The sequence below is a fragment of the Symsagittifera roscoffensis genome, chromosome 8 (genome assembly GCF_963678635.1).
Source record: "Symsagittifera roscoffensis chromosome 8, txSymRosc1.1, whole genome shotgun sequence".
Lineage (NCBI taxonomy): Eukaryota > Metazoa > Xenacoelomorpha > Acoela > Convolutidae > Symsagittifera > Symsagittifera roscoffensis.
In genome coordinates this window covers 14,821,026-15,109,383 of record NC_087069.1, presented here as the reverse complement: position 1 = coordinate 15,109,383, position 288,358 = coordinate 14,821,026, and the positions used below count along the sequence as shown (strand labels likewise).

Below are 288,358 nucleotides of genomic sequence, written 5' to 3'. Positions count from 1 at the left end.
TATCACCGAACATGTGGAGCTCAATTTGATTAACAGGCTCTGTGAAGTAACAACGGGGAATAGTCAATTGCCCTAAGAGAGGGAGACCGGAGTGCCACTCGAGAAACTTATCTCTTATGTCTTCTGGCAATTCGTCGTCCCAACTTTGACCACTGATTTTCCAAATATCTTTCAGTAAAAGACGGGCCCTAACTGTGTATGGAGCTACTAACCCAACAGGGTCAAACACAGAAGAGACGAAACTCAAGACGGTTCGTTGAGTTATTGCTTTATCGAGAGGACGATCCACGCCTCTGCTAACAACCAATGTGTCTTTCACATGGTCCCACTTAAGACCTAAGACGTGTGATGATTGTTCGGCACCGTTACAAATTTCCTTGATGGGTGAAGATGAGGTTTCGGATTCCTCGGGGTTCATTGCTGAAGTGATTTCATCAGCATTACTTACAAATTTAGTCAAATTAAATCCTCCCAATTTTAGTAAGGAAACCAAATCGCGACTAGTTTTAATTGCTTGGGTAACGTTCTCGAATGAATCCAAGTAATCGTCCATGTAAAATTTTTCATTTACGACTGAGGCGGCCTCAGGGTATGTGGACATATTATCAGTTGCTGTTTTTCGCAACGCGAAATTGGCGCACGTAGGCGAATCCCGTGCGCCGAATATATGGCGAGTGTACTGATGAACTACCACATCGGAAGTGGTATCCTCCCGCCACAAAAAACGGAGCGAAACTTGATCGCGGGCAAGGACTCCTACCTGGAGGAACATACCCTCTATATCCGCGGAGACGGCGTACTTATGTTGACGGAATCGCAAAAGCACCAAAATTAAATTTTGGAGTAGGTCAGGACCCACCAATAAGGACTTATTTAAGGATGTGCCGTGAAACTTAGAAGCCCCATTAAGGACTCGGCGCACCTTACCCGGCTTATTCGGATTTACGACGGGATGGTGCGGAAGATACCACTCGCGATCGGAACGCTTACGTGGATCATGCGGTTCGACGGTAACGACATAGCCTTTCCTAATGTCCTCTCTAATTGTTTCTGCGTATCTTTCGCGCAGCTCAGGGTCTTTACTTAACCTTCTCTCCAATGATTTAAATTGGGCGAGTGACGAGTAATAATTGTTTGGTAGACTGACATTACTATCAATCCAAAGCATAGGCACAATGTATCTTTCGCCATTGTGAACGGTTTCAGAATTGAGGATGGATAAAGCATGTTTATCCGCGGCGGAACGGGCATCGACTTGTTTGAAAGCCCCATACGATTCCAACTCGTACCAGGATTTTATCTGGTCGGTCAGAGAAGAATCTTCAACAACACACTTGAAACACGAAGAAGTATAATTACCGGACGGCGGCAACGGACCACTTAAGACCCAACCTATCGGTAGGCGAACGGAACACGGTGAGTTTTTATCATCTCCCAAGATGAATTCAATGGGTCTAACGGCGTGGTAGTAGTCTTGTCCGATAATAACTTCAACGTCCTCATAAGTATATTGAATGGGCTTAATAGGTGCTAATTGTGGATATTTATTCTGCAAATCAGCAATGTTGATTAATTCAGAACCAATCCGAATACTGTCTTTAACATATGCACAGAGAGAAAATAAGAAATCACTATTATTCGGCTCGGAGGAAACTGTAAACTTGACCCTCTGAGTCTCAACAACGGTGGTCGAATTGAAACCACTAATTGACAAGTTAACGGGCTCCCCTACTAAGCCGAGACGGTTTACGAGTGACGAAGATACCCAGGAGTGAGTCGATGCACTATCACAAAGAACCAACGTCAGGAGACTGGTTACATCCGAGGATACACCAAGTGTTGCAATTGGCAACAACCCTCTAGAAGATTCAATGTCATGTACATCACTAACAGCGGCATGGGTGGAAGTGTTTGTATTCTCCTTGGATTTGTTTATTCCAGCCTTATTCGAGACCTTCGAATTTTCCTTCCGAGGAAATATTCTTTCGGCTCCATGGAGCAAGACATTATGTGTGCTATCACACTCTGGCTTCGGGCACTTTTTTGCTCTAGAACATTGCCGGAAACTATGATTGCCATTGAGGCAAGCGAAGCAAAGTTTCTGTTCAGCTACGTATTTTGCTCGCTGAGTAGCATTCTTTTCCTTAAAAACAGCACAATTCCACAATGCATGGCTACCCTTACACAAAACGCACGGCGGAAACTTAGACTTATCCTGAGACTTATCCTGAGCCTTACTAGTTACCTGGCTATTGGCTGCAAAAACTTTGGTTGTTTTTGGTTTAACCGGTTCTTCGTTTTTTGCCTTAGAGCTGAGTAAACGTAATCTTTCATGCCCCTCGGCCTTTTCTTTCAACCAGTTGTTAAAGTCTAAGAGTGTTGGTCGCTGCCAATTATGTCTAACAGTATGCATTGACCAAGCCTCCTTGAGGTTAGGCGGAAGTTTACTAACAGCTTGGTTTAACAGGTTAACACTCTTTAGATCATCGTTGAAAGACAATGATTTGAAAACTGCTACGAGGCCAGATATGGCAGAGGAGAAACTAATGACATTTTCCGAATTGTGCATCTTAAGTGGAGGAAAAGTATTCAGCTTATCAAGATGCGCACCAACAATGGCATGTGGTTGCCCAAACTTCCGTTGCAAGGTGGCCAGTGCATCCTTGTACATAACGCCACTATAACTAAACTCCGCAATTGCGGTTTTTGCTTTGCCTGTGACGAGCGTCTTTAAGTATGTCAATTTCGTATCATCGGTGAGAACAGCGGAATCAACGGTGGACTTAAACTGACCAAACCATTCGTGCCAGTTTAACGGGTTGCCGTCAAACTGGGCTAACTTCCATTCAGGAAGATGATCTTTGCGGCTATGCATCAATAATTCCGCCAATTCACGAGCGGAGAGAGGTCGATCCGATGAACAACCTTGGTTCGGATAAGCGGGAGACGGTGCGTAGTCTTCGTTGACTGGCTGATAACCAGTATTAGTATGATTGACGAAATGCGGAACATGTTGTGGATGAACTGGGGGAGTATTAAAATACACAGTCCCACCACTAGTATAAGGAGCGGCGGTGTTACACGATGGGACAACAGTTGTCACATTAGAAAAAATGTTTCCAGCATTACAACACTGAGCAGGCGTGACGATTGGAGTTGTAGCAGCCAATCGCCATAAGTTTGCATCACTTCTGTAGTAATCGTTGATACTAGGTGACACAGTATGCGGAACAAAGGGAAGATTATGTTGCGTCTGGACTGGCGCTGCATGGCAATTAGGTGCCGAAAAGAAAACCGGCGTTGGGTTTACCCCAGAAGATGAGAAGCCACCACCAGCAAATGCAGGCGACAAAGAAACAAAACCAGAACCGGGTTGGGCCGGTAACATTGGGACAGGTAATGATTCCGGTTGCGCGATGGCAAAAGTGCCATTAGTTATGCTTGAACTCATGGTCTGTAAAGGAACAGCAGACAGTGGTGGTAACACGTGTGCACTAGAATGCATATTGTTAACTGGGAATGGAACAGAGGCTGGGAATGAAACAGAAGCTTGCAATGGCAAACGGCTTGCACTGCCAAATTGAGGCATAGCCCGATGTCCATAACTATGGATTCCAGGGTCACTCAATGCTGTGTGCTCATGGTTATGACTATTACTTGTGTGAATTGCATGAGCAAGGAGGGCGGAAGTCGTCGGTCCTGACGAAATGGGTACATGAGTGAAGGCCTGCAAACCTGGCGCACTAGCAACGTCGGGAGGTGCTTGTGAACTAACAGAGTCTACCCAATCATTAGTTCGATCGGTTGCTACCTTTGAAATAGGTTGACTTACTCCTGTTAAGTTACTTTCCGCTACCTTCTCGCTAACCTCAGATGAACTGTCCTCAAGTTCAAACGCTTTCAATTCCATTTCAATTAGTTGCTTTTTATGATTTTCAGCCAATTGCTCTAGTTCCAGCTGACTTTGTTCGAACTTAAGACGGTTCTCTTGCTCTTTAAGTCTTAAAGACACTTGATACTGCCTTTCCAGCTCCTCATGGCGTCGTTTTACTAAAGCTAACTCATGCCGTTTCTCACTTGATGACATAGTGCGAACAGTCGACGTATGACGAGTGGAAGCAGATTTATCAGACTTATGTGAGTCAAGCTTTCTACTATCCTTAGACTTATTAGAGACCTTAGACCTGTTTTCAGATACTCGTGCTGCTGAATCACTTGTTTTGTGCGAGTGTGAGTATGTCTCAGACCTAACTTGTTGTAAAGATCCCTTGCTCCCTGTAATGCCGGCTGCTGGAAATGACGAAGGTTCAAGGCTCATCTTGTAACTCTGAGCTTCGTGCATTACTTTATCGTTCATTTCGGTTACTTTCTTAAGCCAAAGGTCTTGCTGAGCAATAATTTTTTCAGGATTTTCCGTTTTTCCCGCTAACCTAATTAATTGCTCATTGACGTCGACAGCTTTTTCCAACGCAATTTTACATTTGAAAACAGCATTATCAATTTTTGTAGTGCGACTATTATTCTCAATGTACTCAAGTAATAATGAGTGACCTTTAAGCAGCTCATTTTCTAGATTTAGACGGGTTTCGAATAACTTGCGTATCTTACTTTGGAATTTTTCGTCCATGTTTTTCACAAATTGACAATATTCTACGGATGCTCACTTATAGAAAACAATCAATAAAATGAGATACTGTTTTGGTACGTAATCAAATTTGCATTAGTAAATCAACATTAGCTTACAAGACGGGGGAACTTGACGTCTCAAAGCTTCTACCTGAAGCCTATTTCTTATAGCTTTCCGAGCTTTGAGGGGTAAGCGGTTTCGCTTCTTACGTGTCTTAAGGATGTTAAGATTAGCGCTATAACGCCTTAGAAGGAGGAGAGTCTTTAACTCAAGGGAAGGAGACTGGTGAAGCTCTTTGTACTTCTCAATTAGTACCTGGTCTTTAGCCTTACGCTTAGAGATAAAGTCTTTAACGACGTTGAGAACGAGAATACCTGTTGAACCTAAACTTTCCTCTATATCCTCGGTTCCGTTCCGTCTACAGTATACGATCGCACAAATGTTTGTCCTATACCTTAATAACAAATTGACAAGTTGCTCACTACTCAGCTTGCGGTTATTGTTGCTGCGGTGCCTACTTATCGAGTTATTAATGGCGTCGTGCCAAATTACAAGGTCATTACGGTGCGACAAGTAATGATGAAGGTAGTACTGTATTGTTTTCTGAGAGTCCCTAGCGTTAAAGTTCAAACTTAAACCTGGCTTCGTAAAGCAAGTATCTTTGACGCGCTTCTGGGACGGAGCGGGAAGTTTTCGGAGCGCGTGATCCAAAGAACTAGCTCCTAGAATGAATACCATACACTTAGGGGACCTATGCGACGGCTTCGTTACGCTTAAGTACCAATGGGGTTGGAAAATTAAGTAGGTCGGTTGAACTCCAACAACACACACGGAGTAAACCTGAGGATGAAAGAATTCAACTTAACTCACTTAATATCACCGTACCTGACCACTTAACTTTACTGTCACGCAACGAAGTCAATAATCTGACGGGCTGAAACGGCTTTGTTTTACTCGAAGCGAACTGGCTTTCAGTTTCACCAATGGTGGGTGGGGGATCAGGCAAATTGGTTAAGTTCCAACAACACACGCGGAAGAAACCTGAGGATGAAAAAACTCAACTTAATTTGCCTGATATTTCGCTACCAGACCACTTAACATAAGGTTGATGTCATCTTACAGCACAGTTTCGCAGAATTCTGGAGACGATTTGAGGATTTTTTGGCAATTTTCTTTTTTTTTTATTTTTTATACAAAATTTTTCAGAAAATTTTGGTCAGCAGGTTCGAGTCATAAACCAATCCAAAAAACTAGTCCAGTACCTCTTGTCTATGTTTCGATTTCACTGATTAATTTTCCGTTCACATATATCCAATAATTTTTGGTATCGAGAAAAAATGTCAAGTCAGTTTGTCTATGTACCGACTGTAAGATATTTCAGTTCAACGGAACTGTCCAAAAATTTTGGGTATTGAGAAAAATTACCGAGGGCTAGCTTGCGGGAAAATTTCTAGCATATATGACATTGTATATAAATTTAAAGCACTAATGGAGAGTTTTGAAAGTTTTGGAAACGTCTTACAGTTTTTAATTGGAGATTGGCGACACCGGGAAAAAATCCAAAAACTTCGGGTGTCGAGAAAACACAGCTCAAAAGTCCACAATCAGCAATCAGGACACCTGAACAGGCCTCTCTTCCACCAGTCTGCTCTCTCACCTGTCGGCCCTGTCGTCTGTCGGCTTACAGGCTCCTCGTCCAACTGCACACTTCCAATTTTGGGCAATTGTGTTAATTGCTCACTATGACGACTTTCGGCTATTGGGACACTCGACCAACTGGACACTCGGGACAATTGAAAACTCGGGGCCAACTGGACACTCGGCCAACTGGACACTCTTCGGCTAAACGCCCAATTTCGGCCAAACGCCCACTTTCGGCCGACTGGTCACTCTTCGGCCAAACGCCCACTTTCGGCCAACTGGTAAACACACTGGAGCTGGTGCACCAGATAACACAATGACACACTGATGTCCTTTGTGTCGCAATACTAAATTTGTGGGTGCTAGGGTACTATCGGGTCCCTTGTGCAAATTCAAGAATAATTGTGTCGACCCGACCGACTTCGTGAAAAATAGGTGTCCCTCGTTAATAGAACGTTCTGTCCCTTGTGTTGGATGGGACTGCAGAGGAGTTGGAGTAGTGGTCAATATAACAGGGGGCGGCGAGAGGGCTCTGCAACAACCAGCTTCTTATCTTCGTCTGTCTCAGAATAACGGTCCCTTGTGGGGCGCCAAAATATGCTCGCTAATCTCCAAAAAACTGTTCCAAATCCGTAAATTAGTAAGAGATATTTCTCGGCAAATAACTCGGTCAATAAAATAATTTCGGCATTTTTCTATTGATCAGAACATCATATAACATTTTTATCATCTGTCAGTTTTTGGTACAAATCGGCGCAAGCTAGCCACAAGAACCGGTCGGTAATGTCCTTGAGACAAATTGCTCTTTTTGGCGGTCAACCTTAATCAAGGCTGAACCGAATTAGAACCAAAAAACGGTTAAATGGGGCTATAGCCCCTCGGGTCTACATGTTTTAAGGTCTGCATATGGGGGGACTCGAACCCGGTTGACCGGCGTGAGAGACTTGTCTCTAGGCCGCTCGGCCAACTGTGCTTGTTTTATATGCATCTATACTTGTTTTATTCTATACTCTTGTTTTGCATTGCAACAGCATCGTTGATTTGATTTTTAAAAATCTAATGTCCCAAATCTCTATTTTTACTTCAGCTCAACTTTAAAAATAGCTCGTTTTGTCCCCAACTATCTACACAAAATGCTTTTCTAAAAAATCCTAATGGAGTTACTTAACAAAAAAAAAACATTTCTAAGACACCTTTTTCAATTTATCAGTTGAAGTAGTCGCTGATTTCGGTGCATTTCTCTAAAGGCAGAGAAATATACCAATGAAAATTGCGGCGTTTGCTGTTCCTTTTACCCTACATCGATTTTTGATCACCGCTGCGGCTTTTTATCATCATCCACTTTTAATCCGCAGTCGCCTTGATTCATTTTGTTAGTTGCTTGATTTCTAATGTTTTTTTTTTCGACATTCTCCGTTCATTGTTTGCTCTGTTTTTTTTTCCTCTTCTGCCTATTTTTGTTTTTAAAACTGGCATCTAAATTTTTTTCGAAAAATTCTAACTTAGTTCTCCAACCTTCATTGACGCAGTTTAATTTTTCTTGAAATAAAAAACGTTTTTAATGTCATAGTGTCATCATCTATCTAACAATCATTTTAATGTTCACTGTTAAACGCTTAGACACTTTCGATGTCAAACATGTTGATGACTAAAAGACGAAATTATAAAAAGTAGGCAATAAAAAGAATCGGCTGATTGGGAAAATTTGAAATTCTGAATTTCTTTACTTCTTTGAACTTGGTATTTCGAACTTTCTTCACTTTCTTCACTTTCTTCAATTTTGAATTTTAGGGATGCTTTCAGAAGTTCTGTGGATTATTATGCGAATAAAGTGTGTAACAACGAGCCTTACCCAGAACAATTCTTCTGCACTCAATGGAAACAAGACGTGATTAAGATATGCAGCCGTCAAATTTCATCGCAGGAAAATTGTGTCTATCGTCTCTCATTTCGTTATGCAAAATATTACAAGCTTGGTAAAAAATACTTCTGTGAAATTGTATTCTAGCGCAAAAATCAACGGAGTTAAATTTCATTAAAACATGCGTCGCAAAATTTTGATCTACTCAACAATATACGCAGTAGCGGATTTAGGGGGTGGCGCATTTTTTTTTCAGGGTTTCGACCTCCTGCCGACCCAAAAATTTCACCTTTGTACTATTTTAGATTTCCATTTTGGCTGATGGACCGTTAAAATTTTCTTAAGGCACTTTGGGTGCAAAGTCGACGAAGTTTTCAAGTAAAGAAAAGATAAATCTGAATTGTAACCGCTTGTTTGGACCACAATGAAAACGATACCATACCAGCTAATTCGCGGACTACTTTGACTATTAAAAATCAAAAGAGGAAAAATAACGTGAAACGTTTTTTGTCCTTTAAAGAGTATTGTTATCGAAAGCCAACGGTTATCTAGGAAGATCTTGCACGGTTCTTGTCAAGACTTGTTGTCATTTTGACATATTTGACTTGAGTGTATTTTGTCCAGTTCTATCAAGAAAGTTGCAAAGTCTTGCATAGCAAATATAATTGAAGATAACCATGAATTTACTGGTCTGTACAAAAAAAATTTTTTTGATTGAATGTAACAAAATAACGAGTTTTGTAGAGATTAGTGAATAGAGAACTCTTACAGTTCGCTTGCTGAGACAGCTTGTGTGATTTCTTTGTCTTTTTTAACGTTTTTTCAAATTTTTTGTGCAATCGACATCTAAAATCTCGTCAGCTTGTTGAAGTTTTTGTAGTATAAATATAAATTAATGCTAAGCAAAAGCACACAACACACAATTAAGATTTAAAATTTTCTGATATCTGCGAAAACTAAAATTAAAAACTTTTTAAGTGCAATACTTTCGGTAAAACCATAAGTTATACCATAGGTTTAGCAAAATGAGCCATGAAGACATTCATCTGGCAATACATGAAAAAAAATCATATCTACAACTTCAGTTTCTAATTTCAGTTTAAATACCATCATTTGATAATAAGTAACTTTTAGAGTTCTCATTCTTTTGAATAATCTTGATAAAAACAAGAAAAAGATATTTTTATGAAAGTTTAAGTTCATCAATTTTTCAAAGGCTTCTTTTATGATAAAGTTTGAATAGCATTTTTTGTTTGTACGTCCATCTGAGATTGGAGAAAACGGTTAATTAAATTTTCTGCGATATCTTTTGTAGTCGTTTTTAGATGAAATATTGGTTGTCGATTGGAAGCACACTCTCAGGTTTTATCTGGCTAAAGATAATCTCACTAAATTACCCAAATAACAAGCCACAGAACACCAAAACATCCATTAGCGAGTAATGCATACACGCAGCCCACCTGCTATGGCAGATCTAGCGTTTGCTGAAATTTTTGTTGTTCTGATCATTTCAAAAATGAGGAGAAATTTCGAATTTGGGTGTGTTTTAGTGTTTTTTGTTTTGTTTTCCATGCAAATTCAGGTACCGCAAATAGTCATCCGACTGCATTGAGAGATATCCGGGTTCAGCTTACATTGAAAAATAGCGATAAAAAAGTGAAAAAAAAAACAGCAATCGCCATCGATGAACTATCGATGTTCATTGCCACAATAGCAGATTTTATCGATAAATATTGCTAATTTGGCTTAATTTCAGCGATGAAACAGCGATAAAAAACCTATCAAAATGAGAAAAAATAGTGCACTAACAGTCGTTCGATCCCCTTACTTTGAGATTTATAGACCTGTATGCTACCTCTCCGCTATCAATCCTTAAAGAACCTGAAGCTAAAGAGCTTATCAGCTATAACTCTTATTTGAAAGCTACTAGAATGAGTTAAAATTTCTATGGAATTGTTACTGAAATAGCTCTGAGGTTTATCTATGCAACAAACTCTGAATTAAACTTGAATCAGCGCTGGAAAATAGAGATCACTGGGATACTACAGAAAAAGCGATAATTAACGGTAGAACTTCAACCCGGGTATGTCAAAGTGAGGTCCGTTTAGTCTTCATATTGATTGATTTTTAAGAAACTTTATATAATTTTCCCATATCCAAGAAAAATCGAATTGGAGTTTTCAATTTTTTGCTTAATTTCGACCGAATAAAGCTAACAAATAAGGTAATGATAACTTGTTAGATTCCAAAAAACTCAATTTTTCAAACGAAATTCAGTTTTCAACTTGACACTTGCTTGACAAACTGTTTTCAACAAAAATTTAAATGAATTCGATTCTTTTCTAATTTTTTTCTTTGTTATTTTTTTGGAAGAGAACTGTTGTCAATAATACCTATCTTGTTAGTTTTTTATGCGTGTGTATAGTTACTATATCACAACGCGTACAAAAAAGGATATGAATACTAATTTGAAGAACTTATTAATTTGAAGAACTTTCATATGCAGTTTTTATGAATATGGTTGCAATATTCTGTGCTACTTGCACAGCAACTGGTTATCATTGTTTGTTTTTGTATTTTAGTGCAAGCGGATTCTGAAATCTTGTCATCTAAACCACATTTTCAAAATAATTTCGAATTTTAACAAAAAGATACAGCGCATATGTTGACATCAACATTAATTTAAACAGCAAAATTTAAACAAATTTAAGTCATCAGGGCAATATTGTTGATAAGATCGAAGAATCTAAAAAGATATAACAGAACAGAATTTTAAAATCAACTAGTAACCAAGACATCTACTTTTCAAACTTTTTATACAAACGAAGCATCTTTCAGTAACTCCTGCACAGTCTCTAAGTTCAGTTTGGGTACCATCACTTGAAATTTAGGATCTCTTACAGTCCTCATATTTATTAACCTAACTTTATCAAAGCAGACTTTTGACTATGTTTTTGACCGTATTTTTTTCAGAAATTTCCACTCGTATATTTTAATTTTGCGACATTGTAATACTACCATTTATTTGATGAGATAATATTTTATGAGACTTCAGTCTCTGAAAAAGTTTTTTTTAACATTGACGAAAAACAACTTGCTCTTATCATTTTCAAAAATTTTAGTGTATTGCTACAAGCAATCACTATTAAACTCTGCGGTTCTTCTTGTTTTTCACAATTGTAATCATATTTTAGAGACACACAGAAACATTTGAAAACACATGTGTAAATTGCTTTTTGATTGCATTACTCGTCGTGTTTTTGTTTGATTAAAATAATGTCATAACTGTTCCAACCAGTGAAAGTGGGGAGACATTTTTTTGTGTGTTTTCACGCAAAACTAGGAACTACAGATAGTTATCATATTGTGTGATATAAGATATGAAAATGTTTTCAGTCGCTAACGAAAACCAGGTTAATAGCGTCCAAAATTTTTCTCTGCGTCTACAGAAACCAATTCAACAAAACTCAATATAAAAAACATTCTTCTTTTTGTTTTACCGTGGTCCGAACTTTCTGTGCTACTTGCAATTCAACCGGCTATTCTTGTTTTCATTTATTTTGAATTGAAATTCAATCAAGACTGCTCGTGTCAGAGTGAAGCCTTGACTTCTCCGACTGCTTTTGAAGGTTTATGGAGCAGTAATAACATTAAAAAGATAAATGTAATAAAACAAAATGAAAATTATTTTATTTTTTTCCTAAAATTTTCACACGCCATATAAAGTACAAAAGGATGGATTCCGCTCCTTGTAACAAATCATTTACGTCAAACAAGCTTCTTTCGACCAATTTGGAACTATTTCTAAGACGGGTTAACTCTCCGCTTACGCGTTAATAGCGCGAATTATATCGCGCGTAATTGTCCCAATTTAGCCAAAATTGCAATCTTTAGACCCCCATAACTGAACGAAATATGATCACAGGTAAAATACCTTTCCAAAATTGAGCTCAAGACAAAAATATTTTTTGAATGATATAAAGAAAAATTCCGTCAAAAATGGCTAGTTAAAAAGTCGAAATTTGCCTGTAGAAATAAAAACTCACCGAGCACAAATATTCCGTTGCTTTCGTATCGAAATTCGGAACAAAAAACACTCCAGCTTTTTTCATGTGGAAAATTTCGTGCTTCTAATTGTTTGCCATCATGGGGTCTACAAGCATGATGTTGAATCCTACCAAGGCCGTTAAGTTTTTCATCCATTTTGCTCTTAAAAACGAATCAACTTATTGACTGTCAATAACCATTTGCGATAACGATTGTTATTTTGCGAGAGTCTTGCAATTATTGTGCAAGATAAAATTAAGGTCATGTCTTTAAAGCGGCATTCTAAACGATTCCACATTTGAGCTGAGGTGAGTAATTTGCTCATAGTTATGCGATACATGCAGTAAACTATTACAATTGGCATCTTACATAGCCATGTGGGGGGATGACATTCAGAACTCGTTTTAAAAAATATCTGTGTTTTCAAATTTTTGCACATTCTTAGAATACTTTGACCAGAACGATCAATCTTGTTTTAATTGAAAACAAGTGCCATCCACGCCTTTTTTGATAAATTATATAGCCGGTTTCTCTGGAAGTTTTAAAAAATAGTCTTTAAAAAACTACAAGCAGAATTTGTTTCAATTTTAGTGTAGGTTTTTCTCAAAAGTTTTTTGCAGAAATTTTTGAGTTTATGAAACTTTTGATCATCTGAATGGCCTTAATTAAGCATAAATAAGCGTGTTCGCTGGTTTTACTCGCTCGAATTTAGACAAAAATCAAAAATTTTAAAGCGAGTTTTTTCTCGACACTGGAAAAATTGGTTCAAAATTTTAGAAAAAATATTTGGAATCTTAGTTGAAAGGGCTTCAAAATGATATATCATTTAACTATTTCCGATAATTTTTGTTGTGGTGATTTTGCGTGAAAACCAAAAAAAGAACAAGAGAAAAATTACCAAAGCACACCAAAATACAAAGTTCCTTCCCATTTTTCAAGTGGTCGGAACAACAACTTATAAACCAAATTTGTTTTGCGCTCTATTTTTGGCTATGTCTGTTTGCCTGTTGTTGTTTTTTTAAAAGTTATTTGCCTAGATCCAGAAAGCTACTCTTACGCAAACGCAGAGTGTTACGCAAACAGCGGCGATTTTTGGTCTAAAATGGTATGCTACCGAAAATCAAAGAAATACAAAGCTGACATCAACTTCATGACAACCACTATAGAATCAACAACTTCTACTCATTCATTACCTGAACATTTCACATCAAATACGACGTCGGCTACACCACCAGTTACTTCCATTGCGATACCAGAAACAACATCAGAGATTTCCCGTACGACATCAGCAGCTACAGCAACGAGTTCAGCAACGACAGCAGCACCGATATCAGAGCCTTCCAGCGCAACATCAGCAACCATTTCAATGAAGTTTTTAACGACAACAAAGACTTCCAGTATGACATCAGCACCGACATCGCAGTCTTCAAATGCGACATCAGCCACGACACCGGAGACTTCACATAAGACAACAGGTACGTCAATGGAGACTCCATACCCTGCATCATCAGAGACACCGGAAACTTCAAATATGACATCAGCAACAACACTGGCGATTTCAAAAACGACATCACCCATGACACCAGTGACTTCAATAACAACAACAGCTCAGACACCGGAGACTTCAAGTATGACTTATGCAACGACACCGGAGACATTAAATACTACATCAGCAGCGACACCGGAAACTTTAAATACGACATCAGCCACGGCACAGAAGACTTCAGAAACGAAATCAGCAACATCAGCGAGTACTTCAAATACGACAACAGCTACGTCATTGAAGCCTCTGACTTCCAAAACCACATCAGCAACCACTTCATTTAGATTTACAGCGACAAAAGAGACTTCCAGTATGACATCAGAAGTGGCATCGCAGTATTCAACTACGACATCAGCCACGACACCAGATACTTCGAAAACGACATCAGTAAAAACACTGGAGACTTCAAATAGGACATCAGCAACGCCACCGGAAACATCAAATTCGACATCAGCAACAACACTGGCTACTTCAAAAAGGCCATCAGCCGCGACACCGGAGACTTCAAAAACAACATCAGCCACGACACCAGAGATTTCAAAAACGACATCAGTAACAACACTGGAGACTTCAAATAGGACATCAGCCACGCCACCGGAAATATCAAATACGACATCAGTAACAACACTGGAGATTTTAAAAACGACATCAGCCACGACACCGGAGACTTCAAAAACGACATCAGCCACGGCATCGGAGACTTCAAAAAGGATATCAGCCACGACAGCGGAAACTTCAAATACGACATCAGCCTCGACAAAGAAGACCTCAGAAATGACATCAGCAACATCAGCGGGTACTTCAAATACGACAAAAGCTACGTCGTTGAAGATTCCAATATCTACATCAGCAACAACACTGGGTACTTTAAATACGACATTAAACACGATACCGGACACTTCAAATACGACAACTGCTACGTCGTTTGGGACTCCAAATACCACATCAGCAACGACACCAAAAACTTCAAAAACTACTTCAGCAGCGACACCGGAGACTTCAAATACGACAACAGCCATGACTCAGGAGACTTCAATCGTGACATCAACAACACTAACGAAGACTTCAAATACGACGTTAGAGACTCCAGATACAACTTTAGCAACAACAACAAAGCCTTCAATTACGCTATCAGCAACAACACTGGAGGCTTCAAATACGGCAACAGCTACGTCGTTGAACATTTCAATAATTTCATCAGCAATGACACCACAGACTTCAAAAATGACATCAGCAACATCACTGCAGACCTCAAATACGAAAACAGCTTCCTCGTTGGTGACTCCATTTACTGCTTCAGCCATGACACCGGAAACTTCAAGCACGACATCAACCACGACACCGGAGTCCTCATATACGACATCAGCAACATCAACTGAGACTTCGAATATGACGTCAGCAGCTTCATCGGTTAACATAAATAAAACATCAGCAGCCACATCACATAGTTCAAATGCGACATCAACTTGGACATCAGAAATATCGCGCAAAACGACAATCGGCTCAGATATTTCTAATATATCAAGTATGAAAACTAATAGCATCCTGATTAAAAGCGTATCAAGCACCACTTGGTCGATAAGTGAAGAAGTAGAAACATTAAATACATCGAATTCCCAGCTTTACACGATTCCGAACCTAGAGTTTCATACCTGGGTACCGAAAAATGCGGCTGCGCCATTTTTAATCAAGGGGTCGCTATGTATTTTTGTTCATGTCTTAGAAACAGTGTTGATTATGTAAGTTTTCAAACTGTAACCAAAGTTTTTTATTTGGAACTAAGACGAGTTTTACTAAAGGAATGAAGTAAAATTAACCTTTTCTGCCATTGCTCGTTTTTAAGTTAAGTTAAGACTATTTGAAAATGCTCGGCGTTTTTTGCGCATTGCTTTTTGAGAGTTCTCATGCAAAAAGTTAAGCATTTTTGATGAAGTTTGGCAGTTATTATTTACATTATTCCGTATCCGCTCCAAACTAAAAAGCCCAATTTTGGTCAATTTAAATTTTTTTAGCACTAGCAATTGTGTTCCTGTATAATATTCCATCGCAAACGATTCAAAATTAGCGACCAAAAATAGGCCAATGGGTTGATGGGTCAATTCAACAGTTGTGTCCAGAATATTAAAACCAACTTTTCAAGAATCTTTTGAATCTGGAATCGATTGCCTGTCCAAACAGAACGTCTTCTTCAATTACTTCCTTAAAACAATCGTAAATTTTGTTCTCTAAATTTTTATGGTTTGGAAGTAGTGCAATTTTGGCCTATTGCGGCACCTGAAGTCTCAGGATTCTAAAATGAACGGAAACTATCTGAGTGATTTAAAAAAATTTCGTCCTGCTGACATTTGCAGAACATCAATAATAAATTTTGTTGTTTCTTGGTATAAACCAGTTTACTCACGATTCTTATTCCAAATGAAAAACATCAATAATAAATTTCGTTGATTTCTTTTATAGCCTCGGCTCACTTAGGATTCTTATTTCGCATGAAAAAAATAAGGAATTTTTTTTTTTTTTTTCATATCAATCCGATTGATTACATTTCACTGCTATAAAAAAATCTCAAGCAATAAAAATCACTTTCGATTTGACTCATAAGCTGAGGATCAAAAAGACAGATCATTAGTAAAATGGTGTGTTTGATGAGTTTATACTTCGTTTGGATGAAGTTTTTATTTATACGAGCTAACATTGTTTACAGATTCGGCCTGTTCCAAAAGATTTTCAACATTATACCATCTTCTGATTACCTTTCCCAAGAAATAGGCGATACCTCGGAACTGAATTGTCTGAAAAGATGCATGTTCAATAAAAATTGTTTGAGTGCTGTACACGGAGCCCGTAAATGCTTATTGTACACAAGTGACCCAAGAATTGCGCCAAATGCAACCTTCCTAGTACACGAAACATCTACTGTTTTCACGCTTCTTCTGGTACGTAATGATTTAGGAGTGCCATGTTATGTCGGAAGTGTTCAAGCTTATTCAGAAGCACACTACGAGAAGTGCGGATTGGAGGGAAAAACAAAAGGTAATCATGACTATTTTTTTTATTTTGTAGTTTCGTGTAATAGTACCTTGAATTAATTAATGATAAAATGAATCATTTTGCCTCTGTCAACCAGTCATGAAAATTAAATTTAGTGTATACTATACACAAACTGTCAAAAATATTTTCTAAGAAAAAAACGGAAATACAACTAACCGCAAACAGTTTGAAGCATTAATAAACGATTATATTACAATTTTAGTAATTTTTTTAAGGTTGAGAAAAAAATCTTTGAAATCATTCAATAGTCAATGGTAATTTTTTCATAAAACAAATAATCAATAATAAAAAACTCCGATCTCATTTCGATTCTTATTTGAATTGACAATAATTGATAAATTATTCACCCATTTTCTTTTTTTTGTGATGAAAAATTGCCTATTCAATCTTATTTTTTCCAATTTCTATCTTTTTTTTTGCTCATTTGTTTTTCTAACTTGCATCCAAATTTCAAACTGTGCTTTTTTCAAAGAACTTGGCTTATGGGAATTTAGGCGAAACAACCTCAGCGTTTTTCAAACCATTTCGATTTTAAAACTTTTTCTTCGATCACGACGGACACTTTTTTAAAATATTATATAAGCATAATGCTTTTATTTGATGATAAATTTGGCTAAGATTTTATGAAAAATTCTTTCAAATTTTTGTTTAGTGGTAAGCCGTGTGTTCAGGTGAAACACTCTAAGAAAATTTTGCGGTTATCTTTTTTTTTGATTTGCTAGAATTCATGTAAAAACCTAATATTGGTAAAAACGATTAATTAAAATTGTCACAAATTGATCTTAATCAGCGGTCACAATCGGTTAGTTAAGCCTAAACTTGAATGAGGGCACGGATAATCTTTCAAACTACTTTTAACAATTTTTCAATATTTTTCTGGCTGTTTAAAACTCATGTCTAACATCTTTAATTTTTAAAAATCATGTGAAACTTGTTCTTATGTTTTCTCAATGTCCCTAAACTTTTTTTGCAAACACTGCTAAGATTTTTTCAAAATTTTGATTAATTTTTCATTGGCGAAAAATTTGACAAAAAAATTGTTGTGAAAATTGTTTTCGACTCTCAATGTTCGGATTGGTCGGATTGGAATTTTGTGTACGACTCACCTTGTGGAGTCCATGCACAATTTATCAAGAAGAGAAGTCACAGCAGGAATTGTACCCAGCCCACTTTCGGAGGTCGAAAATGCATCGGGCTCAAATTTGAAGAGCAGCTGAAGTATCCAAACATAGTGCCAAACTCAATCGTGGCATTGCAAGCAGCGACGATAAAATGCGGACAATTTAACCAAAAACTTTTCACGGGCCTCTTCTGGGTTTATGGAAACCTAACTGACTCGAGATGGGAACGTTTTCATTGGACTGAATTTACAAATCGGGTTCCTTCATTCGACTATTTCGACCAGGAAGGAAATCAATATATTCGCCAGAGTTGCAGGTATTCAGAAATACAGCATTTAAACGTTAAAAAACGAAATTGTACAAAAATGAATTAGTTAGCCAAAAGTAATTCAACTGCTGATAAGTGTTTATAGGATCGGACCTTCTGAATCACTAAAAAGATCGCAATGTTTAGGTTGTTTTAAACAGCTTAATGTTCTTTCAGGTCCTTGTGGTATGTTGCCGATCCGGAAAACCCACCTCGATCGAATGTGTTCGTGTCTGGGGCAGGTTATTACGATGGTACGCACGACGCTGATAGTACTTCGACCGCTACTGTAGTCTGTGATGAATGGAAGACATCAAAGATTTCTGCTTGTGGTATTTACATTTCTCTTTTTAGTTGTGTCTTATTTTTTATAAGTTTGTTTTTGATTCGGCTGAGTTAGCAAAAGCTAGCAAAAAAGTTATCGAGTTATGCAGATTTCTCTTGAAAAATTGCTGACAAAGTTTTTGAAAGTATCCTGGGGTCTTTGCGAGCGTTATGAAATAGAAAAAATGAACTAGAAAAAAAAACATTAAAATATTTATTTTTATCGTAGCAGCGAGCGATTTCAATTAAAAACTTTTTGATTTCTTTCCTTTTTGGATAAGTGTTTCTGAAAGTTGTCTCATTGTCACTTTACTACATACTTTTTGATAGATCCAGAAGAGCCTTTGAGTTGTCAAGATGGTGGCTTCGACCTCTGTCTCAATCTACTCATGAACTGCGAGGACACTCTTAACGATGGTTTCAAATGCAGCAGCTGTGTGAATGGCACAGAATTCTACGCACAGCGAGAGTTTGGCTGCAAAAACACAACTTTGTTTTTGTGACTTATTTGGTGTAACCAAAAGCGAGGTCACACGGCTTAAGAATAATTTTCCTTGAAACTTTCCAGAAAAAAAAATTGACTGCTTGTACTCTAACTTAACTATCACAGACACAAAAAACCAGAGTAGTATCTAAATATAACATAATTGCTCGTATACCAGCGAAGTCCTGAATGATCCCACTGCATTTTAATTTTTATGGAGTAATTTAAAATAAAATGATTGATGAAATTTTCACAAAAAAACTGCCACATTTAAAACAAAGTGATATATTTTGCATATAGCAAATCATTTAATAGACCACGCAGCATGCCTAATCCAATTCAGATCGAATTCTATTACGGAACAAACCTCTACTTACGCGCTAATTGCACAAAATGTATCGCGCGCTAATTGTCTCAAAATGGTCATATTGGCATGGAATATCTCTGAAAAAACATCACAGGTGAAAAAAGTTGAGCTCAGGACAACAATACCTTTTGAATGACACATGGCACAAAAAGTTGCCAAAAATTCTATTCAAAAAGTACGAAGCGGAAACAATAACTGCGAGGCGACAGTTATTCTTTACAAACTATTATTCGTATCAAAAGATTAATTGGGTAACACTATAAATGCCTTGCAAAGGTCAAGCACCTGAAAAAATTGCAAAAAAAGAGAATTTAGCGACTGTATCTAGACAACAAATGTCAGCTGCTTGCAAGATGAGGACTAAAGAATCAAAGGATTCAAGAAAACAGATCCAGTTTAGTACGCTGAAATTTTAAGTGCAGACATGTGGGAAAGTATCCCACGTGACATTCCTACAGTTCTAGTATCATCAGAAGGATTCGAGATCAACAATCAGCAACAGTTTTAAAAACATTTTGAACCGGAACCTGAAGACAAAAACTAACCAGGCAGTTTTCTAATGTTGATTAAATTCCGGCAGCCCAGTGCTGTTTGTAAGCAAAAACCGCAAAGAGAAAGATAGAAAACGAGATATTGCATTTTTTGTTTATAGAATCATTTTTGAAATTTTTTTTGGCTGCTATTCGAGGACCGCTGATAAAATTTGTTTCCTAATTTGAACTTTTTCTGGAAAATTTATACAAAATTCATGCAGTGTTTACAAGACACACGACCAGAACAATCTTTTTTGATTCCAAACGATATGTAGAAAATTTTTCATTATCCTGAGAGGTTTACTTTTCTCGTGTTTCGAGAAGTCAAAACTAATGCTAGTTAAACTGCTTTCTAGCTATTTTTTTCTAAAGCAAGAAAAGCAACTCATTGTTTTTTTCTGCAAATTTTGATCAAAACTTGGTCATGGATGTGGCAGCAGAACAGGGTACGAGTATGCTGTTGCTCGTCTAAGCTCGATTTTTGGCAAAACAAACATTATCAAAAGACCGTTTAGAACAGTTTTAACTCTTTTGTTTTCATTTGCATCCAAAAGTCCAGGACTGCCCATATAGCTTTTGGTTGAAGCTGAAGTAGGAAGAAGAACAAAAGTGTTTGACTTTTGGTTGAAGCTGAAGAAGGAAAGTGTTTGACTTACAGTCTGAAAGAAGAGCAGTTCCCAAATGTAACATTTGATTGGTGAATTGTTCTGTGGGTCAGATTTTAGCGTTTCGTTATGTGAATTTTCTTCTGTGAAACCCAACCAGGTCGAGGCGCTCACTTTATGTTTTGAATTTCAAATTGGAGCACTTTTCAGTGCTCTACCGAGAAAGAATAGCCGAGACAGGGCTTTGGATCGAGCACAGGTTCGAAAGATGCCTCGAGAACGATCGAGAATGTTTTTGTGGTCAAAACAATCGAAAAATATCTTGCTTGGGTCGATCATGGTCGAGCACATAATTTGTGTTTGAGACAGCATAAATTTATCTTGCTTTGGTCGAGCACGGCCGAGCACATTTTTCAAGTTGAGTACGGCTGAAAATATTTTTTGCTTGGGTTGAACAATTTTTTTTCGGACGAGCACGGTCGAAACAAATTTTGCTTAGAACGAGCACAGTCGAGCAATTTTTTTAAATTGAACACGGTCGAAACATATCTTGCTTGGGTCGAGCACGGTCGAGCACATTTGCAAAATGTACCGATAACGATAAACATATCGATTTTCGGTGGAGAATGTCGAAACATAAAGTGAGCACTTTGACCCGGGAAGGACCAAAAACTGTATTGAAACTAACTCGGTCAAAATCAAATCAAAGTTTGCTTAAAAAAATATCGCGTTCAGCAATCAGCAATATCGTACAAAAAAAATCATATAAGCAATTTAAGTTTTCGGCGAACTCGGGTTCAATCATAGAGGATTAAAATAATCTTGTAGCGTTTTTACATGATTTTTCTCATTTAACTTCATTTTTACTTCGATATTTTCGTCGAATGCCTGCACCATGTTTTCATCTTTGAGAATCGGATCGACATTTAAACTTCTCGAGCTCTTAAATTAAGTGTTAAAGGGTACAATCTCTCTGCGATAAATTGAAATGCTGAAAATTTGTTACATGGGTCATTTGTATCTTTCTAGATGTAATAGTGATAGGCAAACACAAAAACTGTCTCTAAAGTTGTATTTCCTTTTTGGGAAAAGATTTTTTCTCGAGCGATAATAAGAGGGATCGTACGATTTTGGAGCCGACTTCTTTTCTCACGCTCTGTTTTTTTTCTTGAAAAGCTGGTAAGAGGTTTCAGGAAAAAGAGTTCTCCAATGAAAACAACTTTGTTATAATCAGTTTTCCAGAATATGGCGAACTTTGTCATATGAGAATTGTCAAGAATGCAAATGTTCTTGACAAAATCTTCAGCCGTTTTTGCTTCTCTGATGAAACCGACGGTATCTTGGTTTCAGCGCGGTGTTTATGTCGATCATTGAGTTTTGAGAAAAAAACAGCGAACAAATAATGAAGCCATTTTTGTAAAAACCATCAGTTTACACTTTAGTAATACATTTTTTGGTAAAAAGTCACTATCTGAACATTTTTGAAGTACTGTCTCCATACAAAAATTCTACTTTCCTCTGATCGCATTTGAAAAAAAAATGTCAAACGTTATCAAACTGGTGGCCCAAAAAGTTAAAAATTTCGCATCAAGAACCTCCGCTAATTTATAAAAAGCGAGTTTTTGCTGACTCACTTTGATTGACTATAAGTCTAAAAGATAGTCGAAATCCCTTGAAGAAAGTTTCACATCAACACTGTACTATACCGTAGAGTATGTAGAGTATAGCGTTGGTGTGTATTTGTCTTTGCGTATCTAACAAAACATAATAGCAACTATCAATCAATAAAATGTCTATGGATTCTTTTTACTGCAGTGATGCTTGCTATGTATTCCAAACTATACGGTGAAAATTGTGGTTTTTTCATATGCTACTACAGAAAGTCTCTAAAATTAATTGTTAAAGAGAACGATCTCTCAGCGATAAATCTTTTTTTTTGGTCATAGCTTTGGGTACTCTAGAGCTGGGCTCCTCTGTTTTTGTCCTTTTCCTCTTCCATACTAATGTCACCTTGGAGAGCTCTATAGTTTATGCTTTGAATCGCATTATCTCGGAAATTCTCTTAGTTTTTGAAAGCTTAAGTTGCTTTGGTTAGATTGCGGTTGCTCGATGCTGCATTGTTTCTAGAACTCTTATCATTGAGAAAGGGCTTTAGATCGAGCGCAGGTTCGAAAAATGCCTCGAGCAAAGTCGAAGCATACCCTGAGCACGATCGAGAATGTTTTTGTGGTCGAAACAATCGAAAAATATCTTGCTTGGGTCGAGCATTGTCGAGCACATAATTTGTGGTTGAGACAGCATAAATTTATCTTGCTTTGGTCGAGCACGGCCGAGCACTTTTTTTAAGTTGAGTACGGTTGAAAATATTTTTTGCTTGGGTTGAACGATTTGTTTTTGGACGAGCACGGTCGAAACAAATTTTGCTTAGATCGAGCACAGTCGAGCAAAATTTTTTAATTGAACACGGTCGAAACATATCTTGCTTGGGTCGAGCACGGTCCAGCTCAATTTATTTTAGTAAAGCACCGTCAAAAAATATCCTGCTTGGGTCGAGCACGGTCGAACACATTTGCGAAATGTACCGATAACGATAAACATATCGATTTTCGGTGGAGATTGTCGAATTATAAAGTGAGCATTTCGACCCGGGAAGACCAAAAACTGTATTGAAACTAACTCGGATAAAATCGAATCAAAGTTTGCTAAAAAAAAATAGCGTTCAGCAATCAGCAATATCGTACAAAAAAATCATATAAGCAATTTAAGTTTTTGGCGAACTCGGGTTCAAGCATAGAGGATTAAAATTAATCTTGTAGCGTTTTTACATGATTTTTCTCATTTAACTTCATTTTTACTTCTATATTTTTGTCGAATGCCTGCACCATGTTTTCATCTTCAAGATTCGGATCGACGTTTAAACTTCTCGAGCTCTAAAATTAATTGTTAAAGGGTATGATCTTATTATACGATTGTTAAAGGGTACTACTTTATACCCAAGATTAGAACATAGCTTCGAAATATATAACGTATACTATTTATTAAATTTGTTTAAAAATTTTTTAACAGGTGTCCAGGCCTACTTTTGATTGATGTTTTATCTCATAGTTAATCAATCCGGCGCTTCAAACTTTCCTCTGATTCGCTCTTATAAATTTTATAGAGTTTTAAACCGTTTCTTCAAAGGTTTTCAAAAAAATATCTTGGAATTCGTGGTAAGTTTCCGGATGGCTCCTGTCAGGAACTCCAGTTTGCCCTGGACTCTTTACGTTTCTGGCTGGAAGTGTGGGGTATTTTCTGATAATTAAAATTGGGATAGTTGACTAAATTTTACAAACATTTTTATTTTACGGGCTTCTATATTTAGCTACCTCTCATCTTTTGCAAAAGGAGGAAGTTTGTTACTGAGTGTAAAAACTCACAGATGAGTAACCGTTAAAAAATTCTTTATACGAAGTATAATTCGTTACTAGCTAGCTTAGGAGAAGGATAGTTGAAGAGATATCTCTAGTGTTTAATCACCCAATGCACACATCTTCGACTTACGAACAAGAGGCTTAATTGATGAAGTATCAAATACAGTCTTTCATTGTCCCAAAACAGTGTATTTCATGTATTCATACTTGCACGTGTATTGATCACGAAACCAGATGGAGATTTCAGATTCCAAAACGACTTCAGCAGTTGTTTTTATCCAGGTTACCCTGATTTTTGCAGGCAAAAACAGCCCAAAAGAAAACATCTCCATATATCCTATGAATGTGTATACAATTCAATGGAATCTCCGTTCTCAAAAAATTTCAAACCATCTGTAAATTATTTCACCAAGAGACTCGCAGTTGTTTCGAGCGGCGGACAAAACATTTTGATTGCGAAACATCGTTTTAAATTGTTTTGCAATAACCTTTCCACCCTCGCTCGGAAAAGATCACTTAAAAGAAAAAGGATCAGATTTGGGGGTGTGATGTTGCTTTCGATCTAAGACTGACCACCATCCAGCCAATCAAAATTGAGTATTTTAAATGCAAAATTTCCAATCACAATTTCCATAACCCAACAAAAGCTTCTAATCTGGATTTATATAGATAACCTAACCTGATTTTCAGTTTTTTTTCTGTACAAAAAAAAACTATTTAAATCTCATCTAACATTAAAAGTGTAAAATTTCTAGCAAGAGTAATCTTGAACCAGTTCACAGCAAAACCGCAAAATCAAGCTCTGAGTATACAAAATAGCCGTAGCAACACACTGCAATTTAATACTTGTTATTGAGTTAGGACTGGAGTGTATAACTCATAGAGTAATTTCGGATAGGGTACACCGTCTGCTCGTCACGCTATCTTATTTTCGGCCGGATAGATTCGTGCAACTTCTTAGTCTAATACCGATCCTAATCTTACTCTTATACTATCTAGTCTCAGGTTGTTTAACTAGTCTCTGCTAGGCTCAATAGATCTAGGGTATACTGGTTTATTGCGGCTGCTGAAGTGCTCGGGAGAGTCCAACTATTTTCTAAGTTAAATTCAAATCTCTCTGGTGCTGAAATTACAAGTAACTTCAGCACTTACAAATAAGTGGGTTGTTAGTTAGATGGATCATGATTGGTTAATATTAAATACTTTACATTGGTAAAATATCTAATTTATCCAATCATAAAATGTAGTTTAGATCAGGTTCCACCCATCCGGGTTTTACAGAGTTTTTTAGAATAGTTCTTCTGCGATTCGAAGGATGGATGATGGACGTTGGTTTTTGGCGAACATTTTTTTTTCCGTTTCCTCTTTGTTAAAGAAGTTCCAGGAAGCTGGAGTTAGAGACATAAGACGTTGTGTCTTCTAGTGACAACGACTAAGTCTTTGCAACAAACTCAAATCTGATTTCAGAATGGTTGGCTATGTCAGGTTTTTCTGTTCTGCGTGGAGAACTTCTTTTGTGTCTGATCTAGTTTGGGAATGGCGTGGAGATTGTGCGTGGAGGGGATGCCTGGTTACTCGGATCTGTACGTATACTTGAACATCGAGGTGGTCATTGGTCTAGTTCAATGAAGTCCTTTTCTGCGAAGTCAAGTCGTACTCTAAATCCTTTGAGTTGTGATTGTGAGTGGCATATCGATTGTGGTTGGCCATTCTCTCCCGAGTGTAGTGGGGTTGTTTTGTCTTTAGATGTTCGTCCTTGGTGTTGTATTCTGATCTATGTATTGCATAATGTAATTTACATTTTATAAAACATTTATTAGTTTAATATTTTTTAATTATGATTTCAGTTAGTTGTTTTCACAAAAGCTTTTTGTTTTAGTTCGGTTATTTTGAAGAGTTACTCACCCTTGAGTAGCTCTTATTAAAAATAGAGGTGTGGTCACAAAGCGTGGATGTAGCGCGGTGGGTTAGGCCGGCTATAGAGCATGCTCAGGACGTCCTTCCTGGTGGGTTAGGCCAGGAGTGGGAGTATGATTTCATGCGGTTTTTATGAGGGGTCCTGTTATGTGACAACGTTTTATGTTGGGTTTGTTGTGGTTTTTCTTATGTCTTGTTGGTTATGTCCTTTTTCCAAAAAGCAAATTGTTCGTGGTATGGGTTTGTCTTTCGACTTTTTTGTGTTTTATTATTTCTTTCTTAGACTTTATAATAGTCTTCAAAAGAATAAATTATCCAGTTTTAAACTGGGTTAATTCGGTTTGGGTACCGTTGGTTTCCTTTTCTTAGTCATGCTGTTATTCTATGATTTGTGGTATTTAGTAAGCTGCGTTGGTTAGTTTTGTTTAGTATATGATTCCTTTCCAACCGGGTTAAAGGAAGGTTTGAAACATGTTATTATATGTTAGAGTTGTTGAGTGTGAAAACTTGAAACTGAAATTCATTATTTTAAACAATTCTTCGTGGGCGAGCTGTGCGAGTGTGGATAGAATTTCTGTGCGAATGAATGAGAATATCAAAAGGTTAGTACTGCATTTGCATTTTATTAATTTACTGCATAGAATTTGGAAATTTACTGCTAGTTATGGGGGAATTTTAAGTTACAAATTTTCATCATAATTAGATTTACTGCTTGTGGGGAAAATTTTAGAAATGAATTTACTGCATTGGTATTAAATTTATAAATTTATAAGTGTAAGAGATTAATAGAATTTTTGAAATTTGTTTGATGAAATTTGCGATTTTTATTTGTCTTTTGTGGTTTTTGTAGGTAATTGTCGGATGAAGGCTAAAAATCTAAAGAAAACATGGATAAAGTATGGTGAGTTTTTTTAATATTTTAATTAGTTAGTAATATTCATTTAATTCATACTTACCTGTTAGTCGTCGGGGAAAAAACCGTGGGGGAAGATGTCGTGGATGAGATCGGAATTTGTTAGTAGTTTAGCTAAGATGCGGATGATATTTTTAGTCTGAAGCAGTGGCCAAAGCAATTGAAGTGCCTTGATAGTGGTTATTTCTTCAGTGCCAACTGCAAACTCATAAGGTGTGTTTTGGATTAGATTATATAACTTGTGATTGAATTTAGTGTTGTGGATGAATTCTAAAATTGGGATTTCTATAGGTTGTACAAACTCGTGCGGGATAAGGAAGGGTCGGGATTCTTCGGCGTTGAAGGTCTTGGTGATGGGACAGAAGATGTACATTTGGGTTATGGGATCATAATTGCGAAGAATACCATGAAGGTTAGTATCTTTAATGCAATATGTGAAATTTAGGAAAAATGGTGAAGTGTATTTGGAATTAATGAATTGAAAACGATGGTGTGGTTGTCTAGAGGGTGTGTGTAGGTCAAAGTGATTTTGGATCAAACGATAATAACTATATGTGTGGGTTTGTTTAGTGCGCAACATAATATCGTGTGAGCAGTGTAAATCTCTTTCGTGTGGTGCAAGGAAATGAAAGGTTAGTGAAAATATTTGGAAGCGTTCTTTAAAACTTTCGTATGCTTGTGTGTCTGTTAGTGCTTCTGAAATAATGTGATCAAACTTTCGGTCGAAGATGTTTAGTGTAAATATATATGGTGTCTTGATGAAAAATTTCTCGGTAATTTGTGGATTAGCGAAGCGATCGTCGTCTAAGAATTGATCTTGGTTAGCTCTGATGATGTTGTGATCATAGTATTCGAGTGTATATTCGTTAGCTCTAGGTGCAGTGTGTGTTTTTAGTGATTTTTTATATCCAACGTAAGTAAATTGTCTAGCGGTTAGTGGTGTAGTGAGTCGATATAGCATGTCCGTATTTCGCTCTATATCGATGTGAGTGTTAGATAAAGGTAAGCAAAGAGGGTTAGTAAAATGATAATATGAGGTCCAAGAGAGAGTGGGCATTAAAACGTATTCATCTACAAAGTTGCGTGTTTCGTTAGTGTCGTGGGGGGTGTTTAAGGTGTATTGTGGGAATGAGGGTAAGGTGATGGCTAAAAATTCTTTTGTGTTAGTATGCTTGGGGTGGTTGATGTATTCACGGGCTGTTCCTGGTTTTGCTGGGAAAGGATGGTTGGGGAACTTTCTTTTAAAAGTGCGGTAAGCTCTATTAGTGTTGAGTGAAGATTCAGTTGATGTGGATGATGGTGCTAATGATTCAGTATAATTTGAAGAGGGTGTAGGGGTAGGGGGGTTGGATGAATTTATTGTGGAGGAGATTTGGTTTATTGTTGGGGTATGGAGGTGGTAGGGTTGTTGTTGAAGGGTAATAAAATTATCTAGCTCTGGGGAGATTCGGGGGGTGTCTGGAGAATGAGATGATTGGTCAGAATGAAGTGAGGAGTAGGTTGGGGTAACTTGGGAAGCATAAGAGGGTGTGGGAGTGATTGGGTCAGGGTTATTGGATAATATGGGTTGAAAAGGGGGTTGAGAAAAATTAGAAGAATTATGAAAATTATTGGATGGGGATGGTTCTGAGTCGGCAAATTCATCGGGGGTTTCAATATTCGGGTTATTGAGTTGTGAGATGGAATATAAAACTGAGATGTGTGAATTAGTGTCGGAATTCATGCCTGATGTTACATTACTAGATGGAAAATCAGGTGGCGGAAAAGCAAAAAGTGGTATTATTGGGATTGGAGAGGTAAGATTGGTTGGGTGGGAATTTGATCGGTGTAGTGATCCAAGTTGGCGGTTCATCGTGGGCTAAAAAAATGATTATTTTGAGACTGAAAAGCGGTGGTATGGGGTTGTTCAATAATTTGTTCATAAGTATTATCATCTTGTGACTGGTGTGTCATTATATGTTGGATGGGACTTTGTGATGTGGTGAGTCGAAAATTTGGATTATGTGTGATGGCTAAATTTCGAAAATTTCGTGGGACTAGGGATAGTGGATGGTTATTTGGTAGGGGTGGTAATTGTGGTGCCGTTGGCGTTATGTCTACATTGTTATGTTCTTCGTCGTATGTATTTTGTCGTGTTGCTATTTTTGTGTTATATTCTTTTATTTGTGCGTCTAAAAGAATTTTGTTTATAGATGTAGAAAAGATTCCAAAAAATCCTGCAAAGAGTATGCGTGCTACGCTTGCTTGTCTGTTTACTTGTGTGTATAGCACATGTGTTGTAGATTCCTTTTAAAAGTGAGAAAAGAAATCCAATAAAGTTAAACATTGCGTATAAAATAGTCAATTTTTCTAAGATGTAGTAGGGCCATCCTAGAAAATCGAGGATCTCATTTTTGAGTGTAACAAAGCTAAAAATGTTAATTGGTGATATATCTTGGGGACGGTATTTTTCACCGTTTAGATATATATAATCTTTAATGTCTTTAAAATATCCGCTATAGTCTTGCGTGTAGATATCGGCAAATCCTGCGGTTTCTGCAAGTTTGCGTAAATTTTGGTCTATTGATTGTCTTTGTATAGTGTCCATTTGTGTTAATAATTCTTGGAATTGTTGTGTTCTAATGTGATGTTGAATATCTGATTTTGAATAGATTCCTATTGATTGTAAGTCTATATTTGGGTTTCGAGCAATAGCGCGAATGCTTTCTGGTGAAAATTTTTTGAGTGATTGCATTAATGTGGGATATGGAGTGAGAAGATAATATTTATTTTCATCAGGGTTTAGTTGTACTACATTGTGGCTGTTTTCTGAACCACATGGGACTGCGGTATCCCAGAAATAGGTTCTTCGTGAAAGTGTATCCACGAAATGTACTTTATTCTTATAAAAGATAGGGATTCTTTTATAACATCGTTTATCTTCAAAAACGTATAGTGGTGATACTTTTTTAGTACAAGTATAAAACCATAAGATGTTTCCTTCATAGTCTAAAAAATTTGATCTATTTCCAGATAATAAGTATCCTGCATAGGGTATTTTTAATACTGCTAGTGCAAGTGATTGTAATATTTGTGTTCGTTCTAATTCGCATAGTTGGTGTAGTGTTTCTAATTCGGAGAGTGACATTTCTTGAAAAATTCGGCTAATTGTATAATCTAGTTTCATATCTAAATGAATATCATAGTGGATATTACCGAAATATGTAGTATTCATTAGTGATAATTCTTGTAAGCGTGTGCTTCTGGTGTCATGGGGTTTTAGATGTCCACCAGGTTGTCCGTTGCTTTTTTCAAAATTAACTGGTATATAGGATGTTCCTTCGTTTGGAGGATGACCTGTGGCATATGGGTCAATTTTTATTTTTCCAGTGGTCATGTCGAATCCTTTTTCGTATTCAACTAATATTTCAGAGTATTGTGTTTTATGGAGTGGATTTCTATATTTACATGCAAGTTCTGTTTCTTGATATATTTGAAAACGTGTCAATTTATTTTCTATATTGTGTATGTTTCTAAAATTAGTACTTAGTTTTCGTGATGGATGTACTTGTTCATATGGAATTGATTGTATAAAGTATTTTTCGTGAAATTTTATCATACGAGCGTGTATTCTTGCTACTTGAAATGTTGTACATGTATCTTCGGGGAACCAAACAATTGTTGCTTGTGTTCTCGTTGTAGGGTCGCAATAACCTTGATCATTTTTACAAGGTAATCGGATTCCTTGATAGATCATTGTATTATCTGATAAATCTCGTGTTAGTTGTATTTTTTCGAGTTGTATTTTCCAATCGAAAAACATTATTTCTTGGTATCCTTTATTTTTTGTGTCTGCTTTGCAGTTTGATGGGTTATTTATACCAATGTGTGGTATCCAATGTTTATCGTGTAGGTCATAGGTTAATCGTCCGTGTGCGCCGTTATATGGGTATTTTTCGTCTAGTTTTATATGTCCTTGGTGTCTTTCAAGTTGTGATTGATGTACAGAGTCTGAAAAAACTTGAAAGTTAACTAACTTTCTTTCGGAGTTTTTATTTTGTGTGATGTTTAGTCTAAGTAATTCATTTTTACAATCGTCGGGATTGAGATGTAAAAGACGTTCTATATTACTGTGATAGAATGATTCATGGTCAAGTCGGTTTTTGTTTCCGTTCGAGACTTGTGAACAATGTACTTTCTTTTCGGAAAATGTTGCTGTGAATTTATAACCTGTAACTGTTGTTGCTCGGGCTTTTGAATAGAGTGTTGCTATTACATTTGTGGTTTCTATAGCTTGTGGTTCTGTTTCACATTGTGATACTTGATTTATTGCATATTTATGTAGTGTTTTTTGTTCATTTTCTTCACAATCGTAATGTGTTACTAATAAATCTTGTGGTCCTGTACGAGGGGAAGGGTTTATGTTTTGATTTGAGATTACTAGAAAAGGAGTTGGAGAAAAATTAATAATTTTAGAATATACATGTGTATGATAATCCTGAGTATGGATTATAAAATGTAATGTAGCCAATTGTGTTTTTGGTATATCTGTCGTATTTGTATATTACTTCAGTAGTTATAAACGGTGGTGGTAGTGATTGAGCTGTTATGTTAGGTGGGTTTAATGGGTAGGGATGTTGGGTAATATTGTTTAACTTAACTGTGATTTCAAACTTTAATTGTAAACTGTTTTGTTGGAGTATTTGAATATTGTGATCACGGATATCGTTGTGAATATCTTGGCGATATTGTAATCTATTAAGTGCCCAGTTATGAAGGCGGTTACTTTCTTGATGTTGTCCAAATAATGGTGGAGGTGCTGTAAATGTATTCCAATCTAGTCTTAAAGGAATATTTATTGATGATTGTTCTCGATATCTGGCGTCGAGATTATTTGGAAAATTTAAGTTAAAAGGTGGTGGTGAAATCTGGCTTATTGATGGTGTTGATGGTAGTGATAATGTTTCTGGTAGTGATGAGGATGTTGTTGTATCCGTAGAAATATCTATTGGATTATTGACTAAATTTAATTCACCTTGTGTAAATGAATGTGTTGTCCAATATGGTAGTCGTGATGCCTGGTTTGGGGGGTTAAAGGGATTTTCACGTATTTGTTCAGATGTTGGTGTTGAACCTAAGTTATCTGATGGTAGGCTTGAGGTGCTACGTTGTGAAAGAAGCGTAGGGGTTTCTGGTAATATACCAATGGGGTTTTCTGGAGTGTTTTGTGATGGGGATTGAGGTATATCAAAATGAACTCGGGGAGTTTGAAAATTTCTGTTTCGTCGAGGATGTATAATTTGTCTATTTATTTCGACTGTATTTTGGTTTTGACTAGGATTTCTTATTCTACTTAGTTCTTGTGGTAGTGTTGGGTATAGGTTATATGTTGGTTCGCTTAGAGGTGCTTGTCGTTGAACTGGTTCTAGTGGTTCTGATAAACGAGCATGTCGTTCTTCAAAAGTGTATGGATTGTCTTGAAAAGAAATTCGTGTAGATGTTTGAGGATTTTGAGTAGTTGAAGGTGGTGTTGGGTTATATTGGGATGATGTCGGTGAAGACTGATTCTGTGACTGTTGGGTAGCAATTTTTGATGGATTTTTGAATTGTTACTTTAGTGGGAAGGTTTATGTTTATTATAATATTCTTCCAAAAAAATAATTAGAAAAATTGTTGCTAGGGCAAATGTGATGATTGCTTTCTTTATACATTTGCATATTGTCAAAATGAGGGATGATAAAAATGTTATGAAAATTACAAACAATAAAAAAATATCAGTTCTACTGAAAATTGTTCGTATCATTTAGACAAGTTGTATAAATTGTACCTGTGGATATAATCAAGGGTTTTGGAAAGTTGGAGGAATAGTTCGAGTATAGTGTAGAAAATTAAAAAAATATTACAAAAAATGATTAAGAGTATTAGAAAAGATTCAAGTATATCAAAAAGAAATATTATAAAGGTTTCAAGTATTGTAAAAAAATGTTTAAGATTTATGAGTATTTGAGTAACTGATTGAGAGAAGAGCATTTAAGAAATGATCTCTTGGTCGAATATTTTTTGCTGTTTGAGGCGATTTTCAAGTGTGGTCGGATTATTTATTAGTTTTTTGACAAGTGGGTTGAGTTTTGTAAAAAATTGTTGGGGGCAATTTTCATGGTGATCGGGAGGTCGTCTTTTTCTTTATTTTTGTTTGTCAAATGATCCGGGGTATGGTGAGATTTTTATACTTTAGGCTAATTAAAATGTTCATTTTGTTACTTTAGGCTAAGTTAACAAATTTGTTTTGGGGGTATTCGTGGTCTGAGTTGGGGAAATATTGTTGATCTTTGGGTTATTAGATAAGGGAGGGGTATGGTATTATGGTGATATTTATTTTAGTTGTCAAGTTGGAGTGGTTTGCTTATTTTTGACCTGGAGGTCGTAAAGTTATAGTTATAGATGTGCCTGGAGTTCTATATTATTCGTCTAATTGGTCTTAGTTTGAGTTAGAGAAAGTGACGGATTAAATGAATCCTATTGGTCTTTTTTGAACTAGAATTATTGCGTACTTGTCAGCATGTTATTTTGAAAAATGTAAATGAAAAATGTTTCGGAGGTTTCAAGATTGTGAAGTATAATGTTAAAATTACTTTTGAAATTCCACTTTCTTTAAAATTTTAGATTGGGGGATGAATATTTTATAGTTTTTACGTGGTTGATTTCGGAGTCTTGTTGTTTTTCGATTTTCTGATTTGTCGATCTGTTCTTGGGGTATTATTTGTTCGGTCATTTTTCTATTTTTTCTTTGTTTTGGGGATTCTTTATGGTTTTGTGTATTGTTTTTGGTGGCGGTTGGTTTTGTGTTTTGTTTTTCGGTGGGGTTATCATTTTGTTCTGTGTTTTTCAGATGTGGTTCATTTTGAATGATTTTTAATCCTGTGAAAGAATATAATTGAGTTAATTCGCGGAGTGCGTATTCTTTTGGGTAATAAGGTAATAGGTTGTTTCGATGTTGAACGATTTCTTTTTTGTTTGAGTCGGTAATTTTATATGTGACATCAGTGGGTTTTGCAATTATTTGGTATGGTCCTTTTCGAAGGGGTTGTAATTTTTTAGAAATTCCTTTTTGAGTATTAAAATTAGGTATCAAAAACAAATGTTCCAATTTTTAATTCGGAGGCTGGTGTAAAACGTGAATTGATTTGTTCATTAATGTTTTGTCTTTGTAATAACTTTTTTGTTATTTTTTGATAAATTTCATTGTGTTTTTTATCTCTATTTAGAATCCATTCGGTGTGTGTACCGGAGGCTAGTTTAAGAATTTGTGGGTGATGAAAATGATCTTCATCGTGTGTATGTAAAGGTAGGTTATAACAAATTGAATCTTTATTTGGTTGACAATAACCTTGTGCGTTTTTATGAGAATTTGCTGTAAACATTATTGGTTTGCGTGGCTTTTGGTTAAAAACCATTTCGTATGGTGACATTCCTAAAGTTGTCGTAATTTGTGAATTATATGCTAAGGGAAATAATTTTACATCTGCTGACCATTCGGTATATTTTGTATCATTTCCGTTGATGATACATCTAAGATATTCTTGTAATGAACGGTTCATACCTTCGACTAAGCCGTTTGTCCAAGGTGCATGAGATGTACGTGGTTTGTGTTTAATGTTATATAAATGACATAGTGTGATGATTTCATTATTTATGAATTCTGTACCGTTGTCTGTAACTAAAATTTCTGGTAGTCCGAATTTTGCTATCCAGTGTTCATAGAGTGTTGTGTAAGCGTAATAAGCGTTACAATGTGGTACTGGGTTAAGTGCTACATAATGTGTAAATGCGTCAACAATTACCATAATGTAGGAGTTTCCTTCGGATGAGGGTGAAATTGGTCCTTTAGTATCAAATGAGATACGATGGTTAAAGTACAAGCTTTGTCCTTTAAAATCTTGTTTTTGTGCTATTTGTTTTTGATTTGGGTAAGGTTTATTTAGTTGACATACTATACAATCATTGCATAGTACTTTTATCCAAATTGGTGCATTTGGGAAGTAAAAATTTTGTATAAAATTTGAATATGTTTTTTCTGATCCAGAGTGTCCTTTAATATTTTGTGTATGTGAAATATTAAAAGCTATAAGAATCATACTTAAAGGGAGACAGGGAACTGTAGATTCATTCAGGTTATACTCTAAAAGGTCTGTATTTTCGTTAATTGTTGTGTTTTTAAATTTACGAAAGTATCGGAGGAGTGTTTTGTTTCCTAGAATGGTTGAATCTGCCTTGACAGGTTTAGTTTTATATTTGTGCCATGATTTTAGTTGTCTAATTATCGGGTCAAGATTTTGATATTGTTTCAGTGTTGAAATTGTAATCGTTTCTGTTGGAGGGAGAAAAATGTTTTCAATTTCGAATTTAGATAAGGGTATTGTATCAAGTGGGTCGTGGAGGTCAAAAACTTGATTTATTGTGTATTTTGAATCATTTGTTTGTGGTCCTGATAAATTTATTTTATCAGTTAAATTTTCTTTTTCAATTAGTGGAAAATGGTCTTTCTTAGGTGGGTGTTGTTTTGTTCGTTTTTGTTGGGTGTTATTTTTTATCCATTGAGAATATGGGATTGGTTTGAAAGTTGATGTTCCAAGTAAATCAACTTCATAATGATTATTTTGACAATCTAAATAAAGTGGGAAATGTTGTAAACTATTTATTTGTGATTGTTCAATATCAGTTTTTACTGCATATTTGCATTCCAATCGGGGTGATGTTTCGTTTTCTGCAAGGTAGAATTTTATGTTTTTGGGTATTTCAACTGTTGTTTTTCGTGTAAGTAATTCAGGTGGTGTATTTCGACTTAAGGTGTCTGGTAATGCAAGATTTTTTCCTGCAGTCCAAACTATATGTAAGTTTGGAAATTTCATTAGAATTAGTTGAAATCTGTAAACTCGGTGGTTTGGGTTAGATTTTTGTGTAAAGAGAAAGATGATTGGTTTATGATCTGTGAATAGAACTGTGGGATGTTTTGATCCAAGTATCAGAAATTCATATTCTGTCAGTGTATATATTATGGCTGTACATTCTCTCATTAGAGTTGAGAGTCGTAGCTCTGCTTGAGTGAATAATCGAGAATTTGCTGATATGAGGTTCATTTTATTTGTACCATTATGTGATTGTAATAGTGCTGCACCGATGCCAAAGTTCGAAGCATCGCACATTGCATAAAATGGTTGATTTGAATCTGGAATTGTGTTTGAAATTTGTTCAGTTAAAAGTTTCTTTATTTCTTCAAATCGTGTTTGATGTTCTGTGTTCCATTCAAAATTATTTTGTTGTCTAAGGATGTTATAAAATGGTCGTAGATATAATTGCATTTTATAAACATATTTACTTAAAAAGTTTAACATTCCAAGAAATTCTTGGATTTTCTTTTTATTTGTTGGTGGTTGAAGTTTTTGAATAGCGTCAATGCGTGATTTCAATGGAGTGATTGTTTTTCTTTCTATATTATGTCCTAAGAATTTAACTCTTGTCAAAAAGAAGTGTGATTTATCGGGGGCGGCCTTCAGATTTTCGTTCTGAAGTATTTGGTGATATTTTTCTAAAACATTGAACATCTCGTCTTTTGTTTGTGATTGCATAAAAACATCGTCTAAATAGGTGATTGCGTTTTTCTTGAGTATTAGTGGTCTAAAAATTTTGCTCATAAAAGCTGAAAATGCTGCTGGTCCTATGGATATTCCATAGAATAAGCGGTTGAATTCATATTGTTGGTTTCCGATAACAAATTGTGTTAAACGTCGTGATTGTTCATCTAGTGGCATTTGATTGTATGCACTATTCATATCGGCGGTTGTAAAGTATTTGCCGTTTATTTTTGTTAAAATAACTTGTATTGGTTCAATGGGCCAATTACATTTTGATTCATCTATAAGTGAATTGAGGTATCTAGCATCGAGAACGATTTTTAATGATTCTCCTTTAGCTAGAATGATAACGGGGTTGATGAATGTGTTGCCTTTTGGTTGTTCTTCTTTGTTTACTGGTGATATAATGTTGTATTGTTCTAAAATGTCGAGTAATCTGTTCACTTTATCGTGTAAGTGAATTGGTACTTTACTTGCTCTTTGTTTTTTGAAAACTGCGTCTGGTTTTAATGGGAGATGTAGTGATGAACTGATTTTTCCAACATCGAATTTTGATGTTGCATAGACTGATGAATATTTAATTAGCTGTTTGGCTAACTTTTCGAATTCGTCTTGTGTTATTTGTGAATGTTGGAAATTAAACATTGTTAAAAATTTCTGTTGGTCCTCTGTGTAGTTACTTATGTTGAATGTAGGTTTGAAATATGGAGTTTTTGTGAAATAATCCGTATTTCTGTTTTCGTTACTTATTATATTATTTATAGATAATTCTTCATTAAGAATTGTAGATTGGCAAATATCTAGTAATTGGAGTATATTATTTACGCGATAGGCTTTTTCGTGTATTGGTGATATTGTAGCGTTGGTTTCACAATATCCTAAAAGTCCTAAAGGTAATGTTACTTGGTAAGGTGTGTTGTTATAGACATGTAAGGAAATGATATCTGAATTCGAATTTTTCAAATATTTTATGGATGAGATTGTGATTTTGAAAAATTTGTGAATAGGTTTGAATTCAAAATCTGACATATAAAATTTTTGTTTGTTTTGTTCTTTATCATATTGGTGAACTTGTTTGATTGAAAAATTATAGATGTTTCCTGATAGTGGTTTCAAGTGTTTTCTTTGTTGGTTAAATATCGGGTAGAATTTTGAAAAGAATGGTGGTTGTTTATTTAATCTTTGAAAAAATGTTAAGGATGTTTCTTTTGTTTTTGTATATTTATCTTTGATTAATATTTTACTATTTAGTATGTTAATTGTTGGTATATACTTCGAAATAAATGGTATTCCAATGATATTATATTTAATATCAGTGATATGGAATATTTGTTTAAATGGCTTATTTAAAATTTTGCTTTGCTCCATTGTTCTGGTGGGGAGGAGAAATAATTGGATTTTTCCGTAGTTTATCAATGTTGATCCTTGTGCTGTTGCTAACTTACTGGAGGTTTCAAGAGGTGTTAGCTTTGGGTGTAAAGTTTTTATTTCATTCCATGTGGGGATGTTTATTATGTTTGATTCTGCTCCTGAATCAATTAAAAAATCTATTTCAAGGTCTGGTGGTTGAAATTCTTTATTTCTTGGGCTTTCTAAGAGAAATGGTATTGTCCAAAAATTTCTGTTGATTCTCTGTGTAGTTACTTATGTTGAATGTAGGTTTGAAATATGGGGTTTTTGTGAAATAATCCGTATTTCTGTTTTCGTTACTTATTATATTATTTATAGATAATTCTTCATTAAGGATTGTGGATTGGTAAATATCTAGTAATTGGAGTATATTATTTACACGATATGCTTTTTCGTGTATTGGTGATATTGTAGCGTTGGTTTCGCAATAGCCTAAAAGTCCTAAAGGTAATGTTACTTGGTAAGGTGTATTGTTGTATACATGTAAGGAAATAATATCTGAATTCGAGTTTTTCAAATATTTTATTGATGAGATTGTGATTTTGAAAAATTTATGAATAGGTTTGAATTCAAAATCTGACATATAAAATTTTTGTTTGTTTTGTTTTTTATCATATTGGTGAACTTGCTGTATTGAAAAATTGTATATGTTTCCTGATAGTGGTTTCAAGTGTTTTCTTTGTTGGTTATATATTGGATAGAATTTTGAAAAGAATGGTGGTTGTTTATTTAATCTTTGAAAAAATGTTAGGGATGTGTCTTTTGTTTTTGTATATTTATCTTTGATTAATATTTTACTATTCAAGATGTTGATTGTTGGTATATATTTAGAGATAAATGGTATTCCAATGATATTGTGTTTAATATCAGTGATATGGAATATTTGTTTAAATGGTTTGGTTAAAATTTTGTTTTGCTCCATTGTTCTTGTGGGGAGAAGAAATAATTGAATTTTTCCGTAGTTTATTAATGTTGATCCTTGTGCTGTTGCTAGTTTGCTGGAGGTTTCAAGAGGTGTTAGCTTTGGGTGTAAGGTTTTTATTTCATTCCATGTTGGAATGTTTATTATATTTGATTCTGCTCCTGAATCAATTAAAAAATCAATTTCAAGATCTGGTGGTTGAAATTCTTTGCTTCTTGGACTTTCTAAAAGAAATGGTATTGTCCAAATTTTTTCTTTGGGTTGTTCTTTTTGTATGTTTTGATAGATGTGATTTGTATTCAAGCATTTTGTTTTTTCGTTCTCATTGGTTTGATTTGTAGTGTTAATTTCATTAGTTTTTTGTGTCGTCGGTGTGGAATGGACGGGTTCAATATAATAATTGTGAAGGAGTTCTGATTGATTCTCATATATGTGTGATGAAAAAGGTTCTTCATATATAACAGGTTCATAGTCATTTTCGACTTTTATCATGTTGATGGAGAGAGTGTTTTCTGCATCGCTTTCTGAATCTGATGATCCACAGTTTATTTGATTGAGTTGTAACGTATCAGTTACTGTGTCATCAATACCTGGAGGGTCTGATGTTGTTTCTGGATTAGATTGTACTTGATTAATATGTCTTTGATGTTTAGGTGTACTACTTCTGTGGCGATTATTAGAATTATTATAGTTATTATTATTCCGGTGTGGTGATTGGGAATAATTTCTATAACGATTATTATAACTTCAGTGTCGATTTTGTGAATTATTTCGCGATCTGTTTTGGTAATTATTGTTTGGTCTGTTATAGTTCGATCTATTATATGAGTTATTCCTTGATTGATTGTTCGGGTAATTCTGGTTTCGGTTGTTTGAATAACTTCTATTTCGATTATAGGAGTAGTTTCTATTCCTATTGTATGATGAATTTCGTGATTGGTTGTTTGGATAGTAGTTATTTCTTGATTGGGAATTAGATCTAGAAACAAATCGTTGTGTATTTGAATTTGATCTGGAGTAGTTATTTCGACTATTTGGTCTATTGTAGTGATTTTGTGATGAATTATGCGTGTTTCTTCGTTCTGGTGATCTTCCTCTATAACTTGAGTTATATGGTGATTGATTTCTTGTATAATTTGTATTGTTCGGGAGTGGTTTTCCTGAACTGTTGTTGCTGTAGACTGTTTTGTTCGGTAGGTTTTGATCTTTTTTCATGTATTGATGGAATGATTTATTTGGTTCTTTATATTTTTGAGGTTTATTTTGATTGTCTTGCTGTTTTTGTCTACATTCGGAAATACTATGTCCGTATCGTCGGCAATAATTACACCATTTTTTGAAAGATGGTTTGCCTTTAAAGTTTGGGTTCTTTTCGTAAATATTGAGTATTTCAGTGATTTTTTCAACGAGGTCTGTCTCTGATTCCTGTATATTATTAATATTAGTGGGAGTCGTTTCAATTCTGTTAACGTATTGTAATTTCAGATTTTCCGTTTCTTCTAGTTTCATCGTGATTTCTGCTTGTTCTAATTTGTCTACTAGTTTTCGAAAATCTAAATCGGGTTCTCGAATTGAAGAAGGATGGGATGCTCTCTTTTTTATTGCTATTTTCCTTAATTGTGGTGTTAAGGTCATCATTAAGATTTCTGTCATCTTTGTGTTTTTATAGTCATGTGTATTTAATGAATATGCTTTTCGAACTAGTGTTTCGATTCGTACTGCTATTTGCTTGATGGTTTCGTTTGGTAATCTGCGAATTTCATTACATAAAACTCTTTGTTGTTGTTTGTTTCTTTCGGAGTCAAACATTTTTGAAAATTCCTGTGTAAACCTTTTCCAGTTTGATTTTATTTCTAGAGGTAGTACTGAAAACCATTTTTGGGCTGCGCCATCTAAGGTTGTTTGTATTAACGCTGTGCGTCGATGTATCCAGTTTTGATGTAGTGGCGTATTAATTGGTTCAGGTCCAATATTTAAAATCAGGTTTGCTGTTACTGCATTTAAATAATCTTCTACAGAGTATTCAGGGTCTGTTCCTGTGAAAACCATTAAAGGTTTGTTTGATGTTATTGATGATCCACCCATAAGGTATGGATTCATTGTCATTTGTAATGATTCTGCTGCATTTGGCATTTGAGAAAAATTTGAAAGTTGGTTTCTTGTTATTTCATGTTGTTGGAGATAATATGGGAGTGGTATTTCATTTTGCATTTGTGATGGTTGATACGAGTGTGCAGTCATTGGATTTTGTTGTTGAATTGGTTGAAAAGATTGTGTATTAATTAGATTTCGTTGTTGAATTGGTTGTTGATGTTGTGCATCTATTGATTGTGGAGAAAAATTTCTATGATTTGTACGTGTTTTCTGTATTCCTTGTCTACGATATTCTTGAGTATTTGGTGCAAATATATCTGGTTGTAAGAAATCATCATCTGAGGATAAATAATCCATTTGATAAGATGTCTGTTTTTTATTTTTATTTTGTTGAAAAAATGGGTAATTTTCACTGTGATCCTGTGGAGGATTTGTTTGGAAATTTATTGAATTAGGTTGGGTCATTGGGTTATCCCAATTTCGAGATCTTGTATATTGGTTAAAATTTCTTTGTGGTTGATTATATGTTTTTGATGGATGTGTATAATTATAATTATGGTCTGTAAAGTTGTTTCTAGTGAATGTTTTGCGTGTTTTTGATGGTATTGTCATGGGTCTGTATGTTTGGTAATCTATATGTGAATATTTAGGGGCAACCGAAGGTTTAACGGTTGATTGTAAGGTTACCTGTGTTTGTGAAGGATTTGTATTTCTTGGTGTTGTTAAATTTGGGCGTATTGGTGAAATACTTTGTTGTGTAGTTGTTGTGTGTACAATTTCTTCATTTATGAAGTGTGATGGTGTCTGGATATCTTGTTGAGTAAGATTCCTAGTTCCATTGAGGTTTTCATTGTGTATGACTGTAGAGTTTAAACTATTATTTTGTGTATCGGGCAAAAATGTATTATAGTTTAATGGTGTTGCATCAATGGTGAATGGTATTACTCTTACATAATCTCTTATGTAAGATATCGTACTTATTGCTTGACTTGAGATTGATTGTGGGAAGCTTATAAATGCGGGATGAGACCATTCGGGGTCCCAAACATAATCTGATTGTTCTGTGATAGCGGTATCATCGTTCGAGTTTTGGGGTCTAAAATTTTTTCTTGCTTGTGCAATTAAATCAATATTGTGTGTGAAATAATCTATTATGAACCATGCCAAAATTTTTTGTAGATCGTGTTTTGTATGTTGTGAAACGTCGTCTTTCGTGAAATTTTCTTTAATGATGTTTAAATAACTAGAGAGTAGTGTGATTTCATGTCGTACTCTTAAATGTTTAGATGTTTCTGTCGGTGAGACATTTGTTATTGGGATTTCGTTTTCTAATATCGAAATATAACTATATATTATTGCGAAAACTTCATTGGTGAATATGGAGTTTGCTCTTTGTGAGTTATGATATTGGATGCTTTTTATATATTCTGAAAAAACTTTTGAAAATTCTAAATCAAGATCGTCTGTTTGGATTGTATATTTTCTATGATTATGGTTTGGTGAGGTGAATTCTATGGAGTAGATTCCATACTGTTGTGTTATGTTGCATATATCTTTTAAGTAGTGGTCTATGATTTGTCTTTTGATTTTTACATCTGGGAACTCTGTTTTACATGGACTGATTCCGGGTTCAAATAAATTTAATAGTAAATTTTTGCAAAATATATGCTGTCCTCTATCAGTGGTTGCATCTATTATAAAAGGAAAGATTTCATCATCATCTGGGGTTTCGTCACCTGGGGTGTGCGTTGAGCTCATTTTTTCGTTCGATGACTGTTAATATGTAATTATTAATGTGTCGAATTGGTTGATTCCAATTGTATAAATGTACTGGTTTGTGTTTATACTGCTTTTTTATTCTTCTTTTTCCTCTTTTTGATGAATTTGAAGTTGTTTCTGAGTCAGAAAAATAAAATTGATCGTGAAGTGGGCAATTTTTATCTATTGATTCTTTCAGTTTGTAAAGTTCGTCTAAACTGTTGGTTTCTGATTCTGAAAATGCGTTTCGATTTTTTGAAAATCTTTTTCGTGTTATTTGTCTTTGTTTCGTTATTATTTTTCTTTTTAGTGTTTGTCGTTTTGTTCGAATGTATCCAACTGTTTGTGTATGAGGTGTGATTACAAGGTCGTATTTGTTGTTATCTATTTCACAATTGTGTAAAACGATTGTTTGTTTATTTCCTAGGTTTTTAAATGACATAAGGTTTAGGATGACGGATGCAAAAGGTTGTTAAATGATTTCTATTTTCCTAAACTGTTAGTTCTTACGATTTTTTGGTTAGCTTAACCTGGGTCTATTTGTTCAGGGTTGGAGAGAAAAGTATATCGAATCCGAAGAATGATTTTTTACTTTCTCGTGGCTAGTATAAGTTAAGGTGTTAACTTACTTAATCTTACTTAGGGGTAGTGATTGTGTTCAAGGGTTGGAGAATAGTAAATCGATCCACAGGGTTCAGGTAAAATTAGAACGCGAGTAGTTCGTTAGATACTACTTTAAACTTACTAAGTCTAAGATTTATCCTGGGTCTGGTAAGAGGGGGGGTCAAGTGAAGGATGAATAACCGAAGTTCTTCACTGTTTATCCTAATTTGAATGATTAGTTTTGTTTAAAAATTTCTATTAGTCTTAGGTCTTTAGAAAGGGTTGGGTAGTGAATCGACGTTTGAGGTCGTTAGACACTAATTAAGTGGGTGGGGGAGAACAAAGTTGTTCTGTTTGATCCAAGGATAAGCCTTGATCATCAAATTTGAAATTTAATTAAGTAGAAAATGATTTAAGATCCAAGGATAAGCCTTGATGATCTGGTTTTAAAATTAAGTGAATTTAAGTTTTAATAAAATTTTAAATGTGTGTAAAGGAAAGATTTAGTGTTTTGATGATATTAGTGGGTTTATGATTGCTGTTATGTTTTAGGTGATGGAGCTGGAACAACAGGATGATTTATGATTACTAACCATTTATTGTCATGCTACTAATTTTTATTTTTTATTTTTCAATAAATATTTTTCAAACATGTTTTGTATATTACTGCAGAGTTTTAGGAAAACGATCTTAGATCTTTTTATCAATCGTTATTGTATATTAATAATTTTGTTTAGCGCCTGAAATGATTTTGAAGATTAACTTCAAGGTTTTATGTTTGCAAATGAAAATCTAAATTCATTGCCAGTAGTATTCTAAATATAAAAGTTTGTTCTGGTTTTTGCCTAACTATCATATAGCTATATGGCAAGTTTCTACTTTGTCGTATGTCGTCTCTGGTTCGAGGTCTTCTTCCAATTCCGGGTAGTTCTGTTATGGTTCGGAATATTGGCTCTGATCTATTGAGTCGTAGAGACATTTCGATTAAATTATTGTCGTATAACATTTTGTAAATGTTTTTGTCTAATTTCTAATCTATTTTGGTTAATTCTAAGCTATTAAGGTCTTGTTCGAGACTTATGGTCGCACCAGATGAGTTAGGACTGGAGTGTATAACTCATAGAGTAATTTCGGATAGGGTACACCGTCTGCTCGTCACGCTATCTTATTTTCGGCCGGATAGATTCGTGCAACTTCTTAGTCTAATACCGATCCTAATCTTACTCTTATACTATCTAGTCTCAGGTTGTTTAACTAGTCTCTGCTAGGCTCAATAGATCTAGGGTATACTGGTTTATTGCGGCTGCTGAAGTGCTCGGGAGAGTCCAACTATTTTCTAAGTTAAATTCAAATCTCTCTGGTGCTGAAATTACAAGTAACTTCAGCACTTACAAATAAGTGGGTTGTTAGTTAGATGGATCATGATTGGTTAATATTAAATACTTTACATTGGTAAAATATCTAATTTATCCAATCATAAAATGTAGTTTAGATCAGGTTCCATTATAATAAGCGTTATTTTGCAATAGATTGTTAAAATTATTTGTATAACTCAGGCTATGTGACCTAACGTTTAACAAATTCGTCTAGCACCCAATAGGAAATTTTCGAGTACACCTAGCTGGAGTTTTTTTATCAGCTGGAAGTAGCCAAGATTTCTGATCGGAAATAAGATAGGAAATAAAAAGTTTTAGAAAGTTCCTACTTTGCTTAAACATTTCAAAACAAAGATCTGGCCAGTTATCTAGATTAGAAGATAAGTTTTTCTCGTCTGAATAAAAGAAGATGTTTAGTAGGGGTCGGCTTTTCAAAATCTACGTACCGTAAACTTTTAAACTAACCCAAACATGAACTATTGAGAAAAATTCCAACCTGCTTGTTTAGGAATTCTGATGAGTCTAAAATGTTGTGATCTGATAACTCAGCAAAATCATCATTGTCGACATTCTTAGTCCGGTATAAAAAAGATGTAGAAGTGAAGTGATTTCTTGCTTTTCGCTTCTTCAACCTCCAACCGAAGCGTAGGCATTTCGTAATAGCCAAATATGTTGCTGAAATTTGAAGACTTTTTAAAAGTTTAGGTATATTGGGCCGACAATATTAAAACGGAAACATATAAGATCTCGATCAATTGTTTCGTTGAAGGGTCAAAAATTGTTGCAACTCTGATATTATAAGAGTGTCTACGATTGACAACTCAAAGAGATGATTATTGACTACATTCTTTATCTGGTAGAACTAAGACAGAGAAGTGTTTTTTAAATGATTTTCTTGGCTCCAAATTCGAAGCAAAGAGTAGACATTTCGTGATAGCCAAGAAAGTTGCTGAATTTGAGAAAGTTTGTAATTTTTGAGCATTTTGTACCGAGTAGAATAGAACAGAGATATACAAGATCTCGGTCAATTAGTTCGTATTATATTAGTTTCACCTCTGATAAAGTCATCAAAAAGTGGTACAATTTAGACCCGTAGCGCAACTTAAGAACAGCGCAATTGAACTTCTCAATAATTTGAATATTTTTGTCTCGGTGCATTACAGGGTACATAATCGTGTCTTACTTATGTCTCGGTGCCTTACATAATCGAGACCACGCCTGATCTGTGAAGATTAAACTTGGCCGAAGGCAGAACATTTCTCTGTACACTTTGGCGAAGGTAATTAAACCAATCTTCTACTTTTTTAGGCTAAGGTATTGCATGAAGTGTTTTTTACTACTAAGTTCAAGACTTAAATCAGCGCTGCGATAAATGAATGAGATTTCGTTCTTTATTATCCAGGAAAAGTGTAGCTTGAGGTTTCATGCTAATCGGTAACACACAAAGCTTCAACACAAAAAAAAATAGTTTATGACCAGCCCGTTTTAACTTAAAATATGAGTCCAACTTTTTTCATAAAATTTAACCAAGAATATGGGGGGGTCGCAGACGCTCCTCCCTCAGGGATTTGACCCTCTCACCAACCAAAGGGAACCCCTTTGGTATTGTTTTATGATATCCATTTTAGGCCGACCTACCCTGAAATTTTTCTAAAGGCACCTTTGGAACCAATATATACTATTTTTGAAGGGGAACGCGCGCCGAAAAAAGGCAATTTTTGGTCAAAAGTTTCCAAAAAGAGCCCAAAAACTGCTTTGTGACCAATTTTTTCTATTGTTTGCCTGCGGCCCAAAATAATTTCAACAAAACTTTGCCTCCCCCCCCCCCCAAAGCCTCCACCACTACAGGGTACATAATCGCCTTACCAAGGAGGCGATTATGTCCGGTATAAAAGTTTTGTATTCAAAATACTTGGATATATGTAATATTTTATAAGCCCCAATAACTTTTTTAAAAGTTTTTACGCAAAATTTCTAACTCCTAAGTTCTTTTTCGGTGCATGCGAGTAAACGCATGTGTGCTTTCTCACCAATGTCATATGTGGAGTTGTTCGGCATGCATTTATTTCTGCTCATGAAGGAGGTGGATCCTATAACAAATTGTATCCAAAATGAGTCAGTTTGGTAAAAAAAAACAATTTCTATATTTGTATTTTTACTTGAATTATGCTCCGATTTTACATTACAAAATCAATCCAAGTTGAATTGAGGCTAGCTATTTGGTCGTATTAACTCACATACGACTCAGTTTTTAACACTTACCATTTAAAACTATCAGTCTAAATTTAATAGTTTTCAATATTGTTTCGTTTGCCAAAAACTATTCCAGAGGACACAGGGTTTTGAACGATGTTCAAGCCGTCGTGTTTTCTTAATCCAGTAAAAATGTTCAAAATCATAGTCTCTGGTTTTCCTGTTTTTCCTTTAGGCTATTATTTTAAGCACATCAAGCAGTTATTTTTGATCTATAAGTCGCAATTTTGTGTCCTTTTTTCTTCCAGGGTATTCGTGAGTCATCTTGTCTGTCAAAATTTTATCGCCGTCTCTCAGTTTCTGTGCAAATTTGTTAACGGACTAATCGCCGTCGTTGAGATGCGTAGCCAATTTGCTTACCATTTTATCTCCTTCTTTGAGATGCTAAATGAACGCAGAAATGAACTGATTGCCGTCTTCTAGATGCTAAGTGAACGCATAATTCAACTGATCGCCGTCTTTGAGATGCTTGTAGCAAACGCATAAACCATCGCGGCCGTTTACAGGCACTTGAAATCCGCGAAGTTGCGGATACGAAGCGATATCGGGAAATAACTGTTATCAAAGTGTTGTTGATATGCTGCAAAGCTGCATCAAAAGCATAATAACTGAAAGAGTTGATACTGATAGGTCGCAAAATTGCTTCTGAGAAAGTTTCAAGAGAACGAATAAATCAGAGATAGAAACGTGTAAGTGGTTCATTTTTATCATACTTCTTCCAAATTTTAGATTTCTTTTTATAAAACTAGTACTAGTTCTTTGAAAACTAGTAGAAAACAGCAATGAAAAGAGGTTGTACATTGCGGGACTTTCAAAAAAAATTGCACCAAGTATAAAATACCCAGAAACTTTCATATTTAAAAAGTATTTTGCCTTCTCTTCTAACTTTAAATTCAGGCTAACCCGGGTTGCCCATCATAGAAGATAATGCGCAACCATACACATCCATGCATGATCTGTATGCAAAATGACTTGATAAAATGTTACTTTGTTGTAGCTAATTCTAAATTAAAACTATTAAAAAGAATAAGAAATAATATGAATTAGTCGGTAAGTTAAAACATTAAAACAATGAGAGATCATTCTCTCCGCCGGAGAGAATGGCTAGTGAAGGTCATAACTAAGTGACCGGTTAATTAAATAAGTATGTTTAGCAATAATTGCAAAACCTGATGTAAAATCACAACATTCCCCTAAGCAGGAAAAAATTTAAATTGTAATAAGTAATGCACAATAACTAACTATGACTGACTCCTTTCTCCCCCTTTAAGGACTAGGAAAGAAAATTAGAGCGCCTTGAGATGAGGTACTAGCACTAAGTAAGCTCCACTAGTGTTAAATGAAAGAACAAAGATTATCCAGATTCCGATGGATAAGGGTTATGTTAAGATGAGGTAAGGCATCACGTTATGGCATAACGCTGAAATTTAAAACCACGTTTTATGAGTGAGGTCATAGTTTATAATGCGTGAGTGAAGAGGATATGATTTAAAGAAATTATGGGATCAACAGATGATAATTTCTTTTGACGGGTGAAATTTATCCGAAGGATAAAGTTGTCAAATTTAGCAAACACTTTTTGGTAACTGGAAATTAGCACCGGCTTACAAGGTAAAAATACCTAGATAGCACAAAATTTTGATGGAGGAGGTCTTGGTTTGTAAAACACAAACTGGAGTGTATGCGAATTAAGGAAATTAGGAGGACACTTGAAAATGTCTTCTACATGAAAATTTATCCGCAGGATTAAGTTCTCAAGTTTAGTGAGCAGATGTTAATATCTGAATGTTAGCACCGGTTTACTCAGTAATGTGTGTTATTTGGTAAGCCGAAATATCAGATTAAAGTATATCTACGTGGTTATAAAGTTTTATAATCTTTTAAAAAGTTTTCAAGTTCGGTGTTGAAAAGTTCACTATCAAGATCAGAGTGTTCGCCGAAATTTGCTATTTCCATTCTCAGTGATTCGTCGGTTGATGAGTTTGACATTTGATCTGATGAAGATGATGAATCTGAATCTAGAACAATTAACTCCGCCGGATTCGTCCTGTTGATAGTCTCATGTGGTTCCTCAATCTCTAACACAATAGGCTCGGCCGCCGAACCAGAGGCTTCTTGGACACTCTCTACGGCATCAATGAAGTAACGTTTACCATAAAATTTTGGTGGGCCGACGTTTCTACTAGAGCGGCGAATAGTAGTAGGAATTTTACCGGGTATTATGGCAGGACTGTTGGATATAGCGCACTCATCCGTTGAGTCGCTTATCTCATACACCGGAAAGTTTATGTTTGAGTCGGTTTCCGTCAGATTATGCTCCACTTGTGGGTCGTTTTGTCCAATGGTGTCATTTTCCCCTCCCTGATTCACGGTTCTCTGATCCGTCGGGTTAGATGTTCGGCTGGCTGGCACTATACTTATTGGGCACTCGTATGATTGATCCATGGGTTGTTCACAGATTGGGAAACTGTCGTTTTCTAAAATCTCAGATTTTATTTCAGGATTGGTTATAGAAGAGTTAAAGTTATTTCCGAGTGATATGTGAGGTGTAAGTGAATCCGAAATAAAGCGCTCTGTGGCTACGTCTCTACAAGGAAAACCGCCCGCTATCCATTCCCATTCGCTAGTATCCGAAATATCCGAAGGAATTAGCATAGATTCATCCGAAGCAAGGTAACCTGGAGGAGTTGGTGGCTTCTTTGAGCGTCGTGTCTGTCTTCTTGTCGGGATGGATGATGGTCCAGAAATGCGTGTCCTAGTTAGGTTGTCCGATGATGTCTGGTCTAATTGTCTGTTCCTTCTTTTTGTTGGCTTCTTGGGTTTTGGTTTTCTTTTTGAGCATTCCGGTTTTTGACCTACTTCAACATTAGGGTTAGAAAAGTAAGGGAATGAAATGTTTCCTCTAAAAGGTCTGATTTTATTTGAGGTAGAGATAGGAATCGCAATGTCGGATTTTCGTATTATTTTTCCGTCGGATAACTTAACTGTCGAAGTCGAAGAATTTATAATTCTTTTGTTTAGTTCTTTGTAAAAACAGTCTCGGTTGATATTACCATTAGTTTTCCGAAGGATTTTACCTTTAAAAGGGCTTTCGATTGGTCTTCTGTTTTGAGTCGTTTTCGAGGATGAGGCATAATCTGTATCGTAGCCTTTTTCAGTCGGATTTTGGTTCTTCTTCGCAATCAGATCGTCCTTATATCCGTCCTCGATTCTATCATCCGCGTTCCAATCCTTAGCTCGATCCTTAGACAGTATTGATTTCCCTTTGTCTAAAATTCCAAAGGAAGGTTTACCCGAAGCTAATTGTTTCCAAATAGTATTTGGTTTTCTGTTATAGTGGATCTCGAAAGGTGAGCATTTAATTTTTGATTGGAAAGTAGAACGTAGGTTCCAAATGATTTTTGAAACGGCATTTTGTAGCGTGGTTTTATGATGTTCTTTGGAGATAGCCAGTAGTTTGACTTTTACAGTGTGTACGAGTTTTTCGACTAATCCATTGGATCGGTGATCGCCTACTGTACAAAAGATTATTTTGATGTTGTTAGAATCGCAGAATGATTTGAAGTCTTGACTTGTAAAGCAAGTAGCATGATCCACCCTTATAGAATAAGGTATACCGTGTAAGAATATGTAGTCTTGTAAAAATTCTATAACTGTTTTTGAAGAGGTGGATGATGTAATTTTTGCCGACGGGAATTTAGAAAATCTGTCGATACAAAGTAAAATGTATTTATTTGACCCCCAATAAGAATCCAAAGGACCCGCGAAGTCTAAATCAAGTTCTTCATTTGGTTCTGATAATGGAGGAAGTTCACTAATTTGTGATTTAGGGATAACAGATTTTATGTTCTTACCCGCCGATGTACACTCTGAGCAATTAATTCCATGAAAGTAGATTTGTCTATTAATGTGCGGCCACCAAATGTATTGGGCCAAATATTTCATTCCGAATTGACCTGGATGGGTTTCGTGGAGGGTCTTCATCATCGCGTTTCGTAGGGTAAATGGAATAACGAGTTTGCCGTCCATGTAAAGTAATCCATCGGATTCGTGAAGATCTCGGGTGAAATGTTTGAAGTAAGGAGAATCTGCATTAATCTTCTCCACCTTATTTTGAAGTGCTTTAACAATAGGGCTTAACATTGGATCGTCTTCTGTCAAGAGAGCCACTAACTTGGCGTTAAATAAAATATTTAAATCCAAGGGTCGATCCGGCAACTTCAAGTTTTCACGGTATTTTTTAACGAGATTGATATGATTTGGTAAAAGTTTGAATTCTAAATCTACGGAAATACCGGAAGTGGTGGGATTAATTACAATATTCTTATTATTCATATTAACAGTATCTACAATTTTTTTATCTACAGGTGAATTAATTAGGCTACAATTAAAAATTAAAAAATAAAGAAATGCGGAATTTGAAATGGAAATAATTAAAGTATTTGTGTTGGAATAATCCGTTGGAATACAATTTGATGTACAAAATTCTGTTCTTCTGTGATTGAATGAGCAAATTGGAAAAGACGAGTTAATAAGTTTTAGTACTGCTGCTATTAAGTAATTACGTAATAAGACGTAATCGGAATTTTCCAAATTGTGACCAATGGCTGAACAGGTATTTCTTAGTTTCTCCGACGGATTTAATGATTTATTAATCTTATTAATGTTTGCTATTACGAATTCTTCGTCGTAATGTGAAGTTGGAAGGGCTTTTCCGGATGGGATTCTAGAAATAAGGTCAGTGAAGCCCATGTCTTTTCCTGCGATATGTTTGATTGAGAAATTAAAAGGTAATAATCTGTCTACCCATCTTGTTAATCTACTGTGGTAGGTTTTATTTCCGTGGTTTGGTGAAAGAGCGGATAATAGGGCCTTGTGATCAGTAATTATTTCGAAATCAGAGCCGTAAAGGTAATTTTTATAATGCTCAACAGCCCAAACAACCCCTAAAAGTTCGAGTTCGTTAGTAGAGTATTTGGACTCGTGAGGATTTAAAAAACGTGACGCAAATGAGATTGTTTTCCAATCGTTCCCATGGAGTTGTTCCAGCGAGGCTCCAAGTCCATTGTGTGATGCGTCTGTTTTCACTCTAGTTTTTCGTTTTACATCGAAATGTGTATTCTCTGTTAAATTAACGATTTCCTCTTTTATTCTTTCAAACGCTTTTGTATGATCATCGTTCCATTGGAATATTGATTTCTTATTTAGGAGCGGTCGGAGTGGGCTTCCTAAGGATGCAAGGTTTGGGACAAATTTAATGTATTGGTTTATAGAACCAAAAAATGATCGTAATTCTTTCAGATTCTTCGGTATAGGTAGGTCTTTGATAGCTTTCGATTTGTCGAATAACGGGGTAATTCCTGATTTAGAGATTTTAAATCCCAACCATTCTATTTCTTTTTGAAAGAATTTACATTTTGACCATTTTACGGCAAAGTTGTATTCGTCGAGGGTCGATAGAATTTTTAATACAATATTCTTGTGGTCTAAGAATGTTCCTTTGGAAGAAATTAAAATGTCGTCCAAGTAACAATTTGTAAATGGGATTGAACCTAACGTAGAGTCCATTACTCTTTGAAATTCGTTGGGCATATCCCCTAAGCCGTAAAAACCAGTTAAAAATTGGTAAGTACCAGTAATGTCACCGCCCACAATACTGAAGTTACATTGGTTACTAGTAAATTTGTCTAATGCTAATTGACTGTATGCATTTTTTAAGTCTAGATTAGTAAACCACACTTCTCCAACGGAATCATTAGTAATTTGTGCCGCGACGTTGTCTACAAGTTCATGGATGTTTGGCATTTGATATTTGTTCTTGTAAATCTGTTTGTTTATGAACTTGGAATCTAATGCCAGTTTGATAGATTTGTCTTTTTTGCAAGTGATGACTATTGGGCTAATAAATCTGTCTTCGTCGCAATTTTCTAATTTTTTAATATGTCCCTCTGCTTTTAATCTATTGAGTTCTGTTTTTACCGCATCCAGTAAATGTAGGGGGACACGTCTTCCTTTTAGTTGGATTGGTTTTAATGGTTCGTGAAAATGGGTAATTTTCATTTGATTTTTAATTTTTCCAATCCGAAGGAATAAATTTTTAAATGACTTTGATATATTAAGGATTTCCCTATCTTGGTTTGTTTGGGAAATGGAATTTACTGACTTACACTGCTTGTTGGTCTGGAAGTGTGGAAAATGTTTCTGAGAGACCTCTATTCCCACTTTTGGAAGGTTGTCGTTTCCTAAGATGTTCCTTTCATGTCCCTCGGTTAAGAAGAATTGACAGTTGTTATCTGACCAACCATTTGAGAATATCGGAATCTTCACCTTTCCAGTGATGTTTATGGCATTATCCGTGAATCCACAGTAAAGGTCTCTGGTTGTCTTATCCACCGGATAAATTTTCAAGTATGGATCACGTAATTTCAATTCGTGAAGTACGTTTTTCTTAAGAAAGCTCACTGGGCTAGCTGAATCCACTTGAATGTTTAAAATTACTTGGTTTTCTTTTCCGAGTCCGATGTTTAATAATTTTTTCAGTTCCTTTCCGTCGTTATCAAAAATTGTAGTTATATTTAGTACAGAGTAATCGTCGTTTTCACTTTGTCCAGATTCCGACCATGCGTTTATGACACCGCAACATTCTCTATCCGTGTGGTCGGTATTTACATCCGGGAAATCCGACGGATTAAAATCTGTATTATCTACAATTTGGGTATTTACAATGTTTACATTTTTACGTCGAGATCTACAAAGTCTGGTGAAATGACCTTTGAATTTACAAGAAGTACAAGTTGTGTCCTTTGCTGGGCAAACTGCTAAGTGTCCTTTTGAGAATGAACCGCCACACTTCATACAGCTGTTACTTCTTTCGATGTTGAGAGTTGGTTCTCTTTTGACGTTAAAATGGTTGTTTGGTTTATGTACAGATGATCCGTTGGATTTAAAATTATTAGTTAACTTCAAGTGATTTAAAATTCCTTTTTCATCGATAAGTGCTACGTTTAGTGCTTCGCGTGGAGGGAGGGTTTCTGTTAATAATTTCCTTTGTATATCGTAGTTTTTCATATTATTTATGAAAATATCTCTTATCCACTCTTCTTCTCCTGCGGATATGTCGCACTTTTTAGCCATTTCAGCTAAGGCACCCCAAAATTGTTCGAGGGATTCTCTGTCGCGTTGTTTTCTATTTAACAGTTTATGTCGTTCGAATGTGACGTTTGATTTTCTTACGAAAGCAGACGCTAAAAGAAATTTGTAAGACTTTCACCTTGGTAAATTTCTGTCCGAAGATCCTTTTTCCTTCATTTCCCAATGCCAGATATAAGACTGATCGTAATTTCTTGTCTGCTTCTTCTATTCGCATTCCGTTAAATTTCTTAGTTTCGGTTTTTATCGAAGCTGTTTCTTCTTCGTCATATCTTCTTTGTTCTTGGATATTTCTCTCCAATCTCAAGCGTCTTTGGGCGTCTGTTTCACCGTCCGGTGGGTTTTCCAAATTTGGTGGTAATGGATGTTGTCTCTCCGACGGATTGAGTAGATTTTCTATATCTATGTTTTCTTTAGCTATAATTGCTAATTGAAACAGATCACTCCAATCTTCCCAAGGGATGGGTGGGTCTACCGTATGGTTTTGCCAAAAGGGAGGTATTCCTCTCACGTTAGATTCGTTAGATGACTGCGCCATGATAAAATGTTACTTTGTTGTAGCTAATTCTAAATTAAAACTATTAAAAAGAATAAGAAATAATATGAATTAGTCGGTAAGTTAAAACATTAAAACAATGAGAGATCATTCTCTCCGCCGGAGAGAATGGCTAGTGAAGGTCATAACTAAGTGACCGGTTAATTAAATAAGTATGTTTAGCAATAATTGCAAAACCTGATGTAAAATCACAACATGACTAATCATGGGTAGCACATACATTTGTTTCGAAAACCCTCAAAATAGTTTTTTGGCGGATTAAATTAGTAATCAAATGTGTTATTGTAACATAAAATTACCTCGGCAATTTTTCATGACTTCCTGATATCAATCTGGTTGAACAGTTCGATTAAAACGCACTTTTTGAAAAAAATTTTGGCGCGCTCCCCCTTTAAGATTAATATCAATTAGAGCCAAAAAGCGCCTTCAGAAATTCGTGTCTTCAAATAGTATCAAAAAAGGATCCCTTGCGTCAGTAAGGGTTAAAACCCCTGAGAGAAGGACGTCTGCCCCTCCCTAAATCCACCCCTGCTTAAGATGACAGATGAGATAAAAATTTAGTGAAACTTTATCAAAATTTTTCCGTTTAGATCGACGAAATGCTACTTTTTTGATCTAATCATTTTCAAAAACAAATTCTACGTGGGTGTCAAATTAAATTCAAATAATTTTTGTTTACGCAGATTTGGATCAAAACAAAAGACAGGAAATTTGACGCGTTTTGTACACATTGTTTCGGAGATATGAACTTTCTTCCAGTTTTCTTGCTACTAAGTGCGGATGCATTTCCAATTTGGGACGAGATTTCAACAGCTGTCAAAAGTACCGCAAAACTTGTCGGCGCTGGTATCGTAGCACCATTTGATCCGAAAAAAGCTGGCAAACTTGCCAGCGACGCCGGTACTGATTGGGTCAAATACTCAGAGCAGAGCATGATCGTTGGACCAATAAATGCGGGAATCCGGGCGGCGATCGGTGACGATAAAGGCGCAGCGAGGGTTATTCATGAGACAGAAGATGCCTTCATGGAAGAACCCAATGTGTTGGGATTGGGGCAGGTAAAAGGGATCGTCTATTTGGCAAAAGGCGAAAATGAAATGGCGCGCGAGACCATGCTTTCTGGTGCACGTAATACACTAATCCTTGGAGTGGGTGCGGCTACTGGGGGAGCTGGCGCGGGTGTTTTTGCGGCAGGAACCGCAGCAGCTGGCACAGGAGTGGCATTCGACGGAGCTCATTCCGCAATTGACTCAGCTGTTCAAGACGAGAGATCAACTCATGGTGTATGGGACATAGATCGCAAGGTTGATGAATCGGGAGCTATCGTGGCAGGGCTGGATGCGGCTGCAGCTGTTGCAGCTGATTTTGGGGTAGGGTCTTCGGGTCTGGCTCTGAAACAAGAGGGTGTTGTCGAGTCACTGAAGGAATTCGCGAAAGAAGAAGCTGGCGACCAACTGAAATGGTTCGCAGATGAATAAATGAAACATGCACAACTGAAGATGATTAAAATCTATCGATAAAATAAGAGTGATTAATTGTATGCTAAAATGAGCGTTTAGTACACGATACGCAACGCTACCTGATTGAAAGAAGCAGATAGAAAATTTCATTTGAAACTTTAATATTTTGATTTGAATTTAATTACCTGTTAATGATTTGCTGCCAATTTTTATTGAAAATAGATATCTGGATTTGAAGTTTTAAATGATTAATTTCTCAAATTTATAAATACATCTCATGAATTGCCTGATTTTTGTGAAATTGAATTGAAATTAAAGTAACCTGAGCAATTTTGTAATCCGGAACCATAAGTCGGAAAAATACAATCAGATCAAAAGTCAGACTAATTATTAGGCCATGGATTCAACAAATTAGGCTTTACATTAGAACTAGAAAATTTTGTAAACCATTGATGCACACAGAAAATTGAAGAACTAATGAACAGAAGCAGAACAAGACTGCTCGTATCCAGGACACAGCCCTGCACATTGCGACTGCACTCAAAAATTTAGGGAGTGAGTCAATTTTTGTTCCGTCTTTCGTAGCGAAAGTAACGGAATATTTGTGCTGGGGGTGGTTTTTTCTTCAGACAAAATTCGACTTTTTAACTAGCCATTTTGACGTAATTTTTTAAATCATTCAAAAAGTATTATTGTCCTGAGCTTAAATTTGGAAAGATATTTTGCCTGTGGCCATTTTTCGTAAAATTATGGGGGTATGAAAATTGCAAGCTTGGGGTATGAAAATTTGGGGTATGAAAATTGTCATTTTGGACAATTAACGCGCGATATATTTCGCGCTATTAACGCGTAAGCGGAGATTGAACCCGCCTTATAAATCGTTCCAAATTAGTTGCGGAAACTTATTTTCCCCAAATAAAATGTTACTAGGAGCAAAATCTATCACTTTGTTTTTTGTATGGCGTGTGAGGGGATAATTTTCACCAAAAATCTCACGTTTTCAAATTATATATTTTTTAATTTTTTTTCTATTTATTTTTTTCATGTTACTACTGCTTGATAGATCTTAAAAGGTAGTCGGAACATTCAAGGTTTTGCTCTGATACGAGCAGTCTTGTGTCATTTCACTATTTTGTTTGCATGTTCAAAATTCTTGAGTTGTAAGTTAACTTTCAACTAATCATAGAAATTTTTTTTTTTTCGGAAAAAAGAGTTCTTCAAAGTCTCTTTGCTTTTGCAGAACATCAACTTTTAAGAAATAGACGTCATTTTGTCTAAACCTCCTGGGAAGTTATGCTTTTCTTCAGTAACCACAAAAACCTTCTGATACCGCATGTTTAAGCATCGAAATTTTATCGCAGCAGGCTGATATATTTAAACTTCATGACCCGAGTTAAGCAAAAAAGCGAATCATACAATTTTGATATATGGAAAATGAGAATCATACACTTTTCATACAATTCCATAAGCGTAATGCGACAACTAATAAGAAGAGACAACTCGCAACAAAAGACAACTCGAATCAAAAGATATTTCGCAATATACTCAGCGCCGCAGTCGCGCCAACGTGTATGTATCTTGACACTAAAGAGTAGGTTTCAATACGAAATTTAGAGCCTGTTATTGAGGCGTAGCGCGCTCACCGGCGAATTTAAACCGAGAATTTAAAATTTCCAGTAAGCCTCAAAATTTGCGAGTTGTCGCTTTCCTTAAAATTTGCAAGTTGTTGCGACTTTTCTCTCTTGCGAGTTGTCGCGGTACCTTCCACAAATAAAAAGAATTGCATGAAAGGTCTATGATAAGTGATTTTTCGTATTTGAAAAAAGTGTTGCTAGCATCTTTCCATAAAACAAAATTTCGATTTATTAAATTTAAATTTCTCAAAATTTACTGGTTGTGTTCGTAACCGATTATAAGTTGCAAAAACCATGGATGCAGAGTAGCCGAAGGTTTGATGGTCTGGCATTAAAATAGATTGAAAACGGCCTGAAGTGTTTTACTTTTGTCTTACATAAATAAAATAGGGATAGTATCAAAATTTTTCAACGATGATTATTTTTAAAATTTGATTTTTGAAATTATCAGACATTAATCAAGGCAAACATAAATATGCAATACAACAAAAATAAAAGTTTTTCTTGTTTTTGGAAAAGATTTTAAGCGAAAAGGAAAAGTCCAATATTCGTGTATCCTGGAGTAAGTTATGCAGTAAGTAAGTCCGACTTCACTTCTCAAGAAACATACATCAAGTAAAAGAAATTAACATTGCTTCACCATGGTCTATATTCAACACAACGAAGACAATGCGAAGGTAAATACGGTTGACATGGTTCCTATGAGAGCTAGGAGTTTTCAAAAATTGATCAATAACCACTGAATTCAGCCTTAAAACAGCACCAGACAAGTCTTAACGGCTTCAACATAAGTTCTAAGGATCAACCAATTTCACCGAAGGCGATTTCAGTCGTTAACGTCTATCGCCGTGCTGATCAAAACACGAGCAACATAGCTTTTCTTTACGGTCTCAAAAGTTTCAAGCTTCCTGGTTTTAAGCTGCCAAAATTCCACTGTAATCCATTAGAACGTAATAGTTGGTTTGAGCTATTCAAGACTGCAAGAGGGCACCATCACAAATTAACTGCCAAATAAAAAATACTTAAAACTCTTGTGTTTCCAAAAAGCCAAAAACATTGTAGAGAGCTGTGTATAAAATCTTCATAGTATACTCAAGCCCTACACAAATTAATTCGTAGAGCTCGATGTTACAGCTTTTTCACAGCTGGAAAAATTGAACGACTGCACGTTTATGACCCTAAATCTTTCGCTAGACTTGCTGCAGTTCCGCGTGAGCTGGTTCACAGTTTTGAGCCAAACAACTACGCGTCAGACATGAACTCGAGCATTCTCAATTGGCCTGCTTGCTCCAAACTACCTCTAACAGATGTGTTCAAACTACCTTCCATTTTGAACAAATCTGCTGGAGATAGTTTAGAGCAAACAAGCCGATTGGGAATGCTCGAGTTCATATCTGTTGTACTTAATGATGTCATTTCTCACCTACGGATAGTATTAAGCAAGGTGTAATGTCAACAACTTGATATGCTGACACAAAAACAGCCTGAAATATTTTCAGAAAGACAGTGTTGTGCGGCAGTGGTTGCGAGAAGTCTTTCCTTTTGGACCAAAACATTCGGTACGTGACACGTTTGATCACCCTCATTTCCTTGCTGATATTGATAATTTTTGTCTGAGCTGAAGTTAAATAGAATACCCGGAGAAAAACTATGTGAGATTGAAGCAGCAGCAAAGTAATATGCTAATAATGTGAAATAGACACCCTCTGACAAATGAGTTGAAAAAGCCAGAAACAATTTGAAGGACAACGGTCCCTTCTTCACCTGGTAGCTCATATCACCATCTAAATCAATCTTTGGTGAGATACTATAACACAACTGAGTGGGAAAACATAGATACGAACTGTCCAAGGAGATCTTGGAGAAAACTCAATTGTACTCTGCTGAGAGTTTAATTTCTCTTCATTTATTGAGTTTGTACACTAATTTCCCGCTCAAGAAAGATCTTGAAATAGCCATGCGGAGATTGTTTGCCATGCAAACCAATCTTACAGAGCTTTCTATCAAAATTATGAAAAAGCAGCTAATTTTTGCTGTGAAAAAGGTACACTTTAAATTATTGGTTTGTGGTATGTACAGAAAGACGGTCTGCCCTGGATTTCAGAAAAGGTGACATATCGAACTCAAGGAGTAGAATGCGAAACCTACTTGAATTTTTTCCGCTTAGAAGGTGGTGGCATATTGGAATCCGAGTTCGCAAACAACGCTGAAACAGTGAGGACTCTCAAAAACAGCAGGGAAAAGATCGGAATGAAAATGGTAATAAAGTATTTCTAGGACATGTGGATGACAAAATAAGAAATGTGAGGGGGCGGTCCAGGGGTATTCCTCGAGGCTGCCACAAATTTGTATCCAAATTGCAGTTTACTAGAGAAGAAATTGATAGTAAAGGTAATTTGGCCTTTTTACACTTGATTTTAATTGAGGACGCACGAAAACAGGTCACATGTAGGTGGTTCTAAAACCCACAGATACCGGTAACGTTTTTAATTTTATAGGCTGCGCACCTTTGAAATACTGAAGAAACGTTCATCCGGTTTTAAGAAGTATTAAGAAGTATCCCAATATGGGTAAATTTTGACAGGGCATTGGAGAAAAATCGGAAGCAATGGATTGAAAATCAAAACCCAGAAAAATGGTTAGACAGGGTTTTGTTTGAAACTCTTAGAAGATTATTGAAGGAAAAAAACTAGAGAATATGACATCAAAACAGAGAAAGAAAGGATAAATGGTTGAAAGATTCATCCCCCGCTTTGACAATGAGATATCGAGGTAAACCATTCCAAGTTCAGCAGCGAAGGTGCGGCAAATATCCGAGGCACAACAAATTCTTACACTAAAAATGTTGAAAAGATGCTTGCCATCCCCCGAAACTTTCTTTGCACATGAACTCAGATCCAGTGTGGTGTATAAGCCTACATGCAGTGGATGTAACTCCAACTAAAACCGCCACGAGGATTGAATTACACCAGAAAGAGGACTCCCCAGAAGGACAGCATGTGCTAGAATGCAGTATGGAGGTAGGCGGTACTGCTGAGCTAAAGTCAGAGATCTAAGACCAACCAGGAAACACTCATAAGCTACTCACACTAGAGGCTTTGCATATTTGGAGCGAAAAGTTGAAAATGAGCAAGCGCGATGCAATTAAGAGCTGGGATCTAACGCTTAATATGTAGTCTTTGAATGAAATGGGTAAAATTCAAAAACTTGATGTGTCAGAAACGAACATAGTTCCAAACAAATTGTTATAACATTTAAAGAAAAAAACTTAAAAATCTCAAAAACTTACAGGAAATTGTGATTAATGATAAATTATTTAAATTTTTCAATTGTTTAAATTTGATTGGTCAGAAATTTTTAGAGCATTTTTGAGACATGTTTGTCACTTTTTCCATATCTTTGATCGTACTTAAAAATATAGTAAACGTTTTTATCCTGATGATGCACAAAATGTGCGAAAACGTTAAAATTAAGATTTCAAAATTCTTATTTGCTGTCTTTGAAAAACAAATGAAGCCACGTTTCAGTGAGGCACACAAACCTGGGCTTGTAATAAAGTTGTTAAATTGGTTTTTCAAAACACGCTGGGAAAACCAAAATAAACTTTTTTTTATACGAAATAACGACTTGGCAGATTAGTGACAAAAGCCCATTCCTCATTATTATAGAGTTGAAAATTCATAAATTTTGGCAAGATTTCGCAACCACCGTTTTAGTTATTTCACATCTTTTTTGATATAATTTTTATGTTTCGCAACGTTTTTAGGATAGGTAACTTTTTTGATTGAAGTGAATTGTAAAGTTTTTGATAAAAGGAACATTCCAAACGTTTACTTAACTATGTGCATCGTCAGGATGTTAACATTAAGCTAATCTAAATGACAAAAAACGTCAATTCACAAATGTTTTTTTTTCAATAATTCACATACATTTTGGTTCTTAACCATCTTGTTAAAGAGTTAGCCAATCACAGTTCACGTCTAAAATTACTATTTAGGTTAAAATACTTTTAACCTTTAAATTTAATTAAACAGTTTATAATTGACCTGTCTCGAAGTTTCAGAGTCATAATTTCGATCCAAACTAAATCAAAAAGTTCTTGGAACTGAATTTTTAGTGTTAACTCCCTGCTCCTAAACTCATCGCGCGTGTTCAAGCCCGGTTTCTCTTTCCTGATATGTATTGCCTCTAGTGTTAAAAGTTTGGTTTGGTTGTTTGACCTATCTATACTTTCCCAACTAAGATCTGCGCTATTTCTATCAAGACTGCATTGCTGAAGGTGGAGGCCTACCGGTGAGTCTCTTTTCTTATGTTCCTCAATTCTAGTGGTCAAAAATCTATCATTTTGTCCGTCATAGGTGAATGTGCATTCACTACATGACAATTTATAAACCACTCTTGACTTGAGGTCATTAGAAAATGCTGATTTCAGTGATGGTAAACCTGATTCTAGTTTTCTGGTGGTGATAACCACTTGAGCGTTAGTTAAATTTCGTAACCTGCTTGGATTTGTTTACCCCTCTATTGCACCAGCAGAATTGGGGGCTTCACATCTTTTGGTGATTGAGTTGACAAAGTCCTCTCGCTAGCCAGGGGCTTGCCCTTAACCTCGATGATTTTGCACAGGGCGTCTGTTGCCACCTTTGCGGACCAACTTTCAGGGTACTGATTTGTCAGCCATTTTGCCCTATTGGTTTCCATAGTCTTATCAAATTGCTGCCAGTTAGATGTACTCCTAAAAACTCTGTGTACAGTACCTTGGATAACATTACACTTATAATGAGTTGGGGCGCAGATTCTGTAGCTCAATATGTTCCCAGTATCTGTTGGTTTTGGATACCATCTGCAGGTTACATCCCTATCCTATCCTGGGATACATTCACGAAGGGCAATTTTTCCACTGAAATACTTTCCTCTTGAGTGAACTGTAGATTTGGATGAAGAGAATTGGCGGCACCGAGAACACAACTCGGCTCATCTCTTACTGTTCTAACAATGTCATCCACAAACCTGAGGAACAAATTTACTTGTGGAGTATCCTTCTCCTTGTTCTTAGCTCCGCAGCAGCTTTCACAGTACCAAAATGTCTCAGTTGTTGATGCGTACACATCATCGGATATTTTCCCGCATTTAAGATGATACCAGTTTCCCCAAATAAAATGTTACTAGGAGCAAAATCTATCACTTTGTTTTTTGTATGGCGTGTGAGGGGATAATTTTCACCAAAAATCTCACGTTTTCAAATTATATATTTTTTAATTTTTTTTCTATTTATTTTTTTCATGTTACTACTGCTTGATAGATCTTAAAAGGTAGTCGGAACATTCAAGGTTTTGCTCTGATACGAGCAGTCTTGTGTCATTTCACTATTTTGTTTGCATGTTCAAAATTCTTGAGTTGTAAGTTAACTTTCAACTAATCATAGAAATTTTTTTTTTTTCGGAAAAAAGAGTTCTTCAAAGTCTCTTTGCTTTTGCAGAACATCAACTTTTAAGAAATAGACGTCATTTTGTCTAAACCTCCTGGGAAGTTATGCTTTTCTTCAGTAACCACAAAAACCTTCTGATACCGCATGTTTAAGCATCGAAATTTTATCGCAGCAGGCTGATATATTTAAACTTCATGACCCGAGTTAAGCAAAAAAGCGAATCATACAATTTTGATATATGGAAAATGAGAATCATACACTTTTCATACAATTCCATAAGCGTAATGCGACAACTAATAAGAAGAGACAACTCGCAACAAAAGACAACTCGAATCAAAAGATATTTCGCAATATACTCAGCGCCGCAGTCGCGCCAACGTGTATGTATCTTGACACTAAAGAGTAGGTTTCAATACGAAATTTAGAGCCTGTTATTGAGGCGTAGCGCGCTCACCGGCGAATTTAAACCGAGAATTTAAAATTTCCAGTAAGCCTCAAAATTTGCGAGTTGTCGCTTTCCTTAAAATTTGCAAGTTGTTGCGACTTTTCTCTCTTGCGAGTTGTCGCGGTACCTTCCACAAATAAAAAGAATTGCATGAAAGGTCTATGATAAGTGATTTTTCGTATTTGAAAAAAGTGTTGCTAGCATCTTTCCATAAAACAAAATTTCGATTTATTAAATTTAAATTTCTCAAAATTTACTGGTTGTGTTCGTAACCGATTATAAGTTGCAAAAACCATGGATGCAGAGTAGCCGAAGGTTTGATGGTCTGGCATTAAAATAGATTGAAAACGGCCTGAAGTGTTTTACTTTTGTCTTACATAAATAAAATAGGGATAGTATCAAAATTTTTCAACGATGATTATTTTTAAAATTTGATTTTTGAAATTATCAGACATTAATCAAGGCAAACATAAATATGCAATACAACAAAAATAAAAGTTTTTCTTGTTTTTGGAAAAGATTTTAAGCGAAAAGGAAAAGTCCAATATTCGTGTATCCTGGAGTAAGTTATGCAGTAAGTAAGTCCGACTTCACTTCTCAAGAAACATACATCAAGTAAAAGAAATTAACATTGCTTCACCATGGTCTATATTCAACACAACGAAGACAATGCGAAGGTAAATACGGTTGACATGGTTCCTATGAGAGCTAGGAGTTTTCAAAAATTGATCAATAACCACTGAATTCAGCCTTAAAACAGCACCAGACAAGTCTTAACGGCTTCAACATAAGTTCTAAGGATCAACCAATTTCACCGAAGGCGATTTCAGTCGTTAACGTCTATCGCCGTGCTGATCAAAACACGAGCAACATAGCTTTTCTTTACGGTCTCAAAAGTTTCAAGCTTCCTGGTTTTAAGCTGCCAAAATTCCACTGTAATCCATTAGAACGTAATAGTTGGTTTGAGCTATTCAAGACTGCAAGAGGGCACCATCACAAATTAACTGCCAAATAAAAAATACTTAAAACTCTTGTGTTTCCAAAAAGCCAAAAACATTGTAGAGAGCTGTGTATAAAATCTTCATAGTATACTCAAGCCCTACACAAATTAATTCGTAGAGCTCGATGTTACAGCTTTTTCACAGCTGGAAAAATTGAACGACTGCACGTTTATGACCCTAAATCTTTCGCTAGACTTGCTGCAGTTCCGCGTGAGCTGGTTCACAGTTTTGAGCCAAACAACTACGCGTCAGACATGAACTCGAGCATTCTCAATTGGCCTGCTTGCTCCAAACTACCTCTAACAGATGTGTTCAAACTACCTTCCATTTTGAACAAATCTGCTGGAGATAGTTTAGAGCAAACAAGCCGATTGGGAATGCTCGAGTTCATATCTGTTGTACTTAATGATGTCATTTCTCACCTACGGATAGTATTAAGCAAGGTGTAATGTCAACAACTTGATATGCTGACACAAAAACAGCCTGAAATATTTTCAGAAAGACAGTGTTGTGCGGCAGTGGTTGCGAGAAGTCTTTCCTTTTGGACCAAAACATTCGGTACGTGACACGTTTGATCACCCTCATTTCCTTGCTGATATTGATAATTTTTGTCTGAGCTGAAGTTAAATAGAATACCCGGAGAAAAACTATGTGAGATTGAAGCAGCAGCAAAGTAATATGCTAATAATGTGAAATAGACACCCTCTGACAAATGAGTTGAAAAAGCCAGAAACAATTTGAAGGACAACGGTCCCTTCTTCACCTGGTAGCTCATATCACCATCTAAATCAATCTTTGGTGAGATACTATAACACAACTGAGTGGGAAAACATAGATACGAACTGTCCAAGGAGATCTTGGAGAAAACTCAATTGTACTCTGCTGAGAGTTTAATTTCTCTTCATTTATTGAGTTTGTACACTAATTTCCCGCTCAAGAAAGATCTTGAAATAGCCATGCGGAGATTGTTTGCCATGCAAACCAATCTTACAGAGCTTTCTATCAAAATTATGAAAAAGCAGCTAATTTTTGCTGTGAAAAAGGTACACTTTAAATTATTGGTTTGTGGTATGTACAGAAAGACGGTCTGCCCTGGATTTCAGAAAAGGTGACATATCGAACTCAAGGAGTAGAATGCGAAACCTATTGAATTTTTTCCGCTTAGAAGGTGGTGGCATATTGGAATCCGAGTTCGCAAACAACGCTGAAACAGTGAGGACTCTCAAAAACAGCAGGGAAAAGATCGGAATGAAAATGGTAATAAAGTATTTCTAGGACATGTGGATGACAAAATAAGAAATGTGAGGGGGCGGTCCAGGGGTATTCCTCGAGGCTGCCACAAATTTGTATCCAAATTGCAGTTTACTAGAGAAGAAATTGATAGTAAAGGTAATTTGGCCTTTTTACACTTGATTTTAATTGAGGACGCACGAAAACAGGTCACATGTAGGTGGTTCTAAAACCCACAGATACCGGTAACGTTTTTAATTTTATAGGCTGCGCACCTTTGAAATACTGAAGAAACGTTCATCCGGTTTTAAGAAGTATTAAGAAGTATCCCAATATGGGTAAATTTTGACAGGGCATTGGAGAAAAATCGGAAGCAATGGATTGAAAATCAAAACCCAGAAAAATGGTTAGACAGGGTTTTGTTTGAAACTCTTAGAAGATTATTGAAGGAAAAAAACTAGAGAATATGACATCAAAACAGAGAAAGAAAGGATAAATGGTTGAAAGATTCATCCCCCGCTTTGACAATGAGATATCGAGGTAAACCATTCCAAGTTCAGCAGCGAAGGTGCGGCAAATATCCGAGGCACAACAAATTCTTACACTAAAAATGTTGAAAAGATGCTTGCCATCCCCCGAAACTTTCTTTGCACATGAACTCAGATCCAGTGTGGTGTATAAGCCTACATGCAGTGGATGTAACTCCAACTAAAACCGCCACGAGGATTGAATTACACCAGAAAGAGGACTCCCCAGAAGGACAGCATGTGCTAGAATGCAGTATGGAGGTAGGCGGTACTGCTGAGCTAAAGTCAGAGATCTAAGACCAACCAGGAAACACTCATAAGCTACTCACACTAGAGGCTTTGCATATTTGGAGCGAAAAGTTGAAAATGAGCAAGCGCGATGCAATTAAGAGCTGGGATCTAACGCTTAATATGTAGTCTTTGAATGAAATGGGTAAAATTCAAAAACTTGATGTGTCAGAAACGAACATAGTTCCAAACAAATTGTTATAACATTTAAAGAAAAAAACTTAAAAATCTCAAAAACTTACAGGAAATTGTGATTAATGATAAATTATTTAAATTTTTCAATTGTTTAAATTTGATTGGTCAGAAATTTTTAGAGCATTTTTGATACATGTTTGTCACTTTTTCCATATCTTTGATCGTACTTAAAAATATAGTAAACGTTTTTATCCTGATGATGCACAAAATGTGCGAAAACGTTAAAATTAAGATTTCAAAATTCTTATTTGCTGTCTTTGAAAAACAAATGAAGCCACGTTTCAGTGAGGCACACAAACCTGGGCTTGTAATAAAGTTGTTAAATTGGTTTTTCAAAACACGCTGGGAAAACCAAAATAAACTTTTTTTTATACGAAATAACGACTTGGCAGATTAGTGACAAAAGCCCATTCCTCATTATTATAGAGTTGAAAATTCATAAATTTTGGCAAGATTTCGCAACCACCGTTTTAGTTATTTCACATCTTTTTTGATATAATTTTTATGTTTCGCAACGTTTTTAGGATAGGTAACTTTTTTGATTGAAGTGAATTGTAAAGTTTTTGATAAAAGGAACATTCCAAACGTTTACTTAACTATGTGCATCGTCAGGATGTTAACATTAAGCTAATCTAAATGACAAAAAACGTCAATTCACAAATGTTTTTTTTTCAATAATTCACATACATTTTGGTTCTTAACCATCTTGTTAAAGAGTTAGCCAATCACAGTTCACGTCTAAAATTACTATTTAGGTTAAAATACTTTTAACCTTTAAATTTAATTAAACAGTTTATAATTGACCTGTCTCGAAGTTTCAGAGTCATAATTTCGATCCAAACTAAATCAAAAAGTTCTTGGAACTGAATTTTTAGTGTTAACTCCCTGCTCCTAAACTCATCGCGCGTGTTCAAGCCCGGTTTCTCTTTCCTGATATGTATTGCCTCTAGTGTTAAAAGTTTGGTTTGGTTGTTTGACCTATCTATACTTTCCCAACTAAGATCTGCGCTATTTCTATCAAGACTGCATTGCTGAAGGTGGAGGCCTACCGGTGAGTCTCTTTTCTTATGTTCCTCAATTCTAGTGGTCAAAAATCTATCATTTTGTCCGTCATAGGTGAATGTGCATTCACTACATGACAATTTATAAACCACTCTTGACTTGAGGTCATTAGAAAATGCTGATTTCAGTGATGGTAAACCTGATTCTAGTTTTCTGGTGGTGATAACCACTTGAGCGTTAGTTAAATTTCGTAACCTGCTTGGATTTGTTTACCCCTCTATTGCACCAGCAGAATTGGGGGCTTCACATCTTTTGGTGATTGAGTTGACAAAGTCCTCTCGCTAGCCAGGGGCTTGCCCTTAACCTCGATGATTTTGCACAGGGCGTCTGTTGCCACCTTTGCGGACCAACTTTCAGGGTACTGATTTGTCAGCCATTTTGCCCTATTGGTTTCCATAGTCTTATCAAATTGCTGCCAGTTAGATGTACTCCCAAAAACTCTGTGTACAGTACCTTGGATAACATTACACTTATAATGAGTTGGGGCGCAGATTCTGTAGCTCAATATGTTCCCAGTATCTGTTGGTTTTGGATACCATCTGCAGGTTACATCCCTATCCTATCCTGGGATACATTCACGAAGGGCAATTTTTCCACTGAAATACTTTCCTCTTGAGTGAACTGTAGATTTGGATGAAGAGAATTGGCGGCACCGAGAACACAACTCGGCTCATCTCTTACTGTTCTAACAATGTCATCCACAAACCTGAGGAACAAATTTACTTGTGGAGTATCCTTCTCCTTGTTCTTAGCTCCGCAGCAGCTTTCACAGTACCAAAATGTCTCAGTTGTTGATGCGTACACATCATCGGATATTTTCCCGCATTTAAGATGATACCAGTTTCGGCAACACTTGCATTCAACGCCCTTTGATCTATATGTTACTTTCCTGCGGCAGCATGGCCACAAACCGTTTTTGTTCTAATGGCTTTATCTCGGTTCCCGAAGGTGTTTCTTGTATTAGAGCAAACTCGTACTTTTTCAGCCATAGGTTTGCCAGAATTACCGCGAGGGAAGCACCCATTGCTAGACCACCAAACTGCACATACCATAATCATTACATTTGAAATATACTTTGCTGACCGCCATATTCAAAAGTCTTTTCATGGTTGCTTTTTGAATTTCAGGAGGCGACTCCTGGATGTACAGCTTCTGTAGGGCAATTTCAATTGCTTCCCGCAGGGGAATATTAGTGTACAACCTTTTCACATCAAGAGAATTATGGTTTCATCCGGACCTAGAGACATTTTTTCTGTTGTTTCTCTGGCATCTTTAGTGTTGGTATCTATATTGGCTCCATCGATATTTGCAAGAGTTTTGTTAAGGTTCTCATACGAGCTGCCCGGAAGTGATATCACTCGTCGTAGGAGTGTCTCAGCCTTGTGTACTTTAGCTAAACCGTACAAACGGGCAGTTGTCCCCCTGTTGACCTCAACTTATAATATAACTGATCACTTATCTCGTCGTTTTTGTTCATGGCAAGTAATTCTTTGTTAAGCTCTTTCTCAATTTTCAGTATAACCTCATCAGTGATTTTTTTTTCAAAAACTCAGCAGACTGCAACAATGATTCATACGTTTCTTTCCTCATTATGCAAAAACCAACCCCCTTATCAAAGGCACAGCCAACAACTCATTATCTTTGAGATATTTCCTCGTTTTTTTCAACGGGTTTGTCTATTGAGGTTTGCCTTACGTTTTTTGCATATGCCTTTGTCGCGGCTTCTGTTTCACATAAAGACTCACCAGATGTTTTTTGATTTTTCAATTGTGAGAGGAAAATATCGATATCAGCCAAAAAGTGCGTTTCGTTAAATTTGTCTCTAATGGGAGGCTTCGGGCCATTAATAGCACTTCATGTACCCATCCAGGCCATTCAATATTATCAAGCACCTTAACTGATCGCTCATTTCTCCGCCAAGAGGTTTTTGTTTGGTCTCTCGGACAGTTTTTCTAATTTTTTTCTATGGTTTTCTGATGTTGTCTTTAAGCTTGCCTCAACTTGACGCCTCACGAAGCGGAAAATGGATGCCCACCACTGTTCGTCGATTTCTTTTTGCACCAGTGATCTTGCCTTCATTACCATCTCCTCGTACCTTTTCCTGTCCTCATTTGCCCTTGAAGTTTCAGTCCTTAGTAGTTTTATTTGAAAACTACGCACAGTTTGGTCCAAAAAAACGAGTTCTCGGGGACCCTAAACTTCAAAAAGTCCGGTATTAGATCATTTTTCAGACATTTTCTCAGAAACTTCAGTCTATGTACAGATTCTTGAACTTTTTTAAAGAATTTTTAATAGTTCAACCCAATTGTCCAAGTTAGTTTTCTTTTGAAAATTCGTCTGAGCCAACGGGCAAAAGTACTGTGGTCATTGTTTTGCAGGCCACGAGTAATTAATTTCACAAGGCACAAAAAACAAATCACACTCTCCTCACCCCTGTCTTCGAATCGCAGACATTTACTCTGATTTCAGCTTCTGCTCCCGTCTTGCTTTCGTCTTCCTCCTTGTCTGCGATGGTCTCTGTTGTTTGCCCCTGATATTGTCGATCAGTTCTGACAGTCTTTCTTTGTGTGCCACTACCAATCGCAGAGAGATCAGCTTTCTGGTGCAGCTTCGAATTTTCCTTGAGCTGCTCCAGATCAAGTTTATACTTCAACACAACCCTGCATTTCAATTGAAGTTCATAAGCAATAGTCTATCTGAGCCTGTGAACTTTCGTAACCGTTGACATTCTTTCATGCTCGTGTTGAGATTAGTTCCTGTCACGAGTTTCTCGACAGCAGTTTTTTCAATAGTTGCCTTTCCAGAGAATATTTGTCACTACGCTCGGGTAACCCTACAACTTTCACTATTCAAAAGAAGTGTCAGTACTTAGTCACTTCTTGTGACTCTTAGTCACTTCAGAACTGGGACTCAAATTAAGTCACAGTTCTGAAGTTTCCAAGCGGTAGCTTTGCGGGAGATAACGTCGTTACCTGCCAATTTTTTTGCAATCGTGAGGGTTTGGATCCTACTTTATCCGCTGAACGCTCTCTATCAAAAATCCTACTGTTTTATCATTACAACTTGCGATCAGGAATTTTTCTACCGTAGTTTTCTTGGACTGATGTTCGTCGTATTGCCATATCGTCTGGCTCATTCTAATTTTCCCCCTTAATAGGACCTTTTCAACGTTTTTCAGAAATAGAAGATTCCAATTGAAGTTTGAAAAACACCCTCCAAAACACTTTTTTTTTACTCCTAAGGCATATCGAATCACCTATCGAATTTCACAGTGCCGAAAAGCTACTTGCAGTTTCTCTTGGTGATTGATTTGACAAACACCTCTCACTATCCAGGGGCTTGCCCTTAACCTCGATGATTTTGCACCGGGCGTCTGAAGCCACCTTTGTGGACTAATTTTCAGGGTACTGATTTGTCAGCCATTTTGCCCTATTGGTTTCCATAGTCTTATCAAATTGCTGCCAGTTAGATGTACTCCTAAAAACCCTGTGTACAGTGCTTTGGATAACACTACGCTTATACTGAGTTGAGGCGCCGCTTCTATAGTTCAGTATAGTCACTTTATCTGTTGGTTTTTGATAACAACTGCAAGTTACACCCCTACCCTGCGATAAATTTATGTTCAAACCTAGGAGCGGCAAATTCCCCTCCGAGTTAATTCCCTCTAGAGTGAACTGCAGATTTGGAGGAAGAGAACTGGCGGCATCGAGAAGACAACTCGGCTCCCCTCTGACTGTCCTAACAATGTCATCCAGATACCTGAGGAACAATTCCATCTGCGGACTATCCTTCTCCTTGTTCTTAGCGCGGCAGCAGCTTTCACAGTACCAGATTATCTCGGTTATTGATGCGTATACGTCATCGGGTATTTTTCCGCATTTTAGATGATATCAGTTTCGGCAACTCTACTATTCAGCCCCCTTCGATCTATATGTGACTTTCCTGCTGTAACATGGGCACAAACCGTTCTTGTCATTAATTTGCTGTATTTCCGTTCCCATCAATATTTCGTGTCTTAGAGCAAAATCGTACTCTTTCAGCCATAAATTTGCCAGAATTACAGTCTTACAATTTTACTTATAACTTATTTCGTCTCTTTTGTTCATGGCTAGTAATTCTTTGTTAAGTTACTTCTCAATTTTCAGAATAACCTCATCAGTGGTTGGATCTTTTTTCGAAAACTGAGCCGATTGCATGTAAGATTCCAGCTTTGATCCTTACGTTTGTTTCCTCATTATGCAAAAACCAACCCCCTTATCAAAAGGCACAGCCAAGAACTCATTATCTTTGAGATATTTCCTGGTTTTTTCAACGACTTGTTCAATTGAGGTTTGCCTTACTTTTCTTGCATATGCCTTTGCCGCGGCTTCTATTTCACATAGGGTTTCACCAGATGTTTTTTGGTTTTTCAATTGTGAGAGAAAAACGTCGATATCAGCCAAGAAGTGCGTTTCGTTAAGTTTGTCTCTAATGGGATGCTTCGGGCACATTGACAACACTTCATGTAGCCGTTCAGGAAGTTTTATCTTATCAAGCACCTGAATTGATGGCTCATTTTGCCCCCAAGAGGTTTATCTTTGTAACATTCGCCCAAATGCTACAAAGCGACGGAGCGTAGAAAAAGCACCTATTAACGACTGGCAGGCGTCAGTTACCTTAATTCTACTCGTTTTTCACCGTCTCGACCTTGCCAGTTGATTTTCTGGTCTGTTTAGGGCTAAGTAAAAAGTTAGTAATTTTAGACCATCAGTCAAACGACTTTTGAACAGCTTTCGTTTACATGCGAAGACAACCACATAGCTGGGTCTCGGATCCCCAGACTACGTGATTGCTATTAAAAACACGGCTCGAATATCCTATTTTACTATGCTTTTGGTGGCAGTTCTATATTAAATCCATTGGAGATGGATTGACCCTTTCCTCTATCTAATAACTCATACTCTAAAATAACAAATAATACCGATGTTAATTTCAACGTTTAGGACATCAGAGTAGCTAAAAAGTTAGTTTACTATAGTCTTTCACGAAATGACAGTCTCTTGGGGTCGAGCCTTCGATTCCGCGCTCTTCCAGTAAAAACATCGTTATTACTCTTACTTCATGGCACGGGAGGGTACTGATCCTTCCGGCAGCTCCACTGAAGCCTCCTTTCTGGCTAATTACTTCAGTTAAGTGTCTCATCGTGCGTGATCGTCACGATAAGAGGCTTTGCTTTTTTCTGTAAATTTTCTCGACCGTCTGTCTCTCACTAATTCGGTTGTTGTTGTGTTTTTCTTCTATTTTCTAGCTAAACATGGCTGTCTCTGCATTTCTCAGAAATGTAACGTCACAATTCGAACTTTTCGAAAATTTTTCTTCAAGAATATTCTAGCCTCCTTTACATCAAAATATAACCACACAAGTGTCCTTCCTTTCCACAACTGGAATCTAGACAGGTGCCCTGTCTCAACCAATTACTCGAAACACTTCCCTCGGATGGTTCCGTAGATGGTCTGCCAGTCTGCTTCGTTATTTTCAGGGCCAGCAGATGGTGTATCATGGCCAAATCATGTAGACTCGCGTCATTATCCAAATCCAAGGCGACATCTGCCGTCACATCCCAGATTAAACTGGCATTCGAAGGCTTCATGAGCTCCCACATGGTTACTAAGCGGGTCTTCAAGGGACCGCCCCTTGAACGACATTCAAAGCTCACTTGCCTTTTTAGCTCGGGAACCGAGGGTTGGACACTCTTTCCTCCAAAATTATTCCCAGCTTGGGTTGTTTCATCATCAGGATGCCAGTTTCCTTGACTCGCTCGACCCAGAAATCAAGTACTATGACATGCTCATTGTCAAAATATCCCTACCTGTCTTCCTCGTCCACAATTGGATTGTACACCATCCCTGGTATGCCTGACACATATTGGAATGATTTCAGCTTCCCCAGGGTTGCATAATCCTCCTGTTCCCTGACTGCCTGAATTGACTCACGGTTAACTTTCAACTCCTTGTTGGCGTATCTTCTCACTTCATCCAGCCTGCGATAGTTATCTATATCATTAGTCTCTTTACTCGGTATGAGCAGCGGCATGTCCTTATATAGCTCCGGGAGAGCCCTCAGAAATTTTTGATCACGATCAACTCCCCCCTGCCGAATGGTTTTTACACATTGTTCCAATACAGGGGAGGGGGGATGCGATCCCCCACGAACCTCACAAAGCAAAGGAATCTTTGCGCTTAGCCCAGGCAATCGCGGAATCGTCTCTACTAATCAACACTCGCAGGTCTTCCATCAATTCCAGCTCCTGTTCTTTCGATTTCGAGTCATTATTGGCCTCATACTCCGATCTCTTGACTCGTATTAGGCACCAGGCCAGATGCACCTGCAAGTCAGTTCTCGCACATGGGTAGGCCGGGTACGTTGCAACCTTCGCCGGTGCATGCATGGTCTCATCGAAGTATTTCTGAAGGGCCACCCTCCAAGAGATTTCTAACAAATTTTCCAGCCCGATCTCATTTGCCTCCGAACACATCACGGTGCCATAGGCCACTTTTGCATTCGCCTTCGACTTCACTACTTTCTGATTCACTATCTTGCTTTCTGTTCTCCCCATCAATCTCTTCAGCCCTTTCTTGGCTCGCCTGACGGGTAATTTTCTCATAATCTGATGTTCATCGACACTGTCCTCCGAAACTGACTCGGTCTGAACGTCAGACTCTGCGGAGCTCATCAATTTCCCTAGAACATGGCGCATGATGGGTTGGTTCAAACCCACCTTCATTACGGACTGCGTCCCGTATCTGCGTATCACGTCCCACGTCCTTTTCCATGAAGATCACTCGGTTCCAGTACGCTCCCGCTTTCCGTTCAAGTTCGCTCTGGTATCTCTCCCATTCCTTCTCAGGCAACGTGCTCAGAAAGGATACCCTCATTTTTGCGTCAATTCTTCTCCTCCTAGGTGACTCATGGAGCAGTTTTTGCGTATCCCTACTCCGGTGGTTCACTGCCAGGCCTGTCGGATCCACTGTGGACAGACTGGCTGGCGCCTCCCTCGTAGGGGACATGAAAAACGATGGTGTCATCAACAATAGATGTCCATCGACGTCCCCGTCGTCTTTTTCTTCACTGAATTGATATTCCAAAAAAAACCCTTTCTAACGCACCTATGTCTAGTCCACTTGACTTGTCTTTTTTTCCCTCCATAGGGTCGTCATCCTGGTCCATCTGATCATCGTCATTAGTCTCTGGTCTCGGTTCAAGTCCCGCGTGATAGAACAACTCGTCGTTCAATAGGAACTCCACCGGCTCGTCGCCATGTGGCGCCAGCTCGTCGATTGTCATGTATGTGCCTCCCCTAAATTCCTTTGGCACCTCCAACAACACCACTTTTCACCTCTCCTGGTCACTTCAATCTGGAGCAATCATCAGCCAATGTGTGCACATTACTCCACACGTCGGTGGAAACGTCGGGGTTTCTCGAGGGTAGAGCTTTAACCTTCTTTCGGCTCCATGCATCACGGAAACTGAAGTCAAAGGTGTGCATCGCCGCCACATTCTAACTGATGAAGCGCAGCATCCTCCTTATCGGCGGGTATTGAGGACATTGGCTCGGCAGTGGCCTAGATCCAGCCAGCCATGCATCCTGATTTTTCTTGACGTGTGCATACGCCTCCGGCCAAGCCGGGACCCGGATCGCCTCTCCCGTGTCTTTCACCACTGGTCGCAAATTCCAGAGCTTGTGGTTAAACTGGATATGAGAAAGGTCTACATCGCCCATACGGCACTTAAAACTGTTGTTAAAGTCCGTCAATATCCATCCTGTTTCTGCTACTCTCCCAAACAATCTATCATCACTGACCAGTCCTCTCAGTTCCTTCTGTTCCACCCAATTTAACACGAAACAGTCCACCACTGAGACTAAATTGACGTACAACGCCGAGCTCCTGTACGCTTTCACTTGTACGTCTGGAAACGCGTATGTCATCACCGGTCCGTACACCACAGTGACGAACTCTCTTAGTCTATGGACCGGAACCAGCGGATCTATCCGCATCATTACAGCCAGATCTGTTAGTAAAGGCATGCCACAAAACTGTTTACACTCATTCACTCCCGTTGCAGCCTTGTCCTCTCCTGTGACACTCCGGTTCTGTTGTACGAGGTACTGGAGCAACAGTTTTTTTACAATCCTTCTTTTTCCGGTATGAGGCGGTTTCCAACTTCGCGTTGAATTCTCGACTCGCTCCCTGCAGCTGTTCGGGGTAACGCAAAAGCTTGAACAAATCGCCCAACCGACCATATGTCATCGCGATCAGGGTAAGGAGTCCATCCAGTTTCAGGTCCGCCAACGCTTGGGTGAAGAGATTCGCAGGTCCCTTCAGAAAGTTCTCATGACCAAACGTCACATACAGTGCCAATACCAGACCAATTGACAGTTTTCGGATGTCTTTGACGAAGCTCGCGATCAAATTCCTGGAGGTCCTGAGGTAACACGTGGACAGGAAGGATTGCGTCTATCCTACTTCCTACCTCCCAGGATGGTGTCAGATCATTCATATTGTGCTTTCGTGGTCAAAATATCTGCCTGGAATCTATCTAGCGACATTGTGTTCACGTCTTGCATCAATTGCAGCATCATGTCTCCGGCGAGCTCCCGTTCTTTGAACAAGTTTTTCAGGTATCCGTGTATTTCTTTGATCACAGCTAGAGCATGCTCAAAAGCGTCTTCTCCCAAGGCACACACTTTCGTTAATAAATACAACCATCAATTGGTATGTGCCATGAGGTCGTCTTCCGCTGATGTCAGATTTCTTCTGACCGTCTTCCCCTGCGCGTTCCTCGCATAATCCATTTGTCTGAACCAGAGGTCATTCGCCAACTGTTGCACTAACAAGTGATCGTCATCCAATCTTGGTCTCAGTTTCACTAACCTGGCAAAGTTGGACAGCTCCAACCCCGAGACTTCGTCCAGCACCACCCGAGTCGTGCTGCAATCCTTGAACCCCTGGATGGCATTCGAAATGTCCGCCCAGACGGCAGGGAGTTCAGAACTGAGTGGATAATAGTTATTGGGGTCAACGATCCTGTTCGGCGCGGGTATGATCACGTTGAATTGTCCTTCCGCTAATGTGGTAATCATCGTGTACACAAATTGCAAGGGCTCTGGTAATGTGGCATATCCAGGTGATAACACAAAAATGATCTCATCACGTTCCTAGTGAAGTGTCGCCGCACTTATGTTTCTACATCGGTCATGGCCGAGAGTAACGTCATGATCGCCTCTCCCATGATCTCCTTACTGGGAGTCGATCCATCCGACAGACGGGACAACAATCCTCTGCTCTGCAGGTAGTCATTCGAGCCGGCAGTTATTATCATCAGTGGGTCCATGCTGACCGTCCTCTGCACGCTTATTGTCATGCCCACTAATTGTCCCCAGTCCAATTTAGGCGCTGTCAAGAAAATCACGTGGGCCGAAAGCCAACGAGGAGTATAGAGATAATCCGAACTGGCCACTATCAGGTATTTGGCGGCCTTGATGTCTAGGGGATCATAGGCAGCAGACAGACTGTCACCCATTGGTGTATTCAGTCCCTCGTACCTCTTATCGTCACCCTCAACCGAGGTCGCACGGGGATAGTCTCTCGAATCCTCACCGGGCACTTGGCCGGGTGGTTTGGAGAACTCCCGATACAATTTGTGATGCTTATTATTGGGCCTAATCTCTGCAGAAACTTGACCCTCCGGGGAGGCGGCGTCAATTTCCTGGCTCTCCGACGGACGTCCGTAAAAGATCGGGTGTTCAGGGGTCCAAAGTATTGTCCTGAGGTAATCCATCTAGATCCACAAACCTGAGCGTTGTTGCGAGACTAAGCTGCTCCTGCTCCGCTAATAGCCAGTCCACGCCCGATATCCGATATATTCCCGACACTGTGGGACCCTCTCCACCCATAATTTTTCTTGCATCCGCTCGACACGTTAACGTGTTCATGTTCAAGTTCGCGATCATGTCAGTTTTATATTGCCCCCTACCGCTGGGATCTGGACGGATCCAGAGCAGCACACTGTTTCGCTCAATTCCCTCCGCCGGCGTGGCATTCGTCGATGGGCTTCCTGCAGAAGCAGGAGCCGTCGCGGGAGGGTTACTCGTCCTCGCTAGGGTTTGAGAGCTAGTCTGACTCTGATCAATTGACCTCCCAAGTCGGCTCTCTAACGGTTGTCTTCTAGGGGGAGGAGCAGTTCCCAGTTTTTCTCCGTCTGAGCTTGGAGCAACGGGAGCAGTTTCACCCGTTTCCATTGCTAGGGGCCCGAGACGACTGGCGAGTAGTTCCGGCACGTTGCTCCTCACTCTAACTCCTCCAGTCGAACTGTTCCGAGCCAGAGAGTCGGTTGTCCTCAATTCCTGCTCCATTTCATCAATTTTTGTCTGAAACGCCTTCCTTGTGCTGTATTGAAATGTATCCCATCCCTGGTGAGTGCAAGATGGTCAGTCATCTGCAGCGTGTTCTCGAGATCCATTAGTCGCAGCTCGCTAGGATTGCTCCTCACCAGATTGCGGGTCATATCATTCCATCGGGTCACCAGATTGCGGGTCATGTCATTACCATTCATAAAATGGCACCACGATTCTAGGTCGGTAATTTTCCTTTGATTCATTCAAAAGGCAGACCAGCAGGGGCTCCCATTTGCCCTCTGGGGTAACAGGGGCTCTTGAAACATCATTAGTACCAAGCATTATCCCCAATGTGTCCAACTGATCCTCGCCCTGGAACTCCATCATTTTAATGACTTGAGCCACGGAGGCCCCTCCAAAACATAGAACAGTGGTCTGACCACTCACAAAGATCTCGTTCAGATACCTCACAAGACTATCTCTAACAACCAATTGACGACTCCCTAGAGGAATTACCTGATTGTTTATGGCAGGGTTCCTGCTCATGCCGTTCAGGCAGGCTCGAGGATGCTCCACGGCTACTTGCAGGAATAAGTTGCGGACGCCAAGTTGTTCCTGACATCCACTACGCGAGATCTCAAAGCAGTCTCGCCACGTGTGGGTCCCGTTGGCACTATGTCTCATGACGTTCGTTCCGAGTTACTCAAGGAGCGATCAAAGCGTTGGGAAGTTACGACCCTACCCAGCGTCCGGCCACTGGTCCTGTTGATCTCGTCCATCGTCGCTCTGGCTACCTGATTGAGTGACTCCTGAAACTGAGGAGCCAAATAGGTGTCTGGAGGATTCGGTATTGTGTTCCTATAGAGCTCAAGGAAGAAAGCGGTATCTGCTGAGGAGCCCCGCGCTCCCTCGGGGTGCACAGCTCCTGTGCCTTCGTCCTGGGAAGTGTGTCCCTGGATCCATCCGAGGAGTTCATTGTTGCCACAACCGCCGGTGATACTTGGCTCACCCTTGCCATATCTAACTCTCGTAGGTGTTTTATCTCTTCTTCTTTGAGGGCTATTTGCATTTCATCGTATTTCTTCTTCCAATTGTCTCTTTCTCGAGCTATTGCCTTGTATTCCTCCAACTTGGCGTGCAGCTGCTTCCGGTTTTTCTCCTTTTTTTCTAAAGTTTCAATAGTCCCCGAGGTTTGAATCTCCATCTCACTCATCTTTACTCTCTTCAGTGGAGGAGCAGCCGTTGGAGAATCTGCTGGGTGTGACGCGCCCGGCCCATCACGTGATCGTTTCGCTCGATAAGAGGCTGCAGTGGTCGAACAGGTAGGTGCATCTCACCTAATCGGTGATCCCTCTGCTCGTCTAGTCCCGGCTCACGAGCCAAGTCGTGGCCAGGCCATTCCCCTCGGTTTCGGCTCATCTCGGTGGTCCCGGTCTCGCCGTAGGCCAACATTAAGACTACTTCCGTGGGACGATCCCCATGACCCTCTCGTCCTAACGCGTTGAGGAGTGCGACGGTGAAAATCGCCAGCTTCGGGTCCTCTTGCGCAAAGTTGCAGCCAATCAATCGCTCGTATATCTCGTCCAGAGTCGTTCTTAGACTCGCTGAGATGAAATCCATCAAGTCGTTTGTGTCACTCATCTTTCTTCGTGTATGTCTTGTCTTACTCGTCCGCTTGTTCAAAGTCTTTTCTGGAATAAAACATCATTCACATCTTTTAAAACTAAATCCATTGAAACTTTTTTTTGGTCTTGATTTAAAAGCTAGCACCCAGGTGGATCGTCCACCTGCGATCTTGTCAAGATAGCACAACTGAGCGCTGTCACCTTGCGTACCTGGAATGTTCGAGGCTTCCATGGTATGAGCATCACAAAACATAACCTAAAATAGCATAACATACAAATCTCACATATCAACACTATCGCATAACAACCTAATCCCTAATATTTAACCTAAAACTTATTCCTAGTGCCTAAAAAGCAAACCTAACAAAGACTACTTAACACCTAATGTGGCTCTAGCATATGCTCAGATAAATTTTTTTTATGTAAGTAGACCTCTATGTCCGTTTCTGAAAACATTATATGTACGACGGCATACAGCTCTCTCGGATGCAGTCTTCCCCTATTAGGATCATAGACTGGTAAAGAGAGAGAGAGGTCACTCCTCTCTCGACCAGGAAATCCCTGAGTCGAGTAAAGCCCAGCACCAAGTTTTCGAGATTTACATGTTGATTGTCAGTGGGCTTAGTTACGAGGAAACACAAATATTTCTCTGGTATCTATGATGCGACACGGGGCAGCACTATCGTCCTTCCCACATCAGGCTTCTGTTTCCACAAAAACTCGATATTCTTATACTCTCTCTTAAAGTAGGCCGGTAGTGCTGTCTTAAAGCTTACATCCGCTGTTATCGCTATAGCGCACGTACATTCCGTGAGTATAAAATCGCTGTCCGTGACGACGACATTGTTTGAATAGTAGTTTGGTAGAACAAAATAAGATTCAAAAACTTGTCCAAAAGGTGGGTTTTTAGCATTTTTGCCCTCCGTTTCCAGCTCTCCGGTTTCGCTCGCCGATTTTTATTTTTTAATCATCAGATTTTTGGTGCGGGTGATTCCTACCCCCACTCACCGGAGAAAAATATCCATCGACGTCCCCGTCGAGTGCCCAAAGTCGAGCAGATCGAGATTGAAACCTGGAACACCTAAAGGACCATCTGGAGCGACCCAGTTGGACTCAGTATTGTCGTGACTGATGTATTTGATGATGTTTTGGTCGACAACTTGTATCGTCAAGATGGTCTCTTTCGGGTCTGCTGGCAGATCGTAGAGCCATTCGATTACTCGCAGATTTGTCAATTCTTGCACATGCATCTGCTCGGTCTCCGGTTCGAACTCCATTTCCGGTTCAGAGCAATCGTCGATCCAATCCTGATCTGTGTCGTTGACTAGGTCGATCTCTTGTGGCACCACCACTTTGTCCAGTCCCACTAGCGAGTCCATCATGTCGCTGAAAATTATCCTGTCTATGACAAAATCCTCGCCATACGGATTGTACTTCTTCTTGCTTTTCCCTCTTTTGCTCTGGCGTGTTTCCATGGTGAAGGGAAAGTCAGGCCGTACTCCTTTATCAACTTCAGTTTGTTCTGGGCAGTCCCAGTCCTCTTCGGCATATGGCAGAGTTTCGTCGTCCACCTCCACTCGCTCGGTTAACTCCAGGTCCAGTGGCAGATCGCAATTATCTATCACCTCATTCCCGTTGTTTTTGTTGCGCGTGCCTCTTTCATTCACCTCGCAGGCAGGATCCACTATCAAGGAGTCTTCCTCATGCATGTCAGGTGGGATACACCAGTCCTCTAATGAGGCCTTGTGTGGCTTGATGTTTTTGTAATGAGCCGCTCGTCCGGTGCTCAATCAATAAAATTGACCTCCTTGGTGTACTTCAGTTATTTGGAATGGACGACGCCATTTTTTCAGTTATTTTTTTGGTTACCTTGGTGGAACTACTTCCTGGAACACCCAGACAAAATCCCCGACAAAGTAAGCTTTTTCATCCCCGGTCCTTTTAGAAAATCTCCTTTTTTGTCTGATTTGCGCCTGTTGCGTGTTCCTCCTACATAAATCATTGAGGTCCTGCTGTCTTCTGATCACATCACGCACGTACGTTTGCGCTGCTGTTTTTTTTCCTTCGTAGTCAGTATAGAAGAATGTTAATGGAAGAGCTTTTTCGTGGCCAGTTAGCATCATATGCGGACTTATTATTTTAGTGGAACGTTTTGTACTGCTATAAGCGCCCATCACTTGCGGCAAGTGTCTATCCGAGTCATCCATGTATCGTGAGCAATAAACTCTCAACATGGACACCAACGTGCGATATTGCCTTTCAACTATGCCATTCATTTGTGGGTGATAAGTGGTCGAGTGGGCCTGTGCCACCTGCGACCTTTTCATTAACTCCTTCGTGAGTTCATCCACGAATGCTTTTCCATTGTCTGATTGGAAATGATTGGGAAACCGTGTCTCGCTATCCACACATTTATCAGATGATCGCACGTTTCTTCAGCCGATGCTGTCATGCAGGGTACTACCTCTGCGTACTTCGTGAAATGATCAATCATTACCAGCACTTGATTGTAGCCCGTGGCTGTCTTGCATATCTTCTGATGATCAATTTGCACCACTTCGTTGAATCTTGATGACTCTATTGGCTGAAGGGGAAACATCAATTTCCTGGGGTTCTTCGCCTGTTGACACGACAAGCATGCAGAAATCCACTTTTCACAGGCCTTCTTTAAACCAGGCCATTCGATCCCTTTCTTTATCTAATTGTACACTTTGGTCCATCTGATCATGTGAACGAAAGAGCAATTCGGTCTGATACAACTGCGGTAACACTATCGAATTATATTTGTAAAGAACTTTGTCCTCTTCCTTGCGTTTACAAGCCACGATCCCGTCTTTGTTCAAGTACAACAAATCCTTTCTCTTCAGATAAAATTGCTTCAACATCTTATAGCTGTCTTTCTCTAGAACTTTTTGATCAGGTGCTCCGTTCTCGATCCATCTCTTTAGATTGCTCGTCATTCTATCATTTTGTTGAGCCCTGAAGAGATCCGACAGCCGGTACCTGGTTTTCAGATACGTCTTTATCAAGTTTAATTTTCCGCTTATTATCTCCGGGGCATGGGCATCATCCATCAACTTGACGCACCATATTTTTTTCAAGGGTGATGCTTCCTGCACTGATGGTTCCAGGTTGGTACGGACGGCCGTAGCATGCGGAAGTAATATGGTCGTACTTTTCGACACTGCTATCAGTTCAGGCTCAACTGCAGCATTATCCACTACCGTGCCCTCCTCATCGGAGGTATACCTGTCTCTGTCCGGGTCCTGATGCATTTCCCGATCCCACCCCCATTATTGCCACTCCACTAACAAGGAATGAATCGCAATCTCCGAGACATAAGAATTGGAAGTAGTTTCCGACGTATTCTCCCAGGGCTGAGTCCTGGAGTCATCACTCGAGACGGTGGATTCCACATCATTATATTCCAACTTGTCTGTGATGTTTCTCGACTCTCCGGACAAAATTCTGTCCCTTGGTCGCTTCGAATTCAACTCCCCGGACAAAATTCTGTCCCTCGGTTGCCTTAACATTGTCTCCACGGACAAGTTATCCTGACCGGGCCCGAATGCGCATGACTCCCCGAATAATGTCTCGTCCCCAGATGAGCAGTCCGAGCACGGCTCGTACTCTTCTTTTGCCTCCGTGAATTGAACTTTTCTAGTCACGCTGGATTTTGACTTGACCCTGACTTCCTCAGTGGTTTGGACATTGGTTGCTTTCCTATGTTCCGTGTACGAAGTCGTCAACAAGACACCCTTCGGCATCGAGCTCACTAGCTGGTTCACTATCGAGCGGCAGTCCCGTACAACATCCCGACTCCGGATGGTCACCGGCCTTTTCTCTGTTCTTTCAGTCATGGTCAACCGCTGCATGGTCTCCATCCACTCATGATCATGCCGTTCAACCTCTCTAACTAGCAGGTCACGGAGTTTCAACATGACATCCGGTGCCACATTCAGTAGAGCTATGCTGTTGATACCCATCCTGGTCAGTTCTTGTTGAACCAGGTTTGGTCGAACTAGCAAATCGAATGGAACCAGATCACCTTTCGCCAACATTTTTTTTATCTCAGCAGCCGTCTCCACGGGAAATTCAGGGTGTCCTGGAATGGGGTGCCCAGATTTGTCAAGCCAACTGAAGAGTGGCAGTTTGTCGTACGTCTCCTTGTCCAGGAATGAAAATCCATCTTTGATTTCTGCTTAATTGGCCTGTTTCTCCTCTAATTGCTCATAAAATTCCGTATTTTTGCTGAGGCTATCAGCATTCTTGTGCTTGTCACGGGTTCGATGCTCTATGATCATGTGGTATCCGTCCAGGCAAACGATCCAACGACCAATGTAGCTTTGGTCCATCGAATAGGTTTTCAGCCAGGCAAGAGCACGATTGTCCACATGCAACTTGAAGGGAGCACTCCCTAAGTAGGCTCTGTATTTTTCCACGAAAGTGATCACCGCAAACATCTCCGCTTTTGGTGCACCGTACTTCATTTCAGCAATGCTCAGGACCTTACTTCCATAGGCTATTGGTCGGAGAACGGTCCTCCCGTTCCACTCTTGTTCTTGATGAAGTATGCCCGATATCGCAACCACTGATGCATCCGTGTCTAACACGAACATCTCCTTTTCTGTCGGCATGCCGAGGACTGGAGCCTCGCAAAGTTCGCGCTTAATATTCTCAAAGGAGACCTGAGCCTCGTCAGTCCAGCTGAATTTTTTGCCTTTATTTCGCGTCTGCTTCTGCATGGGGTATATCTTGTCAGCATCCCTTTGATAAACTCTCGGTAGTAACTAGCGAATTCGAGGAAGCTCATCAATTGCGTATCGGTCTTCGGTGCCTTCCATGTCAATACCGCTTCAACTGCTTCGGGATCTGGTCTGACCACGTGTTTATCTACAAGGCGGCCCAAATACTTGATTGAGTCTCTCAAGATTTCGCACTTTGAAGGTTTGCACTTCAGACCCGCTTGTTTCATGCAACTAAAGACCTAGTCTAGCCTCCCTATGTGGTCTTCCAGTGTTGGTGTCGCAATGAACACGTCATCAACATATCACATTATGAGGTTGCCATACTTTTTAGTCACATTCGTGGGTGCCTGAGCCATTAATCGTTAGAACGTAGCCGTCGCATTGCATAGTCCAAATGGCATTCTTTTCCACTGGTACAGCCCCCGTTCGCACGCAAAGCTTGTCTTCTCTCAATTCTGTTTTCTGAGAGGCACCTGCCAGAACGCAGAGCCCAAATCCAGCTTCGTGAAGAATTTTGCATCTCCTAACGTTCATCAAAAATCAAATATGGGCCATGGACTTCGATGTGATGTCCATCTACTTTCATCAGTCTTGGACCTCCTGTTGTGAGCAACGCTCGCTTTTGTCTAGAGTCCATCTTGGGATACTTCTCTCTCAGGTAGCCCGCGTAGATGTCTAGGTGTACTAGCGTGATCTCAAGCTCGCTCAAGTTCTTCACCACTTGATGGCCTGTGACCGATTTGATTGACGTTATTTTCGTTCCTTCTCTTGTCATGCCGAAGGTCTTCCCCGAGATGACATTCAACTTTAGACCCTGCTTCCTGGGTTTCTGGTTATCCTCTTCCTTCGTCGATCTTCCCAGAATGTCAAGTTTCTCGCGCAGGTCTGTATTCTCTAACTCTGACCTTACCCACTGCTCAACCTTTTTGGTGGCCAATTCTTGCTGAACAATCTGTAAGGCGGTCCGTGACGCTAGGCCATAATCCACATTGAGCGCACCGACTGACTCCACCTCCAGGCTCGAGGCAATCGCCTCATCAGGTAAGTTTTTTACCTTAGGGTTGTGAAGGTGCCTGTTGTCACCTCTTTCTTCCGTGACTCGGCTTCATTCATCAGGCGGGTTCGACTTGCCTTGGCCCCCGAAAGTGCCTCCTCATGGCGGGGATGCTTTGCGTCCGCACTGCATTCCAGAATTCAGTCCAATCCACTTGAAAAGTGCCTTCAAGTTGCAAAAGAAGCATCTCGGTCCATATCTCGTCATGAGTCCTCTCACATACTCTTCATGGTCCTCGTGGGTCGTATCAACGTCGTCAAGAAAATAGCCTACCGCCTTCATGTTTTGTTTATAAGCAGAAAAGGTGGAAACATGGTGGTCAATCGAACCACAATTCGCACATGACCTCCTCTTATACATGTCGTCACGAGGTCTACACAAAATGGAGTTCGCACTAGCGTTGGTTCCGCTGTAATTGGCGTAATTCCTGTAAAGATTTTGCGCCCTTGGTTTTATGAGCAAGTACTCACGTGACTTCATACGCAAATCATCAGGCGTGGGCACCTGGTCCAGCGATAGTGTGAAGTGTGTGGCCTACATGGTTTTTAGCTCATCACTGTTTACTCCATCCATGAACTTCGAGGCGATGGCCAAGTTTCGCTCCGATATCCTCTCGTCGGGGTTGCTCCTCCTTCTGAGTAATTCAAGGTCATCTAAAATTTTGTCTCTTGATTTGTCAACTCTTTGACGCCTCTTTTCAAACTTCGCCATAGCTTGATGCCCCTGTATTCCAGAGCCGAAACGATTCAGCAAGATGTCGAATACCTTGCGAGCGATGTCTCGTTCATTAGTCCTTTTCGCCATTACACAAATTAGGGCCGTGCCCTCTAGTGCGATGAATTTCCTGTTTCTTGGAGAGATTCTCTTCTACAGTAGGTAACTTCATCAACTCTATCCAGGTATCGATGCAGCCATCTGATTCGTCCTTGTATGACTTCGGCTTTTTGAATGTCCTTCTTGACTTCTCTCCTCTCTCGGTTGACTTCGAGAGTTTGGTGATGAACATTACAAGAGATCTATTTAAGGGCTCAAACATTGAGGCGTACATCGTTTTGTCCTGCGAGATGGTAGTCAGGTCTGGCACTGATCTTACTTGTGGCATAGTGGGCAACTGTGTCTCCGAGGTGGCATCGGCCTCAGCTGGGACTGAGTTTGTCCAACCCGGCCTCGACGGGGCTGCCCTGGGTCTCTCCCTATGATTAGACTCCAATTTTTGCGGGCTCCCTCTCCACCAGTCGCCTGGCGGGAGTCCTCTCTTGGGGAAGGACGCTTCTCCCGATTGCTACCGTTAAAAATCTCGTCAAGCTTCCGCATCATCAGGTCAGATTTGGCGTCTAACTTTTTCTCCAGGCTAGTCATCGTATGAGCATAGGTATTGTCATGATCGTTCAACAATCGCTCGATCTCTCTCGTCATCCTAATGTCTTTTTCTTCTGACTCCTTGGCTGCTAGAGCCAAGCTCTCCGCTAGGCATTGATCGGTGTTCCGAATCAATTAGGCCTGATCGGTTCTCGCTTGTGACTTCACATCCGTTAGCTTTTTTCTTGACCTTGCTCTGCCCTCTCTTCGACTCAATCTATTCTCTTAGTCATGTCCCTTCTTCGCAGCTCTTTGGGGCTTTTCATTACACCGGCAAATACGTCGCTTACGTCGCCAGGCGTCCCCAGCACTGAGGTGAGACCCAGAGACGATGAGATCAACTCAGGTTGTAGCCTGGCGCTTGATGACGCAACGCCTTTCCGTGTGCCCACCGCCATTATCAGCCTATCGACTTCACATCGCAACTTCTCTTGACCTTGCTGAGCCCTCTCTTCGACTCGATCTATTCTCTTAGTCGGGCCCCGTCGCAGATCTTCGAGGCCTTTCATTACACCGGCAAATACGTCGCTTACGTCGCCAGGCGTTCCCAGCACTGAGGTGAGATCCAGAGACGATGAGATCAACTGAGGTTGTAGCCTGGTGCTTGATGACCCACCGCCTTTCCGCCTATCGTTATCTGCCTATCGAACGTCGAGGATGCTCCCACCGTTATCCCATCAGACATCGGCCTGAATGGCGGGTTGGACAACGCTTTTTTGTTTTTCTCATGCCTCGGACTCGGTGTGAAGTCCACATCTGAATGCACTAGTCTCGGAATGTCGTAGCTGGAAGTCAATCCCTCAAACTGGAGCGACGTCATGCGTTCATCGTACACAGTCTTAAAGCTTTTCTTGGTTTTCGAAATCGGCTGCTCCTCCCTTGGGCTTAGGCTCGACATCATCACGTTCTTACCCTGTTTTACTAGAGAGGATTGTTCCTTTCTCCACATGCTGCTCTTAGTCTCCGATTTGGACGTTTCCTTGAACAGCAGTTCTTCTCGCGCTTCGACCTCGGAACTCTTGCTTCACAACTTCCTCCCGTTCAAAATCTTCGCCCGGTTCTTCCAGGTCCACGTGATGGTGGTAGTCGGGTCGGGTCAGCGTTTGCTCCCCCTCCTCGAAGGGATCCTTTGGCGTCTCGCCTCTAGTCGTTGCTTCTCAGAAAAAACGTCTGAAAGGCTGCTAATCGTGGATCGGCTACGCCTTGATTTAAACTTTCGCGATGTTCACGTGCTCAGCCTGGGAATCTTACTTGTCAAAATATCCTCAAATATTAAAATATCCTCTCAATATCTCAGAAATTCTATCAGTGACTCAGCTTAGAATACAAAAAGGGCCTGCTTAGTGTTAAGGTATCACCAATTCCACTCAGTTACCTGGTTTAACGATATCACAAAATTTTACAAGATTTTATAACTAATACACAGAACACAATTGATAACTAAATAAGAAGACCCTATAGGTGACAGCGATATTCTTGTTCAGTATCACTTAACCGCTACAGACGCATCAAATCTTCGCCTCGCTTAAAATCAAACATTATTTTATAAAAGAGCAGTGATGGTTTCAGTAACAGATTATTAAAACTTAGTCTTAAAGAAAAAGACTTCCCTCGATTGGAACACTCCAAACGAACGAAGTCCAGGATACTGTCTTCTCAAGTGAGTGTGTCTGCTCTATTACACTCGCCGAGATCTTCTTTTAGGTGTCCTGCGATTTCCCGAGCTGTCCTACTAAGTAGCTCAAGGCAACCTATGATCGAAAATTTCTATACTGTATGAAAAAGCTCTCCCACACCCGGACAGCTCCAAGTGCACGAGAGCAGGGAAAAACTTTTCTTCTCAAGTTTGTATGTCTTGCCTAAAACACTCACAGAGGTCTTCTTTTATTTTTTCCCGGATTGCCCGAGCTTCCCTATTAAGTAGCTCAAGTCAACCACACAACCAAAATAACAATCAAAAATTTTTTTGTTCGGGTACTTCTGATGAACCTGATCCCGAATCCAAAGTTGATCGCAAAATTTCAGGGTCAACTGATCTCCTAAGTTCTCAATGTGTAACACCCCGTTAGTATTTGATCTTCTATTCCGACCTTAAATTGATATTTAAGATGTTCGAACTGCCCCGGAGGGTACCTCTAAATCTTCATTAAGGAGGGTTGTCAAGGGGCTTAAGTCACTCCGGAGGGTTACTTCGGAGGGTTGTTAAGACATTTAGCTTTCTACGGAGGGTGACTTCGGAGGGTACCTTAGTCACCTAAGTAACTTCGGAGGGTCCCCTTAAATTCACTAAGGAGGGTGAATAAGAGGTTTAACACGCTCCGGAGGGTTGCTTCGGAGGGTTCCTTCAAAATTATAAATTTTTCAAGTCTCATTTAGAGGGGTCTCCAACTAGTCTGAGAAAGTGTCAAAACAAGCTATATTCACTCTGGAGGGTATTTTAACTTCCTCGGAGGGTTGTGTGAAAAATTTCTCACTAAAGGGGTTGCTAAGGGGCTTAGCTGGCTCCGGAGGGTTGCTTCGAAGGGCTCCCCAAAAATCACGAAAACAGATAATTTCACAGCTCTAAAGCATCCGATTGCAGCCTAGCTAACTTAAAACTGGGTTGGCTTACTCGGTCAACCTTCCCAGTAGGATCAAAAGGTGATTTTATAAAAATTTCTGCCGCTCGGAGGGTTCCCTAAAATTTGGACCTCCGAACTAACAAATTCTAAAAAATTTTTCTCTCCTGAAATTATCAACCAGATTTCAATTTAGAAAATTGGTCAAAAACGTCGACTTACGGTACCAAAATTATTCCGATCGGTTGGCTAGTTTTTGAGAAATCACCAAAACCGCGTTCGTCAAATTGGCCATTTTTCACCACCTATAAAGGCTCTGAAAGACTTTTTCGGCAATTCTTATTGGAAGTGCCTAAAAATACTTGAAACGAGCGGAGTAGCCTTGTACAGCACTGAAATAATGCAAAAAACCGGATCAAAATTCGTTTAAAAACATTAATTTGGCCTAAAAACTATCAAATTTGGACCCTCCGTTTCCTTCCTTTTCCTATCTTTAAGTCCTTAGCTCTATCCACGGAGCTATTCGGAGGGTTACTCAAAAATCTTTCTAGCAACCATACACTTTATGCTAGCACGCTCCTAACGCAAACAAAAATATCGCTTTTATTCTAAAAACTCAAAAACTCAATCATCAAAACATATTGACGAAATTCGGAAAATTACAAAAGTTTTGACCGAAAAAACTTTGTTTCGCCAACTTCTACTAAGTCTTTTTCCGCGCGGTTTCTTTAGTTAGTGGGGTCGAACTACGTAGTAGCTCACTGCGCAAAAGCTTTTTGCTGTTCGGAAAAGCTATGATATCCAAAAATTCTGGGGTTAACAGTTTGGTCGAAAATCAGTATTTTTCGACAAAAAATTGGGGTGTTTTTCGGGTTTAAATGGGAGATAAGCAACATATAATAAGGACAATAACCTACTAGTAGTCGTTAATCAATATTACTTTACCCTAATTTGCACCAAAGTATCCGAATTAAGACCCTTAACCCGGAAATTCGCAATCGATGGAGGGTGCAATCAGACCGAGCCAATTCCCCCCCCCCACCACTTAAGTCCTAAAAAAATAGTACCCGAACGACAGTAAAATTGTGTCAACTAGATCCAACAGTCGTTGTGGATGTTGTCCCTGATGCCCTCTGTTGAGTCTGGAACATGTCTGTCAGCTTGCCATTCTACCCTCCGGTCACCGGCAAATTTGTCATTAACGTGCCTAAATACTCAAATAACACTCAAGGGAGGGTGACTTACCCGCCACCAAAACACCCGGTCTTTGGATCAGAAATGCTATAAATTAGTCTGAAACAACAACAATAGGAAGGTCAGATCACATCCCGTCCGGAAATAATACATAACCTGTCATTTTGGATTTTTTTTTTACTGTTTTTGAATTTTTTTTAGATTTTTCACTGTTTTTCGTGCTTTTTTGTTTTCAAGCAAATTTGGTTTGTTTTTTCTTAGTTATACACTATTTTTGTTCGGCTTTACACTTTTTCTTTAACTGTTTTTGGTCCTAGGGCTTTGGGATAAGCGGGCTCATGACTTCCCACCTAATCATCCGGCCCCCGGAATCTTTGGTCTTAACTAAGTTAAAAAGCTAAATAGTACCAGGCGGAGGGTCGGTACCTTCCGCCTAATACAATACAGGACAATAAGGCCTCTAACTCGGGCATACGCCCGCAGCGTAGGGTTCGTCGCTGAAACGTTTGCTGATCATGATGGTCTTATGCCTTTGACAGGCCCAGCCAGGAGCGCCATAAAACGTCTATGTAACATTTGCCCAAAAGCTACACAGCGACGGAGCGTAGAAAACGCACCTATTTACGACTGGCTGGCGTCAGTTAGATAAATTCTACTCGTTTTTTACGGTCTCGACCTAGCCAGTTGATTTTCTGGTCTGTTTAGGGCAAGGTAAAAAGTTACCATTTTTAGGCCACCAGTCAAACGACTTTTGATCAGCTTTCGTTTACATGCGAAGACAATCACATAGCTAGGTCTTGGATCCCCAGACTACGTGATTGCTTTTACTACGTTCAAAAACTACGTTCAAAAACACGTGATTACTACGTTCAAAAACACGGGACGAATATCCTATTTTACTATGTTTTCTTGCTAGGTTCCGCTATGCCAATCCGAGGGAATAGCACACTTGTCTCTCGGACAGTTTTTCTTACTTTTTTAAATGGTTTTCTGGTGTTGTTGCCCCACGAAGTGGAAAATTCATGCCATCCACCTGAAATGATTGCTAATTTTGCCCCCAAGAGGTTTATCTTGTCTCTCGGACAGCTTTTTTAATTTTTTGCAATGGTTTTCTGATGTTGTCTCCTCACGAAGCGGAAAATGGATACCAACCACGAAATTTGATGCCGCACATAGCGGAAAATGGATGCCAATCTTCGTTCGTCGATAACTTTTTGCACCAGCGATCTGCCTTTCCTTAGCATCTCCTCATACCTTTTACTGTCCTCATTTGCCCCAGAAGTTTCAGTCCTAAGTAGTTTTATTTGAAAACTACGCACAGTTTGGTCAAAAAAAACGCGTTCTCTGGGACCCTAAACTTCAAAAAGTCCGGTATTAGATCATTTTTCAGACATTTTCTCAGAAACTTCAGTCTATGTACAGATTCTTGAACTTTTTTAAAGAATTTTTAATAGTTCAACCCAATTGTCCAAGTTAGTTTTCTTTTGAAAATTCGTCTGAGCCAACCAGCAGGCAAAAATACTGTGGTCATTGTTTTGCAGGCCACGAGTAATTAATTTCACAAGGCACAAAAAACAAATCACACTCTCCTCACCCCTGTCTTCGATTCGCAGACATTTACTCTGATTTCAGCTTCTGCTCCCGTCTTGCTTTCGCCTTCCTCCTCGTCTGCGATGGTCTCTGTTGTTTGCCCCTGATATTGTCGATCAGTTCTGACAGTCTTTCTTTGTGTGCCATCTTTGTGTGCCTCTTAGAGAGATCAGCTTTCTGGTGCAGCTTCAAATTTTCCTTGAGCTGCTCCAGATCAAGTTTATACTTCAACACAACCCTGCATTTCAATTGAAGTTCATAAGCAATAGTCTATCTGAGCCTGTGAACTTCCGTAACCGTTGACATTCTTTCATGCTCGTGTTGAGATTAGTTCCTGTCACGAGTTTCTCGACAGCAGTTTTTTCAATAGTTGCCTTTCCAGAGAATATTTGTCACTACGCTCGGGTAACCCTACAACTTTCACTATTCAAAAGAAGTGTCAGTACTTAGTCACTTCTTGTGACTCTTAGTCACTTCAGAACTGGGACTCAAATTAAGTCACAGTATTGAAGTTTCCAAGCGGTAGGTTTGCGGGAGATAACGTCGTTACCTGCCAATTTTTTTGCAATCGTGAGGGTTTGGATCCTACTTTATCCGCTGAACGCTCTCTATCAAAAATCCTACTGTTTTATCATTACAACTTGCGATCAGGAATTTTTCTACCGTAGTTTTCTTGGACTGATGTTCGTCGTATTGCCATATCGTCTGGCTCATTCTAATTTTTCCCCCTTAATAGGACCTTTTCAACGTTTTTCAGAAATAGAAGATTCCAATTGAAGTTTTAAAAACACCCTCCAAAACACTTCTTTTTTTTACTCCTAAGGCATATCGAATCACCTATCGAATTTCACAGTGCCGAAAAGCTACTTGCAGTTTCTCTCTTTTTACAACTTTTGTCTCGATCTTCGAACTTTGCTATTTTTAGGCATGTTTACTGGCAGAAAGGCACACTGGGTTATACAATGAAGCATGAGTGACATAATTTGAACTTTTTAAAATAGTGTTTAACCTGCTTATTGCTGTAGAAAAAAGTTAAAAAAAGTAGTAAAACAAGATAAAAAACAACATCATTTTAATAATAGTTCTTTGAAATGAGAAAGGATCGTTAAAATCAACTTATTGTTTTGCTTTATAGGTTAACAATGCAAGCTTGAGAGTCTCAAGTTTGTTGTGCTGGTCACTGCAAGCAGTTTTTTGCACAATATATTCTACTTACAATGGGGAACAGCGAGCATGACAATTTTGACGTCGCAGTGGAGAAAGGCGAAAAATTTGAAGACCCATCCAATAGCTGTGAAAAGCGAATTTATGTCTTTGTTGGTGCAATATTCTTCATCCTTGCGTTCTTAGCTTTAACCATCCTGTTTTTCAAATACCACTAATACGGAAAATTGTCATATTTTTAATATAATTGATCGATCTTTTATCTTCAATAATGTGATTTGAATACATTGGAAATATTTTTATACATGATTTAGTACTTTCGTAATATATTGTTTCTCAATTCTTCTTTCAAAAGATAATTTGAAGTGAAACCTTAATTTGTGATTTTTTTGGAGGTAGAACTAAGACGAATAGGTAGTAGGCTTATAACAACAACAACAAATTACAACTAGGATGGACCGTACATCAAAGTAGAAATTAAATAAGATATAAAGGATGCATTAAAAAACTCGTGATTTAGATCGAAGTAGAAAAATTATGACTAGAAAAGATACAATATAAGATACCAAAAATACAATATCACTGCTGGGTCGCTATATAAAGCAAGTATGAAAAATTTCTCTCGTCTTTTTTGTGGAAAACGCAAGTAGACAAATATATTTGATAATTCCGAAGCTTAAATTCACCATAAATTTGACCCCAGCATCCAACTTATACCAATTTATCAGAAAGAATTTGAATTATTTTGTTCACAGGAGAGAAGTGAATTTTTTCTAATGTTGAAAGTATTTTGAAACCTATTTATGACCTGGGCTGTCTTGATCCTCAAAAGTTAAAACAGAATTGAAACTTGTTCTGAAGCTTGTTTGTATTTGTACTCAAGACTTCATTTTTATGAAGGACGTTGTTACTGTTGAGGGGCCTGTCTGTCATAGTTAGCACAATTACCCTTGCGATAAGCAAGGGTATTGCAATCGGGTACTAGACTTTTTTCCCGTAACTTTGTCCACAGGATCTTCACTTCTAGAGGATCTTTCATCTTACATTCTCAATTTTTTTTAAAATTCAAATAAAAGTACTATCACTTAGCTAGTAATTAGTTCAAGCCCGTTTTAGGTTGTAATTACCTTTCCTATCCTAGCTTCTGTCCGTTCATTTACCGTTTTTTACGCCATTTTTTCATTTTGTAGGGTTTTTATTGGTTTACTTTTTCAAACATGGGTTTTGTTCCAATTTAAACAGTTTTAAAATTGGAAAGTTTGTAAAATTTGTAAGTTTCCCATGTCTAATTTTGATTTTTTTTCAAGTTTTTTTTTAAATAATCAAACAGTTACAGTTTGTTATATCGACTTAGTCAACTTATTTTGCGTAATTTCGAGGGCAAAATAAATCTATTTAGGATTGTGTTTCAGTTTGGATGAACTGTATGTAAAAACTTTGATGAAATTTTTTATGACAACAGTTTTGTTTTCGGCTCCACAGGTTTCGACCCAACGTTTGTCGCCCTTGTTGCCGCTCAATAATTGTTTCCCATTTTTAAGGGATGTTTATAAATTAGTCTAATACAAATATGAACTTCTTGTAGCTCTGATTTTCCAATTTTTGTCAATTTTTTTCTCAAGTAATTTTTCCAACATTTCAGAAATTTTGTTGACTGTCTTTTGTTTTCATTCAATATTTTTTTGGTGGTTTGACTTATGTTTTCTTTCTATGTTCAATTCATTTACTTTGTTAATAGAAAGGCAAACTCTTCTATCGAACAGCGAAAAGGGAAAGGTCACAAAAACGCGTTCGACTTCTAATTTGGAAAATGGAAATTAATTTTCAGATTTCCCAGCTTAAGACTTGTCGGATATTATTTTAAAAGAAACAATCATTTCATGAACATCGAAATGTAAAACAAGGATAGCCGATTGCTGGGCAAGTAGCATAGAATGTTCCCACCATAAAATATATATTTTTTAAATTGGTGTTTTTTTTGTGCGTGGTTCGGTATAAAAGGATCCAACGAAAGCCTAAAACTTAGGTCTATTCGAGAGTCACAGTAAGTTTGGTAAAATGAGTAACAGTTTTTGTCAAAAAACTATTTTAAAAAATTCAATGGGAAAAAACTGGTTGAAAATTTTTTGAGTTTCAGTACAACTTCGAGCGAGTAAAGCGAGAGAGCAGTCCAATTTTGGAAAGATAAGCCGAGGAACTTGTTTTACTACAGAAAATTTATTTTTCCAAAATTTTGTTGCGCCGTCTCGCGAAAAGGGCTTTGATATGATATATCACTCGACTCATTCCGATGGTTATTTGTGATACCTGATTTTGCGAGGAAAAAAATTAATTACAGTCGAATACAAAAAGCCTCCCTATTTTCAATGGTTGTGACGAAAAAGACAAGTGAGTTTTTCTATCAGTACGGGGCAATATCGATCAAATCCCAAAAAAGATAGTCTCGATTCCTGAACGAACACTGATGTTTAGAAGTATATTGTATATTTTCAGATGAAAATGGCCGCCGGTGTGTTAAAGTTGTTGTGTCATTGTAGTTTTGTTCTTTTTTGTTTACTTCTATTTCTACCTCCTGGCGTGCTTTCAGTGAAAAGACACGACTTCAAAACATGTAAAGACAGTAGCTTCTGCCAGTGAGTATAATAAGTTGCAAAAAGTTGGAACAGTCAGAAATAATTAAGAGCAATCTGCAAATTTTGAGCAATTCTTGAATGCAAATGCAAGTTTACGGTTTTAAGTGACCTTGAGACCTACTTTCAGTTTTAAAAGTTAGCTTTTGCATGCAAAAACTCTCAAAAACTCTTTAAAATTGACGTTTGCTTTTAAAAATTTTTGCCCGTTTCATTTTTGCAACTCAAAAAGTTACACTAACTGATACGATGCTTTCAATAACGCACTCAACTGTTCTTGTTCTCTGAGTTGATATTTATTGGCTCAAACACTATCCTTTATTACAGATAATAGCATGTTTTTGTATGTGACTGAAGTTCTACGCCACATTTACTATAATTCTTCCTTTCTTCTAAACTGTAAAGCTTTCAATTTCAATTGAGTAATTTGTGAAAAATCTAGACATCAACAAAAATTGTTGAGATGTGTAATGATCAGTCCTAAATAGACCTTCAAGACCCCAATTTCACGCCCTCGTTGTTTCATTCGAAAACAAGTGAGTGAGCACAACAATTGAACATCATCAACCACACAAGAAACTCGAAGAAGTCTGCAAACAGTTTTTTCTCCGTAAATACTTTTGGAAAATCAACAAAAATTTAAGAATGTAACAATCTAATGAGTTGTAATTGTCCGAGATTAGACTGTTTTGTTAAAAAAAAAAGATTTTGTCCTCAATCATTGCAAATGAGATATCGCAAATCAAAGACAATTTTAGTTTGCGATAAACCTTGAATGCTTAATGCAATTTAGTCTGCTCTTATCATTTTTGGGTTACCGAAAAATTGTGATGCAGTTTAATTTTTGTGAATTAAAAAAACAAAGCTACACTGATTCTGAAACAAAAAGATAATATTGAAGTACCAGAACTAAAAACTGACGGAGCTCTGATACGAGCAATCTTGTTAGCATATGTAGCTGCTTTATTCGTGTATAGTGTTTGTCGGCGGTGAAGCGTGAGTGGTTAGTGCGTGACACTTAATATCTCTTGATTGCCGTAGGTCGTAGATCAAATCCTAGACCTAGTCGAATTTCTATTTTTCTTGTTGCACTTTCTAGAGCTGTTTTTTTTTTGCCGTGTTCTCGCTAGTGTTTGCGAAGCGAAGCTTCATCTCTGTGTAGACGAATCAATAGCTATCGATTTGATCAAAAAGAGATCTTAACGTTGAATCAAATCACTAGGTTTTCAAAGAAGCATCGATAGATTTGCACTTTAACCAAAGATAAAATACAAAAACAGCGTTTTTGAAGAAAAATTGCAAAATTGGGATGCTTCGAAGAACTATTTTGTAGTCAATCCAAAACTATTGTTTCTGTAGGCGAATGGAGACAATCTGTAACTGATTTCAAAATGATAACTTAAAAAAAATGAATTAAACTTACTAAAAAGCTTGTTCAAGCAATTTCAGGTTTTTGGTTTTGTCTATTTGTAGTAACTCACTCGGATTTATATTATCAAAATATTGGTTTAATTTCTCTCATGTTAATTGGAATGTTTTTTAAGCTTTGCATTTTGTTTTCTAGGAGGCACAGACAATTGCCAAAAAACAGTCTCTCATTTTATGTCTCTAAATCTGTGCAAGTATCGAAGGAGTCAGTTCAACTGGAGATTTCGGGAATTGAGAACAAGAAGCCTCTGCTTCTCTCCATCACACTCCTCAATGGTCCCATGTTCCGATTTAAAGTCAACGAGGTGGATCCGCTCTATCCGAGATTCGAAGTGCCATTTGTGATCGAACAGCTACCCCAACAGCAGACGTATGTTGTTAATCATTGTTTGATAGTGTTTAAGTTCATTGCTTGAGTACCTGAATTTTAATTTTACATCTGTTATAACAGTTTATGATTTTGCTGTTATTGGTACATCCAATGTCACCAAAATTGTTCAATTTAAATGTGCATCTATAACCCAGGTTGAAAAAATCTTCGAACATTATTGTAAAATAATCCAAAAAACAGCATGTATTTGTTACTCAGAACCACAGCAACAGTTCTCTATAGAGAGCTAAACAATAATAAAAAACGAAAAGATGTAAAATGTCAATGCATTTCGAGTAAAAAAACTCATCATCAGGACATATCTGAAAACAGAAGAACACTGTAAAAAGAGCAGAACGAGCTAAACAGCTCGTATGCTCGGACTTTCCCTCGTGTATAAAATACTTTTGATGTCAATCAGTAAATTTAATGATATTTGATTGAAAAAGTTTGAAATTGGGATATTTTTCTTTAGTTTCTCAATAGAGGAAGATTCGAAAGAGAGACTAGTACTGAGTGCATCTTCTGCAGATGTCAAGTGTGTGGTAATGAAGAACCCCCTGGTTATATTTGTTCTCCACCAGGGAGAAGTCATAGTCCAGTTGAACAAAGACTGGCTGCTCAAATTCGAAGAGTACAGGGCCAAACCGTGAGTATTAAGAAATACAAAAGATTTGACCAAACAGATTTTTTTTGAAGGCCAAGGCAAGGACCATTTTCACAAAAAAAATTACATGCAAAAGCTAGGTTGGTTTACAGAGAGTGACGTATTGTCAGGTTGCCCTAAAATTCAAGTATGCTTGTTAGATTCTTTCAAAATTGGCCAATTTATATTAAAAGTGATGAACGCAGTGAAGAAGAAGAATTTTATATAAGTCTTGCTGAGTTTTTTTTAGGAAAAGTCTTAAAAATCTCTAATAACTACAGATGTGCATTCATACATTTTGATTCATTTATGAATGCAATTAGGTATAATGCACTTTTCGAGTTCAGTTGAAATTGATCTGCTGAAATTGACGTAAATAGGACTCTCCAAATACGAACGTGGAAATGGCACGAAAAAACGTGAACGATTTCTAGTTTCGAAACTGGAATTTCGTTTTAAGGTTTCCCAGCGGAATAAAAACTTTACCTATTGATACGGTTTTTTCAAGTTGAATTCATGTTATCAAAAAAAAACGCCAATCATAATTTGTTTTAGAAATTCAAAGAGCTGAAAGGGCATTTATTTTTTTCTTTTAAATTCCAAAGTGGAGATTTTTTCAAGAAGGTCAGTGTTTTTTTATGTTTACATGCGTTCATTACTCTTTTCCAGTCTTCGAGTGGCTATGTTTCATTATTTTCAACCATTAGATTTTTGCTTTTATTTGGCTGTTAATTTATTTAACTTATGTACAACGAATTTACTGAAAAAAGTTTTTCGAGATAGGTTGCTTCGCCTCTGCAAAAGATTGGATCCTAGCTAAGTTTTCTGAGCCGCATGAAGGAATCACGATCTTCAGTTTATACGGAGACTTAATTAATAACAATACTGCTCGTATCAGGGCGAAGCCCTGAAAGTTCCAACTGCCTTTTAACATTTCTGGAGCAGTAATAACATAAACAACATAAAAAAATTGAATTAAATAAAATAAAATGAAAAACTTTTTTAAAAATTGAAAATTTTCTATGAAAATCATCCCCCCACACGCCATATAAAATACAGAACAATAGATTTCGCTCCTTTTAACACATCAATTATGGCAAATAAGCTTCTTTCAACCAATTTGGAACGATTTCTAAGACGGATTAAATCTCCGCTTACGCGTTAATAGCGCGAATTATATAGCGCGTTAATTGTCCCAAGTTGGTCAAAATGGCCAAAATGGCAATCCTTAAACCCCCATAACTTTACGAAAAATGATCACAGGTGAAATATTTTTTCAAATTTAAGCTCAGGACAACAAAACCTTTTGAATGATATAAAAAATTCCTTCAAAAATGGCTAGTTAAAAAGTCGAAATTTGTCTGAAGAAAAAAATAACCCACCCCGAGCACAAATATTCCGTTATTTTCGTATTGAAAGTCGGAACAATAAGTTTAATTGTGAAATGCCACAAAGAGCAGGGTCTGATTTTAAAACTAAGGAGGGGTACCAATTTTCTCCAATTTGTACAAGAAGATTTGTGTTCGGGGATTAATTTAACGAAGTTTGATTGCTTTTTTAAGTATTTGACAACAAAATTTGTTGTATCCAACTCTTAAAAAACTTGATTGTTTCTTGCTAAGTTGTTTTTGTCGTGGTTTTATTTTAAGTAAGTTTTTTAGTTGTAGAAATTGTAGTACCACGTGAAAATTCTGGAGCAAAAAACGACCTTGAGTCAACAAAATAACTCACATGTAGAATATGGACAAACCAATACAAACTGACGATGCTAGACAGGCTGGATAGCCTTTCATAGTCTTCTACTTGTCGCAGAAACCACAATCAAAAAGTTCAAAAATAATACTAAGTTGAGTCATAAGCAGTCTGGTTTGTTGTTTAGTCTGGTGACTGGAGGCACAGACAACGAGAAACAGGAGAATGAGGATGACGAAGACAATGAAGACGTAGATGCCCATGAAGCAGATGAAGAAGAAGCACATGAAGATAATCAGGGGGAACAAGTGAAGGTAATTTGAATAATTGAATAATTTAAGTTTTTCCCTTATTTCCCTGATTACTGACTATGATTGCAGTAACTGATATTGTTTAAAGTGATATATAATGCTAAATCTATTATACTTGTGATAATAAGTAAACTTTACCTACACATGCTGTTTACACTTGCGATCAGCTTAGTGTAATATTACGAATCTTCTTTTTTTTCTTACCTAACTCGCAAATAAAATTGTTCCTTAGAAGTGTTCATTTCTGTGCCTTTTTGCGATAATCACGATCTGTAGCATTGGAAGCTTCATAGCGTCTGTTCTCTGCTTTATTTGTGGCTAGTGTTTGTTCCTATAAAGCGTCCGTGGCTAGTGGTTAGTGTGTGAGACACAATTTCGAGGCTTTTTTCTTGTTGCACTATAGAGCTGATTTTTGTCGTGTTCTCGCAAGTGTTTGCGAAGCGAAGCTTCGCCTCTGCGTTAGTATTAATCTCGAAATACATTTGAAGTATTCTTTTTTGATTTTTTCATTAATTGATTAAATGCGGCTCGTAGGTTCATGAAGATCTTTGGTTTCGTAGTTTGCCCACTCTGAACAATTGAATATTAAATAATCGATTTATTTTATGTACTAATTTGTTATCGGAGAAATTATTCTTTTCTTTCTTAGGTAGCTGAGGATGTGGAAAATACTTTTTGGTTTTTTAATTTTCAAAATAGTTTTTTTTACATAGTCGATGAACGCTGTGAAGTCTTTTTTACGATCCTGTTTTATTTTCAGGTAAAAGTCTTAAAACGTTTTAAAAACTTCAAAAGAACATTGATACATTGGAATGCATCTGGTATAATTGCACTTTTTGAATTCAATTTGAATTCATCTGCGTTAAGTCAGACAAATTGACCTCTCCAATTATGAAAGCGGTAATGGAGCGAAAAAAGTTGTTTTTTAATTTACAGATTTCCCAGCGGAACGAGGGTTAAGGCGATATATTTTTTATTTCGAATGTCACAAAATAAGTCAGTTTTTTTTCGGTTTTCTTGCGTTCATTGAGTCTTTTCCAACTGTCTGTAGGCTATGTTTTAAAATTTCGTTTAATAATGTCTAGTTTTCAAAGAGTTGGATTGTTAAAGCTGATTGATTTGTAATCAGCCGACAACTTTAGCACTTCGCAACAAGGATAGCCGGTTACTGTGCATGTAGCACAGAATGTTAATGTAATTTTCTGCGTTTTGTGATAAAGGGTCTGACGTAAATATAGAATTAAATATATTTAACCGTCATAGTAATATGAACAATTTGAACAAGAGTTTTTCTAGAGAAATGACTTGATAAACAAAAAAATTTGCAGAAAATTTTTGAAAATTTTGATTGCGCTTAAAAACTCCATTTTGATTGCGTTTTTGTTTGCTTAAAACTAAATTTTCAGGCTTAAAATACGCGTTAATAAGCTTTTGTAATTCTGCTCGCTAGCTTCATTCGCTCTAATATGAAATAAAAATTAATAATTTTAAACCAGTTTTTCTCGATAATGAGACAACTTTTTGCAAATTTTTCTACTGTCGTTAGAATGATTCCGATGAATTTTTGAGGTACCTGATTTTGCGTGGAAAACAAAAAGGAAAAAACTAAAACACACCCGAAGACAAAGTGCCTCCCCATTTTTCAAATGGTCGGAACAATCAAACGAAGTGTAATTTGACGTCTTGTTTGATATAAATGCTAACGAGTTGGATGATTTGTACGCTAAGAAAACGATGTCGAACGACAAAAATTTCGTTGTTTACAGTGTTCACACGTGCGCATTTACAGTGTATCACATACAGTGTTACATGTGTTTTTTTGAGAGCGAGCTAACGTTTGAGACCAACAATTTGAGTATTTACCCTTGAACTGTTTCAAGTCACAAGAACTATAATATATAATTTTAGGATACGCAAGAAGATGAATCCGAAGATACGGGTCCGGATGAGAAGAAAGCCAAACTGGACCTGGAGAAGGGAATGTGGGACGAGTCATTCAAGTCCCACCCGGACTCGAAACCCAGAGGACCTGCATCAGTGGGAATGGACATTGGGTTCCCAGGGTTCAAACATATCTACGGAATTCCAGAACACGCTGACTCTTTCAACCTTAGAAACACGATGTGAGTTTATTTTTGAAAAGCCAAATCGTTTGTACTCTTTTAACAGCCGAAGACCGAAGTTAACGAATGTCACTTGACTCAACGCTCACTTATATTCGAAGTATCAATAATGCAATGATCACTTTTGCCTTGATTTTAATCTTTTAATGCGTGAGATGTTAGATTTTCTAAGGAGTTTGAGTTTTCGTGCGAGTTTTCATAAGGTCATTCGAGATAATATGATCGATAATTTGGTCTCGCAGATTTCAATGGTTTTCGTAGAAATTAGTTGACAGCCAGGTGTTCAAAATATGACATGTTTGATCAAATTCGACCCTTTTGCTACCTCTATCAGTGATGTCCATTAAAAAAATTTAAATTAATTCAAATTTCATTTTAATGTGAAATTATGAGCCCACTCAATTTAAATGAAAAATTTTAATTTAATTCAAATTGAAAAAAAAATTAAATTGCTCGGACGGTATTCGATCCGACGCCAAAGTACACAGTTTAGTAATGTCAGTTTATTTCACTTTTCACAGTTCCGTGGAAAAAGCAAACAATCTAAGTTTTCACGACAAAAATGATAAGATTTTGTTGCAAATAGATGTGCCCAAAAATTGCTTTCGATATATTTTTTCAAAGTACCCAAAATTGGCAGACAAATAGCTAAAAACTGACTTAAAAAAATTGCTAAAGAAAAACTTAAATAGTTCAAATTGATCCAACAATTCTTATAATTTTTTTGACTTTTTGAAAAATTTTGATTTTAATTTAATTTTTTTTTCAAATGGACATCACTAAAGAATTGCTAAAGAAAAACTTAAATAGTTTCAGAAAAATTCAAATTGATCCAACAATTCTTAGAATTTTTTTGAACAATTTTGATTTTAATTTAATTTTTTCTAAATGGACATTACTGGCCTCTATCCAAATATACTACTAAACAGACTCTCCGCATCAGCATTGGACAAGCATACAAGAGCTTATTAAGTGTAACAAAGCTTAGGGGAATGGCAAAATGGATCTCTGAGATGAAATACTGTACATGTTTTTTATTTAAATAAGGATACTGCAAATGAATCTAACAGGCATAATTCGATGATAATTGTTGGTAGAAGAGGATTACGTCACTATTGTAATAATTTAAACTTGTTGAATTTAAGGGACGGAGACCCATACCGCATGTACAACCTGGACGTGTTCGAATATGAGCTGGATAGTCGTATGGCTCTCTACGGGGCCATACCAGCAGTAGTGGCCCACAATGCCAAGAGGTCAGTGGGCATACTGTGGCTGAATGCTGCTGAGACATGGATAGATGTAGACAGACCAGAAGACTCAAAGGTTGGTTGAGGGGAGGGGGGGGGGGTTTGAAGCCCTGTCACTCAACTTACCGATACCGATCATCATAATGACAAAATGAAGCTTGAAAAGTTATGATTCAAACTGCATTGAATACGATTGCAAGTTTTTTCTTTTATGCGATAGAAATTTTATGGAATGTATAGATAGGGTTTTCGTTTTTGAGATTTTAAAAATCTCAAAAAAATTGATCTTGAGATTTTACATATAGAAAGTCAAAAGGGGACTCGATTAGCATGTAATGTTCCGTTTCTACACAAAATTGAACCAGAGGCGTCCACTTAAGTCACTTAACTTAAGTCATATACCTTTTACAGAACAACTTGTCAAAGATTTTTAAACAGTTTTTAGCGACGGCCCTTAAGAGTGAAATGAAAAAGTTATAGTGAACAATTGAACAGATTTGAAAAATGTTTCTTTCATGAATATTGACGAATGAAGACGGCAATGTTTTCTGGGGCAATTTTATTTTGCGAATTATCAAAGATATGAGAAAATAGAAATGAAGCGAGTTTTGAAATGTTTGTGTTTTAGCCAATCCTGAAGAAACTGTCCGACTTCGTTTCGAAGTCCTCGAAGGAGAACAGTGACTTAGTGACTACTCATTGGATATCAGAGAGTGGTATCATTGACCTGTTTGTGTTTGTGGGTCCAACGGCGAAGAACGTTTTCTCTCAATATGCTTCTTTGACTGGACTGGCGCCACTTCCTCCGGTACGTTTGTCTGAACTTTTTAGGGTTATTCAAGTAGCGCGTAGATTCAAGTAGATTTGAGTATTGATGTATAAGCTACTCTCTAACTAATCTAGTCATCTAGCTAGCTAAATTATATTTCGATCGATTACTTTAAGTTAGCTTTTTTAAATCGTGGCAGACTTTTTTTGCTGTTAACAACTTCAAAGGAAACGTTTACAATTTGCTTAGTTAATTACACAAATGGAGCTTGCGAATCATATATTAAGCGAACATGGCACATTTTTTCCAACCTATGATGCAATTTTCTGCTTGCAATTTCAGTATCTGTCCAGAGTTCAAAATCGATACTGCTAGTTTTTACTAATTACACTTGCATAGCTTGTGTTATAGTATGAACTTTCTTTTTTCTAACCTAAGTCGCAAATATTGTTGCGATGCAATTGTTGCGACAAAATGTGTTCGTTTTGAAAGTGTTCATTTTGATCCAGCTATTAAGTACAGCCAGTGCTAAGGATATTAACACAGACTATTATATTACAAATAGCACTTTAGCTTCAAGGTACCATGGTTCTGTAGCGAAGAGGTAGGGAAGGAGATCAGCAGCAAAATAAGTGGGTTCGAACCTGGAAAGGGGCGGATGTTTGTAATGATTTTTTTTTCAAATGTTCTTGTTGCTTTTGTTGTATCACGATATAATTTTTGTGAATTTGTGATGTTTATCATTCATACTTTGATGCTTTCTTTCTGAGTTGCTTGCTAGCCTTTACTGTGAAGCTAGCCTTTCCGGTATGTGAAATAGTCTAAATATCTTAATTTTCATGTATTTCGCGCCATTTAGGAGATTTTTTTTCGAGATTGAATCATTTATTGTATGTTTTTTCGAAGTATCAATGTACGAAATGAATATGCTTAATTATAAGAAAAAAAGTCAGTTTGTCACGATCGACTTTTATTTTTTGCGGTTTGACTTTTTTTATTGAAGTTCACTTTTTTATATTTTTTTGCTAAAATGAAAGGAAAGTTAAATTCAACCATAAAAAATGTGCATTTGGGGCAATTAAAATGTAGGTTTTTAGTTTTTAGAATTTACGTTGTTTTCCATTTTTCTCAAATTTGATTTAGTTACATCGAAAAAAATGTTGTTTAATTATTCGAAATTCATTGAGCATTAATGTCATATTTTTTAATTGAAGTACCTCAAAAGCGATCAGTTGTTTTTATCGTTGTTTTTGTTCATTGGCTCTTTAGTCAAATGCAACAGTTTTAGTGATACAGAAAACTAATCTGTTTGCTCTGATCATATGGTGCTGATGTTACTCGAAAACGGTCCGAAATTTAGGCCTTGTGAGCTGTATTTTTTCGCGGAATCGTTTTAAATTTCTTTTCTATTTTTTCAACCGCCATATTTGCAAAGCAGTGACTTGTCAGAACACTTGAGTGAGCTGTGTAACACAAACATTACTCGATGTCCGCTTATGTTTATTAGTATATATCAATGAACTTAGTGAATAAACTTATCATCATTATCAGCATCATCATTTTTTAAAATTTATTAATCCTCTTTTACTCAAGATTAGTGTTGAACTATACAGGTATTTGTAATATTGTCTGAAAAAGTAACATTTCAGTTGTTTTCAAATTGATGTAAGGTTATCAGTGTTTCGAAGGGTTTTACGTTTCAGGAGATTAAGAAAAGTGTAGATGTAGCTGTTTTTTTCACATAATGTTATTTTTTGGAGCTTTGGCATATTTTTTATCTCGAGCGATGCGAAGCTACGCTTTGCCTATGTGTATGAAATTATATTGCTTCTACCGAAAACTTAAAATCTAGTCTTTAAAATCGTATAATTTAACTTTTTTGAAAGAAGCGGAAGCTTGAGTTAGGCTGAAAAGGAGCAGCAGCATTGCAAAAGTTCCCGCACACACAGGAGAGATTAAGAAAAGTGTAGATGTAGCTGTTTTTTTCACATAATGTTATTTTTTGGAGCTTTGGCATATTTTTTATCTCGAGCGATGCGAAGCTACGCTTTGCCTATGTGTATGAAATTATATTGCTTCTACCGAAAACTTTAAATCTAGTCTTTAAAATCGTATAATTTAACATTTTTGAAAGGAGCGGAAGCATGAGTTAGGCTGAAAAGGAGCAGCAGCATTGCAAAAGTTCCCGCACACACACAGGAGAGATTAAGAAAAGTGTAGATGTAGCTGTTTTTTTCACAATGTTATTTTTTGGAGCTTTGGCATATTTTTTTATCTCGAGCGATGCGAAGCTACGCTTTGCCTATGTGTATGAAATTATATTGCTTCTACCGAAAACTTTAAATCTAGTCTTTAAAATCGTATTTTACTATGACTCTCAAATATACCTATGACTCTCAAATATGCCTAATATTTTACTATGACTCTCAAATATGCCTAAGTTCTATTTTTTCGAACGGAATATTCTGTGATACTTCCACAGTAACCGCCTATCGTTGGTAGGTTTTGAAATCAGTCTCTTTCTGATGTAGGGAGAAGATTTTTAATCACCTTTCAGTGCCAGGAAAGCGATTGTTGTGTTGATTTTTTTTGAGGAGAATCTTATAAAAGTCTCGCTTTAATTGAAGTTTTCGCGGTTTGACATTTCAATTTTTTGTTTTACTTGTTTCCCTCTGGCAGTAATTGACCAAATAAAAAATATTGCGACCATGTATGTACAATGAATGTTTATCAGTATACCAAAATTAAAAAAAAAGTTAGGCTGAAAAGGAGCAGCAGCATTGCAAAAGTTCCCGCACACACACAGGAGAGATTAAGAAAAGTGTAGATGTAGCTGTTTTTTCACATAATGTTATTTTTTGGAGCTTTGGCATATTTTTTATCTCGAGCGATGCGAAGCTACGCTTTGCCTATGTGTATGAAATTATATTGCTTCTACCGAAAACTTTAAATCTAGTCTTTAAAATCGTATAATTTAACATTTTTGAAAGAAGCGGAAGCATGAGTTAGGCTGAAAAGGAGCAGCAGCATTGCAAAAGTTCCCGCACACACAGGAGAGATTAAGAAAAGTGTAGATGTAGCTGTTTTTTTCACATAATGTTATTTTTTGGAGCTTTGGCATATTTTTTATCTCGAGCGATGCGAAGCTACGCTTTGCCTATGTGTATGAAATTATATTGCTTCTACCGAAAACTTTAAATCTAGTCTTTAAAATCGTATAATTTAACATTTTTGAAAGGAGCGGAAGCATGAGTTAGGCTGAAAAGGAGCAGCAGCATTGCAAAAGTTCCCGCACACACACAGGAGAGATTAAGAAAAGTGTAGATGTAGCTGTTTTTTTCACAATGTTATTTTTTGGAGCTTTGGCTTATTTTTTTATCTCGAGCGATGCGAAGCTACGCTTTGCCTATGTGTATGAAATTATATTGCTTCTACCGAAAACTTTAAATCTAGTCTTTAAAATCGTATTTTACTATGACTCTCAAATATGCCTATGACTCTCAAATATGCCTAATATTTTACTATGACTCTCAAATATGCCTAAGTTCTATTTTTTCGAACGGAATATTCTGTGATACTTCCACAGTAACCGCCTATCGTTGGTAGGTTTTGAAATCAGTCTCCTTCTGATGTAGGGAGAAGATTTTTAATCATCTTTCAGTGCCAGGAAAGCGATTGTTGTGTTGATTTTTTTGAGGAGAATCTTATAAAAGTCTCGCTTTAATTGAAGTTTTCGCGGTTTGACATTTCAATTTTTTGTTTTACTTGTTTCCCTCTGGCAGTAATTGACCAAATAAAAAATATTGCGACCATGTATGTACAATGAATGTTTATCAGTATACCAAAATTTAAAAAAAAATTAGGCTGAAAAGGAGCAGCAGCATTGCAAAAGTTCCCGCACACACACAGGAGAGATTAAGAAAAGTGTAGATGTAGCTGTTTTTTTCACATAATGTTATTTTTTGGAGCTTTGGCATATTTTTTATCTCGAGCGATGCGAAGCTACGCTTTGCCTATGTGTATGAAATTATATTGCTTCTACCGAAAACTTTAAATCTAGTCTTTAAAATCGTATAATTTAACATTTTTGAAAGGAGCGGAAGCATGAGTTAGGCTGAAAAGGAGCAGCAGCATTGCAAAAGTTCCCGCACACACACAGGAGAGATTAAGAAAAGTGTAGATGTAGCTGTTTTTTTCACATATTGTTATTTTTTGGAGCTTTGGCATATTTTTTATCTCGAGCGATGCGAAGCTACGCTTTGCCTATGTGTATGAAATTATATTGCTTCTACCGAAAACTTTAAATTTAGTCTTTAAAATCGTATTTTACTATGACTCTCAAATATGCCTATGACTCTCAAATATGCCTAATATTTTACTATGACTCTCAAATATGCCTAAGTTCTATTTTTTCGAACGGAATATTCTGTGATACTTCCACAGTAACCGCCTATCGTTGGTAGGTTTTGAAATCAGTCTCTTTCTGATGTAGGGAGAAGATTTTTAATCACCTTTCAGTGCCAGGAAAGCGATTGTTGTGTTGATTTTTTTTGAGGAGAATCTTATAAAAGTCTCGCTTTAATTGAAGTTTTCGCGGTTTGACATTTCAATTTTTTGTTTTACTTGTTTCCCTCTGGCAGTAATTGACCAAATAAAAAATATTGCGACCATGTATGTACAATGAATGTTTATCAGTATACCAAAATTAAAAAAAAGTTAGGCTGAAAAGGAGCAGCAGCATTGCAAAAGTTCCCGCACACACACAGGAGAGATTAAGAAAAGTGTAGATGTAGCTGTTTTTTCACAATGTTATTTTTTGGAGCTTTGGCATATTTTTTATCTCGAGCGATGCGAAGCTACGCTTTGCCTATGTGTATGAAATTATATTGCTTCTACCGAAAACTTTAAATCTAGTCTTTAAAATCGTATAATTTAACATTTTTGAAAGAAGCGGAAGCATGAGTTAGGCTGAAAAGGAGCAGCAGCATTGCAAAAGTTCCCGCACACACAGGAGAGATTAAGAAAAGTGTAGATGTAGCTGTTTTTTTCACATAATGTTATTTTTTGGAGCTTTGGCATATTTTTTATCTCGAGCGATGCGAAGCTACGCTTTGCCTATGTGTATGAAATTATATTGCTTCTACCGAAAACTTTAAATCTAGTCTTTAAAATCGTATAATTTAACATTTTTGAAAGGAGCGGAAGCATGAGTTAGGCTGAAAAGGAGCAGCAGCATTGCAAAAGTTCCCGCACACACACAGGAGAGATTAAGAAAAGTGTAGATGTAGCTGTTTTTTTCACAATGTTATTTTTTGGAGCTTTGGCATATTTTTTTATCTCGAGCGATGCGAAGCTACGCTTTGCCTATGTGTATGAAATTATATTGCTTCTACCGAAAACTTTAAATCTAGTCTTTAAAATCGTATTTTACTATGACTCTCAAATATGCCTATGACTCTCAAATATGCCTAATATTTTACTATGACTCTCAAATATGCCTAAGTTCTATTTTTTCGAACGGAATATTCTGTGATACTTCCACAGTAACCGCCTATCCTTGTTAGGTTTTGAAATCAGTCTCTTTCTGATGTATGGAGGAGATTTCTAATCACATTTCAGTGCCAGGAAGGCGATTGTGTTGATTTTTTTTGAGGAGAATCTTATAAAAGTCTCGCTTAAATTGAAGTTTTCGTGGTTTGACATTTCAATTTTTTGTTTTACTTGTTTCCCTCTGGCAGTAATTGACCAAATAAAAAATATTGCGACCATGTATATACAATGAATGTTTATCATTATACCAAAATTTTAAAAAGGTTCGGCCGAAAAGGAGTAGCACCATTGCAAAAGTTCCCGCACACACACAGGAGAGATTAAGAAAAGTGTAGATGTAGTTGGTTTTTTTTTCACATAATGTTATTTTTTGGAGCTTTGGCATATTTGTATCTCGAGCGATGCGAAGCTACGCTTTGCCTGTATGAAATTAGATTGCTTCTACCTTCTAACTTTTAATCTAATCTTTAAAATCATAATATTACATTTTTTTGAAGAGACAGAAGCGTGGTGGGCTCGTGCTACTTCTGTAAAACCACATTTTCTAATGTCTTAAAAACACCAACTGGAATCTGCGGTGCAAATAGTCGCTCGCGTTCAATTTATGTTTTATTATGGAACAAAGAAATGATTTGAATAGCTTTTGGGTTTCGTTAACATAAAAACCAACTCTAAGAACTCGAAGGTTATGAAAGAAGCTGTCCTGGATTTATTATTGATAGGTCGCGGGCTTGATTCGAGAGACATATTATCAGGTGTACTTGGCAAAAAAATGTTTTTTTAAACAATTTTTCTTGTGGTGTAACATATAGAAAATTATACGTAACATTTTTATAATGCTTGCTGGTTTTAACCTGTGTATGCGAAGTGCAGAGTAAATTGTTGAAGCATATTAAAATAGCAAGATCACGACTTCGCGTCACAAATGATTAACTGTACTTTTTCTCAGATATACAAAATTGGCGTGTCTGGCATTATAAGTAGAAAAAAATCTTGTTAAATTCTTCGTCCACTAAAAATGCATCCGATAAGAAGGAGTGTTCCGTTGTTTTTCGTGCTAAGATCATACCAATTTTTTGTAGTTATTTTCTTGGTCTAGATTTGAAAGGTGTGATGATAGACTTAGTTTGTTGCCAATTACTGCTTCTCAAGTATTCCAACTTGTTTCTCAGATAATTTAAACAGTGATTTAATAAGCGAGCTGCTCAAATTCGAGATTATTCTATGTTTTGATAATATCGATATGACGTCTACAGCTAAAGTAATTGAACATTTACAACAAAACCACAGTCTTTACGTGGAGAGGTTGAAAGAATGGGTAGCTATTCAGAGTGTATCTGCCAGTCCTACTCTGAGACCCGAAGTCATTCGAATGGTCGAATTCGTGAAAGCAGAATTGGAAAAACTCGGTGCTAAAACCACTTTGAGAGACATCGGAATGCAAAAAACTGCCCAGGGAGAAATCCCATTGCCTCCGATTCTGCTGGCAACACTTGGAAGTGACCCTAAAAAGAAGACAATCTGTGTGTATGGACATTTGGACGTGCAACCGGCGGCTCGATCCGATGGTTGGAACAGTGAACCGTTTGATTTGACGATTGACGCTGAAGGTCGGATGTTTGGCAGAGGATCTACCGACGACAAGGGTCCAGTACTTGGCTGGCTGAATGTCGTGGAAGCGTTCAAAGCGTGTGGAGTCGAACTCCCTGTGAATCTGAAAATCATTTTCGAAGGCATGGAAGAAAGTGGATCGGTGGGTCTCGAGGAAATAGTCTACGAAGAAAAGGATAAGTTCTTTCAAGACGTGGATTATGTGTGTATCTCTGACAACTACTGGCTCGGTAAAAACAAGCCATGTTTGACGTATGGCCTCCGAGGAATCGCATATTTCTTTGTTTCCGTTCAGTGTGCGTGCAAAGATCTTCATTCTGGTGTCTACGGAGGCGCTGTTTCGGAAGCGATGACTGATCTTGTAAACTTGATGTCCAGTCTAGTTGATAGCAAGGGCAATATTTTGGTTCCTGGATTAAACGATATGGTTGCCCCTGTTACGAAGGATGAGGAACTTGTTTATCCCCTACTTGACTTCAGCCCAGATGATTTCAAGGACGACGTTGGAGCGACTAAATTGATCCACGATTCAAAAGAGAAGCTTTTGATGAACAGATGGCGTTTTCCGTCTTTGTCTCTGCATGGAATTGAAGGTGCTTTTGCTGACCCCGGGGTCAAGACGGTCATTCCAGGTAAGGTCACGGGGAAGTTTTCCATCAGGCTCGTGCCGAACATGGACGAAGTTAAAGTGAAAGAACTCGTAATGACTCACCTGGAAAGTGTTTTCGCTAAATTGGACAGCCCAAATGCGTTGACGATTGAGTTGGAGGGTGGGGGAGTGAAAGCGTGGGTGGCCGATTTTAATGATCCACAGTTCAAAGCGGGACGAATTGCGTGTCAGAGAGTGTTTGGAATGGAGCCGGATCTGACGCGAGAAGGAGGAAGCATTCCAGTCACGCTGTTCTTCCAAGACGCATTGCAGAAGAGTGTAATGTTGTTGCCAATGGGTGCTTGTGATGACTCGGCACATTCGCAGAATGAGAAATTGGATAAGCGAAACTACTTCAAAGGAATGGAACTGTTCGCAGAGTACCTGAATCAAGTCGCACTTGTCGATGCATAATTTGAACTGAGTTGAGCCGAACTCACTGTTGATAATCGATTTCAGCAAATGCATTGTTTATTAACTTGATGCTTTATCATTGCTTCTCTATAAAAACGCTTTTTCAAAATTGATTCAAAAGAGCTCAATTCGATATCAAGTCTAAATATTGGAAAAAGTTGTTCAAGTTTGTTCAGCTGTTCACATTATTATGTTTAGATGATTATTACACAATCAGAGCTTGTGTTATAGTATGAACTCTCTTTTTTCAACCCTGGTAGCAAATATGGATGCGACGCGAATAATGCGTTGCTATAAAATGTGTTCATTTTGATCAATAACAAGCTATTAAGTACAGCCAATGCTAAGGATATTAACAGACTATTATATTATAAATAGCTCTTTAGCTTCAAGATATCAGGCGTCCGCTCTATAAATTGAGGCATGTTAGTTGGTAAATTTCTTTTGTTTTTCAAAATGACTGGTACTGCTAATGCGTCATAATTGGCTTGCATCATTTAACAATTATATAGACTCATTATTGGCGTGCGTTACTTAAGAAATTTTGTAGACTCGAAGTTTTACTCATTCATTTTTTCCCAATAGCATTATTGTTCCGACTTTTGATACAAAAGTAACGGAATATTTGTGCTCGGGGTGGGTTTTTTTCTTCAGACAAATTTCGACTTTTTAACTAGCCATTTTTGACGGAATTTTTTTTCGTCATTCGAAAGTTATTGCTGTCCTGAGCTTAAATTTGAAAAGATATTTTACCTGTGATCATTTTTCGTAAAGTTATGAGGGTTTAAAGATTGCCATTTTGACCAATTTGGGACAATTAACGCGCGATATATTTCGCACTATGAACGCGTAAGCGGAGATTTAATCCGTCTTAGAAATCGTTCCAAATTGGTTGAAAGAAGCTTGTTTACCATAATTGATTTGTGACAATGAGCGAGATCTAATCTTTTCTACTCTGTATGGCGTGTGGGGGGATGATTTTATAAAAAGAAATTTCAAATTTTAGAATTTTTTTTTTTTTCATTTTTTTTATTACGTTAACTTTTTATGTTATCACTGCTCCATAGATCTTAAAAGGCAGTCGGAACATTCAGGGCTTAGCCCTGATACGAGCAGTCTTGTTGGTCATTTTTTTGCTTGTGTATGCGAAATGCAAATTCGCTTCTGTGTGAATATGGTCAGAAAATTCTGTGGTGCTTGCACAGCAACCGGCTGTCCTTGTTCTTGGTTGCCTTTAATATTTTTTAATGCTATGTTAAAATTGATTTGCCTTAGGGAACGAAAATATTTTCTATGAACTATGATAACAAAACTGGAAAAGGCACAAAAAACGTGATTGAACTTTCGTTTCATGGGTTAAGTTTAATTGTTAATTGCGAAGCGAATAGAATAAATTACTTTATGATCCAGTTTCTAAAATTTGGTTAGTTGATTTACGAACATACATTTTTTTAGGTTAAAAATTGTCTAAAAGAATCACGGAATCAATTGATAGCTTGATTTGTAAGAAATTCAATTTCACATCTTCCGCGCACTTGGCGTATATTAACTTCCACGCCTAGGACGACAATGGTCTTCGGTTCGAATCTGCAATATTTTGAAATTTTTCTTTTTGAAAATGTCTGTATATAGCTTGTCTTATTTTGGTCTGCTTAGTTGCCAGAAACCGGGGCTTTTTTAAAGTGTAAGCACTTTTCACTCTAGTTCAGCTTCACTTTGCTTCATTACAATGGTTTCCTAATTATGTATTTTTCTTTTTCAAGAATTTTTCTGCTTGAATGACGTCGGCTGATGTTTTTTTGGCTTAGTCGTCTAAGATGGCGTCGTTTGAAGATATAGAAAAGATATTTTTGTTTATGTTAGATGGGGTACAAAACTTGATAGCCCAAAATTTCTCATGAACATGTTGCTTTTTTATTGCCCATTTAACTCTTGCGATTGTGTTCTTCGTCATGTGTTACTCAAATTGAACACAATTTGGGACAAAGAAACTTTAGCAGATATGGATTTTCGACAATCTTATTCACTTTTTTTCGAGTTAGTGGCTTTTCATTTATTGTCGAATAGTTTGCTTCAACTTTTATTTCATTTGTATCGGAAGTGATGCGATGCTCCACTTCGAATGTGTTGCAATTTTCATGCACAAAGTTGTACAAAAAATAGTTTGCAAAAATGAATTTTTGGATTGTTTTTGAGTGGCATTGCTGAATGGTAATTACCTAGTGAGCTAATGCCTTCTGTGCTTTTTTCAGTTTTACGTAGCAAAAAGTAGACACCACTAAGTAGACACGTCGTAAGCCAGTCGAGTAGAGAAAAGAAAATACGTCGTACCTTTATTTTTTTAATCTCGGTTGTGGTTGGCTTACGACTTCTCTACTTTATGACATTCGATTGTGATCGGTTTACAATTTGTCTACTTTATGACATGTCTACTTTTTGACCGAACTCCTTGTTTCAGGCATTCTCTATTGCTTATCATCAGTGCAGATGGAACTACAACGACGACAAGGACTGCAGAGCAGTGGACAGTGGATTCGATGAGCACGACATCCCATATGATGTCCTCTGGCTAGACATAGAACACACGGTTGAGAAGAAGTATTTCACCTGGGATGCTCACAAGTTTCCAGATTCGAAGCAATTGCTGGACGATCTGAACGCAAAGGGCAGAAAGGTTTGTAGAGGCACAAATTGTCGTTACGGGTTTTAAAAGAAGACGGAGAATTCATTTTTCTGGTGAATATTTTTGATGGCACTAGTAATGATTGAGGTTTTGTTCGATTTAAATCAAAGGTGGGAAAATCCAAATTTTCTCATTCAGTGGCGTATTTTTACCGCCAATTACACGCCAACATTTACCCGCCAGTTTTGTAAAGCGACCAGTATGAAGGTTCTGAACTATAACTGAAAAATGATCAACTGTTTCCCTAATAAGTTTCATTTCCATAAATTTCTGTAATACTTCTTTTGGTTTTTCTAAGCTACTCGGCAGTTTTTGAAAAAATCGGACTTTAATTTAAAAAATCGACTTAAATAAAAAAAAATGGGGGGATGGGGATGCAACAGAATCTAGGTTTAATGAAGGACCCCAAAAAGTTTTCAATAATCTTAAATTAGTTATTTTAAATCTACCAGATGGTGACTATAATAGACCCCCATATCAAGCGAACAGGAGGCTTCCATGTGTACGATGAGGCTACCCGACTGGGCTACTTTGTGAAGAAGAGTGATGGGAAGACGGACTACAATGGGTGGTGTTGGCCTGGAGACTCCTCGTGGGTGGACTATCTGAACCCGGCTGCGCAGACATGGTGGGCGGGACTGTTCTCACTGGACATGTACAAGGTGTGTAGGCTATTTATCATTAAGCACTAGAATATAATTTGAAGGTTTAGGGTACATAAGTAGGTAAGGGTGTCGTTAATGTGTACTAGTTAATTTTGCAAGGTAAAGCCAAAACTGACAAACTAAGGCTTTTTTTCGCGGATTCCAAACTAGCCTTTTTCCTTTTATCTTTTTTTTGGTAGTGGTTTCTAGTATCTATTACTTGAAAGAAATTACTGTCTAAAAAAGAAGTTTCAAATTTGAAATCCCCAACCCTATAGTGTGGCGGTCTCAGAGTATTCTCAGAGGTCGGAGATCTTGACTCCAAGTTTGATTGTTCAAATCATCTTAGTTTCTGAGGTATGCCGTTTTTTACGCTTTTTCAAAAGTTTTCAAAAAACACGAATTTAAAAAAAACTTCACCAAATTGGAAATACTTAACAAGGTACCCAATATAGGATGCTCTCAAGATACACTCAGGGTGTTATCTGGATTCCAAAAACGACTGCTAAATGTCCTTCTGTTCTTAGATATGACGTTTTTATGTTTTTAGAAAGTTCTCAAAAGTTAAATTCCCAAAAAAAAATCAAAATTTGAAAATGTCGACTCTTTGGTGAGTTGATGTCAGGTTACTACCAGCGGATGCAGATGTGGCATCCCATCCTAAATTTATTTATCAAAGTGTTAAGTTTTCGAAATTGGCGTTTTTTATGATATTTCAAAATTTTCCATTAACTCGAAACTAAATAAAGAGAAAAGAGTCTGATGTTTTAAAATTGATTACGCTGGCTTATAAATCCTGTTTGTGAATTTGATGATTTAGCAAGCGAAATCTTTTCTAATTAGGGAGAGTGCATTTGTATGCTCTCGGTGATTTTAGGCTTTAGCTTATGAAATAAATAAATTTACGAAGATCTGAATTCGAGTAGTTTTGACTATTTTAGTTCAAAAATCCTTAGGTTGAAATTGTTTTAATCGTTCAATTTTTGTTGGATTCAGTTTTAAATTGTTGGATTCCCGCAATTGTTGGATTTCTGTCCAATGTTACGATTGCTTTCATTTCGATGTTTTTTGTTCATATACCTTTTATATAAGCAATTTTCTCTAATCTGTTTGAAGAACCGGAAGTGCGTTACACGCTTGTTAAATTGTAATAAGATTCGAAGTAAGCGGCTAGCAAAGATTTAAAAATGACGGCTAAAGTTAGTACTGTCTGAAAACGCAAACATGGTTTCACTTATTTACATTTCTGATTTGATATAGCATCAAAACAGTCACAAAATGGGTTTCAAGCAGCTCGTAAAATTAATATCCAGTTTTTTTTACAGACTGTGATCGAAGCATTGCACGAAAAGTTGATCTGTATTAGCGTTTGAAGTCTTACTGACATCAATTTAAAGCAATTTTTTCGAATTATTTCTGTGCATCTCTCGTCTAATTGATAATTTTTTTTCCAAGAAAGTAAGCTGTTTAATCCATATTCATGCAAATCATCGAAGATGTGAATATTTTTTTGCTTCTTTCTCTGACATCCAGGGCTCAACTCTGAGTCTGTTCACGTGGAATGACATGAATGAGCCGTCAGTGTTCAACGGGCCGGAAATTACGATGCACAAGGATGCCCTGCACCATGGGGGAGTGGAACACAGGGACATACACAATATGTATGGCATGCTCATGGTCATGGCTACCAACAGGGGACAACTTCTCAGGTATGGTACTCCTTTGTATATGGACAAATTTCAAATGGAGTAGTTTACTTTTGAAGCAATGGTAAGATTTCGATAGTTTTAGAGCTCAGTAGTAGCCATTTTTTGGAATGCTATGTAATCATTATAATAACAATAAATTTGAAATCACATCACAAATGGGAACGGGGTTTGTATACTTTTAATCCTTTTATTTCACTGTTTGCTCAAATATTAAATGTGCTGTTCCTACATAAAAGCGCCCTGAGAACATGTTTTTCAGTTGATGCTACTACAGAGAAGTGAGATTGTTACGTATTGTTTGTCTCAAAAATATTCAACTAGTCGAGTGACGAAGAAGAATAATGGATTAAATTTATAATTATGTGAACTATGCGCGAAATCATGTTTCAGATCATGTGTTTATGATGATTCGTCTTTTAGGTCCCACAACCAGCACCGACCTTTCGTCCTTAGCCGATCATTCTTCGCTGGAGGCCAGAGATTGGGAGCAGTGTGGACAGGTATTAAAATTCCACCAAAATTCGCCTAATTTATATTTAAAAAAAAAACATTTATAGGGGCTAGATGTCTAATCGGGAAGTTTTTTCGAGGGATAAAGGAGTTTGTGCTTTTTTGGACTAATTTTGGTTAATTTTATAAAGACGAAAATTTGTTCAATGAAGTGGAGTTTTGTCCTGATGTCATATGTAATATGGGCGGAATTTACTTAAGTCAGTATGTATCTATGGATTTTATTCACTCAACGAAAATGAAAGTTTTCTTGCTTTGCTTAGGCGACAACAAGGCCAGCTGGGAACACATGAGGGCCTCTATCCCCATGTTGCTTTCTATGAATGTTGTGGGACTGACTTTTGTGGGGGCGGATGTGGGGGGATTCTTCGGGGATCCGTCGCCAGAGTTGCTAGTCAGATGGTACCAGGTGCGGCATGCAGATTTTTTCAACAATCACGTTCATTAAAAGTTCAGTTCAACGTGGCTTAGACTTGATAATTTCATTTCTTCCATTTTTGTTATGGAACTACAGAAATCCGCAAATATTAGTCAATTAGCAAGATGGAATGATAGATGTGAAGTAAGCGTCGCGAATAGAATGCTTGCCTCTTGACGGGCTTACTTGATTTTCTTTGCAAATCTTTTTCACTCCAGAAAAATCAAATATTGCTGATAAATTTTGAAAACCTTTTGCTGTGAGTGTTATTTTAAGTTCTACCATTTAGTTGTTTTTTAAGCTCGCAGCGTTCACTCCATTTTTCCGAGCACATGCGCACATTGAGACCAAGAGACGTGAACCGTGGTTGTTCGGAGAGGAGAACACGAAACGAATCAGGAACGCCATCAGACGAAGATACACATTCCTACCTTACTGGTACTTCATATTCGTTTTTGTTTTATTTGTTATTTAATATCCTTTTTTGAGTTGAAAATTCATGGTACGAAGGTTGTTTTTCAATTTGAAAAATATGCATAAAAGTATAAGGTTTGTACTGGTACAATTAGTTATATGATTGGCACAGCAGTTGATGCAACAATTTATCGAAAGCAAAAATGACAAATTATGATTCGTTTTTGTTTCAATTATTTTAACTGAAATCCATAACAGGGATGATGATAAGATAAATGGAAATGACTAATTATTTGATAATCGCTATTTACACTTGCGAAGTGAGTGTATAAGTACGAACCTTCTTTTTTTTCTAACCAAAGTCGCAAATATTGATGCGGCACACCAATAATGCTGGGACACCTTTACAGCTTTTTGACAGCATGCGCTTTGACATTCGGATACTAATAAGTTAACACAGTTGAGGCATTTTTAATTCATCGAATGAACCGAAAAAAGCGATTTGTATCAAAAAACATAACAATAATGAAACTCGCTTTCAGAAATTTTCTAACTCAATAGATCTCGGAATTTTTTGAAATGCCTAATTTATAAATAATGTGGCATTATGCTTTGCGATTTGTTACATGCAAAGTTAGTGTGGATGCCTTCAGTTTGTCATATTCCAAATTATTACATGGAAAAATGAGTCTATTTGTATTTGGTGACACTTTTGCTGAATGTCATTGGCAAGTTAGTAGCATATGTAGCTGCTTTATTCGTGACTAGTGTTTGTGGGTTGTTAAGCTTGTGTGGCTGAGTGGATAGTGTGTGAGACTCAAAATCTCTTGATTGCAGCAGGTCGCAGATTTGAATCCTACACGTAGCCGAGTTTTAGCTAATTCGAAGCTTGTTTCTACTTTTTCTTATTTCACTTGATAGAGCTGCTTTTTGGTGGTGATCTCGCAAGTGTTTGCGAAGCGCAGCTTCGTCTCTGAGTTACCCATTGCTTTAAGCTAACTGCTTTTGTGTTAGGTACACGCAGTTCTTTAAGACTTCAGTAACTGGCCAGCCCTTGATGAGGCCCTACTGGGTGGAGTTCCCAACCGCCGAGGAGTTCTTCGACAAGGAGGATGCCTTCATGGTTGGACCCAGTTTACTAGTTGCACCGGTGCTACATGAAGGTAAAATCTTTGTTTTTGCAGCTACGCTGTTTTTATGATGCAATATCTAAAATTCGGTCGATACGCAGTAAACTTGGTATAAAGGTCAAATTTAAAAATTGTTCAAGTGTAAGAGAGCGAAGTGATTTTCACTTATATAGGTCTCGAAGATTATATGCTCTAATTGCTACAGAATTTCATTCATGCATTTTAATGCATTTTTGAATGTGCTTAAGTATATGTGAACTTTTTGAGTCCAATTCAAATTATCTTCCAAAAGGTACGCAAATTACTCTCCAATTACGAGAGCGGAAAGAGCCAAAAAATGTGAAAGACTTCTAGTTTCGAAAGTGGAATTTAGTTTGAAGTTTAACTAGCGAATGAAAAGTTTACTCCTTAATCCAGTTTTCTTAAATTGGGATAATTTCAAGAAAAAAGTTGCAATTAGTTCTTGAAATTCAAAGAGCTTTAACATGATTAAGAGTAATGAACGTAGTGGTGAGTCTTATATAGGTCTTGGCGGCTTTTTTTAGGACGTGTTTTCTTAAAATTCTGTCATTTATTTAAATGCGGGCTTCACTATCTCGCCACGTTTAAGGTTTTTCAACGTATTAATTTTGTATTTTTAACGAAAGAATTTTTTCACTTTTATGCTATATCGTATATTGCAATGATTTTTTTTTTTGATTTCCCAGTCTGAATTGTTTGTTTATTTCGTCGAATTTAAAATTAGAAACCCAATTATGCGATTCTGTCACGATTTCACCAGGGGTTGCGATTTTCGCCTCCAAATGTGACTGCTCAATTCTTTGCAGGTTTCGAGATATGACGTGTTTTGTCAATTTTTTTTAATTTTCAGAATTTTCAAACATTTAAAAGGTATAGTCGATTTAATCGGGTACTATGAAGGTACTCTCAGGAGTTCCAAATTGCAAATCTTGCATTCAAATGCTCTTAGTTTCCGAGATGTGACGTTAAAGCTTGTGTGATAGTATGAACTCTTTTTGTCCAGCACAACTATTGTTCGCAAAATAACAATGGTTGCGACGCAAATATGTTGCGAAAAATTGTGTTCGCAACTATTGATGCGACGCAAATATAGTTGCGACAAAATGTGTTCATTTTGAAAATGTTCATTTTGATCAATAACCAGCTATTAAGTACAGCCAATGCTAAGGATATAAACATATACTTTTATACTACAAATAGCACTTTAGCTTCAAGGTATCATGGATCTGTAGCGTAGAGGTAGGGAAGGAGACCCGCACCGAAATAAGAGGGTTCGAACCTGGGCTTGTCCTTATGTTTTAAATGAACTTTTTCGTATACTAGTTGAAATGCATCCGCTCTATAAATTGAGATATCTTAGAAGGTAATTTTTTTTTTCAAATTGACTGGAAATTCTAATGCGTCTTAATTGCTTGCGTAACTTAGTAATTATGCAGACTCATAATTGGCGTGCGTCACTTAAGAAAATTGTAGACTCAAAATTTTACGCCTTCAGTTTTTCCAGTAGCGTTATCGGTTATATTTTTGATTGTGTATGCGAAGTGCAACTTCGCCTCTGTGAAAGTTGTTCAAAGATTCTAGGTATAATAAATATCACAATTGAAGTTGCCATCTCTAAAGTGAGGCTCTGTCAGGGTATTTTCTGAGGTTGCTACTGTTGCGTCTGAATATAACTGCTCAAATCCTTGTAGTTTTCGAGATATGACGTTTTTTTTTTATTTCTCAAAATTTGGGCTGTCAGAATACTCTCATGTGTTGCCGAATTTTGCCTCCAAATATGACTGGTCAAATTTTTGTTGTTTTTCCGATATGTTATTCTTCCAATAAGTTTTTCAAAAGCCTTAAATTTAATTTTTTTTCCAAAATTTTAAATTTCTAACCCTGTAGTTGGGGATTCTATGGTTACTCTCAGAATTTTCGAATCTTGCCTCTAAATATGACTGCTCAAGTCTTTGTAATTAGCGAGATATGACGCTTTTTATATGATTTTTTAATTTTTTTAGATAACTTCAATTTGAAGTTTCTCAATTTGAAATTCCCAACCTGTAACCTCCAAAAACGACTGCCTAATTGCTTTTAGTTTCTGAGATGTGACGTTTTTTATGTCATTTTAAAATTTTTCAAAGAACTCAGATATGAAAAATTTGAATTAAAAAAAAAACTTGAATAAATTTTTTTTGAAATTACTCTCTGTAATTGAGTGTTGTCATAGTACACTCAAAGGTTGCAGATATTTTTTCCAAGATCTGAGGTTTTTTTTCTGAGTTGTTAAAAATCACCTGAAAGTTGAGCTTATTTAATAGGTTAACTTGAGGCTACCGTTTCAAAGGTGCTTGTATTGAAACTTTGATGTTTTTTATCGGAGACTTTTTTTTATAATTTTACATTAGATGAAAGAATGCATGAAAGTAGAATCCATTAAATTGTTATTTGTTTTTTTTTCTGCGATAATTAAGAATAAAGATACTTGATTTATGCATTGTATACATAAATATATGCCTTGTGGCGATTATCACCTGTATATTCGTTGGCTGGCCTTCTCTATGATTGTTGCAGTTTTTCACAGTTTTTCACTTCTATCCAACGGTTGAATTGGACTTTTTTCTCCATTTTGTACCTATACATCAACGGATTTAGTTTAATTTTTGATTCCATTATCTTTAGCTAGTGTTTGGTAATATTTAGAGTCGATAAACGTAGTTGAGGCTTTAATCATTGAGGTGACGATTAAGAGTCATAAACGTAGTTAATACTCTTAAAAAGGTCTTGCTGATTTTTTTAGTGAAAAGTCTAAACTTTGTTTACGCTTAATTTTGAATTTTTGCGGTTTTGATTTCTTTTTAAGTTCACTTCTTTTCTTAAAAGGTAGGCAAACTTCAAATCGAACAGCAAAAATGTAAAGGTCATGAAAACTTCTTGGCTCGAAAGTGGTTTTTAAATCTTTGATCCAGTTTTCTGTCGCTATCGGCTATGTTTGTACCCTACTTTTTCTTTCACAGGATCCACGAGTGTCAATGTCGCCCTACCAGGCACTGATCTGTGGTACGACTACAAAACCCTCACATCTCACCAGGCACCGCTTCGAATCACAGTAGAAGCAGACATGGACTCAATACCTGTGTACTACAGAGGGGGATCTATTTTACCCACTAGAGGCAGGATTAGAAGGAGTTCAGTACTGAGTAGAGATGACCCGTTAACTTTGATTGTGGCGCCAGATTCTAAGGTAAATGCAACATCGGCAACACGATGCAACTTGTTCTAAGGTAAATGCAACATCGGCAACACGATATCAACCTAAGTAGCAAATAAATGTTCATTATGCTAGCGAGCAGCTAGTGTTTTAGTACGAACTTTCTTTTTTTCTAACCTTATTCGCAAATAAAAGTGTTCATTAAAAGTGTTCACTTCTGTGCCTTTTTGCTGTTATCATCACGATCTGTTCTCTGGTTTATTTGTGATTTATTGAGCGTTCGTAGATGAGTTTAAGTGTGTGTGCCTCAAAATCTCTAGGTCGCAGATTGAATCCGAGACGTCGACGAATTGTTTACTAATTCGAGGCTTATTGCACTAATATCGAAGCTTATTGTTTTTTTCTAGAACTCTAGTGCTGCTTTTTGCCGTGTTGTGTTATAGCTAGAGTTTGCGAAGAGTAGGTTCGCCTCTGTGTTTGAAATGTTCACTTGTTTGCTGGCGTGTTTGGTATAATCGCGATCAGTAGTGTTGGGAGTTTCATAGCATCTGTTTTTTGCGTTTTGGTGGCCAGTGTTTGCCGCTAGTCAAGTGTCCGTTAGGTTTCTATGCTCCTCGTCGGAGCGCAGCTTCGCCATCATGTGAATAGTGTTTCCTGTTGGTTTTGATTGCCCTTGCGAAGGGAATTACGACTAAGTTTTGAACTATTTTCCTCATTTAAGATTTCATTCATCAATGACAGGCGGACTCCCAACAAACTTGGCTTCACGGACAGACGTTTTGAGCATGTTTATTTACGCTTGCGATTGGCAAGCGTTATCAAATCGGAATATATACGTTTTTTTGGGCTAACAACTTGTTAAACAGAATCACGTGTATCTTGGTTCATAATGAATTCAAACTTCTATGCGTGTCCGGCACTTAGCCTAGAGGTTAAGAATACGCCTGGGATGGCAAATCTCGTGGGTTCGAATCTGACCAGGGACTGTTGTTTTTACACTAGAAAGTTCTTTCCCGAAAAAAATTCGGCCTTTAGTTAGTCTGCTTGAGTTTTGTCGCTTTAGTTGATTGTTTTTAACGCAATTTTCAATGTAATTGGTTTTAGTATTTTGAATTACTCCTGCAATTTTTCATTTACTAGCCGTATTTTTTGCTGTTTTTGTTTTTTCGCTTAAAGTTTATATTCGGCGCAAATGATTTGGGCTTGCATTTTATCGGCCTAGTGACCTAATTTGGGGTCATTTTAAGGTAAGCATAATTTTCTCATTTTTTGTGTCGGCTTTCTTGCTAATCTATTCTTTTGATGTATCGCAAGAAGTGTAAAGCTCCGCGTCGCCTTTGTATACATTTTATTTTCTGTCCAGACAAGATGTTGGTATTTTTGGCGAAGCTAAGACCGTTCTAACGGACTACCTGTTTTTTCAAAATACCTGCTCAAGTGTAAGATACTTCATAATTTGCATTACTAAACATTTTGATGAGCTAAATTCATTTCTTTTAACATTGACGGTTCTCTTTCCTTATTCATGCCTGATAGTGTACCAAAAATGATTTTACTTGTTTTTCATTTCTCGAAAACTCTTGAGCAGAAAAGTTCCACTGTTTTTTAAGAGTTTGCGAAAAATTTAGAAATAGTTTTTTTGTACGCTTTGAGGTATGATTCATGCAGGAGAACCGTTTTAGATTACTATTGTTTTGTATAATGCGTTAAAACCTCAAATTTGTTTTTTTTGGGGGTTTAATTCTACTGAGTGCTGCTGTGCCTCATAAAATAATGATTGATGCTAGCTACAGACACTAAATTAAGCGAAAACTCAGACATTTCAATTAAGCCAGAGTTAAAGATATTTTTGATTTATTAGTGACTGTATTGGTTGCTGCTTTATTGATGATTAGTGTCAGTTTCTTCCAAGTGACCGTGGCACAGATGCGAGAGCGTGAGAGTGCTAATCTATAGATCGGAGAATCAAATCCAGAACATTGAAATAGTTTTCTCCTTTAGCTGCACTTTTGTTTAGCATTGGCAAATTGATAGCAACTGTAGTTGCTTTATTGGTAGCTCTTGAAAATATATTTTCAAGCGATTGTGGCACAGATGCAAGGACTTAAGGCTAGTTATCTCGAGTTCGGAGTTTCATTTGAGGCTCATGGCAAAAGTTTTTTCAAGGCTTGTTTTTACCTGTTTTTTTTTTCTTATTTCACCTTTTTTTCACTTGTGTTTGCGAAGTGCATTTTTGAGTTTGTGTAGATATTTGTAACTTTTCAATTTTTAGTTAGATAAAAAGTAACGAAGTGAATGATTTAGTGAATTAAAAAGTCACTGATTCAAAAAAATTGTCCCGGCTTATCTGTATCTTGTTGGTCCGATTTTTGATTTTTAAAGTTTTGTTTGCGAAATAGAAGAATTGCGCTCTAACAGTTAAAGTTTTTTGACGAGCAAAAAAAACGTTATTTTTTATGTTCAAAAGTGGACCTCGAAACAACCAAGCTAGCGAGCGTAGTGTTATATTACGAATTTTTTTCCAACTTATCTCGCAAATAAAAGGGATTATCTATTTCCTGGCAATTTGCTGCATAGCATTGGAAACATATTAGCATATGTAGCTGATCTGTTGGTTGCTTGTGTTAGAGTATAATGAACCGACCGTGTTGCGGATGTTAGGACAAGAGACATCTTTTCTCCAAGTTGGAGGTTCGATTCCTACGTATAGCAAAATTATTTATTTATTTCTTTTTTGCCTTTTCAAAGCTTCTTTTTGTCGTAGTCGATTCGCTTTTGGGTAGTTTTTACATACCGGCGGATTAAAAAATACCTATTGATGAGGTTCGAAATTTTTAAGCTTAAGGTCTTAGAGTTTCCATGAATAGACTAAACAATTATTGATCTAACCTTCAACTGGATTTACTAAGACCTTAAGCTTTATGTTTTTTCTTCTAAATTTTAAAGCTGATTGTTTTAAAAATCAGTGGGTTTTTTGATTTGCTTGAATTTCTTATATTTTTAAGAGTAGTGAACTAGTGAAGACTTTTTTATAGGTCTTGCTGATTTTTTTTTGTTTTTTTTTTCAGGAAAAAGTATTAAAATATTGATGCACTTAGGTATAATGCTTTTTTGAGTTCAATTGAAATTTACCTGCTGAAAGTGACGTAAATATCACTCTTCAAAAACGAACGTGAAAATAGCGCGAAAAAACGTGAACGATTTCTAGTTTCGAAAGTGGAATTTAATTTTTAGATTTCCAGCGGAATAAAAACTTTACTTATGGATCCAGTTTTTTCAAGTTGGGTTCATGTTATCAAAAAAGCGCCAATCATAAATTGTTCTAGAAATTCAAAGAGCTTAAAGGGCATCTATTTTTTCTTTGAAGTTCGAAAGTTGAGATTTTTTCAAGAAAATCGGTGTTTTTTTATCTTTACTTACGTTCATTACTCTTTTCGAATCTTTGATTGGCTATGTTTCATACAGTCTCTTCCCTATATTCGAGTTTTTATCTGAAATTCGGTACTTATTTGGAGCTTTTTGAAATATTTTAAATGGATTCGGTGCTGCAAAATTATTAAATGGATTCGGTGCTCATAGGTCCTGGTGATTTCTTTTTTTAGTAATAAGTCTCGCGATTTTTTGCGATTTATTTTCTCGGTTGATTTTTCTTGATTTGACTTTTCGATTTTTTTTAAGTTCAATTTTTTTCTTTGTTAAAAGGAGGGCAAAATCCACTGTCGAACAGCAAAAGTGTAAAAATCACTTAAAACGTGATCGACTTCTAGTTTCGAAAGTGGAACTTAATTATCAGATTTCCAGCGAAATAAAATCTGTACGATTTCATCAAGTTTTCTCAAATTGGGATAATTTCATGGAAAAATTGTCAAATATAAATTTTGCTAGAAGGTCAACGAAGTTTATGGCCATTTATTTTTCTATGCATGTTTTAAGAGTAATGTTTATAGTGAAGACTCTTATATAGGTCTTTGTGATTTTTTTTCATGAAAATTTTTATAATAACTACAGATGTGCATTCATACTTGTTAATTCATTTATGAATGCACTTAAGTATATGTGCACTTTTTGAGTTCAATTGAATTTTATCTGCTGAAGTTTGCGTAAATAGCACTCCCCAAATACGAACGTGGAAATGGCGCAAAAAAAAATCTGAACGGTTTTTAGTTTTCCAGCGCACTAAAAACCCTACCTATTGATTCAATTTTATCAAGTTGGGTTTATGTTATCAGAAAAAAGCCAATCATTATTTTTTCAAGAAATTCCAAGAAGTTAAAGGGCATTTAATTTTTTCTTTAAGTTTCGTAAGTTAAGATTTTTTCAACAAAGTCAGTGGTTTTTGTTTTCTTGTATTCATTACTCTTTTCAACTTTGAGTTGGCCATGTTTTCAATTACTAAGAGGTTTTTGTAATCAAAAATATGTGTATCCAACGTTTTTTTTGCCTGAACTGGTTATTTTGTCATAAAGCTTAGAAATATTGAAATATATTCATGTGCCAATTGGGGCCACATTTTGAGATCGTACCGGGTCCGTTTGCTGTCCAATTGGAGTTAAATTAAATTTGAATATTTTTAAAATAAACGCTGAGTTTGTTTTAACCTATGAGAAATAAAGTCCTTCTTTTCCGTGGAAAGGAAAAGCAAGAAAGTTTAATGACTTTTTTGGCAATGCATATAGTTTTTCAGAAACTTTTTAGAGGTTAGCTAAAAACTCGTCATTTTTCACGTTATTAATGTTCAGACTCTTATATGGTCGCGATGATTTTTTTATCAGGAAAAATCTTAAAATTTGTTCAGGCTCAAACTTACTATTTTTGCGGATTGACTTTTGATTTTATTTAGTATCAGTTCATTCCCTTTGTAAAACTCCACTATTGAACAGCAAAATGTAAAGGTCACGAAAGACTTCTAACTTCGAAAATGGAATCTAATTATCAGATATCCCAGCGAATTAAAAGCTTTACCTATTGAGCTAGTTTTCTCAATTTGGAAAAAGTTCAAGTTTTTTCAAAATACAAGTTAGTTTTTTTTTGTTTCCTTGCGTTCATTACTCTTTTCCAACTGTCAATTGGTTACATTTTCATATTGTTAATTTTACGAGAAAGTGTTGATTGTGAATTTTCAAGTTGGGATTTGTTTCGAGTTCTGAAGTTTTGTAGGTTCGATTTTTAAAGATAGGTTTCAAGGTTCGTTTTGTTTTCATTGTAGTGACTTGTTTACGACTCGATTCACCAGCAGAATTCGGGTTGATATGTAAATACTAAAAAAGCTCAATCATAAAAGTTTCTTGAATTTGTTAGAGCACTAAATTGTTAAATCCGAAAATTGTTACATTGTTTTCCGATTTCAATATCTAATGAACACTTAAGTTCTTTTTATGGTTCTGTTTTTGTCCCCAAATCTTGAAAACAAACAAGTTCATAAAGATTAACAATCGTTATGTAAATTAAAATCTTCATATCAAAATCAAGTCACTGATGCTTACATTTATTTGAAACTTTCGAATTTCGCAAATTTGACAATTAGTTAAAAGTTAAGATTATGCGGCTATGTTTCAATTTCTGCCTGAGCCGTATGTGTGATTTTTCCGTACTTATCAGTTGCGAAAGTGCATTTAGGTGTATTTACTGTGTTGTAGTATCTCCTCGTTTTCTGTTCTTTGAAGTTATCAGATATGTGAAGAATTTTGGAATCAATTTGGACATTGTCGTTTTTTAGATTGATTGAGTTTTGACCATACACATTGAGAAGGTGCAAACCACATGAAAATTCTTCTTGTTTACTGATGTAGGATTGATCGACCGATGAATAATTATAATTGGAAGTCGGGTTCTCGATTTCCGATTTGTTGAATGAGATTTTGGAAGCTTCCTTGTTAAATCTGAACATTTGAACCATGATTTGAAATGTTATATCTGAACTTCTCGATGTAATGCGAAATTTTTCTAATTGAGTTTTTTCTTGGCGAGGTTTTGCGGAATTGTCAGAATTGTTGTTAACTCGGAACATTTCTTGATGCCGCTCATTCTGTTGTAAGATATCGAATGGTCTAATATGTTGTAATGTAATTGAATCCCGAGTCGTCACGTGACTTTGAAGAATGGAGTTTGATATTGCGTCTATGAGGTGTATTATCACACAAGTGGATGACGGTGAGGGGGAAGGGGGTTGATTGAGGTTGGTCCACCAGGAGAGGGTCAAAGACGAATGGCCACTGGGTTGAAGTTGGATTTCGGAACCATACGCTGAAAAAATATACGGATAGTGCGGAGTAATTATAAAACCAACCGTATTTGTAGAATAAAATAAGTCTACCTATGTAATACTTTGTGTCCAATTTTTTTTACCTTGAAACATGACTGAAATAGCTTCAAAAAATTGCACTCAATCATATGTGCACTTTTTTAGTTTTCGCAAATCTGTGAAAAAATAACACCCTAAGTCATAGTTCTCCTTCGCATTCTTTCGAGAGTGATAAAAAAAAAACGTTTTTAAAAATCCGTGCATGATCAGTTCCAGCCAAAGCAGAAGTCATTTTCATCGACAATTTAAGTCTTATTCGGTGTCTCCTAGAGGTTTTACAACCTCATAAGTTGCGGTTATTGTTCTGCTAATCTCGTGAAAATATGATAATGGCCCAAATTTTACGAGGGATTTGCTCGAGATAAGGTTGTTGGGGCATTTTAACAACTACCTTTAGTTCCATTCTTTTTGATCTCACCAGTAGATTAAATTCGATCTGTTAACCGGTAATTCCTGATTTAGATTGGTTAAATGTATTGACAGTACTGGTCACCCAACATAAACAGCAATTATATGTTTCGTGCAATAATTTAAACACTCAGAGCGATCCAATTGTGTAATAGATATTTGATCCAAATGGTCAAAATGAAAATGACATTTATCGGAAAGTGGAAAAGAGTAAGAAAGAATTGTGTAACTTTTTTTATTATTAAAAGAGTATTTGCCGATCTATTTGATTCAAAAGCGTCTTCATACTCAGGCTTCTATCACTGAGTGCTCTGGATTATATGTAGCAAAAAGTTTAAGATTGCTCAAATAATTTTTTCTGGCTTTTCCCCAGAACCTCAGTGGGCAGATTTTGTTTTAGTTAAATGGGGTTTAATTAAAAGTGGATGAACGTAGCTCACTGTTTTATAGGTCACGATAATTTTTTTTCATTAATTTTTTCAGGAAAAGTTTGTTCAGGGTCAAATTTACTTCTTAGTGGTTTGATTTTTGATTTCCTTTTAGGTTCAGTTCATTTCCTTTGTTAACAGGAAGGCAAACTCTACGATCGAACAGCAGAAGTGTAAAGGTCACGAAAAACGTGATAAATTTTTAGTTTCGAAACTGGAATTTAATTTACAGATTTCCCAGCGAAATAGAAATTTTACTAATTGATCTAGTTTTCACACATTGGGTTGATTTTAACGAAAAAAGTACCAATGCTGAATTGTTCTAGATATTCAAAGAGCTTCAAGGGCTTTTTTTGGAATTCGAAAGTGAGTTTTTTTGTTTACGTGCGTTCATTGACTACTTTCCAATTGACTGTTGGCTATTTTGATGTTTTGGAGGAGATTGGTAAATATATTTGGTCGACCTTGCCGACCCGATTCCAACCATATTAGTAAAATTCCGCTGTGTAGAGAAAAATTGGTTATTTTTTTTTATATTGGGTCTAATTTCGAACGAATTAAGTGAGCGAGTGGGCTTATGATACAGAAATAAGTCAGGGTTATTGGTCCAGATCCGCTCATAGCCGAACGAACTTTAAAAAATTACAATTTGCAAAAAAAAAGTTTTTTTTTTTGGTCGGAACTTTAGGGGCTACTTGCTCAGCTGCCGGCTATCCTTATTAATTATGTGAACGTCCTTGTCTTAACGTTTCTCTCAGATCTAAAAATGAAAGAATTCGAAAACCTATATCAGGACATGTAGTGAACTTTGAGAAAAATAGGCATTCAGAATCATCATAATTGTAAATTTCTGACCTTTTTTGTCGGAGATGAGTGTTACTATCGATAATATGGCAAAAACCATAAATGAAGACGATGGCGGCATTGTCATTGAGTTGCTCCTTTGAAGATTAAAACAAACTGAGAGAGTCAGTCCATCTGGAAAAAGCTTGAAGTTAGAAACTTTTTTTAAACTAAAACTTGTCCTAGGTTTTTTTGAGCTATCAAATTTTTCATTATGGTATTGACGATTTACGGATCAATGCTGGAATCAATTTTTTATGTACTATGTACTTTTTTACATCAATCCAAATTAAGCGCTTTGGAGTTGGCTAGAATGTTGTTTGGACTCGGATAGAAATTCCAATATGCCTTAACTGGTGGTGTTGTTGGACTAATGAAAAATACATGCCAGGTTAAGAGGGGAAAGCTGCCAGAAAAAGAGCAGCTTATTGTTTGCCGACGTCGCTCGGTATAGCTCTGTTGTGCTTTTTTTGCGGTAAGAGAATTGAAATTGAATTTGAAATCGATTAAGTTGCGCAGCTGTAGCAGACAAAGTTTTGAAATATCGAATGGAATATTGAGAAGTAATGTATGCTTAATGGCCAGATGGCATTATTGATCTTTTTTGATATTCGATTTGTAGGTATTTTTTCAAAACAGAAGATCATTACAAGATTGATGGTTATTAGTTGAGGAAAAAATTCATTAAAAGTTTTTTTGACGTTGAATTTTTTATTGATTGAGAGACGAGCGTTTGAATAAAAGTGAAATGCGTTTACTTTTGAAAAATGTTTTAAGCTAAATATACAATAAGTTGAAATTCGGGCGCAATTTGTTATGCTATTATTCGATTCTCAACTGTAATATATACGCTTGCCTAGAAAGAATCCTTATAGCAACTATTTGTTTTCAATCTGAAATTGTTTTTGAATATAATGAAGCTTCGTTCAAGTGCTGTTTTGGAATGTATTTGGGAGTTTTTCAAAAGTGTAATGGATCTGGATTCAATTTAGAAACCAGTGTCGGGCTTATTGTTACAACTGACATTTGACAACCGGTCAATTACAGAAGACTGCGTACTGTTAATTACACCAAATGAAGGCTTTCTTCAAATTCAACTCAAGATATCCGGTTGAAATGATCTAGTCAATCTGGACTGAACCCTTCTAGTTAGACTTTCAATCGAGCTGTACAAAACGGTTCAATTGACAAAAAAGGGGGTTCAATTAGGGTAAAATGGAAAGGAAGCGATAGGAGCTGAGTTCAACTACGCCTATTGCTAACTAAGCCGTCTTGTGAACTGTACACTCTTTTTAAGAGCTCATTGTAACAGATTTCGAGCCTGTTATTTTCAAAGTTTAATCCGTCATAGAGTTAAACCAATTTTTTGTGTTTTCAAAAATTTTTCTCTGGAATTTGAAATTAAAATGCGCTTTTCGGAAAGGTAGAGCAACGTTATACCGTAAGCTAACTGTTTGATAGACTTAATCGATAAAGAATTGATAGCCCCGGGTTAAGTTGAAGTGATCTGAAGTAAATTGCAAGTTGAACAAAAGATGACAAAGGATATAGTGATAAATCGAACCAAGTTAATTGCGCATTTTTGCTATCAAATTTGGCTAATTGTGACAATGCAGTAAAGTTGAGAATCATGTATAGCTTGTTAAAATCTGAGATTTTATGTTCTTTCAAATAAATAGAAAACGATTCAAATTTTGAAAAAAAAAAAATATATTTTCGAGCATTGAGCTTGAGCAGTTTAGTTCATAAGATTGTTTTTGTCATTTTGTACGAAAATATTGTAACAATTGAATGTTAACGTCAAATCTTTTTTCGTTTCTCACATTCTTATGTTTTGTTTTAATTATTCTTTCTCTACTGAAAGCACAAAATTGTCAACTTTGTGTTATATAATAAATCATAATTTAGTGGAGGCAGTTGAAAGTAAATTGACTGTAAGTAAAATTACAGAGCAAATCTTTCTAGATTGAGTGAATGAAAGAGGGATAATAATGGAAGTACCTGTTAAAATAGAACAACTAGGGCACTTTTCAAAAACTGGGATCAACTGTTCCTGAAAGTTAAGTGCATTTGAAAGCAGACTAGTCTTGGGTTTTAGCTGAAGAAGATATGAACTGTCATTTGAGATTTATTTGGCTGCATTCAGTAGTAACTTGATTTACTCGGCAAATTAACCATATAGGAACATTTTTCTATTTATATTTTCTTTTAATTATCAAGAGGTTTTTGTAAGCAAAAATTTTGTATCCAACGTTTTTTGTCTGTGGTGGTTATTTTGTTATATACCTTGGCGATATTGAAATATATTATTGTGCTAACTTGGGGCAGCATTTTGAGATCCTACCGGGTACGTTTGCTGTCCAATTGGGGTTAAGTTAAACTTGAATATTGTTTGAATAAACGTTGAGTTTGTTTTAGCTATTGAGAAATGAATTCTTCCTTTTCTGTGGAAAGCAAAAGCAAGAAATTTTAATGACCTTTTTGGCAACCAACGCTTATCTTTTTTCAGTAGCTGTTTAGAGATGAGCTAAAAACTGGTCATTTTTCCCGTTGTTTATGATTTGTCATCAATTTAATTAAGAGTCGATGAACGTAGTTCAGATTCTTATATGGTCGCGATGATTTTTTTTCAGGAAAAGCCTTAAAATTTGTTCAGGCTCAAACTTTCTTTTTTTTACGGTTTGACTTCTGATTTTTTTAGGTTCAGTTAATTTCTTTCGTAAAGTTTCCCTATCTAACAGCAAAAGTATAAAAGTCACGAAAATTGACTTCAAGTTTGGAAATATGGTTCAATTTTCAGCTTTCCCAGTGAAATATAAATTTTATTTTTTGATCCAGTTTTTTCAAATTCGGTGTTTTCTCACAAAAAAGTGCCAATTATAAATTGTTCTAAAATTTCAAAGAGCTTTAAGGGCGTCCATTTTTTTTGAATACCGAAAGTTGAGCTGTTTTTCGTGTTTTTTATTCTGATTACTTGCGTTAATTGACTCTTTTCCAACTGTCTGTTGGCTATGTTTTTAATATGCACTAAAATAAATATGTTCTTTTTTTTACCTGTTCATTGCTTCAATATTTTTTGGAAAATGGCAAATGATTTGTCAAAGATGGTTAAAAACTGAATAATTTCAGGTAGCACTGAATATATAATCAGATTTTTAACTAAAGTTTTGTTGAATTTTTTTGAGTATAAAATAGATGGTTTGAGAGACTTAATCCACTTTATATATACCTTTTTCTTATGTTAAAAGGGGCGGTGACTTCTTTTTTTTTCAGGTGGTTTATGGACCAAATATGCACTTTAATTATTAAAAGTGCCTTTTTAATTATTGTTGACTTCTCATCGATGGAATTCTAAGCTCATTTTTTCTCAAACAAATAGAAAGTGATTAAAAATGACTGACTGATAAATCGCTTTGAAACGTCCTTATATGAAGTTTTAGTTTTAAAACGATTGAGCAATATCGAAATCTTTTGTCTCTTATGTTATTATTTTAATGGCCTCTTTTAATTTGCAACATTTAAAAGATGCTGCCTGTAAAAAAAAATTTCGCCGAAGTTTTTTTTCATTTATTTTTAAAAACCTAGATAAATAAATTATAATTTTGAATCTACCTTGAATAAGTACAAGTCTTCGCAGCTAATACTTTTTAAATAAGAGAGCAAGAAGCAGAAACAAATTGCTCCATCAAAAGTTTTTCAGAAGTAGAGTGAAAGAAAATCTATATCAGGAAAAGTTTATGACCACCAGCGAGATATGTATTCAAAGGGATAAAATGGAGAAATTATTTCCACTTGTAACAATAATCGTAAACTGGGAACAATGGGCCATTGGGGAATGATACAGCAATCTATATGTTAATTGGGGATCTACCACATACGCTCTTTCGATGATGGTGTTTTAATCGCTTTTTTGGTCGCTGATTTTCAGTTATTTCTCAGCTACAAAGCTAGTTATCGTTATACTGTGAAAATATTTGAAACATTGTAATGATAAAACAACGATTGTATAATGATGGTTGGTTAACTTCTGGGATATTTTATGGGGTAATTTTAAGCACTTTTTAGTGAATCAATATTTATTCTTTTACTATCGTTAAGTGATATAAAAATAATGATGATGGTCGTTTGGCATGAGAAACGTTTAAGTTGCCTTTTTGTCTGAAACAGTAAATCATTTTTTAACCAAAATTTTTCGGCAAAATACGCGCTCGCAAAATTGAAAAAATTAGTTGAAAAATTGCGATACTTGACTAAAACTTTTAACTTAAGCAGCTTGAGTTCAACGAATGTTGCTTGTTGCGTGTGGAGAAATAGTAACTTGCTTAGAAACTTTGAAATCGGATTTTTATTTTAACAGCCGTCGCCAGATGAAATGACTCGAATAATGATTGTCAAAAGCTGTAAATTATATAAGCCTGAATTTGTAATGGGTCATGAAAATTCTATTGGGCGGAAATTCAGTCGCAAGAATGAGGGGATCACCCAGGTTAGGTCTACTCTTTGATTTAGAATGAACCGAGGAAAGAATTACATATGTTTTTATGCATTAGTTCTGCGATCTTTTTTGAATTGGCTAGCTCATGTCATTAATGAGTAATGCCATTTGTTGAAGCGCTTAAAATCATTGAAACTGTTTTTTTTTTCAAGTTTTTAATTTTTGTGATACGTTCGGTTTGCATTTTTTCGATCCAGTGAATTTTGACTCAAGCTCATAACGTGTTAAGGGATTGGTGTGATTTGTTTTGATAACTAACCTATGTTTGCTCAAGTTTGAGCCGCAGTTTGTTTTGATTTGAAGACTTCAAGTGTTGTTGTTTACCTATCAGAAGTCTAAACAAGTTATGATCCAGCTGCGATAGCTGACACCCAACGAGCAAATGTAAAATATGTTAAGTTGGTAGAGAAACAGATTATTTGTAAGTTGTAGTTTGAAATTACATTCATACGAAGATCTTACTAAAAAAATTCAAATTTCTTGGTGCGTAATTTTTATATTCATCTGTCGTGTCGTTTCATTCAAATTGTAAAAGGTTATTTTTAGCTGTAATTTTTGAACATAAATGATCAAATACTTTTTCGGAGTTAATTTTTCCGAACAATTTGGGATTGAACTGTGTTAACTGTTGAAAAGAATACATGAAAATAAGATGACGATTACGTTAACAAAACATACTGATATACAAAGTAGGAATAGTCGAGACAAAGTTTTGTTCAATTTTTTTGCGAGCTTTGTAAGTGGGTCCTTAAGTTGTTTGTTGTGTCTCAATTGAATATTTTGCTGTTTGCTTTTGTCTAAGTATTCTCGTGGGCTCTTTTATGTAATTTAGGATTAAGTTGTTCAACACCTGGAGTTGTGAGGGAATGCCATCTGAATTAAACCCATATTGAACCCATTCTTAACATTATTTTAATCCCAACAATCCCTAGCTTCCTTTCTTAACAAGTACTTACTTTGATCGCCTGTTTCGCATGTGTTTCAGTCAATTACATGTGCTTTGCAGTTTTTCACGCTGTGTACACCGGATGTTAAGGGTATGTGCCATTTGTTCACCGCTGTTTTGATGGCAAGTTTCGTTTAATTGAGGCTCAATACCGTTTTCACAATAACGTTGGGGGTATGATTATCGGCAGTTCTGATTCGAAAGTGGTTTATTTAGCGCTTCAACTGCTTATGTTGAAATTATTCAATGTTTAAGACTTCTTGAACGCTATGAGTCGTTAGTAAAACAAGATTTGCCGTTTGCTGTTTAAGTAGTACAGAAAGTTCCGACAGTAATCAGTCTTCTGTGAAATAGTTTTGTTAGGAGGGGGGTGAAGAGAGGGGGGATTAAAAGGTCGAGAGAGCAGGAACTTAAGCTTCAAGAAAATCCAATTGCTACCTCAGTAACGTAAAATGATTTTGAAATTATATTGATTGGGAGTAGTTTTCTAGCTCGCTTCCTTGCTGAATATAAGCCTGAAAACAATAAGATTTGGACCAGCTTTCTTGAAACTGATTCTAAGTGTAAAGGAGCGGAGTGATTTTCTCGTATAAAAGTCGTGATGTTTTTTTTATGTTTTTTTTTCTAGGAAAAATCTGAAATTTGTACCGTCTCATATCTGATTTTTAGCGGGTTGAATTTTGATTTGTTTTTGAGTTTAATTCATTTAAGTTAATTACAAAAGCGAGCCTTCGCGAGCGCAGTGTAATAGTACGAGTAATCCAATGAACCGAAAAAAGCTATTTGTTTCAATCAAGGACAATAATAAAACTCCAGTTCAGAAGTTTTCGAACTGAATAAATCTGGCAACTATTTTGAAATGCATAGTTTATACATAATTTGTTGTATATAAGGTTACTGTAGTTGCCTTTTGCTTATTATTTTCTAAAGTATTACATGCGAAATTTGTGTCTATTTATATCTGGTGTGACTTCTGCTGCATAGCATTATCAGTTCATTAGCATATCTAGCTGCTTCATTAGTGGTTATTGCTAGTTTTCAAGGGCTCGTGCGCAGGTGCCACGGCGTGCGACTGCAAGATTTCTAATCGTAAATTCGAATCCGCCGCAGCAAAAGTTAAAAATTTTGGAGGCTTGTTTTACCTTTTTTTCTCATTAATAATTTTTACAGCGAATTTTAGTCGTTTTCTTGCTTGTGTTTGCAAAGAGCAGCTTTGCCTCTGTGTAAAAGGAAAGAATAAACTGCTTTCGAAATGTAAAATTGTATAGGGCACGAAAAACGCGAATGCCTTCAAGGTCTGTAATATTCTGAATTGTGTAGGTGTTTGCAGAATTCTCTGTGAGTAAAATTTGTCTCGTGGTCCACTTTTCGCAAATTATACCAGTCTTATCGTAAAATTTTCAATCGCGAAAGATTTCAGAAACTAAAGGATTTTCAAGTAATATATTTTTATCAGAAACTCAAGTTATTTTTTTTCAAAAAAAAAATTAAAGCTTTCACTGACGTCTCGACGCACTTTTCTAAATGTCTGTTTGCTATGTTTCCCAATCGCAGTGGAAAAGCTTCAATCTGGTACCCCATGTTTTTTACCAAATACGAGCTTCACTTGAGGTTGATAGAATTGCGCGAAAAGAGCCTTTCTGAGCCACAGTTTTTGTCCCACTTCCTGAGCTCGGAACATATTTATCAATCGAAATTTGGCACAAAGATTTCTTCAAGTAAAACAAGCTTGGCTATTATATCATGACACGCGCAAACCTTGTGTTTTACCTTGGGTTCTTTTATTCGTATTGAATGAACTTAGTCAAGACACTTATATAGATTGTGCTGAAAACTTTTCCTAAAAAAGCAGAAAAAAAACAAGTTTGTTTACTTTGTAAAATTTTAATGGAAATTCATTAGCTAAAAAGATTTCCGCTCTCGAATAACCAAAGTTCAATTAAAAAAGGGAATTATCTATTAATTCAGATTTCTCAAGTTGAGTTGGCTTTTATCAAGAAAAATTACAAAAGATTCACGAAATTCAAAGCGCTTTAACATGGTCGTTTCATCTCGGAAACTTGGAAGTCAATCAGATTAAAAAGTTCATCAGATTTTTTCTGTCTCCTCGACTTCATTAACTGTTTTGCAATTGTGATTTAGGAGATTCCTTACATTGAGTTTTATTTTGTGCGAAGCGCAATCTTGCATCTGTATGGTTCAGAGGCTTTTCCAGTAGTTCATTATAATATAATGTTGTTTTGTTAAGACTATAATCAAAATCAATCCAATTTACTTGACTAATTTTTCTCAAAGTTAGTTTTCCTTCAGGTTTTCCGTTGTTTAAAAAGTATTGAACTATTGACCGGTTTCAGTTTTGTCCGAATCACGAGCTAGTCATCTTACCAAGCTAGTCTCCTCACCAAATATGATTCTTGTTTAAAAAAATTCCAATGAATTTTTTCAGAATGGTTTTCCAATATATTTTTTTCAGACATTGGGTGATACCTAACAGACACGAGCTGATAGACTTGTTTTGAATGAGCAGATTCAAATAGATATTAATTAAGGCATTTATTTTATCTCGAAAGATGGTCTGATTGTTTTCCGAGATTCTCAATTTATTTCTACCAATTTTTCCATTTTTATGACCATTTGACGCCTTCTAATTAGTGAGTTTATAAGGTTTTCAAATAAAAATTGACCTGTTAAGAATTGAGAAAATTCGAAAGTCGAAAATTGAAAATTGTGAAAAAGGAAATCGACTGCTCTTCTTTAAATTAAAGAAAATGGCGTAGTTTTTTTTGTAAATTCTAAGACGAATAATGGTTGTTTTTGGATGACCACTTTCGTATACTGGGAACTAACTATGGCGTACTATTTTTTAGCTGAATTTGACTACCTCAAATAAGCATGATAGGGGTCAAATTTGGTTTCTTGTCATAGCTCGTAAAGCTGTGTATTAGATTCCAAAATTATTTTTTTTTCTGTCGTGAAAATCTGGTCAACATTTTTTTTACAATTCATGGTCAATTTTCACGATCTGTTCCCGACCCGGGATCTGCTAAGAGATCCCGTTTTTTAGTCTTTTTTTCAGCTTATAAGCGCTGTAAGAATGAAATAATTCCTCAAGCATCATTTCAACTTCTCAATAGGAAGCAGTAGAAAGTTATCTCAACACGTTTTAATATTTTTTTCTTTTTTTTTGCAATAATCTTTGGGTGTAAATTTCTGTGCTGCCTACACAGCAACCGAGAAAACTTGCTTAGTTGGATGAGGTGTATAAAAATGCATAAATTATAATTTGTTTCTACCAGCAGTTACGGAACAGATGGGTTTATTTTTGGTTGGCAGGGGTTATTTTGGTTTGAGAACTTCAAAGCTCTCAATCAAAAATAATAGCGCTAGCAAATTTAGTGTCGATGGGAAATTTTTAGCTTGCGATTAGCAGGCGGCTTTTACAAATGGAAACTGCCTTTTTCCCATGTAAACGTTTTGTCTAACAGAATCCTTGAATCAAAAATTTCACAACCTGTTGTCCGGCACACTTGGAGTTGTGGTAACGTCTCTTCCTTGGACGGCAAAGGTTCTGAGTTCCAATCCGGTCAATACCTGTTTCTGTTTGCAAACTGGAAAATTGTTCCGCTTCAAAAAGTAATGAAAGCCCTATCTATTGCCGGCTTATTGTTGATCGGCTTAGTTGTCACATCGTGAACTTTTCTTGTGATTTAAGTAACTTTCACTCTAATTAAAAGTAATTTTGACTTATTTCTGTTACTTGAAAACTTGCCTACTCTGATTTTGCATCTTTTAAAATTTCATTTTTTCTCTTTCGCTTCAGCATAAATGGTTTCGGCTTAGTAATCTAATGTTGCGTTGTTTGAAAGAAAAGAAAGTTTTATCGTTTCCTGTGTCTCATGGGGGGCACAAAATTTTGAGTTTTAAGTTAATAGCTCAAAATTATTTATTGCAATTAATTGTCTGCTTAGTGTTGTTGGAATTTTTCTGAGTGCAAGTGCAATGCTGGCAATTGTGTTTTTCAATTTTTTTTCATGTTTTTATCGACTTAATGATTTCCGTTTAAATTTCTGTTCGCTAGGATGCAATTTTATTGTCGCGTCGCAACTGATGCGAAGCTTCGATCGACTATGTGTCTAATGTTTTAGAACTGATATCTTTTTACCTATTTGAACCATTAATTCATTTTTTTTCAGACATGTTGCATTGTGTTATTTAATCCAAAATCAACATTGAAACAATGATTCATGTTAAAAATGAGCCAATGGAGGTTGATTTCAGACCATTTTGTGTGTAGGGTTTTGCAGAGGGTGATCTTTACTTGGACGATGAACACACTTTCCAATACAGGATGGGCAAGTTCCTCTACAGATACTTCTCTTACTCCGCCTCTGAGGCCACTCTGAAGTGCGCTATGGCCAAGAGGATAGTGGCAGAGCCAGGGTTTACTACACAAGTACCTGTGCACGGGTGAGTTGTGGCAACGGTTTTCTTGACTAAAGGTTTAATTTCGCGTTTCACTGTTTCACAAATATGGTGAGATAATCCATGATTATAAGTTATACGATTTTTTCCTTTTACGTCAAAACACAGGTGAGATTATAATGAATCAAGAAATATCGCTTTCTCTATCATAAGCGCAGAGTTATCAAGGCAAATAAAAACCTGTTTTTTTACGAAGCTTTTCTCATTGGGTGGATGCGCCTTGTGGCTAAGCATGTTATTCAGGGCCCTACCGTTATTTTGCTTGGCTGTAATAAAAAGATAAATTGTCGATCTAATTTTCTTAAATTGAGTTATTTTTGTCCGAAAAGTGTTAATCTTGGAGCTTCAAGGTTATTTTTTTTATGTAAAACTCAAATTTCCGTTTCATTGTCAACTTTTAACTGCCAGTTAACAGTTTTTTCTTGTACCGCATTCGACGTCAAACTAATGATTAAGAGTAATGAACGTAGTGAAGACTCTTATATAGGTCTTGCTGATTGTTGTTTGTTTTTTTTCCAGGAAAAAGTCTAAAAATATTGATGCACTTAGGTATAATGCACTTTTTGAGTTCAATTGAAATTCATCTGCTGAAAGTGACGTAAATAGGACTCTCCAAATACGAACGTGGAACTAGTTTCGAAAGTGGAATTTTAGTTTTAAGGTTTCCCACGCGGCGGAGCGGAATAAAAACTTTACCTACTGATACGGTTTTCTGAAGTTGGGTTCAGGTTATCAAAAAAACGCCAATCATAAATTGCTCTAGAAACTCAAAGAGCTTAAAGGGCATCTATTTTTTCTTTTAAATTCGAAAGTTGAGATTTTTTCAAGAAAGTCAGTGTTTTTTATGTTAACTTGCGTTCATTACTCTTTTCCAATCTTCGATTGGCTTTGTTTTTTTATTGGAAATTTTAAGTCTTCCAAGAAAATCATAAAAAATTATAAATCTAAAGGCGAGATTCAAGTGTTCATCTAAATGTCATTTGTTTCCAGATCCCAGAAATTCGTGACTAAGGTGAAGGTGGAGCGAGTAATTGTGCTGAATGTATCAAAACAGCCCAAGGAAGCCATCCTCACGTCAGGTTAGTTTCTATTCTGAAGCAGGATTGTTTCCAATTTAAACTTAAAGAAAAAGATATCGCTTATAAACTGACTTGTCTTCATCAATTACTACCATTCTCTCTAATTATATTCAGATCTCACCGGTTTGTGAAAAAGGATTTAAGACTTTTACTCTCAGATCAGTAATATAATGCTCCGTCCAGAATATCTGTCCAAAATGAACAAAAGCGCATAGAGCAAAGTGTCAAAAGCAGGACGACATTATCAACTGGTCTCCCTATTTGATCGAAATTACGGTGGTTTTCAGCCGTATTGTTTCGACCATTGTTTTGTTTTCGGCGCAAAATCAGGTATCACAAATAATCATCGGAAAAGTTTGAGTGATATATCATATTAAAGCCTTTTTAGTCGGGATGCAAACGACCTTTAAAAATTTTCCTGGTGTCGAGTGAACTTGTTTTGAAATTATCTTTTTTTTCGTCGGCTTTTCGAAAGTTAGCAATTTTAGCTAAAAAAAACTTGACTTACTTAAAGGAAAACTAGTTCTGGGAGCTTCCTTTCGCTTTTCTCTGGCAAACAGAAAATTCTAAAGAGAAAAATTGAAAGACATTTTGATTTATTTCTAATAGTGCGAGTAGTTTGATTGAGTTCTAAGAAACGTTGCCTATTTTTCGTTCGAATTAGGATTTTTTTTTTCAATTTTATAAAAGATTGGGTGTTATGTTGCAGTTTTTTGTTGATGAACGTAGTAAAGATATTTATGAAGGTCGTGTTGATTTAGTTCAGAAGAAAACTTTTAATCTTTCTAGTGTTTTTTTTTGCTGTGTGGCTTTTGATTTCTTTGTAAGTGAAATTCAATTTCACTAGCTGACTGGAAGGCAAGTTATACTCTCCATTAACGAAAGTGTAAATGGCGCAAAAGTTTATGAGTGATTGATATTTTTCAAAATTTGACTTCAGTTTTTAGAGTTTTCAGCGCAATAGTAGAGTTTATTTTTTGATCCATTTCGCGCTATCAATCGCTCACATTTTTTGCACCATTTGCACTTCATAGTCGGAGAGCGGAACTTGCCTTCCATTTAGCTTATAATTTTGAATAGCGATTTCAAAGAAATCGAAAGCCCAAGAGCAAAACATCGAACGTGAACAACTTTTCTGAATTAAGATTTTTTTAGCAAAGAAATGTCAATCTTTGAATTCTTAAAATTCAAAGAGTTTGAAGGCTATATATATTTTTTTGTTTTAAAAATTCAAAAATGTGATTTGGATACGGTTTTTGAAGGCATTGAACATAGTGAGGACACATGTGTGGTTCATGACGATACTTTTAATCAAGAAAATGTCAATTTGTTCAGACTCAATTCTAATTAATTGTTCGTTGGTGGACACTTGATTTCTGTTTAAGTTCAGCTCAACGTTAAAACGAAGGCAAACTGCATTATCAAAATTAAACATGGCAAAGGTCACAGAAAACGTGAACGACTGCTAGTTTCGGAAGTGGATTTCAATTTCTAGATTTCCCAGTGGAATAAAAATTGAAAATTACATATTGAAAATTGCCTTCTCAAATTGGGTTAATTTTTGTCAAAAAAATTTCAATCTTAAGTTAATCTCGCATTTTCAAGAGCTTAACAGGTATTTTTTTTGAATTTCAAGTTGAGATTCTTTAAAAAAACAAGTCAGGATTTTTTGTTAACTTGCGTTCATTGCCTCTTTTATAATTGTGTTGACTATGTTCTTGAAGTTAGAAGTTTAAGATTTTTTCCACATAAAGTCAGTATATTTCCTGTTTATGTGCCTTCATCGACTAATTTCCAACTGTCTGTTGGCTATGTTTGAAATTCAGAAGTTGAAGTTTTCAACTATTCAAGTCAGTTTTTTGTGTATCGTTGCGTTCACTGTCACTTTTCCAACTGTCTGTAGGCTACACAGTTTATTTTTCATCGCACGTTATGCGAAGCTCTTTTTTGCGTCTTGGTCAAATGCTTAGAAGACTCGATGAACGTAGTTTAGGTTCATGCATATGTCGTGATGATTTTTTTTCAGGAAAATTTGATCAGGCTCGGCTCAAATTTGCTTTCTTGCGGTTTGGCTTTTAATTTCTTTGTAAGTTCAATTCGTTTCCTATGTTAAAAGGCAGGCCACGAAAAACGTGATCGACTGCTAGCCTCGAAAATGAAGTTTATTTATCAGATTTCTCAGTGAAATTTAAATTTTACCTATTGATTCAGTTTTCTGAAATTGGGTTAGTTTTTGTCAAAAAAGTTTAAATCATAAGTTGATCTCGAATTTTAAAGAGTTTTAAAGGTATTTATTGTTTGCTTGCGTTCACTGACTCTTTTTCAAATGTCTGTTGTTCTAGAAATTCAAGGAGCTTTTAGGCCAATTTTTTCTTGGAACTTTGAGATACTTTCTTTGAACTTAGAAGATTTTTTCAAAAAACAACTCAGTTTTATTTTTTCTGTTTATTTCCGTTCATTCGAGATCATAATGTAGTTCAAAGCCATATCGTTTGTCACAGTTTTGAAGTGTTTTTGTTCAGGTGGTGAATCCAAAACATTAGTGGTGCTCTACGACCCCGCCTCCAAATCAGCCACAGTGCGAAAGCCAGACGTCAACATTGCAGACGATTTTTCAATACAACTGGTCTACTAGCACACCGGTCTAATTAGCACACTGGTCCGTTAGCTGAAACTCACAGACATGATAAACGACTACTCCGGTTATGACCAATTTAGATTACATCATATCGGTTTGAATACTGATTGACTCTTCGGATGAGTTCCCTTTCACTGTTAATGAGTAATGAGGTGGTGAGTCTAGCTGGTAAATAGAAATATAGTTGATGAGGCCCCTATTAGCACAAACAAATCATTTTTCATTTAATTTTCATCTTCATTTTGTGTAAAACCAGAGTTTTATCTCGAAAAAAATTTAGATAATGCTTTATACTTGTATATTCCATCGGTTAAGGCTGAGACCAGTAAAATAGCCAAGATGTTACAAACACGTTGATAAATATCGTGTGAATAATTGATTTATTGAATAAATTATGCAAAACTGGAGCTTGGGTTTTGATATTCAGATCGTCAAGTCAAGATCGCTGTGATAATTTCTTATATGATGATGTTAAAGGTCAAGAGAGGTGTGAAATGATTTAATGTTTCGTGAAGTGAAGTATCTTGTGAAAACTGTGTGTATTTATCTATACTTCTATGCCAAGTTGTATTATCTGCCAAAAGGGCCTGTATATGAATCAGTATATTATATAAATAACCATAATCTCTGATATCCGTTTTTCTTTACCATTTTATAAAAATGACCTGAGCACTGAGCTTATAAAACGTTCATGTAGACTTTTCAAAGATGATTTTTTTCAAATTTCGATATTAAATTGGAGGAAATCTGTTGAAAATTTGCATTTACATAAAGAATCTATTAAAGTAAAATAGTTTGATTCCTTCATCAGTTTTTTTTTCGATGATAAAGAATACGGATACTTCATTAATGCATTGTGTTGAAACATAAATATACACTTTGTGGTGATTATCACGAGTATAATCGTTGGCTGGCCTTCTCTATGATTATTGCAGTATTTCACTCTCCTCCGACAGTTGGACTTTTTGTCTCCATTGTGTACCTATACTATCAAGGGTTTTAATTTAATTTTTGACGCGACATTCTTTTGGTAGTGTTTCTTAATAATGACCTACAACAGATATTGATTAAGTTTTTTCGATGTATTATTTTTGCATCTTTAACGAAAGTATTTTTTTCACGTTTAATCTATATCGTATATTGCAATGGTTAAGAGTTTTTTCCAGTTTGAATTCAGTGTTTATTTCGCCAAAATTGAAATTAGCAACCCAATAGTGGGATGCTGTCAGGGTTTCCCCAGGGGTTGCGAATTTGGTCTCAAATTATGAATAACCAAATCCTTGTAGTGTACGAGATTCGGCGCTTTTTTGTTGATTTGGGTCCGTTTATTTGGGTGCTGTCAGGGTACTCTCAAGGGTTGAGAATCTTGCCTACAAATATGACCTTTCAACTTCATGTAGTTTTCTAGATTTGACGTTTTTTATGATTTTTTCAAAAATTTTCAAAGAATTTAGATGTAAAAACGTCACCAAACTTGAAGTTCTCATCTTTATATTGAGCAACTGTCAGGGCACTCTCAGACGTAGCAATTCTTGCCACATTTTGAATTCTCAATTGTTTTTAGTTTTCGAGATATGACGTGCTTTAAAAGATTTCAAAGTTGTTCAGAAGATTTAGATTTGCAAAATTTCACAGAAGTTGAAATTCCCAACCTTGTAGTTGGGAGTTGTAGGGGTACTATCAGGGGTTGCGATTCCTGCCTCCAACTGTGGCTGCTCAAATGCGTTTAGTTTCCGAGACATGACGTTTTTCAATTTGTCAAATAATTTCAAAATTTAATCTAAAAAACTTAACAAAGTTTGGAATTCTCAACACTATTGTAGGGTGCTGTCAAGGTATTCACATGAAGTTTTTATATGTACTCGAAATATGACTGCTCAGCGCATTTCGCTTAACTAGATAAGACGTTTTCATGATTTTTCAAAAAAGTTAGATTTCATAGATTTTTTTTTTCAAAATTGGAAAGTGTCGAGGCACGTTGAAATTAGGAGTTACTACCAGCAGTTGTAGATTTTGGCGTTCATCCTTGTTTTATTGCTCAAATTCTTTAAGTTTTTGAAACTGAAGTTTCTGATGTTCCAAAATTTTTCATTAAACGAAGAAAAAAGTGTTGTTTTTTGTTTTATTACGCTGGATATATCTAATAATGGCATCAAATCATATGCGTGCGGGCCAATGAAAAGAATAATCTAAGTTAAACAAGAATCTCATTTATGAATTCATTGAGTTTTTCATGGAAATTTTTAAATATACAAAATCCAGTTGTATGCTAACGGCCATTTTAGGGTTTTCTTTCTGAGTTGAAAATGCGAAGATCTGAAACCCAGTAGTTTTGGAGATTTGACCATTTTAGCTTCATAAGAACCTTTGTTAAAACTTGTTTATCGTTCAGTTTTGGAAATCAAAAAGTGCTGTTGGTGCCCATGTCTATCCTTACAGTTGTATTCAGTAAGTTTTTTTCATAAATTGTATATCAGCAGTTTTCACGTTTATTAATCTGTTTGAAGCACCGGAGGTGCGTTATACGCTTGTTTTCTTTTAGTTCTTTCTTGCTTTTCTTACTTGCTTCATTATTGAATCATAACAACTTCAAGGTTCGTTCTCACTTTCAGTATGTATGAAATTGATTTTTTTCCCGGAAAAATGGAGTTCTTGGACTTTCCTTTGTCTGCTTATGTTTTGTCGGCTTAGTTGCAACATTGGTTTTTTTTGTTCTGTCAGCAATTTTTATCGTAAATGTATTTTTGATTTACACTTGTAATTTGTCAAATTGATAGCACTGATATTTTATATATTTTTTGGTTTTCCTTTTTTTCGTTTAAAAGTTTTGGGCCTAAATGCTTTTGTTTTGTTTTACTGGCTTAATTTTTTCATTTGTGTAGTTTTAAATGGAAAAACTGATTGAGTTTTTTTTTATTTTGGTAGTTTTTGTTGCAAGTTTTCAAAGTTTGAAAATTTAATTGCTCAAAATTTTTCCTGACAACAATTTCGGATGACATTTTTTTGTCTTCGGCGCAATGGGCGTCTACCTACTTTAAGTCTATCTAATGTTTCTTTGAAACTCAACAGATTTTTCAAAAAATAAGTTCGTGTTTTTTCTGTTCACTTGCGCCCATTGAATCTTTTTCCAACTCCGTTAGTGTTTTTTAATTTTTTGAAATATTTCCGAATTTTTTTTTACTCTCAACATTGTTTTTCGGCTTGATTTCTTAAGTTTAGATCGTTTCCTTTGATGAAATGAATGCAAACTCTACCTATTATCGAACAGCAAAGATGTGAAAGTCATGATAAACGTGATCGACGTCTAGGTTCGAAAGTGGATTTTTTTAAAATTTTCTCAGAAGTTTCAATCATAAATTGTTCTTGAAATTCACAGAGCCTGTAGGCCAAATGTATTTTTGCTTCCTTGCGATAATCGAGAGATTTTTTTGTTTTTTTTTCATGTTCGCGAAATTCTAATGTATATATTTTTTCATATTTAACCTTGCGATAAGCAAGAGTATTGCTAACGAGTAAAAGGTTTTTTCCATAAATAAATTTATTTACAGGGTGAATTTGATGTAATTGGTTGTCGTCTGCAAATTTTTTTTTTGTGTACCAAAAGACATGTTTTGAGCATGTTTGTGTTTTTTATACCCGTTCTATGAAATTTAGGTTTATTTTGGCCGTAAAGTTATCAACTCCTGTTTTAAACTTATTGTATTATATTTGTTTTATTATACATCGACTCATTGGCCTGATATTGCGTCGTTTATTGAGCGAAAAATTTCTTATGCGTGTAGCGTGTGCATGTTTTGACTATGAGCTATGAAAACATTTTTTTGGATCAATGGCTGTTTGAGCAAATGTTTTCGGCCTTTTTAAACGCTTGATTAGTTTTCTACGAATGCTGATTTTCCATTAAAATTTCTGGACTTGTTGTTTTTCAAATTGAACTTTATTCAATCAAAATTGAGTCAAGCCTATGAAAATTTTGATAAATCGACTTTTTTGACATTTTGTTACTTTGCGGTTTCCGTCGCATTTTCTGTCTGCTAGTCTAGTTTACCGTGCTACGTCTGTGTTGAATTGCAAGAAGTACGAAAGACTGTAATTGATGTTTTTTTGTCTTCTTTATGTTGCTCATGAAGACCAAACAAGCTAGCGCATGTTGTGATTATTAACTGGAACGAAAGGGGTCGTACTGTTATAATCTTTGGTTCTGCAATTTTGGTTCGTGCGCTGGATTTGTTAATGGGACCGAACGGTTTTTCGTATTTTTTTTTTGGTCGATCATTTTGGCTTTTTGCATGACTGAAACCCTAGATTGGCACTATTTCGCATAACTTCTGCCGTAATTGACATCAATAGTGTTTCAGATCAGTAATGCTGAGTGCGTACATTCCGCCAACCAGTTGCACTTTACAGCCGGGCAGCACAGTGAAGAAGCGGGAGACATCGCCACGCTCGATGAAGAAGATATCCTCATTTATTCATTTCAACCGACAGAAACAACTGAAAGGTACACGGTTGGCATCTCGGGGGGCGTGGGTCTAGTTTTATCCCGAATAGAGATTGGTAGATTTAAAAGAACTGAAAGAAACATTTTTTTTGTGTCTTAAACAATTCTGTGGTATTTTTGAAAAATTTGCAGTGTCAAAAAAGTTGTTTGCATATTTTCATATATCTTGTATCGAAACCGTTTCACATAAGTAACAAGGATAGCCGGTTATTGTGCAAGAAGCACATAATGTTCCGACCACAGTCTTTACCCTTGCGATCAGCAAGGATATTGCAATCGGGTACTAGACTTTTTCCGTAAATAACTTAAGGCACAAAATGGTCAAATGTGCAGGAATGGTAAACTTCAGACATGCTCATTTTCTAGTAAATTCAAATAAAACTAGCTTAATTTAGGTAGTAAATAGGTGTAGTCCGTTTCCGGTGTTAGTTTGATTTCAAATAATTTTCTTGAAAAAATGTTGATTTTTTTTCCGAATTCGTGATTATCGGCCTAGTTTCCGTCGGTTCATTTTCTGTTTTTTTTTAAATGAAATATGTTTTATTCGGTACTGTTTTTTTCGGCTTTTTTTATACGCATAGGTTTTTTTGATTTTGAATGTTTTTTGCTCTTGTTGAAGTGTGTTTTTGCTCTTCGCCTCTGTGTTGAAAACATAATTATGTCATGAACGCGCTAATGAAGCTTTTGCAGTAAAATCAATTTTTCCGTTCTACATAATTAATTTTCTAAACGTTACTCGAAATAAGACTAAAACTAAAAAAATTCAAGTCGTTTTCCGTTTTTTTTTCAGGGACAATTTTTCGAAAGTTTTTTCAGGTCGTCCAAAGTACTGCTGAAAGGGCTTCACTATGATACATTTGTCGACCTATTTCAATGATTATTTGTGGCACCCGATTTTGCTTGGAAAACAAAAATTTTGAAAAGAAAACTATAACATACCCAAAACCAAAATGAATGTTCTCCGTCTCCCCGTTTTCAATGGTCGGAACAACCTTTATCGCATCAAGCTAAAACCACGAGTTTTTAGACTGCCTTTTAACAAGTCTATAAAATAACTACCGGTTTTTTCAATTTTGTTCTTGCAATTTGTGATTCCCAAAATGGCACTAAAATCTCTAATTTCATAAATGGCACTAAAATCTCAGAAAGGGCTTTAATATGATATGTCACCTGACCCATTCCGATGATTATTTGTGGTACCTTATTTTGCTTGGTAAACAAAAAATGAAGAAAAACTAAAGTGGTCGGAACACTTATATACAACCGGGGATGATAAAAAAAGCTTCTGTCTCGATTTTTTTACAGGGTTTGCGAAAAGAATTGGCTGCTCCTTTTAGCGTAAAGAATTGTCCATCGCTCTGCTTCTGACTCGATAATTAAGAAAGATAAAGCGAACTTATTTTATTTACAACACACGGATCATGGACGGCGTAGGGGAAGCAGCTATCTGTAACTGTTGTAAAATGAGGGAATTGTAAGAAGTTAAAAAATCCGCAAATGTTGAACACTGGATTTAGTTCTTTCTATTTCTGGTTATTCTCTAAAAAGTACAATGTGGGAGTAGTAATAGTTTAAGACTAAATTTTTGTAGAGGCTGAGCAATACTTGCGAGACCAGGCCCTGGAGCAGAGCAGGAAAGAGGAGGCAGTTAGGAGACAGCAGGAGGAGGACAGGAACTACTTACAGAACATCTCTGACGAAGTAAGAGAAGTGTAGTTGTTGGCCCAAGTGAACAATCTCCCCCCTAAATTAATTCGGCTGCGGAGTTTCAAATATTGCGGAGTGTTAAGCTCGTATATTAGGTCGGGTCGGTTGGAGCGTCGGGTGTCAACATGAATTTTGACAGCAGTATTTTTCTGCGAGCTGACATTCTAGCATCAATTAAGCAATCTATTTTTAGGACTCCTTTATGATTCTTTTAGTGATTCTGTCTCAACGCATCCCAGTTTTAGGACAATTATGATGTTCAGCTCAGCAACTGAAAAATCGTGTTTGCTTTCGGATGAGTTTTTTGTTGCAATTTAGTGGATTTAAACATTTTTAATGATGATATGATAGAACAGACCCTATTTGACTATTTTTTAAACAATTGCAGAGTCTGTTTATGAATCCGTTATTATTTATTTGTTTTTCAGATCAACGACTTGAAACGGCGCAAAGCAGATTTGGAACTGTTGAGAGCAAAGGAATTCAGCGAACTTCAGAGACATTTAACATCGTCTAGTTCCTCCAACAGAGCGCCTCACCATCATCAACAACAACAGCAGCAGCACAGTAGCCAGAGACACCAGTCACATCATTATGAGTCGTCTTCTGGACAACAGCAGAGCAACTTGGCCAGAGGAGCCCATGAACACAATTCACAAATGTAAGTTTTTGCGTCTCTCATTTTTGCTCCAGTGTCCGGTCACTAGTGCCTTACTAACTTAAAACACCATCACCGGAGTTTAACTCATAGAACCTAGAGTTACTGTTTCAGTTACCCAACAGTTGGCTCTCTTTCCTTACATAACGTAGCATCGTTTCATCATGTGAAAGAAAGATTGGGATGAACATGCATTTATACCTAATCATTTTCCAGTTAAGGTTCGATCTATCTGCGTTTTTTTATACAATCAGATGATGCAATTAATCACATTCCAAGTTCTGCCAAATGAAACATGCAAATTTTAGGCAATGCACCACTACAATTTACCTGTTTGAATAATCAGCTTTAATTTATTGATAAATATACTGTTTCAGGCACCATTTGAATCATAGAACGAGGTCACCCGGGAATTCAGGTACATGTCAGTTTTTAAGATAAAATTATTTTGAATTGTTTGATTCCAAATTATTATAATTTTCAAGGTTCTTCGCATGGCTCTGCTACTCGTGTGACCAATGGAACCCGGGGATCCCAATCTAACCTAGACTACCCTGGAACGCAATTCTCCCAACACAGTAACCCCCACCCTCAATCCCAGTCCATGCACATGGGTGCAAACACACATACCTTGCATCATACAATGTCGCCAGGTGGTAACCCCTCCCATTTGGAAGTAACTCCTACAAGTGGGGTAAGAAAGCGAAACAGGAGTCGAAGTCCCTCGCCGCAATTGGTTAAAATGTACAGTCAAGGCACACGATCGACAACTCCTAGAGGTTAGTCATCGCTCTGGTTTCTGCAAAAACTTCAAATGTAAAATCTCATATTGCTTCTTTAAGTTTGTAATATAATTTTTTAAAGTCAAATTTGACCAATAAAAGGACAAGAATTTTATAATAAAATTTTTTGTTGAACCTTTATTAGAATTTTTCGTCTGATATAACTACTCAGTGTATAAATTTTCATTGAGACTAAGAATTGAAGCTTTGTGGATTAAATGGTGGCCAGTTCTTTAAAGTGTATAAAACCATTAGGGGTGCAACCGAGTGTTCGAGCGTTTGTTCGACGATAAACTTTCGAAGGCTCTCGCAAACACTGCGTCCTATTTGACCTGCGTGTTATTGAGTGGTTTACTCTAAGTTTCCAAGACTCAAAACTTTGGCTAGGAAAATTTTCTGCATACCATTTTCGAGTACCCCGTCTGATGCTGTTTTAGCACTGCTGGAAACGTTGTTACCAAGAAAAGGGCAACCTTTATTGGATATCGTGTAAACATGCAAAAAATTTTGCATGGAAATTGGAAAATTTTCAGTTTAACATTTTTTTTCAGGAGTACGGGAAAATCTAATGAAATATCGGATGTTAAAACGTTCGACGAATGTTCGAATGTTGCTGACATACATTCGAACGCAACTTTCGAACGAATGTTGCTCCACTGAAGTCCATCATACGAACGAGCTGTTCAGCTCTGAAAAGCATATCCTTTTTTCTTTGATGAAACTTTTTTGTACAGTGTCTGGACAGCGCGAATTAGCGAATTAAAGTCCCAAATATATAGATTTAGCTATTTTATCCAGCGGATTCGTTTGTACATAAAAAAAAGATTTTTTGCTACAAATTGGTGGTTTCAAACCATCAATTTTTTGAAATGTTTGTTAGGTAGAGCGCGTCAAAAAGGGCATCACCTACACAAAATATTTAATAATCGTGGAACGGTAGCCTTTAGCCTTTTTGCTAAAATTGTAGAAAATTTTTGCTAAGCTAAGGTTTAAGAAGAGTACTTTAAATTAAACCGCCAATTTGGATGCCGCTGGACAAAAATTATTTTGAGACGTCATTAGGCGTCATTATTTTCATTGATTGTTAAAAAAGCGTGCTGCTTAGGTTCTTCGATGTCACCAGTGGCACATGCAGTTGCCAGTATGAACCTACCACCAGGAGTGACTCATAGCCAAGTTAGAGGCATTTACGACGCAAACCAAGCACACTACAACGCCACGGCGGCAGCCACTCTGGCTAATTTTCAAAACGCCACAGCACAACAAGCGTCTGCTGTGGGACAACAAGGAGGCAACTCCAGGTAGTTAATTGGATTGATTTAAGTTTTTCCCATTTTCGGAAAAAAAGGCGGAGGGGGGGGGAGATTCTTTGCCAGGTACAAAATAAGCATGTTTGACTGTTTAATTTTTATAGCATAGGGGTGGTAGTTCGTTACTAGGTCCACTAGAGGAGTGGAAGGTGGGAGAGTTAAAGAGATCCAAATTATTTTTGCAATTTCAAGGGTGTGTAATTGAGACATATGCGGAACTTGTTGAACTATTGTTTTACGAGCTATTGTTGACATGAACGAATTCAAAGTTGTTAAGAATCCTTCCTATTTTTGAATAAACCTGTATGTGGCGCTACTAGACAAACAGCATCTGCCTGTAGTTCCTGAAGCAGTGACTTTTTAAAAAAAAACAAATAGTAATTTATGCCTGCGTCTATTTTCAAATTCAAAATCTTAATATAAATTCAAGATATCCTGGGAACCCGCAGCTGCACGGGAGTAGCGTGGAACAGCACCTGTCGGCGTCGCAGTATGGTAGACATCATGCACACTCGGCCAATTTGGCGGGACAGGCAGTGGCCGCGGCACAACAGCAATCGGCAGTTGCGGCCGCTGCGTTTCACCAGCAACACGGAGGAAGGCCGAATCTGTCGCAATAGTAAGTGAAATTATTATTTATATCTCGAAAGAAAATGAAATTTCAAAGTTCTTGCCTGTACAAATCAGTCCCATACAAAACAAACCCAAGTGACCTTTGTTTTTGAAAGCCGGTCGACCGAGAATTGTCCTTTGTTCAAACAAAATAGACAAAAAATATGGTCGAGCCAACGTGCTGTGAGCTTGTCAACAGAGGGTAGGACTACAAAAATTAGAGCCAAGTTATGTTTTTTTTGTGTTTTCACCAGTGAATTGACCGCTTTAAGCGGAAGCGGCCGGAAAAAGCGGTAAACCAGTTGAAATAAGCGAAAGCGGAATGATTTTTGGAAAAGCGCGACTCATTTTAGAAAAGCGATTTTTCACACATAAAAATGTTGCAGAGCGCATGTCGAGTTACTTATTCTCGCCCATTGTCGAAATTTGGTCGACTTATCCAGAAAGCATACAAAACTTCGTTTTCAACGCACTTTCTGTGAGCCCTGACACAGGTACTGTCGAGAGACTTTTTTCTGCCAGAGACTTTTTTCTCTCACTGTTTGTTTTCTTAAAAAGCGGAGAGCTATAATTTAGAAAAGCGGTAAAAGCGAAAAGCGGCTTTTCCATAAGCGGTCAATTCACTGGTTTTCACTCTTCATCAGAGTATATATGAAAACTGCTGAAATCTCAAATCGTCGCGTAGTTAATATAATAGGCCATCAGTTAATAGGCCATTAGTTAATTTAATTTAATAATAATTTGTGCTCTACATTTTCAGTTTTTCTATACCTCATGATTGACCATTTATGTCACTTTGAATAGCTCACAAAAATGATAACAAATAAAAATTCGCCAATTCACCTCAATCGAGCGACTGGCGACTGCTTTTAAGATGTAAAATAACTGATATCGTCTTTCAGTTCTGTGTCGAGTCGAGATCATGGCAATGTTCACGGTGGCAACAACATCAATCTAGGTAACCCCGCGAACAACGTCTCAAGTCATCTTCACTTGAAAGGTAAGTGTAGTTTACCCAATGTTAGTTCTTCCGAAAACGAATCAGCGAAGCGTATCATTCGAACTGTGCGTTAAAATTTCAACATGAAGCATGCCGCAATTCATTTTAAGGAAATATGTAGATTTAAAGGAAAGAAATTTTCAGCCAAACCACCACAACCTAACCGCAATTCTTATTCCGATTTTTTTGCATTTTTTTTTCGATTTAAATTTTGAAAAGGCTTACGATCATTATTTTGATCATTTTTTTTATCATTATTTTGAGCTCAGTACTGAGCAACTAAGAAAGGAAAAAAGAAAAAATTGTTTTTTTTTCTATATACATTTACAGCATTCAATAATACAAATGTTCCGTTTTGTAACATAATGTTTTAATTGCTAATCAAGAGACTAATAAGACCATTAAAACGTTCTAATGAGAAGTACTATTTCATTGAATCCGCTTTTTTAAAATCTAAAAGCTAGAGTTAAAATCCACAGAAAAAGACTCAAAATGATTGTTTTGATTTTTGTTTCAGGAAGGTGGCCAACTGGTCCTGGAGGATATGGATTGTCTTAACACAGTTTTGATGAATTTACGCCGCGAAGCTCATTAGATCATTAAATTTGTGCATTATTGTTAATTGTATTCTAAACTTTATTTTTTTATACTGGGTAGTAGTTATTCATGTGAAGGTGGTATTCTGCAAGTGACAGAATTCTAAGAAATAGCTTCCATGAACTTGAATTGAAGTTTCAGTCGTTGGATGAAGTAGATGGAACTAATATTAAATTAAAATATTAGTAAAATCAGTGTGATGATCAATGGCAGAAAAAGCAAGAGTACCTTGCTTTCGTTTATTCTAAAATGCGAAAACATTCAGACGAGTTTTCTTCTCATAGAGAAAGTTTTAATTGAGCGAATTTTAGTGAGCGGTAGTGTTATACTACGATTTTCTTATTACTGAAGTCGCAAATATTGGTGCCACTTTTGGGGCACATTTACGGCTTTTTGATAGCATGTGCTTTGACATTCGAATAGTAAGTTAATACAGTTGATGCATTTTAAATTCTTCAAATGAACAGAAAAAATCTATTCAACAATATAACAATAATAAAAAAAATTCGGGAGAGAGAAGAGAGGAGAGAGAAAAGGTCATTGAAATTCAGTCGATTCTCCTTTTGAGAAATTTGAGTGAGAAAACTAGTCTACCATGGTCCGAAAACAAGATCGACATGAAATTTGAGTGAGAAAACTAGTCTACCATGGTCCGAAAACAAGATCGACATGAAATTTGAGTGGGAAAAACTAGTCTACCATGGTCCGAAAACAAGATCGACATGAAATTTGAGTGAGAAAACTAGTCTACCATGGTCCGAAAACAAGATCGACATGAAATTTGAGTGAGAAAACTAGTCTACCATGGTCCGAAAACAAGATCGACATGAAATTTGAGTGAGAAAACTAGTCTACCATGGTCCGAAAACAAGATCGACATGAAATTTGAGTGAGAAAACTAGTCTACCATGGTCCGAAAACAAGATCGACATGAAATTTGAGTGAGAAAACTAGTCTACCATGGTCCGAAAACAAGATCGACATGAAATTTGAGTAAGAAAACTAGTCTACCATGGTCCGAAAACAAGATCGACATGGCCCCTGCAGCTGAAATACTTCTCAGCAAAAACGGGAGTATTACCGAGTAAAAACTGCCTTTTGATAGTTGAGTTAGTATAGAACACAGCCACACTAAATAGTAAGGCTTCAAATAACACTAATTCGAAAATTAATTTTATAAAGAAATGACCTTGTCATACACAAATTTTTATAAATAACCAGTGACTTTATTTTGTACTAAGAGAAATTAAAATTTAAACTACTTCATCTTGAATGGACAACAAAGATAAATGATCGAAAGAAGCAGAAACATCAAGAATCAGAACTTCAAGAAGAACAATTGAAGTGATTTTAATTTTTTTGTGCATAATATGCTTTTTTGTGCCACAGCTACCCATCATTCAAGCCTACCAGAGGATTGACTCAACTGGGTCTCAGTCTAGATTGCATTTTATTAAGATTTGACCCACACTAAAAATTTAATTTTTCTTGCAGTTTTCATTTTATTTCCATGAAACGACGTTTTCAACTAACGTTAACGGCTAGAAAAGATTAACAGGACAATGATCGCTTGCGTGTGTTGAAATACAGCGCGGTTCGGGAAAAACATTATCTAGCCGTCATTCTTTGAACTGCAACAAGTTGGGACTTTGATTGAAATTTTTGTCACGCACTCCTGTAGCAATACATGAAGGCTAAAGTTAAAGTCTCCGAAAAGTAGGCCTCGACAGTGGTAGCACTAGAAGGGAAGGTAGCAAGTGTCATTATTCAACTGGCTTTCCCTTCCCTCAGTTTCAGAACTTCTCAGCTATGGTCGCTCTCTGCTCTGAATTCGTCGAGCTATGTGGCTCATCAGATTGTCACGATGGCTATCTTGCCAATAGTTCAGGTACTTCAGAGGTACTTTCATTCAGAACAGGAGAGAAAACTACATAATAGTGATGTCGAAACAGTTTCTTCCTATTTCCTTCTATATTCAGTCATTGTCAGGGGATTATTGAACACTTCAGTTCTATTTTCTTACGCTTTCCCCTCTGCTGCTTTGAAAACTTAGTCCGACTCATCGGAGCTTTGTAACCGCGGTCTGCTTCGCGTAGTTATTTCGGATTTGTCTCCATTATCAATATATTTGATGGCTTTAACTTAATACATACTTAATTAGAATTTTCTGGTAGTTCTGTAGTTTTGCATTCCGACTAATGTGAACATCTCCAAATTGACCAACTCCTAGTTGAAGCTCTGATATGGAAGGTAGCGAGCTTCGCTGATAACTTGTATCCGTTCCTCAAATACAGAACGCCCTACATTTTTGGGTGTTTTCTGCTCCGATTTTGACGAACTCAGTTTTATATATTTTATTTGGCTTTTCAACCATCAAGATACATCTTATACATCCGTTTGCCTATAATGTACCATCATTTGTTTTATAGTTTCTCCGTTGACAAAATTTTTTCTTTTACTCCATTATATGGAAAAATGGTTGAATGATAATTTACCGCGTCCGGAAAATAGAAATGAGTCTCGTTTTGCTTATAAAAAAGCGGAGTCTACTTAAGTTTCTCTAGCCGCGTAAGATTTTCAGCCAGTTTTTCTACGTCTGCCGTTTTTGTTTCTTCCCGGAACATGGAATTTCGTTAGCATGCAATTATGATTTTACAGTTAAGCTCCCCGGAAAATAGCTCTACAGTTCAGCTCTCCTTTTATATGGTCTGTTTTGGTACAAACGATACTTACAGGTTTTCCTTACTGATATCTTTTCGTTGTCTAAAAATTTTGTTAGTTGTATCGATCCTTGCGATTTCTATTTATCGAATCGGCTTTTCATTGAAAAATTCAGGCTAGTGACGTATCCTTTGTTTTACCGATCGATTTTTGCTCTTTGTTCGATGTCTAGCCTTTCTGGTTGTTTGGGCTATGGCATTTGTGACTATGGGAACACAGCCTGAAGGAGTTGAACTCCCCAACCAGAGAAGACCACATATATTGTAATAATTGTCTGATAACATTAGACTGTAGGACTCAGTTGGTCAGCAAGTATATTAAAATCAGGTCGGACCTAGACGGATCTCTGTGGTTTTGTCGGATCCTACGTTGCACCTTCCTTCTCTCAGAGCTGCGGACGTAACTTAACTTCATTACTATAAATCAAAAACCGATGATGGAGTAAATATGTTGCGCGAAGCCCAAGCGAAACTGATTGACAACCCGCACCTGACCAAGATCGATCCATTGAATGATATCGCAAGACCAATCACGCACAACATGAAACTACTCAAACAGAGCCTTTTAGATATATTGGAAGAATATATACCACTGCGACGATCACTGATTCTGACAGTGATCGTGTTCTTTGGAAATTTACTACTGCACGCACTGGTGATGTATTTATACCACCTTATAAGTACATCATCCTGTACTTATAAGGTGGTGATTGGTCTTGCGATATCATTCAATGGATCGATCTTGGTCAGGTGCGGGTTGTCAATCAGTTTCGCTTTGGCTTTGCGCAACATATTTACTCCATCATCGGTTTTTGATTCATAGTAAGGAAGTTAAGTTACGTCCGGCAGCTCTGAGAGAAGGAAGGTGCAACGTAGGATCCGACAAAATCACGGAGATCCGTTTCGCTCGTATTTTGTCACAACTAACTAGGTCCGACCTGATTTTAATATACTTGCTGACCAACTGAGTCCTACAGTCTAATGTTATCAGACAATTATTACAACCTATGTGGTCTTCTCTGGTTGGGGAGTTCAACTCCTTCAGGCTGTGTTCCCATAGTCACAAATGCCATAGCCCAAACAACCAGAAAGGCTAGACATCGAAAAAAGAGCAAAAATCGATCGGTAAAACCAAGGATACGTTACTAGCCTGAATTTTTCAATGAAAAGTCGATTCGATAAGTAGAAATCGCAAGGATCGATACAACTAACAAACTTTTTAGCCAACGAAAAGATATCAGTAAGGAAAACCTGTAAGTATCGTTTGCACCAAAACAGACCATATAAAAGGAGAGCTGAACTGTAGAGCTAATTTCCGGGGAGCTAAACTGTTAAATCATAATTGCATGCTAACGAAATTCCATTTTCCGGGAAGAAACAAAAACGGAAGACGTAGAAAAACTGGCTGAAAATCTTACGCGGCTAGAGAAACTTAAGTAGACTCCTCTTTTTTATAAGCAAAACTAGACTCATTTCTATTTTGCGGACGCGGTAAATTATCTTTAAACCGTTTTTCCATATAATGGAGTAAAAGAAAAAATTTTGTCAACGGAGAAACTATAAAACAAATGATGGTACATTATAGGCAAACGGATGTATAAGGTGTATCTTTATGGTTAAAAAGCCAAATAAAATATATAAAATTGAGTTCGTCAAAATCGGAGCAGAAAATACCCAAAAATGTAGGGCGTTCTGTATTTGAGGAACGGATACAAGTTATCAGCGAAGCTTGCTACCTTCCATATCAGAGCTTCAACCGGGAGTTGGTCCATTTGGAGATGTTAACATTAGTCGGAATGCAAAACTACAGAACTAAGACTCTCCTTCTTCCTGACTGCTATTTGAAAGGCACTCTCTCGAAATTTCGACTAGTAGTCGTACGGGTAACGAATGTAAAGGCTGGTAGTCCTCACTGTCCGAGCTTTCGGATTGATCTACTGCTATAGGTGATGTTTGTTTTGCTTTAGGCCGCTTTGACTTTGGGCTTTCTATTGCCCCCTTTTTCGCACTTGCGAGCATTTCTTAAAGTGTGGCCGGCTTTCGTTTCTTTGGCAGTCTTCTTGGTTTTACTGCCACGGCACTTTTCCTAAGCACAGACCCATTTTTCAGTTTGATGGTATGTTTAGATTCGGAGATTACATTAGATTTTAAGAGTTTATACCGGTTTAGAGTTCGGCTGGTGGTACGCTGGTAGAGGCCCATCGTACTTCCACTCCCTTGGATGTTTGATTTTGTCACCGATTCGTTCCCTTGGCCAGTCTCCATCTGTTGATCGCTATCGAGGATTAGAGGTGCATTTCTGAACGCTGGGGCGTTCACTAGGTCTGATCTCTCCTCCCAGTTTGAGTGTTTGGGAAATGCGATCGTGCTCACCTCGGTCATTTTCGCCTAAACACAAACATTTTTGTTGTAAGACGTTTTTCCAGTTTAGATTTTTCAGACTTGGTTTTTTCGTGAGGTTACGTAAGACGGTGTTCACTTCCCGGCCATGGTGTGCTTCAAAAGGTGTCAGCTTAGTCGTTGCATTTTTGGAGAACCGTAACGCGCTTAACGCTTTATCGACCATACACTAAAGATTTATGCTCCTTTTCGGATGCATAGGTGAGAACAAAGTTATTTAACCTTCCTATTGTTCTTTCCACTGAACCCGTGCCCCGGTGATCGTTCACTGGGGAGTAGACTAGCTCGATACCTTCGCTATTAAAGAAACTTTTAAACTTATTAGATGTGAAACATGACCCCTGGTCTACGTGAATTTTTCGAGGTATTCCATGTTGGGTGATGTATTTATCGAGAAATTTTAAAACTTTATCGGAAGTATTGGTGGTAGTAACCATCGCTGATGGCCACCATAAAAAACGGTCTGTAGCAACTAAGACATATTTCATTGTTTCGTTTAAGTAGCTTATTGGCCCCCAGAAATCCAACTGTAGACATTCATTCGGTTCCCTTGGTTCAGGGACTTCTCCTACGCCTCCCTTGGGTAGCAAAGTTTTTAAGTTCTTACCCGCATCCGTGCACTGTTGACAGTACGTGGCGTCTGCTGCAAGACTACGGTATATGTATGGGTAACATACATCCGGCGCTGCCTCAAACATATTTTTCTTCCCATGGTGGTAGAAGTGAATTCTCGTCTCGATCGTAACTTGTAGTGGTTGAGGAATGACTAGCCGTCCGTCTAACCACACGCAGTCATCTTTCAGTGACAGGTCATTGGCGTATTGGGCCCAGTACTTCCCGACTTTCGTCAGTTCCTCCTTCAGGTTTGTTTTCTTCTGCAGTGCCTATTTTACTTTGAGCAAATTGATGTCCGCCGGTATGTTGGAAGCAATAAATTCTAAATTAAATAAGTCCGGTAACGCTGTGGATTTCTTGATGACTTTACAATCTCGTGGAATAATGGAGATAATTCGTTGATTAGGGTTAATAGTAGGAAATAGTTCGCCTGGAATTTTTGAAGGAATGGAAAGCACTGTGTTATTTTTTGAATTCCGTGTGTTTTTTGTAAGTGCTTCGATTTCTGGGCTTATAACAGTGATTTCGTCGCTACTCATAAGGTTTTCATCTAATCTAATTGAAGAGTTGGCTTAAGAATCTATATCTATAACTGGAAAAGAGCAATCTGAGCTTTCGTCCATTTTGTCTGATTTTTGTAAATTAGGCTGTTTGAACCGTCTTCCAAGGGAATGATATATAGAGCACACTGAATTTCCCTTGGATTTCGCTGATGTATGCGGTATGCAAATTGATCGCTTCCTATTGGTCGGTTTCTTCGAGCATGACTTTCCGCCCTCAACCGTCGTTGTGCGTAAGCATGTTTTCCGTTCTTGATTCTGATTGGACGAAAACTGTCTAGACTGTTTAGAACCAGTTTCTTTTGTTTTGATATTGTTTCGTTTACCAGGGGATTTAGAATTATTCGTGAAACCAAGGGATTTCCTTATTAAATCTAGTTTTGCGACAGTGAATAAGTTATTGTACTGACTTATAGGTTTTGGGGGTTCGTTAGGGTGTCTTGACAAATAATCCGCGATTCCGATCTTTGCACCTGGTTAATGTTCTATGACAAAGTCAAACGGAATAAGTCTATCTAGCCATCTTGTTAGTCTTGAAAATAGAGTTTTTTTTATTATTATTCCCGTTGAGTAGTGAAATTAGAGCTTAATGGTCTGTTATTACAGTAAAAGGTCTTCCTAGTATGTTGTTTCGGAAGTTTTCGGCCCCCCATACAACTGCCGGTATTTCGAGCTCGTTAGTGGAGTATTTTTTCTCGGCAGTGTTTAAAAATCGTGATGCAAATGAGATTGGGCGCCAACCTTCTGTGCCCAATTGCTCCAAAACTGCTCCAAGACCATTGTGACTTGCATCACAAACAACCCTTATGTCTTCGTGAATGTCGAAGTGTTTTAATTCGACCATGTTTGCTACCCCCATTTTAACATTTTGAAAGGCATTTTCGCACTCCGCGGTCCAGTTATAATCACTTTTCTTGCTGAGGAGCGGCCTTAGGGGAGCTGACATTTCTGCTATAGCCGGTAAGTATTTATGGAGGCTGTAGATCGAGCCCATGAATGATTTTAAGTGAGTTACTGATTTAGGAGCCGCTAATGCATCGATCGGCGACGTCTTACGCTTCAAAGGCGTTATTCCCGTTTCTCTTATACGATGACCGAGCCACTCGCATTCTCGTTTTGCGAACTCGCACTTAGGTAGTTTTAGCGAGATGTTTTCTCGATTTAATTTTCGAAGAATCTTTTCAACCAAGGATATGTGTTCCACTTCAGTGCACTTGGTTGTAACCAAAATATCATCAATGGAAGCGTTTGCTTGAGGGAATTCGTTTAAAATTGAGTCCATTACCCGTTGGAACTCTGCTGGCATTGATGTTAGCCCGTAAACTCCTGTACGAAACCGGTTCGTTCGGGTCGACCGTTCGGCCACCAATGAGAAATTACAATGCACACTTGTTTCTTCACTGAGTAGTTGTCCATATGCGTACGTTAAATCCATCGTGGTAAAGTACACCTCCCATTGTTTTATCTCGGAAATAAGTTGTCCTATTGTATCTACAAGTTCTCCTATGTTGGGCATTTGGTACTTGTTTTTTATGGACCTGTTTATTAAATTCTCGAGATTCCAGCGTTAATTTCACGGAACCGTCCTTTTTGACGGTAATAACAATTGGAGAAACAAAATATCGATCCGAACATTCCTGCAATTTTCCTGTGTCTCTGGGCTAGTAGCTTATCGATCTCTTTATCCACTTTGTCTTGGAGAGTTACCGGCACTCTCCGGCCCTTTTGCTGCACCGGTGCGAGGTTTTTGAAAAAATTCCGCTTGGACCTTGTAAATTCTAATTTTTCCGATTCTAGTAAAAAGTTTTGGGAATAGCTTACTAAAATACTGTTGCCAGGGGTCCATTTGCTCTTCTTCCGATTTTCCAGCCTGCTCCTTCTCACATGTGCTGTCCGTCGTCCCTTGGATATTAATCACTGCTCCCCTTGGATCTGCTTGCATCAACTGTAGTCCTAGTTTCCCCATCAGGTCACGTCCCACGATTGAAGGTCTGGTCCCTCCGATGACCCTGACTTCCGCTTTTGTTGTCCATCCGTTCGATGCTAACTCTACCTCCATTCTCCCCAACATTTCGATCCGATTATTGCTGTAGTCCCGAAATTCGTCATATTCCTTGTCGTTTTGTTTCAAGTTGATTCCCGTTCTTCCCACTGTTTTCTTCAAGTCGTCAAGTGTTAGTATGGATATAGGCGATCCGCTGTCAATCCAAATGTTCATTGGGTGTCCATTAAATTAGATTTTTAGTTTAGGCCCGGCAACTTTCAATAATGTCTCCTTTTTGCGTCTGATTGCCATAACCATAATGTCATACGAACTTTCCGATGACCAGCTGTGATGTTCTCTCTTGACGAAACCTACTGAGTTTTCAGCATGTTGTGACCCAACGTCATCCAAGGGAGTATCTTCCTCATCGAACGTTTCATCCCCTTGGATTAGTCCAACTGGTTGTCCCTACGTGACAGCCGCTTTCCCCGACATGTCTTCTCGAAGTGCCCGACTTTCTTGCAGAAATTGCATGTGACGGCTCTTGCTGGGCACCGTTGTCGGTGTTCTGGAGTGAAATTTGGTTGGTCACAGTTATGGCATCTGCGCTCTTGCGTTCGGGATCCTCCCCGATTCTGGTACTCGTCCCCTAGATCCACGAATATTACTGATCGGTTCCGCTTTGATTTGTAGAGAACTCCCGGGGGTTGTGTAAGTAGTTCCCGTGGAGCCTGGCGCACATCCCTTGTAAGTTTTTGCGTACTTGTCGCCTCCTCAGTGCGTCCTCCGTGGTTTTTGTTTCCCGGCACAACTCGTTCTGCGCGTCCCTATTCCGCGTATTAAATATGAATATGTTCCTCACCATTTTCCGTTCTTGGGTACCCAGGTTGCATCTCGCTGCCATTCCGCTGAGTTCTGCGTAGAACGACTCCAAACTCTCTCCTTCTTTTTGCTTCCTGGACAACATTTGGTACGTTTCGTAAGTTTCATTTCGCTCTTTCTGGAAAAGAGTTCACATGTATCTAAGAATCTTGGGTATCGTATTTCTTCCATATTTAAGTTTGGATGCTGATTATACAAGGCCCGCTGTCCCTCGTGTCCTAGACATAAGTACAGGTTCGATATGAGTGTGCGTTCACCTTCTTCCATCGGCTTTCCACCATTGCCCAATGGAATCTCTGTTTCCAATGCTCCCAAAATAGTTGTGGCTCCGCCTGATTCGGAGACCAGAATGCTACAATTCCAAGGGGGTTTTCCCCCCTCCATCTGTCGGCTGCGCCATACCAAGGGTAAGTAAAACTCTACGGTTGAAGATTGAATTCAACTTGTTTCTAGTTCGCATAAATAAGACACTGAACTAGAGGTCAACAATAACAGACTATTCAGACCTAGACTGACTGACAGGCAGGTACCAAATTCACACTTAGTAATAATATGAGAAACTCTCAAGGATATAAATAATAGTGGATAGCAACTAAATTGATTGACACCTAAATATGTAGCCCCTCACACTTGTAATTCCCAAATTTTTACAAATGACCAGTGACTTTATTTTGTACTAAGAGAAATTAAAATTTAAACTACTTCATCTTGAATGGACAACAAAGATAAATGATCGAAAGAAGCAGAAACATCAAGAATCAGAACTTCAAGAAGAACAATTGAAGTGATTTTAATTTTTTTGTGCATATGCTTTTTTGTGCCACAGCTACCCATCATTCAAGCCTACCAGAGGATTGACTCAACTGGGTCTCAGTCTAGATTGCATTTTATTAAGATTTGACCCACACTAAAAATTTAATTTTTCTTGCTGTTTTCATTTTATTTCCATGAAACGACGTTTTCAACTAACGTTAACGGCTAGAAAAGGTTAACAGGACAATGATTGCTTGCGTGTGTTGAAATACAGCGCGGTTCGGAAAAAAACATTATCTAGCCGTCATTCTTTGAACTGCAACAAGTTGGGACCTTAATTGGAGATTCTGTCACGCGCTCCTGTAGCAATACATGAAGGCTAAAGTTAACGTCTCCGAAAAGTAGTCCTCGACAGTGGTAGCACTAGAAGGGAAGGTGGCAAATGTCATTAATCAACTCGCTTTACTTCCCTCAGTTTCAGAACTTCTCAGCTATGGTCGCTCTCTGCTCTGAATTCGTCGAGCTATGTGGCTCATCAGATTGTCACGATGGCTATCTTGCCAATAGTTCAGGTACTTCAGAGGTGCTTTCATTCAGAACAGGAGACTACATTAATCATACATTATAGTGATGTCGAAACAGTTTCTTTCTATTTCCTTCTATATTCAGTCATTGTCAGGAGATTGAACACTTCAGTTCTAATTTCTTACGCTTTCCCCTCTGCTGATTTGAAAACTTAGTCCGACTCATCGGAGCTTTGTAACCGCGGTCTGCTTCTTCTAAATCCCTTCGCGTAGTTATTTCGGATTTGTCTCCATTATCAATATATTTGATGGCTTTAACTTAATACATACTTAATTAGAATTTTCTGGTTGTTCTGTAGTTTTGCATTCCGACTAATGTTAACATCTCCAAATTGATCAACTCCTAGCTGAAGTTCGGATATGGAAGGTAGCGAGCTTCGCTGATAACTTGTATCCGTTCCTCAAATACAGAACGCCCTACATTTTGGGTGTTTTCTGCTCCGATTTTGACGAACTTAGTTTTATATATTTTTTTTGGCTTTTTAACCATCAAGATACATCTTATACATCCGTTTGCCTATAATGTACCATCATTTGTTTTATAGTTTCTCCGTTGACAAAATTTTTTCTTTTACTCCATTATATGGAAAAATGGTTGAAAGATAATTTACCGCGTCCGGAAAATAGAAATGAGTCTAGTTTTGCTTATAAAAAAGAGGAGTCTACTTAAGTTTCTCTAGCCGCGTAAGATTCTCAGCCAGTTTTTCTACGTCTTCCGTTTTTGTTTCTTCCCGGAAAATGGAATTTCGTTAGCATGGAATTATGATTTTACAGTTTAGCTCCCCGGAAAATAGCTCTACAGTTCAGCTCTCCTTTCATATGGTCTGTTTTGGTACAAACGATACTTACAGGTTTTCCTTACTGATATTTTTTCGTTGGCTAAAAAGTTTGTTAGTTGTATCGATCCCTGCGATTTCTATTTATCGAATCGGCTTTTCATTGAAAAATTCAGGCTAGTAACGTATCCTTGGTTTTACCGATCGATTTTTGCTCTTTTTTCGATGTCTAGCTTTTCTGGTTGTTTGGGCTATGGCATTTGTGACTATGGGAACACAGTCTGAAGGAGTTGAACTCCCCAACCAGAGAAGACCACATAGGTTGTAATAATTGTCTGATAACATTAGACTGTAGGACTCAGTTGGTCAGCAAGTATATTAAAATCAGGTCGGACCTAGTTAGTTGTGACAAAATACGAGCGAAACGGATCTGCGTGATTTTGTCGGATCCTACGTTGCACCTTCCTTCTCTCAGAGCTGCCGGACGTAACTTAACTCCCTTACTATGAATTAAAAACCGATGATGGAGTAAATATGTTGCGCGAAGCCAAAGCGAAACTGATTGACAACCCGCACCTGACCAAGATCGATCCATTGAATGATATCGCAAGACCAATCACGCACAACAAGAAACTACTCAAACAGAGCCTTTCAGATATATTGGAAGAATATATACCACTGCGACGATCACTGATTCTGACAGTGATCGTGTTCTTTGGAAATTTACTACTGCACGCACTGGTGATGTACTTATACCACCTTATAAGTACATCATCCTGTACTTATATGGTGGTGATTGGTCTTGCGATATCATTCAATGGATCGATCTTGGTCAGGTGCGGGTTGTCAATCAGTTTCGCTTTGGCTTCGCGCAACATATTTACTCCATCATCGGTTTTTGATTCATAGTAAGGAAGTTAAGTTACGTCCGGCAGCTCTGAGAGAAGGAAGGTGCAACGTAAAATCCGACAAAATCACGGAGATCCGTTTCGCTCGTATTTTGTCACAACTAACTAGGTCCGACCTGATTTTAATATACTTGCTGACCAACTGAGTCCTACAGTCTAATGTTATCAGACAATTATTACAACCTATGTGGTCTTCTCTGGTTGGGGAGTTCAACTCCTTCAGGCTGTGTTCCCATAGTCACAAATGCCATAGCCCAAACAACCAGAAAGGCTAGACATCGAAAAAAGAGCAAAAATCGATCGGTAAAACCAAGGATTCGTTACTAGCCTGAATTTTTCAATGAAAAGTCGATTCGATAAGTAGAAATCGCAAGGATCGATACAACTAACAAACTTTGTAGCCAACGAAAAGATATCAGTAAGGAAAACCTGTAAGTATCGTTTGTACCAAAACAGACCATTTAAAAGGAGAGCTGAACTGTAGAGCTATTTTCCGGGGAGCTAAACTGTAAAATCATAATTGCATGCTAACAAAATTCCATTTTCCGGGAAGAAACAAAAACGGAAGACATAGAAAAACTGGCTGAGAATCTTAGGCGGCTAGAGAAACTTAAGTAGACTCCTCTTTTTTATAAGCAAAAGTAGACTTATTCTCATTTCTATTTTCCGGACGCGGTAAATTATCTTTCAACCATTTTTCCATATAATGGAGTAAAAGAAAAAATTTTTTCAACGGAGAAACTATAAAACAAATGATGGTACATTATAAGCAAACGGATGTATAAGGTGTATCTTGATGGTTAAAAAGCCAAATAAAATATATAAAACAGAGTTCGTCAAAATCGGAGCAGAAAACACCCAAAAATGTAGGGCGTTCTGTATTTGAGGAATGGATACAAGTTATCAGCGAAGCTTGCTACCTTCCATATCAGAGCTTCAACCGGGAGTTGGTCAATTTGGAGATGTTCACATTAGTCGGAATGCAAAACTACAGAACTACCAGAAAATTCTAATTAAGTATGTATTAAGTTAAAGCCATCAAATATATTGATAATGGAGACAAATCCGAAATAACTACGCGAAGCAGACCGCGGTTACAAAGCTCCGATGAGTCGGACTAAGTTTTCAAAGCAGCAGAAGGGAAAGCGTAAGAAAATAGAACTGAAGTGTTCAATAATCCCCTGACAATGACTGAATATAGAAGGAAATAGGAAGAAACTGTTTCGACATCACTATTATGTAGTTTTCTCTCCTGTTCTGAATGAAAGTACCTCTGAAGTACCTGAACTATTGGCAAGTTAGCCATCCTGACAATCTGATGAGTCACATAGCTCGACGAATTCAGAGCAGAGAGCGACCATAGCTGAGAAGTTCTGAAACTGAGGGAAGGGAAAGCGAGTTGAATAATGACATTTGCCACCTTCCCTTCTAGTGCTACCACTGTCGAGGACTACTTTTCGGAGACTTTAACTTTAGCCTTCATGTATTGCTACAGGAGTGCGTGACAGAATTTCCAATTAAGGTCCCAACTTGTTGCAGTTCAAAGAATGACGGCTAGATGATATTTTTTCCCGAACCGCGCTGTATTTCAACACACGCAAGCAATCATTGTCCTGTTAATCTTTTCTAGCCGTTAACGTTTGTTGAAAACGTCGTTTCATGGAAATAAAATGAAAACAGCAAGAAAAACTAAATTTTTAGTGTGGGTCAAATCTTAATGAAAAGCAATCTAGACTGAGACCCAGTTGAGTCAATCCTCTGGTAGGCTTGAATGATGGGTAGCTGTGGCACAAAAAGGTCCTTCCCGTCAGCGCCGGCTACTCACAGGACTGGTTTGAGTTGTATCTTTCGCTCCTGTGACTTCAGAAACTTTAGTGTTAGTTTTCGGAAAATCGCGAAGCGGTGGTATAAGTACATCACCAGTGCGTGCAGTAGTAAATTTCCAAAGAACACGATCACTGTCAGAATCAGTGATCGTCGCAGTGGTATATATTCTTCCAATATATCTAAAAGGCTCTGTTTGAGTAGTTTCATGTTGTGCGTGATTGGTCTTGCGATATCATTCAATGGATCGATCTTGGTCAGGTGCGGGTTGTCAATCAGTTTCGCTTTGGCTTCGCGCAACATATTTACTCCATCATCGGTTTTTGATTCATAGTAAGGAAGTTAAGTTACGTCCGGCAGCTCTGAGAGAAGGAAGGTGCAACGTAGGATCCGACAAAATCACGGAGATCCGTTTCCCCTTATTTCCCCTTATGAATAGCCGCCAGGGAAGAATCAACAGTGCTACACATCCAATTTAATGGAAATAAATTAGATGTCAAATAGATTACATTTCAATGCCAATTAGATGAATTGCAAAGTGTCAAATTATATTTTCCTAATGAAAACAAAAAAGCGAAGAAAAACAGTATGACTGAGGGAGCGAGAGAAAGTAACAAGCTCGGAAAAGACAAGACTAAATGAATCACTAATATTACTCAGTTTTGTTAACGATAAGATAAGCTCAGACTCTAGAGAATGTAGTCAACATCACGAAGCGCATCCCTGAGTTGAAGATAGAAGCCTGACCGCGCATCCACAGTACAAAACTCGTTACATAAATCTGAAACACATCATGATCTTTAACTACTAATTGACAATAGCAGTAATGGTATTTTACATGATTATTGTAAACAAGTTATTAACCTGAAGTTTTTTCGATTAGATAACATCTTCCGATTTAATGACTTTCGCTGATCGCACGCAAAAATAATCCAAGAGGCAATTGGAAAAATGGCATCAACCTCAGATACCAAAAATTGTATATATTTTTTTGTAACTAACTTTCAAATTTTAAGTAAAAATATCATCTTAGCGTTCTTAGGTCTTCTAAGAAATTTATGATTGGCAATTTCAGAAAAAAATTGATTGTACAGCGAACTTTGACGTCATTCTAGGAAACATGGGCAACCTTCAAAAGCCGAAAGTTGAACATGCTCTGAAATAACAAAACAGAGATAAAATGTGTGAGATTTCTGATGTGGAAAGTCATGACATTTCTATTTTTGTACAGAGCAATTTTTTAAATTTTTATTCCGTTACATCATGTGACTTAAAAGGTTCTAGGTTGGAATTACATAGTCTGATTTGCATTTTCAAGGCATATTTTAATATTTCATTTGCTTCGTCTCTGTGTCATAGTTTTTTTTTCTGTTTCTACCTTTTTCGCCGCTGGCTCATACTCCATAATTGAAGCTATGCAACAGCTAACTTTTTTTTTCATTGTGCATCTTATATAATCGAATGCATTTAAAGATTGTGTGACAGATTTTTGTGTAATAACATGGGTGTGAGTAGCATAGAAAAATCAATTTTTTTAAAGTTAAAAGAACACAGAAGTTAGAAGAACACAATTTTTAAAGTTAAAAGAACACACACATATCCTCTAGCTCGAGTTTGTTTTCAGGTATAAGTTTGGCATCATTTTTTTGCTTCTCCGAAAAGTGAAAGTTGGAACTTTTCTTTTGAAAATGACGGAAGTTATGGAAGCTCTCAGCCCCAGTATTTCGACAGAAGGGGGGCTGGATTCAATAGACGGGGGTGATACATCTTGCTGTAAAATCACAGCCCTCCCTAATCCAGTGGCTTTCGACAGTGGACTGATCGGCCTGCCTGACTATGCTGCTAAAAGGTATAAGCAGTATGACTTTTGAAATCTTGAGGGGGGGGGGGTTATTTTTAGTGATAGTTAACTCTGAAAAGGATTACCGCTATGGACTCTGTTGTTAAGATTGATATCCATCTGTAAAGTGCTACCTAACGTAGTGATGATTTGTATTTGTTTTGTTTTCTTTTTGATTACGCTTAAAAATTTCGACGCGAAAATTTTGGCTTTGAAGTGAATTGTTGGTAGCATTCAACAGCTTAATAAAGAAATGATATCCAGTGAAGGAGTCCAGTTTTCTCAAATTGGGTTAGTTTTATCAGAAACTGCCATTCCTAAACGGTGCTTTGAAATTGGATCATTTTAAGATTACGTTCCTGGTTACGATGGTTTCGAACGTTTTCGAATTGAGTTTTCACTTATTTAGGTGTTTATTTTTGCTTTCCTGAAGATGTGATATAGTTAAGCACGTTGCACATTTTTTTAATGGCGGTATGAGTTTGATTCAGTACACAAGCAAACGCTTGTGTTTTCTTATGACATCACGAATTAAGTGTCAATGAACGCAGTGAAGATCCTGTATTAGCTGTGTTGATTTTTTTCAGGAAATGTTTTAATTTTCTTCTCGCTCAATGACTCAAATTCATTTACAATAAAGAAGCCAAATTACGCTCTGCAGTTATAAAAGTTTAAATAGCTAGAAAAGACGTGAATTTCATTTAAGACCTCATTATGTGAATTTTCAGCGGAATAAGAGAAATATCTTTGACCCAGTTTTCTCTTGCTGTGGGTTAATTTATTAAATGACTGGCAGATTGTATTTTTCATTTAAAGAAAGTGCAATTGGTGGGACGAGAGGGGAATTGATCTTAATTTCAAAGACGGTTTCGTTTATCGGCTCTTCTAGCGGAATTAAAGAATCGTCTTAAAGTCCATTCATCTCAATTTTGAGTTAGTTTTTTTAAATTAGAAAGATAAGTTTCTTGAATATCAACGAGATGTAAAGTGAAACTCGATAGATTGAAACTAGAGCAAAGATTCAAAATGTTTTCGAACTGACGGTTGGCTGTTTTTTGTTACTCTTATCTGAATAGTCTCATGCGTGCCAACAAGCTATCCAAGCTTTTAGCTGTTTAGCAATTTTGAACGAAATGATTTATCATTTATTACGACGTTCTTTTTTGCTCGTTTTTTTTTCAGGAAAAAGTACTTCAGGAAAAATCATGCTCAAATTTTTTTTCGCATTTGCACTTTTTTCTTCAGGCTAAATTCAATCATAATTCTTTACTTAAACAAAAATTAGTTCGAAAATTTCGCTCTGTAATAACAAAATTTCGAATATCGCTAATAAACGTGAATGGCTTTCAGCTCCGAAAATATACTTAAATATTAGATATCCAGCGAAATAAAAAGGGTATCTAATGACCCAGCATTCTTCAAGTGCCAACAATAAAAAGTATTTGAAGTTTAAAGAGTTTAAACTTCATGAATATTTTTTTTCGAAATTTGAATGTTGAAAAATGCTCAAAAAAGTGAACCAATTTTGTTTGCGATATTCTTGAGCTGGTCGACTTTTTCCATGTGTCTTGGTTTGTTCAGACTTATTCAGAGGAAGAGGCGTGGCGCGAATGATCAACAGCAAAACCGAGTGAGTGGAATGAGTGGAGTGACCTCAGTAGCCTCCAGTGTCACCAACCTGGAGAGCATCGCATCCAGCCACGAACAGGAGCAACAAAACAAAATGGTGAGAGTTTTTTACAGAAACTCTTTTCATTAGTATGATTGAGATAAGTTTGCTGCAAAGCTAAATTACAAATCTGATATAAATCTTCTGATAGTTCAATTTGAGTTATCTATTTTTTGGTTGGTGCTGGCATTTTTCAACCAAGCAGGGCCTCTTCCGGCAAATGGAACATAATTTCACGACGAAAAGTGATATGAAAAATTAAACAATGCAGCAAAAAAAGCAATTTACGAATATTCATAGTTAAGTTGTGTTGTGAGAGACAGTTAGAAGGCCATTCGTTCAACAGCGACTTAATATTTTAAATTTTTGTATCGTTTGCTAATCGAGCATGTGGGCTTAAATTTCTAGGAAGCCTAAATATCTATGAAGCTTAAATTTCTAGAATTTCTATTTTGCTGTTATGTAAATGTTTGTAAAATAAGTAGTTAAGTAAGCTTTGATTAACGCATGCATCGTGAGTTTTAGTTCGTTTTTGCATTTTTTTTTTGTATTTCAGGTTCAGTTCGTCGACGAATTCTCCTCGCCTTTCTCTTTCTTCCCACAAAACGGGTTCTCCTTCTTCAGCTTCACATGCGAAAAAGACAAGTCGCCCGCGCCTTCCAACACATTAACTAATAAACAATCAGAAGGGAGTGGAAACAATGGGGAAGTGAAAGAGTCGAAAAATGAGGGGGACGAAGAGAGGGTTGTGAAGTTATCGGATATGAAAAAAAGAGTTATCGAGGAGGCCAGGAATCGAAAGCAGGACCCTGTCGCTTGTACGTATTACTACTCTACTGCGTTTTTTTAATTGAATATGTTTATGTATCATAAGATCTTGTTTCAAATTGTATGTTATTTTGTCGAGTTACTTATGGCAATAATTTTGGAGCTCTTTTTTCTGTTGCAGTACTCTTAGTTGACCTAAGGTCCCGCTTTACTATGTTCATTTTACTTAGTTTGTTAAATGGTTTTGAAAACTTAATTCATGTTGGTGTTCTATCTGTGAAGTGTAGTGCTGTTGTTGTCCTGATAATTGTACTGCGTCGTCTTAAGTCTTGTCATAACCATGTCTAACTTTTCAGCACCCCTCAAAGCAACCCCGTCTCCTCCTTCTAACCAACAATGAAAAGTCTGCATGCAGTCCGTGCAGATAATGGTAACACTTATTCAACTAAACTGATATTTACCCAGTCTAGTGTCGATGTTTGTGTCCGTATGTTAACTAAATGTGTGATCAGTGTTCTTGTTTTCAGACTTGGAATTTAGTGTGAATTCGTTTATAGAAAACAAAACGTGCTTTTGGGTTATTGTATCTTAGAAACAGACTTTTTGGGATAAATTGCAGTGTATGTATGTGAGTGGGCTTATTGGTGTGGCTTGATGTGATATTTGATATAACAAATCATCGTTAGATTCTAGATTTAAAATTTTAGTTTATACTTGTCGGAAGAAGAGCCTTCAGTTTTTATGGCGCCAAAATTTGAAATGCGCTTCCACGGAAAATGCGAGAAGTAGATTTACTTTATCGGAGAAATTGAAAACTCATTTGTTGAGATTTTTCTGTTATAATTCTTGGAAAACTTTAGTAAGTAAATCTGGCAACTTAATGTAATACAAGGAAGTTATGTAAAATAAAAATGGAAATCCCCACAGCATTTATTCAAAAAAAATTATTCCGGTTTTTTGGTCGTTCTTTTCGATGCCAGTACTTGACAAATTTACTTGACTTCATCAAATATTATAAATGGATAATAAAAGTATAGCGTTTAATAAATAATAATCTTATATGGGGAAGAATGGGAAATAAACATTTAGTAGAAGTGTTTTCATTAGGGGAAGATGTGAAGAAACGGGTGAGCAGACCAGCCCTGAGAGCCCAGAGCAGACTGAACATCCACTTAGTGTCTCCTTCCTCTGCCCACTCCCACACTAGTCTGAACCACTCCAACTCCACTTCCTCTTCTCCTGCTCTGAGCAGACATCCCAATAGTTTGAGTGTGGCGCCACAACAGATGACAACAGCGGGGGGCAATGGTGGAAAAACGTCTCCGATGTTGAGGTTAACATCATTATTTATTAGCAGCGATGTCGATTTAAATTTAAACTATTTAAAATCAATTTATTTACATGTAAAATTATGAGTCCACTCAATTTAAATGAGAAAGATTAATTCAAATCGAGCAATTAAAATTGAAAAAAAAAATTAAATTGCTCGAGCGGGATTTGCTCCGACGCCTAATGACACAGTTTACTTATGTAATTAATTATTTGCTGGTTAAAGTTTTTTTGTCGGTTAATTATTTGGTTGTAGAAATTACTTTTGTAGAAATTTTGGAACGTTCATGTTTTGGTAAAAAAAATATCACTTTTTTTGCCATAAACACTTGTAAAATCATCTCGGAAACCCATTTTGACGCACTATTAAAAAGGAATCAAAGGTTTCGAAATTGAAACTCAAGACTAGCTGAACTAACTGAAAAATCTCTAAGCCAAACCAACTGAAGTAACGCCTCCTTTTTAGGGCTAGATTGTCAACTGCAAGTACCATTGTGTCCAAAACAGCATCAATAGAAGCGTCAAGCAGCATCTCGACTAATTCCTCGGCATCTTTTAAGTCACAGAAGCCACTTCTATCGGGTAAACAACTCAAAGACAAAACGAGCATGCTTAACGAAAGCAACGAAAGGTCTCCGATTAGGCTGAATAACAAAGGGTCGGCTAAGTGTGATTCGGCTTTGACACTTACAAGTGACATTGAAACTGATCATGATTCAACTGGAGCAACTAGCTTTCATCCGATTGTAAAATTAGCAGAATCAGCAAATATCGAGAAGCCTGAAATTCCAATGGTGCAATCTAACGACGTTACTATCGCAGAAGAAACTGGAACATGCACTAGTAGTAATAGTGTTACTGATGAACAAGTTAGTAAAGTATCGTCTGGTAATAATGAAACTATTGCTCCTCAATTGACGATTTCAGAAGAGCTGGGTGAACAGAAAGTGGGAGGTGCCACAAGTTTCGAGTTTCTCCTCGATTGGTGAAAAAACGAGTGTCGTCCTTGAAAAAACGAGTTCGATTTATTGAATGTTTATGAGTTCGTTCAAATGAAAAGTTTGCATTATTTCATTTGCACTGTGCAGTTAACTTTTTTCGTATCCATTCATGCCAGTTTCCTAATTTATTTTCAATGATATTTATTACACAAATTTCCCCCAGGTGCTCATTTCATGCCGGGTGTTACTGTTTTGTAGAAAAACCATAATCGACAAATTAAATTATTCTACCTAAACTTTTTTCTGTATCCTTTGCGTCTTTGGTATATTCTTGACTTCTGTACAATACAAGTTGTTATTTTTAGCCTTGCCTTCTGAATCGAAATCATGCTACCTTTATTGTATTATTTCAGATTCTATGGTTGATTATATTTTACTTTACACGCCACTTAGCTGCTGAAACATCGGATTTCGCCCGTGTTCAGCTTTGTTTCGTGAGCTAGATTTCGCTGTCTTAAACATGTTTGGTGGTCCCAAATTCAGAAGCATCGATGACATTGACTCGTGAGTCTAACACTTTCTTCATTAAATGTTAATCAAGCTCGTTAAATTTCGGGTACTGTGCAGACATTCGATATGTCAAACATCCGAAAAACCTAAAAGTGTTGCGAACATCCGAAAAACTGCTTTACTAGGGCAAACATCTGACTTCTTTCACAAAGTAGGGCAAAGATCCGATTTCTACTGTTTGCTTAAAAGAGGCAAGATGTATTGGCTGAAGTAATTGTGACCGCGGCAGTTGCGTCAACGTGTTGCGAGCTTGCCAACACTTAATAGCACTCATATGAAATATGCTATCGCCGTAAAGAGGTGTCGCGCGCGTAGAGCGACCATCAGCGACCTTAGACCAAGGGTCGGCTAAATCAGAATCGGCTAATTGAATTATGTATTGTGCATGAATTTCTTTGGTCATATCTAATTATTACCTTATTTTGGATGTGTAGTATATCAGATGTTTGCCCTAGAGTGAAGGGCTTTTATTTTGCTTCCAATAATTTTTCTTTTCCGTGAACCTTGATGATTTAGGGTAATTTATTCAAAAGAAAGTGCCTTCATCGCCGCTAAAGTTTTTTCAGCTGTCTCAGTTCCTAGTTCAAAAAATCGTAGTTCAAAAATCATAGTTCAAAAAATCGTAGAATAAGTTTGAAACATAAATATATCGAAAACTTTTCAGCATAACTGATTGCTTTTCTGAGGTAAAAACTGATTGCTTTTCTGAGGGTTACTTGACAATTGTTTTGTTGTAGGTCGGTGCAGATGAAGCTGTATTCGCTTACTAAGAGACAGATCTTCACAGTGTTCTCATGTTTCTTCCTCGCAGTAGCCACCACCATCCTCATCGGAATAAATGGTATGTCGAATATGTTATACCCTTCGAAATTTAGGAGGGCTACAAGGGGAGAGAAAGTGACCTCAAGCCTCAAAATAAAAAACAGGAACTAGTTATGATTGATAAAACGGAAGTTTTCTTGGTTGAAATAACATTGATTTGAGGCTCAAATCTGTCCTAGCGAGTTATATTAAATCAAAAAAAAAAATAAAGGCTAGTTGTAATTTTCTTGACAATGTATTTTTTTATTTTCCTGGTTATCGTTTGAATTACGAATGAAAGGAGAAATAACTGATATATCAATCTACCCATTTGACGTTTCTATGTAGTATCTAGATTTGTGCATAAAAAAGCTTACCCGTATGCAAACTCAATGATGGGAAGAATAGTTCTGTTTAAATCTATCTTAGCTAAATTGTTATTCAAGCTAGTTTCTTTGATTTTTATTTTGAGAATGATAATCTCCTGGTTTTTTAATACTTGAATCATTATGACAAGAGTTCTTAATTTGTTATTTTAAAGAAGCAACCCAAAGGGTCCCATTTTAGTACTATTTTAGGCCCGTAAAGTTTTTCTAGAGACAAATCAATTGGAAGCCGAGAGTTTTTTTTTCGAAATCGGTATCTGCTTAGCTGTGTTAGGAAAATTTTGTCTCCGGAACAATTTGAATTCACTGTTAAACTAAGTTATCAAATTACTAATTTGTATTGAATTGAATTAAATCTAAAAAATAACACAACAAAACCATTTTGCTTGCACTTTTGGTACATTCATATAGTTCTTTTGATCGTTGTCGAGAAAATTTTTTTTACGCTTAGGAATAAGTAAGAGACGTTTTTCTTATCTAAGTATAATGCATTTTCAAGGTAATTAAGAGTAAAAGAGCAAAGTGATTGTCTGTTTTACAGGTCATTATGTGAGTTTTTTTTTGCTCCGTTTTTTTTTTGCTCCGAATTTTTAGCGCCATCTTGATTTGTTCAAAGTTCTGATTTTTTTAAAAAGTTTTTTTGTTTTTCTAGCCGTTTTTATACGGTTATCCATTAGGTTTATTGAGATATGACTAATGAATGTGCCTTAGTTTAAGTCTTCTGTTCAGATCCTCATCACAGCACGCACACAAAACAAACACTAGTTTGATAAAAGTGAAAAAAAGTGTTTGTAGTTTTTTTATAGATCGGATAAATCATAGACAACCTTTGCTTTTAATTTGATTTTTTCGCCGTTTGTTTTTTAATTTGAGTTAATTTCCTTTGCTCAAAAGAAAGCAAACTTCGCTATCGAACAGTAAAAGTGTAAAGTTCACAAAAACGTGACTGACTTCGTTTCAAAAATATTTAAATTTCTGAATTCCTGCGGAATAATAACATTACTTTTTGATTCAGATTAAGGAGATTAATTTAAGAAAGTTTGCTAATCCTACCGCTAGTTGAGCTTAAATTTTCTAATTGAGTTTGTTTTATGAAAAAAAAAATTACCCTTAAGAGCTTAAGTAAGAATTTCACAGCTTAAATTTGATTTTTATTTCGAAATCTGAGAGATGGAAATTGTTCTGAAGTTTTCAATCAACTTGAAACTTCTCCAACAAATGAAATTTTACCATAAATTTTTGGGGAAACTTAAGTTAGAACGCTGAGAACATGCTGTGCCCCTTGCACTGGTACCGTCTATCTTAGCTTTATCTGTAATTGTTTAATTTGAACAATTCAAAAAGTTCTCTAAATAATTTAAATAAATTACAACCTTTCTTTTGTTTGGCCGCAGGTCCTCCAGTTGTCTATTCTGAAGTAGTTCACAGCAGTGAGATGCCCCACATAGCGAAGGAGGAACTGAAGTTAGACAGGGGTCCCTTCTTCCTAGACTCACCCTACCTCTCCTCATTCAATCAGCAGTTGTACCTCTGGTGTCAAATACTCACTAATAATTCTGCATGTGAGTATTTAAGTTATATTTAAGTTAATTGGGTATCCAAGAAGTATTTTTTCTCTGGTATAAATTAATATCAGATAAGTTTGAACAAGAATATTTTCGCGCTAGCGAAGCCCGGTGTTATACGAACCGTCAGATCTTGTTTTTCCGATGAAATTAGCTTTTTTTTTGATAGGGTCGTAGCTAAATTATAAGCTGAAACAAAGCGGAAGCTTGATACCATATAAATGCATGGTCTCTTATTTTTTTCCCTTAGGAATCAATGAAGCAGCTAGTGTGCTCGTAGATTAGTGTAATTCCCATTTTTTTTTACAAATTGAAAAAAATAGTCACAATAAAAGTATATGCTTAAGCGTTGGATTAGTCATTTGTACGGCTCAGCGGGTGTAGTTAAATACCCGACCCCGTCTTCACTTTGAAGTCAATTTTGATTACCCATTTACAGACTGTATAACTAAGTGTTATTTTAAACGGGATTCGGGATTGTTTGTTTTCAGCTGCGGGCAAGTACAGTGAGCCGTTTGGGATGAATGTGAAGATTCTGGGCAAGGAGGACAACAACTATGGCTACGAGGTCAACAAGGACTCCAACGAACGCACGCGTCTACTCCAGTGTCACCGGGATGTACGTCACCAATAATTAATAGTTGTCTCAGTTTTCTATTCCGCATGTTCCTTACTTGCCAAATTTTAAGTGTAATGCGAGAAGGTCTGCCTTTTGTCATTATCAGAAAGGTGTTTTTCTTTTCGTTTTTTTTTATTTTATTACGCAAGGATATTTTTGGAACCAAAGTCGCTCATTTTAGTGTTGAATTTTTTGCCGTATATGGTGTGATAAACGAGCGCTAAAATACAATTGATGTGTTCAGTATATTATTTGAAATTTGATTTGTGATCATGTGTTTTAGACATGCAGTGAGTTCCTGGTGATGCATTTGGGCCACTTGCAGTACCTGCTCTACACAGTCATAGTCCAGTTCCACTCCCTCAACTCCCTCCCACACCCCATCAGAGAGGTAGAAACACTACAAACACCACTTCCACTATGGAACAAGTGATGCTGCTGATTCGTTCTTTAGATCTCTTTAATACCCCCCCCCCCCCGCCCCTGCCCTATTGTAAAGGTAGATGGAATGAGCTATCAAGTTCAAAATTTGCATATGCTCAACCATTGATTCCGTTGATTATAGATGTGAATGTCTATTATAGCTATATTGAAGAACTTTGAATTTTTTTTTGAAAAATGTGACAGCTCTCCTTTGCCTCGAAAAGAAAAAAATAATGGCCTAGGAGAATCTTCTGTTTAAAAGTTGTACAAAAATTTTTATCTTAGAGATCTAGATTAACAATCGTAAGCAAAAATGAATGAGTACGTTTAAAATGTCAAAAAGTTTTAGTTATTTTTTAAATTCAATGTCTTCGTCCAGGTCATCTTTACGTGGCAGACATTCAACCCGAACTTCACCCAGCTGGAGATCTGGTTCAGATTCGGGTTCCTAGTGATAACATTTGCAGCCATCTGTCTCTTTGCCCACTCCATGAGGAAATTTTCAATCAAGGATTGGACTATAGAACAGAAGTGAGTTGCCCTATTCATAGTTATTTGTGGGCATAAGAGGTATTTTAAGAGGCATGGTAAAAAGATGTTTGTCCTAGAGGATTTTGTTTTCATGAAAATATTCAAGTTTTAAGAATTGACAATTCCAGCATAAAATATTCCAGTTTTAGCATGAATGCTTAAAAGTATTGTTTCATTAATGTACAACAGACTATTGTAAATGATCACCATAATTACACCGAAGACTTAAGTCAAGGTGTTATGGTATCGTGTAACGGGGTTTTTTTTTTAATGTTGTCTGTTGTCAAGTGTCGACAAATAACGTCCACAGTTATCAATTATCATGTGGGCTGGACTATATCGCGCTATGTCACGTGATTGCGTATGTTTGTTTCTTTATTTGTTCATCTTTATTTATTTAATTATCTGTTCTTCTATTTATTTAATTATGTTTAGTTTGCTTATATTTATTTATAATTTATGTATGTACATATTTATTTTTGTTTATTTTTATCACGTGTTTTGTTTATTTATTTAATTATTCTTTCTTTCATTTAGTTTTGCTTTTATTATTTCTGCGTGTGTATTTATTTAATTTATTTATTTTCATTTATTTATATTATGGGTCTGTTTGTTTGGTTATTTGTTCATATATATTTTTTCATGTCTATTTAATTATTTGTACATTTCACTTTTGCTTTTATTTATTTATTTATTTATTTATTTATGTATTTATTTATGTATTTATTTATTTATTTATGTATTGATTTATTTTTTTATTGCTTATTTATTTATCAGGTGTGTTTTGTTTATTTGTTGATATTTATTTCTATATTTATTTAATTATTCTTTCTTTCATTTAGTTTTGTTTTTATTATTTATGTATGTGTATTTATTTCATTTATTTATTTTCATTTATTCATATTATGGGTCTGTTTGTTTGGTTATTTGTTCATATATATTTTTTCATGTCTATTTAATTATTTGTACATTTCACTTTTGCTTTTATTTATTTATATATTTATTTATTTATGTATTCATTTATGTATTTATTTATTTATTTATGTATTGATTTATTTTTTTATTGCTTATTTATTTATCAGGTGTGTTTTGTTTATTTGTTGATATTTATTTCTATATTTATTTAATTATTCTTTCTTTCATTTAGTTTTGCTTTTATTATTTATGTATGTGTATTTATTTAATTCATTTACTTTCATTTATTTATATTATGGGTCTGTTTGTTTGGTTATTTGTTCATGAGATATATATTTTTTCATGTTAATTTAATTATTTGTACATTTCAGTTTTGCGTTTATTTATTTATTTATTTATTTATTTATGTATGTATTTATTTATTTATGTATTGATTTATTTTTTTATTGTTTATTTATTTATCAGGTGTGTTTTGTTTATTCGTTGATATTTATTGCTATATTTATTTAATTATTTTCTTTCATTTAGTTTTGCTTTTATTTATTATTCATGTATGTATTTATTTATTCATTTATTTATTTATGTTTATTTATTTTATTGTATACATGTGTTAGTACCATTTTTAGTTCTCGAACTGTTATTCCATGATCTTTGTCAATATAGCAAAATTTTGGTGTATACATGTGTTAGTACGATTGTTAGCTCTAGAACTGTTATTCCATGATCTTTGTCAATATAGCAAAAATTTGACGTATACATGTGTTAGTACGATTTTTAGCTCTCGAACTGTTATTTCATGATCTTTGCCAATATAGCAAAATTTTGGTGTATACATGTGTTCGTACGATTTTTAGCTCACGAACTGTTATTTCAGGCCCTTTGTCAATATAGTAAAATTTTGGTGTATACATGTGTTAGTACGATTTTTTGTTCTAGAACTGTTATTCTTCAATTATTAGTTGTTCAAGTTGTTTGGTTTTTGCTTCAGTTTCTATGCCTTCGGTGTATTGCGCGTAGCGCCTATGTTTCCTTATTTTATTATTGATAGTATTCGTTTTGCAAAAAGAAAACTTTAATAATTTTTGATAATTTGTTTGTTTTTCAGGTGGATTGTAATTCTGCTGCCCCTTTTATTACTCTACAACAGTGAGTATTATTTCCTTTTTGCCAATATAAATCGTTCCCTATCTCATGCAATATCAGATATCGAACAACTGTGTGATTTTTTCAGACCCTCTATTTGCCCTGACATTCCTGGTAAGCAGCTGGGTGCCCAATCTGTTCGACGCCCTCTTCCAGACTTCCTTCTGTGGCGCCCTGCTCATGTTCTGGGTGTGCACCTACCATGGACTCAGAACACAGGCATGAAACAATTGTTTTTGGTGTTTTTTGTTGAATTTTAAGACCTTTACGCAATGAGATGTGGCTGCTATATACGATAGGTTGAAAAACAATCAACAATGGTGGAAAATAAGATTACGAAATCGGAATTTTTTTTAAATCTGTCTATAGATAATAGGACTTACGATTAATTGTTGAGATATGATTAATTGTTGAGATGTGATTAATGTTTTTGGATGTTTTGTCATTAATTGCCGTTACTTATGGACTGGTCTCTTAAAAGTTCGACACGTTTTTTGGACTTAGAACATTTTTAATTCAAAAAAATGTTTTCAAGAAAACAAAGAATGGTGGCATATACCATGTTTAGGAGAGGGGTGTTTGTCTGTTCTACATTCCGAAGATCACCTTGGTGGGGTCTATTTGGATGCTGGCTCTATTCTTTGCCTCCTGGGAGAGCTATCACAAGACCACTGACCCAACTTACTCCACTGACTACGACTTCAAAAACTACACGGTTAGCATCACACCTACAAATGCATATATATAAATTGTTAGCTAAGATTGTTCCGTTTTTAAAAGTCGATGAACGTAGTTCAGACTCTTATGGAGGTAGTGATGATTTTTTCAGGGAAAATTTGTGCAGGCTGATTAGTTTTTGGCGGTTTGACTTTTTAGGTCTTTTCAAGTTCAGTTGATTTCCTTTGTTAAAAAGAAGGCAAACTCCACTATCGAACAGCGAAAATTCCTGACCAACTGCTAGTTTCGAAAATGGAATTTAATTTTCAGATTTCAGCGAAATAAAAGTTTACCTATTGATCCAGTTTTCTCAAATTGGGTTTATTTTATCAAAAAAATGTCAATCATAAATTAGTCTAGAAATTCAAAGAGGAGCTTCAAGGTCATTTTTGTTCTCCGATTTTCGAAATATGAGATTTTTTTTTAAAAAGTCAGTATTTTTTTCTATTTATTTGCTTTCATTCACTCTCTTCCAACTGTCTGTTAGCCGCTTTGTTTTTTTTGTTGTTGAAACCGATAAGATTATTTAGGGATTTGGCACATCTAAAGCAAAAGATAACTAGTATAGTTGCTGCGTGGTCGCGAAATGAATCGTTTGCATTAGCGTGTCTTGTTATAAGTGCATACAACTTAAGCGTCTTCTTCCATTGTATACACCAGCGGATTTAGGGGGGACGCCCCCGCAGGGATTCGACCCCTGCCGACCCAAAGTGTCTCCCTTTGTAGTTTGAGATATGAATTTTTGGCTAACTGGCCCTAAAATTTTTGCAAAGGCGCCTTTGGCTCCAAAATATACTGATTTTGACGGGGGAGCGCGCGCCGAAAAAACGCGATTTTTTGGTCAAAATGTTCCAAAAAAGGCCTTCTTTGGCCTGTTTTTTTTCAAAAATTCGCCTGCGGCGCCAAAAATTTGGTCAAAACGGGATCTTAATAGTGATTTGGAAGAGATCAGAAAATCAATTTTTTCGACCTATTAAAAAAAGGTCGACAAAATTTTCGAAATTTTTTCACGAAAATTCCTCCTCGAGAAAATCCTTGATTGTATATCTAACTTTGGTGCTTTTCATATCTACGTTAAAATATATATATATGAAAATTAAACGAAGGCAATTGATTTTTTTTGGTTGGCTGGCATGTCTTTTAATTGTAATTGCTGTTGCCTTTTTAGCCCCTTCGCATTGTGTTCTTCGTGGCCCTGGGCGTGTATGTATTATATTTACTCTTCCTCATCATCAGAGCATGGACGGAGTTGACTTCTCTTCCCTACTTTGGTTAGTATTTGAGACATCGAAGAACGGGTTGATTTTTGAAGCTAGATTGAAGGTGCCTGGGAATCTACTGCATAGAAATTCTCGTGCATGGTAGCTGTTACAGTGTCCCCCTGAAAATCAGCCCCACTCGAGAAATTCTTAGATCCGCGCCTGTGTTACATTCTCTCTATATTGATAACAAAATTATTAAGAATAATTTGTTTCTGATCCAGGGTTATCGTGCTGTCAGAGTTAATTTTTACTGGCTTACAAATATAAAGACTAGGAGGACTCTCGTTTTTTTTAATTAGCCAGGTTTAGGTTCCTCGAATGTGGCGTTTTTTGATGAGCTGTTTCTGTTTCAGACGTTAGACTGAAGTTTCTCACCATCTTGACTTTTATCATCATCATTGCATGGTAAGATAAGTTGACAGTTGATATACCACATTTTACTCCAAATTGAAAAATCATGGGCAGTTCTTTTCATGTACATTGGCATGTTTTTAGCCATTAAAAATGTTATTTTTTGCCATAAACATTATTTCAGTGAAATAGTTTGTATTCTATGAAATTGGCTAAAAACAGTTATAATTATTTTAATTATTATATTTTGGCTTCACTTTGTATTATATTTTAGCTTCACTTAGTAGCTTTTTTGCCTTTCAAAATCGACATAAGTTCTAATGTGATTTTGTTGATGTGCGTATCTTTTCAGCTGCAGCCTATTGTTCATCAGATATGGTCTCCGGATGACGGACGGGGAGGCGTTCGGAGGGGGAATCATGTCCCGATACAGCAATGCCGCCGAGTTCCTCTCCCTCTACTCCATACTAAACTTCTACGTCTACACTCTAGCATTCGTGTACTCACCCGCCAAAAACGCATACACAGGTAATAAGACAGTTAAGAGGTTAAGGTTTTTGGTTGTGGAGGGTTTCAGTTTTTGAAAAGGAGGTCAAAAATGGCGTTTTGCTCAAACAAATTATATAAAGCTCGTTAAGGGTTTCAGGAATGGCGTTTTTCTCAAACAATTTATATCAAGCTCGTTAAGGGTTTCAGGAATGGCGTTTTTCTCAAACAATTTATATAAAGCTCGTTAAGGGTTTCAGGAGAGCTCAAAAACCAAATTAGGTGTTCTAAAGATTTAGAGTACTCCCTCCACATCAAAATTTTCGTACATCAAAAAATCAAAAGTTTCTTGGATCTCATCGTCTGAGCAAAATGGTTAGTTTCGCGCTCAAATCGTGTGTGTTCTGATTCAGATGGTCACTTTCGGGACAATCCCGCCTTCTCCATGCTAAATGACGAGTCAGATGATGACGTAATGTACGGGTGAGTCAGCAGGCACATTAGATAAGATTACATCACAGACAACCGCAAGATTTTTTGCTGACGTAAAAAGAGAATTTCTGAGAACACCTTGCAATCTAAGTGTAGTATTAATAATTTGCATAGGTCTAACTAACAGAGGTCTGTTTGACACGCTAGTAGATGTTTCCATGTTATCATTTTCAATCTATTCTGGGCTTGGGATTTGTCTGTGGATAGTTTTTCACTGTCTATTTTGTAATCACATCAGTGATATATTAATTCAAACATGCTACAATTGGTACTTCTTTTACGATAAGATATCTAATTTGATTTGTGTGCTGCAGGAAATGCTATATTTTTTTTTACAAGAACTAGTTACAAAAAATGAACATGAATTATTTCTTAGTTGAATAAGTTGGTTTTATAAGTTTAGGTAAGGAATCAAAGAGTTTATTTGTTGGCGTTTGTGAAATATTTCGTAATGATTGAGCAAAGATTTCGAAAATTTTTTTACGTAGACATTGATGGTGAGGGGGCAGTAAGACAAAAGCTTGTATAAATTATCTTAAGAATTGGTGTGCGCGCGAAAATTTTTCACAATTGGAAGACGTGAACTATGTAATGCAAGCAACGCTTGTGGGATCTCTCTAACTGTTGCCGCCCTGGGGTTTTTAGTAACGAACGCCCCCCTCCCCCTGTGGTTCCTATTATTGAATCTATCCCCTTAGCAGAACGAATTTACTGGTTAAGTAGATATGAATTTTATACGTAGTAGCGAATCTGGTAATAGGGAGTAGGAAAAAGTTGAAGGGATCTCGCTTGTGTTATACATTAATGTCTAGGACAACAGTAAAACTTCCCATTGTCTGATTCATCATCTGATTGAATTAAATTTAATCTGGTCTGCTGCTAGGATGAAGGGCTTGAGACTGATGATTGAGTCTCCTAATTCGAACTTGAAAACAGAACCTCTCTTGTAAGTTGAATGTGCATGTCTACTAATTTCAGTTTCAACAGCCTTCCTTAAATTATTCATATTTAGTAGATTCATGACTAATTGTAATCCAGCTTAAAGAGCTACATTAGAAACTCTAAATTAAAATTTCTGTTCATGTTTAGTGATAACTTTACCGATGAGTTTTGATTAATTGTCGAAAACATTTGCATTTTTGTTGATATGTATTTTTTCTGGTCACAGTTGTTTTAATTGGACCCAGAGAATTCTTCGCCCAATAGTATTTCAAGACTTTCACTTGTCGTAGTAGCTTAAAGAGTTGTTTATAGTCCAAAGTAAGCATGTGTTCTTTGTGTAAACCACGAACTTCGTCTGATTTTAACTCCGAGCTTAAATATGTATATTTTCATTTTTTTACGATTTCTTCCTGCAATGCAATGAACAAATTCATAGTTGGGAAAAAAGCACGTTATAAATTGTGTTTCTAAACGTGTTTTTTTGGCGTTTTGAAGTTTTTCATCGTGTTTTTCAAATTTTTTCAGGGGTAAATCTGGCGCAGGAATGGTGAATGGTCAACGCATGGGAGCGAAATTGATGAGCGACTCCGACTAGAAAGGACTAACAAACAATAATAGAAAGAAACAACAGAGTTGAAGTTTCTGGGTTGTAATAAAATAGTGGACATTACACTGTGTGATAATCGGATCTCTATGTTGTTAATGTTGTTTTTTGTACCAACTAGGTATTCAGCCTGGCGCTACTTAAAAAAAACGCAATACCTAAAGTTTAGGTCATAAACTACAAAAAAAATCAGGCAATTTACGTGCTATAGTATATTCGAGTGCGCAGCAAATAAGACGACAGCGGTTAAGACGACAATTATATTCAAACTTTTTTTGTGAAGACAAGCAAATAAGAACGAAGAGAAACAGCGCGATTACTTTTAACGCTAGTTTCAGGAGTGTTAATGAGAAAAATAGCCAATCAAAAAGCTGCAACTTTATTCTGGCTTAATAGCTTGACATCTTAATGTTATGTGGTAGTGTAGTCTCCAGTCGTCTAAGTTTCTGTCGTCAGATTTAACGAACACTACTATTCGGATATTGTCTAATGTGCAGTTTTGAGCACTTCTTAGTTTATTTGTAAATATTTGAAGTTTGTTTGAATGCAAATGCAGATATTTGCTCGCATATTTCAGCTGTTATAGAATCTTTTGCTTTCGTTTTTCGCTATGGATAAAATTGACGAATTAAAAACTACAAAACTGTGCTGTTTGTAAATTTGGAGTGGGCTAATTTAAAAATATGATGTTATATATTAAAGAAATTATAAATTCTATATGAAAATTGATCTGTAAATTGAGAAATTATTTTTGTTGTTTAGGTTGTGGTTTAAATTTGATGAATTGTTGATACTGAATTTGCCGTTTAAAAAATCTTTGATTTTATTTTTTGCTCTGAGCACCAAGGCTACGTAGAACTATAGCCCAGAGCTACTTTCTCACGCGAAAACATAGAAGTAAAATCACCTTAGCTCAAATCTATTATGTATTTAAATGCGACCTTCACTATCTCGCCATGTTTAAGCTTTTTCAATGTATTATTTTCGCATGTTTAACAAAAGAATTTTTGCACGTTTAAGGTATATCGTATATAGCAATGGTTAAGGTTTTTTTTCGGTTTTCCAGTTTAAGTTCTGTGTTTATTCCATCAAGTTTTCGTCAGAAATTAGCAAACCAATAGTGTAATGTTGTCAGGGTTTTCCAAGGTTATTCGATTCTGGCCTCCAATTATAAATAACTAAATCCTTTTAGTTTACGAGATACGGCAGTTTTCGAGATTTTACAAAAATTTCTAGAAATTTTAATTTTGAAATTTTTTTCCTCAGTTTTTGAAACTCTCAAGCTGTAGTTGGGTGCTGTCAAGGTATTCTCAGGGGTTGCGAATCTTGCCTCTAAATCTAACTTCTCAAATCTTTGTAGTTTTGGAGATATGACGTTTTTTATGATTTTTTTTTCAAAAATTTTCAAAAACTTAGATTTTAAAAAGTTCCAAAGCTTTGTGAAAATCTCAATCTTGTTGTTGGAAACTGTGAGGGTACTCTCAAGGGTTGCTAATATTGCCTCTGAATATGACTGCTCAAATCTTTGAAGTTTTCGAGATATGACGTTTTTAGGACTTTTTCCGAGAACTTAGATATAGAAAAATTTTCCCCAGAACTTAGATATAAAAAGTTACACAAAAATTGAAGTTCCCATCTCTATAGTGAGGTTTTCTCAGGGTACTCTCAGGATCTTTGCCTCCAAATATGACTGCTCAAAATCTCTAAGTTTTCTAGATATGACGTTTTTTGTGATTTTTTCAAAAAAATTTCAGAATACTTAAATTTAATTTTTTCTTTAAAGTTTGATGTTCTCAAGTCTGTATTAGGGTCTGTCAGAGTTGTCTCAGTTTCTCAGGAGTTGCGAATTTTGCCTCCAAATGTGACAGCTCAAAACCTTTTAGTTTTCCAGATATGACACGTTTTTTGTCATTTTTTCAAAAAATTTCCGAAAACTTAAATTAAACCTCTTTGTTCAAAATCTGAAATTCTTAACCTGTAGTTGGGGCTGTCAGAGTAGTCTCAGGGATGGCGATTTTGGCTTCCAGTTAAGAGTTCAGAATTTTTTTTAGTTTTCGAGATACGACGATTTTTTGATTTTTTCAGAAATTATCTTTAAACTCAAATTACAAAATAATTCACAAAATTTGAAATTCTCAACCCTGTAGTTGAGTGCTGTCAGAGTATTGTTAATAATGGCGTATATTGCCTCCAAATAAGACTGCTGACATCTGGGTAGTTTTTGAGGTGTGGTTTTTTCTGGTTTTCAAAAAATAGTTTGAAGTTTCTCAAAATTTGATTTTCCCAACTTTGTAGTTGGGTACTGTAAGAGTACTCTCAGGAGATGCAAATCTTGCGTACAAATGCGACTGCTTGGTTGCTTTTACTTTCTAAGATGTGTCGTTTGTTATTTCAGTTTTGAATTTTTTAAATTTTGCAAAGTTTGTAATTACGAACCCTGTAATTTGGTGGTGTCAGAGTACACTCAAAAGATGCAGATCTTTTTTCCAATATATTTGGCGTTAATGAGTTGTTAAAAATTCGAAGCGCCGGAGGTGCGTTACACGCTAGTAAGTTTTTAAAATGTTGGTAAATTTTATCTCAACACTGCCTTAAATTTACCTGAAAAAAGTATTTAAGGTAACCAAAAATTTTTTTATTCGGTTCCGTACACAGCTTGTGTTTTAGTTTGAACTATCTTTTTTCCTATCTAAGTCACAAATTTTGTTGCGATAAAATGGTTCACTTTGAAAGTGTTCATTTTGATCAATAACCGGCTATTAAGTACTGCCAATGCTAAGGATATTAACACAGACTATTATATTACAAATAGCAATTTAGCTTTAAGGTATCATAGATCTGTAGCGTAGAGGTAAGGAAGGCGAACCGCAGCAAAATAAGAGGGTTCGAACCTGAGCAGGGTCGGATAGTTTTAAAGATTTTCTTTGTATACTAGTTGAAATGCGTCCGCTCTATAAATAGGTATTTTAATTGGTTTTTTTTTTCAAATTAACTGGTACTGCTAATCCGTCATAATTGGCTTGCGTCACTTAGCAATTATGTAGACTCATAATTGGCGGGCGTCACTTAAGAAAATTTGTAGACTCAAAGATTATCTCATTCAGTTTTTTCCCAGTAGCGTAATCGATCATATTTTTGCTTGTGTATGCGAAGTGCGACTTCACCTCTATGTTAAACTCAGTGAGAAAATTATCGGTTGGCTTATACTCTGCGCATTTGTGGCTGCTTCATGATTCGACTGGTTTAAAGGTTGAGTGGAGTCATGAGTATGAGATTGAAGCCCTTTCTGTATGATTGTTATTTTTAGTTTCTTAAGGAAATGTTTTGTTTTCTTAAATTAGGGTGGTCGGGTAGTTCTGTGTTACTTGAAGAGCAGCCGTTTTTGCTTGTTTTTATACAAAAAAAAATCTCGAAGTTTGAAACATGCTGTTTTCTTTTGTTTTCTAGTTTTTGCCTCCAATGCTGATTGCAAGATTCTGTGGTTTTTGCGAAGCGAGTATTAGTACGAATCTTCTTTTTTTCTAATCTAAGTCGCAAATATTGGTGCCATCTTTACAGTTTTTTCATTGCATGGGCTTTGACAATCGAATAGTAATAAGTTAACACAGTTGATTCTTTTTTTATTCATCAACTGAGCCGAAAGAGATGATTTGTTTCAAACAGCATAACAGTAAAGAAAACTATTCCAGAAATTTTTTAACTTGATTTTTCTCGCAATTTTTTGAATTGCATAATTTATACAGTATGTGGCTTTATGCTTTGCTATTTGTTATATGCAAAGTTAGCGTGAATGCCTTCACACTGCAAAATTGAGTTCTTTTTGTGTATTTGGTGCCTTTTTTGTTGAATCGCATTGGCAGTTTATTCGTGACTTGTTTTTGTCGGTTGTTAAGCTTGAGTGGATACAGAAGCTTGCTTGGCTGCGTGGATAGTGCGTGAGACACAAAATCTCTTGATCGCAGTATGTCGTAGACCGAATAATAGACCAAGCCGACTTTTTGCTAACTCGGGGCTTATTTCTTTTTTTTTCTTGTTGCTTTTTCTAGACTTGCTTTTTGGTCCTGTTCGCAAGTGTTTGCGAAGCGCAGCTTCTTATCTGTGTCTAGCTTCAATTCCATATTTGAAAGAGAAAAGAATTATTTAAAGTAAATGAGAAGAAAATTAAATATTTTTTTAGTGTCAAGGAGCACAGTGACGATACATAAGTTTAGTCTCGCGGTCTTTTGGGGAAACTCTGAAAAGCTCATTTGGCTCAAGCTTGTGTTTTTGCAGTTTGATTTTAAGAGTCAATGAACGTAGTTTCGACTTTTATATCGATCGCGTTTTTTTGTAATTGTGAAAAAATTTTAGTTTTCTTTTAAATTGAGACACATAAATTGGGTGTTATAATAAAAATGAATTTTCTTTTATACGAATAATTCTTTGATTTACAGCGTATTTTTCTTCAATCTATTCTAAATCAGCCTTGCGAAAGCGTCTAAATTTTGTAAAGAACAATCAGTTTTAATTGCTATGTTTTTGATTGGCACGTTTTAGATTGGAACCGAAAAGGTGGAATTTTATTTACTTTTGGTTAGAATAATCCGGTTGCCAAAATTAATTTTGAATCATGTTAGTTGAGGTTTTTCGCGAAAGCTCTCTAGGATATCTTTTTATTGCTAAAATTTCTGCGTCTGCGTACTTTTTAGCAATTGAGCGTTTTCCAACCATAGAAGGATTGCATAAACGGCGGTTCCGTTTGAAATGTGGTTTGAAGTGTTTTTTCAAATGAATCTTTGCCTATTTTTTTTACTAAGGAATGTGTTGCAGAGCTGGCCTTCACCTCTATTTTTTAATCTTTGCTTAGCTATTTTTTTCTTAGCCTTAATAATAAAGTGGCTAAAATATTTTAGAATTTAAATGATACTTGAGCTCAACGTGATTTGTCATTTTTATTGCTAATTTTCTAGTTTTGCAACGTTGGTTTTTACTTGTGCCGCTCAATATTTCAATATCTTTAAAGGGAAAGTATTTTGCTTCAAGGTGATTGGCTAGAATTAGCAAATGAAATTACAGCACCATCTCGAATTGCTCTGTTCGCAGTTTTAAAATAACATAAGCAAGCTGATTAAGCCAAAATATGGTACCTTACTAAGTTTGCTTCAAATAAGCAGCTGAGAAAACTAACTCAGAAATTAGCTCCAAGAAAAAAATGACTACCTTCACATCTGCTTAAACTTTGTCATTTAATTTAATGAAACCAATCAGTGCAATTGATTATACTTGCTTCTTGCGAGCGTTAGTTTATCAGTATGAACTTTTTTTAAACCTAATTTGCAAATAAGTGTTCATTAAAAGTGTTCACTTATTTATTGGCAGTTATGCTATAATCACGATCTGGAGCATTGGAAATTTCATAGCATCTCTTCTGCTTTTTGTGGCTACTGTCTTTAACGAATAAAGCGTCTGTGGTTGAGTGATTAGTGCATGAGACTCATAATATCTAGTTCGCAGATCGAATCCTAGACCTAAGCCAAATTTTTACTTACTCGAGGCTTGTTTCTACTTTTTTTATTGCAAATCATAGACCTGCTTTTTGTGTTCCCTCAAGTGTTTGTCTTTTGTTATTCGATTTTATACATTGAATTTTACAAAGTCATAAAATAAGAAGCTTGGTTGGAATTAAAAAGAAGACCCCCATGTTTTGGAATGAGACATCAAAACATGTTTAAAGGCTACTGAATCTCGTTTTTTTAAAAAAAGAAGATGAATTCTTCTTACTTGACCAAAAAATCTAGGCGAACTCCTGAAAGTTAATACTCACTGGTGTTTCTTCTTACTTGAAAGGTTTTGACCAGTGTCTTCGCGCACTCCTCAATGTTTACGTTCACTGGTATTTACTGGTTTCACTTGACCTCTAGCTTCAGGTTTACCGCAGCCTGACCAACTCCGCTGGAATAGTGGTATAGAGAATTGCACAAAGTTTGGAGAGACAAAAGAGCAAAAAAAGAGCAATCGTGCCACATTGTTAGGTTTTTGCGTGCAATATCTGTTTTCAGACAACTTTGAGACACAAAATCGGACTGAAGAATGAGTTTTTGCATGCAAAATTTTTCCATAATAGGTCAATTGCTCTTTTTAATTAATTTTGTATGTCCAAACTTTTTGCTAATAAATTTACCACGTGAATGTTTTAGCAGCAAAAAAACGTCCTTGAGCCGCAAAAAAGTTTCGCTCAACAACATTACTCATTCCAGAGTGTGGGGAAATAAGAGAAACGGACTATGCTTGGACAGGCTTGAAAGACTCGAATAAAATGCCCCTTTCCTTCACCCCTTGGCATAACCTAACCCCCACCCTCCAAGCTGCCACTGTATTGACAATCCTGTAATAATTTCACTATTCGAAAGTCATATTGCAAATTAAATTAATTTCCTCGATGAATTATCAAATATTTTGTAATATAATATAAAACTATTTGCAGTATTTTTTCTTCCGTTCTTGTGAAAACCTGTCGTCAACTTGGCGTTCAACAGCTTGAACTAGATGTTTCATATCGGCTAATCGCCCCTGTTGCTCATCGATACTCTTCAGCGCATAGCTGACTGTTTCTTGCATGTCTAATCTGGACTCTAAATGGCTCATAACTCTGTTGGCACATTGACTTTCGAAGTATCCGATAATTTTGCGTTCATCCAGCCGACTTGGATCGCTTTTCCAATTTTTGTTTGTGGGTCGGATGATGTATTTGGACACGATGAACTTGATTAGCTTGTAGATGAGTTCGAAAAAGAGAAATGGAACTGGAATAGTAGTTTTGGAGTTATATTCTTTGGTCAGCATCAGAAACTCCGTTTTGAACTCTCGGTCGGAACTGGAAAAAAATTCAGATCAAATAGACACTTTTCAAATCAAATTTGAATCTCTGTCATCTAAGAGTAATATTCACTAAAAACTTGTGCCATTTTTGGGATCTTGTTTTTTATTGCTTGTTCATCAAACAACAATTTGGCTCTTACAACACTTTTTATTACGAGTTGTCTAATCATTGCTCAAAAAGGTGAAGCGGTATTGAAGTGGGGAGCGGCGGTGAACGGGAGAGGTGGTGAAGTTGTAACATCTCCGCCTCTCAATCGGAAGGTCGGATGTTCGAGGCCCACCATGATCCGTGCTCGTTGATTGAGGGTGAGGCAACATTACCCACCCCAGAAATATAACTTAAAAAATTGCATGTAGTTCTTAAGCAGGGGCACAACAGCGGTTCGCCGTGATGAGCTGTACAGCTCGTATGGTGATCCTTTCCCTCGTGGATAAATGATACTCAAAAAGGTGAAATTTAATAAGCGAAAATCAAAAGAAAACAAATAATCTGGATCAAAAAAATTCAAAATTTCAGCACCGTCAATAAAATCCTCAACCGACCACGCTTTTAGTGCATTCCAGGAGGGTCCCTCCGTGGTGTTCTTGGGTTGCGAAAAATCTTATAAGAGTTATAATCTTATAAGAATCTTATAAGAAAAGAAGCTGCTGTTTTCCAGCACGATTCTTGTAAGAGTTTGCGTTTGCTTGAATGCTGCGAAACACACTAAAGGGAAGCTTCCTGGAGTGAATGCTGCATTTTATCTGTCTTATTTCGATCACTTGATCTCCTTCAACTCAGAAGATAAGAAAAAAATATATATACTCACTGTGCGAACACCTTGTTGAAAATTTCCGAGAAAATCGCCACCAGTAAATTCAACATTAACGCATTCCCCAGTAAAAAGTAAACAATGTAAACAACTGAGTAGAATAGGAGGAAGTTTTCCCCTCCCCCTTGGCCCATGGTGTTGTAGGATACTGTTTTGAGGAAGTTCTCCCCAGTGAACATGAAAAAAGGGCGGAGCCATAGCCACTGGATTCCAGAAGAGTATTGGTCCTCGTAGCCATACACGTCCATGAAGTTCTAAACAAGAAGGAATGGATGAAATAAGTGAAAAAACTAAGCTGAACTGCCTCAAATATTGGAAAAGTAATTTGATCCAAGGGTGGGCAATTTAAGGGGGAGGGGGGGGTTTGTGCTATATGACGATATGGCTATAACAATTTAACATTTTTTCAAAATGGTTCATTGCAGCCAAAACAGCGCGCACGCTGTTTGTATGTTCAAAAAAATTAACTTCGTTTGATCAAAACCGTGAAAAAGTGCCCAAAAGCGATGTTTTGTCACATTTTCTTACAATAAATTCCTTGCGACGTTTGTTGCGGGGTGCTAGCACCTTACGCAGGGGCGGACTTTGGGGGGGGGGGCGAGGGGCGGACGACCCCTCCTCAAGGTTTCGCCCCCCTGCCAACCCAAAGGGTCCCCCCTTTGTACTATTTTGAGATATTCATTTTTGGCTGACGGACTCTAAATTTTTTCTAAAGGCGCCTTCAGCGCCAATTCATACTATTTTTTAAGGTGGAGCGCGCGCCGAAAAAATGCATTTTTTTTGAAAAAAACGCGCGCGCCGGATAATCGATCTCCCCTCCTACCCCCCCCCCCCCCCCCTGAGAAAATCCTTGTTCAACTCCTGAGCTTAGGTCGAAGTTTATTTTTCAAAAAAGGTCAAAAGTTCATTTTTTGAGAAAAACTGATCAACCCCCTTCCCCGCACATCGCCGACTTTATTCAATAGAATTCAGCTCGAATAATTGAGATTCTTTGACAAAATAACTGGAAAATTTGTTATCACGTTTGCTCACATTGATGAATATTCCAGCTGCAATACTGACAGTTGAGAAGATCAACATGAAGCCCAGTGCTTCCCTGACCATATTCCTCAGCAGGATCCAGAGGGGACCCAGTCTGCTGCTGCATCTGTAGAAGGAGAGGAGACGCATCCAGGCTGAGAAGCCACTGATCGCATACAGGGCAGGTCCATACTGCAGGGGGAAAGAGAGGTCCTGAAATGGCACCCAAAAATGGAACAGGCTTCTTTTTATCAGAAAAACTTGAAATAATCAAATAACATCCTTTTCGGCAGAAAATATACGAATTATATGTTATACGTCAATTGTCATTTATTAAAAATAAGTTAATTTGGCTCGAATCAGAAAAAATGAAAAGTAGCTTGATAACTGGTTTATTACTAGGGACGAGTTTCCTTCTCTTACAAAACTAATTTTGCTGACTCAAGGGTCAACAGTTATCCGAAGCATTGCAAAATTTCAGGCCACAAAAGCCATACTTAAAGGCAAAGTTGTTCAAAATATCAGTTTAAGGCTAGTTTTCCACGCAAAAAAAACGACTAGCATACGAGAGCTGTTCAGCTTCTCACTGAGGACTGGTACAGTGCTGATTTAATTTATCGGGACAAAACGAACAAAACTTAAAATTTTAAACGCGTTTTTCTCAAATTGGGTTAAATTGAAACAAAAAGTGAAGAGAACAAAAGTTGCTTAGAATTTCACCAGAATTGATATGGTTCAATTTTTTCTCCTAAATTTTCAACAATAATTTTACTCCAAAAAGGGGTCATTTTTGCTTTTTTAATTGATCAAAAATTACGCTGAAACTACTTTGTTTTCATTTTAATGGGTTGACTTTAAACAAAAATTGATGAAAACAAAATTTGCTTAGAATTTCACCAAAATTATTGTTATTATTTTGCAAATTTCGCGGCCAAAACTTTGCCTCACAATGGGTCATTTTAGTTTCTTTTAGTCAATAAAAAAACAGCAAACCTAATGAGTCAAATGATGAGCAAGTTACATCAAAGCAGATCCACAGAAGTTTCTACGCTTGCGATTAGCAAGCGTTACCAAATCGGAATATAGCCTTTTTCGGGTCAACAACTTGTTTAACAGAATTGCTTGAATCACTTGGTATCTTGATTGATAAAGATTTTAAGTTTCTAAGCTTCTGTGGATCATTTAGTTTGGAGAAAAGAATACGCCTGGGACGGCAAAGGTCCTTGATTCACATCTGAGCAGCACTTTTTTTAACGGGAAAATTCGTCGGCATTTGAATTGTCTCCTTACGTTTTTTGGCTTAGTTGTCACATTTTTTGGCGTATTTGGCGTTCAGAAATATTTGCCGTTCAGTTTTCATTATAGTTGCTTTCTATGTTTTCATTTACTCTGGCAATTTGTAAATCTACATGCCCTAAGTTTGTATATTTTCCTTTTTTGTTTTTTTTTTGCTTAAAAAAGGTTTCTTCCCTAATAATTTGACTCATATTTTACCGGCATACCAACTTTATTGTGGGACGTTCAAGGCAACCATAGTTTAAATGCTTTCCTCCCGGATTGCAGGAAATGTTAAAACTCTCAGAATAGAACTTATAGTTGAAAGTTTTTACTTTTGACTTAGTCGCTTTTCCTTTCCTGTTTGATAGCTTGACATGTTTTTTTTTGTGATATCGCATGTGATGCGAAGCTTCACATCGCCTCTGTGTCTAAAAGTTAAGCTCCAAAAATCTCTATAAATGGATATATTTTTGTTTGATAGATATATTTTTGTTGACATTCTTACTAATTAAAACTCCAATTTTTAGCTTGAAATTAAAATTGAAACGTTTTGCGCAATGTTATGGAGGCTCTATCCTTCTAAAAATTTGTTGGACTGTATGAGAGGCTAGCGTTGAAGAGTTTTGCTCATCAGTTTAATTCTTAGATTTAGCGTTATTCTGAATTGACTGAAAGAAGCCAAAAGGACCCATTTTTGGGGTAAAATGTTGACCGGAAAACTCGCAAAACAAACTGCACTATAATAAATTGAACCATTCTAAGCAAATTTTCTTTTCATCAATTATTTTAAAGTCAACTCAAATTGAGAAAAATGCATTTAAAAAGTCAATTTTTGTTCATTTCGACCGGATTTTTTTTATAACAGCACTATTACTTGCACATTTTAATTTTTTGTGGGCCTATAATTGTTGCCTTATTCGCGGAGAACAACAACTGATCATGGTGGTGCCCGGCGATAAAAATTGTATGCCAAGAAAAATTGGTCTGTGAGCTAAGTTTCATAACATTTCGGATAATGTGAATTTGAGGAGAACTATGTTATTAGGCTACTTAAGTTGCCGTTCGTCAGTTGCTCAATTGTTGGAAAAGCCAATGAAAGAAAACGCAGTTATAGAGGAAAAAAACTGCCACTAAAACCAGGGCTGGGAAAATAGTTTAATTGTTTAAAGCATTTTTTTAATTAATATGTTTCAGCCTTTTTTTCTTTCAGCAATTAAATCATGGAAAGTTTGCAATCATAGTATGCATTTATTAAGACTTGATCATGTCAATTTTTAAAAACTGAAAATAATAACAATTCTACTTAAATGGGGGGCTATTCTCAAGAAAAAAGAGTCAAAAGCGCAAAAAAAACTATAATGTATACGTCTTTTAAACAGTCAAAACTTGACAACTTTCTATCGCTCATTTTTTTGAATTTTTTTGTCATAATAACTTTGTTTTGAGGGTCATTGAACGTAGTGAAGGCAATTATATAGATCGCGTTGATTTTTTTTCGTTCGTCAATTTTTTTCGGCGCAAGTCTTAACAGAGGCTCACACTCAAACTCAACTTTTTCGCTGTTTGCTTTCGGATTTTTCAAGATCAATTCAAGTTCATTTAATCGATTGAAGGGTAGTTGAGATCTCAACTACGAATGTGCAATCAACGCAAAAAATTGTAAATGACTTTCTGTTTTGAAAGTGGTTCATAATTTTCCTAATAACTCAGTTTTTTCAATTTGGGTTAAAATTATGAAAAAAAATTATGAATTTAAAAGAGCTGTTATGTGATAAAGAAACATGTTTAAAAAAGTCATTCATTTTTAAAATTTTATTGACACTTTTCCTTCTGAACTCATTTGAAGTCAGCGTTCGCAATGTTAATTGAATCATTTTTAAAGCAAATAAACAGCCATAGAAAAACAAAAAAATTTCAGAAACTGAAACGATTTGCAGTTTTCATTTCAAATTATTTTTGAGTGTTATTTTTTAAAATTTTCAGCAAGTTTTTAGGAATTATTTTAATTTTTTTTTCTGGGCATTTGATATCAACGGACTTCTCAACCCTACCAATTTTTTAATAAGGGTCTAGAGACTTACTGAGGCTCATAGTTGAATCACGCTACTTTGAGTTTGCATACATAATTGAAAAATTTAGGTGTTTGTAATTCCGATTTCTCTCAAAGTTCGTTAGTACCTACAAAACCTAACTGAGGGTAACTCGAAAATTGAAATTATGCCATACTTACGGCCATACATAGCAGCTTGAACATATAGGCCATACACCCGCAGAATGATGACGCCGCTTGAATGTAGCTCCACTCACATCTGAGCCAGTACCTCAATTTCAGAGGAAATGGACCCCCGAATTGGAGCAAAAGCACCCCCGATTCGATTAGATAGCAAGCGTTAAAGAGAAAAATAATGGGTTCTGAAAATGAATGGGGACAATCTTTCGCGTCATGGGTCAAAAACCATGAGTAATATCCGACGAATAAAATATAAGTAAAAAAGTGAAGTATGAATTTAACAACTGGTGTCGTGTAAAATAAAAACATGCATTTGAAAATTGACATGTTGGAAATTTTTGAGCGAAGTTTGTGGGCTTCGATGAAGGGCTCGGAAGCTAAACGGCTTGAATAATGAACCTTTTTTTTGTTTTTGTTATTTGTCCTGTTCACATTTTCATTGGTGTCTTGTTCATTTTTTGACGAAGGGTTTGGCAATTCATAATCGGGGCTTACGGCATTACTGCTAGTTTTATTATCAGGGTCCGATTCAGCAATAGCACGATCTTTTGACAAAAAATTTTCAAAATCCAGCATGTTAACACCGGAATTTTTTCTGATGTTTGAGTTATTTTTCTGGTTCCAGAAGGCTCGAATTTCAAGCTGGGCTTTTCTCACGTCAGATATTGCGTAAAATGGGGCGAAAGTTGCGAACATTATTTTGGGGTAAGAGTATTTAAGAGATGACTTCCAAGTTTCGTCAACGCAAATTTGAACTGCAACATGTGAGATGAAATCTTTAGCTCGAGTGAAAAGAGCAATTTCGAAGATTGATGTTCCAATTAAAGTCGACGTCTTGTGGAGGATGAGCTCCTTGGTGAATTTCTCATTCAGCTCCCAAACTAAAGAAAGTAATTGGTATAAAGAAAAACTTGGCGTGATATGCAATTACAGAAATTGTACTATACGGTGAGAAGGTGTCCGTCCGAATTGATCTTAAAATTGATGTTTTGAAGGTAAAGGTTTTTTGGAAAAAGAAACTATAAGCTAATTTATATTCAAATTTGGAAACATTTTTAAGCCTTGGACCAGTACTGGACTTAATTTCTCAAAGTTTTCCCAAAATTTTATTTTTTAGTCCACGAACAATCCAATAAACTGAAAAATTTCGAACAATCCAAAGGTTTTCGAGCTAGATTAAGAGTTTAAACATGTGACAGACCTTGATTGAGGAGCTCCAGTGCAAATGTTTCATACATGTGTTGCAACTCTCTAAACTGCAGTAAGTGAGCAGTCTCGCTCTCGGGGATGATGTGAATGCAAATCTCACACAATGACACTGCAATGAGTGCTATAGACAGTTGATGTTGAGACATTTTCCACAGGAATTTGGACAGTTGAAGACGACAGTTGAATATGGACCACCAGAACAGCTCAATTGCCGCTTCTGTGCGCAAAACAATGAACACATGTTAACTTTGTTGTGCCTCATGTTAATTTTGCTGTGCGCAAAACAATGAACACATGTTAACTTTGTTGAACATCATTCGGGGTTAAGTTTAACTATTTTAAAATATCAATTTTTGGCTGGCGGGCCCTAAATTTTTTTTCTGAAAGTGCCTTGGGCGCCAATATATACTAAACTTGAGGAGGAAGCGCGCGCCGAAAATACGCGATTTTTAAGTCAAATTTTCCGAAAAGCGCCTAAAACGCAATTTTGGCCTTTTTTCAAGATTTGGTCTGCGGCGCAGAAATTTTGGTCAAAATAAAGTTTTTATTGCATTTGTGAGAGCCCAGAAAATCAACTTGGTCGACCAATAAAAAGGTCGATAAAATTTTCTTGAAATTTTTTTGAAAGTCCGCCCTTCCCCTCGAGAAAATCCTATATCCGCATCTACCCCTGGTAGTGGTTTTTGTTTTTTGTCGCAATTTCATTGATTTTGATTAAATATTAATGTTTCTACTGCATTTTTTTGCAATGAATTGGAAGTCAAAGACCATTATTCTCAGAAAAAAAATCTCAAAAAACAATAGGTCTGATAACCTTTTCTAAGCGTTTTTCACTTTCTCTTGAAGATGTTCAGACATAAAATTATATCAAAAAGTGTAAATACTAAATAAATAAATGCCTAAAAACTGCTGTTTTTTTCAGACGCCAGTGGTTAAATGCGCTAAAAAATTTAGGAGAGACATTTCAAGAAAATTTATTTTTCAAAACGAGGTTTTCATGTTGAAACGTAAAATACATGATGGCTAAGTGTGAAACTTCATAATAAATTGCATGGTATCATAGATCTGTAGCGTAGAGGCAGAGAAGGAGACCGCTAACAAATTAAAAGGGTTCAAACCTGGGCATGTTCGGATATTTTTTATGAAATTTTTTGTATGCTAGTTAAAATGCGTCCGCTCTATGAATTGAGGCATGTTAGTTAGTAAATTTAGTTTTTCAAATCAACTGGTACTGCTAATCCGTCATAATTTACTCATTCAATTTTTCCCAGTAGCTTAATCAGTCATATTTTTGCTTGTGTGTGCGAAGTGCGACTTCGCCTCTGTGTTAAACTCGGTGAGAAAACTATTGGTTGGCTTATACTCTGCGCATTTTTGGCTGGTTTATGATTCGACTGGTGTGTTCACCTTGGTTTGCATATGTATATAATCAAACAAAGATGAAACATTAGACAAGGCGGAATATTCGAGTGGCATTGAAGCTCATTAACAAAACTGAAGCCCATCAACAAAACCATCTGGAAAACCTAAAAACTAAAAATTAACTCTTTGTTAAAATTTTTTAAATTTCGTCTTTTTGGGAAACATTTTATTGCTTTTTTAAGGATCTTTAGAATAGAATTACTAAAAACTTTTATATCTAAATAGACAATCTGCCCTATCACGGTAATTTTTTTTGATAAAACAAGAAAAATGTCTAGGAGCGATGCTATAAGTATATCCTTTCCTTCATTGTACTCACCAGCGGATATAGTGGGGGCGGGGGGGGGGGGGGGGTGGACGCTTTTCTTTCTCAGGGATTCGACCCCCTGCCGACCCAAAGGGTCCCTCTATGGACTATTATGAGATATCCATTTTTGGCTGACTGAGCCTAATTTTTTTCTAAAGACGCATTAGGCGCCAATATATACTAAATTTGAGGGGCAGCGCGCGCCAAAAAAACGCTATTTTTTGGTCAAAATTTTCCAAAACGTGCCTAAAAACGCCTTTTTTGGCCTGTTTTTTCAAAAATTAGCCGGCGGTGTTGAAAAATTTGGTCAAAATGGGTTCTTTATAGTGATTTGCGTGAGCTCAGAAAGCCAATTTGCCTCCCTCGAGAAAATCCTGTGAGTTCAGATTTGCCCCCCTCGAGAAAATCCTAGATCCGCCCCAGATTGTACTTAATGTAATTTTTTTTATTTTGACAATCGAGAAAGCAATAAACAGGCATTACTGTCTGTTCTTTCTCAAGTCAATTCTCTTGTGTCCAGATTTAATTATCGAATTGGTGAAAATTACCATGTATTGGTAATCAAACAGATTGAGAAAACATTACGACTTTGCGTGGGCTTAATCACGGGAAACCAGATACTTCAAAGAACACTTGCAAAAAGGTTGAGTGGAGTGGGGTCAGATTGAAACCCTTTCTGCTTTGAATTTTTTTAAATTTCTTAAGAAAATGAAAATGATTTGTTTTCTTAAATTAGTGTGGTCGGGCAGTTCTGTGTCACTTGAACAGTGGCCGTTTTTGCTTGTTTTTATACAAAAAAAACTCTCGAAGTTTCAAACATGATCTTTTCTTTTGTTTTCTAGTTTTTTGCCTCCAATACTGTGGTCGCAACATTCTGTGCTTTTAGCACAAACGACCAACTACTTCCTTTTAAGATGGTCAGTTTTGTTTTCAAATAACATATAAATCTTCCCTTCCCTCGTAATGATCATGTAATTTTCATGACTTACCATGGCAGGAACTTTGGCAGCTAATAGCAAGTTCGTTCACATTGAAGTTCTCATACGCTGTCGATGTCGTGAAGATGACGTCATACACATAGGACAGACAAAACTTCCCTCTACGCGTGAATAACCTGTGACGAAATGGTACAATAGATGAAAAGTGACATGGAAAAGAGACATACATCATCCCAAATAGCTCTCTATATGGGATCTCTTTCATTAGTTCCCCCCTGGGGTACCTAGTAACGAATTGCCACCCCCTATAAAAAATAACTCAAACAGGTTAAGTAAATTTTGTACCTAGTAAAGAATCTCGCCCTTTGCAAAAGGGGGGATGCAATTTAAGAGATCCTTCTATATCTTTGATTTTTATAGCGTGCTCATTTTCTGATTAATTGTTCATTTTTTATATTTCGATTTTGAGTTTGACTATAGGGCTAAAAACACTTAAAAAACAATAATTATAAAAATTACAAACTTTGAAAACAATCTCAATTATAAGAACGTCGTTTGTTTTATTTCATTGCATAATCCAAATAACTTTATAATGTCGCTTCTAAAATCGATGATTAAAAAAGGTAAGATCTACGTTATTGATTGTACTAAATAATTTATAATTTCACCCCTACCTTCTCATGTGTTTTTCCTTTATGATAGAGTTCTTGTACAGTTCGTGGAGCTCAGCGGGGTTCAAGTACTTGCAGAGATCTAAATCGAGGCCCAAGAACAGTTCGATGAACTCTGTCTGATTTTCAAGGAAGGCGACACGACACAAGGCTCTGATGTTGTGTCGCGAATTGATGTCGCCTGAAATTTAAATCATATTGTTCAGACAAATCGAAATATTCATGAGTTTAAAGCGACAGCTTAGTGCATTAAAAATAAAGCGATGAAGTGCAACGAGCAAAAACAGCCAGTTCCGCCTTTGAAAAAGTTGTTCAGTGTTGTTTCTCAAGCAACAATTTCAAAATAATTTTACAATCTTTAAAAAACAATTACAGCCTTCTTATAATTGAGCTTTGGAAAAACGTTCTTGATTAAATCCAAGTGATGATAACTAACTTCAAGTTCAAAACCAGTTTTCCGAATATATGAAAAGCTGGGGGATTTAGTATGAATCAACCGGTTTTAGCAAGATATACATCAAGTGAATGTTTGACTTTTTATAGCTCGATTTTGCTCGGGAAAATTTACTTTATACAAATTTTGTCTCAGCTGGAAACAAAAGCTGATAATAAATAGATAGAATTCTATCGTTGAAAACTTGATCCAAACACATTCATTTTTCGATTCAAAATTGAGAAAAAATTTATTAATCGACTTTTATAATATGTAAACCTGAGCTATCTGAAAAAAACTTAGAACTCATTATAGAAATCAGTAAAATTTTTGAGAAGTTCAAAAACACAGAAACTGTGCATACAACACTCAGTGATCACAAAAAAAAACTAAGCCAAACTTTGTGTTGATGCTAATGTCCTAATTGAAGTGTAATTGAGTTAAATGATTGTACGCAATAGCTTTTTTTCCATTTAGGTCAGAAAATTTTGCTTTATTTGCCTCAGTTTTATTGATTTTTTTAAAAACTCTGAATGTAATTTTTGAGCTTTATATTGCAAGTCAAAAATCGTTGGAGAATTTTTTCCATGATTTCATATCAATCAAACTAATTTAAAATAAACATGTCTCAAACATGTCTCAAGTTATAAACATGTCTCAAGTCCCTATTGAGCTGCCTCCCCCCCACGCGAGAATAAATGGAGATTGCTCAATTGATCCAAATTTAGGTTAATAACTAGCGCTGAATAAATATATCATTTTTTTATTAAACGGATTGCGACAAACTTCGTCAACAGTTTATCAACATAAGACATTTTTAAGTCCCCAACCTTTATAAAACTGTATAATTTATACCTTCAAACAACTCCTCAAAACCAGACTCTATATTTTGGAACTTCAAGAGAAAATTAAAATTGTCTCTTAAAAATATACTAAAAATAATGTTTTTACTATATTTATCAGTCCAAAAATTGATGAAAACATAAATTTGTGCAGTTAAAGAGCTGCATTTTTGTGAACTTTTGAAAATTCGATGCAATTTGTTTGTTGTAAAATTCTATATAAATTTCGAAACAAATGACTTTAAAACAGTACATATTGCAGTGCTGCAAAAAACGATTACGGGACCAAAATAGTTTTTTGTGGTAAGTTTTCTCCCTAAACTAAAAAAAAAACGTAACAAATAACAAGGTATTATGATGACCCAAAAACACAATTTTGTACAAACTTGAAATGAACTTGACCACAAATTCTAATGAGCAACTGGGTTAAATTTGGGTTCATAACTAGGTTCATAATTAAGGTTGAATAAACAAAAAAAATTTGTATTAAGCGAATTGCGACAAAATTCATCAAGTTTGTCAACATAAATGAAATTTAAATCTCTAAGATTTAAAAAACTCTATAAGCTATACCTTCAAATAACTCCCTAAAACGGAACTCTATTTTTTGGAACTGCTGCAAACAAAATAAAAATGCCTCAAAATAATGTAATAAGAATAATTTTTCACTTAAATTATCAGTATTAACTAATGAAACATAAAATTTATACAGTATAGAGCTGCATTTTTATAAACAATTAAAAATTTTATGTAAACTTTCAAAAAAAATTATTTTCAAACTTGATTACGAAGAAATTGAAGAAAAATTTTCAAACACGAAACAAAACTCTAAAAAGAACTTAAATGAACTAAACGAACTAAAAAATTTGTTTCCAATTCAAAATGAAAGCTGCTCAAATAATTGGCTAAATTTGATAAATCAATGAAAACTAACATCTTCAACCTTTTTCAGAAGTATGAAAAAGGCTTCAGCGAAACATTTCTTGTCACTGAAGAGAAGCTGTACTTTAAAAACGAAAATGCCAAAAAAGCTTGAATATTTTTTGTGCTATGACGAAGGGAATATCACTCGATAGGTTTATTGGGTTGAATTACTTCGAACAATTAACTGTGATGAAAACCCTCTGTGCTATTAGCAGAGTAACCGTTAAATTTCTGCAGATTGCTATATTTATAATAGTTTTGTTTTAGCTCATTATCATTTTTGCAAAGATTTTTTAAATCTCTAACAAACCTTCCGCTAGAAGGGTATCTTTGATGACTTGCTCGCATTTTCCCCACTTCAAACCCAAGAAAACTGGATCACAGTTAGCCACCGCTCTTCCATTTAGCAGTGACTTCAATATGCACTGGTCTAATTTCGATCCAATCACTGGCTTATCCAGTCTGTAAATTGTGAGCAGGTCTCTCAAATGGATACAAACTGAGATGTTCCGCACATGAGTAACAGCATCCATGTAATCAGCCGAGAACAACTGCTCGTCATCCTTCGGCTGGTTGATCAAGTCTCGGATTCTTTTGATCACCACGAACTTCTGATACTCGAGCAGCCCTTGGGATCCTACAGTTTCATAACAGATTTATTTGGATCTTTTTAATTTTTCTTTTCAAGACAACTTGCAATAAAATACAACCAGCGACCTTAAACCAATATTTGTAATTGATACAAAAAGTTTCAAACTTTTCAAACTGAATTATCGCTTCCCGTAATTTTTACCATTAGTCTTTTCTTGCGAGTCTTACCTTTCTAATGGCAATATATTCAAGCAAAAAAAATTCCTGAGAAATAGTTCCAATTTTTGTACGTTTTATTACTTGAGTGAAGCATAAAGAATAAATATGAAAAAGCTAATGAAGAAAAAAAAATTCCTTTAGTCATTCGAAGTGCCCCAATTATGACGTCAGTGATGCCTCCGGATCCCTGGCACAACACAGCTGGAATGCCGTTGATCAACGAGTTGGCGATGTGGTCCAGAGTTCCAACATCACCTCCCAGCACGACCAGGGTCTGAGGGATAGTTTTGGTGTTTTCAAGCAGGGATTTCTCCAGGAGTGGGTTGGAAAGTAGATTTTCAATTGAGGATCTGAAAATAAAAAGTTGAAATATTTTAATTTAAAGATAATCATAATTGAAACTAATTTTGCTACGTTTTAACAACTTAGACTTAAAAACATTTGTGGCGAATATTTCTTCAACCAAAATGTTTTAAATTGATATGTAGAGCAGAGATTGTACAAAATATAATCATTTTTTGGTTTGTTAAATTGAAAAAACGTGGTTTCTTTTTAAAAATTAATTAGTTGTGAAAGTATGAATAAAGCCATTCATTCAAACTCAATATAATTTTAAACTTGAAGCATAAGAATCATAAGAACATAAATTCCCACCTCAGATTGGTTTCCTGGTGCAGTTTTCCCTTCACACCCCCTTGGATGGCAATGAAGTTTGTGAAGAGGGGGTTAAGGGTGAAGGACAGTTTGCCAGTCTGGGCGTCCCAGTCTGGTCTACGCTTCTTCACAAAGTAGGAAAACTTCTGATCCGGACTGAATCTGCAGCAGCGAAAATAAGTTTGAAACGGAAGCCTAGAGTTGCAAATTGATCAATGGAGAGGGACTGGTTCAATGGCATGTGTGTCAAGCAGCATGCTCGTGTAAAAAATACCAGCTGAAGGTCGCTCGCTGGCTAAGCCTTTGCTGACTCAAAGCTTACAACTTGGATGAGAGCGCACTTCGCGAAATATTTAAGTGAGCAAAAAATGACGTTTTAGAAGCAAGTAAAACAAATTGTTTTAAAAAGTATGAGACTTTTGGCTACTTTGTTTCTATCTGAAAGAAAAGGTAAAAAAATAAATGCACGGTAAAAGACGCAAATATTTAGAGACTATACAAGAACATATTTAATAAGATGTTGACATATATTCGATAGTTAAGCAACTATTATACATTTGTTATTTATTAATTTGATTATACATAGTTTTTATTTAGGAATTGTTATTTACTGTTTGGTCAAAATTAATGGTTTTCGATTTTTTTCGGAAATATTCTGTTTCGGATTCTTCAAGAGGATGGGGTAAGTTTCAATTGGTTTAATTATAGGGTACAATGGTATAGGGTAGATTGCTATAAAGTAGAATGTTATGGAACCTTTTTTTGTTGCTGTGGAAAAATCACAGTTCAACTAATCACTTAATTGATCCATTCTTGAATTGAAAAATTATTAGATTTTTTTGCACTTCAAAAAGAGTTCTGATTTTATATCTTTCCAGACAACTTTAACTTTTACCTGCTCATGGGATATTCTGATCCGAAGTACAGCGTGTTGGCGGCATGATTGGATTCGAAGCAGTCCCAGTTCACAATTCCAATCACATCTAATTTCTTCGAACTCAAGCCCATCCAAGCCTGCAACTGGACCTCTGCAATTAGATTTCCAAAAGTTAACCTCAGTCTCACTTCGTAGCCAAAACAAGCAAGGATAGCCGGTTGCTGCACAACTAGCCCACAATGTTCCGACCACAATTTTAAAAAATCATTAAGAAAATTACATGAAAAAGGTTTTTTCTTTTTTTTTCAGATCGATTAGGTTAGTTTTTTTTGTGCTTGATGTGATAAAAAAAAACAATTCAAACGCAATTAAATTTAGTGAATCAAAATTTATAACCAACACTTGTCTTCAAAAAATAAATAATAATAAGAAAAATGGAAAAAATATTCACAAAAGTTTCGATTTTTTTTCTAATACTGCGCACAATGATTTCTGAATCGCAAGCGCTACAAAAGGGCCCAATGAAGCGCTTAAAAATAATTTTTTTTCCTGAAATATCAAGTTTTTTCTATCCTAAATAAATAACGTTTATTTAAATAACTCGCTCGAAATGAAGCTAAAACTCAAACCGTTTTCAAACCTTTTCTATCAAAAAATTTTTTAAGTTCGTTCGAATCACGGCTTGAGGGGCTATATTACAAATTATTTTTGGTTCTATTCCAATCATTATTAGTGGTATCAGATTTTGGCAGGACAACAAAAAAAACTTAAACACTCAAATGCGAAATTTCTTCCTATTTTCAATGGCCAGAAAAACAAAATTAATTGCATAGGGGCAAAATCCAGAATGTTGTGACTGCCTTTCAACAAGTCCATGAGTCAAATTCCTTTTTAAAAAAAGAAACAAAATAGAAAAACAAATGAAAGTTTTGATTTTTCATTCCCTGCCTTTTATCACAAAGTGAAACGGTGTAGTGCATGCGCATTGAAATTTTAACAAGACTGCTCGTATCAGGGCAAAGACTTGAATTTTCCAAATTCCTTTCAAGGTCTAAGGAGTAGTAATAACATGATAAGTTTAAAAGTAAGAAGATAAAATTAAAATTAGAAAAAAATTTATACTTTTTGCGAAAAATGCCCCCACACGTCATTTTAAGTACAAAGTGATAGATTTTGCTTTATGGACAAATCAATTATGGCATATAAGCTTCCTTGATTCAAGTTGGAACCATGTATAATATTGATTAAATATCCGCGTACGCGTTAAAAGCGCCAAAAATATCGCGCGTTAAATGTCACAATTTGGCCAAAATGGCAATCTTTAACCCCATAACTTTACGAAAAATGATCACAGGTGAAATATTTTTTCAAATTTTAGCTCAGGTTATTAATATTTTTTGAATGATATAAGAAAATTCCGTCAAAATGGCTAGTTAAAAAGTCGAAGAAGAAACTCACCCCGAGCACAAACATTCCGTTACTTTCGTTACGAAAGTTGGAACAATAAACATGCACAGTGAAATAGAGTTTGCATGTTTGGCAAATAGTTTTGTTGCAATTTTTAGATTTTTGAAAAAAAAATTTTGACCAGAATTGAAAATTTTTGTGAAAGTCATCAACCACACGCCATATCAAACAAAAAGTGATAGATTTTGCTCCTATTTACAAATCAATTACGGTAAATAAGCTTCCTTTAACCAATTTGGAACAATTTCTACGACGGATTAAATCTCCTCTTACGTGTTAATTGCCCCAAATTAGCCAAAATGACAGTGTCTACACCCCCATAACTTAACGAAAATTGATCACAAGTGAAATAATTTTTCAAATTTAAGCTCAGGACAAATTTAAGCGCCTTTTGAATGATATAATAAAATCCCGTCAAAAATGGCTAGTTAAAAAGACGAAATTTGTCAGAAGAAAAAAAATCACCCCGTGCACAAATATTCCATTACTTTCGTTACGAAAGTCGGAACAATAAGACTAAAAAACTTTTAGTGGGAATATTTTCTGGTTCACAATAATCCACTGCTTACGCGTTAATTGATATAATTTTTCCCAAATCGTCCCAAATTTGCAGCATTCTAAGCCTCATAAGCTTGCAAAAAAATATCCGCAGGCTAAATTTTTTTTGAAAAAAAAATTGAGCACAAAGCATTGATCGCTTTCGTTACTTCAAGAAACTTCGATAACATTATTTTTTGCACTTTTTTGTTTCAAGCTGTCGAACTGTTATAATAGATCATTTTGATGATTTGATGCTTATCAACAATTGTTCCGTTCTTCTTTTATCTGAAATATGTTGTGAAATTAGATGCCATATTTAAAAGCTCTAATTTGATGTGGAGTAAAAAACAACTTCTTCTCTGGTTCTTAGCCGCCAATTCAGAGGCAAACGTTTAATAGAGATTTTCTCAAGCTTTATGACCCAGCTGATGCCCTTAAAAGCTTTAGAAAAAAGGTTCGACCGCCAATCTGACTATGTCCAAAGGCTTTATCATTAAATACGTGAAATATCAAAATAATTGTAAATCAATACAGTCAAAAAAATTTTGTGTTAAATTTTTAAAATTGCACTTTATCAAATCACAAATGCTCTTGCAATACGTTCAATTATAGTGCTTGTGACAGGCATTTAACCATGTAGCTGCATATTTGTTTGATTTAAAAAATTGTGAAGTTTCAAAATATGTAGAAGCGGTCAAACAAGGCTGATGCGAAATTTCGGAAATACACAAAAGGTCATCAATTACCCAATTCAAAACAAAAAAAAGTTCGAGTTCTTGCAGAAACTTGTTCATTCAAACTCAACGTTTTTGATTATTTACCATTTCGCAGTTTGCAGAAACTTGTTCATTCAAACTCAACGTTTTTGTTTATTTACCATTTCGCATAAAAATCATTTTTAGATTTTGTACTGAGTTTCAAAGTTCGGGGAAATCAAAAAGATGATTTTGGTTCCAAATCAAGTAAAATAAGTACTTATAATAATACACGTCCCTTTTTGTCTATATGTGGTCCTTGTTGCTTTTTGTCTGAGTTGACTCAATTTCAGAGCAACAAAATTAAGTTTTTGTTGACCAAAATTTAGTTTCCGGATTCCGTAAGTTTTTTCCGTGAAAATTAAATCAATACTGTAGACATGGGAAGACTGCATAGTATGAAAGCTTCTAAGTTGCTAAAACTTTTCCCGTAAATGATAGCTCTGTAAGTTGCCTGTAGAAAAAACGGCCTTTAAAATGCATAACATAGTAGTTTCATTTTCAATCAACTGTACATAACGCGGGTTGACCTCCATACACCGATAATGCTTATCAGACAATTCCATACATCAAGTGTATGAAAAAAAAGTTGTCATACAATTTTTTTGTAAAATTTCAAAAAATGGTCGAAAAAGATATAAACTAAATTTTAAAGCTGTTTGATTCTAATAAAACAGCCTGGTGATTAAAAAATTTTACATATATAAAACTTTACAAAATCCGTTTTTTGGTTTATAGAAAAATAGCTATCATACAATTTTCATATTAGGAAAAATGCTTATCATAGAGATTTCATACAATTATCTGTACGTATGGAAATGTATAGAATTGTATAGTAATGATTTTGGTCATCCCGGGAAGCTACTAAGATAACATTTGTAATGCATTACTCTGCCAGATGAAATGTTAACCGATAATTCAATTTTACACTTTTGTTGCCAAATATTTTGACTTTTACAAAAACTGATACAGTTATTTGACTTAAATTTGTCATCTATTGTAATATATCACCCCTAGATTTTCCAAAACCTTGAAATCAAACATTCAAAACGTGAACGTTGCAATCGCTAAATTGTGTTTTACGTTTGGCTACAGCAAAAAATTTTTTTTGTTTTTATTTGTCTTCTCCCCCCTTAATACTTCACACTTACTTCGTCACTTACCACCACCTTCCCTCCCCACCACTTACCCTTACATACATTTACCATAGAAATACGTGAAAAATATCCCCGTACACGTACCCCTTAAAATTCACACACACCCTTAGCAAGCCCCCTCCCACACTACAGATATTTACGCCCCCTCCAAAAAAGGGGAGATAGAAGGTTTATGGAGTTACGGCAAGTGAGAGCGGGTAGGTGAGTGGGGTGTAGAAAAAACTGCAGCTTTTTCAGGTAATTTTGTAAAATTTGTAGAAATCATAATCCATTAGAATCCATTATAATCGTTTTTAAATGGGTAATATTCTATTTAAAAAAAAATAATGGGTTTGTATGAATTATAATCGATTGCGTGATCCCAATGCTAATTGATTATAATGCCAACAATTTTGACCACAAAAATCGATTATAATCGATTATTATCCATGGAGCCTCACTGCGGGTAGGTAGAGTCTCCGTTGACTACGGGTGGCAGGAACTTAGACAGAGAGCAAATTTGATGTTACTAATAAAGCAGAAATTAGACATCAATTTTTTTGCTATACAAACTTTTTTGAAGAGTAATTAGAAGAGTGTATATAAAAGAGTGCTTAAATCTAATTGCATATAAAAATATTTATTATAAATGATTTAAAAAATCAAATCCAAATTTTATAAATAATTTTTTTGAATGGCATAAATTATACAGTTGCTACAATGCAAAAAATTCATAGCATTTGATAAATCTCGAACAAAAGTTAATTGTGGTCTTGAAAAGGATTGTAGTCAGTAAACGAAATTCAGTTTTTAAAAACAACACAATTAAGTCTAAATTCCCATAATTGTAGTTTTGCATTGACGTCTTGAATAATTTTGCAATGGCGTAACTTACTATGCCTTTTTTTAAATAAGATGTTGTTCCATACACAGATGCTTTAGAATGTAAATAACGTATCAAGGAAAGGTTTTTAATTTTGGGATCTTGACATCATAATTTTAGGTATTACTATCTAAGTGCGGATGTTTGAAATATCGGATGTTCTCACTATCGGACGTACTATAGCTCCTTGTATACAATTGAAAATCAAAAAGCTAATTGGGGCGTTTTTTTTTCTAAAACAATGAGGACTTTTTATTTTTCTTTTTGAATTGAAATGAGTACAGTTTGAACGCCTGTTTTTGTAAATGCATTGTCAGCCCGGGTTGACCGTCATAGAACAAAAATGCCAATCATACAATTCCATAAATTAAGTCTATGAAAAAATACTAATCATACAAATTTCATACATTTTGCTAAAATGGTGTTGTCGAAATTTTGAAAAGCTTTTCTCTTGTTTTGGCATAAAATTCGGTGTATCGTACTAAATAAAAAACAAAAAATTTTTGTCAAAAAAATTGTTAATCACACAATTTTCATATATGGAAAATGTATGACTAGCCTTTTTGTGATGGTGAGGACGAAAGTGTTTTTGAAATTGCCTCCAAAATTTTTTTGTGTTTTTATTTTCAACCGCAAATTGATTTTCGTACTCAAACAAACATTTTTTGAAAAAAAAAATTTTGCATGCAAAATTTAATTTTTTGTGTGTATAACGTAGTCCTGGATAAACTAATATTGGATTTTTTTCCTTTTCCCCTCATAACTTTTTTCAAAAACGCTTAAAACCCCTCTTTTTTGTATTATATCTTTTTGTACGCCTTGATCAATGTCTGGTTATTTAAAAGATCAAATTTTAGAAATAATCATTTCAGGCTGTTTCCAATGCATTATTAATGCGAGACGCCCAAACCTTTGGTTACTACGTTTGAGTAACCAAGGTTTATGTCATTTGTTTTTGGTTACGAACACAACCAAAAACTTTTGCGAAATTAAAATGTAAAAATTCAATATTTTTGGTTTATGGAAAGATTCTAGTCATAAATTTTCCATTTATGAAAAAATTCTAATCATAGACCTTTCATGCTATTTTCTGTACTTATGAAATTGCATGAAAAGTGTATGACTAGCATTTTTCCGTATATGAAAATTGTTTGACTAGAATTTTTGGTCAACCCGGGAGGCTTAGGAGTTCAGCAATTGTCACTTTACCATAGTTCAGCGGTTTTTTTTGCCGTGAATTTCTGATTACGCAAATTTCATTTGGTCTAAAATTTATCGGTTTATGTAACAAACAAAGGCGGATCTAGGATTTTCTCGAGGGAGGGGGCGGATTTGCAAAAAAAAATTGAAAATTTTTGACGACCTTTTTTTTAGGTCAACCAAATTGATTTTTTGATCTCTCCCAACTCACTATAAAGACTCCACCCCATTTTTAACAAATTTTCTGCGCCGCATGCAAATTTTTGAAAAAAAACAGGCCAAAACAGTTATTTTTAGGCACATTTTGGTTGGAAAATTTTGACTAAACAGTCGCGTTTTTTTGGCGCGCACCCCTCGAAATTAGGCGCTTTTAAAAAGGCGCTTTTAAAAAGTTTTTAGGGTCAGTCAGCCAAAAAGGGATATCTCATAATAGTCCAAATGGGGACCCTTTGCGTCGGCAGGGGGTCGGATCCCTGAGAAAGCGTCCCTCCCCCTAATTCCGCTGGTGGTATCAAAGCATATTTTGAAAGAAAGTTTTTTTTAACGGGTTTCACTCTCTCCATTGAATGGCAGCCACGTTTTTTTTTGTTTTGGAAAATTTAATGGACTTAATCCAATAATTTATGAGATTTTAGAGATCATTCATCACAGAGTAAATCTATTAATAAGACAGTTTTAATTTAAAAAATCTAGCGCTTCCTGGCAAGGGTGTTTGATAACTTCATCTATTTAATTTTTAACTTGACATAGTTGAATTAAATGTCTGAAGTTTTGCCTCTGCCAACTTTTTCAGAATTCCAAAATTTTTTTTTCTTCAAATTCCATCTTTTCTGTCTCTTGAAAACATTGAAATGGTATAAGGTATGTACCGGGTTACCAAATGATTGTGAGCAAAAAAAAAAACAGGTCAAACTCAATGTGTTGGAAAATAGGTGAGTCAATTTTATACCTTTCAGACATTCAGAGACAAGTTTGTCAACTCCGTGCAAACTTCCTCCTCCAATCACCCACACATTACTGCTAGACACTGCTCGGTTGAAATCTGGCTTGAAATATTGAAATTGTTCCGGAGTTACTGGACTTTCGTGCGTTGTCCCGATCACAGAAACTATGAAATCTGGAACCGGGACTTTCCATCGCTCGACCAAAACTTGAACTGGCATGCCAGGGTGTGTGTTGTCGGCTATAATCATCAAGTCGGCGCTTTTGTCTATGCCAGCGGGCTCGTCAACCAGTCGGATTTTGAGGGTCTCGTTCGGGTAGGGTTCGTTAATTAGATGGAAGTCGGGTTTCCATTCCAGACTATCTGCCGCCCATCGGTTAAGCGGGGACAAAATCTAAACGAAGTTTTCGATATCATCAATACACAAAAATTTGCTCTTGGAAACTGTTGCTAGTTCTACGCTGAATCCTTTTGATCATTTGATCTTGTAATATTTGCAATAAGTGTCATTATAGTAACTGCAAAACTCATCAAAAATGTTTGCGGTGAACTCTCATTCAAGATGAGCGGAAATTGCAGAAAAACTGAAAAAATTTCACTCTTGACAAAACAATTGTCTTTTTTACTCACTTTTCCTTGAACTAGAATTTTCGCAAGGCTGGTGCGGCCGGGGAGGGGGTACTAAAAAGGTCCCCGAGTTCCGGAAATGCTTTTAAAAGTAAAAGTCGTAAGTGCTTTGAAAGTCGAAACATACTGTGAGAACCTCGACCCGGGGCTCAAATTATTGTTTTATTTTTCCTAACTCTCCAAATACTGTCAAAAGGCAATGCATCTTACCTTTACGTGTTCATTTTCTGGGAATCCACAACCCTTGCACACCTCTGGGTCTCTGTTATCTGAGTAAAACTTGGCGCAAAACCGGCGTGAAAACTGGTTGTCGGAAAAAAACTGGTACGCTTGTTCAGTCTGTCTTGCTTTGGTTGCAATAGCTGATAAGACTGCTTTCTTCATTAGTATTCGATTGAGCTTCGGTTTAACTTTTTTGCAAGGACTTGTCAAGGAGCTTAATTCTGAACTTTCGACTGGTTCGTGTTCGGATGAACTTTCACAAAGAACATGTTTCACACATTCGACAGTGTTCTCAGTAGGCTCCGCGGGGTAGGAGTCCATTTTGCCGACTGCGAGACAATAATTTGGCCTAAAATAAGATGAAATATGCCGCTAAATTTATCTAAATGGAAGTAATTTGCACCTAAGTAGACTCAATGACACTAAAAATTGACTACCAAAGCCTTTTTTGCAATGAGAAATTATCAAACAGCTCCGGTCATGACGATGTGTGTCTTTCAAGTTAGATTTTGCGACGACTTTTAACATCTGGCAAATAATGTTAATCTTAAGGCAAATCGCCTTTGATACGGTGTCAGGACTAATTGCCCCAGGACAACTGGCCATCTGCCAACTTGCCCTATACTAAATGGGCCAGCAAGTGCTAATGGTAAACTGAACTCGTTTTGAGATAAGAAGGGAAGGAAACTGATTCAAAATTGTTTAAAGTGAGCCTCAAAAATCATCTAAGCCGTAATTTTTGTCAATAAATGCAAAATTGTGGCAATAATCCGCAGTTAACGCTTTTGAAACGAAAAAAAACTAATATTTTTGTTTTGCGTCATTGTTTAAATCTTTTTTGTGCAAAATTACAACTTGACTATTATGAGTCAACTTATTGTCTTGTGGAGCAAGTTAGTGTAAGACAAGATGGGCTGGGACAAGTTGAATTGGGGTAAAATGACAATTAACTTTTGATTCAATGATGAAACAGAAATCACAGACAAAAATTGCCCAAAAAGATTTAGTATTTTTTGAGCGTGGTAAATTCTGAGCAATCAAAGCTTTTAAGTAGGAAATTAAGCGCTACTTCACAACAAAAATTAGGAGCAGAAGGGCGTTTTTAGAACAAAAATGGAGAATATACTTTGATTGAGTATCAATTGGTAGCATGCGTAATTTTAATGAACCCATCGGCAATCGTTTTGCTTTGATGCGCTTACATTCGGCACAAGAGGTATGGTTCGCCTGTATTATTGTTTTTCGCTCCTTCTACTGTCACGAAATGTCCCCAGGTACGAATTGAATACTCGCAAATATTTTTGTATGATAACAGCGGTAAATTACAATTTAACAAGTTCAATTAACTCAACTTGATTGATATCACAGATGATCTCATTTTGTTTACTCTAGAAACGGTAAAATGTTAATTAGGTGAGAGGAGCAAACAATGAGAAAAATTTGATAAGGTTGGTTAAAAGAACTGAAATACTTTATTTCTATCACGTCCGGGGTCAAAGTTCTTGCCTTCATCTTGTAATTTCTTACCAAAAAACCAAAAAAATCAAAAATAGGGTTTTTTTTGTTATACGGCCCATAAAAAGATCTTTTTTGCTATTTTGAAAATATGATCACAAAGCTCGAATCTGATTGATTGAAGTTCATACCAGATAGATTAAATAAGCCTAAGATTTCAATGAAAAAAAAAGCTCAGTTGTTAATCTAATAACCAGGTTTGACCTCCGGGCACAAAATGTTCATCATACAATTTCATCATACAATTTATGAAAGTTGTACGAGAAGCAATTTCTACATCATGAAAAATCCTAATTTCAAAAATTTTTCTTACTTTTGAGCAACATCAGACAAGCTTTTTTTTAAAAAAAAATTTGCATGTGAAGGTTCTACATTTTTGTCAGTATCGTAATCTAGGCTAAATTTTTCTACAAAAGAAACAAAAGTGACTGAAATTCTAAAAGATTTTATTAGGCAAAGAATACTTCAAGTAGTCAAAAAAAATCAGGCCACGATTTTAAATTAAAAAAGATGCCACTAATTTTTTTCTAGCTATATACAAAATTTTAAGGTTTATACTGCTAGTTCTGAGTGAACTATATATTTATATTTTATACAAGTTTGATTTAAAAATTGAGTATCTCTGATATTTCTTCCTCTCAACCAAATGAGTGTATTGTGTTACAAAGTTTTTGGTTTTTGTGTATTCGGACAAAACGCAAAAATTTTTAGCGAAACTTGAAAAATAAAAATTGTTTTATTCATGAAAAAATGCACACCACTTACATTTCACTTATACTTCCTTAATCGTAGAGTTTTTTAAACAATTTTCTGTAGTTGTGGAATTGTACAAAGTTGTATTGTAAAAATTTTTTCATATATGAAAATTGTATGACAAGTATTTTTTGTCTTCTGGTATATTTTGGGCCGCATAATAGAAAAGTTTCAAAATTGATGTTATGTGCTAGTAGTTGGTGTCGTTGTCTCATATTTGAACTGCGCTGTTGGCAACTGTCGACAAATATGGTTTGTTCGGTGATTTGGAAGTCTTTCTAAACCGAAGCGATGACAAAAAAGAATAATTTCTTCTTTACGAGGCCAAACTGCTCACTAGATAGGTGCTCAATTTTGTGTATGTATGTTCCTAGAATCCAAAGACAAGTCTTTATAAATGTTATAGTTTTGTCGAAACAATCATATAAAATGAAAGAACAAAAGAAGAACAAAGGAAGCGTCCTTTGTTAGGAATCCGCTTACAATTCACAAAATGCCCAGTTTAGCCTTGTGATGTGTATTTTTCTAATATCTAACCTGATGAAAGTTAACCAATTGAGGGCAGAGAACAGGTTTGAAAAAAAAATTTCAATTTTTTTGTTTTCACCTCTCTCCCCGCCTTCCTGCAATAAAAACTTTGATCTGAGGAGCCTTGATGATTTTATACAGCTCCTAATTGTTTTTATCAGCTTTATTGAAGGTTAAAGTGTTTTTACATAATTTTATTTCGCTCTGAGAACTTTTAATTGTCTGATAAGAATTTCCATAAAGTAGTTTTTGGAGAGTTTTCTGCATTTATTATTATTTTTTAATTTTCTTACGCAGATTGTTATGCTGATTTTCATAAAACGATCAATTGGCAAGTTTTAGTTTATAAATGATTTGCATTTTTTGCAGTTTCAACTTTTTTATGTTTTCAACATTATGTAACCGAGTTCTAGAAACTACAATGCCTTTTTTGGCTTCATGTACTAAACCGGAGTTTTTTTTTTGATCAAATCATTACCGTTTTGTAAAATAACTTTTAATCTTCTGATAGTCTTTCTTTTTCGGCTGATATTATCTTAATAAAAAATCAATCGACTGTGATCATTGCAGAACAAACATATTTATTTAATTTGGTTTTAGGTAACTCAGCTATGACAAAACTTCTCGTCATCTAAATTTAGATAAATCATCTATATACATTGTTTTCCTTTTAAATGTTTCAGTCAATTTAACCATCTTCATCGACTCCAATAGTCTTTTTGTTTGGTTGTAGGTATAATTTTTGTCCCCAAAAATCAGGGTTGATATTCTTGCAAACAATGTGATTCGAGATCATATAATCTAACAATTTAGTATGTTGGTCCTCCCTTGCCGATCAAGGGAGGTTATCTTGCAAGATCTTGCAAGAATCTTGCGAGAACCTTTTAAAGATGATGCATCTTTTTAAAGTATCTTGCAAGATCTTGCAAAATAACCGCCTTTAAGACAACTTTTTTAAAACAAGATCTTTGAAGATATGATTTTTGTGGGAACAAACAGCGTTACACGCGAAGACAGCGTTTGCTTAGGGGTAAAATTTAAATAATTTTAAAAATTAATCGAAAAAATAAAACCGCATAATATATGAACATAATTTTATATCGTAATTATGTGAAGGAAAAAACACCAAACTAATTGATTCTATTTACTCAAAATTTTGAGAGAAACAACAAAAAACTCAATTTCAATCACTAGAGTTCCAAATCTAGATTAATTATTCCAAAAAAAATCAAAAAATTGTTTGAAATCTCAATTTGAAATGCAAAAATTTTAATCACAACCTGAATCATTTTACACTACTAATGCGGTAAAAATGAGCATATCAAAGAAACGTTTCAAAACTTGTTCAACCTTCTTATCCGAACTTTTTTCTTATCCGAACTCAAAATTCGCTGAAATAAAAACCGAATCTCCATAGTGTTTTTCTGGCGCTCAGAATAAAATTTTGTGAAAAGTTTTCATTGTAGGTTATCTTGCAAAACCGTGCAAGGTAACCTTCCTTGATCAACTAGGGTTCCATTTTCTCGGCAAACTCAATCTTTTTCATGATAATTTGACGGTAAGTTATTGTGACAAAATTGTTTTGATTTTATATTTTTGTTTAGTTTTTGCGCCATGACGTTATCTATAAAATCAGAACATGCAAAGTTCCTTCAAAATTTTCACGACATTTATAATTTGCTGTTTCTTTTTTTGAGATAAAATTTCGAAGCTTTTTTGAAAGTACTACTATTGTTTCTGTCAACGATCTAGCTACATAATTAACCCGTAAAATTATAATCAAGAGTTCGAACCATCCAAGCTTTTTTATTTGATTTCACATTCAACAAATTAAGAGGGAGATTTTTTTATATCCTTGGCTGCTCTGAAAATACGAGTAAAGTAACCAAAAAACTAAATGTAGTTCATAAGCTGGGACAACATAAAAAACTACCCTTTTCCTTGTGGATAAATGATCTTAACGTGTGACCATAATTTCATAATTTCCCTCTGGACTCATAGTTAGACTAGTATAAATTTTTTATTATCTTTTCCTGCTCAAACTTAATTTTTCTTGTTTTAACAATAAGGAATTAAGTTTTTTTAAATGGTGGAATCCCGACTTTAAATAGATTTTGCGCTGTACTTAAAAATGTTTAATTATAATTGTTTAATTTTTTTGTGAAGAAGAAATTTTTAGTTTGCATTTGTAAGTTGAATTGAAGCTTAGGCTTTTTATGGAAACTCAATTTGAATTGAAGCGTAAACTTATTTTCGGAATCTTAAGAAAACCTATATTTTTTCTTCTTGAAGTTTTTTACTTCAATAAATTTTAGGTCAATAAAAAACAATGAAATAAACTATTGCTTAAGATATCTTTAATTCAGTGAAGTTTGAAACAAGAACCAAAATTGGTAACAGTCCATATAACATATATAGATTTTTTGTCGGTGGTTCATATTGAGGTCAGTTATTGCTAGTTCTTCCTTGCTGTTAGAATTAAAATCAGAATCGCAGCCTTTATGTAGAATTGATAATCTTCGATATAAGCTTAATCACAATAACTCGACAAGCAATTAATAGTTTTCAAATTATTGTTTTCAAAAAAAGTCGAGGTTTTTGCTCGTTTTTTAATGAAAGTTTTGTTTTAGAAAAACAAAAAAGTCTCTTGACCTAGTTTTTAAGCGATATTTCAACGGTATGAAGGTTTATCTGAATTTTTGTCAATCAAATTGGGTTTAAAAAATCAAATGTTTTTGAGCGTAAGACCAAAGATAACTGCCTATTTATAATAGAAGTTCTTAAAAAACTTTTGCTCCATAAATTAGCATTATATAATTGGATCTGTTCGAAAATTCTTAAAATGATACAATTTTTCAAATTATTGTCCCAATTTTTGCCCACATGTTAAGCTTAAAATAAACAAAATCTGCAGAAGAATAAGAAAGAGGTAGGATCAGACAATTAAAATCAGGTATCGGTTCGTCCATTTTTCACAAGTTTGATTCTTAGTAAAGCTGCTCCCAAATAGGCCTACTGACAGTTCTTCGTAAGCTTTGACTGATAACAAAACTTTTCGATAAAGATACGAGTTGCTGGTCTGAATATTAGAGTTTGTGAGCGCTGGATTGTAAATGGGTAATTTCGATTATTTTATTGATCCCTAAAATATCAAAAATTCAGATGATTTTTTTAAAACAAAATTGAATCGATATTACTGAAAGGCTGGCTATCAAAATGGCGCTGGCAAAAATGAAGTTTTTTCAACTAATTTAGCCATCAAGAGGTTTTTTTCTGTTTTTGGCCATTTTTTTCACGCAATTTTTAAAGAAAAATATAAGTGTAAATAACTTTCCGTTTATTTCTCATTTTTAAAAAAACTTTGATTCAAGGCTCTGTGCGTCAGCCATATGTTTCGTAATCAAATCGATCCAATTTTTTGGTAAAAATTTTCTTTCTAAAACTTTTTAACAATTAGGGGGATAACCAAAGATATTTTTGCATATGATCTGTTTGGGCAAAAGTCATATAGAAAACAGGAACGTCTAACGATTCCAATTGGTATAAAATTTTTCATCGTTCAGTCCTTCCATCATGCGAATAACAAGGTTCTACATAATACTGATTTGTTTGAGTATAACGACCAAATTCTCAATCAATCTTGAGTTTATTTCTCGAAGTCAAAACGTTAAAACAGCAAAAAGTGCAGAAAAAGATTTGGTGCGCTTTGTTTTCTCCTCTTTGTAATTTGACCTGAAATTTTAATTTTGATCTGAAATCAATGAAAGCATCGTTGCTCGAATAATACTTTAATTTTTTTCAAATACGCGAGAGGTTTATTCGTGGCAAATTATTAGCCCTAATAATCGTTCCAAATTGAGTTGTGGTCATCTACAATTGTTCATAATAATTGCACTCAAATGTTAGCACTTGCATTTGATATTGGCAGTAAGAACTCTATAGTTTATCGAAAAATTTCCAATAAAAATTATTCGAGACCAGTTAAGGGGCAGTCGAAACATTCAGGGTTTTGCCCTGATATAAGAGCAGTCTTGTTACTTTTTACAAGTCCCTTTTGTCGTTTTGGTGTCAAATTGCATTAGAAAAGGTTCCTGATTTTTCATACAGATTATAATTTTGATATCCGTTAAAATAAATAAAGCCCATAAAACGGAAATGCTCAAATACTTGCCATTTTGGGTAGCGACCGCATTTAGTTGAACAAGTTGGCGTGGTAAGTCAGCAAAAGAACAATTCTAGAAATAAATCTGGCAATATATTGTTTGTAGCGAAAGCGAATACTTGCCCTAGTGTAACTTTAGACGCCAGGTTCTGTGAACACTAAATGTCTTATAAGTGGAAACTACGGGATTGAAATTGAGCTTTACTTTCTGATTGTAAAATACACAGCATCTGCTAAAGAGTTGGCAGAGTTCGCGAGTTCAAATCACTGGAGCTGAAAGCAGTCGTTAGTCGAAAGTATCGTACTAAGAAAACTCAGTCGACCCATAGATTGGATTACAAATTTTGAAAAAAGCAGTTTTAAAACATTGTGACCGTTCAAGTTGGGAAAAAAAGCTTACGTATGAATATTCAATTAGCGCCATAAGTCTGTTCTTTTGATACAAAGTTTTAAAATTTCAATCGCTGAATTGCTCCAAGATTAACCAACTGAAAAAAGCAACGGATTTTGTTAACTATTTCCCCCCTCTTGTACCTTGCAACGCATCCCCCCAAATGAAGAAACAATTGGACAGTTATGAAAATACGAACTTTGTACCTTGTAACGATTTTCGCTAAGGGCGGAAAATAGAACAAGACTGCTCGTATCTGGGCGAAACCCTGAGTGTTCCGACTGCCTTTTAAGCCGCCTAGTAACAAAACACCCGGGTCGAGGTCCGCGACTTAAGAAAAGACTCTGTAAGTCGCGCCGCATACCGTTTTCAGACTGAAGTTCGTAGTCGCGCCGCGGGCTTAAGGCGCGCCGTCAGTCTTTTCTTAAGTCGCTCCGCTAATTCTTTTCTTAAGTCGCGCCGCTCAAGTCTTTTCTTAAGTCGCTCCGCTAAAGTCTTTTCTTAAGTCGCGCCGCTTAAGTCTTTTCTTAAGTCGCGCCGCTTAGGTCTTTTCTTAAGTCGCGCCGCTTAAGTCTTTTCTTAAGTCGCGCCGCTTAAGTCTTTTCTTAAGTCGCGCCGCTTAAGTCTTTTCTTCAGTCGCGCCGCTTAAGTATTTTCTTAAGTCGCGCCGCTTAAGTCTTTTCTTAAGTCGCGCCGCTTAAGTCTTTTCTTAAGTCGCTCCGCTAAAGTCTTTTCCTAAGTCGCGCCGCTTAAGTCTTTTCTTAAGTCGCGCCGCTTAAGTCTTTTCTTAAGTCGCGCCGTCAGTCTTTTTTTAAGTCGCGCCGTCAGTTTTTTTCCTAAGTCGTGCCGTCAGTCTTTTCTTAAGTCGCGCCGCTTAGGTCTTTTCTTTTTTATGCAATGTCACAATTTGTGGAAATTATGACAAATGAGTTTCCTTCAACCAAGTTGAAACTATTTTTTTTCTAAAACGGATTTAATCTCCGCTGACGCGTTAAAGGTGATAAATAAATCGTGCGTTAATTGTCCCAAAATGGCCAAAATGGCAATCTTTAAACCCCCATAACTTTAGAAAAAATAATCACAGGTGAAATATTTTTTCAAATTTCAGCTCAGGACAAAAATACTTTTTGAATGATATAAAAACAGTCCGTAAAAAATGGCTAGTTAAAAAGTCTAAAAATGTCTGAAAAAAACCACCCCGAGCAAAAATCTTCTGATACTTTTGTTTCGAAAGTCGGAACAAAAAAACCATCCCGAGCATAAATATTCCGTTACTTTTGTTACGAAAGTCGGAACAAAAAACCCACCCCGAGCACAAATATTCCGTGTTTTTCGTTACGAGTCGGAACAAAAAAACCTATTGGAGTTTTTAGAATTTCTTGGACTTTCAACAAATTTCAGTGGCCTCAGTTTGCAAAATTTGTAACTTATGTAAAATTACCGGTCCTAAACTTAGTGTCCAGTTTGAAATTACTGTACAAAAGAACTCAGACGCTTCGTACAACATCTGTATCTGTGTTACACCTAGTAAAAAACTTAAATTTTTTTGATTGAGGGCAGCAAAACTAAATAAAAACGAAACAATTGAAATTGAGTTAAAAAAATGTAGACCATGTATCATTTGAGCAGTTTTTCTACATATATTTCACAAAGTGTATTGAATAACATAGAAAACAAACGTCTAGAGAATCAAAAATATTTAAATGTCAATGTATCAACGATTCAGCACTGAATCAGCGATCGCTCATTCCTGAATTAACAGTCGGATAAACAATTTTTGTTCATACTGGTATTGAAAAAAAACCTCTGTAAAACTATAAATATTGTTTTTCTCATGATGCGTCATAACGATGCTTGAATAAAAAAATTAAAAAGTGTTTGCTGAAGTGAAGAAACATTCTAGCGATAACTTCTAAGTCCTAAAAGCAATTCCATAATTGATGTGGATTAGAAAATGCTACAAAAGACAGTAATAACATAAATATTATGAAAAATTTCTTAAAAATTACTTGGATGGGAAACCTTACAGTAATCAACTGAACCTTGTGGTTTCAGTAAACACTCTCTTCAGCGAGTGCTGCTCAGTGCAACACTCTGATGAAGTTTTTTTTACGTAAAACAAATTTTTCTCAAATTACCAATTGAATGAAAATTTTAAACGCTGATTCACTGCCAGTTTACTATTATAACATCATTTAACCAGTACTGAATCAAATATTTTTTGAAGCTTTTTTCCAGTACTTCTGCACTGATGATTAATCAAAGACTCTGGTGGTGTTTAATGAATCGGAATGGTTACTGAATCAGTACAGATGAGAGTTACAGAGGCACTACTGATCAAAACCTGATTTGTTGATGCCAATTTATGCATTTACACTGAATCAGAGATGATTCGGCGCCTTAAAAGTGTTATCAAAGATGCATAGTTGTATTTCAGAAAAAGCGTAGTTTTTGATATTTAGTGGTACAGCCCGACGACAGGCATCAAAGATACGCATTCACTACGTTCTCTTGCGAAAAGCACAATTTGCCATTTTGAAAGCTTGCACTGAAAATCGATGTTTTTATGTTTTTCTTTGCATCAAAATTTCCCAAAAACAACCCGAGTTAGTCTTAATGGTATATTTGTTTAAACGATACTTGTCTCGTCCCATAAATATTTGTATGAATTTTTGCCTCTTTTTTCGAAGCCATCTCATTTCACATTTTTTGATAGTCACTGTAAGATTTTTTTTCCGTTTTTGCGTGAGAAAATTCATTTTTACATGAAATTTGCAACTAAATTGAACTTTTTCTTTTGATTTTAGGCAAACAAAAATCCGCCTTTCAAACTTGCAATCTAAACAATTCGAAACAAGACTGCTCGTAACATGGCAAATCCCTGAATGTTCCAATTGCCCTTTAAAGTTTTTGAATAGTGCTTGCTTTAAAAAAATTGATGAAACTTTCAAAAAAACAATAAGAATATATAAATATATAATTTTTCAGATTGTTTTTGCAAAAATCATCCCACACACTACTTAAAGTACAAAATATTACATTTAGTATTTAGATAATTTTCAAGAAGATCAAACTCCCTCAATTCGTTCTGAAACGACTTCTAAGAAGGATGAAGTCTCCGCCTATGCGCTAATAGCACAAAAATATCGCGCGTGAATTATCCCAAATTGGTAATCTTTAAGCCAGCAAAACTTTTTAAAAATGATCACAGGAGAAAATTTTTTTAAATTTCAGCTTATGACAACAATACCTGTCGGCTGACATAAAATTCCGTCAAAAATTGAAACTTGTCTGGAGAAAAAACCACCCGAACACAAATATTCCGTCACTTTTTACGAAAGTTGCAACAAAAACAAATATTAAAAGTCGCAAATTGAAACAGTTACAAAACTTACTTTTTATCATAAATCAAACAAAACAAAAACAAACTGCAGCAACTTGCGATTTATATGCATCTCACAAGAGAATTGACAAATTTGAAAATTAAAATGAATAACAAAAAAATGATTTTAACAATTAGAACGATGTTAGAGTTTAAACGATGTTAGTGAACAAAAAAACTTTCTCACAATGAAAACAACTAATTTAGTTGTAGTTTTTTGAATTCGAGGAAAGACAATCGAATTGACAATAGTTCATAGAAACTGACCACAATGGAACACGAGACTGATGATATCAGAGTACAGGCTTTGAAGTGTCGGTGAAATAGTTTGTTGATTTTATATTTGATTGAAGTTTCAAAAACATAAATGAATTTTTCATGAATTTATTTAAACCTCCATCAACCTCATCAGAGCAAAACACTTGACCAATAACAAAATTTTGAGCCTGTGATTTCTATCGACAAGAAATTCAAAGTAGCAACGATTGATTTCAAAAAGAAAGTTTCAATATGTTACTGATTGAGATTGTGTAGAACACTAGATGAAATTCTAAAAATCGTCTTAATCTAATGTGTTTTGATGCACGAGTTGATAAAAATCTATTTGAAAAAAAAAACAATAAAAACTAGTGAAAAAAAACATTGATTGTTTTAAACATAATTACAGAATTGCTTCTGATTTATGGAACTTTATAGCCATGACTGTTTCAACACAAGACGTTACGATGTTGAAAAAGTGTAATGTTGCTTTTTACAGAATATACTGATAGAAAACCCATAAAATAAAATTGCTCCTTGATTATTTTAAAACAAGCCCTAATTTATATATTTGCGATGGTCTCTAGTTTGCCCGGGGTCATAAAAAGTTCAAGGGAAAATTTGGTTTGATTAAAAATTACAATACGAGACTAAACTAGATAGGCGAGCAATTATGTGTGTAGGTCTCTGGAATCCAGAGACAGGTCTATAAAAATGTTAAGGTTTAGTCGGAGAGATTAAAGAGAAAAGAACAAAAGAAGCACAAAGAGAGCGTTCTTGTTGCGGAAACCGCTTACAATTCAAAAAAAACTCAGTTTAGCCTTGAAATATAAAATATGTATTTAATTGCCACTACTACATCCTTTGGATTGACTTCAAGAAAGGGGGAGATTGTTAAGTGGACTACTTGCAGCGAATTTTCGACCAATCAGAATGCAGCAAAATTCGAAATTACATACAACGCTCTAGTGCGAATTTACTGTTTTTATTTACAGGGGTGGAGATTCTTTAGTAGATTCAATAGGGGGTACTGTTCAAAAGCTCCCATCCCACGCAATATTATTCAAAGATAGAAAAGATACTCTAACCCACAGTCACATTTCCTACTGATTATATGGCACCATTTGAAATTCTCGATTATTTTGGTCGATAATTCAGACGTTTTATATCATAAGACTTGGAATCATTTATCATCAATTTTAAAAATGAAAACAGTTCTGAAATATGGTTTTCATATATTGAAATAATCAAAATAAGTGAACAAGAAATCGCAAATCAAGGACAAAGACTAAAAAAAATATTTGATTATACTTTCAAAAAACAAAATACCTTAACAAGCAAAAAAAAAAATTATAAGAAATTAAGGATCTTGTCCGAAGTCTATATATCATGTGGTCATGCAAAAACTATCAGAACTTGAAAATCATCAAAAAAACTTGCAAGATTGTTTTACATTTTGAAGTACACAAAAAATACAAAAAGTTTTTTATCTTGAAGTACACAAATGTAATATTACAAAAAAATTTCGTGAATTCACATGTCTGTCGTATGTGATTTAAATCTCAGGAGAAATTGCCAGTCAAGGAGAAAATATCATTTAAGGGGAGGAGGATTAATACAGGTTTGATCTTGAATTAGCAGGAAACTGAATTACCATTTTGCGTGGTGACCGTTTTCCCGGGGACCATCATGAAAGTGACAAACTCCAAGATCGATGTGACAAAAAATAACTTCTCTTTAAAGAACAAATATTAACTCTGTGGCGTTTATTTGATTACCAAAACTGGGTGAGCTTAGAAAAATATACCATCTGACGACTGATTGTAGCAAAATATAGCGTTGTTTCTCGCTACAAAGTATATACCTTATCTGTGAAGAATCGGGTCAAGTTGTATGAAGTAGTTCTAATCATGGAGGTAGAGAGCGCCAGTTAGGTGCGAAAAAAACCAATTAGCTTTGAGACTCTAAAAGTTTCAATTGACCGTAAGGCGCAACCGTCAGAAAATTAAAATGAAATTCAATAACGATAAGGTTCACTGGTTTGCAAAAAGTTCACGTTTAAAAAAATTAAGCCACCATCTGACGCCTAGATTCAGATCCAATTTTTGACAATTTTTTGATCCACCAACAAATTGATGCAAAAATAAATTGATTTTTTCTGTCTGGCATAAATTGTTACATCATAGCAGGGGCGGATCTAGAATTTTTTCGAGGGAGCGAATTTTTGAAAATGTTTTTAGGTCGACCGAACTTTTCCCCTGAAATCCTCAAGTCCCCCTAAATGCATCTTAGTACTACATGATGTTGTGATTTGTTTTTAGCTGTTTTAAATGACCTTCGGTATTTAATTAAATACCAGTTAACTTAGTTCGATACGACCACCGGTCGATCGTAGAGTGTTGGTTCAGTTGTCCTTTTGGAACGTTTTAAATTATCACACTCTATTTTATCCGTTTTACCCTTTTAAGTAATTGTACATTAGTTGTACATAGCTCGTAGTATTAGAATACTTTATTATGGCGCAGTCTAATGATTCGAACTGGCGTGGAATCCCCCCTTCTGGCCTAACCACACCTTAGAACCACCGCATTCCTGGACCCAATGGAGCGACCAATTTTAATTGGCGATTATTGCAAAGAAAAATCTAGACATAGAGAGTCTACACGGACCAGAAGCTCCAGAAAAGCAAATCCCCATTCTGGAATAAGTTACAGGAAGCAAGTCGGACACGGACAGAGACAGCAGAGAGACGAGGAATAGAAACGCTATGAAACAGTACGAAGCCGCAGAAGAAAAGCGGATCAACGAGGAGAAAAGGAAATTTAACGGAATGAGACGGACGGAGGCGGATAAGAAAATGCGCTCAATTTTATTCCTAGCCCTAGGGAGCGAAGGAAAAAGAGTCTTCAAGCTAATTTTAGCAATCTCCTTCACAGAGTTCTGGTCCCTACTTGATGCAGCTTTCAACAAACCGCCCAACACAACGTTCGAGAGGTATAAAATAATCAACAGCAAGTAGAAAGATCGGGAATCATATGAGCAAATCTGGGGAGCCCTAAGGGACTTGTAATAGCAAATAGAAAGATCGGGAATCTTATGAGCAATTCTGGGGAGCCCTAAGAGTACGTGTAATTTAAAGGAAAACGACGAGGCGGAATGGATAAGGGATGTTTTCATTTGCAACATGAGAAGCACATGAAAAAACAAAGGAAACTACTTTCAGCCACGATGAGTCCGACAGAAGCACTCAACCAAGCCTTGATTGATGAAAAGGGATATTTTAATCAACAAAACTGACAAATATGGCACGATCATCGACCAATGGGACAACTTTTAAATCTTTTAACAATCATAATCAGATTAAGAAGGAACCAAGCCTCAATATAGAACGTAGCAACACGTGCATGAAATGTGGGTATCCATTTACAAAAGGGCACCTAAACGTATGCCTAGCGAAGGACATAACTTGTAAAAATAGTAATTACAAAGGACACTTCGCCAAATTATGTAAACCTCGTAACAAACGATCCACTGTTAATACTGTAAACGATAATTATGTTAATACTGAGAGTTGTACATACGTCTCTCCGGAAAGCTCGTGGGGCGAAAATCAAGAATCGTGTGACATGATAAACGCCTGGAACGAATACGGGTAGAGCGATGATGACGAATTCTCAGTACTGAGCGTGAGAACAATTTACGATAAAAACGGACTTGAAACTAAGAAACTGCTGAACGTAGGCCTGGGTTGGGAGATGATTGTAAATATGAACATAACAGATGACTCAGCAAGCCTTGTAAGTTTTTTTCAAACAAAACGTGTTGCACGAGATCAAACTAAGATACCGAACCTAAAAATTTACCCAGTGGAGAAGCGAATTAAAGACTTGTTTTGTGGCTTTACTGACCATACGATCAACATCTTAGGAAAGATCATCGTGAGGACACAATCCAATGGGTGGATCAGCACAGAAACATCGTTCTTCATAACAGGTGCTCATGAACGAAACATACGGGGGAAGGAGAATCTACCCAAGTTAGGCATAGCAGTGACACAGAGGAAATGCCCCCAACCAATCTGCATGGTCAATCAACCACCTTTCGAGAGTAAGTTTATAATTACGCATTCTTTTAATGACAAAATCTTTAGCGAGTTCAAAGAACTATTCACCAGAGTGGAGAAAAAACCCAATGACCACAAAGTAACCCACTTCCACACACCGTGTAAACCATTACAAGCAAATGTGAGAAGAGTTCCCCTTCACTTACTCGCTGGGGTAAATGAAGAACTGAGAAAAATGGAGACCGAAGGTCAAATAATAAAAATGGAGAAGTGCGACGAAGATTGCTTCATTAGCCCGATTGTGATAACACGGAAGAAAGACGGTTCAATTAAAATAGCATTAGATTCTAAATTATTAAATGATCAGATTTTTAAAAACAAGTACCTAATGCCAAATATTCACGAACTTAATGACAACGTGGCCCTACAAATTTCAGAGAAATCCAACGGACAAGTTTGGTTCAGCAACTTAGAACTGAAAAAGGCGTACAGTCAACTCAAATTGTGCGACCAAACGAGCAAACAGTGTAATTTTAGTATATTAGGTGGTGAAACAACTGGAACCTATCGATTTTTAACCAAAATTTATGGATTTTGAGACATGCTGAACGAATTCCAATGGGTCATTGACTCACTTTTAAAGAGTATACCGTTCTTAAACTGTTATATAGACGACATTCTGGTAGCTTCGAGGGGATCATTGGAAGAACATAAAGCAATAGTCTATAAAATTTTAACAATCCTAGATAAGAACAATATGGCGGTGAAAAAGGGGATGTGTGCATTTTTCAAATCAGAAACAGAATGGCTAGGTTTCAAAATCTCCGGCGAGGAAGTACGACCGTTGGTCGGTAAAGCAGATGCCATCAAAAACTTACCAATTTCTAAGAACTTTTCGGAACTGCGATCGTTCGTCGGCTCGATAAATCAGTATGTGAAATTCGTCCCAAAATTATCGACCATAAGCTCTCCATTACGTCCCCTGCTGAATAAAAAATCTGTATATAAATAGGATAATGTTCATTCTTCAGCCTTCAAAAAACTAAAATCCGAAATTGTAAATATGGCGGTGAAATGTTCAGAAAACAGCCATTATCACAGAAAAGAGCCATTTCGACATAAAAGAAAAAACTGAGTTGAAAACGGACGCTTCGCTATGTGGACTAGGTGCGACTCTAGAACAGTTACAAGGGGACCAGTGGAAAACGATTGCTTCAGCCTCAAGATTCTCAAATAATCATGAAATGAAGTATTCCACGAATGAAATAGAATTACTGGGCGTGGTGTGGGCTTCTGAACATTTCATGAATTATCTTTACGGGACAGAATTCCATATCGTAACGGACCATAAAGCCCTAATTTCCGCACTTTCGGCAAACCACGCGAATAAGACCATGCACAGCCGACTGACCCGCTGGGTAAACAGACTAATACCTTTCAATTTTAAAACACCCATATACCAGGAAAAGATATGGGTTTTACCGATCTTTTATCTAGATTATCTTCGGGCAAAGCCCTCCCAACTTTTTATTATGACAAAAAATTTGTAGTCGCTTCAATCAACAAAATTCAGAACATCCTATTTAATAGAACACACTTTAACTCTGTAGATGTAAATATTGTAGATAGACCGTCGGTCGCTGTAAACACTAATACTCTCGTTAATCGTAATATCCCGTCGGGAGTAGAAGATTCAAGCCACGTGATTGGTCAGGACTTTTCAAATAGCTCTTTAGCTAATTTCAAATTCCAAATTATTGTCGCTATAATATCTTGTATTGCTCGGTCAAAAAAAAACTGTGATTATTCAAACACTCGAATGAAAAATTCAACCTCAAAGTGCCTACCTATCGATAATTCGAAATTAAATTTTAAGAGCATCACCTTCTCGGACAGGGTCATTTTACATTTCATTCCTACAATTTTTACCACAGTTCAAACAGAAATTCGACTTTAGGAAAATGGAGGAAATTACCGGCCCTTTATTAATAATTCCCGAAGTACATAATAATTCCCCTAAATTTAAAACGACCACCTTCCGGACGACCACTCAAATCTACTCAAGAGGTACAAATCAGATTTAAAATTACAAACGTCTCCTATACTTCCCGAAAACCACTGTTCAAAGAAACTCCTTCAACTAATGACTAGGGAAGACAAAGTGATATGGGACTTGATCGAGACAAGAAAGACGAATCGACCAATGGGCATCCACGGAGCTTACATGAAAAACTTTGCTAAACATCTCCACGTGAAAGATGACTTACTATTTCTTGACAATAAAAACTAGTCGTACCAGCTACCATCAGGAGAAATTTCAATACTATGCTACACGAGACCCACCCAGGCCAGTTTGGTATGAAGTCCCTCGCAGAATATATGTGGTGACCGCACATCTATCGAGTGATCTACCACCACGGGAAGTCCTGTAGCCAATGCCTGAAAGCTGGTAAGAACCTCAAAATTTTGCTAGGTACCGACAATTTTACAAAAGTGCCGACATTGACCTTTGTTAATGAAGAAATAAATCTGGATTTTGCAGGACCGTTGGACGCAATCTGGGGAAATCAAAAATACATTCTTCTATGCATCGATCAATTCACTAAATTCCCATCGGCCAAGATTGTAAATAACACGTCCGCGAACAGTGTGATTTATTTCTTAACTGACTACTGCTACCTTCACGGTTTTTCAAGAGAGATTAGAGTCGACCATGGGTCTTGCGTTTTGTATCTCATGATTTTTTAAACTTCTGCGACAAATTCAACATCGAGATCATTTATTGTACAATCGGCGACCATAGATCCAATGGGCTGGTGGAAAGATTAGTTTATACGATAAAATCCAAGTTACTGGCAATGTCATTCGAGTTACCGAAGCCCGCTCTAAATTCTTCGATCGAAAAAATTATCTGGAACTTGAGAATCTCTAAACAAGCTTCAATCGGCTGTACCATGTTTGAAAAACACTTTAATAGAACGGCTAACACTAGATGGAAAAATCTGATTTCCTATGATGACCATTTAGATAAAGGGAAATCAATCCTTTCCAGCAGACGGGCCAGCAACTGGGAACAGCACGACGGGGCGGAAAACGGCTATCTCGATGAAGAGAAAGACAGCCCATTGGACCCGGAAGTCAACGTTCACTAGCGCAAACAACCCCGTGCACAACTACACCAGAGAGCCACAAACAGTCTAGAGGGTCTGACACAAAGAAGAAATTAGTTGCTGGAGAAAATATAAATAGGAGGGCTATCAACAGGAAAAACGGAGAAACTTATTTTAATTTAGTAGAAAAGGATATCATTGACTCCTCAGACTATACAATAACCCGCGATAACTGTCATGTTTTAGGAAAGTCAGATTTGGCAATTAAAGGAAAACTACTACCCGGCCCCAAAAATATTATGGTGAACCAACGACCCATCGGGCACAAGTCACACTCCCATTCGAGTTTAGCCGGAAAGAGGAAGCTATCTCCCCCAAAGAAGGCTTTAGTGACGGTCACACCTCAGCTAAGGCAGGGTACCTCAGGAGCGGGCGGATCAACGCAGATGTCGGATACACCAACAGACGTAGAGACAACCCAAGACCTCATCCAGATCTCTTCAGGTTCTTCGTCATCCTTGAAATTAAACTCTTGGGACGGGGTTATAGACGATTATTTTGAAGACATGACTAATAATAACCTACCCCCGAGCCACCAATCCAATTCTAATTAATAAAGTGTTACAGGTGATGCCCACTCACCTCAATTGAGACCAAATTTATTAGTTAATACCGACCAACTGGCAATTATAGAAATGCCAGACCCTGCCGAGATAGAAGGTTCGGAGAGTAACCCAATCTTGCTAGATAGTGCCCCACAAGCTGTCCCATCAAGCCCTAATTAAGACGCCCATGACCGCGCAGGAACAACGGACCCCCAAATTTTCCGGCGATCACCGTTCTATTGACGTAGTGCTAGGAAAAGATGACCAGCCGACATTTCCATCACAGATTGACATTACCAACCAACCCAGAGCAACATTCGTGATTACCTCACCGTCGGACTTGTTGACACCGTTAGCGGAGGCTCCAGCATTACGAACCCTGGTCGCAGAAACCACACTTACTTGGTCATAAAAGAAATCGTGCCCATCGGACAGACCAAATTATACGCCAATTATGTCACTTTTTAAAAGCACCTCTTCAGGATCGCACTCGTCATTCCAACCGACTACCAACGACAAACTTGACGAGGTAGAGAAATTGAGCGAAATATCCTCGACCATCGACTCAGAAGTAAACGCTAAATTAGATGAATTCGACAAACAATTTAACTGATTTTCACAAAACTCAAAAAAAAACACAACCATTCTTTAATTCATCTTAAAGTACTCTTAATTGATCATTTTACTGTAGATAACGTTGTTCATGTCAAATGTACATCTTGTAGACGAGTGTTTTTTATTCTTAGTTTAGTTAATTTGTCTCTATCCCAATTTCTGAATTACTGTAAATTCTGTATATTCACCCGTACATTTGTACCTTCCTATTTTCATTTGTAGATAATATTTTGCTTGCTGTACTATTTTTCTGGTGGCGCAGTTTGTAAAATTTTGTTCCTTTTTTGAAGGGGGAAAATGGGTGTACATAGAATTAGTTAGTGAATTTGTAGTTTTTTTTTTTCCCGGTGGGAAAGGTTGTGATTTGTTTTTAGCTGTTTTAAATGACCTTCGGTATTTGATTAAGTACTAGTTAACTTAGCTCGATACGACCACCGGTCGATCGTAGAGTGTTCGTTCAAGTGTCCTTTTGGAACGTTTTAAATTAACACTCTCTATTTTATCCGTTTTACCCATTTAAGTAATTGTACATTAGTTGTGCTAAGCTCGTAGTATTAGAATAATTTATTACATGAGTTGCATAATACATTAAGCAGAAAAAAGACAACGTAAAAAGAGATCAAATAGGTATTAAGACTAAGTTTTGCAGATCAAAAAGCCCAGAATGAAACTCTGGGCATTTTTAGAGCAACTCATTACGAGATCCAAATGTGTATTTCGTGAATTGTAAGCAAAACTGCGCATCGAGCCAAAAACAGAATTTTCGCGGAATCCTAAACATTGCTAGTTTTTTTTAACTTTTGTTCTGTTTTGGATCTGATGAACAAATAATTGAAAGAATGTATGGCTCAAAACTGCTTCAAACACACGCAAAGTTGCGGATTCTGCTACAAAATTTGCGGAACCCGGAACAATTCTGCTTAGGGAATCCACAAACCAATAATTATTTATGTGCATGCTAAAACCACATAGACGTGAAAAACGCAACTGTATCTCCGATTGAAAAAAAACTGCGACCTTTTGCTCTAAAAGTCTAGGGGGATGAATTGAGACTAGAAAAGGTAAGTAACAGGGAATTTATGTAAAACTTGACTGCTCAAGCCAGACCAATCTATGCCAACAGGCTCTTAAGAGGTAACCTAGCTGCCTGTTAAGAGCCGAGCAATATTTCTTCTGAAGAAATCAGAAAAATTGAAAAGTTTCAAAAAAAAAGATTTTGCTGATTTTTCTTTGAAAATATTCGCACTCACGCAACTTAAGTTGCAAAGTGATGCCATTAGCGTCAAGCGACGTATGATTAGTTCCTGCTAGCTCGCCTCAAATCAATATTTTCTGAGCAGGATCAAACAGCCGCTTAAGCTATAATGCAATGCCGAGTAAGATATCCTGACAAAACTAACAAAATTGGAAACTCTTAAATGTATATTTTTTTGGGTTGAAATTAGACACAAAATGATTGATTCAAAACTAACGTAAAATCTAAGCAGAATCTGTGATCATGCATATTACTTTATAAATTCGGGCCCAAAATTTTACCCATAAAAACGGATGCTTTCTGTCCTTTTTTAGTCAATCAATAATGTACTTAAGCACCAAAAAATTTATAGCAAAACTGACTTTTTTTATATAGTGTGAAAAACCATTTATTTTTGTTTGTTAGCTAAAAATTTGCAAACAATTATCCTTTTTACTATTTATAACAACAATTTCTCAAAATTAAAAAAAAAAATTTTCTCGTTTCTTTCACATTTTATTTTCACGCTAAATAATAAACTCACTTTGATACTGTTTTGCCAACAATTGTTTCGGAAGTTTTGACGCCGATTGACTAAAAGTGCCAAAAAGTGATTGACTAAAAGCGCCAAAAAGATCTGATTTCGGGTTAAATTTTGGGACCAAAAATTGCCAAATGAATTGCGCTATCTGAAATCGGTTAAACAAAATTTGTCTTCTTCATTTTCTGTCTGATTTCTACCCAAATTGAGTAATTGCGATTTGAAATTTAAGTTATATTCGTTTTGCTCGGATAATTTAAAATAGCAACACAGAAAGAAACATATTGCAAACACCTATTATTTTTTGCGCGCGCTGTGAATAGTTAGACAGGCTATTTTTTTCATCCTTAGTTTTACAAAAAAAACAATCAGGGTAAAATACTTTTTTTTCAATGAGAGCTCAAGGCGTCAGAACCCTTTTTATGGTATAACCACAATGCTTGAAAATTGGCAGTTAAAAACATTTATTTTGTCTGGAGAAAAGAAACACCCAGCACAAATATTCCATCATTTTTTATGAAAATAAAAAAAACCTCGAAAACAAATTACAGTTTGAGAAAACGTTTTTAAACTAAAAAACCAGTTTAAAAAAAACGTTTTCAAAGTAAAAACTTTTAAAATGCTGAAATGCTGCCCATTTTCCATAAAAAAAAGATGACGCTTGTTGAGTTTCAAAAAATATAATCTGTTGGCAAATTTTGCATACTTTGGTCACTTTAAAAAATTTTGATTACAAAAACTGTGTTCAATTGGCATTTTTTGACTTTCGATGCAAGTGATGGAACATTGGTTGATTTCTTCTGCAGGACAATTTTTGTCGGTTTTTTACCTTTGAAATGTGCTGACAACAAGAGTTCAACGTTTTAGAAACTTTCATTTCGAACACAATAATTCTTAAAAAAAGTTCTGAAAAAAAGGTTCTTAAAAAAAGGTTCTTAAAAAAAGTTCTAAGATAGCGACGTTTGGCCAACCCGGTAATTTTAAGACAAGGAATTCTGACTCTAAACGTACTGGTCAAATAATAAAATCCTGACTTGATTGCTATTTGTGATATTCCTTAAGAAAAGTTATTTTCGTGCTAAATTGTGCCCTTAAATTTTTCTCTCAAATACGATAGCTGGAACGAATTCAATGGTCGACTAAAAATAAGTCAACCACTTTGATAGTTAATCATATTTTTCATGGGTTTTCCAGAAAAGTCAAAACAACCGACACCGATTTTTCAACGAGTGCAAAGAAAAGGTTAGTTTTTGATCCATTAGACAAATGTTGCCAAATAATGTCACTGAAGTAAGGCTGAAGCTTTTTTCCCGTGAACACATCACATTATATCTACGAAAAATAATATAAGATCCTTGTTTTACTTATGCGGCAACCTTGGTTCCCTCTGGTTTCAGGGATGTATCGTATCATGAGACTGACAGGGCTGAAATAATTTTTTTATTAATCAATCTGAAACTCGCTTTGATGTAGATTATAACTTCACCCACTTTTCACCTCGTTTTTTTCACTCTGTTCGACTCATTATTTTACATTGTTGTACGAGTAATGATTCGGTTCTGTTTGACCCTGTTAGCTCATAAATTGACTTTATTTCGAAAAAAAATCCTTATTCAACTGCCTCAGCACCTCAGCCCATTACGTTTGTGAATATTTGAATGTGTGTATTTTTGAGTAAAACTGAAAGTTGTTTTTCTCTAACCCATCAATTATATTTCGATCACTTTAATGGCATATAAACACTGTTAGCGTTGAGAAGTTGTACAGTCGGGCATGTTCTACATAAAACAAACAAAACTCTTGGACTTTAAAAGCAAAAAAAAAAACAGTTTATTAGAAAAACAGATGCAGATAATTAAATTTTCTTCATAATATCACTTAAGAATTAGTCAAAAAATTGTCTTGGAACTTAGATGTGAATGCATTCTGATGAGAAATCATCTCAATCATCTTGTGTTTTGATTTCTTTGGTGATAGAATGTGACTCCATAAACGTTGATGTTGTCTTGAATCATTATTGAAGGTTCAGCTAGTGTTCAGAGATGGGGGGGGGGTCAAGTTTCCAAAGAGATGGGGGGATCAAGTTTCCAAAGCGCTGGAGTGCAAAAAAACACAAAAAAATAAAAGTGCCAAAAAAATAAAGAAAATATACCCATGAGTGCTAAAACATAACGCTTTTGACGACAATTCACGTTCTGCCCATAGTTCAAATAAATTTGTTCAGTTTGCAGCAGATTAAGACAGTGGTCTTGAGACAGATTTGTTTTTAATCGATTTTAAAATTAAAAAAAAAACCTTTTAAGACGCCAAGTGACTGAGGGACATTTTTTTATTTTATGCACCCGCAATTGTATTGGTGTATAATTGTCCAAGGACTCTTTTTGAAAGATTTCCGAAAGTCGAAATTTTCATGGAAAACTTGCTTTTCATACCATTCTCATTAATGGAAATCGTATGATAAGCATTATTTTGCTCCAAAAATTTAAGACTTTGATGACCATTATGATCTCATCTAAAAACCGAGTTAAACTTATCTAAACCTATCCAAGATTTTTTTTGAACTTTTTTTTGATAAACAAAAAATTCGATTGAAAAAAAGGAGCATCTTACATCTTTCATTAAATCAATGAAAATTGTATGATCAGCATTTTTTGCTCCAAAAACTTATGATTTTAATTGTCAATATGTTCGCATTTGAATTAAAACAGAATTAAAATTCTACAAACTTATCCAAAAACCTCAGTTAAAGTGTTTCTGAGAGAAAAATTTTTATAGAAAAAATAAGTATGAAAATTTTATGACAAGCATTTTTCAATCTGAGCGCTAGCATGCTAAAATTTTTTTGTATGGATTTATATGACAAGCATTTTTTGTGTTTTTGTATGGAGGTCAACCCGGATTATTGTTGCTTCCGCTAGTCAGAGACAGTGCATCCCGCACCGGAGTTTCATGAACAAAAATCACAATTATTTCATTATAACTCATTATTGTTACACATTTAGACTACTAAATTGATTATATTGTAATTACTAATTGATTACTTGCGTAAAAACACAATCCAATTATTTCGATATATTGGAATAAAAATCTTTTAAAATCCATTATAAATGATTATAATAGATTAAAATCTCTACTGCAAAATTATTTGCAAAACGCATCAACTTCTTCATTACTCGCGGCCTAGTCGAATTCCGCACCTCAGTTTTATAAGACCTGTTTTGTCCCCTAGACCTCTTTTTCTCCGTTCAAGTTCACCCCTTGACCCAGTTTAATCTCCCCCTCTCCTATTTTTAGCTCCTCTCCACGTTTACAGCCCCCTCGCTTACACTCCCATCCGCCCCATGTGGAGGGAGAACAAATATGAATGTTGTAAGCGGAGGAGGAGGAGGAGGAGGATGTAAGCGTACTGAATTTTTGAAGTTTATTTTCAATGCCCACCTAAGATCAATGTTTGAAACAATTCGTCTTTATAAACACATTGTAAATATTGCCGTTCACATATTTGAGATTTGCCGTCATCGCCATCGAAAGACAGAAACCGGAACCAATTTCATTTTAGTATTTTTTAGCTTCCAATCGCAGATGAAGTAGAAATTGGGTCAGCAAAACAAATTGAGATAGTTATATTTGAACAACTCAACTTACCAGACGATTTTAATATTAAAGCAAACCAAAGTTTCTTTAATTTATGGCTAAACTATGGCACAGTAAACTTGTCCGATCGATGTTAGTTGGTTTTAGTTGATGGACGAAGAAGTAAAATCTAGTACTTCAAAATCTGAAAACTTGTAGAAGCAACAATAAAAGTAGTAATACAATAATTCCAATTTTCGAAGAACTAGGTAAGCAATCGGTTAAACGGAAAAGAAAGTAAGAAACAAGTGGTATATTAAGCAGCCGAAGTATAAGCCAGCCGAAAACACGTAAGTGTTATATAAAAGTTATGTAACAGTTACGAAAAAAAAGATGCAAATTCATTCATACGATGTAACTTTTTGGCTGGCTGATGTAACCCGCGTAATTTCGGTAGAATTTTACTTCGGCTGGTTTATTAACTCGCTAAAAATACTGTCCAATATTGAAAAGATATTTTTATTGTGAGAAACTTGAAAAATTGGAGATCAATTTAGATTTTATCCGATCTATTGGCTAATAACTTGGGGGGAAATTTAGTCACGATTTAGGGCCATAATTTACGCATTCACAGAGGGACAGATTCGAACAAACTCCTAGTGTAAAAAAAATTATCTCATATATATAGTTTCTGAAAATGCAAACATGCGGTATGTAATCTGAAAGTGCTTCATGATTGGAAGGAAAACCTAATACTCAAAAAATTTTGTTGGAAAAATGAGATTTTTTTTTTAAATGTTTATGAAACATAGCCTTTTAAAGTTGTTCATATAACAAAATTTTACATATTTCCCAGCAAAAAAAAATGAAACAAAAAATTCTCCGTTCTCTTTTCATTTTGTGTTAAAGAAAGTAAGTTTTTAAAATCATAATATCGTTTTCTTTTTTTTCTGAAACATTTGTCAACTGTAGTCAAATTATTTCCTAATGCTGTCATTACAATAGATCAGTAAAACGAGACATCTTTTAAAATTAAGAAACGAGTAAGTTACATAGATTTGAAGGAAAAGATTGTAATCATTGCAAATCTTTGATTTATTAGTTTTTCCCGCATTAGACAACCGAAAAGGGTAGTCTGATTCTTCTCGAGTGAAATCAGTCTAACAAAAAAGTCGCCGGAAGTGATGGTATATAAGCCAGTCGATGTATAAGCAAGCTAGCATATAAACGAGCCGAAAATGTGTAGTGTTTGAGTAAAAGTTTTTATCCAAATTTCTTTGATAGGACACAGTTTTTTCTGACTCAAACTGACTCCTTGAGATTGAATGCGAAAAAAAGTATGTCACCGGTCATTACTTTGTCCAAGTTCTGGGGTTTTAAGAGCTGCCATTTTGTACTATGTTTGTACTATGTTATGGGGTTTCAAGAACTGCACTCATAATTGTTCCAAACTGCTTCGAGGCCGGCTAACTGGTCAGATTTTTTTAGCGACTTGAAACTTAATGTTTGAATTTGGCAGTCCGACGCTAATAAAACATCTGCATTGTTATTACCAATTTTAATTTGAGACCAATTAAAGATCATTCAGAGCTTTGCCCTGATATACAAACAATCATCTTGTGTATTAAGCAACAAGCTACTTGGTAAAAAAGAATATTAAAATAAATCTACCCTTTTGTCGCAATGAAAGTTTAATGAAATGTTCAGCCCATCATTGGCGTCGTTTGTGTGTACCCATGCACAGAACCCTCCTATGGTAATATTTTAACGCGACCCTAAATTTTTTCTGAGAGCGACTTTGGCACAAATATATACTAATTTTGTGGGAGGAGGGTGCTAAAAAAACGCAATTTTTGGTCAAAACTTTGCAAAATGTGCATTAAAACGTTGTTTTTTTGGCCTGTTTTTTTCTCATAAAATTCGCCTGCAGCGTTGAAATTTGGTCGAAAAAGGGTCTTTATAATATTTGAACTCGGGAAATCAGTGAAAACCCGCCCCTCATTGAGAAGCTATTACTAAAAAAACGGTTTGTCAGAAATTTGAATGAGATCGTGAGGGTTTTTTTCTAGTTTCAATCTCATAAACCTTACAAAATCTACCTAACATCTGACCTACTAAAAACCCTATGTGATTCTACATCTACCCCACCCTTGCTGACCCCCAGGAAATTATGTTGACATTGAAGGTTAAATCGATATAAAAAATTCGTTCCATGTCAACTCGAAACAACTAATTTGAATCCTTGTATAATTAATATTTGGCTATGGTAAGCTGTGAAATCATCTAAACTGAGGTTTTAATTATATTTGAGACAGAGTATGCTGTAACTTATATGATATATTAAATTCAAAGTTATTTTTTGAAAATTCTATTAAATCAAACAGTACGACTAAGATTTGACTTTATTTTAAGCTTCAATGTGATTTTTCAATTCCTTTTGATTACATTCTGAATTCGTATAACTTTAGACTACTCTTCAATCAATGAGTTTTTTCATATTTTGAGGCTAGTTTTCGAAACATTTTTTTATGAAAAAACTGAGTCGGTTCAGTTCTCTCTGTGCTTGATCGATAAGGTCAAAATTGAAGTTATTCACATCTTGGTCAGTGAACTGTTATCATTTGAAAATATTAATATAACATAGTGTTTCCCCGCCAAGAGATTTTCTGTGCAAGATCTGAAATTTTTTATTTCTTACATTAGTTGATTTTCAGATCTGAAATTCTTTATTTCATATCTAGATAAGAAAACTATAAAGAAAGTTTTAGATCTCAAATGAACTTGAAAAATAAAAATTCATATTCGAAATTAGATCTGAGAAACTCTTTGTTAAAATGGTGGCAGGACTATTTGCCCCAAGTCAATTGGCCCAATGCCAACTTGTCCTATACTAACTTTAACTACACGGCAACTTGTCCTATGCCAACTTACCCCACAAGACATTTTTCCCTATGCCGTTCGGTCCCATAATCGAAAATCATTGAAGATGATTCTAAAAAACATAATTTTTGGTAAATACACACCAAAATTGACAATAATCCACAATTAGCGCCATTGAAACAAAATGAAACAAGTTTATTCTTCCATTTTGCTTCATTGTTTACCATTTTGATCCTAAAAATCCAACATAAATACTATGAGTCAACATACGTGGCGAATGTCTCAACGAAGTAAACGAACGCTTACTATTGACGGACACAATTTCACAAAAAAGCAAATGACAAAAACTACTGAGCACTAGAGATGCGTAAGATACAGTTCACAAAAATGTCGCATGCTCGCCGTCACAGCATGAGATGAACTCGTATCAACAAAAAATGAACACAGCCATGATGTTAGACCTGAGAAAGTTGAGGCAAACTAGATCATGCACAAGTGAAAAGAGAGGCCAGGCAGCAAATTGTACCTGTCAATATTTGTATAATTGCCACTTGTCTCCAGGAAGTAACAGATGAGAAAGCAGTTCAATTATCCTTGCCCAGTCGTGCAGCATTGAACAGAACTCTTAATCGCCAGAAACAGAACTTGGTCCCGTCCTTGCCAATCATTAAAGACAGGCATTTCATTATTCCGACGGAATATTCTGATTTCTGTTTATTCGACAGTGTAGTAATGGATCCTATACGAATTATAGTTTTTGATGATCGAGATAATGTTCATGCCCTCCGAGTTCAGAAGTTTCTTTGGCTTTGCGACGGTACATTTAAAATTTGCCCAATGCAATTTTACCAGCTTTATACCATACACATTCAAATTTTTGGATTTTACCCACCATGCCTCTATGCTCTACTGCCAGAACAGACGTATTCAAAATTCCTGAAAGTAATTACCTCTGTCTCTGATAACGCGCAACCATCGAGGATTCTTCTAGATTTTGAGCGAGCTGCCGTAAACGCTTTTACAAGTGCGTTTCCAGAGTCTTCAATCGTAGGCTGTTACTTTCATACATTCACCTCTGTCAGGCCTTCTTACGCAAAATTAACGAGCTGGGTTTGAAGAAAACCTATGAAAACAACTGCGGGTTGAGCTTGGCTCTGCGTTTAATACCCACTCTGAATTTTGTTCCAACTGATTTAGTGGAACAATTGTTCGAGAGCGTCATTGAGGAGATTGAGCATGTGGTGGACCGATTAGATCTTGAGCAAAGCCTGTCAGATAAAATTGACGAACTTGCCTAATACTTTCAGAGAAATTATATAAAAGGCGAAACAAAATGGCGAAACAGCAGGCAACTGTTATTCCCTATGAGTCTCTGGAACCATTCCGAAAAAGCAGCGGAAGGCTCGATCAGAACGACAAACGCCGTTGAAGGTTGGCATCTCGGAGTGACAGCACTATTTCAAGGGAGCCACCCAAGCCTCTTCACCTTTCTGAATAAGATTCAAATAGACTCAACTAATCAGAAGTTCAATAACTTGAAAAATATGGGAGAACACAGAATCGAGAGCGGAAAAAATTTCCGGATATTCATGCAAAATCCAAAACATTTCTAGTAGTTTCAATAAAGACCATCTTGTTGACTATTTATATGCACTAGCTCATTTAATTTTTTCGTTATTTTTAAATTTTCAGCATATCTTCCACTTAATTGTCGGCATTTTGTTGCATTTTTAATTGATTTATAAAAAATCACCATTTTCTTAACTTATATTCATCGTACAGGGTCCAAAATTTGAGAGGTGATAAAAGCTAATGCTGCAGTAAATTTTGCTCTCCCCTCACCCCGCCCCCTATTCTGGGTTACCCAGTATAGGGGGTTTTAGGGGCGAGGCAGTACCTGCGGTTTTCCATTTCATCAATTTCATGCTAAAATTTTCTGACTTCTTCAAGTTTTGAACTCGACATGAAAACTGCATTAAAGTTTTGCCGTTTTCATTTTGTCCATGCATGCTTTGAACTCATTTTGATTCAGCACATGTTTTATTGATTCCGATTTTTGTTTCAAGCTTAATTGTTCAACAAAAATATCTTTCATCTTTATGCCGATATAATGTTCTATGAGGATATCAAAAAATCTGGGGCAAGTTTTCTTTTTTTATTATCTGGGACAAGATGGCATTGGACAAGTTGTCATCTTGGGCAAGTTGAACTTGGACAAGTTGGGCTGGGACAAGTTGACTTGGGGCAAATTGACATAAAACCATTAATATACAGTTCATGACTTTCGAGCAAACTGAGGTTTTTTTACGATTCTGCAATACTTAATTATGTTTAGATTAACTAGCTGTAGAAAAAATTTTCCGAATAATGTCACAAACTGTTTTTTTTGAACAAAAATTTATGTTCAACTGTGATAAAAAGTTTTGAAAAAATTGTTAGAAAACCTATCAATTTTTGGATTTTCATCCGCCACTTATGCGTTCCAACGTTTATCAAATGCTTGAGGAAACATATGTTGGCAGTCTCCCACAGCAACATAGGGACATTGCTGAGTATTCCCTGGTTGATCTCCATACACCAAAAACGCTCATCATATAATTCCAAACGTCACGTCTATGGGAAAATGCTTGTCACATAACAAAAAAGTCTGGTGATGAAAAAACCGAGGTTTTTTTTTAAAATGATTATCATACAATTCTCATATATTGAAATTGTATGACTTGCTATTTTTTGTTGGCGACACAAAAATGTTTTCACGTAATTTTGAAATTGTCCCAAAATTTTTTTTTCGAACTCATTTTCAAAATAAATTTTGCATGCAAAATACATTTTTTGTGTATAACGTATTCCTGGATACACTTATGTTGGATTTCTCTTAATATTTTTTATCAAAAACGCTGAAATGTCTTATTATTTTCAATGGCATATTTTATGCCTCGATTACTGTCTGATAAATAAAAAAGTTCGAACTTTAAAAATAACTATCGTTAAAACATTTTGCCAAAATTTTGTACATTTTTTTCGTTATTTCATTTGTTAAATACAGGTACAATACTGACAATTCAGGTCGTTTTCGATGAATTATAAATGCAAGACCAGTCCAACCTTTGGTGCTTTGAGTAAAACAAGGTGTTTGTCACTTCTGTTGGGTTACGAATTCAACCCAATATTTTGCAGAAATTAACTTTAGAAAAAATTCAACTTTTTAGCTTATGGAAAAATACTTGTCATATAAATGCCATTTATGGAAAAATGCCTGTCATCGAGATTTCATACAATTTTCTGTACGAATGGAATTGTATGGTAAAATGTTTTTCCTATATGGAATTTGCATGATAAGAAGTTTTGGTCAACCCGGGCTGCTAGTAGCTAGTGGAAGCTATCAAATACAAAAGTATCAAAATAGCAAAATTTGTGTCTAATTCATTGATTTTTCAGATTTGAAATAACCAAAAAAATTCAGGTCCGAACTTAGATCTGAAAAAATCCATTCTTTCCAAGGGTTTTTTTAACATTTCACAACCCATTTCAGATCCTTACTTTAACTTAAAATGATTTTTACAAGAAACACTTTCATCGACACTTCAAATATTGTCGATATTTAAATGATTCAATTAAACAAATGTGTGGAAAACACAGGCTTCCTTTAGTTTATGTCTCTATTATAGCACAAAAAAGCAAAAAACTGCTCATCAAAAAAGAAGAAACTAAAATAATACTTAATTCAAGTTAAGTTATAAAATGAAATAAAAATCGAATCATTTCGAAAAAATGTTGAAGTCTGGAATGTCATTAGACTCGTAAAATCTCAGTAATCTGCTTGAATGATGAAAGTCTTTTTAGAGAAATAACTCGATGAAGCGGAGATCAAACTGACTTTTATCTGTTTTACTGGTCTCATAATGGTCTCAAATCAAGACCATAAATTATGCAAAGTGACGGGCTTTAAGCAGTTTTCAGACTGAAAAGAAAACGGTGTAGGATTTGAAGTTGAAAAACATTTGGCTCAACATCTGTGCATACACTAGTCATGAAAAAAAAACTAAAAATCCAATTTTTCATGCAAAGGTCTGGAAAATGAAGCCAAATATTGAAAAAAAAAATAAAACTTGATATTCAACAGAAAATCATGTCAACTGAAACAAAAATCGAATAAACTTTGATTTCGCCATGTTTTTATGTCAAACGAAGCCAAAAACTAAACAAAAATTTGAAATTTGATATTAATCGGTGATTTGTCAATTCAAACCAAGAATCAAAGAAAAAATTTAAATTCTATAACAAACTTTCTGTTCATTAAACATTAATGTCAGTAGACGCCAAAACTCGAATAAAACATTTAAGTTTTAGTTTTATCAAGTAATACATCAATTGAAGATAAAACTTTAATGAAAAAGGAACAATACATAATCATAAGGAGCTTATATCAATTAATGCAAAAAACTGAATAAAATATATGTAACAGTTTTCAACAAGATTTTATAGAAAAAAATATTTGACTTTCTCCAGGAAAATATGTCAACTGAAGCCTAAATTGAAACAAAAATAAATATGATATTTGCAGGAAATAATGTCAATTGAAGGCAAAAAACGAATAAAAAAAATTGAAATTTGATATTTGTTGGTTTTTATGACAATCGAAACGATCTATCACTAAAAAAAACTACATTTTTTTGAGTCATATTGTCTATAAAATAAAAATTTTATCGAAAAACAAAAAATACTTTTCATCAAATATTTATGCCAATTGACACCAAAATCCAAACAAAATATTTTAGTTTGATTTTAATCAAGAAATGATGTCAAATGATTTTAAAATTGAATGAAAAATTAGCAAAATTTTTTCATCAGGAAAATATGTCATTTAAAGCCAAAAATTGAAAGAAAACAAAATGTTGGCATTCATTAGAAAATTATGAAAAAATGAAAAAAAAAACAAATCAAATATTGTAGTTTGACATTCGTCAGAAAATATGTCAACTGGAACTAAAAGTTCAAACGAAAAGAAAATATGACAATATTAGAAAAATTTGTCAATTGAAACTAATGATAAAAAAACAAAGTTTGATTTTCATCAAAATTTTCTCATTTGAATTAAAAAATAAAATGAAAAAACATAGACGTGCATCTAATTATTTGTATGTCACTTGAAGGCAAAAAAATGATTTCAATTAAAGTAATTTGTCAATAGAAATCAAAAACGAGTAGAAAAAATATGATTTTTTGAAAATTTCGTCAACAAGGCCATAAATTGAGAAAAACAAAGAAACTTCGATGACTTTTCATCAGGAAAGTATGCCAACCGGACTCGAAAAGCGAAAGAGGCAAGTTGAAATTTCATATTAATAATTTTCCTAGGTCATTTTAAGCCAAAATAGAAAAACAAAAGAGATTTTCATTAAGTAAAGGGTGGATTAAAACCGAAAATTGAATCGGAATAATTTTTTTCAAATCAAAAAATTATGTCAATCAATGGAACGTAAAAATTAAATAAAACTTTCAAGTTTCTTTTTTATCAAAAAGCTACAATGATTGAAGCCGAAATTTGAACAAAAAAAGCAAAACGTTTTGTTCATTAGAATAATAAGCCAATCGAATCCAAACACCGTATATATAAAAATTAAGGCTCGTGTTTGTCAAAACCTTTTAAATTGTGACCAAAAAAACAAATAGAAAAAATGAACTTCATAATATTCAGAAAAATTGTGTCAATTGACGTTAAAAAACGCAAAAGGAAGGAAAATATTACATTTTTGTCCGCAAATTATGCCAATTGAAGCTAAGAAATTATCAAATTTTGCTCTTCATCAGGATTTTACGTCAACTAAAATCTAAACTTTGATATTCTTCGGTAAATTATGCCAACTGAAACTGATGTTGAAACTGATATTCATTTTTGTCTATAATTCAGTCTATAATTAAGTCAATAATTTTTGTTGTCAACTTAGTAATGAAACTAAAAATCTTTCGACAAAACTGGGAACTGCTTTTTCTCATACAAAAAATTTAGTTGATTCCAAGATGCATGCTTGGTCAGTATCTAATTTTGTACAAAAACTTGTAGTCGAAAATTTCTTCATTGTGGCGCAAAATGTCAGTGTAATTTCCAGTGCCGGGTAAAATAACAAGGAACGGGAACTTTCAAAGAATAATTGCTTTCAATTTGAAGACATTCAACTGATATGTGAAAAAAACTTTGATTATGGTGGCGATAAAAATTGGTGGCTGTTATGAATACGGTATTGGTACACTCCTAATGAACTTTTAAAAAAGTGGCTTCTTAATTATTTATTTCAAAAAAGCAAAAAAGCTTAAATCAACTAATCAGTCAATTAACTCAATTGGTAACTGCAAAGGTTTGCTTTTTTTTTCTTTTTCAAACAACAATAACGCTAGTCATCTATAATTAGTTGAAAAATTCATGATTGAAAAAAGTTTTGTTGCTCGCAGTTTTCAAAACAAGCTAGAAACCAACAAGGATTTGAAGAACTTTTTGATGACGTAGACTATTCGCTGGTCATACTGTTATTTTATAAAAATCTCTTTGGAGGTCAATTAGTCAAAAACTTACCAAACTTAGACAAGGTCAATTAGTAATCAAAACTTAAAATTTAGCCAGTAATCAATTACTGGTAGCTTTGTAAGGCTCAGTTTTCCAATTCAAGTAATTCCTTAACAATCACAACTTTTTTCTATTCTAAGTTTAAACCTTAAAAGGAATGATTATCTCTAGCCCCAGCACTTTTCGACCTAGTTGCTCTACTTCTGAGTCGTAACAAAATATGGCAAATATGTCCTTTTTTCACTTGATGTTTTTTTTCGGTAAGTGTTTATAGCGTTCCACTAGCAGCCATTAGCAACAATCAATTTCACACTTGCGGCTTTAAGTGAAAACTCTGAACATTTTCCTGCTTGGATGAAGAAGTTTGTAGCGCTGATGCAAACCAGGTCCCTGTTCAGGACAGTGATGGGCAGAGACAATCTGGCAGAAGCCGAGCCTGCTCTCCCTGATTCAAGATTCAAGAGCAAGCACTGTTAATACAACCAAGGAAAAATTGTGAGGCCCTATTTGGCTCTGCATCTTAACGATAACTTATGATGTATATAAAGAACGACTGTGCGTGAACGGACGTCTATGAAGATAAAACAGAGGCCTGCAAGTTGCTCCGGCAATTTGCTCAAATGTTGTAGCCAGAAATGGAACAGCATGTTTTCAGTGAATTTCAGATTGCAAAAAATTGTGTTTGCTTGCGTGGGCGCAATATGCGTTGATGTTCATCAAAGATTTCATGCGACCTGAAACAGAATGATTTTCTACCACAAAAACTGGAGCATGGATAGCATGGAGCTCAAAGGTTCCCGCTTGTTAAAACCGAAGTCAGTATTCTGGAAAGACAATTCCGAGATATTGTATAGAATCTAATGTGAAGCAGAGATTTGAGTGTCGAAAAATCCTGAAGTGACAAATCTTTCAGAGCGTCACAACAGAATAATCATCAAAAAGACTCTATGCCTAGAATGTTATGAGTGCAAAAAATGTCGACATTTTTGATGATTTTCAGATTGTGCCTACAGGAATTTATCAAAATTGAATTCTTTGAACATATTCGAATGTCTCGCGCACTAATTGGACTGGCGCTAGAGACTCAGATTAGATCCAAAGGAGAAGAAGAGCAATATTATCCGTTACAATCAAGATATCAAAACTTACTTGGATTGACCCAGAGACAAGACGAGTGACGAAAGCAAGAGGAGCGAGAGTCAGTCGGACGTTATTCAAGACGATTATCTGGTTGAGAGTGAGCCTTTTCAAACCCTTGAGATATCAATCTAGGGATACACTGACAATGAGAAACAATAGACTGCGCTCGGCATGTCACTAAGCGGACCAACTGAAAATGGTAGTGTAGATTCGCTGTGGTCTATTGAAAGGGATCCGTTTGCTAAAGAAGCAGTGTGTTCAAATTTTAGAGGACAAGAAACCAACCAAAGGATATAGACTGGCCTACATCCATGCTTGAGCGAATCCATGAGCCAAGAATTTCTTTAGAAGCAGTGTGTGGACCCGAAACAGACTGGCAGCGCTTGCTTTGAGATAAAATAATGAGAAGCAAAAAAACTTGACCACTTTTTCACACGATATTGCAAGGTTTTTTTCGAAGCTACTTTTTGGAATTTTTATTTTTGTAATAAAAAGCGCGACGGGAACGTAATCAAGCCCATTTTGTAATAACAGTGTTCATATCAGTGGAAGAGCTAGAGTTCACGGGAACGTTTACTTGGATCTATAAACCCAAAGTAAAGAAGTTATTTCTAGCGTTGGGGCCACAAGATGATCTTCCACTCCATCATATGGGTTTGATGCCAACTTGAATCAACTCTCAGATTAGAAGGACATTCTACAAAGAAGTTCCGAAGAAGCAGTTTGTTTTCTACCCGCACCGTTCTACCAGCATCAGTTCAGTTTGCTTGCTCAAGATGAGTTTGCAAATACATTAATGACCTTTGGGCTTGTTTGGGTAGATGACATCCTCATTGGGTGCAGGCAACTAGACGAAGTTGACAAGATGAAGGGCCGTTATTTAGAACAATTCGAGATGAATGCCACAGTCTGTTTTCCCGGTTTCCGGGAATGCGGGTCAAACGGTCTCTTGATTCGTGAACTGTGACTCAATCACGCTAAAATGATGGAGTTTTTTAACTAAGCTGACTGCAAATTGGTGTGAAAACCAACGAGTAACACCACACAACTATCAGAAAAGAACCGTAAAAAAGCTGGACAGCTTGAAACATTGTCCATGAACACTGTTGGTAACCGCGCTAAAAAAGTTAGGGCCGGAAATCCCAGCTATTGTGACATAACTCTCTGGTTTTCTAGCGAAAGAGGAAGCAGAGTTCTGGTACTGTGCAACACCAAGAAAGATGAAGGTGTAAAACAATTGGAATCTGTAGAAAAACAGATAAAAAACAATGACAGTAATTATTTGCTATGCAAAAAAAAAAAAAACAACAGCAGCAATTTCTACTAGTAAAGTTGAGGACCAAGCAATGAGTGCAGCTGTTCATGAGGCTCTATAAGTACACTCTCTCTTGATGAGATAAACGTGATAAATGACGGCTCAAAATTCAATCAGGAGGACAACCAGAGCTGCATTAGAATGTACTGTAACCTTGTCAATTAGAAGCGAAGGAAGCATATCGATATAATGTACCACTTATTTCGCGAAGGAAAGGAAATAGAGACAGTCCATTTCCAACAATGCCCTACCAAGATAATGGAAGCCAACGTGTTAAAAAAAGTGCTAACAAAGTACAATTTGGAACAACATAGCCAAACATTGATGGGTTACAGCTTGAAACGGGACAAGCCAGTTCAGTCTGAGTTGGATTGCTGAGCAGGCTCGTCAGTAAATAAATATCCGTTAATTTTGTGATACTCATTTTATGAAATTGTATTAAGTCAAATTATCAATTCCTTCATCAACAATCAATAATACTTTACTAACCTCAGTGAACCCTGGGCCAATTTTTCGAACCCCATAGCTTTGTTTTGTCATGAAGTTGTTGACTGCGGCTTTGGTTTATTTTTTTTCCGCATGTCTAAGTATCTGAACGATTAACCATCGAGCATTTGCACCTTTCGTTTGCTTACTTCACTTCCTTAAACATATACTCTTTTGAAATTTTTTATACCCCACTATCCTTTTTGCTTCTTTCCTTCGAAGTTCAGGTCTAGCTACCTAGATCGATATTAACTAAATTAGTTCTATGATACGAGTGGAAAGGTTATCTAGGATAATTACAACGGACCTGTCGAACAGCTACAAAAACGAGCTCCCAAAAAAATTTCACCTTGCTCAACTAGAAGTCTTTTCAGACAAGCACGAAAAGCCACAATAGGCATGTTTGAACTACAGCATAGCTGACTCAGTGACATATGCGAAGACTCCACTAATTAAGCTCTAAACCACCAACTGAACCGGCCACATCAGAGGATCTCATCAAGTGCTTAAATTAAGATGAACACGACGACGTCATGAATGACATCAAACAGATGCTAAGAGAAAATACAAATGAGACAACACCACAACAGCAAAAAAACTTCAGGCCCTCCATACAGCTAGTTTTACCAAACAGCTGCACCCATTGGAAAATTCGACAGCAGAAATTCGACCTCATTGATAATATTGCCATTGAATATCAAACCACCACAGGCCATGCATCAATGCAACCACCCTTTGATACTTGTGTTCAGCTACTCCCAACTACAAAAATTATCGTATATCGCAGCGCTCCCTCATGATTATCATTATCAGACACGACGATGCAGCGCCCCAAGGACACTAACTGACTGAAATTTCGGCCATCAGAATCAGCTTTCTCAACAAATTATCAGAAAAATTAAGAAACGCATAACCCTGAATCAAAAACATTTTTTGTCAACAATCACAGCAGTCATTTGAAAAACCACTCGGATTTGAACACAATAGAATATGCCATTTTTTTAGTTCATCGATCAAGAAGGTGACATCACAACTATCCTACAGCCAGATAACACGGTTAACAATATCAGGAATGAACCATTTGCTAGAAACTCCTTGAAAAGAATTATGTGAAATGGGTTTACTCAAACAGCAATTCACAACCAGCTAATCTCAGAAGGCAAAAGCATTACTGAGAGATTGAAAATATGCAAGAGAGGTTGTAAACGGGGAAAGTCAATTAAGCCATCTGTTGATTCACTCGTAAAAGCCAACTGCACAGCGCTGCTCTTCGGGAACTACGACGACAATCTAGACGACCAGATATCATCATCAAAGACTTCATTAGTCGACTCTTAAACTTTAAGCAGCAATCAACTCATCCCAGGGATCAACTTTGACTTCATGAGGATCAGCAGCAACTATAAACGGCCCACATGCCCTTTCGATGAACCAAACTACCGCCCAGCAGACTACAGCCAGTACCAGGACTCGCCCAATGAAAAGAAAAAAATCTTGTTATATACATAAACTATTTTACAGTTGCCTCAAACTAGCACATTAGGTGAAAACGACCCATCGAAGCACACATGCAACAAATGCGTTTTCATCATTTATCATTGCACGACGATTGACGAAAACCACTTGCAGTTCCAAAACAGTCAGAAGAAACCAAACCACTCAAGCCACCAAGCCGGTCAAACACCAACGTTTTGTAATTCTAATTATCCATTTAGTAACATTGACCCTCCAAATCACCACAGGTTTAACGAAAACACGCCTTTCACGACAGTGGATGTACGAATAGCTACTGATCACAGAAAACCGCAAAAATTTTGATACTTTCGGAAACAAAACACAACGAGTTTATCATCGCTGCAGGTCTCGTCGACTCGAATACTATGAACGCCATAACTGTAAATCTCACAATTCTTCCGTTCCGGAGCATTTCGACAAAATTCGACCTTCAAATTGTTTTAAAAAATAATGCATCCGCGTCAGCACAGCAAAAACTGATAAATTCAACAGCATCTGTAGAAAGCGCGACTAATTGGATCACTTCACCTTCCCCAGACTCAGCGACAAATTAATATGCAACAAACTAGGAGAAGACAACACCAATATTATTATTCTCCAAACGACAAACAAAAAGTCACTCAAGTTCCAAAAGCAGTGAAGAAACCTATGGTATGGACAATTGCGGGACCAAATGAGATAGACAACATAGAAGAAAAACTAGAATCTGCACATCAGGTGACTGCAACTATTTTATGTGAGTCAACCTAAGACAGACGATCGGCAGCAGTTATCGCCAAAACCAGTTACAGACTCTTGAAAGACCAATCAATTTATCTTCAATCTGGATTTGAAACGGATTCTCAAGACGACAAAAGAACAAATATGGCAGACGAATTTTAGAAAGCCATGCAGATCTCAACACCGCAGTTTTGCAGCGAAACATTAAGGAAAGAAATACGAAGGATTTTTCGACGCAAACGGACCTAACCTCATCTTTCAAAATTTTCAAGAAGTTTTGGACTCTCAATATCAATTATTAAAATGTTGAATTTTTGAGTCGAGTTCCAATCAGTTTGATTTCAATTGAAATCAACTTGGGTGCGGGGTAGCATATATATTCTGTTAAATTCTTTGGGAAATGGATCAATGAAAAATTTCAATTTCTGGCTAATTGTTGTTTTTTAATTCAATTTTCGAAGACGTGAACATAGTTTTAATGCTATTACGCACACGAAGTCGTTTTTTTTAAAAAATGTTTTCCGAAATAAGAACTCTGATCTAATGGCTCAATATATATTTAAAAGTGCGCGACGCCGCTGTAATGAAACGCGTTTTCCATAACTGTGCCACTTTCTTTCCATGTTTATCTCCCTACTTGCGCCCTAAACTTTCTGATATCATTATGGTACTTACAATGTATAAATTTCCAGAAGTTGTAAGAAAACCTATTGACTCATCAAATTTTTCTCGACAAAATTTTGAGGTCGAAAGTATTTCTAAAATTGTGTCTGGTAAACGCTCCTATCAAATTTCAGTAATAAAACAATGGTTCCCATTTTATACTACTAAGTTTTTCTGTGCTTTATGAGTCGCTTGATTGCGTCTCTCCTCGACTTGCTCTTGATCGTGACAGCCTCTTGATCGGGAGCCAGAGGGTGGTCTGTCATAAGTTCTCATGATTGACGTATAAACAGGCAACGGGTACTCTTGTATCGGAATAGTTTGTTTTCGCAGCCACTCTTTCATCCCTTAACTTTCCTTGGATATGTTCTATCTCGTAGTCGAAAAATTGTAACCTGTTTACCCGACACATCGAACGGTTTTGCGTTGTTTTCTTATTTTTCAACCCCGACAGGCCTGATAGCATTGTTTTGTCATCCGTCACCTTATTGATTAGGGCGTCAAAAGGATAGTAATTGTAACTCATACAAACTGATTTGAGTTCTGCTTCAATCAAAATCATGAGCTGTACGATATCTATGTTTAACCGACCGAATGCAATTTTTTAACGCTACCTATGTCCTTTTTCGATGCGTTGTGTTTCACATTGTTTTTTTTAAAATGATGAATGTTTAAAGAAATGGTCACGATTATGTCCTTGTTTTGAAATCTGACTAGGGACTTTAACCCCCTTGAAAACGTGATTGTTTTCTCATCACATTTTGAAACAGTTTGTTTTTTCGTAGCTGCTAGGTTTGGTATAAAAAGTATGAACTAGTTAATTTACCCAATACCGATCGGTTATCCCTGATAATATCTGTTTGCTTCATACAAAAGATCGTTTCGTTTTTTCTGGCTAAAGACGAAACCAAAAGAAAACTGACAAAAAACAGTAAAAAATTGATGAAACAGATGAACAGATGAAAACAAGATAACCTGAAGCCCAACCATTTTGTCTAATTTGCAAAAAAAAATTACGTTTATACTTTTTTACCGTTGCGAAATTCCCACTTGAAATTTTGAAAGCATTTCTAATTTCACGCCAGTTGGGTTCTTTGGATCCCCTGGCGCGATTACGATGCCGGCCATTCTTGCATAAAAGCCCGGCAACTGCCCTAATGTTGAGTCCATCACCCACTGGAACTCATCAGACTTATCTCGCAAGCCGTAAAACCTTGCTTTGAAGCAATGGCTGCCAAGGTTTTTCTCATCTATACTGCTGATGATAAACTGTCTACGATCGCTTCGCCAATTGACATTTGCAAATATGCATATTTAAGGTCGATATCAGAAAGCAATGTTGAGTCCGACGTGTTACCATTTATGGCGAAGGCTGCAGGACAAACTCACTCTTGTTCGGCAATTGGTATCTTTTTCGTTATGTTTGTTTGTTGATGATTTTTGAATGCAATAAAAATTTGACCAATTTATAATGTTTTGCGTTTTAGGTAATTTGAAACAATCACCTGAGCATTTTTGAAGTTTAATTTGACTATGTACCCTTTTTTCAACAATTAAAACATAAATGTTTGCACCTTTGAAAATACGTGGATTGGGACTGGTTTTCTTTTAAATTGTATGAACTATAAGTTTCGTGAAAAAGTGTATGTACTTCTTAATTAATTAGCAATTAGTTTCTTGTACCACCAAAGCACAGTTAGTATACTGAAGTTGCACTGGTGAATACCGAGAAACGATTTTTTTTCTCCAGCCATTTTTTAACTTCGTTTTTCACTCTACACTGGCGCACTCTACTGTGGGTTACCCCAAAGATGCGCGTGGGGACGATTTTCAAAAAACTAGCAAAAAAATTGTTGTGTTTTTTCCATTTTTGAATTTTTTTTTCGGAAAATGAGCATTTTTTTATTGACCTCAAAAGACAGTCTGCGCTTTCAAGCCTTTATACGAGTAGTTTTTTGATTTAGTAAACATCAATAAAAGTTAGTTTTTTTCTTTTTGTTTTCTTTTATAGTGAGTTTATGGCATTTCCAGCTCTTTGAGATGTGTAAGAGCAGGGTGAATTTTTTGGAAGAGTTGAAAATTAAGTTTTTACACTGGTCTTAGAACGAAAATTTCGTCATTTGTTTATTTAGAGGCGAGGCGAAGTTTCTTAGTTTCTGGTTCTTTAAATTGAACACAAACATGTCCTGTAAAAAATACCTGCGTCAAGCTTATTTGGTATAAAAACTTGAATGGATTTCTACTTTCGTGATTGGGGATCTCTGAGGATATGGGTGCTTAATTCAGTCTCGGGCTCCCATGTTTCAATCTGGGGCAAACTTGATAGTGATTCACTTGCGGGGATTGGTAGACTGAGGGATTAGGGGTATCACAGTGATCGTCGTCCGAGGGCGGAGCAAAAAGTAAAAAGAATGGGTCCAAGAGTAGAAAAACATAAAAGTGATAACTTTCATAGTTTGTACGGACTAATTGATACTATACAATTATAAGAAATCAAGTCAATAATACCAAGAAAATCAATAACTTATACATGAATTGAAAAATTCCATCAAGTTTGTTTCTTGCATTTAAAAAATCTTGGTCAAATTACTCATATTTTGCATAGTGTATTCGTTTCTTTGTAATAGCGACAATTCTTTATTTTAATTTACCGATTAGCTTATAAAAGTTGATATTCTTCTGTTTTTCTGCTCTTATGGATCCATTCTGCTCTTATGGATCCATTCTGCTCTTATGGATCCATTCTGCTCTTAGACCATTCTGCTTATTGGCTGGCAACCTCGCCGTACATTATTCCAGTATCTTCAAGGATGTTTGAGAGACCAGGAATTTGGTTGGATTAAGATGGTTGACGTGGCGATTGAGAGATAAAACCGAGGAAAGAGTTCGCTAGAATCTACGATTTGAAGAGATAAGTTGTTGATTGAATGTTAAATATTAGGATTTCTATGTTTTTCAGAGACTAGAAAGCGTGAAGTCGAAGTGACCTGGGTTTTGTGTCGGCATGATATTTTTTGTGGTGCACCAATATTTTACCTTTACATTTTTAAATGTGGTTTAATCAACTTAATCAGTTCGTAAAATATTTTTCTTGCATTTTAACTCTGGTTTATATATTAAGTTCATTACTGAGCCGAGTTTTCATTATTAATTGCATTTATAACAGGTTGCAATTAATTGAATTTCTGTGTTGCTGGTACTCGGTTGACATGTGAGAACTTATCATAAGGGCTGTGCTTGCTTCAATTGACTTTATTATAATGCTCGCAGTTTAGCCCAAAAATGATTCTAAAAAGTTTCAAGTATTGTGAAAACTTTTTATTGTGGCTACTTCTGCTTTTTTCCGACCTTCGAAGAAAGTGAGGAACAACTGTGCTTGAGTTTTCTCAAAAAGATCAATTTCGGAAATAAGAAGATAGTCCTGAGTGAATTTTCTAAGGATGATCCTAACTTTAGTTTTTCGCAACTAAGTTTCAGATCTGAAAAGAAAAAAACAAGTGTTTAAAAAACGTTTGGATCTTTACGAATGAATGGCTTAAGATATAATTTCAGATCTGAAACAAAGGACTGAAAGCAATTTTAAAATTGTCATGCAAAATCAGCTTCTTGAGGTTTTTCAATGCTTTATTGTTTCTGCTAATTAGTAAAATTTCTCATCAAAGATTGCTGATAGATGTACATCTACAGATGAGAGAAGCTCCGCAAAATGCACAAATGCATGAATGTCAATTTCTTGATTGCTATAATATTATTTTTTCATATTTTTTCAAAATTTATAAAAAGAGGTTAACTAGAAGTACACAATGTGAAAAAACAGTTCTGTGTTAATGTTAAGACTTTTTTCATTTATATATATATTCTTATAAAAGCTACAAAACAAAACTTTTATGTAAATACAATTGAACAAAAAAATCTTTTCAGTAAGAATTTTTATCTTTAACTTTATTCTTATTTTTGAACTTTTGAATTAAACCTTTTAATTAAAAAAACTGTATAATGAGGGAAATTTACTACAATTTTTATTTTAAAATTTTTAGATAGGCGAAGATTTTGTAGGATAGTCAACCCAATTTTTCAACTTATTCAACTAATGTATTTAACCGCTAACTAAGAATGATTTGAATCAATTGGCTGCTTACTATCTTTTCTATAATTCCTCGTGTTGGAATTTTTCAGCAACAATTAACTCAATTTTCAACAAAGTCTTGTGAACAACAGCGTTTTGTATTGTTAACAATTAATTTTAAGTTTTGATAAATTTTGATGTTAAGTGTGATCCTATTTAATTCAGATGCGTAAGAAAACGCTAGATGCCTTAAATTGGGGTCTTAAAAACATCAGTACAAAAGTTTCATTGAAAACCCTACGTAGAATCAACGAAAATTACGGGATATTTGTGTTCGGGGTGGGTTTTTTTTTCAGGCAAACTTCGACTTTTAACTATCCTTTTTTGAAGGAATTTTTCTACTATCATTCAAAAGGTGTTGTTGTTCTGAGCTTAAAATTGAAAATAGAAATTTAAACTGAGATTATTTTTCGTAAAATTATGGGGGTTTAAAGATTGCCATTCTGGCCAATTTGGACAATTAACTCGCCATATTTTTTGCGCTATTAACTCGTAAGCTGAGATAAACCGTCTTAGAAATCAATCCAAATTGATTGAAGGAAGCTTAATTGCCATAGTTGACGTGTTATTTGTAGCGAAATCTTTCACTTTGTATTTAATATGGCGTGTGTGGGGATGATTTTCACAAAAAATCTCAAATTGTATAGAAAAAATAATTTTATTTTTATTACATTTCTTTTCTTCAAGTTATTACTGCTCAATATACCTTAAAGACAGTGGGAACATTCAAGACTTTGCCCTGATACAAGCAGTCTTGTTAGAACTAAATAATCAAAGTTTTACTTTATGAAATTTCCACCCATCTGAAATCTGTATGTTTTTCAGTAAATAATCGAGTTTTATCCATTTTTGTCACTGCGGAACAAACTGCATGTTAGAAGCAGGTTGGGGAATGGCGGTGGAGTTATTAAGTCTCCGCTTCTCGACCAAAAGCTCGGATGTGAGAGGCAGGCCTTGATCCGTGCTAGTTTTTCGAGGGCAGGACAAATTACCCAGGCCAGAAAAAAATCAAAAAAATGCATGTAGTTCTTGGAAGGGGCGCAACAGCGGTTAACCGTGATGAGCTGAGCAGCTCGTATGTCGTGTTTGTTTTCCCTTGTGGATAAAAATACTTATTTTAATGCTCGCTGCTAAGCCTATAGGGATATGTGGCAAGGAAGGACATTTCTTTAAAAAGTAAATTTTTATGCAATTATAATCATATTTGTTAGGGTAAATGAGCTTAACAAAATAACTCAGTCTGGAATATGGGGAAATGCGATAAAACTGATTATGTTTAGGGAGGCTGAATAGCCTTTCATAGATCATCTGCGGGTCGCATAAACCACAATTGTTATGATTTTTTGTAATAGAAATCTTGGATCAACCGGACAATGTCCCGCAGCTATGATGAGCATCTATGAGCTCCCCTGGAGACATATAGATTACTATATTTGACCCATCAGGAGTATCCCAACAAGATAAATTAATTTAGAATTCCAATTTCTAAGAATGAAAAACTCAGTGACTGGAATAAACTAGCAGATTTGAAAACTAATGTAAAAATTATAATCTCATAATTGCTAATTTTTCATTTTCTACAATTTCTTCAAATGAAGACAAAATTGGAAAAAAAAAGATAATTCCTACCGTTCACCATACCCTGCGTTTTATCATACGCTTGTTTCTAGTAGAGAGAAATGTAAACAAGGATTCTCGTATTCGTAACAAGGTAAAGCTCTGATTGTTCCGACTGCCTTTTGAGGTCTATGGACTAATGTCTCCTTTAAAAATATGGAGAACATTTTCAAACAAAAAGAAAAACTTTAAAATGTTTTTTGAAAATTAGAAAAAAAATTATTCGCTCACGCGCTATGTAAAGCACAAAGTAATATTTTTTTTGCATATAACAATTTATTAAAAACATCAAAAAAGCATGCCTCAATTCATGTTAGAACGATTTGTACAAGGGGCCAAATTCGATTGAATTGGAAAACCCCCATAAATTTACAAAAAAATCACTGGTGAAATTACGTTTTTAACGTGAGCTCAGTTCATTAAAACCTTTCGAATAAACATCAAAGTTCGGTCAAAAATTGCTAAAAAAAAGTCAAATTTTGTCTAGAAAAGAATAACCACGCCGAGCCTGAGTATTCCGTTACTCGTTACTTTCTTCGAAAGTCGGAACAATAATGCCTCGTTAGTATCTTTTAAAAAAGTGTTACTTAGATCTGACAGTAATAATCATTATTTCAGAAAAACAACAGTTTTAAGGTATTTGTGAACATGTTTTTGCCAAGAAAATTTTGCAGTACTCATGCAGTAATTGAACATTAAAGCTTCTGTTCTAGTTTGTTTTGATTCTTGCTTTTGTTATGTTACCATTTTTCTGATAAATTATTTTTCATATTTTTTAAATTTGAAATCGAACTTTGTTGCCTGCCAGAATTTTTTTTAGAAAAACATCGAAAGAATTAAAAACAATCAAATGTTGGCAAAATACAGTATAAACCAAAATGTGCAAGTGATGGTAATTAGAGCTTAAGATTAGACAACTAAATGTTTCGGGAGATATAATTAATTGTTGCTTGAAAAAAATTGAAAATGCTTTTCTTTTTTAAAAAGAAGCATCTCAAGAGAAAAAGAACAACTAAAAACCAAATTTTACCTAATAGAAAACGCTTACTCATGAAAAAATGCTACTCATGAAAAAATGCTAAAAATTGTGAAAAAATGCTAATCATGAAAATTTCAATCAAATTGCTCAAAACTGCTGAAATTGAAAAGAGTTTTTCCAGTGTTTTGGCATAAAACTCACAAAAAATGCTAGTCAAATCAATTCCATGAATGCAAAGCGTATGATTATCATTATTCTCGGTACAATTACTTTTTCGATGCAAAACAATTTGGAAAATAAATTCAAAATTATACCACAAACTTCGCTGAGTGCGAAAAGAATGTTGTAGTCAACAAACTTTTTCCACAAATGTTTTGGCATGTAAATTGTAATTTTTGGTAAGCATAACATAGTTATGGACAAAATTTTGTAATAATTTTTTCCGTTTCTCTAATTAACTTTTGTCAAAAAAGCTTAAAAAGCCTATTTCTTGCATACTGCACATTTTTGTATGACATCGGCAATGCAATCTTAATCTTTTTCAAAAGCTTTCTTTATTTAGGTCGTTTCCAATGTATTTTACATGCATGACCACTACAATAACCTTTGATAAATCTAGTGTTGAGTAACCAATGTCTTTGTTATTTGAGTGTGATTATGAACACAACCCAAGTACTTTGAGAAAAAAACACATATTTTTGTAGAAAAAGGTTAGTCATACAAATTCCACGATTGAGAGATCACTAGTCATAAATTTTTCATACTAGCTTCTGTATTTATGAAACTGCAATAGAATGGTATTTTTAGCATTTTTCCATATACAAAAATTGTAGGACTAGCATTTTCGTCAACGAGAAAAAACGGCAGAAACTATCAGAAATACATTAGCTTTGGTAATTGGAATTGGACAACTAGAGTTGCTTGGAAACATTGTAAAAATTTTTTAGAACACAACTTGATTGTGCTGAAAAGTTCTGAATCAGTTTTGGAATATCAGTTTAAAAATTAACTCTGCAATCTTCGCTGTTATGAATCAGAAAACAATCAGTAATACATCAGTAACGAATCAATAACAGAATAATAATGGAGTATCTTGTCGTTCCGACTTTTGTAACGAAGATTACAAAGATTTTATAGGAGCGAAATTTATCATTTTGTACTTTATATGGCGTGGGGGATGATTTTCACAAAAAATTTTAAATTTTAGTTTTTTTTTTTTCATTTTTTATTACGTTTAATTTTCTTATGATATTACTCCATAGACCTCAAAAGGCAGTCAGAACATTCAGAGCTTTGCCCTGACACGAGCAGTTTTTTTTTGCCATTAAGATTCTACAAGAACTAAGTATTTTTGGCTATCAACTTAAAATTATTTCAAGGTTCCAGCATATCAGCATTAGTTCAAAAGCTTCTGATTCCAACTAAAGATCTGAACGAAAACGCATCGACTTTTATCAGTTTGATGACAAGTTTTATGAGAGCTAGCGGTTTAATAAGCGATAATTCTACTGTTGCTTTCAAAGTCTTCGAAACTGGATCAAAAATGACAAGTTCTGTTCAGTATACAGATATTGCCATTCGGAGTTTCGTTGCCTTTTTTTGTTTTATATATTTGTTTCAAGATCAAAATCATGTTATATCACTAGATAAACAAGTTCCATGCACAAACAAGTTTTGTGACAAACTCCATGATGTAAAAGTAGAACAGAATGCTCGGATCGAAGTAATAAAAAAAAATTTGAAAAAAAAGAAAAAAATTCCCAACTTTTCTCTGATTTTCCATAAAATTCGATTGAAATATTGAAAAAAAAAGTCTGTCAGTAAATTAAAAAATTTAGTAAAAAAAACATTAAAATCTAGTGGCGAACGGCTAACTTTGAAAATTTTTAAAGATTTTTTTCCCAAATTGGGTTTGAATTGGATTAAAGTGAGGAGAACGGAATATGTTTGCAGTTTTAAAGCATTTTTATGTGCAATTAACATTTTTAATTATTAATAAAGAAAGCCAAAACGACCCATTTTTAGGGTTAAACTTTGTTAAATTGCACCATAATAGTTTTTAGGGTAAAACTTTGAAAATATATTCCACCATAATATTTTCAGTGAAATTCTATGCATTTTTGTCAGCACCATTTTTTGTCTCAAACCAATCAAATTTGAAAAAATCGCATATTCAAGGGCATTTAGGTGGTCGGAACAAACATTCAGATATGCTCTAGAAATTGGAGTTTTTGTCAATGTGATATCAGTTGAATTAGTTTGTATAAAATTGTCGCCATTTGCGCTATTTCTGCTTACTGTCACTGAATTCACTCACAGTAAACGCATTTGAAAAAATGCTTGGCTCAGTACAGTTCCAGAAAAAGCGTAGAAAAACAGTAAAGAAGCAGTGTTGTGCGAGCGCCACGTTAACTCTGTTCAGAAATAAAATCAGAGAAACAAATCAGAGTTAGTTATGATATCTGATCTTTGAAAAATCTGAGTTAGGACCGATGTGGTTAACTCATAGAGTAATTTCGGATAGGGTACACCGTCTGCTCGTCACGCTATCTTTTTTTTCGGCCGGATAGATTCGTGCAACTTCTTAGTCTAATACCGATCCTAATCTTACTCTTATACTTTCTAGTCTCAGGGTGTTTAACTAGTCTCTGCTAGGCTCAATAGATCTAGGGTATACTGGTTTGTTGCGGCTGCTGAAGTTCTCTTGGAGAGACAACTAATTTCTAAGTTAAATTCAAATCTCTCTGATGCTGAAATTACAAGTAATTTCAGCACTTGCAAATAAGTGGGTTGTTAGTTAGATGGATCATGATTGGTTAATATTAAATACTTTACAGTGGTAAAATATCTAATTTATCCAATCATAAAATATAGTTTAGATCAGGTTCCACCCATCCAGGTTTTACAGAGTTTTTTAGAATTATCTTCCTGCAATTCAAAGGATGGATGATGAACGTTGGTATTTGGCAAACATCGTATTCTTGTCAGGTTTCTCTTGTAAGAGAAGTTCCAGGATGCTGGAGATAGGGACATCAATCGTTGTGTCTTCTTGTGACAACGACTGTGTTTCCTAACGAAATCAATCTGATTTCAGAATGGTTTGCTATGACGGGTTTTTCTGTATTATGTAGAGAACTTGTTTTGTGTTCGACCTCGTCTGGGAATGGCCTGGAGATTATGCCTGGAGGGGATGCCTTGTAATTCGGATCTGTACGTATATTTGAACATCGAGGTGGTCATTGGTCTAATTCAATGAAGTCCTTTTCTGCGAAGTCAAGTCGTACTCTAAATCCTTTGAGTTGTGATTGTGGACGGCATATTGGTTGTGGTTGGCCATTCTTTTTCGAGTGTAGTGGGGTCATTTTGTCTTTGGATGTTCGTCTTTGTTGTTGAATGCTGATCTATATACTGCAAGGTATGATTTACATTTTATAACATTTTTTATTAGTTCAGTGTTTTAATTATGATTTTGGTTAGTTGTTTTCACAAAAGCTTTTTGTTTTAGTTCGGTTATTTTGAAGAGTTACTCACCCTTGAGTACCTCTTATTAAAAATAGAAGTGTGGTCACAAAGCGTGGATGTAGCGCGGTGAGTTAGGCCGGCTATAGAGCATGCTCAGGACGTCCTCTCTGGTGGGTTAGGCCAGGAGTGGGAGTATGATTTCGTGCGGTTTCTGTGAGAGGTACTGTTATGTGATAACGTTTTATGTTGGGTTTATGGTGGTCTTTGTTATGTTCCGTTGGTTGTGTCCTTTTTTCAAAAATCAAATTGTTTTTGTTATGGGTTTGTCTTGCGACTTTTTTGTGTTTTATTATTTCTTTCTTAGACTTTATAATAGTCTTTAAAAGAATAAATTATCCAGTTTTAAACTGGGTTAATCCGGTTTGGGTACCGTTGGTTTTCTTTTCTTAGTCATGCTGTTATTTTATGATTTGTGGTGTTTAGTAAGCTGCGTTGGTTAGTTTGATTTAGTATATAATTCCTTTCCAACCGGGTTAAAGGGAAGTTTGAAACTTGTTATCTTGTGTTAGAGTTGTTGAGTGTGAAAACTTGAAACTGAAATTCTTTATTTAAACAATTCTTCGTGGGCGAGTTGTACAAGTTTGGATAGAATTCCTGTGCGAGTGAATGAAAATATCAAAAAGTTAGTACTGCATTTTTATTTTATCAATTTACTACATAGAATTCTAATTTTACTGCTAGTTTTTGGGGAAAAGTTAAGTTACAAATTTTCATCATTATGACATTTACTGCTTTTGGGGAAACAGTTTATAAATTAATTTACTACATGCGTATGAATTTTATTATATTTATCTAGTGCAAAATATGAATTGAGTTTAGAAGAATTTTAACAAGTTTTTTATTTTCTTTTCTGTTTTTTGCAGATGATCGTGGGATGAAGACTAAGAATCTAAATGAGACATGAGTAAAGAATGGTTAGTATTAATTTAAATTTATTAGTGAAAAATATGTATAAATTATACTTACCTGTTAGTCGTCGGGGAAAAAACCGTGGGGAAGATGTCGCGTATCATGTCTGAATTTGTTAGTAATTTTGCTAGTATGCGAATGATGTTTTTAGTTTGAAGCAGTGGCCAAAGCAATTGAAGTGCTTTAATAGTTTTTAGTTCTTCGGTGCCAACTGCAAACTCATAAGGTGTGTTTTGAATGAGATTATATTTTTTGTGATTGTATTTAGTATTATGGATGAATTCTAATATAGGGATTTCTATAGGTTGGATAAATTCATGTGGGATAAGGAAGGGTCTGAATTCTTCAGCATTAAAGGTCTTCGTGATGGGACAAAATATATGCATTTGAGTTATTGGGTCATAATTGCGGAGGATGCCGAGGAGGTTAGAATCTTTGATGCAATATGTGAAACTTAGAAGAAAAAACAATGGCGAAGTGTGCTTCGAATTAAGAAACTGAAAACGGTGGTGTGGTTGTCTTGATGGAGTGTGTAGATCAAAATGATTTTGTATGAAGCGATAATATGTATATGTGTGGGTTTGTTTAGTGCGTAACATACTGTAGTGTGAGCAGTGCAAATTGCGTTCATGTGGTGCAAGGAAGTGGAAGGTTAGTGAAAATAATTTAAATTTTTCTTTAAAACTTTCGTAAGCTTGCATGTCAGTTAGTGCTTCAGAAATGATGTGATCATATTTTCGATCAAATATATTGAGTGTGATTACAAATGGTGTTTTGATGAAAATTTTTTCTGTTAGTTGCTGGTTAGCGAAGCGGTCGTCATCTGAAAATTGGTCTTGATTAGTTCGGATGATATTATGGTCGTAATATTCAAGTGTAAATTCGTTAGCTCGGGGTGCAGTGAATTTTTTTAGTGATTTTTTATATCCTATATAAGTAAATTGTCTATGTGTTAGTGGTGTGGTGAGTCGATATAGCATGTCTTTATTCCTTTCTATATCGTTATGTGTATTAGATAGTGGCAGGCAAAGGGGATTAGTAAAATGATAATATGATGTCCAATGAAATGTAGGCATTAAAACATGTTCATCTACAAAACTACGTGTGTCTTTAGTGTCGTGAGGGGTGTTTGAAGTATACTGTGGAAATGAAGGTAGGGTGGTTGCTAGGAAATCTTTCGTGTTGGTGTGATGTGGATGATTAATATATTCACGGGCTGTTCCTGGTTTGGTTGGGAATGGATGGTTTGGGAATTTTCTTTTAAAAGTGCGATAAGCTCTATTAGTGCTATTTGATGATTCGGTGGATGTGGATGATTGTGCTAATGATGCAGTATAAGCTGAAGAGGGTGTAGGGGTAGGTGGGTTTGAGGATTCTATTGTGGAAGAAATCTGATTTATAGTGAGCGTGTTAGGGTGTAATAGTTGTTGTTGTAGGGTGATAAAATTATCGAGTTCTTGGGAGATTTGGGGAATATCTGGAGAATTGGATGATCGGTCTGAATGAAATGAAAAGTAGGTTGGGGTTACTTGTGAAGCATAAGAGGGGGATAGAAATGGACGGGAGTGGGTTATTTGGTGGTATTGGTTGAAAAGGGGGTTTTGAAAAAACTGAGGAGTTGGTTTGAAAATTATTGGATGGAGATGGTTCGGAGTCTGCAAATTCATCAGGGGTTTCTATATTAGGGTTATTGAGTTGTGAAATGGAGTATACAACTGAAATACCTGAATTAGTGTTTGAATTCATGCTTGATGTTTTATTACTAGTTGGGAAATCGGGTGGCGGTAAAGCAAAAAGTGGAATTATTGTAATTGGAGTGTTGAGGTTGGTTGGATGGGAATTTGAGCGGTGTAGGGATCCAAGTTGTCGGCTCATCATGGGCTAAAAAAAATGTTATTTTGAGACTGAAAAGCGGTGGTATGGGGTTGTTCGATAATTTGTTCATATGTATTTTCATCTTGTGAATGATGTGTCATTATATGTTGTATGGGACTTTGCGATATGTTTGGTCTAAAATTTGGATTATGTGTTATTGCTAAGTTTCGGAAATTTTGTGGGACTAAGGATAATGGATGGCTATGTGGTAGGGGTGGCAACTGTGGTGCTGTAGGCGTTACTTCTATATTATTATGTTCTTCGTCGTACGTGTTTTGTCTTGTCGCTATTTTTGTGTTATATTCTTTTATTTGTGCGTCTAGAAGAAATTTGTTTATTGATGATGAAAAAATTCCAAAAAATCCTGCAAATAGTATGCGTGCTACACTTGCTTGTCTTACTTGTGTGTGTATAGCGCATGTATTATAGATTCCTTTTTAAAGTGAAAAAAGAAATCCTATAAAGTTAAACATTGCGTATAAGATAGTTAATTTTTCTAAGATGTAATAGGGCCATCCTAGAAAATCGAGAATTTTATTTTTTAGTGTAACAAAGCTAAAAATATTTATAGGTGAAATATCTTGTGGTCTGTATTTTTCACCGTTTAGATATATATAGTCTTTAATGTCTTTAAAATTTCCGCTATAATCTTGTGTATAGATATCTGCAAATCCTGCTGTTTCGGCAATTTTGCGTAAGTTTTGGTCAATTGATTGTCTTTGTATAGTGTCCATTTGTGTTAATAATTCCTGGAATTGTTGTGTTCTAATGTGATGTTAGATATCGGATTTTGAATATTGATTGTAAATCGATATTTGGGTTTCGAGCAATAGCTCTAATGCTTTCGGGTGCAAATTTTTTGAGTGATTGCATTAATGTGGGGTATGGGGTAAGAAGATAATATTTATCTTCATCTGGGTTCAATTGTACTACATTGTGGCTATTTTCTGATCCACATGGGACTGCGGTATCCCAGAAATATGTTCGTCTTGAAAGTGTGTCAACAAAATGTACTTTATTTTTATAAAAGATAGGGATTCTTTTATAGCATTTTTTATCTTCAAAAACATATAGTGGTTATACTTTTTTTGGTACAAGTATAAAACCATAAAATGTTTCCCTCGTAGTCTAAAAAATTTGATTTATTTCCTGATAGTAAATATCCTGCGTAGGGTATTTTTAATACTGCTAGTGCAAGTGATTGTAGGATTTGTGTTCGTTCTAATTCGCATAGTTGGTGAAGTGTTTCTAATTCAGAGAGTGACATTTCCTGAAAAATTCGGCTAATTGCGGTCTAATTTCATATCTAAGTGGATATCGTAGTGGATATTACCAAAATAAGAATTATTCACTAGTGATAGTTCTTGTAAACGTGTGCTTCTAGTGTCATGTGGCTTTAGATGTCCACCAGGTTGACCATTAATTTTTTGAAAGTTAACTGGTATATATGATGTTCCTTCGTTTAGAGGATGACCTGTGGCATAAGGGTCAATTTTTATTTTTCCAGTGGTCATGTCGAAACCTTTTTCGTATTCAACTAATATTTCAGAATATTGTGTTTTTTGAAGTGGATTTCTGTATTTGTGAAATTTTATCATTCGTGATATTTTTCGTGAAATTTTATCATTCGAGCGTGTATTTTTGCTACTTGAAATGTTGTACATGTATCTTCGGGAAACCAAACAATTGTTGCTTGTGTTCGTGTTGTAGGGTCACAATAACCTTGATCGTTTTTACAAGGTAGTCTAATTCCTTGATAGATCATTGTGTTGTCAGATAAATCTCGTGTGAGTTGTATTTTTTCGAGTGGTATTTTCCAATCGAAAAACATTATTTCTTGATATCCTTTATTTTTTGTGTCTGCTTTGCAGTTTGATGGATTATTTATACCAATGTGTGGTATCCAGTGTTTATCGTGTATAACATAAGTTAATCTTCCGTGTGCGCCGTTGTATGGGTATTTTTCATCTAGTTTAATGTGTCCCTGATATCTTTCAAGTTCTGCTTGATGTACAGAATCGGCAAAGACTTGAAAATATACTATTTTTCTGTCAGTTTTTTTTTATTTATTGTGATGTTTATTCTGAGTAGCTCGTTTTTAAAATCAGCGGGATTGAGATGTAGAAGTCGTTCTATATCACTTTGGTAGAATGATTCATGGTCAAGTCGGTTTTTATTTCCGTTTGAAACTTGTGAACAATGTACTTTCTTTTCGGAAAATGTTGCTGTAAATTTATATCCTATGACTGTTGTTGCTCGGGCTTTTGAATAGAGTGTTGCTATTACATTTGTAGTTTCTATAGCTTGTGGTTCTGTTACGCATTGTGATACTTGATTTATTGCATATTTGTGTAGTGTTTTTTGTTCATTTTCTTCACAACCGTAATGTGTTACTAATAAGTCTAGGGGTCCTGTGCGGGGAGAAGGATTTATGTTCTGATCGGAGATTATTAGAAAAAGGAAAATATACATGTGTATGATAATCCTGAGTACGGGTTATAAAATATTATGTAGCCAATTGTCTTTTTGGTGTATCTGTCGTATTTATATATTACTTCAGTTGTTATAAATGGTGGTGGTAGCGATTGAGCTGTTATATTTGGTGGGTTTAATGGGTAAGGATGTTGAGCAATGTTGTTTAGTTTAACCGTGATTTCAAATTTTAATTGTAGACTATTTTGTTGGAGTATTTGGATGTTATGGTCACGAATGTCTTCGTGGATATCTTGTCTATTTTGTAATCTATTAAGTGCCCAGTTGTGGAGTCGGTTACTTTCTGGGTGGTGTCCAAATAATGGTGGGGCTGCTGTGAATGTATTCCAGTCTAATCTTAAAGGGATATTTGTTGATGATTGTTCTCGATATCTAGCGTCGAGGTTATTTGGGAAATTTAAAGGAAAAGGCGTCGGTAAAATCTGGCTTATTGATGGTGTTGATGGTAGTGATAATGTTTCTGGTAGTGATGATGATGTTGTTGTATCTGTAGAAATATCTATTGGGTCATTTATTAAATTTGGTTCACCTTGTGTGAATGATTGTGTTGTCCAATATGGTAGTCGTGATGTTTGGTTTGGGGGGTTAAAGGGATTTTCACGTATTTGTTCAGATGTTGGTGTTGAACCTAAGTAATCTGAGGGTAGACTTGAGGTGCTACGTTGTGAAAGAAGTATAGGGGTTTCCGGTAATATGCTAATTGGGTTTTCCGGAGTACTTGGTGATGGGGATTGGGGTATATCAAAATGAACTCGGGGGGTTTGAAAATTTCTATTTCGTCGTGGATGTATATTTGTCTATTGATTTCAACTGTTTTTTGGTTTTGACTAATATTTCGTATTCTACTTAATTCATGTGGTAGTGTTGGGTACAAGTTATATGTTGGTTCACTTAGAGGTGCCTGTCGCTGAACTGGTTCTAGTGGTTCAGATAAGCGAGCGTGTCGTTCTTCAAAAGTATATGGGTTATCTTGGAAAGAAATTCGTGTAGATGTTTGGGGGTTTTGGGTAGTTGTAGGTGATGTCGGGTTTTCTTGGGATGTTGTCGGTGAAGACTGACTGTGTGATTGTTGGTTAGCAATTTTTGAGGGTTTTTTATTTGATTTCTTTTTAATGAAAAAATTTATGTTTATTGTAGTTTTCTTCTAGAAAAAGAATTAAAAAGATTGTTGCTAAGGCAAATGTTATGACTGCCTTCTTTACACATTTGCATATTGTCAATATGAGGGATGATAAAAATGTTATAAAAATTACAAATAGTAAAAAAATATCTGTTCTACTAAAAATGGTTCGTATCATTTAAATAAATTTTGGGTTTTCGTACCTGTGAATATGGTCAATGGCTTGTGAAAGTTGCAGATATATTTCAAATAGGGAATAGAAAATTTAAAAAAACATTGCAAAAAATGATTAAGATTATTACAAAAGCTTCAAAGGTATCAAAAAGAAATATGAATAAAAGTTTAAATATTGTTAAAAAGTTTATGAAAATATTGAAAATTATGTTGACGGATCGAGAGAAGAGCATTTAAGAAATGGCTTCTTGATCGAATATTTTTTGTTGTTTGGGGCAATTTTCAAGTGTTGTCGAATTATTTATTGGTTTTTTGACAAGTGGGTTGAGTTTTGTGAAAAGTTGTTGGGGGCGAATTTAATGGTGTTCGGGAGGTCTTCTTATACTTTATTTTTATGTGTCAGGTGATCTGGGGTATTTTTGAGATTTTTGTACTTTAGGCTAAATTAATATGGTCGTACTTTTACTTTAGGCTAATTTAACATTTTGGTTTAGGGGGTTTTTGAGGTCTGAGTTGGGAAAATATTGTTGATCTTTGCGTTATTAGATAAGGGAGGGTTATGATATTATGGTGGTATTTATTTTAGTTGTCAAGTTTGAGTGGTTTGCTTATTTTTGACCTGGAGGTTGTAAAGTCATAGTTATAGATATGCCTGGAGGTTAATATTTTCGTCTAATTGGTTTGTGTTAGAGTTATAGAAGGTGACGGATTGAAAGAATCCTATTGGCTAATTTTGAACAAGAATCGCTGCGTGTTTGTCAGCATGTTATTTTGAAAAATGAAAGTTCAAAAAGTTTCAGAGGTGCAAAGATTATTTTTAAAATTAAAGCTGTTTTTGAAATTCAACTTTCTTTAATATTTTAGATTATGGAATGAATGTTTTGTAGTTTTTGCGTGGTTGATTTCTAAGTCATGATGACTCTCTATGTTCTGATTTCTCGACTTGTTCTTGGGGTATAATTTTTTCTGTCATTATTCTATTATTTCTTTCTTTTTGAGGTATATTTTGATCTAGCTTTTTTGTATTGTTTTTGCTTGTAGTTGTTTTTTTATATTGTTTTTCAAGGTGAATGTCATTTTGTTCATTTATTTCATTTTCCGTATGTAGGTGATTTTGAATAACTTTTAAACTTGTGAAAGAATATAATTGAGTTAGTTCACGTAGTGCGTATTCTTTTGGGTAATAAGGTAAGAGATTGTTTCTATGTTGAACAATTTCTTTTTGGTCTGAATCGGTGATTTTATATGTTACGTCAGTGGGTTTGGCAGTTATTTGGTATGGTCCTTTACGAAGGGGTTGTAATTTTTTAGAAAATCCTTTTTGTGTTTTAAAATTTGGTATTAAGACAAATGTTCCAATTTTTAATTCGGAGGCTGGTGTAAAGCGTGAATTTATTTGTTCGTTAATGTTTTTTTTGTCTTTGTAACAATTTTTTTGTTACTTTTTGGTAAATTTCGTTGTGTTTTTTATGTCTATTTAAAATCCATTCGGTGTGTGTACCGGAGGCTAATTTAAGGATTTGTGGGTGATGAAAATGATCTTCATCATGTGTGTGTAAAGGTAGGTTATAACAAATTGAGTCTTTATTCGGTTGACAATGACCTTGTGCATTTTTATGAGAGTTTGCTGTAAACACAATTTAATGTTTTGTGTATGGGAAATATTAAAAGCTATGAGAATCACACTCAAAGGGAGACAGGGAACTGTAGATTCATTTAATTGGTATTCTAGGAGGTCTATGTTTTCATTAATTGTTGTATTATTAAATTTTCGAAAATATCGAAGGAGTGTTTTATTTCCCAGAATAGTTGTATCTGCCTTTACGGGTTTAGTTTTATATTTGTGCCATGATTTTAGTTGTCTAATTACTGGGTCAAGATTTTGATATTGTGTCAAAGTATTAATTGTAATTTTATCTGTTGGGGGGAGAAAAATGTTTTCGATTTCTAATTTAGATAAAGGAATTGTATCAAGTGGGTCATGGAGATCAAAAACTTGATTTATTGTGTATTTTGAATCATTTGTTTGTGGTCCTGATAAATTTATTTTATCAGTTAGATCTTCCTTTTCAATTAACGGAAAAAGATCTTTTTTATGCGGGTGTTGTTTTACTCTTTTTTGTTGGGTGTTATTTTTTATCCATTGTGAATATGGAATTGGTTTAAAAGTTGATGTTCCAAGTAGATCAACTTCGTAGTGGTTATCTTGGCAGTCTAAATAAAGTGGGAAGTGTTGTAGATTATTTATCTGTGATTGTTCAACGTCAGTTTTTACTGCATATTTGCATTCTAGTCGGGGTGATGTTTCGTTTTCTGCAAGGTAAAATTTTATATTTTTGGGTATTTCAACTGTAGTTTTACGTGTAAGTAATTCAGGTGGTGTATTTCGGCTTAATGTATCTGGTAATGCGAGATTTTTTCCTGCTGTCCAAACTATGTGTAAGTTTGGGAATTTCATGAGAATTAATTGAAATCTATAAACTCGGTGATTTGGATTGATTTTTGTGTAAAGAGAAAAATGATTGGTTTGTGATCTGTGAATAGAACTGTTGGATGTTTTGATCCAAGTATCAGAAATTCATATTCTGTTAGTGTATATATTATGGCTGTACATTCTCTCATTAGAGTGGAGAGTCGTAGCTCTGCTTGAGTGAATAATCGAGAATTTGCTGATATAAGATTCATTTTGTTTGTACCATTGTGTGATTGTAATAATGCTGCGCCGATGCCAAAATTCGAAGCATCGCACATTGCATAGAATGGTTGATTTGGATCTGGAATTGTGTTTGAAAGTTGTTCAGTTAAAAGTTTTTTAATTTCTTCAAATCGTGTTTGATGTTCAGTATTCCATTCAAAATTATTTTGTTGTCTGAGGATATTATAGAATGGTCTTAAATATAATTGCATTTTATAAACGTATTTGCTTAAGAAATTTAACATTCCAAGGAATTCTTAGATTTTCTTTTTGTTTGTTGGTGGTTGAAGTTTTTGAATAGCATCAATGATTGTCTTTCTTTTTATATTATGTCCTTATAATTTAACTCGTGTTAAAAAGAAGTGTGATTTATCGGGGGCGGCCTTCAGATCTTCGTTCTGAAGTATCTTATGATAGTGTTATAACACTGTAAACATTTCTTCTTTTGTCTGTGATTGCATAAAAACATCGTCTAAATAGGTGATTGCGTTTTTCTTAAGTATTAGTGGTTTAAAAATTTTGCTCATAAAATCTGAAAATGCTGCTGGTCCTATGGATATTCCATAGAATAGGCGGTTGAATTCATATCGTTGATTTCCAATAACCAATTGAGTTAAACGTCGTGATTGTTCATCGAGTGGCATTTGATTGTATGCACTATTCATATCTGCGGTTGTAAAGTATTTTCCGTTTATTTTTGTTAAAATTACTTGTATTGGTTCAATAGGCCAATTGCATTTTGATTCGTCTATTAGTGAATTGAGATATCTAGCGTCTAAAACTATTTTTAATGATTCTTCTTTTGCTAGGATTATAACAGGGTTAATAAATGTGTTACCTTTTGGTTGTTCTTCTTTGTTTACTGGTGAGATAATTTTATATTGTTCTAAAATATCTAGTAATCTACTTACCTTATCGTGTAAATGAATTGGTACTTTACTTGCTCTTTGTTTTTTGAAAACTGCGTCAGGTTTTAAAGGGAGATGTAGTAATGAACTGATTTTTCCAATATCAAATTTTGATGTTGCATAGACTGATGAATATTTTATTAGCTGTTTAGCTAACTTATCAAATTCTTCTTGTGTTATTTGTGAATGATGGAAATTAAACATTGTTAAAAACTTCTGTTGATCTTCCGTATAGTTGGTTATGTTGAATGTAGGTTTGAAATATGGGGTTTTTGTGAAATAATCTGTATTTCTTTTATAATTACTTATTATATTATTTATGGATAGTTCTTCGTTAAGAATTGTGGATTGACAAATATCTAATAATTGGAGTATATTATTTACGCGGTATGCTTTTTCCTGTATGGGTGATATTGTAGCGTTTGTTTCGCAATATCCTAAAAGTCCTAAGGGTAATGTTACTTGGTACGGTGTATTGTTATATACATGTAACAAAATGATGTCTGAATTCGTATTTTTCAAATATTTTATAGATAAAATCGTGATTTTGAAAAACTTATGGATAGGTTTGAATTCAAAGTCTGACATAAAGAGTTGTTGTTTATTTTGATTTTTATCATATTGGTGAACTTGTTTTAATGAAAAGTTATATGTATTTCCTGATAGTGGTTTCAGGTGTTTCCGTTGTTGGTTATAAATTGGATAAAATTTTGAAAAGAATGGTGGTTGTTTATTTAATCTTTGAAAAAATGTTAGAGCTGTATTTTTTGTTTTTGTATACTTATCTTTGATTAGTATTTTACTATTCAAGATGTTGATTGTTGGTATATTTTTCGAGATAATTGGTATGCCAATGATATTGTGTTTAATATCTGTGATATGAAATACTTGTTTAAATGGCTTGTTTAGAATTTTTTTTGCTCCATTGTTCTTGCGGGGAGAAGGAATAATTGAACTTTTCCATAATTTACTAATGTTGATCCTTGTGCTGTTGCTAGCTTACTGGAGGTTGCAAGAGGCGTTAATTTTAGGTGTAATGTTTTGATTTCATTCCATGTGGGAGTGTTAATTATGTTTGATTCTGCTCCTGAATCAATTAAAAAATCAATTTCAAGATCTGGTGGTTGAAATTCTTTGTTTCTTGGACTTTCTAAAAGAAACGGTATTGTCCAAATTTTTTCTTTGGGTTGTTCTTTTTGTACATTTTGGTAAATGTGATTTGTATTTAAGCATTTTGTTTTGTCATTTTCATTGGGTTTATTTACGGTGTTGATTTTGTTTACTTCTTGTGCAGTTTGTGTAGTATTGATGGGTTCAATATAATAATTGTGAAGAAGTTCCAATTGATTTTCATATATATGTGATGTAAAAGGTTGTTCATATATAATAGGTTCGTAGTCGTTTTCGACTGTTATCATATTTATGGAGATAGTGTTTTCCGTATCACTTTCTGTGTCTGATGATCCACAGTTTATTTGATTTAGTTGTAGTTCGTTATTTCCTGTGTCATCAATACCTGGGGGGTCTGATGTTGTTTCTTCATTTGATTGTACTTGATTAATAGGTCTTTGATGTTTGGGTGTACTACTTCTGTAGCGATTTTTAGAATTATTATAATGGTTTTTTTTTCTATGTGGTGATTGAGAATAACTTCTATATCGATTATTATAACTTGAATGTCGATTTTGTGAATTATTTCGTGATCTGTTTTGATAATTGTCGTTTGATTTGTGATAGTTTGATCTGTTATATGAGTTATTTCTTGAGTGATTGTTCGGGTAATTTTGATTTCGATTGTTCGAATAACTTCTGTTTCGATTATTTGAATAGTTTCTATTTCTGTTATATGATGAGTTTCGTGATTGATTATTGGAATAATTTTTATTTCTTGGGTTTGATTGGGAATTGGATCTAGAAACAAATTGTGTTGTATTTGAATTTGATCTCGAGTAGTTATTTCGATTATTTGGTCGATTATAATGATTTTGTGAAGAATTCTGTGTATTTCTTCGTTCTGGTGATCTTCCTCTATAACTTAAGTTATATGGTGATTGATTCCTTGTGTAATTAGTATTGTTCGGAAGTGGTTTTCCTGAACTGTTGTTGCTGTATACATTTTTGTTTGGTAGATTTTGATCTTTCTTCATATATTGATAGAATTATTTATTTGGTTCTTTATACTTTTGAGGTTTGTTCTGGTTATCTTGTTGTTTTTGTCTACATTCAGAAATACTATGTCCGTATCGTCGGCAATAATTACACTATTTTTTGAAAGATGGTTTGCCTTTAAAATTTGGGTGTTTTTCATGAATATTTAGTATTTCAGTGATTTTTCCAACTAGGTCTGTATCTGATTCTTGTATGTTATTGATATGTGTAGTGTTTGTTTCGATTCGATTAACATTCTGTAGTTTTAGATTTTCTGTTTCTTCAAGTTTCATTGTGATTTCCGCTTGCTCTAGTTTGTCTACTAGTTTTCGAAAATCTAAATCGGGCTCTCGAATTGAGGAAGGATGAGATGCTCTCTTTTTTATTGCTATTTTCCTTAATTGAGGTGTTAAGGTCATCATCAAAATTTGAAAGTTGGCATTTGTGAAAAATTTGAAAGTTGATTTTTTGTTATTTCGTGTTGTTGAAGGTAATATGGGAGTGGTATTTCATTTTGCATTTGAGTTGGTTGATACGAGTGTAGGATCATTGGGTTTTGTGGTTGAATTGGTTGAAAAGATTGTGTATTAGTTGGATTTTGCATTTGTATTGGTTGTTGATTTCGTGTATCTGTTGGATTTGGAGAAAAAAATCTATTATATGTATAAAGATTTTGATCTTTCTTCATATATTGATAGAATTATTTATTTGGTTCTTTATACTTTTGAGGTTTGTTCTGGTTATCTTGTTGTTTTTGTCTACATTCAGAAATACTATGTCCGTATCGTCGGCAATAATTACACTATTTTTTGAAAGATGGTTTGCCTTTAAAATTTGGGTGTTTTTCATGAATATTTAGTATTTCAGTGATTTTTCCAACTAGGTCTGTATCTGATTCTTGTATGTTATTGATATGTGTAGTGTTTGTTTCGATTCGATTAACATTCTGTAGTTTTAGATTTTCTGTTTCTTCAAGTTTCATTGTGATTTCCGCTTGCTCTAGTTTGTCTACTAGTTTTCGAAAATCTAAATCGGGCTCTCGAATTGAGGAAGGATGAGATGCTCTCTTTTTTATTGCTATTTTCCTTAATTGAGGTGTTAAGGTCATCATCAAAATTTCTGTCATTTTTGTGTTTTTATAGTCATGTGTATTTAATGAATATGCTTTTCGAAAAGGGTGTTTCGATACGTACTGCTAATTGTTTGTTGGTTTCATTTGGTAATCTGTGAATTTCATTACATAAAACTCTTTGGTGTTGTTTATTTCTTTCGGAGTCAAACATTTTTGAAAATTCTTGTGTAAATCTTTTCCAATCTGATTTTATTTCTATAGGTAATACTGAAAACCATTTTTGGGCTGCGCCATCTAAGGTTGTTTGTATCAACGCTGTGCGTCGATGTATCCAATTTTGATGTAGTGGTGTATTAATTGGTTCAGGTCCTATATTTAAAATTAAATTTGCTGTTACTGCATTTAAATAATCTTCTACAGAATATTCAGGGTCTGTTCCTGTGAATACCATTAGTGGTTTATTTGATGTTATTGATGATCCACCCATAAGGTATGGATTCATTGTCAATTGTAGTGATTCTGCGGCATTTGGCATTTGTGAAAAATTTGAAAGTTGATTTTTTGTTATTTCGTGTTGTTGAAGGTAATATGGGAGTGGTATTTCATTTTGCATTTGAGTTGGTTGATACGAGTGTAGGATCATTGGGTTTTGTGGTTGAATTGGTTGAAAAGATTGTGTATTAGTTGGATTTTGCATTTGTATTGGTTGTTGATTTCGTGTATCTGTTGGATTTGGAGAAAAAAATCTATTATATGTATAAAGTTTTTGCGCTCCTTGTCCGCGATATTCTTGGGTATACGGTGCAAAAATATCTGGTTGTAAATAATCATCATCAGATGATAAGTAATCCGTATGATGAGGTGCTTGCTTTTTACTTTAATTTTGTTGAAAGAATGGGTAATTTTCACTACGATCCTGTGGAGGATGTGAATTAGTTCGAAAATTTACTGAGTTGGTTGTTGTCATTGGGTTATCCCAATAGTGAGAACATACATGATTATGATTAGTTTTTCGTGGGGGATAGTTTGTTTTTGACGAATGTGCGTAATTATAATTGTGTTCTGCAAAAGTGTTTCTTGTGAACGTTCTTCGTGTTTTTGACGGTACTGTCATAGGTCTATATGTTTGATAATCCATATGTGAATATTTTGGAGCAACCGAAGGTTTAACGGTTGATTGTAAGGTTACTTGTGCCAGTGAAGTGTTTGTGTTTTTTGGTGTTGTTAAATTTGGACGTATCGGTGAAATACTTTGTTGTGTAGTTGTTGTTGTTTGGACGATTTCTTCATTTATGAAGTGTGATGGTGTTTGGATATCTTGTTGTGTGAGATTCTTAGTTCCATTAGGGTTTTCATTGTGTATGACGGTCGAAATTAAACTGTTATTTCGCGTATCAGGTAAAAATGTATTGTAGTTTAATGGTGTTGCATCAATGGTTAGTGGTACTACTCTCACATAATCTCTTTGATAAGATATTGTACTTATTACTTGACTTGAGATTGATTGTGGGATGTTTATAAATGCATGATGAGACCATTCAGGGTCCCAAACGTAGTCTGACTGGTCTGTGATGGCAGTATCATCGTTTGGATTTTGAGGTCTGAAATTTTTTCTTGCTTGTGAAATTAAGTCTATATTATGTGTGAAATAAACTATTATAAACCATGCCAAAATTTTTTGTAAGTCATGTTTTGTGTGTTGTGAAACCTCGTCTTTAGTGAAATTTTCTCTGATTATATGTAGAAAAGTTGAAAATAATGTGATTTCATGTCGTACTTTTGTATGTTTGGATGTCTCAGTTGGTGAGATACTTTGAAATTCTGTTTTTTCTAATATTGAAATATAGCTATATATTATTGCAAAAACTTCGTTAGTAAATATGGAGTTTGCTCTTTGTGAGTTGTGATATTGTATGCTTTTAAAATATTCTAAGAATACTTTTGAAAATTCTAATTCAAGATGGTCTGTTTGAATTACATATTTGCGGTGATTCGGATTTGGTGTGCTGAATTCTATGGTGTAGATTCCGTATTGTTGTGTTAAATTACATATATCTTTCAGATAATAATCGATAATTTGTCTTTTGATTTTTACATCTGGGAATTCTGCTTTGCATGGGCTGATTCCGGGTTCAAAAAAATTTAGGAGTAAATTCTTGCAAAAGTCATGCTGCCCACTATTATCGGGTGCATCGATGAGGAAGGGGTATACCTCTTCTTCATCTGGACTATCGTCACTTTGAGTATGGCTGTGGCTCATTTTTTGTTTAATGATAGTTAATATATAACTATCGATGTGTCTAATTGGTTGATTCCAATTATACAAGTGTACTGGTTTGTGTTTATATTGCTTTTTTATTCTTCTTTTTCCTCTTTTTGATGAATTTGAAGTTGTTTCTGAGTCGGAAACATATAATTGATCGTGAATGGGACAATTTTTAATAATCGATTCTTTTAATTTATAGAGTTCATCTAAATTGCTGGCTTCTGATTCTGAAAATGCGTTTCTATTTTTTGAAAATTATTTTCGTGTGATTTGTCTTTGTTTGTTTATTATTTTTCTTTTTATTGTTTGTCGTTTTGTTCTAATATATCCAACTGTTTGTGTATGAGGTGTGATTACAAGATCGTATTTTTTGTTATCTATTTCACAGTTGTGTAAAACGATTGTTTGTTTATTTCCTAGATTTTTGAATGACATAAGGTTTAGGATGAAGGATGCAAAAAGTTGTTAGATGATGTCTACTTTCTTAAACTGTTAGTCCTTACGATTTTTTGTTTAGCTTAACCTGGGTCTAATTGTTCAGGGTTGGAGAGAAAAGTATATCGATTCCGAAAAATGATTTTTTACTTTCTCGTGGCTAGTATAAGCTAAGGTGTTAACTTACTTAATCTTACTTAGGGGTAGTGATTGTGTTCAAGGGTTGGAGAATAGTAAATCGATCCACAAGGTTCAGGTATAATTAGAACGCGAGTAGTTCGTTAGATACTATTTTAAACTTACTAAGTCTAAGATTTATCCTGGGTCTGGTAAGAGGAGGGTTCAAGTGAAGGATGAATAACCGAAGTTCTTCACTGTTTATCCTAATTTGAATGGTTAGTTTTGTTGAAAAATTTCTATTAGTCTTGGGTTTTTGGAAGGGTTGAATTGACGTTTGAGGTCGTTAGACACTGCTAAGTGGGTGGGGGAGAACAAAATTGTTCTTTTTGATCCAAGGATAGGCCTTGATGATCAGGTTTTTGAATTTATTGAAATAGGAAATTAATTAAGATCCAAGGATAAGCCTTGATGATCTGATTTTAAAATTAAATGAATTTAAGTTTAAAATGGTTTAAATTTATTTAAGAAAAAGATTTAGTTTTTTAATGGTATTAGTGAGCTTATGATTGCTGTTATGTTTAGGTGATGAAGCTGGGACAACAGATGATTTTATGATTACTAACAATTTATTGTCATGCTACTAATTTTTGTTTTGATTTTCAATAAATATTTTTCATATAAGACTGCAGAATTTAAGAAAACGATCTGAGACCTTTTTATCAATCGTTATTGTATATTAATAATTTTGTTTAGCGCCTGAAATGATTATGAAGATTGACTTCAAGATTTTATGTTTGCAAATGAAAATCTAAATATTCTAAATATCTTTTTATCAATCGTTATTGTATATTGATAATTTTGTTTAGCGCCTGAAATGATTATGAAGATTGACTTCAAGATTTTATGTTTGCAAATGAAAATCTAAATATTCTAAATATAAAATTTGTGTTGGCTTTTGCCGTACAATCATATAACTATATGGTAAGTTTCTACTTTGTCGTATGTCGTCTCTTGTTCGAGGTCTTCTTACGATTTCGGGTAGTTCTGTTATCGTTCGGAATATCGGCTCTGATCTATTGAGTCGTAGAGACATTTCGATTAAATTATCATCGTATAACATTATTTAAAATGTTTTGTCTAAATTCTAATCTATTTTTGGTTAAATCTAAGCTATTAAGGTCTTATTCGAGACTTATGGTCGCACCAGATGAGTTAGGACCGATGTGGTTATTTCATAGAGTAATTTCGGATAGGGTACACCGTCTGCTCGTCACGCTATCTTATTTTCGGCCGGATAGATTCGTGCAACTTCTTAGTCTAATACCGATCCTAATCTTACTCGTATACTTTCTAGTCTCAGGGTGTTTAACTAGTCTCTGCTAGGCTCAATAGATCTAGGGTATACTGGTTTGTTGCGGCTGCTGAAGTTCTCTTGGAGAGACAACTAATTTCTAAGTTAAATTCAAATCTCTCTGGTGCTGAAGTTACAAGTAATTTCAGCACTTACAAATAAGTGGGTTGTTAGTTAGATGGATCATGATTGGTTAATATTAAATACTTTACAGTGGTAAAATATCTAATTTATCCAATCATAAAATATAGTTTAGATCAGGTTCCAAATCAGTGACAGCGTAAAAAAACTTTAACGCAAGAAACGAACCAACCAAATTTCGAATACATCTCAGATCTTGTTCAGAATTCATCTCAGTGTAGCGTATAAATCTAACAACGGGTGTAATTGAAAACAAAAAGGCAAGTTTCTGAAGTATTAATGATTTTTCGCCATGAACAAAGACGGCTCTGAGTTAATTAATTCAGGACTATTTTGGAGCTCTGCACTCCAGATATTTTAATGGAAAAGTACTGGAGAAGCTCTGGATAGTTCTGCAAAGTCAATTCGGATGTGCTGTTCGAACAATAGCAAAATTCTGTGATAGCTGCTGTTAAGTTTCATATTTAACCGTAAAAACTTAGCTACAACTTTTTGATAGATTGACTATGAGTCAATTAGTAGAATCTACAGAAAAGTTTTTAAAATAATGAGGAGATGCCTATGATGCTTGTTGAACAAAACTACCGAAGACAACATGTGTTATATTGTTTTCTTTATATATACAAATACAGTTTTTTTTTGAAAATTCGACAAAAAAGCATAAAAGGCTTAAACTAGTTTCGTATCGGCGTCGAGAACCCTTAACTTTAGAAATTGTCGTCGGTTTCAGACAATGAGATGGCTCAAAATATTCTCCCTTGAGGGTTCCGAAAAATGCTTATGAAAGTTCTTGATTTTAATTTTTATGCAGCTTGAGTAATTCAGAATAGGTTGCTGGTTAGTTAACTATCAAAACTAAACGATGGGCTGGAAAGTGGAAAGTCTGGACATTTTGAACTTACTTGGGCTTTGTGGAGACACCGTTGCAACCATCCGGACGATGAGCAGCTGCATATTTCTTCTCATAATTCTCTGGGTGTAATTAAGATTTTTATTCTTTCATCGAATGCAAATATCAATTTTGATACAATTCTGGTTGAAAAATGAAAACAAAAATTTGATCTGGGTTTTCAAATTTTGTATACAATCTTTGATGGAAAGAAGTGAAAGAAAAAAAGTAATAGCTTGAAAAGTTTCTACAGAAAATGTAGTGCTGTCACTTTTTTCTATTCAATTATTGAACCTCGTTTGTTCTCAAAAGAGGACGGTGGGATAATAATCGAGTGTCATAACCAGACATTTCCTTATAACCAGAGAGATAAAAACTAATTCTAAAATGATCAATGATAAAACACCACAAACATATGGGTGATTTGGTGGCCAAATGAAAATTTAATCGGAAATCAGGCAAAGTATAATTAGTCTACAAATTAGAAAAACATGTCGAACTATAAAGACACTGGAAAATAATTTTAGGCTGCCACAAACAAGACTAACTTTTTGTAGTCGAAAAGCATTTGCTGGTGCTAAGAAAAGAGTGACAATAATTGTTGGTGCGAGTTTTCAGAAAAATCAAAGACTAGCAAATTTTCGGTAAAATGAAAACAAATTTATATTTTGACAGTCCGCCCAGGCTGATATCAAAATGGCGTTGAAACTTTGTCCTGAATTATTTAGTGCTTTAACTTTTAGCCTTAATTTGATTTGCTATTTGATTTAGGCATATCAATGTATAGATAAGTCGATTTATTGTAGGTTCTTCACGCTAAAGTTTTATAATTTCCTTCATTTTTTAAATGGATTTCTTGAAAAGTAAGTTTTGAAAAAACACACAAAAAATTTTAAAAATTACTAATTTCAGGTGACGCCAGCCTGATTTCTAAGTTATAATACAATTCCTCCTTTTTTAAGCTCAGCAAAAGAAAGCTCGGGAATTATCAAGTATTTCGGTTTTTTATAATTTTTTCATCTATTTCTTATATTATTTTTCGCCGCAATTCTTATATGTTTCAGATAAAATTTCTATTTAATATGTCAATATACCATCACTATTTTAAAATTATCTGAAGACAGTTAAGCAAAGTGGTTTCAAACTGCTTTAATTTAATGCAATAAAAAGCACCAATTTGACAATCCAGCTAAATAAACTTCAAAGACAAGCTGAAATTCGCTAATATAGCAATAAAAATCCTTCTCAAGTAAGCATAAAAACTGAGATATGCTGCAACTTTTCAGGCCTCCTCGTGATTTGGCCCCACAAGCTGAGACGCACAGGATGGTTTATGATCTATTTAAGGGAAACATCCGGTTATTTTGGAAAGAATGTTAAGCGGGCACTGTAATAATCTTTTTTTTCAAGAATGCACCTAACCAAAAAGCCAATTTAGGAAAAGCCCAAATTTTGTCCAAATTTTGTCGAAATTATAAATGTGTGATTATTACCCACGGTTCAATTAAAAACATTAAAAAACGCTTCAAATCTGTTTTTTTAAGAAGCAGGAAATAAGGCGACTTAAATCAGAAACTAACAAAAAAAGCTACAATCTCAAGCTAACCAACTAGACTAAATGGGCTAAAAAGATGAAAGTACCCTCAATATTACTAGAACTCAGAAGATGAAGCGTAAAAAGTGACATTTAATTTAAAACTGTCAAATAAGTGACACT

The 288,358-nt window shown here is 35.8% G+C and overlaps 7 protein-coding genes and 2 long non-coding RNA genes across 11 annotated transcripts; 6 read left to right on the top strand and 3 right to left on the bottom strand.

Annotated features, from left to right (window-relative positions):
• The first annotated feature begins 17,452 nt into the window (after positions 1-17,452).
• LOC134853313 (uncharacterized) lies at positions 17,453-19,191 on the top strand. The gene is made up of 3 exons (XR_010164339.1): positions 17,453-18,204; positions 18,373-18,527; positions 18,850-19,191. It is a non-coding gene; the product is annotated as an uncharacterized LOC134853313 (long non-coding RNA).
• A 76,701-nt stretch (positions 19,192-95,892) lies between these two features.
• Positions 95,893-145,836, top strand: LOC134853319 (neutral alpha-glucosidase C-like). 2 transcript variants are annotated; one of them, XM_063869296.1, is made up of 19 exons: positions 95,918-95,929; positions 96,008-96,053; positions 97,615-97,848; positions 98,324-98,497; positions 100,374-100,500; positions 102,406-102,620; positions 103,766-103,946; positions 104,499-104,678; positions 115,322-115,537; positions 115,999-116,208; positions 117,724-117,899; positions 118,320-118,399; positions 118,673-118,818; positions 119,129-119,265; positions 120,256-120,404; positions 123,392-123,618; positions 141,301-141,473; positions 142,479-142,567; positions 145,090-145,836. In XM_063869296.1, exons 1-19 carry the CDS (start codon positions 95,920-95,922, stop codon positions 145,200-145,202), a joined length of 2,883 nt encoding a protein of 960 aa, XP_063725366.1. In that variant the 5' UTR covers positions 95,918-95,919; the 3' UTR covers positions 145,203-145,836. The 2 variants fall into 2 exon arrangements, with proteins under 2 accessions (XP_063725365.1, XP_063725366.1); XM_063869295.1 differs by having other exon boundaries at positions 95,893-96,053.
• On the top strand, positions 111,097-113,032 carry LOC134853320 (cytosolic non-specific dipeptidase-like). The gene has a single exon (XM_063869297.1). It carries the CDS (start codon positions 111,433-111,435, stop codon positions 112,861-112,863), a length of 1,431 nt encoding a protein of 476 aa, XP_063725367.1. The 5' UTR covers positions 111,097-111,432; the 3' UTR covers positions 112,864-113,032.
• LOC134853321 (uncharacterized) lies at positions 129,005-130,443 on the bottom strand. Its single transcript, XR_010164340.1, has 2 exons — positions 130,278-130,443; positions 129,005-129,828 (listed from the first exon to the last, which is right to left on the bottom strand). It is a non-coding gene; the product is annotated as an uncharacterized LOC134853321 (long non-coding RNA).
• A 3,720-nt stretch (positions 145,837-149,556) lies between the features above and the next one.
• Positions 149,557-156,566, top strand: LOC134853058 (signal transducer and activator of transcription C-like). Its single transcript, XM_063868989.1, has 9 exons — positions 149,557-149,706; positions 151,298-151,407; positions 151,842-152,074; positions 152,449-152,489; positions 152,557-152,850; positions 153,959-154,154; positions 154,594-154,782; positions 155,678-155,775; positions 156,293-156,566. The coding sequence occupies exons 1-9, from the start codon at positions 149,571-149,573 to the stop codon at positions 156,331-156,333; spliced, it is 1,338 nt and encodes a 445-aa protein (XP_063725059.1). The 5' UTR covers positions 149,557-149,570; the 3' UTR covers positions 156,334-156,566.
• A 6,471-nt stretch (positions 156,567-163,037) lies between these two features.
• On the top strand, positions 163,038-177,210 carry LOC134852821 (uncharacterized). Its single transcript, XM_063868641.1, has 6 exons — positions 163,038-163,041; positions 172,001-172,227; positions 173,800-173,944; positions 174,444-174,705; positions 175,763-175,988; positions 176,451-177,210. Exons 2-6 carry the CDS (start codon positions 172,067-172,069, stop codon positions 176,971-176,973), a joined length of 1,317 nt encoding a protein of 438 aa, XP_063724711.1. The 5' UTR covers positions 163,038-163,041; positions 172,001-172,066; the 3' UTR covers positions 176,974-177,210.
• A 132-nt stretch (positions 177,211-177,342) lies between these two features.
• On the top strand, positions 177,343-189,100 carry LOC134852820 (transmembrane protein 181-like). 2 transcript variants are annotated; one of them, XM_063868639.1, is made up of 15 exons: positions 177,343-177,489; positions 178,233-178,336; positions 180,077-180,244; positions 180,739-180,866; positions 181,150-181,257; positions 181,669-181,820; positions 183,841-183,881; positions 183,967-184,097; positions 184,447-184,593; positions 185,764-185,866; positions 186,211-186,262; positions 186,561-186,736; positions 187,108-187,177; positions 188,070-188,132; positions 188,654-189,100. In XM_063868639.1, exons 1-15 carry the CDS (start codon positions 177,446-177,448, stop codon positions 188,721-188,723), a joined length of 1,557 nt encoding a protein of 518 aa, XP_063724709.1. In that variant the 5' UTR covers positions 177,343-177,445; the 3' UTR covers positions 188,724-189,100. The 2 variants fall into 2 exon arrangements, with proteins under 2 accessions (XP_063724709.1, XP_063724710.1); XM_063868640.1 differs by lacking the exon at positions 188,070-188,132.
• Positions 189,101-195,151: 6,051 nt separating this feature from the next.
• On the bottom strand, positions 195,152-208,209 carry LOC134853247 (transient receptor potential cation channel subfamily M member-like 2). The gene is made up of 8 exons (XM_063869219.1): positions 207,987-208,209; positions 205,481-205,658; positions 204,858-204,982; positions 202,132-202,356; positions 200,931-201,811; positions 197,435-197,635; positions 196,400-196,656; positions 195,152-195,585 (listed from the first exon to the last, which is right to left on the bottom strand). Exons 1-8 carry the CDS (start codon positions 208,207-208,209, stop codon positions 195,186-195,188), a joined length of 2,490 nt encoding a protein of 829 aa, XP_063725289.1. The 3' UTR covers positions 195,152-195,185.
• A 294-nt stretch (positions 208,210-208,503) lies between these two features.
• LOC134853248 (transient receptor potential cation channel subfamily M member 2-like) lies at positions 208,504-287,333 on the bottom strand. Its single transcript, XM_063869220.1, has 6 exons — positions 286,655-287,333; positions 217,779-218,139; positions 216,948-217,335; positions 210,036-210,168; positions 209,141-209,302; positions 208,504-208,836 (listed from the first exon to the last, which is right to left on the bottom strand). The coding sequence occupies exons 2-6, from the start codon at positions 218,109-218,111 to the stop codon at positions 208,515-208,517; spliced, it is 1,338 nt and encodes a 445-aa protein (XP_063725290.1). The 5' UTR covers positions 218,112-218,139; positions 286,655-287,333; the 3' UTR covers positions 208,504-208,514.
• Positions 287,334-288,358: the final 1,025 nt, after the last annotated feature.

Coding starts and splice junctions, on each gene's coding strand:
- LOC134853319 (XM_063869295.1), top strand. CDS start 95,914: ATGAAAATGGCCGCCGGTGTGTTAAAGTTGTTGTGTCATTGTAGTTTT. Junction 97,849..98,323: donor CAGCTACCCCAACAGCAGAC/GTATGTTGTTAA, acceptor ATTTTTCTTTAG/TTTCTCAATAGAGGAAGATT. Junction 117,900..118,319: donor AACAGGGGACAACTTCTCAG/GTATGGTACTCC, acceptor TTCGTCTTTTAG/GTCCCACAACCAGCACCGAC.
- LOC134853247 (XM_063869219.1), bottom strand. CDS start 208,209: ATGGATGCTGTTACTCATGTGCGGAACATCTCAGTTTGTATCCATTTG. Junction 197,636..200,930: donor TCAAGCTGCTATGTATGGCC/GTAAGTATGGCA, acceptor GTGCCATTTCAG/GACCTCTCTTTCCCCCTGCA. Junction 195,586..196,399: donor TTCAACAAGGTGTTCGCACA/GTGAGTATATAT, acceptor ATTTTTTTCCAG/TTCCGACCGAGAGTTCAAAA.
- LOC134853320 (XM_063869297.1), top strand. CDS start 111,433: ATGACGTCTACAGCTAAAGTAATTGAACATTTACAACAAAACCACAGT.
- LOC134852821 (XM_063868641.1), top strand. CDS start 172,067: ATGACGGAAGTTATGGAAGCTCTCAGCCCCAGTATTTCGACAGAAGGG. Junction 173,945..174,443: donor AGGAGCAACAAAACAAAATG/GTGAGAGTTTTT, acceptor TTTGTATTTCAG/GTTCAGTTCGTCGACGAATT. Junction 174,706..175,762: donor AAAGCAGGACCCTGTCGCTT/GTACGTATTACT, acceptor TGTTTTCATTAG/GGGAAGATGTGAAGAAACGG.
- LOC134852820 (XM_063868639.1), top strand. CDS start 177,446: ATGTTTGGTGGTCCCAAATTCAGAAGCATCGATGACATTGACTC. Junction 184,098..184,446: donor ACCATGGACTCAGAACACAG/GCATGAAACAAT, acceptor TACCATGTTTAG/GAGAGGGGTGTTTGTCTGTT. Junction 186,263..186,560: donor TTTATCATCATCATTGCATG/GTAAGATAAGTT, acceptor GTATCTTTTCAG/CTGCAGCCTATTGTTCATCA.
- LOC134853248 (XM_063869220.1), bottom strand. CDS start 218,111: ATGGACTCCTACCCCGCGGAGCCTACTGAGAACACTGTCGAATGTGTG. Junction 217,336..217,778: donor CAGAAAATGAACACGTAAAG/GTAAGATGCATT, acceptor AACTTCGTTTAG/ATTTTGTCCCCGCTTAACCG. Junction 210,169..216,947: donor TGTCTCTGAATGTCTGAAAG/GTATAAAATTGA, acceptor ATCTAATTGCAG/AGGTCCAGTTGCAGGCTTGG.
- LOC134853058 (XM_063868989.1), top strand. CDS start 149,571: ATGCTGAGTGCGTACATTCCGCCAACCAGTTGCACTTTACAGCCGGGC. Junction 151,408..151,841: donor TACAGAACATCTCTGACGAA/GTAAGAGAAGTG, acceptor TTTGTTTTTCAG/ATCAACGACTTGAAACGGCG. Junction 154,155..154,593: donor CAACAAGGAGGCAACTCCAG/GTAGTTAATTGG, acceptor TATAAATTCAAG/ATATCCTGGGAACCCGCAGC.